At 44.6% G+C, this 287,108-nt stretch overlaps 5 protein-coding genes, 2 long non-coding RNA genes and 2 pseudogenes across 24 annotated transcripts; 5 read left to right on the top strand and 4 right to left on the bottom strand.

Moving 5' to 3' along the window:
* Positions 1-31,090: 31,090 nt before the first annotated feature.
* Positions 31,091-47,252, bottom strand: ATPSCKMT (ATP synthase c subunit lysine N-methyltransferase). Of its 7 annotated transcripts, XR_014261733.1 has the most exons (7): positions 47,079-47,252; positions 41,254-41,543; positions 39,570-39,707; positions 37,992-38,042; positions 33,969-34,018; positions 32,721-32,907; positions 31,369-31,459 (listed from the first exon to the last, which is right to left on the bottom strand). XR_014261733.1 is itself a non-coding variant. In XM_082454399.1 (6 exons), the coding sequence occupies exons 1-6, from the start codon at positions 47,089-47,091 to the stop codon at positions 33,018-33,020; spliced, it is 552 nt and encodes a 183-aa protein (XP_082310525.1). In that variant the 5' UTR covers positions 47,092-47,252; the 3' UTR covers positions 33,003-33,017. The 7 variants fall into 7 exon arrangements, 4 of the variants coding, with proteins under 4 accessions (XP_082310523.1, XP_082310524.1, XP_082310526.1 ...); XR_014261732.1 differs by lacking the exons at positions 32,721-32,907; positions 33,969-34,018 and adding an exon at positions 31,780-31,943 and having other exon boundaries at positions 31,235-31,540; XR_014261734.1 differs by lacking the exons at positions 31,369-31,459; positions 33,969-34,018 and adding an exon at positions 31,853-31,943 and having other exon boundaries at positions 32,721-32,940.
* A 148-nt stretch (positions 47,253-47,400) lies between these two features.
* CCT5 (chaperonin containing TCP1 subunit 5) lies at positions 47,401-60,967 on the top strand. Its single transcript, XM_082454387.1, has 11 exons — positions 47,401-47,630; positions 50,414-50,474; positions 50,958-51,122; positions 52,266-52,464; positions 54,527-54,719; positions 54,802-54,951; positions 57,401-57,520; positions 58,068-58,253; positions 58,986-59,123; positions 59,544-59,724; positions 60,767-60,967. The coding sequence occupies exons 1-11, from the start codon at positions 47,526-47,528 to the stop codon at positions 60,892-60,894; spliced, it is 1,626 nt and encodes a 541-aa protein (XP_082310513.1). The 5' UTR covers positions 47,401-47,525; the 3' UTR covers positions 60,895-60,967.
* An 8,393-nt stretch (positions 60,968-69,360) lies between these two features.
* CMBL (carboxymethylenebutenolidase homolog) lies at positions 69,361-91,945 on the bottom strand. 2 transcript variants are annotated; one of them, XM_082458364.1, is made up of 6 exons: positions 91,790-91,941; positions 79,861-80,094; positions 77,716-77,823; positions 73,964-74,106; positions 71,123-71,214; positions 69,564-69,947 (listed from the first exon to the last, which is right to left on the bottom strand). In XM_082458364.1, exons 2-6 carry the CDS (start codon positions 80,073-80,075, stop codon positions 69,768-69,770), a joined length of 738 nt encoding a protein of 245 aa, XP_082314490.1. In that variant the 5' UTR covers positions 80,076-80,094; positions 91,790-91,941; the 3' UTR covers positions 69,564-69,767. The 2 variants fall into 2 exon arrangements, with proteins under 2 accessions (XP_082314491.1, XP_082314490.1); XM_082458365.1 differs by lacking the exon at positions 77,716-77,823 and having other exon boundaries at positions 69,361-69,947; positions 91,790-91,945.
* A 203-nt stretch (positions 91,946-92,148) lies between these two features.
* Positions 92,149-115,347, top strand: LOC309659091. 4 transcript variants are annotated; one of them, XR_014262577.1, is made up of 3 exons: positions 92,149-92,493; positions 110,785-110,859; positions 110,944-115,347. It is a non-coding gene; the product is annotated as an uncharacterized lncRNA (long non-coding RNA). The 4 variants fall into 4 exon arrangements; XR_014262578.1 differs by having other exon boundaries at positions 110,742-110,859; XR_014262580.1 differs by lacking the exons at positions 110,785-110,859; positions 110,944-115,347 and adding exons at positions 94,284-94,595; positions 98,864-106,540.
* On the bottom strand, positions 115,196-151,027 carry LOC309659087 (small ribosomal subunit protein uS8 pseudogene; annotated as a pseudogene). Its single transcript, XR_014268343.1, has 3 exons — positions 132,693-151,027; positions 118,625-118,745; positions 115,196-115,296 (listed from the first exon to the last, which is right to left on the bottom strand). The product of XR_014268343.1 is annotated as a small ribosomal subunit protein uS8 pseudogene (transcript).
* On the bottom strand, positions 115,207-131,724 carry LOC309659085 (large ribosomal subunit protein uL24 pseudogene; annotated as a pseudogene). Of its 3 annotated transcripts, none has more exons than XR_014268346.1 (2): positions 129,870-130,365; positions 115,207-115,296 (listed from the first exon to the last, which is right to left on the bottom strand). The product of XR_014268346.1 is annotated as a large ribosomal subunit protein uL24 pseudogene (transcript). The 3 variants fall into 3 exon arrangements; XR_014268344.1 differs by lacking the exon at positions 115,207-115,296 and adding an exon at positions 124,443-127,903 and having other exon boundaries at positions 129,870-131,724; XR_014268345.1 differs by lacking the exon at positions 115,207-115,296 and adding an exon at positions 124,443-127,894 and having other exon boundaries at positions 129,870-131,724.
* MARCHF6 (membrane associated ring-CH-type finger 6) lies at positions 131,874-207,803 on the top strand. 2 transcript variants are annotated; one of them, XM_082458357.1, is made up of 26 exons: positions 131,874-132,122; positions 151,037-151,133; positions 151,932-152,005; positions 155,007-155,150; positions 159,449-159,521; positions 163,511-163,679; positions 165,176-165,365; positions 166,980-167,041; positions 167,659-167,691; positions 170,341-170,392; positions 174,606-174,664; positions 175,940-176,020; positions 176,482-176,550; positions 176,630-176,704; positions 178,050-178,184; positions 180,170-180,289; positions 181,020-181,120; positions 183,562-183,699; positions 185,004-185,208; positions 187,120-187,189; positions 190,946-191,127; positions 192,772-192,906; positions 197,962-198,051; positions 199,938-200,070; positions 201,053-201,188; positions 203,978-207,803. In XM_082458357.1, exons 1-26 carry the CDS (start codon positions 132,104-132,106, stop codon positions 204,066-204,068), a joined length of 2,733 nt encoding a protein of 910 aa, XP_082314483.1. In that variant the 5' UTR covers positions 131,874-132,103; the 3' UTR covers positions 204,069-207,803. The 2 variants fall into 2 exon arrangements, 1 of the variants encoding a protein (XP_082314483.1); XR_014262569.1 differs by lacking the exon at positions 199,938-200,070.
* LOC309659095 lies at positions 187,201-188,533 on the top strand. The gene is made up of 2 exons (XR_014262584.1): positions 187,201-188,056; positions 188,444-188,533. It is a non-coding gene; the product is annotated as an uncharacterized lncRNA (long non-coding RNA).
* A 128-nt stretch (positions 207,804-207,931) lies between the features above and the next one.
* On the top strand, positions 207,932-237,111 carry ROPN1L (rhophilin associated tail protein 1 like). Of its 3 annotated transcripts, none has more exons than XM_082458366.1 (6): positions 207,932-212,579; positions 212,889-213,063; positions 216,748-216,871; positions 218,071-218,232; positions 228,876-229,051; positions 233,315-237,106. In XM_082458366.1, the coding sequence occupies exons 2-6, from the start codon at positions 212,933-212,935 to the stop codon at positions 233,418-233,420; spliced, it is 699 nt and encodes a 232-aa protein (XP_082314492.1). In that variant the 5' UTR covers positions 207,932-212,579; positions 212,889-212,932; the 3' UTR covers positions 233,421-237,106. The 3 variants fall into 3 exon arrangements, with proteins under 3 accessions (XP_082314492.1, XP_082314493.1, XP_082314494.1); XM_082458367.1 differs by lacking the exon at positions 233,315-237,106 and adding an exon at positions 232,813-232,996; XM_082458368.1 differs by lacking the exon at positions 207,932-212,579 and having other exon boundaries at positions 233,315-237,111.
* Positions 237,112-287,108: the final 49,997 nt, after the last annotated feature.

Here is a 287,108-nt window from a genome sequence, read left to right as displayed (position 1 = left end):
ACGTAAAAGAGCAACAGCTATGCTTTATTCTGCTTTATATATAACATCTCCTCTCTTCCCAGTTACATGTATCAGTAATTCCACCTCCCCTTTTTTTAACTTAAGCAGTTTTGAGCTGGATTTCTGTCTTCCAAAGGCAAGAGTCCCAGCAGCTCTAACCCTGGCTGTCCTCTCCTGAGCCAATAGTATATGCAGCCTCACACACCTCTCCTTTGAGTCATTCTATTAGTTCAGCTCCTAACCCAGTATCCCCTCCCAACACCGATGAATACTTCTATAACTCTCTTCAGTGTTCCTTCCCTCACACCCACTCTGTCTTCAGGGCCTCAAGTTCTGCCTCAGGTGCCCTCCCCGCAAACCCAAGTGAAACTGCAAGAGACAGAGATCATTTCCAGGAAGCTTAAGGAAAAGATACATACAAGGTGTTATGGTTTGAATTATGTCCTCTGCTGAAGATGTGTTCAAGTTTTAACCCCAGTACCTGTAAATGTGACCTTATTTGGAAGTAGGGTCTTGGCAGGTGTGATCAAGCTAAGATGAGGTCAATATGGTGGCCCTCATCCAGTATGACTGGTGTCCTTATAAAAAGAGAAGAAGAGGGACTTCCCTGGTGGTGCAGTGGATAAGACTCCACGCTCACAATGCAGGGGGCCTGGGTTCGATCCCAGGTCAGGGAACTAGATCCCACATGCATGCTGCAACTAAGAGTTTGCATGCCACAACTAAGGAGCCCACGTGCCGCAACTAAGACCCTGTGCAACCAAACAAATAAATAATTTTTTAAAAAAAGAGAGAAGAAGAGACATACAGACAGACACACAGAGAGAAGACAATGCAAAGAGAGATGGAGAGCATGCGTGTAACAGCAGAGGCACAGACTGGAGTGCCACATCTCCACATCAGGGAATGCCAGGAACAGCCACCCATCTCCAGGAGCAAGCAGAGGGCTCTGGACAGTTTCCCTCCCTCAGAGCCCTTGAAGGGAGCCAGCCATGCCAACACCTTGACCTTCGTCTTCTGGCCTCCAGAACTTAGAAAGAATACATTTCTGTTATTTTAAGCCCACCTAGGTTGTGGGAATTTGTTACAGCAGCCATAGGAAACTAATACATAAGGACACTGGGTTGTCTTGTGCTAGTCAAGGACAGGACCAGATGAAGCCAGGCCCTGGAACCCTGACAGGCTTGGTCTCCAGCCATCCCCTCTACAACCTGCTTTATTCTTCCCTCTCTCACCACAGGCCTTCTAGAGGGGCAAGACCACTCTGTCAGCAATTCCACTCTGTCAGCTTCATCTCTTACAACTTCTGTCACTAAAAAGACTCTAGGCTCTTGGTCAAAAAGCCCAGGGAAGGGCCCGCTTTGGGTCAAGAGGCCCCTCGGGCAAATAGTTGTGGGCAGGGGAGGAGGGACCACACTGCATGGAATGACTGCTTGAGCAAATGTGGCAGAAGATAGTTTCTGGAAGACAGGGATGATGCTTTGATTGAAGACTAAAATTCTACCTTCTCCCTCATATGCAGTCTTTCCCAAAAGTTACTCTTCAAGATTCCTCCCTTTCTCTCTCTCTCTCTCACACACACACACCCTTGAGATTCTCTGCTTTCTGAAGCACTGTTAGAGAATAAACAACCAACCACACAACAGACAACGATGCATTCTACTCCATAGAATGTTTTCAGCTTCTCTTAACTCCCTATTATAACAACGCACCAGTCTACATTCTTAGAATTTTATCGATGAGTTATTGGCATTGCACATGGTGAAACTTTCTTGCAAACTCATTATTCACGAAGGTATACAACAGTTGTTCCTCAGGTCACTATGCCTTGATCTTACAAATGTCTGCAATCCATGGGTGGCGATTCCTTGTTCCTGGTTTGTGGTTCATGTTTAAGCTAAACCATGACCTGACGATTCCCTGGTGACTCTGCCTTGTTGCTGTCAACTGTTCGTACCCATTTATTGCAGCACAAAGTGAATGGAACTGACGTGGTGGGTTTGAGGCCCCGCCTGGTTCCAATTGATGATTACATATAACCCTCGCCTTCCTAGAGGCAGCTGAGTGGAGAAGAGTGAATGGTTTTAAGAGAATCCATTACCACTACTGACAAATTAACTTAGAACATGTTCTTCCGACAGTGATTCAATAGCATCACCTTTGAAGACAAAGGACAGCACAGTGACTGGTGGGCATCTTCCGATATCAGCTCTACTTCTTTATCTAATGAAGGACAAGCTCCAATATATTGAATTAATCGTATTACACAATCAAATTTTCTATAAGAATTTTGGAAATTTTCCCAACCTGTATTATTGATTAGATTCATCGAGATAGACTAGGTTATGGCACATTTATAAACACCCCCCAAAATCTCAATGGCTGTAAACATTATTTCTCACCCTGCTCAATAGATTGGCTGGGACTGCTCTGTGTAATCTGCATTCAGGGACACAGGTTGACAGACACTCTACCATCTGGAACATCACAAATGCTGTGGCAGAGGGGAGGGGAGATGACAAATGGTGCATTGGCGCTTAAGGGATTCTGCCTAGACAAACACCTGTCACTTCTGCTCACATCTCGTTGGCCAAGGGAGCCACGTGACCATGCCGCTCTTCAAGGGGTCATGGAAATATAACGTTAATAGCTGAAGAGTCCTAATGATAACCGGAATTCACTGCAATCCACCTCTCTAGCGGCGAGTCAGCTCAGTTTTCTTCCTTTAAACAAAATTCACTTATTCCCTCCCCAGTCATTGATCCAGCACCTCTGGGTAAGGTATGTTCATCCTTTCATCCAGAGGTGTATTAGTCTCCTCAGGCTGGTGTAACAAATTCCAAAGACTGCGGGACTTAAACAACAGAAGTTTATTTCACGCAGTTCTGGAGGCTGGGAGTCCAAGATCAAGGTGTCGGCAAGGTTGGTTTCCCCTGAGCCCTATCTTTTCAGCTTAGGACCTCACGTTATGACCTCACTTAACCCTAATTTCCTCTGTAAAGTTCCTGTCTCCAAGTGTCGTCTCCTTGGAGGTTAAGCCTTCAGTATTTGATTTGAGGGGACACAATCAGTCCGTGAAAGGAGGTGATACACAGTGACTAAACTGGTCCTGGATGTGCCTCTTCTTGTTCTGGAGACTTACAAAATAAAAAGACAAGTTATCTACCCCACACACACCCAATTTATGAAGATGAAATAGGGAAGAGAAAACTCCAACAAACATTTCTATTTGGAAAGAAGGAAAATGGGAGGTATATAACCGACAGTGGCCTTCAGCAATTCTGCAATCGCCTGGACAAATACTCTGAGGTCTGTGCTGGGCGGGGGGGATATTAGCCCCTGAACATGCTCCCTGCAAGAAGCCTCATTACCCATCAGCCTCCACAGGCCCCGGCCTCCTGTTGCATGATGCTCCTTGACACATCCTGAAGTAGGCATCAGGGCGTATGCTCTGCTCAGGGGCTGCACGGCTTGCTCAGCCTACTCCTGACCTAAGTGTTTGGGGCCCAAGGGTCATTTTAGGTCTTTAATAGTTATAGTCTCTTTTAGTCCAACCCGGTGATTCTTTTGGAAGTGTACCCCTTGCAACAATTTAGTCTTTTATCTATTTGATTCCAGAAAACTCCATCTGCTAACAGGCACAACCACAGTTACCTTCAAGACATGTCTCATTTGGATCTTTACTCTGGTGCACCTTAGTCCTTGCAGAGGTTGTAATAATGGTGTGATAGCCAAGGAAATATAATCATTTGAATGGTTTATAACAGTAGGCACAGAGGTCATGCCCTGTGCTGCAAGACTCAGATTTAATGTTTTTTACTACTAAAAGTTTCTCTCAATTTTATCTTCTGTTGTTTGGGATCTAAAATCAGTCAGCCTTTCCAATATTGCAAAGCCTCAAATCTTCCATGACCTCCTGCTTGGAATCCAGCTAATTCTTTTCTGACCTTGTCTCTTACAATACTTTGTCAAGCGCAGCCAACAGAAACCACCATGTTACTAATACAGGTGACCCTTGAACAACATGAATTTGAACTGTGCAGGTCCACTTATACTCGGATTTTTTTCCATAGTAAATACTATGGTACTACGTGATTCATGGTTGTTCAAGAGTCAACTCTATTGTTTTCCTGCCTCTTTCTCTAGAACTGCAAATTCATTAGGCATATAATCTGCCTTCCAAATAACTGTGAACAACATTTTCACCAAAATTTTTGCACCTGCATAACAAGGATTCTCATCTTTCCGGGCTTTATCACAGTTTCTTCACTGCCTACGACTTGGCCTTCGAGCCAATGACAAATTATAACTTTCTTGCTATGCTAGCATCCGACTCCTGGTAGCAATTTCTGTATCAGTCAGAATAAGCTAAACTATGCTGCAGTGAGTAACAGCCCTACAACTTCCATGGCTAGAAAAAATAAATAATGATTTCTCTCTCATGTTACCTGTTCATTATGCATCAGCCATAAGGGGGCACAGAGCGGGCTCTGCTCCCTGTCATCTTCACTAAGGGACAGAGTCTGACAAAGACTCCACCATCTGGAACTGTTATGGCAGGAAGAAGTGAATGCAGTAATTGATGCACTAAATCATAAAGACTCTGTCCACATCTTATTGACCACATTAAGTCACATGGCCATGCCTAATTTCAAGGAGTTGGGGAATTCTAATCCTACCAGGTGTGTGGAAAGCAGACTACCAAAATAATAATCAACAGTCCTTATGATTTTCACACTCACTTTTTTAGATCAGGATACCTAAGAATAAGCTCCAATAAATTTTCCAAAAGACTGCACACAAAAAGAAGACACCAATCTTCATCTGTGTTTCTATATGCAGGAGAATATTTTAGGCCACCTCCCAGACTGATCTTTAAAATGTAGGTTCCACTGCCTCTTGCACTGTTGGTGGGAATGTAAATTGATACAGCCACTATGGAGAACAGTATGGAGCTTCCTCAAAAAACTAAAAATAGAGCTACCATATGATCCAGCAATCCCACTCCTGGGCATATATCCAGACAAAACTCTAATTCAAAAAGATACAAACATCCCTATGTTCATAGCAGCACTATTTACAATACATGGAAACAACCTAAATGTCCATTGACAGATGAATGGACAAAGACGATGTGATATATATATATACAATGGAATACTACTCAGGCATAAAAAAGAATGAAATAATGCCATTTGCAGCAACATGGATGCAACTAGAGATCATCATACTAAGTGAAGTAAGTCAGAAAGAGAAAGACGAATACCATATGATATCACGTACATGTGGAATCTAAAATATGACACAAATGAACTTATCTACAAAACAGAAACAGACTCACAGACATAGAGAACAGACTTGTGGATGCCAAGGGGGAGTAGGGTGAGGGAGGGAAGGATTGGGAGTTTGGGATTAGCAGACACAAACTATTATATATAGGATGGATTAAACAACAGGTCCTACTGTATAGCACAGGGAACTACATTCAATATCCTGTAATGAACCATAATGGAAAAGAATATGAGAAAAATCTCTAAAAACATAAACCACAAAATCGAGGACAGCAGAAAAAAGTTAGCAAGTCCATGTTGAAAATTAAAACAAAACAAAAAAAAATGCAGGTTCCACTGGATCTTAAGAGATGCTACATGAAAAAAGAATTGTGTGAGTTACTGAGCCTACGCGTCTGGAGCCTGTGCTCCAAAACAAGAGAGGCCATGATAGTGAGAGGCCCACGCACCGCGATGAAGAGTGGCCCCCACTTGCCAAAACTAGAGAAAGCCCTCGCACAGAAACGAAGACCAAACACAGCCATAAAAAAAAAAAAAAATACTTAAAAAAAAAAAAAAAGAATTGTGTGTTACAATAAAGTTTTTTAAAAAATGGATAAAACATTTAATGGGTTTCCTCACTGCAGAACTTCTCAGGAGCATCCCATGGAACAAGGGGACCTTAAAATACATTCGGGTGGGAGACTGGCTTTCATTTCTAAGAATATAATTCAGTAAGTGAATTATCTGGGTTGTGTTTAAGTTTTGTTTCTCAGGTGAACTAATTCTAGGCTTGGTTATTTTCAAGGATATAAGCGAAGGAATCCAAAAAATTACCTGTAACTAGGAAAGGGTGTCTGTGTGTTATGGAACCAGCTCTAGCATTCCAGAGTTTCATATTCTGTGCTTCCATGATTTCAGGAAGCTTCAGCCAGGTAGCATGGAAAGATGTTTTCATATAGATCATTCTCCTGTCACAGATTCTCTCCGCTCTCTACTTCTGACCACTAATCAGACAAGGGGATGGGGTGGGTCCTCTTCTCAAGATGCCATTTTTTAGGGGTTCCCTTCCCATAAAGACTACCTTGTCATTCATATTCATGCAATTTTACACACTTAACGGTAGAAGAAAGCTTTACCTAGATTCCATAAGCTTCATGGGTCTGACCCAGACCCACATGTGCAGCTTCATTGATTCCAACCTATTCCATACATCTTACCCAACTATTACTGGACATTACTTTTGACCACAGTGTAATTTCCATGCCCTGGTTTTCTATTTGCAGCACTAGGAGGCTGTGTACCTGTTTCTATCGTTACCATTGCATTTACTACTTTAGCAATGCAAGACTGATTTATCAGGACTTCCCTGGTGGCTCACAGGCAGGGGACACGGGTTCAAGCCCTGGTCCAGGAAGATCCCACGTGCCGCAGAGTAACTAAGCTCGTGCGCCACAACTACTGAAGCCCGCGCGCCTAGAGCCTGTGCTCCGCAACAAGAGAAGCCACCGCAGTGAGAAGCCCGCGCACCACAATGAAGAGTAGCCCCCGCTCGCCGCAGTAGAGAAAGCCCGCGTGCAGCAACGATGACCCAACACAGCCATAAATAAATAAATTTATGATAAAAAAAAAGGACTGATTTATCTCCTGACACTAAAACTGCATTATGAACAATTTTAATGTTCGATACACTCTCAAGAATGAGTTGCTCTCTTGCTGTTCTCTTGCCTTATTTTCTTCAAGAAGAACATTGGGAGCCTGCTCAAGAAGGATGAAGCTCCGCGGTTATGTCTTCTCTGGGAGTTGCAAACAAGACGCCATCCGCCTGCCAAGCATATGCAGGGGTGTTCCAATGCGAAACAGAAGCTTTGCTGATCAGTGAACAGAACAAACCACAGCTGCTAGTTTAGCTCTGGTTCCAATCAGAAGTTTCGACTTATCCCATCTCCGAGGGCTGCTTAAAGCTCTGATTCATGCATGAACTACCCAGCCCACATGGGGTGGGCCACTCAGCTCCAGCTGAAACTTTCTATTAGAATTTTATAGAGTTCAGGAAAACAGTGCTTCTGATACCAATCCATTGCTATTTTCCGATCATTACTTGAATAATGCCATTTAAAGTCACACACTTTTCATCTCTGATGATACAATCCGACTTGCTCATAGGTAAAATTTGTGGAGAGCTGCTAAAAGTGATCCTCCCAACCAACACGCCATCTCCATCTCTTTAAATGAAGGCATTCGACTCTGGAAGCCCCCCTTCCTGGCATTAATACACCCTCGGGAATAACTCCTCAAACCAATGCTTCTTAAACTTTCCCACTAAGGTACCCCTAAAGGAAGATAATGAAGGTGTCTGGAAGGGAATGCAGGAGGCATTTCTGAAGAGGTGTCTAATTCCTTTGAAGAAGTTCCTGTTTTGTCTTTTTTTTTTTTGGCTGCGCTGGGTCTTAGTTGCAGCACGCGGGATCTTCCTTGAGGCACGTGGGCTTCTCTCTAGTTGTGGCATGTAGGTTAGGTTTTTTTCTCTAGTTGTGGCACGTGGGCTCTGCAGCTTGCGGCTCACAGGCTCTCTCGTTGAGGCGTGCAAGCTCAATAGTTGTGGCACGCGGGCTTGCCCTGTAGCATGTGGGATCTTAGTTCCCCAACCAGGGATCGAACCCGTGTTCCCTGCATTGGAAGGTGGACTCTTTACCACTGGACCACCAGGGAAGTCCCTGTTTTGTCTTTTAATTGTAATTAAATTCTGTGCTCTACTCCATAGACATTTATGATTATTTTAATATAATCTTAAATACGGATTGAAGTACTTGTATCAGTCAGAGTCTGGTCAGGAAACAGAAGCCACGCCCACGATTTTAACTGAGAATTTAACATATAAAGTTGATAACCAAGCACTGGTGACCTAAAATATGGAAATAGGGGACCCCAAGGTTCACAGAGGTTGTAATGCAGAAAGCAACTTAAGGGTACTGGGAGGAGAAGAGCCTTGAAGAAAGGAGACGAGGGAGAAGGAAGCGAAACAGGAATGGAAGATGCTGAAGAGAAATCCGTGAGAGAATGTTAAGGTGGGAACAGACACTCCGAGCAGGAGAGAGTACCTGGCATCTCTGAGATCCTGATGACCTGAATTTTGCGTGATGGCTCATCTCAGGCTTGCTGGTGGTTGTGAAATATAATCGTTGTGTGCTCTACAATCCTATGTGGAAACAAGATGGAATGAGCACAAGTCCCCTTAGGGGAAAGACAGCCTTTCTTCTGCAGTAAGGAATTAGAATCCAAGGTTGGACACTTAATCCTCTCTTCCCTTCACCACTGTAAAAATGGAGGGGGGGAGACCTGTACGTATTGCCATCTGCCACAAAGCATTTCTTGACATCAAACTCCCTTCATAGAGATGAAATACTTTGTCCTTCTTGGCAGAATGCTGTTATTTCAATGCACTGTATGTGTAACTCACTGCCTTGCAGAGGAAAGAACTGCTTCTAACTGGTTCACAGAAAAGACAGGTGAGTACCAAAGAATAGACCACGTTTGTGGCTAGACTTTGTGTGTGTGTTGTTGATGCCAAGATGCTTACAATTCCCCCTAAAACTTTCCCATGAATCTGGTTACAAATCACTTGGTAATTAAATACCCTCTTCAAGATATCATGACTGATTTAATGAGGGCCAAACCCATCATAACAGATTGTTACTCTGAGCTGGTGAGGGTTTTTTTCCCCTTTGTTTCATTTTCAAAGATTTTTATTATGGTAAGGTATTTGGTAATGTTCTTTATTAGGCTGATAAGTTTTGAATTGCTTTTCATTTTATTATCACATTAGTTCCTTCTTAATGGTTTTACTAGAACTCAGAAGTCTCCCGGGTTTTAATAACCTCTCTTTTTTCAGTACTTATAGTCATGGAATTAATTATATAAAATCATGACCCTTCACTTAATGTGTCACTGAGCCAAAATAAGAAAATTCAATAGGAAGAATTAGACCTTGAAGAGTGACTGACGATTCATCTCACTACAGATTTTTCACTTTGAGACTTTCATTTGCTTTGCTGTAGCACAATTTCCTTTTTTTCCACCTCTAAGAATATCCTTCAGACTGAGGGATGCTTTGGAATTCTCTGAACTGGGGGTAACTAAAGTTAAACTTTTTAGACATCAGTTGATTTTTTTAAGTATAGGAAAGGACATGTTTTTATTCACCTAAGAATATTTTCTTTGTAGCTGGCTTTGTTTAAAGGAGAGACAACGATAAGGTGAACTACAAGAAATAATCAAATTAGCAATTAGCAAGTTTACTTAGGATCTTATTTTCATGTTCATCTTCCTTGATTAATGGTGGTAGCAAATCTCTTAAAAACAAATGTCTGTTAGTTAATGTCCTGAGGTCAAATCACCCTTGTTAAATCATAATTAATTACTTAAAGAACAAAATGCCAGCTATAACAGACTTGAAAAGAACAGAAATTTTAAATTGTTTTACCTTAGGTCTTGGCAAACAATGAGGTTATCAAGTGGAAATCAGCGACCAAGTTTTCAAAAAGGAATAAATAATTAAATGCCCAATAATGAGATTAAGAGTTGGGCAAATTAACTATGGAGAACAGTATGGAGGTTCCTTAAAAAACTAAAAATAGAACTACCATATGACCCAGCAATCGCACTACTGGGCATATACCTTGAGAAAACCATAATTCAAAAAGAGTCATGTACCACAATGTTCATTGCAGCTCTATTTACAATAGCCAGGACATGGAAGCAACCTAAGTGTCCATCGACAGATGAATGGATAAAGAAGAGGTGGCACATATATACAGTGGAATATTACTCAGCCATAAAAAGAAACGAAATTGAGTTAGTTGTAGTGAGGTGGATGGACCTGGAGACTGCCATACAGAGTGAAGTAAGTCAGAAAGAGAAAAACAAATACCATATGCTAACACATATATATGGACTCTAAAAAAAAAAAAAAAAGGTTCTGAAGAACCTAGGGCCAAGACAGGAATAAAGACGCAGATGTAGAGAATGGACTTGAGGACACGGGGAGGGGGAAGGGTAAGCTGGGACAAAGTGAGAGAGTGGCATGGACATATATACACTACCAAATGTAAAATAGATAGCTAGTGGGAAGCAGCCGCATAGCACAGGGAGATCAGCTGGGTGCTTTGTGACCACCTAGAGGGGTGGGATAGGGATGGTGGGAGGGAGAGGCAAGAGGGAGGAGATATGAGGATATATGTATATGTATAGCTGATTCACTTTGTTATAAAGCAGAAACTAACACACCATTGTAAAGCAATTATACTCCAATAAAGATGTTAAAAAATAAAATAGGGCTTCCCTGGTGGCGCAGTGGTTGAGAATCTGCCTGCCAATGCAGGGGACACGGGTTCGAGCCCTGGTCTGGGAAGATCCCACATGCCGCGGAGCAGCTGGGCCCGTGAGCCACAATTACTGAGCCTGCGCGTCTGGAGCCTGTGCTCTGCAACAGGAGAGGCCGCGGTAGTGAGAGGCCTGCGCACCGCGATGAAGAGTGGCCCCCGCTTGCCGCAACTAGAGAAAGCCCTCGCACAGAAACGAAGACCCAACACAGCCATAAATAAATAAATACATAAAATTAAAAAAAAAAAAAAAAAAAAAAAAAAAAAAAAAAAAAAAAAAAAAAAATAAAATAAAATAAAATTTTAAAAAAAGAAAAAAAAATAGTTCCATTTATAATAGCATAGAAAAGAATAAAATATTTAGAAATACTCTTAACAAAAGTAGTGCAAGATTTGAACATGGAAAACTATAAAACATTGTTGAAAGAAATTAAAGATCTAAAGAAATAGAATACCATCCCAATTTCATGGAGGATAACTTAATATTGTTAAGATGGTAATATTCCACAAATTGGTATTCATATTCAATGAGACATCTATCAAAATCCCAGCTGACTTTTTTAACAGAAATTGACAAGCTGATCCTAAAATTCATGTGGAAATGCAAGGGACCCTGAATTGCCAAGACAGTCTTGAAAAAGAAGAAAGTTGGAAGACTCACACTTCTCCATTTCAGAACTTACTACAAAGCTACAGCAATCAAGACTATGCAGTACTGGCATAAGAATAGACTTACAGGTCAATGAAATAGACTTGAGAGTCCAGAAATTAAACCACTTATGTATGGTCAATTGAGTTTTGACAAAGATGCATGACAATTCAACAGAGAAAGAATAAGTCTTTTCAACAGAGACTGGGACAGCTGGATATCCACATACAAAGGAATGAAGCTGTAACTCTACCTCACATCATATACAAAAATTAACTGCAAATGAATCAAAAACTCAAACGTAAGAGCTAAAACTATTAAACTCCTAGAAGAAAACATAAATGTAAATATTCATGACCATGAGTTAGGCAATTATTTCTTAGGTAACACCAAATGCACAAGACAATGAAAGATAAATTAGACTTCATCAAAACTAAAAATGTTGGGCTTCCCTGTGGTGCAGTGGTTGAGAATCTGCCTGCTAATGCAGGGGACACTGGTTCGAGCACTGGTCTGGAAAGATCCCACATGCCGCGGAGCAACTAGGCCCGTGAGCCACAACTACTGAGCCTGCACGTCTGGAGCCTGTGCTCCGCAACAAGAGAGGCCGCGATAGTGAGAGGCCCGCGCACCGCGATGAAGAGTGGCCCCCGCATGCCGCAACTAGAGAAAGCCCTCGCACAGAAATGAAGACCCAATACAGCCAAAAATAAATATAAAAATAAATAAATAAATAAATAAATTTTTTAAAAAACTAAAAATGTTTGTGCTTCAAAGGACACTATCAAGAAAGTGAAAAGACAACCCATAGAATGGGAGAAAATACTTACAAATCATACATCTGGTAAAAGTCTAGTGTCCAGAATAATTAAAGAACTCTTACAACTCACCAATAAAACAGATAAATAATTTAGTTTATTAAATGGGCAAACGATTTGAATGGACATTTCTCCAAAGAACATATATGTGGCCAATATGCACATGAAAAGATACTCAGCATCATTCATCATTAGAGAAATGGTAAATCAAAGCCACAATGAGATACCACTTCATACTCGTTAGGACGGCTATAATAAAAAAGATGGCCAATAACAAGTGTTGGTGAGGATGCAGAGAAACTGGAACCCTCATACGTCACTGGTGAGAATGTAAAGTGGTACAGCCACTTTGGAATATAATTTGGCAGTTCCTCAAAGAGTTAAACATAGAATTACCATATGACCCAGCAAAAGAATTGAAAACGAATGTTCTCACAAAAACTCGTATAGAAATGTTCATAACAGCATTATTCATTATAGCCAAAAAGTGGAAACAATCCAGATGTCCATCAACTGATGAATGGATAATAAAATCTGGCCTATCCATACAGTGGAATATTATTCAGCCATAAAAAGTAATGAAGTACTGTTACACACTACAACATGGATGAACACTGAAAACATAATGCTAAGTGAAAGAAGGCAGGCACAAGAGGCCACATATATAGTATGATTCCATTTAGGTGAAATTTCCAGAGTAGACAAATTCATAGAAACAGAAAACAAAATAATGGTTTCCAAGGGCTGGGGAAGTAGAGGATGGGGGTTACTGCTAGTTGGTACAGGGTTTATTTCTGGGGTGTAGAAAATGTTCTGACGTGAGATGGTGGCAATGATTGCACAATTGGTGAATATACTAAAAACCACTGAAATGTACACTTAAAAAAATCATGCCCTAACAATAAAGTACTAGTTCCTTTTTAAAAAAAAAAAAAAAAGCATCAGACAAAATACTGATATTTGAAAATCTGATTATGTCCCAAAAATTATATAAAAAGTTATTACAATTAAGGTAAAAATGAAAACACTAAAAATCATAATATTTTTCTTTAAGTGGCATCTATTTTCCTTAAAGAGAATTTTGTCATTACTTTTATATATCATAGAGTATAGATGTAAAAATATGTCATCAAAACTACATTTGTATAGGATAATGGCTAATAAAATGACAAAAAAAATCACTCCTTCTTTCTTTAATTAGGATAATTATCATAAAATATTCTGCAATGATTATTTTTCAGAAGGAGGCAAATCACGTCTATGCATTGATTATGCTCCACTTTTTCCCTTTCCTCAACATGCTTACCATTTTTACAAAAAAGTTGATCAATGAAGTTTAATAAAGTACAGCCATAGTTAAGGCAGGCATTTGCAACTATTGAAGTTTATTCTCCAGTTTTTGCACTTTGCACTGACTATTCATTGACTCATCAAAAATTTCACCACTGTTCCTTTTGAAATACGGTGTGTGTATACGTGTTTTTAATTTTGGAAAAGAAATGGCAACCAGTCCAAGGAAACTAACTATAAACTAATGTTCATTAAAACAAGGATCACTCTTAAAAGATAATTATAAAAATATGACAATTATCTCATAACCTCAGATGATATCAACTGACCTACAGCTCTAAAGCTCAATCCGTTATTCTTTAGAAAATGGCAATGTAAAAAACTAGAGAAGCTCCTGAAGGTTTAAAACACTGGAGGATAAAATTTCCACTATGTTTAACATCATTCCAGCACTGTTACTGTGGATATACAATAGATTTCAGAGGGCACTGATCATATTGGATTTGAATTATAATTATCACATGTATCAATTGCTATCTTAATAGATTTCTTAACTAAAATACATTACAATTATAATGCTTATTACACCTTTCTTAGGAGAAGCTTGATTTTCAGAATTATCTCACTAATCCATGAAAAAGGAGGGAGAAATCAGAAATTAATATCCCTATTTCATTTTTTAATAAGAGAAAGTGAGAAATGAAATGCAATCAATAAGATTCTGTACATTAAAAATCCCACTGAGGACACGGGGAGGGGGAAGGGTAAGCTGGGACAAAGTGAGAGAGTGGCATGGACTTATATATACTACCAAATGTAAAATAGATAGCTAGTGGGAAGCAGCCGCACAGCACAGGGAGATCAGCTCGGTGCTTTGTGACCATCTAGAGGGGTGGGATAGGGAGGGTGGGAGAGAGGCGCAAGAGGGAGGGGATATGGGGATATATGTATATATATAGCTGATTCACTTTGTTATAAAGCAGAAACTAACACACCACTGTAAAGCAATTATACTCCAATAAAGATGTTTAAAAAAAAAAAAAATCCCGAAGAACCTACAAAGGAGCTAAAAGGACTAATAACTGGGTCCTGATCAACATATAAAAAACAGTTGTACTTTTAGGTACCAGCAATAAAAAATTGGAAATTGACTTTTTTAAACTACTATTTACAATACAACCCCAAAACATGAACTACTGAGGTACAAATCCAATAAATATATTCAAGATCTGTATGCTAAAAACTACCAAATGCTGGCAAAAAAAATTTAAATACTTAAGTAAACATGAGATATACTGTGTTCATGGATTGGAAGACTCAATATTGTTAAGATGTCAATTCTCCCAAATTAATTTATAGATTTAATGCAAATTCCTTCAAAATCCCAGTAGACATTTTTGTAGAAATTGGCAAGCTTATTCTAAAATTTTCATGAAGAGGCAAAGGAACTGCAATAGCCAAAACACTTTTTACAAAGAACAAAGCTGAGATTTACCATGAAGCTGTAATACTTAAGATTGTAAGGAACTGACGAGAGACAGACACATAGATCAGTAGAACAAAACACACAGTCCAGAAGTAGACTCACATATATTTTGTCAGCTGATTTTCAACACAAATGCAATGACAATTCAAAAGAGAAAGAACAGTTTTTTCAACAAATGTTGCTAGAATAATTGGATGGCCACATGAAAAGAAATAAACCTTAATTCATACCTTATTCCACAACATTTTACCCAAAATGGATCATAGACCTTAATGTAAAACCTAAAACTGTAACTATAAACCTAAACTACAAAAGTAAACATAGGAGAAAAACTTTGTGACTTGGCAAAATTTCTTAGATATGATATGAAAGTACAACTCATAAAAGATTGATTAAGTTGGACTTCATCAAAATTAAAAACTTCTGCTTTGCGACACAGAGAACAGACTTGTGGTTGCCAAGGGCGGTGGAGGGAGGGATGGATTGGGAGTTTGGGGTCAGCAGATGCAAACTATTATTTATAGAATGGACAAACAACAAAGTCCTGCTGTAGAGCACAGGGAACATATTCAATATCCTGTGATAAACCATAATGGAAAAGAATATGAAAACGAATGTATATATATGTATAACTGAATCACTTTGCTGTGCAGCAGAAATTAACACAACATTGTAAGTCAACTATACTTGAATAAAATAAATTTTTTTTTAAAACTTCGGCTTTGCAAAATACACTGCTAAACGAAGGAAAAAGAGAAGCCACAGACTGGGAGAAAATGTTGGCAAAACATATGTCTGATAAAACACATGTCTGATATATGTTTGGATCCTAAATTTATAAAGAACTATCAAAACTTAATAATAAGTAAACAAACAACCCAATTTTAAAAACAGGCGAAAAGGGGCTTCCCTGGTGGCACAGTGGTTGAGAATCTGCCTGCCAATGCAGGGGACACGGGTTCGAGCCCTGGTCTGGGAGGATCCCACATGCCGCAGAGCAACAAAGCCCATGAGCCACAACTACTGAGCCTGTGCATCTGGAGCCTGTGCTCCGCAACAAGAGAGGCCGCGACAGTGAGAGGCCCGCGCACCACGATGAAAAGTGGCCCCCTCTTGCCGCAACTAGAGAAAGCCCTCGCACAGAAACGAAGACCCAATACAGCCAAAAATAAATAAATAAATAAAAATTAAAAAAAAAAAAAACAGGCGAAAGATCTGAACAGACACCTCATTAAAGAACTGATTTGCTATGGGTAGCAAATAAGATTATGAAAAGATGCTCCCCATTACATCATTGGGAAAATGCAAAATGATGCCCTAATAAGAAACCAGAACAAACCTATGAGAACGAGAGGAGAAAACTCAGAAAACCAAGTGCTGATGAAGATGCCGAGCAAGCGGACTCCCCTGCACGCTGGTGGGAACGCGGATAATACAGCCACAGCCTGGCAATTTCTTATAACATAACGGACACCCAGCAACTCTATTTCTTGGGATTTACCCAACTTCAACAAGCACTCGTGTTCACAGAAAAGTAAAAATAAAATAAAATAAACACTATTCAAATGTTTGTAGTGACTTTATTCATAATCATCAAGAATTGCAGAAAAAAAATCCAAACTTTTTCTACTGGTGAATGATAAAGTCAGGTATATCCATACAGTGGACCCCTACTCAGCAATAAAGATGAATAAACACGAAACAATCTCAAATGCATTATGCTAAGTGAAAGCAGCCAGACTCAAAGGTTTACATTCTGTATGATTCCATCCATACAGTATTCTGGAAAATAGAGGGAGAGGAGACAGATGAGTGGCTTCCAGGGAGTGAGGGTGGGGAGAGGGTCTGACCACAAAGGGCACAAGGGAACTTTGTGGGTAACTGGATTATTCTATATCTCGATTGTGTAGTAGTTATGTGACGGTATGCATTTGTCTTTCTGTACGTAAATTATACCTCAATTTTTAAAAGCATATAGCTTTCATATTTTACCATTAACACCTTAAAACATTAGGTTAAAACATTCTAAATGGTATTTTTATATGGTATCATTATTGGCCAACACTTGGAAGACATTTCCATTGATATTTCCATAGGCCAGAATATTGGTTTTTCTGAACAAAGGATTGACAACTGAAAGAAAAAAAAACATATCAAACCCACTTTGACACTTTGAAGCTTCCTCCCGCTGTGGGAGAAAAACTGTAAACAGCAAACCCCTGTCCTTCATCATTTTCCTCCACATACAAATGGAGCGGTAAGACCCTCGTTCTCGTTTTAATTCCAGCAACAGTTCATTTGATTCTGGGGCAAAATTCATCATCATCAGCCTGGATTATTTTCACGTTTGCTAGCAGTTTGCAAGATTTGACCAATAGTCATACGGATAATTTGAAATATTTGTTTGTTCCTATCATGCTAAACATAATCCATTGCATTCTGTAGCAAAGTAATTCTTTATGCCTGGAAAAAAAAAATCAGAACCTTCTGTTTTAATGGAAACTCTTCTTATATAGGATCAAAATCCGTGTCTTAAAAAGCATCAAGTAAAAACCTTAACAAATAATCACCAAACTACACAAGATACAAAACACCAACCTGTGAACCAAACAGTGAAACAGAATAAAATGTAAATCCATCATGTACTTACCTCAGAGAACTGCTGAGCACTCAAGCTTCTTTTCTTCCCTTTGCCTAACTACTACGTGGGTGGAAATGTTTTCCTTTCATTTACTAGAAACAAAGGTGATGCTGCATCAGCAGATAGGCTACGAAATAAAATAAAATAAAAACAAAAAAAAGACAAGATGATGCCTAGTTAAACGTGAACAGAAAACGACAAGAGGCTTCGTTAGGGTGTGAATTTTTGCAATCAAAAACTGTATTTGGAAAAACTAAAATGTGGAAGGAAAACACCTAACACCTCCTCAAGAACAGAAAGAGGACACAGCACATGCCAGGTCCCAAAATGCAAGAGAGACAGGATGGAAAATAGGATGAAGGTGAGTGTCTGAGAGAGGAGGAGAAAAGTCAGCTGAGCTGAACCGATGGACAGTGGAAAGTGATTTGTAAATTGTAAATACAGGCAGAAACACATGGTGAGTGTGAAATCCATTGTTCTATTTTGGAACCCACCACCCAAAATACTTAGATTTTGAATTGAGATATTACAAATGAAAAATTGTCAGTAGAGAGAAATGTTATCTCAATTAGAGATTATGCTAAGAAAAACTTCTTCATTAGAAATTGCAAGTTTAGGGACTTCCCTGGCAGTCCAGTGATTAGACTCCGTGCTTGCACTGCCGGGGGCGCAGGTTCGATCCCTGGTCAGGGAATTAAGATCCCACGTGCTGAGTGGTGTGGCCAGAAAAAAAAGAAAGAAAGAAATTTCAAATTTGGACTCATTTACTCAGGAAGAAACCAGCACTCTGAGAATTTCATAGTCATCCAAAGGGAAAGAAAGTTTTAAAAAACAGAATGGATAGCAAAATGTATTCCAACTAGGCCTTTTTTAATCTACAGAGAGACAGCTGGGTCAGTTAACTGCTCTTAATGAATCCATGTTAGAATAAAATATTGTCCAGAAATAAGATTATTACTGGGGATGTTGGAGAAATCATGTACCACAGGAGAGGTGCAGAGATCTCGTAGCAGTGTGCAAACATTAGTCCTGAAAAGGGGAGGAAGGTCAATTCTGGAAACTACAGACTGACAAGACCTGGACCTCAGGAAAGAGTCAGGCTGAGAAGGTTTATGCACACCAGGAAAAAGGAAGCAGAGACTCCTGCTGTATGTGACAACACGGACGAACCCAGAGGACACCGTGCTGAGTGAAATAAGCCTGCACAGAAGGACAAATACTGCATGAGTCCACTTCCACGAGGGATCTAAAATAGTCAAACTCACAGAAGCAGAGAGTAGAATGTGGGTTGCCCAGGGCTTGGTAGAGGGATAAAGAGGAGTTGTGTTCAGTGGGTATAAAGTCTCAGTTATAGGGGATGAGTAAATTCTAGAAGTCTAGCCCTTCCCTGGTGGCGCAGTGGGTAAGAATCTGCCTGCCAATGCAGGGGACACGGGTTCGAGCCCTGGTCCGGGAAGATCCCACATGCCGCGGAGCAACAAAGTCCGTGCGCCACAACTACTGAGCCTGCGTTCTAGAGCCTGTGAGCCACAACTACTGAGCCTGCATGCCATAACTACTGAAGTCCACGTGCCTAGAGCCCGTGTTCCACAGCAAGAGAAGCCACCGCAATGAGAAGCCTGCGCAGCACAACGAAGAGCAGCCCCCGCTTGCCACAACTAGAGAAAGCCCGTGTGCAGCAGCGAAGACCCAACGCAGCCAAAAATAAATAATTAATTTAAAAAAATATATATATTATAAAAGTCTACTGCTCAATACGGTGCCTACAGTGAAGAATTCAATATTGTACACTTCACAGTTTGTTAGGAGGGCAGACCTCACGGTAAGTGTTCTTACCACCAAGACAAGAACAACTACAAAACACAAAAGAGCAGGAGGAAACTCTTGGAGGGGATGGATATGTTTATACCTTGACTGTGGTGATGGTTTCACAGGTGTGTGCATATGTCCACTCATCAAACTGTATACATTAAATACATCCAGGATTTTGTTGGGGGGTTTTTTGTGTATCAATTAGACTTCAATAAACCTGTTTTGTTTTGTTTTTTAAGAAAAATGTGAGAAAGCAAATAAAAAAATAATGAGTCAAAAAAAATATGTAGGGACTACAGAAGACAGTATGAATGGCTAGGAATGAATCATGGCAGGGTAGCAAGTTTTCTTTTTTAACTAGGGAGCCAACACCACTGGGTGTGGGATAAAGGAAAACAGTGTAGCTGGACTTCAGTAAGACACGGGAACAACTCTCCCCTGACACCCTTCATTCGCCCATTTATTCAACAAATACTATGGACCAACCGCCTAAGACATGCAGGCACTGTCCTCCAAGCTGGGACACAGGGATGAATCCCACGTGGAGGTGACACTGGCTACACGCTCACCTACACATCCTTGTAGTCAAGACAGAGGGACACGAGCTGTAAGAGAGCGTCACTGAGTAGAGTATAAGCTCAGTGAACAACAGCCTCCCAGGAGTGCGGCCAGAAGAGCAAAGGTACAGGTTACAGGTGGGGAGGTCTCAGGGTTCTGCCTCATTCTGTGGCTGCTTCCTTCACACAACGTGGATGAGAAGACTGATGGCATATGGTTGTTACAGCTGTGGGTGGCACAGGGGCAACCAGATGACTGGATGATGAAATTAGGATCCAGCAGTCCCCTCAAAACCCCTGGCAGTCGGGCAAGCCAAACACAATAAAATTTCAAAAGGAATATATTTAAGGTTCTTTATTTGCTTCAAAAAACTAAAACCCACTTGGGTTAAAAAAAAAAAAAAAAACTCCACGAATGTGGTTTATATAAGATTATTATATGGGACAGATGATGACTTAGAAGCATAACTAAAAATGCCATGTGATTTAGAGTGTCATGTGTCGTCTAATGTGAAGATGAGGAAGGGGGTCATCTATTCTCCTCTGGGCTGGTCAGGCCACATCTGGGGCCACGTCTGGGTCCAGGAGCCACACTTTAGAAAGATCATACAAACTCTAGCTTCTGTTAAGAGGAGAGTTACCAGCCTACGGAGGTTAGTGTATATGAAGAACTTGGAGAATAGAAGATTCACTGGGGACAGGAGACAGTCCCTCAAACCTTTGAAATTCTAGCCCATGGAAGAAGAATTAGATTCCCTCAGGGTGATCCCCAGGGGGTAAAATTAGACCAGTGGGTGGGAAGTGCCAGGGACCCTGGTTTCAGTCACGGTTACAGAAGGCATTTCCAAGAGGGGTGCCCTGAAGGGCTGGGAGCGAACGGCCAGTCCCGGGAAGCATTCACTCAGGGCTCCCTAGCCTCAAAGGAAACATTTCAGACAGGAGTTATGGTTATTTAGAATCAATAACCTAAAGGTTCCATTCAGCACTGTTCGTGCATGTCACTTGCTAATCCACGCAGGATGTCCTTTTTTAGGCAGTACAAGAAGCAAAAGAGAACGCATTTTGGCTTTTAACTTGCTGTCAAAATTTGGTGTTGGGCATGACCCATTCTAAACGTTAGTGGCAATCTCCCAGAGGAGGAAGAGGGAAAGGACACCGAGGGCGAAGGCGAGGGGGAGGGGCTGGACGTGACCTACAGTGGCTGGGAAGGAGGGGGGCGGAGGGGAAGGTCTGGCCCAGGGAAAGGATGCTCTGCTCAGGGCTGCCCACTCACCTCCTCACCCACTGAATCCACCACCTCGCCCCACCCGCCTCCTGTCTTCCAGTCTCTAACTTTGGGGACTGCTGACCTAAGTCACACAAATCACGTGTTTCTCTCTTTCATTTGATGATAAACACATATATCAGGGGAGAAAGAGGGAAAGACCTGAAGATGAAAAGAAGGGACTTCCCTGGTGGTCCAGTGGTTAAGACTCTACACTCCCAAAGCAGGGGGCACAGGTTCGATCCCTGGTCAGGGAACTAAGATCCCACATGCTGCACAGCAAGGCCAAAAAAAAAAAAAAAAAAGATGAAAAAGAAATCACAAACAATATGTAACCAACACGACGATGAAAGAGAAATCACAAACAACATGTAACCAACACAACCACTGAAATTCAGCTCTCCATCTTCACAAAAGCGTGGCTCTGACTGCCGGTAGATGTGCCCTGAAATACCCAGCTCTCCAATTTTCCACTCATTTACCAACGTACATGGTCACAACAGCCCAGCTTTCAGCCCCACAGCATTGCTGAGCAGGTCTCTCTCTGATGTGCTTTATTTTATTATTTTTTTTTAACATCTTTATTGGAGTATAATTGCTTTACAATAGTGTGTTAGTTTCTGCTTTATAACAAAGTGAATCAGTTGTACATATACATGTCCCCATATCTCTTCCCTCTTGCATCTCCCTCCCTCCCACCCTCCCTATCCCACCCCTCTAGGTGGTCACAAAGCACTGAGCTGATCTCCCTGTGCTATGCAGCTGCTTCCCACTAGCTATCTATTTTACATTTGGTAACATATATAAGTCCATGCCACTCTCTCACTTCGTTCCAGCTTACCCTTCCCCCTCCCCGTGTCCTCAAGTCCGTTCTCTAGTAGGTATGTATCTTTATTCCTGTCTTGCCCTTAGGTTCTTCATGACCATTTTTTTTTTTTAGATTCCATATATGTGTTAGCATACGGCATTTGTTTTTATCTTTCTGACTTACTTCACTCTGTATGACAGTCTCTAGGTCCATCCACCTCACTACAAATAACTCAGTTTCATTTCTTTTTATGGCTGAGTAATATTCCATTGTATATATGTGTCACATCTTCTTTATCCATTCATCTGTTGATGGACACTTAGGTTGCTTCCATTTCCCGGCTATTGTAAATAGAGCTTCAGTGAACATTTTGGTACATGACTCTGTTTGAATTACGGTTTTCTCAGGGTATATGGCCAGTAGTGGGATTGCTGGGTCATATGGTAGTTCTATTTTTAGTTTTTTAAGAAGCATCCATACTGTTCTCCATAGTGGCTGTATCAATTTACCTTCCCACCAACAGTGAAAGAGGGTTCCCTTTTCTCCACACCCTCTCCAGCAGTTACTGTTTGTAGATTTTTTGATGATGGCCATTCTAACCGGTGGGAGATGATATCTCATTGTAGTTTTGATTTGCATTTCTCTAATGATTAATGATGTTGAGCATTCTTTCATGTGTCTGTTGGCAATCTGTATATCTTCTTTGGAGAAATGCCTATTTAGGTCTTCTGCCCATTTTTGGATTGGGTTGTTTGTTTTTTTAACATTGAGCTGCATGAGCTGCTTGTAAATTTTGGAGATTAATCCTTTGTCATATTATTATTTTTTTTTTTGGCTGCGTTGTCTTCGTTGCTGCGCACAGGCTTCAGTGGTTGCAGCATGCGAGCTCAGTAGTTGTGGCACAGTGGCTCAGTAGTTGTGGCTCACAGGCTCTAGAGCGCAGGCTCAGTAGTTGTGGCACACGGGGCTTAGTTGCTCCGCGGCATGTGGGATATTCCTGGACCAGGGCTCGAATCCATGTCCCCTGCATTGGCAGGCGGATTCTTAACCACTGCGCCACCAGGGAAGCCCCTCTGATGTGCTTTAAAAAGTGGCATCTCATATGTGAATTGGAGCTAACCTTCTATCTGAACTTGTAAAACTTAACTTTTCACTGAAAAGTCATATGTATGGTAAAAATGCAAAAAACAATTTTTAAAATATGTAATGAAAGATGTCTTCCTCTTACCTCAAGTCCCAAACGCCACCCACCCTCCTGAGACGCAAAAGCTATTACCAGTTTCTCCTGTGTTCACAGATGGCTTCGGGCAGGATGTGTGTGTGTGTGTTAGAAACAGAACACATGTGTGAGCATGTGAATGCCCCGTGATGACATAAATAGATGCAAACATCACTGTTGTGCCCCTTGTTCGTTACACCTGACAACATCCCATGCTGCAGCAACACCTATTGTTACAACACCAATTAGGTCGCAGACCACTGGTGCAGAGAGGAGAGAACAACCTGGAAGTCATATTGGTTCATGTGTGATTTTCCTGCAAGGGGAGCTTAGCTTTGAATGATGAGAGCAGAATTGGAAGCTTCGGCTGGAAGGGAAGTGGCTCTCAACCTGGGGCCCTTTCCGTTGTACTTTAAGAAATTGTAAAAGGAGGGTCTGCATCGCCCAAGGGCTTGCACAGTCCCGGGCTTGCAGCAAGTGGAAGCCCTAGGAGACTCATCGTTGCTATGCTGTCCCCCAAACCAGCATTCCCACGCTATTTGTATAAATTATCATCCCCTGGGGCAGTCTCCAGTGCCACTGAGCTGTCCATCTGGACAGTCCAGGTAATTTCCCCAGGTACCAGTGATTCTTTCTGTTAATGCTCTGATTTCAAGGTTGCACCCATTTTGAATAGTCTCCCATTAACCCAACTTTTCCATAAGGCAGGTAACATTTAATGTGCATTGTTGAAGAACACATGTCACAGAACAGGAACCTCTCTCTGGAAATCACACGTGCATTGGTACGTGTCACTCTGCTGTAGTTTTTTTCACAGCTGTTCCAGACACACAGACCAAAAAGTACTAACTAGTCTCCAAACAATGCACATTTAGGCTAGGTCCAATTATTTACTTACGAAAACGATGCCGTAATTAACTTGGTCAGATGTTCTTATGGACTGATGTGTCCTCCCAAAATTCATGTTGAAGCCCTAACTTCCAGGACCTCAGAGACAGGGCCTTTAAAGAGGTGATTAAGTTAACATGAGGCTATTAGGGTGGGGCCCTAATCTGGCAGGACTGGCGCCCTTAAAGGAAGAGGAAGAGACACCAGGGATGCACGTGCGCAGGGGAAAGGCCACGTGAGGACGCAGTGAGAAGGCGGCCATCTGCAAGCCAAGGAGAGAAACCAACCCTACTGGCACCTTGATCTTAGACGTCCAGCCTCCAGACTGTGACACATAAACTTCTGTTGTTGAAACCACCCATTTTGTGACATTTTGTTATGGCAACCTGAGCAAACTAATAACAGATGTGTACTTTTCACCAGTCGTTTATTTTCCAGCATAGGTGGTATGTCTGCACTAACCCAACTGTAGGTGGGGTGGACCTATCAGGCAGGTAGGTGGGAATTCAGTTCTGCTTAGAAGGTATTATTACTCTAGGACCACACTGTGCCCGCTACCGTGTGATAGAAAGTCAGGGAACCCAGGCTTCAGAGTTTCTCAAGTGTTGCTGATACCTAAGCTAACTGGGTAGATGGGACTGATTCCCAAGCAACAGAACGTCCCCTGCGTCCTGCCCAGGCAGTGAAATGGGGGAAATCGCACAGTTTTAATATCAGAGGGCCTGGGTTTGAATACCAGCTCCACTACTTGCCTATTAGTGCCTGGGCCTTAGCAAATGAATCTCTCTAAATGCCTCCGTTTACCCCACTAAGAAATACCATGTCTACACTGCAGAGCTAACATGAGAATTAAAAATAAAGCATGTAAAAGGCTGATCACATGGTAGACAGTCATTACACGAGCACTATCCTTACTGTCATAGTTTCTGGACTACGAATTTCCATTCATAATTAACATTTTCAGGTCAAGAGAAACTTCTGGCAACCACAGTTTGCATTTCCAAGCTGTCACAGATGTACCAGTTGAGTAGTTTAGATTGGGGTAAGGGCAGGTGGAAGCAAGGAATCTGACACTTCTCCATTACAAATTCATCTCTTTCGGTCTTACTAAAACTCAAATTCATATTAACACACTCCTTAACGAAATGCAAGTGCCTTTGAAAATGTAACGCTTAAAAGCAGAGATGTGAAAAAGGGGCTACGAGATGGGTGGAGGGATAAATTAGGAGTTTGGGAATAACAGATACACACTACTGTATATAAAATAAACAAGAAGGACCTACTGTATAGCACAGGGAACTATACTCAATATTTTGTAATAACCTATAAAGGAAAAGAATCTGAAAAATATATATATGTAGAACTGAATCACTTTGCTGTACACCTGAAACTAAAACAACATTGTAAATCAACTATACTTCAATAAAAATTTTTTTTTAACGTTAAAGTGTGAAAAAATGTGCAAAAAACAAAAAGGTAAAGGGGTAAAGGGTAAGAGCCTGGGACAAGGTCAGTGCAGGGGCAGGTAAAGGGAAAATCACTGCAACAGCAGCAGCTTCATGAACTTGCCTTAGGATTTTGCTGACTACTAGCTATGCGGTACGGGCATTCGCCTAATGTCTTGTGACACGCCGCCCCTCCTTCAGCTGTCACGTTCCCCACGGACAATACCGCAAAGCTATATTTATAGCCAACCGTACAAGACCTCACCACACGAATGTATCCACCGAGTTTGGGATACAGATGGAGTTCTGTGAAATTCTTCTGACACAGCTGCCCAGTTGTTCATCCTACAATATTATGGAGAAGAAAACTCACCTGATTCCTCCCTCGAATCCCTGAATTAAACCTAGTGATCGATGAGCTACTGTTTCATCCATCCTTGCGGATAACGTTCACACCATAATACTAAATGAGAAACAGTAAGACATCTAATCTCGCTCACCTGGAAAAGGCATATGGTTTTTGTTGCTCGTGTTCCATTTGCATCAGTCCACTGGGTCACGAGTGCACCAATTCCAATACAACCGTAACACGTCCTTATTACAGGAACACTTCACTCTGAAGGGAGAAGGAGTCCTGCCCGAGAGGATCCTGGACGACTAAAGTTTTCTGAGCGAAAAACTTTATTGTGTTATTTCGATGGAGATTTTCTTCCATTTATACAAATATCCATTTTTTTCCATGTAAGTGTATGGCCTGCACCATCTTTGGGGAAAATGAGCTCCTCCTGTTTAATACCTGCTATGACGAGTAGTATTTTCATTCGTCCAAAATAACCCTAGTTCCTAATGGAGCTCTTCAAGGAAGAGGACACTCCTCTGATGAGGAGGCAGCTGAGGCGTTCCAGGGACAGTGCCAGCTCCTCCTGCCGCCCGGTGGGTGGGGGCAGGCACCTGGCAGGGGGGCCCACCCTCCCTGCCCCCAGCACCATGGCCTGGCCCCTGCACGGAGCCCCTGACCCAGAGAGAAACCTGGCTCCCGTCTCTCACACCCTCCAAGTTCCTCTGGCCTCAACTTCATAACCTTAAGTTCCACTAAGCTTTTCCCAATCCTTCTGTTCTCCAGTTAAAATTCTCAACACGGAATCCCGTAGCTCAGCCCCCGTCTATCCGCCAGCCACACCAGATGTCCAAACCTGGGCCGACAAACTGGAGAAGGGTCGGGGGCTTCTGGTCCTCAGAAGGCTGCTCCAGGGACAAGGTTATGGGTGAGGCAGTGCCAGAAGGGGATGAGGCACCGTTAGTGACCTATTGAGTCTTCAAAAACAGCCCCCTGCTTTAATCAGGACCCAGGGAACACAACTGTGTTCTCTCCAGCGGAGCCCTTGGGGGGGTTATAGAGTCCAACTTCCTTCTCTGGCCCTACACATTTCTCAGCTGGAGCCCTGATATGTTTCTCTTCACTCATCTGCACCCCAGTACTTCAACTACCTGTTAGCAAATCACAGCCTCCTCGTGTTTGGGGATGCTGAGTTCTGCAGTTGTGTGACTCGCCTTCACCGCTGAAGGCTGCTGTGATGCGTCCCAGATGCCCGGAGGTTGGCGGCCCCGCTAAAATGGGGAAACTCATCATCATTTCAAGTCTTAGGACTCAGCCTGCTTGTGGAAGGATCCCTTCGGCAACATCCCCACCATGTGGCTGTCCAGCCTCTGCTCCAGCATCTCCAGTGACAAGGGACTCACCAGGTCCAGAGGCAACACATTTTGACTTTAAATGACTTTATCAGGACTGTACTTCATCCTGAGGGTGAAAGTCACATCCCTCTGGCACCCACCCAAGGACCCCAGTTCATACCCCAGAGCCACAGAACAGGTCGAATTGCAGGGAAGCAGCCAAGTGTAGTAAGACCCTGCGCCTCCGGGTCAGGATGTCACTGAGCAAGGTAATGATGACACACACACACCCCTTGGTTATAAAAGGAAAAATAAGTAAAAATGGTGCCACCACCCTGAGGATGAGAACGGGACAGTTCCAGTGCATGGAAACCCAAGCACACAGCCGTGTTATCACTTTCCTATCTGCTGCTGCGTGGCAGCCCTTCAAAACCTGAAAGATCTTTCCTCCGAACCGTCTCTCACCCAGGGTAAACATCACACCACTCCGTGCCTCTTAGGATGTCTTTTCAAGACCCTTTACCATCTAGAAGTCACTCTGCTTATCAATGCGGTTTCTTCTGTTCCCTTTTCTAATTCTAGTTTTTTATATCACCCATGTTAGTTTAGGGACAAACTGCCAAAAGCTTCCCCCATGTGAGCCTGGAGGGGAGACCTGGAGAGGAGACCCCTCCCGGGGAGGCCTCCTTTGCGAGCATGGTCCAACCACACCCTCCAACGGCCCAGCAGAACTTCTGGAGCCTATTCAGTCCTGACCATCAGGTCAGCGGGATGGTTTCCTGCCCTTCGCAGCCAGCACATGGGAGAGTCCTCTTGAAGCTTGGCTCCCTTTAACTTCCTTTCCTCGTCAGAGCTAAGGGAATGCTGGCTAGGGCCCGGACAAGTCTGGGCAGTGCCGAGCGTGGCTCTTCTAAGTACCAGCTTGTCTTAGCCCGGGCTGCTCTAACTGGGGGGCTTAAACACCAAGCATTTACCTCTTACAGTTCTAAGCTAGGAAATACACATACTAGCACAAGCTTAGAAGACACCTGGACTTGAGGACACTGAATTCTTCACAGCAGGTCTTTAATAATTTTGGCCATCAGGGAAAGTACTTTGGCAGTGGGGTAGTATCCAGCTGCGTGGCTTAAATATCAGGAATCTTGCATTTTTTCTATTCTGGCTATCACCTGTCCTGGTGTATGCCATCTCCCAGCAACAGTGAACAATGTATGTGGAAGAGTCTCATTTCCTACATCTTCTAAACTTGGTTTCATGTGCAGTTGGTGGAGCTAAGCATTTCGAGGAGTCTGAATGCCAGAGTTGGCTGAGGGTCTGAGGAGGTGCCCACCTGGCACAGCTGGGGAACACAAGCATTGCGATCCTGGGGCCATGCTTCCAGAGAAAGATGTGTTCAGATGGGAATGTGCTCAAGCCTTTGAGCACCTGAGTGCTCATGGACCCTCCAGGCCTGTTCACAAAGGCTCCTGTTGTGCTACATGGCCCCTAAGCTGTATATCTACTGTGTTTTTTAACTTTAAATTTTATCAAGTTAGCACTTGCCTCTGATTTCAATCTGTATAGACATTTTTTGAATCCTATTTTTGACATCAAATATAGCAGCTCTCATTCCCTGCCTCGTGTTGTTTGCAAATTTGATCAGTGTCCTTAACCTAGGAACTAAAAATCAATTAAAGACCCTGCAGATGCCATGAATCACAGCACTTCTATGAAACGGTCCGTTTTTCTCTAAGGTTGCAGGACCAAGCATCATCTAATTCTCAGGAAGCTAAAGGAGGAACCCCCAAGACAGCCAAGTCGTACATGACTCCACAGCTAGCCTGATGCCTCTACAAGTCCGGCAGGGATATGTCTAGGAAATTATGGGATACCTCCAAGGTTCCACGAAGCCCGGCCTCTGCCCACCTCACCCTCCTGGCAGGGAGCTATGAGAGGTCCCTCTCCAGATGCACCCAGCCAAGTTACAGGTCTGGCTGGAACGGAAGGTGGCAGCAAGGGGCAGACACCAAAACTACACACAGTGGGAAAGAATTTGTTCTTCATAAGGAAATCAGGGACTATTGGGAAACGGATGGATGGTGACAGCTAAAAACCTGACAAATGTCCCCAACATCCCAGCCCCTCACCCCAGACACACAGTTTCTCTCTACACCACCCACTGTTTACCTCTTCCAGAGAATTCACACACAGTAACATTCACTCACCTGTTTGTTTGTCTCTCTTCTAGAACACAAATCCCATAAGATTCAGGAACTTGCATGTCATTCCCCATTGAATTGGAAAAGCTTATTACACAGAAGACACTCGATAACCATTTGCTGAAGAATGAATGAGTCCACAGTTGCCTCTCACTAAAATGAAGATTATCGAATTGATCATATTTTTATCAGTTTAGTTAAAGATGTAAACCATCTCACTTTATATCAAATCTCTCTTAAAAAGGTTTGGTATTTAGGTTTCAGGTATATAACTGGGAGTTTAATTATTTTCTGTGATACACAAGGATTATTCAACCACCATTCAATATTAATTTTTCAGATATGTGAAGCTTGTCTACTCACATTCAGAGGTTTTCCTTAACTTGTCTTTATCTAAATCAGTCAAGTCTCTTCTCGTAAGTGAGAAATATTAAATAAATGGCTGCTTTCATAAAATAAAGAAGTGACTAGCAGAAATAATCTGCAACTTCTGTGAACAAGCTTTTCTTTAGTGTCTAAGATAATAAACACCACTTAGAAGCCACGGACTTTGTGCCACGAGTTTTACAGATCGGTCCCCAGCCCCCTATTCAGTGTATCATTATCCCAGCGACAGGGATGCTCAGGAAACCAAGGGAAAGCCTCTCGTCCAAGGTCCCTGCTGATGAGGAAGCAGGATCTGAACCCAGGTCTGGCTTACACCAAAGCTCAGGATTGTTTATTTTACTATTAAATCCACACCAACTACTCCACTACACCTTGTGTCTTCTCTGAATACCACAGTTCATCATATCTGAGGTTCTATCTACGGTGGCTGACATACAACTACATCATGAAGTACAGCACTGCCAATTACAGTGAAAAGACACCATCAACTGGAAGGTACATCACAATTTCAGACGTGTTAAAATGTGTATTTATAGACACACATTTACACACACATACACAGCTTAGATTCAACAAAATACAGTAATCCACTAACTTTGGAACAAATTATTCCTAATAAGTGTCATAAAATATAAATACCGGGCTTCTCTGGTGGCGCAGTGGTTAAGAATCCGCCTGCCAATGCAGGGGACACAGGTTCGATCCCTGGTCCGGGAAGATCCCACATGCCGCGGGGCAACTAAGCCCGTGCGCCACAACTACTGAGCCTGTGCTCTAGAGCCCGCGAGTCACAACTACTGAGCCTGCCTGCTGCAACTACTGAAGCCCGCGCGCCTAGAGCCCATGCTCCACAACAAGAAAAGTCACCGCAATGAGAAGCCCACGCATCACAACGAAGAGTAGCCCCCGCCCGCTGCAAATAGAGAAAAGCCTGTGTGCAGCAACAAAGACCCAACACAGCCAAAAATAAATAAATAACTTAAATTTAGAAAATATATATATAAATACCTCTCTAAATCCTTTAGAAAATTAATTTTGCCCTAAGTACAGAAAAAAAAGAGATAAATCTCAAGTGTGAATAAAGTTACAGGAAACTGCGAACATTTACAAACGCATTCCCTCTTTTTAAATTGCTTCTTCTCATCTGTGGCATTAAAGCATGCTCTTTATAAATGTGAAGAGTTGCTGACATCTCTCCCACCCATCAACATGACCACAGCTCATCCATATCTTCACACACTTGAGTGCATGAAAAGCAGTAAGCACATTTGTTTTGAACCCACCATGAAAGGGGCTTGAAATCTACTTGCTGTTCTCAACTTTGGTTTATTTTCTCCAAAAGTTAAGGAAAGCAATCATAATTTCTCATTCCATAACAAGGAAAAATATACTCTTTGCTGAAGACACAGTCTTAAGTCTCTATAAAATCAAAGACCCCCAACACTTCAGAAAACTCTCTGGATAAAGTTTATATTTGAATGACCAACTGGAAATGCACGAATCTTCAGGGCCTTTTCTTACTCCTCCTGAAAGAACTGGCATCGTAGGCCCACACGGTGTCTATCCCCTCCCCCGTGACCTGGGCCGGGGTCCAGTGTGGGAAGGGGAACCGGCAAGCAATGACTCTAGCCTCGTCCTCAAGTTCAAGCTCAAGCTTCTTCTCCAACTGCGGCATCTGTGGAGAACGACAGCCACCATTTCAGTGAGCGGGTAGTCGGAGGAAATGATTTCTCAATGTCCTTTTGTATCTGCATCCCTGAAAAAAACCTGTGCAAAATTACTGATTGTAAAAAGATCACTCCTGGGCATAAATACATCATCAAATAATCCATTAAAATACAGAAGTCACATGAACAACAGTTATAAGAATATTCTAGTATCAATTATAAAATTTGCCATTTATAGCAGATGTGTACCACAGAGTTCCACTTTCCTGACTAAAATCATGATGTGGCAGTAATTAATGTGAGAAGCAGCCTTAAATTATTTACCTGCCTAAACATTTCAATCTACCCTGTCTCAATTACTTATCTTTTTCCACATTTTTAACATGTCTGAAATCAGGATACATCTTACAATTGACATTGTCTTAGAATTATAATTGGCAACATTTTTTTTTCTTTCCCAACAGCAATGGTACATCTTAAAATCAACAGCACCTAAAATCAACAAAAAATGGTATAATTAGACCATGAAAAAATATACACATTCTACCAACTTGAAATATGATGAAATATTTCATAGTTTTAAAAAATGTATCCATAACACACTGATAATTAATTTCTTGATAGTCAACATAACTTATAAAAAATAAAATCCTCTTATTTATCACTTTTGCATAATTTTCTTACTAATCTATCTGTGAAGGAGGAGTTTTACTGCTTGCTAAGAGTACTGACATTGTAATTACATCAGCAAATTAACAGCTGCTTAAAATTTTATCTTCAGGTCCTAAAATTATATTACCACCTTCACCTCCTAAAAACATCTTTTCTACTTTATTCCTTTAATTTGTTATTTTGGAATAATTTCAAATTTATAGAAAAGTTGCAAGAATAGAGCAAAGAACTCCTGTATTCCTTTACCCAGGTTCACCAATTTTTAACAGTTTGTCTTATTGCTCTCTTCCCCTCTCTCTGAACATTTTCTCTAAACCACTTGAGAACAGGTCGCATACAACATGGCCCTTTACTCCTTGGTACTTCGGTATTTTCTAAGAAAGAGCCCCAGCACAGTTATCAAATTCAGGAAATTTAACATTGTATTCCAGTAATAATAATTCCAATAGCATCCCAATTTTGTCAAATGTCCCAGTAATGTCCTTCACATTGTCCCACAGCCGGGCTCCCACGCTGCATGGAGCTGTAACGGCTCCTCAGCCTCCTTTAGTCTCTCACGACAATAACCTCCTTTAAGAACACAGGCCCGTTATTTACCGGGCGTCCCTCTGACACGCGCTCATGATGACTTGGTGCATGCGTCCTTGGCAACGCCCCACGAGCCGGGCTGTGAACTTCGCAGGGCTCCACGGTCCTGAGCCCACGGGGTCCTCCTGCTTTGAGGGTGACTTACCGCTTGGTCAAGGAGCTTTCTGGTGTCTGCACAGTGTGGTTACTACTGCTCCTTTACAATGGGTAAGCAAGTGCGGGGAGACGCCTTGAGAAGATGCAAATGTCCTGTTACTCATCCGGCTGCCCCCACTCGACGCAGCATTCCTGATGATTCTGCCTGAGTCAAGCTTTACTGTAAGGATTGAAAGTGGCAATTTGCTAATTCCATCCTTCCTCCCAGATCGACAGTCAGAACGTCGAGGAATAGCTTTCCCCTCTGTCTCTCCATCACTGTAAGTGTGAACTCCTGGACTCTCACTTCATTCAATGGATTACAACCCACCATCGTCCTTGTTTATTCTAGCACACAAATCGTCCCAGCTTGGCCACTGGGAGCTCCCTCAAGCTGGCTTCCCTCTCCTGTGGATGTGCCCCATCAAACATTCTGAGCACCTCCTGCTATTCGGGCTCAACAAAATGTTCCAGGCTTTTCTATCTGCCCTTCCTCAGCCCTGGGATCAGCCATTTCTCAAACATTCCTGGTTCCTCTGAGTGAGAAATGATATTTAGAAACCAAGATCTGAGCAAAACCTACTCCCTTTAAAAGTAATCAATTAAATCAAGATGAACAAATCAATAGGGCTTCTAGGAAGATTTTATTCCTCACCTATGTATCTTTAAAGAAAGGTCTGGAAAAACTCCTCTACATGACCTATGGCTGCAGTGAGCCAGAATTCTGATTCTTCATTAGAATCAATACCAAGATAACAAAGAATAAATTCCATTAAGGATGGAATATTTCCATTCTTTTAACAGCTAGTAAAAGACTGCTTATGCTTTTTTAAAAAATAAAAAAAAAAAGGAAAAGTTTTGTTCCTTGAAGGAAAAAATTAAACGAGCAAAGAATAGGACAATATGTGTTTTTCCAAAATATCAGACATTTCTTGTGGTAATTTTGTTCACGGAAAGGACAATTATAAATTTATTCACATTACCATTCTTCTTTTCTCTTTTACAGATCTTTTATTTCAAAATGACTGTCATATGCTAAGTCAAGATAAACCTACAAATGAAAGGCACTATTTCAATCATAAGAAATTAACTGACTAAATTACACAAAAATATGCAACAAACCTGGGTCTTGATATCATACACAAAGAGAAGCCGTGATGTGCCCTGTCCGCCTAATGAAATTAAAATTATTCATACAATTACACGTTTCAAAGTGACAGGAACTCATCATATTCTTATTACATCTTCAAAACTTTAAACGTAAGTTGAAACCAGCTCAAAGGCGTAAGACACATTAGCCAAGTGCACCTGCAGCTCCGAGCTGCTTGGTCACTCCTCCCTGGAACGGGCTCGGCTTCTAGGGTAACCCACGCGCACACCCGCTTTCCTCCTCCCCCTCCCCCTCCCCCTCCTCCTCCTCTGGAGTCCTTTGCTGGGGGCCAGGGCTCAGGCCTTACACGGCTCCGGCCCCTCCCCAGGTGACCTCAGCCACTCGTCGGCTTCAACTCCTGGCACTAATGCCCCACGAGGCCTCCCTCCCGCGCCCCAGACTCCTGGCGTCCACTGCCGCCCACCTGATGTACCCACACGGTCCCAGACTGCACGTGCCACGTGGAATTCCTGACCTCCCCTTCCACCCTTGCGCACTCTGCCTGCACCTTTCCGGCTCAGCAAACTCCAGCAGCTCAGGCCAAACACCTCGGGGCGCCCTGGGCTCCTCCTTCTCTCACGCCCCCGACTGGATCTGCCTGCTCACCCTGTTGGTTCTCTCCTCACGAAGCATCCAGAATTGGACCACCTCTCCCCAGCTGCTCCACTGACGGCCCGGAGGCCTGCCAGAGCTCAGACCCCGTGCCCTGGCTCCTCCCCGTCTGCTCTCCATGGCAGCCTGTGTCCTTCCCACCCAACCCCCATCTCCTCTCGGACCTCACCTCCCCCCTCCCCCCCGTCGCTCCCCTCCTCCCTTCCTCGCACCCACCTCCCTGCTGCTCCTGGGACCTGCAGGCACACACCCCTCAGCGCCTTTGCCTTCGCAGTGGCTGTTCCTCTGCCTGGACCGCTCTTCCTGACCAGCCGGCCACACGGCTCCCCCCTCGCCACCACGGGTCCCCTTTTCAGGACAGTCTCTGCCCCGTCCCTCTCTCGCTTCAGTTAGCCCCACGGCACTGACCCCCTTTTATCATACGACATATTCCGTCAGTGCACAGACATCTCACTGAATATCTGCTCTCCCCACTAGCCTATAAACACCTTGGGGCGGGGATGTTTTTCTTTTTCATCCACTAAAGTGTTCCAAGTGAGCAGAACAGGGTCTGGTGCTTAGTGGGCCCTGAATAAACACTTGTTGAATGAATGAATGAATGATAAATGATTCGGTTGTGAATCATGTTTCTTGATCAGAACATGATGATAGTATTTTCATTCATCAAGTCATAACAGGATCCGTAACTAAAATTAAAGGAGTCATTCTTTGAAGTTACGAAACTTAACAGCCCACTGGAAAAGTGTACTTAATGGGTATGTTTACACGATATTCATCCATTCGTTTGACACACGTTTCCGGGGCCATCACAGGGCCGGGTGCTGCTGAGCTGGAGGTCTGGCAGCGAGGACGACAGGCCCGCCCTGCTCCTGAGCTCAGTGCGCGGCGCCCGTGGCCGACAGCACCAAAGCCATCGCACACGGAAACGTGCGGCCATGTGTCCTCAGAGAGAGCAAAGGGCTCTGGAAGTCGGGGGCGTTGGGGCTTGTCTCACAGGGCGATCAGCGACGGCTCCTCGAAGGAAAAGACATCCGACCTGCGACTGCTGAGCAGACGCTCCCTAGCCAGGCCCAGAGCTGGGGGCACTGAAGTCAGAGGGAAGGACACAGCCCCACACAGTGCGGTTTAAGGGCCAAGAGAAGGATGGAGCTGGTGTGCGGAGGGCTGGCGGAAGCAGGGCCACTCGGGCCACGTGGCGGGCCGGGCCGAACCCTCACTGCTTTCAAGCAGCAAGAAGTCACAGAAGGGTTTTCAACAAGGACACAGCCGACCTGCCCCACGTTCCGAAAAGACACTCTCGGGGCATGAGCTTGTGTTAAGTGCGGCTGTTTACCATCCTAGCAGTGCCCTGCCACGTCCACCGGCACCCTCACTCCTGCTACGCCGGACACACACCCCGGCTGAAAGGTCAGGGCCGCTCTCATCTGAGCTACGCCTGCACAGCGCTGCTAGGAAGCACCAGCGCGGCACCGGGAGCACAGTGAGGAGGAGTAACGCCAGTAACACCAGGGCTCCTGCCTCTGAAGCTCCCGAAGCGTCCCCCGGCTTCTCACGGCCTACGTGTGCTTCAGTCGCCAGTGGAAACCTTTCCTGCCGTGCTGGCTTTGTCCAGCCACCGAGCCACTGCCAGGAAACTGGCCAGGGAAATGCATTCTATTGACAGAAGATGGCACGATGGGGCCCAGACGGGGTGAAGAACTTTCCAGCGCTCACACGACCCGCCGAGGGCCAAGCGGCCCCCCGAGTCCCCCGGGAGCACTCCCCTCCCCTCACTGCCTCCACGTAGGCAAAGCTGGGCAAGGGGGGAAGCAGGGCCCTCCGCCCGGAAACCGGGGCCCCCAGACCCACAGAAGCCACCTGGGCCCTGCAGCCCGATCGATCCCCCTGCATGCAAGACTCCAAGTCGGCTGAACCCCTCTTATCCCAGGGAACGTGGGTGCTTCGTGTATTTCACCTGCTCCCTTTTTCTGGGAACAGTGAAGGGCTGCAAGTTCCTTATCTAAGATTTCTCCGTGTACAGAAGAATGGACGATAATCGTAACAGTATTCATCAAAATAACAGACTCTTATTTCCCTTGAGTGAACAGTTCCCAAAACTGACTGCAAACGTGGTGAGAAGCGCAAGGAGCTGGAGGCCAGCAAAGGCCACTGCTGCCCCCTAGTGGGACACAGCTGCTGCAGCCGCCACGGGGCCTCTCGAGACAGCGAGGAATAAATACCGACTTTCTGTTTTTAGAAAGTACAGATTTCAAATTAAAGTTATTTGCCCCGAAATGCTAATTATTCCAAAAGAATGCCCAAACTTCACAATGAGTAGGAAATAACCATCAAATTCCATAGCAGTTCTATGATCCTAAATAGTTCTTTTTCTTTTTTTTAATAACCAGGGATCATGCCTTTCTACCTCTTTTCATTTCTATAACAGAAGTGTAGATGCGAAGGTTTCATCTTAATTTTAGGCTTGCTAAGAATTACGAACATACATACTCCTGCCACTTTCAAGAATATCTAACAAAAGCACTTCTAAATAGACTTTTTAAAGAAAATGGCATTGCACTGAAAGTCCTAATAGTAAGACAAAACTTCTCCAGCATTGAGACATCTTAAACAAAAATTAGGGTACGAATAAGAAGGCATAACAACAAAAAAAGTAAATTTCTTTTTTTTTTAAATTAAAAACCATATCAGTCATACAGTGGCATTTCAGCAAACATCCAATTTTACCAAGATTATTATGGCTACAATTACATATTTTGAAAAGTGAAGGGGGATTTCTTTCTATGGTCTGTAAACCAACAATTGCAATGAAAGCATCCCATTCTGGTCATCTTTCCAAAGGCTAAATTTAGGATCATTTTCAGTCTGATGCTGCAGCATTTTCACTTGTTAAAGTACAGAGTCAAAGTTCAATACAAATCAGTCAACTGAGGTCAACTGAAACTAGTCAACGCTCATCCACCCTGAAAATCATCTCACTGCAAAATCCAAGGAATGATCAACTCAAAGGGAACATTCCCTTAACTTTCCCAAGTGATTTCAGCAGAATATAAGTGAGCGAACGTGAAAATCTCCACCCATATTAGACACCAGGAGCTCATAAAGCAGTTTTCAGACTGGAATTTTTAGGGCTTAGGTAGATCATTGAGACCTTTATCTGAAGCAAAAGTTTTAAACTACAAGACTGGATCTTTTATGATTAATCTTCTAGGGCCCTGAAGTACTTTGTTAAACCAATGATCTAAAATCCGATGTTCCCTCAGAATCTCGGGAGGCTGTCATTTTGCACATGGGGGAGCAGGCCAGAGAGAGGTGGTCTGTTCGGGCTGGAAGCCCCCTCATAACCTAGAACCAAACACGCAGGGGGCAGGAGAGTGCGTACTCACCATCTGGGGCACACCAAAGATAACAACATTTGAGTACTGCGAAAAAGTGACCTAAAGGGGAGGGAGAAAACAATTCACAGATTAATTTTTGAAAGCCAAACGTTAGCTTAAGTTTTATTTCAAAATGAGTAGCAATTTCCCATTTCACCCAACAGTGGGTTTTTCGCAAAGAGCGGCCCTTTTTAAGATTTCCCACGTTCACACTTTCACCCGTGTTAGTTCATCTGTTACAGTTTTCCAAAAGTTTCCCGTAAGTTATCTTATCTCACCTGCAGAGCCACTCCATGCAGGGTCGCCCGGGGTCAACTGTCAGGAAGGCAGTGACTCATCCAGTGACCACAGGTGCTCATCCAGGTAGCCCGGGCCGTCCGCACCCCGGGCCCACTTTCTACTCCACTCTCTACCAAACGAGCTTAGCAAGAGCTCAAGGGGTTTCAGAACCACCTGTGTTTCCTGTTGCGCCATCCTTAGAATTCTAGTCCCCCTCCTCTTCTCTAAATACTAAGTTAAAAATGCAATAAAATGGTCTTTAGCTGGAAAACCGGGGGGAAAAGTGCTTCGCCAGTCAAAGTTCTTAGTGCCCAATAAAATTTTATTTACTCTATGGAGGGATCATTTACGTATATACAGAATAAAAACAATGCAAGCAAAACTTGAGTGAATTTTTATAAGCTACTGATGACAATATTACAACAGGAAATTCTTATTTAAGAAAAAGCATTTTATGGAGCATTCCTAAAGCAAAATTACAGGGCACTTTTTAGAGAATAAGTAAACTTGTAAATATCTTGTGCTTTATGAAGACATGAAGGAACCATGACAGCATGGCTGGTGGATCCCTTCTTTTCTCCTGCACCATCTCTGTCTCTCTCTAGGTATGTATACACATACACACACACTCACACACATACACACACTCACACACATACACACACACACTCACACATACACACACTCACACACACATATACACACACTTACACACTCACACATACACACACGCACAGTCTCACACACATACACACATATACACACAAACACACACATATACAAACACACGTATACACACTAACACATAAACACACACACATACACATTCACACACACAAACGCTCACATAAACACATACACACACAAATACACATACACACATTCACACACACATACATACGCATATACACACACATAAACACACTCACACACATACACACACACACACACACCCCTATTTACCAAGAATGACATTAACAAGTTAATGTCTATATTACGATGTATAAGACTTCCAAAAGAGATCAAAATCTTATCACTGCATAATAAATAGAAATGAGAACTTTCTTAATTGAGTAAATAAAATGTTAGTATTCACATGACCTATAAGTTATAAACCTGAAGTTTCTACTCCAAAGTAGGGTTGATTTGTAAAATGTATCAATTTAAAAGCTGTTCACATTTCATTATGCTGAAATATACACTTATATTTCTTCTTCTTTTAATACATCTTCAGTTTTCAGTCATACTAATCATGAACTATAAAGTTTGGGGGTGGAGTTTCCTAGCACCATCCTCTGCCTTACTTACCTTCCACAAGTCTGAGATGTAAAACTTGGCCGATGCCTGCACCCCTTCCCGCCGAGCGCAGTATCTGGAGTACCAGACGAGCCAGGGGTTTAATTCATAACCCACAGCCATGAATCCTTCCTTTGCAGCTGCTATTACCTGTGGAGAGAGGCCATATTCAAAATAAGAAAAACATCAACTCACATGGTCAAATCATATGAAAACTTCCTATTTATGGTCTATAATCATAAAACATCCAATCAAAAGGTGTTTGTTCAAGACACCATTTAAAGGTGGAGCTCTGAAGTTACAATAGCTTTGTGGACAACGTAATGCCCGTCCATTTAAACTCAGTTTTCTTATTTTTCTGTCAAAGATTTCACCTTGAGCATCAGAACAGACAGGCTTGCTTTGGACAGCTGCCTAATTCATTCTGGACTGGCCCACCCCGGGAAGGGCTGACAAAAAGTTTCTGAAAACCTGCCTTCTCTTCCATCACTGACGGACAGCAGCAGGCGAACTGAGCGAGCCTGGGGCCCGCCTTGTGAACTGGCTGTAACACGCAACGAGAACAACCGGTCAGTGAGGACCCTGCCATTAATTACACAATTCCTTGGTATTTGAAGATGGTTCGCTCAAAATCGACAACACGTAAAAGCAAAATGGAACGAGTCCGAACAAAGTCAAGTGCCGGATGCCCCCGGCCTCCAAAGGTGAGAGGGACGGTGGGCTGGGCTGGGGTCTCTGCTCACCCTGTTTTGCCACCACTGTTCAAGGGAGCAGCCCTGAAGGAACTGTCCCATCTACGGCAATTTCCCAAGTAACTACAGTGTCGCCCCTCTGCCATTTTCTTAGAAACCAGAAAGAGACCATCCAGAGATGTAAAGTGTTCATATCTGGATTTTAAAATGTCCTCCTAGTTAATATATACATCTCCAGATTTCTTCAAAACAAGTCACTCTTGCTGATTATTCCAGGTCACTACCATGGAACTGCAGGGTCCACGTCTGCAGGGACAGTGAAAGGTGCTGTACCCTGCTGGTTTCCACACTAAATGTTTCCAGAACACGAGCCTATACTTCTGCTATCCTCACTTCCTGCTCATCATCTGGGTGGGGGCCTGAAGATGGCGCCACCTTGCCCAGCGAGGGACACCGTTGGCCAGTCAGTGGCTTTGAGTCTTTATTTATAGGTTCCCAGCTGGGGTCACAGTGAGCTGAAGTCACTGAAAGTCTGATTTTTGGAGAAGTGGGGCTCAACACATTGGCTCTTCCCTATTTAACTCAATATTACCACACAGGAATTATGATACTTGTATAAATACAGGTAAATGTAGAAGCATTTGTGATGCAAAAAATGTAAAACAAACTACATGACTTCACATGTTTCTTCTGGTTATGCTACCTCTACTGCCTAAGTTTTTTAATGGACAATTTCATAATTACAAATTAATTGTTCCTTTTTACCTGGCAGATCTACAGTGCACTTTCGCCTTTAAGAAAAATTAAATCTGAGAAAAATAAATTCCAAAATCCCGCTGGAGGGCTTAGAAGTTCAGCCAAACAAACACAAAATTAAATGACTACTTTATTAAGCTGTCAATTTAGCAAGTCTTTGCATAAGCCTCACAAGAACTGTGAAACAGAAATTTTAAGCCTTAAAACCTAAAAAAACATAAACCTTAAAACATCTTCGCATAACTCACGATACGCCCGTCGCCGCTACCGATGTCTACCAGGGGTCCTCTCCTGCATCGCAACATTTTCACAACATTTTCAATCTGCTTTGCAGTTGCAGGTACAAAAGGCAAACAGATTCTTCGGAGGGCTGGTGTTATAAACGGTGTGGCCACGGCGTACACGGCCATCAGCGTCCCCCCAACAATGCCAGTAACTAAGAACCCCCAATTGCTTTTCTTCAAACTGTTGCCCTCAAGACTTGTAGGTGGAACACATCCTGACTGCCTTTCTTCTTTAAGTGTTTCTGGGGGTGTCCCTGGATTGAGAGCAAGCAGAAAAGATATATGTAGCACCAAATCAGAAATCCAAGGTAGTGGTTTTTTTTTTTACAATTATTATTGACAAATAAACTCATGCTTTTTAAAGGATAATTTTGCTCAATGGAATTTAAATTACAAATGTAGAAGTCCACAATGAGTTCTAGAGTCCAGAAACTCAAGTGTTTTACAGAAAATTATTCAATACTCATGGAAGACTAAAACCTTTTCTTTCCAACATATTGGTTTTTTTTCTAGGCATCAACCTTAGAAAACAATGTGTTCCAATCTACTTGGTATTTTATGAATCAGTATCCATTAATTCAAATATTAACTATGTACTCCATATTTTTATGGTTCAGAACAAAGCCCCATAAAGAAATAAGCATGAAAATGTCTGATTATTACCCTATTTCAAATAGGATGAAAGTATTTTACATCAAAATTGGTCAGGCATCAATAATCCAGTTGTACAAATTCTGAAGTAACAGAGCAGACAAAATTCAGGTTTTACTAAATATGGTAATAAGGAGATTTTTAAAGCAGATCCACAAAGAACAAAAAATAAAATAAGCATTTCAATGCTATCACAAGTACAGAATAAAGCAAACTCTAGTCACCGATTACAGAGGAAACAAATGGTAACTTACATAACCTCCTGTTGAGTTTTATCCTTTAGAAGGTATTCCTAATAGGATCTCAAGTTTTTTAAGTTGAAACTGACTTGAAATTAATTTCTAAATGGATTAATGATGAGCACAGCACAGAGCAAAGGGCACGGCTGCAGAGGCTGCCAAGGTCAGGACCCTGGCTCCGCCCCTCACTGAGAGCTGTCACCCTTCACCTCTCCGAACCCCAGTCTCCTCCTCTGTAAGGTGAGGATCATGGGATCCTTGTGAGGATGAAACAAGGGGATACAGGAAGACCACTCAGAACAGCGCCCAGCACTTGAACCCCACAGGGAACAAGACATTGCTGCCCTGAACCAGCTGTCGATCTCACTGGAGCGCTAAAACCAAAACCACAGGAATCTGTAGGAAAAAGGAGAGTGAGAGGAGGGGCGACAACAGAGTCTTATCATTCGAAGACATTAGTGTTCATAGTTTTGGCGTCAGTAAGCCGTACAAAAGGCCCACTGGGTTAGTCTCCTGCTGCTGCTGTAAGAAATTACCACAAAGTTGGTGGGTTAAAACAACACGCATTTATTAACGTACAGTTCTGGAGGTCAGATGTCTGAGATAGGCTGGCTGTGCTGTGTTCCTTCTGGAAGCTCTAGGGTAGGATGGGCCACCCGCATTCCTCGGCCACTGGTCCCACATCGCTCAACCTCTGCTTCCATCGCGACACCTCCTCTGACAGCCCTGCCCCCCTTTCCTTTATAGGAAAGGAATCCTCTCCTTGTGAACACACTGGCCCACTCAGACAAGCCAGGATAATTCCCCCACGTCAAGGTCCTTAACTTAACCACATCTGCCAACTCGCTCCCCAGGTAGCGTCCTCACAGGGTCCGGGGATTCAAACACGGACCTATTTCCGCCTACCATACCCATGAGATGTGGTCATTTGTCACAAGTGTGGTGAGGTCCAAATGTGAACACAGGACACGCCAGAAGCTGGCCCACGGCTGTGAGTCACTGCTTGGGGGGGGGGGGGGTAGGGGGAGGCGCTGACCCACCTCAGCATCTCCCGCTCGGTGCAGCTTTGTTGTTGATGCCCGAGGTCCCCTAAAGTGAGTTTTACAACTAGTGTCGGGGAGGAAAACCAGTTCAGACACAACAACAAAAGTCTACTGCTGATGCAGGCGATGGAGGTGAAGTAAAAGTAAAGTTTAGGAAAGTGATTGTGCTTGATAGAAAGCAAGAGTTTTAAATACATTCTCATTTATACTTTTCAGCATTGTATGAACTTACATGCTAATAGAAGTGCATCTGATTTTTTTTTTTTAAAGTCAAGGCACATCTGTCATGCCTTGTGTAAAATCCTCCTGCAGGCATTGCACTTGTAGAGGACAGTGGTTAGGAAGATTCCAGCCACACAACTCTGGAGCCTCAGAACTGAACAGGTTGTGTGGCACTAGTTAAGCTGTTGCTAAGGCTGTTTCCTTGCCTGTAAGATTCTAAGATAATACTATCCTTACAGAGTTATTGGGTCAGTTAAATCAACAATGCATATAAAGCCCTTAGCGCAGCCCGAGAGAGAAAGTGATGACTACTGGCCACTATTATTATTACTCTCAATACTATCACGAGGGTCGGGGGGGGGGGGCTCAATAATTTTTAACAGCTTTATTGAGATGTAATTCATACATCATACAATTTGCCCATTTGATGTGTACAATTCGAAGGTTCTTAGTAGATTCAGATATGTGCAACCATCACCATAGTTAAATTCAGAACTTTTTCGTTACTTCCGGAAGGAACCCCTTATGCTTTAGCCATCACCCCCCATCCTCCCCCTCACCCTCTGGCCCTAAGCAGCCACAAATCTGCCTTCTGTCTCTAAAGAAAGCAGACTTTCATGAATGAAATCATACAGTATGTGGTTTTTGTGGCTTTTCACTTAGCATAAAGTTCTCAAGATTCATCCATGCTGTACCATGTATCTGCACTTTATTCCTTCTATGGCCAAATACGTAATAGTCCACTGTATGGCTAGCCCACATTTTGTTTATCCATTTGTCTGTTGATGGACTGTTTCTCTAGTCAGCGTAAGCCAACAGGGAGTTGATTAGACCAACGCGTGTCAGATGACCCAAAGTCTGTTTCACCTGTGTACACACAGGCCCTTCAACTTAATCAGCAAAAGAGGCGATGAAGACCTCCTGGTCTTCCGGGCCCCCATTAGCCTGAGTGAGCGGTGGGGGCCCAGTGGAGACAGTTACAAGGCAGGTTGTGAGAGATGCTCTAACGTGTACCAAACGCCATGGGAATACGAGAGGAGGTGGAGGAAAGACTGATCCCAATTGTGGAACCGGGGAGGTGTCGGCAGAAACAGAATATGAGCGGGGCGTGAGGGTACAGGTTTCCCCCGCTGTCCAAAAGCAGAGCGTTCCCATGAAATCTTTCGTAAGCCAAACGGCTTAAAGCAAAATAAATCTAGGTGAAGCACGGATGCCCCCAGACACAGTTCAGGGCTGCGGCGGCTGGATGCTGAGCGTGGTTCCTGGGGAAGGAGCCTGGCGGGGCCGCTCCCGCTGCCAGGGTGCACACCGCCTCCAGGACAGCTCCGTTCCCTTTTCCCCTTCTGTCATGAAAGCAAAAACCTTCTCTGCACTCCTTTCAGTTTGGGAAAACTGGGGCTAATGTAGGTTTTTCACAAAAGCAAAGTGGTGTAAAGTTCATTTTCAAAAAGCAGAGGATGCCTGCATTAGAAAAGGGACATTCTCAAAAGGACGGACGCCTTGGAACCAAGGCATGGAAGGCGGGAGAGCAGTCTGGTGAGCACAGGGTGGGAGATAAAACAGGAAGGAGAGGGGAGCCCTTGAACGCCAGGTTAAACATGTACTTTATTCTTATGCACTGGGATGAAACTTTTTGAGCAAAAGCACTACAGTATTTGTGTTTTTAAGAAAGTCAACACTGGCAGCAGTGTATCCCTTGATGAAATCACTCAATCTTCTGTGTCAAGTTTTTAGACCTGCAAGTCTTTCAACGTCACAAAAATTTGCATGAGCTTTTGAAGAAGTTACTATGTAAATCCAATATATATAACCAAAATATTGCTATGTCCGTTCAGTAAAAAATGTATTGATTTTTATCAGTGAAAAGCAATCCTTAAAGATTCAAAACTAAAATCAAGACTGCTTCTACAAATGTCTAATCCTCTGGATGGAACATGTTAGACTCAGTCTACTTACTGTCATATAAATGACACAAGATTTCTGTCACATGTGCTCTTTTGAACATGGCAGCATTCCTTTATATGACAGCTGTGGGGACCACTGGCTATTTTTGAGCACTTGGAGGGAGCCAGTTGTTGAAAGTAAATGACCCAAAAAAGTGAACTTCTGTTGTCTCCAGGCTTGCCTAGTTACTGACTTCTGATAATGGTTGAAAATCTTAATTTTCAGTGACAGATTTGGGTCAGCCAATGCTAGAGGCAGTGACAGAGGCACAAAAAGGTACAGGGTTCTTATCCAAGTTCAAGCCAAAGGAAAAAGGCCAGGAAGAAAGGACAGGCCTTTTGGGGATTGGGACCTGCCGTTTGTTTAAAGTGAGGTTTATATTTGAACGTCACAATATTTTAGGGCTGTTCACTGTGTACTTGCATATACATACAAGCTGAAAAACTACAGCATATATTTTATGTCCCTTTAACGTATATTATTTTGTCCCTTAAGAAGCCTTTCTTGTACTGGTCTAACGTCATTGTGTCTTTTTGAAATACAGAATGTACTGACATTAGAAAAAAACTTTTTTTCCATGTTTTGACAGGAAATAAACTGCATAGGGGACATCATTAGACATTTCTTATACTTCAGGACAATCTAATGAACCAAATGGATTGCAGGATTCATCACTGTGAATGAGGAAACACTGAATTGGCCAAGCCAAAGTGAATTGAGACCAAAAGCCAAAATGTCCTCGGAGCATCACTGAAGTGGGCCAAGCATCAGGAGAGGTTAAATGATCACCACCAACCATCCGGTGACGAAGCCAGTTCTTAACTTTCAGGCCACGGTTAAATGTTATAACCCACGCATTCATTTCAACATCTGAGCAGCCGATAAAGGCTAGGAATAATACAGCAGGATTAGTCCCAATTCTACAGCAGCTGGAGTGCAGGGAGACCGGAAACCCGTAACAAATAAGTCTAAGCCTAGAAAGTATTACGTCGTGATCAGCACTCCGAAGAAAAAGCAGCAGAGGGGATTCAGAGGACTTGGCATTACTTAGATAGGGTTGCCAGGAAAAGATCTTTCAGAGGCAGCACAACGCAGGGCTTCAGAGTGGGACTCTTAGCGCAAGGCCAGGCCATTTTGCTTCTTACTAGCTGGGAAACACTGGGCAAGTTACTGGGGTATTCGTGCAAAACGGTGATCTCCTTAACAAACACAAAGACAAACAAATCTCTTTAACAAACACATAATACAAACAAACAGAGCTTGCTAGGGACCAGGCACTGTTCTCCCTGAATCCGTAAAGCAGCCGTAAACAGAGATGCTAGTGTTATTATTGCCATTTTTGCAGACAAGTCACTTCCCCAAAGACACAGCTAGTAAGTGGCAGAGCTGTGATCCCCACCCGGACAGTGTGACTCCAGTGCCCACATCCCAGAAGATCGTTCCCGATTAAGTGAGTTATTCGCCCTGAAGCGCTGAGAATAGTTCCTGGTGGCCAGATACCAGGACCAGCACAGGCACGCGCCGCAGGCACAAGCACTGAGCACGGAACCCCAGACCTCGAGTCCGAGCAGCGGCCCCGCGGCTCCCCGTCCCGCCGCGCCGACACGGACCTGCGGCATCGCTGACATCCCGGCTGACTGACCACCAGGCCCAGGAGGCCCACGCCGCGCCCGCCCCCGGCCGCACTCACCTCCTCCCTCCATCGCGAGATCTCCGGTAGTTTTGAAAAAAGGAAGTGGGCTCTACCATCTTCTCGGAGCCGGGGTGGGAGGGAAGGAGGGAGAAAATAATGCTCTAAGTAAATGAGCTCCTCGTTGGAAACCACTGTCAAGAAATAGTCAATTTTATAGCTTTAATAAATGTTGAACTTCTATCTACTCCTGGCTTGTGGGTTCTCAAGTTCCCGTCCGTGTCTTCCAACTTACCCCCACAGCCTCCTGGATAATAGAAGTTTCCGAAGGCCGCTGATTCCAGAAGGTACTGTCCTGCGTTAAGCTAGTCTCTAGTGAGAAATAAGTCTCAGGCGTCATGTACTGCGCATGCGCGAGCTTTTGCGCCCGCCCGCGAGAGTAGAGTGTGTTCTTGCTTCCGCGGTAGCTTCCGCCGGTTGCGGGAGAGTAACTGCTGTGGCTGCATCATGGCGTCCGTGGGGACCCTCGCCTTCGATGAATATGGCCGCCCTTTCCTCATCATCAAGGATCAGGACCGCAAGTCTCGTCTTATGGGACTTGAGGCCCTCAAGGTAACGGGACGGGGACGCACTGGCGGTGGGATGAGGGGACGCGACCGAAGCCGGTGTCTCTGCGCCTGCGCCACTTCACGGTGGTTCTGCCACGTGCTCCCGGGGAAGGTTCGAGGGAGCCCCTCTGGTCTCCAGTCCTGCACCCCAAGCCTCGGGCCCGGGAAAAGCCAGCGTATAAGCCCTTAGTCCCGTTTGGGGGTTAAAGTGGCCCGCAGGCGCCCTTCAGAGTTGGGTGGGGCGGCCTGAATTCACAGGCGTTGAAGGCGCGTCCCCGCTGGTTTCTCCAGTATGCAGTCCTTCCGAACAGCGTTTTCAGCAGTAAGATGCAGCGGAGGTGTTCTCAGGTCACCTGGCCGGTTAGGACTGTGATTCTTAGCCTTCAGGCGGTGTCCCTACAACAGCTCCAAAGGAAATGAGGTTCATTTTCTTTGTTGCTTCCTAAAGGCTTAGTCATTTACAGCGTTATTTCATTTTTGAGTCCCTTTATGCATGGCGTATTCCTGGACGTGGGGTCGTAAAAATTTAAAAACGTACACGTTTAAGGAAGAAAATACTACTGCAGGAGTGAAAAGTTGTCACCAGTAACCATAATACAAGATTGTGTGCGACCAGAATTACCAGTTATGGCAGGGGGTGCAGGTAAAAGTTGGAGGGTGTCCTTCAGGCGCTGGAGAGAGGATTGATTGGCTTTTGATCAGGGATGGAGTTATGTTTTGAACGGGAGAGAGCTAGCTCCTAGGAAGAGGACACAGCGAACGCAAGGACCGGGGCAGGAGAACGCATGGCATGTTGTAGAAGACAGCACTTTGGTTTTAACAGCACAGTCTACTTTAAGTTACAGTGGCTCCCAAAACGTGGAAGTTCTTGCATGCCCCGCAATCGAGATGTTATCCTGAGGGATGGGAGGGGAGCCATGGAAGGGGATTTGAACAGAATCACAATTTAAGTAGAACTAAACTTGGGGAGGTAGCATCTGGGATGGAATCCATGACGTTGCTGTGTATGGACCGTGTCACCAGGTCTGAGGCGCCCCTGTTTGCTTCGTTTCTTGGGGTTTTACTTAAATTAAGAAGCAGTACATATGTATAACTGATTCACTTTGTTATAAAGCAGAAGCTAACACACCATTGTAAGGCAATTATACTTCAATAAAGATGTTAAAAAAAAAAAAAAAAAAAGAAGCAGTACAGTTCTATTCCCTGCTTGGCTGTTTGTTTGACTTAGGACAAGTTACACAACCCAGTGGGGGCAATACACCCCCGTCGAGCTGAGGACCAGAGTTAAACGGGGTAACGTAAGGAGTGGCCACCCAGTCTTTGATCCGTGGTAGATGCTCGCACCACTTGTGTTACGTATTCAATTCCATTTTTCACTTCAGAGAAAGTAGTAGCCAGTACCTGCACCGAAAATACCAGTACAACAGAAGGTCCAGGTTATTTTGCACCTGCCACATCTGATGTAGTCCTCGCACTCTGAGACGGGTCCTATTTTATGGAATAGGGAACTTGACCCCAGAGCAGTGAAGGGATTGCTGGAGGTCCCAGAGCTAGTACAGAACAGGACCACGGTTCAAGCCCACCTCTCAGCCTCGGTGCTGTTAATGTTCGGGGCTGAATCCTTCTCCATTGTGGGGTCTGTCCCGTCCAGGATGTTTAACAGCATCCCTGGCCTCTACCCACTGGGGTCCCCTCCCTGACTGTGGCAACCAGAGGTGTCTCCAGGCATTGCCAGATATCTCCTGGGGGACAGTAGCACCCCTGGTTAAGAATATATCTGCCACCTCCCTGTGGTTATTATTGTATAAAAATCCCATTGTGCAGACCTATCAGTCCAGGTGTATTTTGAGGATTACCAGTATTTCCACAAACCTGGTGAACTTTGTGTGTCTTGTTACCTGTTAGATGGGGTGACAAGGGTAGGCTTCACAGCACACGTGCGTTTGAACTGCTTGGAGACTTGGTCAGGATTTTGGTGGGCGGAGGTGCCTCAGGGATCAGAGGGCCTGCTGGGGCGCGGGCGCAGGCTGTCCTCGCTGGAAGAGCGCAGGTCTCAGACTGTGGGGGGCTTTGAAGAACAGCTGGAGCTTTCGGACGTGAGGGTGGAGGTACTGGGGGGTCATTGAAGGGCTGGGGACTGGAAAGTAACATGTTTGAGAGAAGTGGATGGCTTAGCTGGATGGAGGATGAACGCGAAGCATCGGTGAGGTAAGAGACCAGGAAGTCTGTAAGGTGCGACGGGTCAGGGTTAGGTTGGTGACGGCAGGAATAGGAAGACGGAACCAGACAAATGAGTATAGTCATGCGTGGAAGGAGGAGAGGATGCATGCAGGCTTCTGTTGTTTTCAGCATTGGCCGCCTTGTGGGCTGTGTACTGGCTGGACCACCTGAGAGAGGAGCATGCAGCAACCATAGTGGGACAGTTAAAGGTGCTGTGTGTTGACGGCCAGGCTCTTCACATGACGTTAGCATTGCACAGTGGTCTTGCAAGGCCTGTCAGGTCAGACTGTCTATGCTCTGGGCTGTAAAATGGGCCCGTAGAACCTGCCTCATAGATGTGTTGAGGTTTAAAGAGAGAACACAGAGGACTTAGTTCTGTTCTTTTACATAAGGATCGTCTTCTAACACTAGCAGTTGGGAAGTGGTCACAGTTAGATATGGACCTGTCTGCTGCTACTTCTAGAGAACGGAAAGTATGTCATAAGTGATTCTTATAACCATCAGCTGTATGTTCTTAACTCTTAAAATTATATGTAACTTGAATATGGCTTTTTTTGTTTCATTTAGTCTCATATAATGGCAGCAAAGGCTGTAGCAAATACAATGAGAACATCACTTGGACCAAATGGTAAGAGACTAACATTCTCTGTTTTTTAACAAAAGTCATAAATCATAAATAGTCAATACGTTATCTTTGCCAAAAGTTAGGAAATGAAGGGAGGCATCCTCCCCCCTAATATGGCCAAACGTGTTTGGTGTATTCCAGACGTTAAACACAGTTACAGTCATAATGCGCATACAATTTTAGATTAGATGTTTTATCCACTTAACATAATTACCATTAGCATTTTCTAAATCATAGCTGTTGTCTTTTGTGACATTATGTTTTGTGATGACTGTTACATTTGGTGATGCTCCCTAATTTTTTTGCCATTTCTTTAGTTTTAGCCATTTTAAATTGCTTCCAATGTTTTTGCTTTAGATTAGCCAATCTAAAAAGGTCTTCATGGAGATATTCCTTTATGTATGTTGAATTATTTATTTATAATAAATTCCTAGATAGGAACTGGGTCAAGAGGTCAAAGCCATTTTAAACATTGGTGTCTTTTAGGGCTCGATAAGATGATGGTGGATAAGGATGGCGACGTGACCGTAACTAATGACGGTGCCACCATCTTAAGCATGATGGATGTCGATCATCAGATCGCCAAGCTGATGGTCGAACTGTCCAAATCACAGGATGATGAAATTGGAGATGGAACCACAGGAGTGGTTGGTAAGAAAAGGCAAAATATCCTTTCTCACTTAAGAGGTGTTATTTAATATTACAGGCCTAACACGCCTGCTGAGAATGTTTATTCTGAATTAAATCATGAGACAGTCGGACAAATCCAAATGGACACGATACAAGACAAGTGGCCCAGACTCTTCAAAACTGTCACTGTCATAAAAGAACAAGAAGGGGGTGGGGAGTAGAGTTAAGCAATTATTCTAGATTAAAGGAGCTAAAGAGAAATGACAACCAGCTGTAATGTGTAAAACTTGGTTGGATGCCTGATTTTTTTTTTTTCCCTAGCTGTGAAGAATGTTTGGGACATACGGGGTCATTTGTGAGTCATGTATTAGAGTAGTATCTTATCGATATTAAGGTTCCTGAGTGTGACAGTTGTGTTACAGTGCTGCAGGAGAATGACCTTTTCCTTAGGAGCTGTGTTGAAGTATTTAGGGGTGACATGTCTGATTTCTGCAACTAATTTTCACATAGTTGAAAAGAAAAGGCACACATCTGTAGAGAAAACAAATGCGACCGAATGTTATTAATGAGTAAACTAGTGTTCATTTAACTTTCTTGAAATTTTTTCTGAAGGTTTGAATTTTTTAAAAGTTTGGGAGGATTGATAAGATGAATATCTTTAATGTTACTTTTTCTGTATTTGAAATTTGAATTAATTTATTCTGCAAATATTTCAAATATTCATTGGGTACCGAGCACTGTTCTGGATGTGCTTGGAATGCAGCAGCGTTAAAACAAACTCCTCATCTTTGTGATGCTGAAATGAGAGGGGAAGGGAAGGTTGGGGGAGGATAATAAACAAATTCTGTAATCCTTTTATCACCAACATAAATGTCCCTGAACAGAAATCCCTGGTCCAGGACACATAAGAAGTTTTTTCCCCTTTATAAAAATGTTTGCGATTTATGTTCTTTACATTCTGTATATCACCAAGAATTGAACATTCATCTGTAAGAGATACCTGTTAGGACTTTGTTAGAACCGAAGCAGAATTAGATTAGATGGCCTCAGCCTCTAAGACGCTTCCAGCTTAATTCTGGAACCTTCATATTTCCAGCAGCAGCATCTAATTTGTTTTGAGTTTTAGCGATTTCCTGAGCCAGGTGTGTGCTGTCTCGTCCGCAGTCCTGGCTGGTGCCCTGTTGGAAGAGGCCGAGCAGCTGCTGGACCGCGGCATTCACCCCATCAGGATCGCCGATGGCTACGAGCAGGCCGCCCGCATCGCTATCGAGTACCTGGACAGGATCAGCGACAGTGTCCTTGTCGACATGAAGGACACCGAGCCCCTGATCCAGACCGCGAAGACCACGCTGGGCTCCAAAGTGTGCGTGTACAGTACAGCGTTGCCGGGCGCGTTCACAGAGTGGGCAGAGTTTGTGTGCTTGTTCAGAAAGGCAACTGAGAACTATCCTTGCTGGTTTCCTGTTGATTTAATGAGCTGCTTTCGGTTTGTGTTGTTATTTTGGTTTACTCTGTCTTTACTGCAAATGTAGACGGGCATTTTGTGTTTTAGTTGGAAGCTGAATTTCCAGGTTTGGTTATTAAGGCCTCTTGACAGTATTTGGAAGCTATAGAGTTCTTTAATTTGGCAGGATAAGATGGGTTAGCAAAAGGTCCTGCTAGTGGGATGTATTAATTTTTCATAACACTTCTTTCTACCATTTCTTTGCTAGGAAGCCTTTTAGTGGGGAGGTTCTGCTTTTATTCATTCAACAAGCAAGTTAATGATCCAGAATTTTGATTTAGTATAAAGGGGCAGTCTTGAAGTTTGACTTAAGCTGAAAGTGACTTACGTTTGTAACATTTACATAGTACTGACTGTTTGCCAGGCCTGCTGCCAAGTCTTGGGGACTCAAGACACAGTCGTTGCCCCAGAGACTCAAAGCAGCGTCAGCCCCAGGACACACTTACTTTGAACAACGGTAGAGACTCGTGAGCTCTTGTAAAAATGTCGCATAAAAATCCAGTGTAAGGTGCCTTATTACGCTGTTTTTCTTATCCATATCAATTTGAGAAATTTTTTAATTTGTGCCAAGAAGGAAGACATGGTCTCAACTTAGAAGTCAGGGGAAGTACTACAAACATGTCTGCTGCCTTCTGCCTTGGGGGAAAGGCATCCACTGCAGCACTGTGTTAAAGCAGAGAAATCTTCGGTGATGCCAGCTGTCCCCTCGTTGCAGGTCTGAGCTGAGACAGCTCCGGGGCAAGGGTGACTACCCAGGGCGGCCTCTGTCACAAGTACAGCATTGTTTTTCTCCTGGAAAGGAGGCATTACCCTTTCTTGAAGTGCACAAATCGTGTGTTATTACTGCTTTCTAAGTTGACCCTGCATTATTTGCAAGTCTTTATAAAACCCCAGTATGTGTAGGTCTATAGAAAATGTTCAAATGGATTAACGAGGGCCAGATATCCTCAACATAAAGCAAAACGTTGTATATCAGTTACTTAGGTTACACGGTATTTTTAGTTTCATGGTTATCTGTTCTAGGTGACCTAAGATTTCAGGCACTGTATTTCAAGTACTAGAGTTCCCTTGTGGTTTCTCCAGAATCAAATTAAAATTACTGAGCAGTCTTTTCAGATGTTTCAAAACTCTCAGAAAAGATAACGTCCCCCCTCTGTAACTGTTATGGTCAGGCCTTTCTCATTAAGTGCTGCACCTCCTGTGGATGAGATTGGCTTCTCCTTGGTGGTTTCATAGCTTTCCCATTCTGTTTTGGACTTCAGAATGTTAATAGTATTAAAAAGTGGCAGTCTTGGTAAATTTTTTTTTTTTTTTTTTAATTTATTTATGGCTGTGTTGGGTCTTCGTTTCTGTGCGAGGGCTCTCTCTAGTTGTGGCAAGCGGGGGCCACTCTTCATCGCGGTGCGCGGGCCTCTCACTATCGCGGCCTCTCTTGTTGCGGAACACAGGCTCCAGACGCGCAGGCTCAGCAATTGTGGCTCACGGGCCCAGTTGCTCCGCGGCATGTGGGATCCTCCCAGACCAGGGCTCGAACCCGTGTCCCCTGCATTGGCAGGCAGACTCTCAACCACTGCGCCACCAGGGAAGCCCCAGTCTTGGTAAATTTTTGGTTCTTACCATACTTCAGTGGTCTCTTATGTATATTCATAATGGAAGGAAATAGTAAATTTCAGTTATTGTTAGTGAAAATAAAGATGGAATTTTTTTCCCATCCCAGTTTATGATTCCCTTTGGGGTCCCTGCATCCCAGGTTAAGAATCCCTGCTCCAGATGGTTGAAAGTGAAGGTCGTGGTGGCATTCTTTTCGTACAGTATCTGTGGGTCGCAGTATGTTGTGTCGTATGAGTTACCACATCACGTGTTGTGCTCTGGCTGCAGTCAGTGTTCAGTGAACGTGAAAGATTTGTTCCACGTGTTTCAGGGTTAACAGCTGTCACCGACAAATGGCCGAGATTGCCGTGAACGCCGTCCTCACCGTGGCCGACATGCAGCGCAGAGACGTTGACTTCGAGCTCATCAAAGTAGAAGGCAAGGTGGGCGGGAGGCTGGAGGACACCAAGCTGATCAAGGGCGTGATCGTGGACAAGGATTTCAGTCACCCGCAGATGCCCAAAGTGAGTCAGCGCCTCCTGCAGCTTCAGCCTTTTCCCTCCTTAGCCCCCTGGTTGGTTCACACGTTTCTGTCTCTCACTGCAGCAAGTGGAAGATGCTAAGATTGCCATCCTCACGTGTCCATTTGAACCGCCGAAACCAAAGACGAAGCATAAGCTGGATGTGACGTCTGTGGAAGATTTTAAAGCCCTTCAGAAATATGAAAAGGAGAAGTTTGAGGAGATGATTCGGCAGGTAAGTCTTACCGTGGCTCTTGGTGAAATTTAAAACTTTGAAAGGATGCAGTTAGTTAGCTCCAGGTAGTAAATACATGTGATGCTAATCTGTATTAATCTTGATACTTTATGTGGCTACAAATATGGTATTAAAGTATAGGCTTCTTTCCTTTATTTTTTTTTTTAAATCTTATTTTTTGTATATATAAACTTATTTATCTTTGGCTGCGTTGGGTCTTCGTTGCTGTGCGCGTGGGCTTTCTCTAGTTGCGGCGAGTGGGGGCTACTCTTCGTCGCAGTGCGCGGGCTTCTCATTGCGGTGGCTTCTCTTGTTGCAGAGCACGGGCTCTAGGCACGTGGGCTTCAGTAGTTGTAGCACGCAGGCTGTAGAGCACAGGCTCAGTAGTTGTGGTGCACGGGCTTAGTTGCTCCGCGGCATGTGGGATCTTCCTGGACCAGGGCTCGAACCCGTGTCCCCTGCATTGGCAGGCGGATTCTTAACCACTGCGCCACCAGGGAAGCCCCTCCTTTACTTTTAAATTATCAAATGGATAAACATTCACAGTGAGAAAAAAATCAAATGGCACAGAACGGCGTAAGGGGGCAAATCTTAAAATGGTAACGTGTCTGGGGTGCATGGACGACTCGGCCTGGGTACGTGGAGCTGCACTTGTGATTTTACATGCTTGTTCTCCTGGGCACACCTGAGCTAGTGTGTGCCAGGTTTGAACAATTGTAGTGTGGCTTACCACACGTTTGAGACTTCCGAGTAAAACTTTTAGACAAAAGAGTTACTAAGTAACCGAAATCAAACCAGAATGCAGTCATAATCATCCCAGTTCATTGCTTAAACAAGTCAAGAGTATTATTTTATAAATACTTTCTCTCTGGCTATTAACGTTTTACACGTGCCTGCCCTCCGACGAAACGGTTCCTCTCTTGGGGACTCTGTCCTTGGGAGTTTAAAACACCAGCACTCAGGGATGCATGAACATGGGCCTCTATCGAAACGTTATCATAGCAGACAAACTAGAAGCTGTTCCAGTGTTTTTGAGGGGAAGGGGGAATAGTTAAGTTCATTTACGCTTTCATGGTATATTTCTCTGCTTAGTCTATGCCAGACACTGTTATGGCACTGGATATACGGCAGTAAACAAAGCAGAGCGCTTGCTCTTGGGGTGCAGAATAAGGGGAAAGCGGGTCGGGGGACTGTTACAGACACTGGTCAGAGGGCCTCTAAAGGCGTGGCATGTGGGCAGAGACCTCAGAGACGTGAGAGCAGCATGTCTGGGTGAGGAGCATTCCAGGCTGCGGCGAGGTGGGAGTGGGAAGCATGTACAAAGGCCCTGAGGCTGGGAACAGCAGGCCGAGGGGTTGGGTATGCTGGCAGAGGGTTGTAAATGAAAGCTTGTTATCTGGGCTCTATCTAGGGTAGCCATGGGAGTGCTGGCCGAGGTGCCCTGCAGGAGAAGAGGACAGGAACCGAGATGCCAAGGGGTTGATAGGTGTGCAGGTTGCCAGGAATGCTAACAGGAGTGGTGATGGGGCTGGGTGCCAACACTGTCAGGGGTGAGAGTGTGACCCAAAGAGGGACGCTGTGGGTGGCCGGGAGAGGCAAGGGCCCCTCCTGTTTGGAGCATGTGGGAGGGAAAATAGCCATTTGAGGAGGAGGCATGGGCACGTTGGTTTTTCAGGGGACAGCCAGTGTTTGTTCACAGCAAAAATGGAAAGGAAATATTGCCAAGAAGGAGTTTGGTGATGGGCTGAATTCCAGAGGGCCACTGGAAGGTTCCAGAGGGTCGGGGAAGGGGGGGAGGAGGTGGAGAGCCAGGTGGGTGGAGACAGGAGTGAAATGGCAGCTGTGGGACACGGCATAGTCCTCACAGCCCGGGGAGGGATTGACAGTACCGATCACTGCCGCCGTCCCGGGACGAGCCACTCAGCTGTTTGTGGGATTGGGGGCGGGGAAGGTCGTACTAGAATCGGGTCACCTCTGCCGGCCTGTAAATTAGCCTGTATCTTGTTCCACAGAGGATAGCCCACTCAAGTGCGAAAAGCAAGCTACAGAAAATTATATCGCAAGATGCAATTTTTGTTAAACATACACACGAATAAACTGCTTCATAGGTGTTTGTGGCAACACAGAGCTGTGGACCTTGGTTTCCCGGGGGCAGGGTTTTGGCCTTGTTGACGTGCCTCGTGTTGCTTCCCTGGTAACAGTGTCGTTCACGTGAATTGCTAACGTTTAAAGCTTTGTTTTAAAATGAGGTGATTCCCGTTGATACGTGTTCAGTATTTAGAGTTTAGAGCTGACAGAAGGTAGACATTTGGATATTTCTTCTCTTTTCTGTGCGTTATTTTAACGCACCCACCTACACACCTAGCGATGTTTCTCACCGTTTTTCAAACAGAAGAGCTCAAGGAGTACTTACTTTTTATTAACATGATCGCGGCATTTCTTTCCCCAGATTAAAGAAACTGGCGCTAACCTAGCCATTTGCCAGTGGGGCTTTGACGACGAAGCAAATCATTTACTCCTTCAGAATAACCTGCCTGCGGTTCGTTGGGTCGGAGGCCCTGAAATCGAGGTAGGAGGCTCGCTGTGAAGAGATTGTGAACACGGTTGAGCTTACGGTGCGTTTCTGTACGTGCGGCTGCAGTGACCTCGCTCGCCTGCGGTCAGCACACCGTGCCGGGGCTCCACAGATAAGAGGAGGCTGAGCTGGGAGAGAGGAGACCGCTAGAGTCTTTGTCATCATTTTTATACATGTTTCTGATGTTTCATGGCATTTGGAAACGCTTTCCCCTCTCTCCCTGGCTGTCTCGTAGGCGCTCTGAGGCAGGAGGACGGGCTGCCCACTTCGGTGTCAGCGACATCGGTACTGAGAGCCATTGCAGGCGTGGTCCGTAGCCCGGCACACGTGGCCTCGTGGCTGCTCGTGGCGGGGACGGGTGGAGAGCTGAGGGCTGTGCACGGGGTCATGGCGCCGGGGCGGACTTAGAAACCTGGGCCAGGCTGGGGCAGAGGTTCTACTGAACACGGTGCTCATGGGTCAAGCCTGGCTCCTCCGTGGTCCGATTTTGAGAGTCCCCGCTCACCAACCTGGTCTTCCTTCCTCCTGGCCCGCCGGTCAGCTGATCGCCATCGCCACGGGCGGCCGCATCGTCCCGAGGTTCTCAGAGCTTACGGCCGAGAAGCTGGGCTTTGCGGGTCTTGTGAAGGAGATTTCATTCGGGACCACCAAAGACAAGATGCTGGTCATCGAGCAGTGCAAGAACTCCAGAGCCGTCACCATTTTCATCAGAGGAGGGAATAAGATGGTGAGAACGCAGTTGTTGGTCCTCCATTTTTTCAGAATTTGGAACGTGATTTGGCTTTTCCCATAGTGTATTTAACTGAGACACAGTTACCTTAAGAAAGATGACAGCATCTTTCTTAGAGAAGCAAGGACACGTCAGGAATTCCTGGTGGTCCAGTGGTTAGGACTCAGCATGTTCACTGCCAGGGCCTGGCTTCAGTCCCTGGTCAGGGAACTAAGATCCTGCAAGCCATGCGGTGCGGCCGGGGAAAAAAAGGACATGTCACAACGTAAGATACTGAAGACCGTGTTCCACCGTTGGGTCTACGAGGCACACTTGCCTTTCCTCCGTCTCATAGGTACAAATGGGGAACCTGAGTGGTAACCATTGGCATGCTCTCCATTCACCAGGAATGGGTTTTTAGTGCATCGAGATGAGTAAGACTCATCGTAAGGGTATTTGTCGTTTTTGTCTGACCCCCTTCACTTGGGCATAGGTCCTGGAACAAGTCCCTGGCTGCCGTGTATTTTGGTTTTTTTAAACTACATTATAGGGAAGGAAAGTAGAATAGACAGAAACCATCTGCAAAGAACCTCTGGCACCAGTCTTTTTAACCAAGGATTTTACTGGGGACGAGGTAGGAATATTTCCAGTACCCGGCAAGCACTTAGATTAAACCCCAGGTGCACGGTATTCGGCTCTAAAGTGATTAGATTGTGATCACGTTAACTTAGGCAAAATTGTTTTCCCCAGATCATCGAGGAAGCCAAACGATCCCTTCACGATGCTCTGTGTGTCATCCGGAACCTCATCCGTGACAACCGCGTGGTGTACGGCGGAGGCGCTGCCGAAGTAGCCTGTGCTCTGGCCGTCAGCCAGGAGGCCGACAAGGTGAGTGAGACCCGTCACAGACTGTGCAGCGTGTGTGGCGGGGGTGCTAGACCCCAGGCGTCCGATCTGCGTCGATTCTCGTGCCTGTGTACTCGAGTGCGGGTTACCACGAACAGCGTGTCTCAGCCTTTTTCAGACCTTGCAGCCTCAACAGCAAATCTCTGCACTCTTAATGTTACTTGAAATTCAGAATTAATCAGACGTCGTATCTGCAGGCACAGCAGGAAGGGCTGACTTGTTTCGACTTCTCACACATGTACCTTCTCCATCCTCATCCTATAGTGATGTTTTCATAGGACGGCCTATCCTTAGAATTCTTTATGAGTTAGCTTTTCAAAGTATGCGATTTAATTATGTTTCCAAATAGCTGCTTGGGGGGCATTGGCCAAGTACGCTGACCATAACCCTGTGCCCTTCCAGTGCCCGACCTTGGAGCAGTACGCCATGCGAGCCTTCGCCGACGCCCTGGAGGTCATCCCCATGGCCCTCGCCGAAAACAGCGGCATGAATCCCATCCAGACTATGACTGAAGTCCGAGCCAAACAAGTGAAGGAGATGAACCCTGCCCTCGGGATTGACTGCATGCACAGGGGGACAAATGGTGAGGCGCTGTCACCGCTCCGGGGCTGCGGTGCCACTTGACTCGAAGCATTGCGTGCTGCGTGTTGTCCTGTCTTTTTAAATACTTGAACACACTTCAGGTATCAGGTCCTGAATTTTAGAACATTTGACTTAATTATCTTGGGAATTGTTGGACTGCTGGTCTTGGCAACCTACAGCTAATTTTAATAACAAAAAGCTGCAGTGCGGTATTTATTCCAAAGGTGGCTTCCGTTTTAGAAAGTAACTTCCATCTTACCTTTTTTACACAAATGTCTGTCGGCGTGGGTTCTGTATGACCTATAGGACAGCTCTGAAATTGACTTGCGGTTTACAGCTGATTCTGTGGTCGTGTCCCATAAATTCCCCAGTGTTTTGTAAATGGGATGTACTGTAACTTCTGTAGCACTCGCGTAGTTGATCTGCTGAGAAGGTAGCGTGGCTTTAGCGTGCTGGGATGGTGGCCCTGGCGGTTCCCAGTGACTGCTGTGCTGACGGGGCCGTCTCGGGGGTGCTGCGTCAGTCCCGACCACAGAGTCTCCAGCAGCTGGCGTTGTGTTCTGTGCTGTTTTTACTTAGCACTGGAGGTGTCTTCCGGGTTTTAGGTCAACAGCCCAGGGACTTGAGTAACAGCCGCAGCCCCTTGTCAGACACACGTTTCAGTTCCTTTCACTTGAACGCCCAGGTCTTCACTGGAGTCACTTTACGTTTCAGGCACAGTCGCGTTGGGCTTACTATCAGTAAGTGGCGGCACTGGGTGCGTAGTGGGCTGAGGTGTCGCTGGGCGATTCCCCCCTTCGGCAGGTCACTGAGAAACTCAGCCTGCGGTTGAGGCGACTCTGTCCCCACGGCTGTCCAGTAACCAGGCTCGCATTCCAGAATGTCCTGGGAAGCAGTGGAATTACGTTCTTCTGAAAGTATAACCGGGACTAGTGGCTTCCAAATTTGTGTTTCTTAAGTTTTACTCTGATTCCATAAATCGGAGCAAAGTATTAGTAATAAATATGTATGCTGTTTTATAGTAATTTATCTGTGTTTTTCAGATATGAAGCAACAACACGTCATAGAAACCTTGATTGGCAAAAAGCAACAGATCTCTCTTGCAACACAAATGGTTAGAATGATTTTGAAGATTGATGACATCCGTAAGCCTGGAGAATCTGAAGAATAAAAAAAGAATTTAGAATAAAATGTAGAAGTAAGATCCACTACCGTGATTAAATAAATGGGTGTCTTGTGATGCATCTACAGTTATTTATTACTATGTCCTTTATTAGACACTGTAGGTGCTATAACAACAGTAGCTGTTTGGTAGCAATAGTTTCACTTGTTCAGAGACATGAAACTGTAGAGATGTGATCTCACAGGGTTTTGTATTTGTTATTAAAGGGAACTCTTTAAACAGCCTTTATGTTCTGCTCTTCACGTTAAGAAACGTTCACTGTAACATTCATCAAATGCCTTAATTGAAGGGGTTTGAGTTGATTTTTTTTTTCCTTTTTTTTTCTTTTTTTTTTAATAAGCTGTAGGACCTGTATTTAACAGCTTTAAATGTTCAGTTTGTTCTCAAGATTTATTTTAACATTGAGGAATTATGGGCTTGGTCCTATTATTTAAATGCTGCATCTGTGTAAATGGGTGGATCTTTGACTATAGAGACCCATCAGAGGAGAGTATCCACCAAACGATTGTGGGATGTCTTAACGTGCTTTTAGGTTACACCGACGTGTGCTAGGGCGTTATTACCGTGCTACTGAGACCGCGTCAACAGCATAACCTTCACGTAGTCCCCTTGGCGTTATCCTGCCCTGGCTCCACCCTAAGCACAGGCCAGCATGTGTACAGAGAAAGCCAGAGTGCGCACAGTCTCCTGTACCACCTGCAGGTGCTTAGAAGGGCGATTCAGAACCCTGTTGGGGTTTTCTTATCAGAGGAACAGAACGAGTGGAGGTTAGAGTGAAATGTGGAAAAATGGGTTAAGTGGGAGGAAATACCTTGCAATGACCATGTATGAGTAGATTGGTATTTGAATTAATTCTGCTTACTGAAATAATACTGGCTAACAGTGACATAGCCCTTACCATAGGTCAAGCTGTGTTCTGAGAACTTTATCTGTCCTCACCACCTTGGAAAGGAGACAGGTTTCTTGTTGTTCACATCCTACAGGTGAGTTTTGATCATCTGCCAGCCTCTTCTGGCCAGTACGTGGTAGAGCCTAGTCAAACCCTGGCAGTCTAACTCGAGAGTTCCCCTCTCCCCTGTGCTGTTTTGCCCCCATTGGCTTGTGTTTGGTTCTCTAAAAGGATGTTTCGTAGAGAATCATGATGATAAAGTTCACTCTTGTGCCACCAGGGGGAGAGGATTTGGACCAGTCAGGTTCCATAGAATCAGGAAACGATTCAGGGTTCCTTCTGCTGGGGACCTGGGTGCTGACCAGTCCTAACTATTGGGTGGTTGTGTTTTCTCTACGTTAATGCATTGGTGGTTTCGCTAGGAAATGTAGTAGTGAGAGCCAATATCATTCATCCTAACGAACATACAACCTGGTACATAATTTCATCGTGAAATGGATTGTGAAGTGGCACTGTTATCACTTACACTACTACTTGCTGGGTGCAGCGTCAGAATGCGTCAAGTTTGGGATCAAGTCAGACTTAGACCCACTTAGGTAAATATCTTGACCTAGTAGTTCAGATGAGTTGATTTACAAGGGTGGATTCTAGCCTATAAAGAACATACAGCAACTTGCTTTGGACCAGTCTTACGTGAAGGGGTTTGTGGTTGAATGAAAAGAGCTACTAAACCACTCCTCCGAAAAGTGGACCTCACAGATGTTTCTGCTGGTTTCGGTCGAGAGAAACTATGTGGCTTATGAACAAACTCGTAGACGTGTTGTTTCACAAGCTTTTGATTTTTTCCAGTAAAAGCGCCTCTTCAGGGTACCATGTTACCTTTTATCTTCCAGTTCCAAATGGCTTGTCGAGTTTATATCCCTTGTATTGTAGCCGACCCCGTGTGTATCAGGAGCAGTGAAGGCACTTGACCCTGAAGCCGGATTCCCACGCAGGGCCCAACATTGTCCTGTTGGTTCCCAATGGTTCCCAATTCCTGCACTTGCGGCTTTATTCAGTGTTTCTGTTTGTTTTTTCGTTTGCTTTGTTATTTGGCTGCACCGCGCAGCTTACGGGATCTTAGTTCCCGGCCGGGGATCGAGCCCGGGTGCCAGCAGTGAAGGCACCAAGTTCTAGCACTGGGCCACCAGGGAGTTCCCTATTCCATGTTTGTTAGGTGGCCTGGCCTTTAATTATCAACAACCACTCAAAAATACAAATGCTTCTGCAGGGGCTGAGAGGCTAGTGGGTTGTATGTGACCAAATGTCTTTAATCCTTTCTTTCTCTGTTCCTGGTGAAACAGCTCCACTAAAGGAGGGGGGAATGGGAGTAACGAAGTAACAAATAATTGAACTACTACTAGGCGTGGAGAAGTGTTTCTGCATTTCAGGTGCTTCTTGGGGGTAGCCGGGCAGACGGGGGTCATCTGAAGCGCCAGGAAAGAGGGCACCAAAGACAGGTGGCTCCTTGGGGAGCGTTGAAGGCCAGGGAGGGGGGAACGCAGTGGCAGCAGCGAGGGCACCTTCAACGTGCTGGGTCCTGAGTGCTGTTGTAACGTCTTATGTAGGTGATAACAGCGGTTTTCAAGGGGCCGTGAGGTCAACAGTAGTTTCTCACTAAGAGCTGATTTGCCTTTTTCACCGTGTTGACAGCTGCACTGATGGTGCAAAAGCAGTGACGGGTAAAACTCATGTGAGCGGGGATCAGGTGGTGGTGCTGGAAGCTGTATTCCTCACCACCACCCACTTAGGAAGCCGCTCGCACTGACAGGTGACCTCGAAGCAGTGCCGGCCACGGAGTCATTAGATTTCGGCCCCTGAGTACACGGCGTCTCGGTGCTCTCGACACAGCAAGTGTGTGAAGCACCTCACGTACCAGGCATGGCGGCCGCCTCAGCTGGACTGGCCCCTCCCCGTGGGCACCGTCTTTACTTAAACGTGACTGACAGCCGGTTACTCGCACGTGTGCGTGACGGACGGCTGCTCAGAAATGAACTGTGACCCTGTCACTTCAGTGGAACTCCTACAACAAAAGTACCATAGTCCGGGTAGCTTAGACAACACAGCTCTGGAGGCTGGCAGTCCAAGATCAAGGTGCCGACGGGGCAGTGTCTGGTGAGAGCGCGTGTAGGCGGCAGCCCCCTGCTCTCTGTGTCTTCAGCGGCTCCGGGAGGGTCTCTGGAGTCTCCCTCTTTCTCTCCCCACCCCCCCACCCCGCCAGCAATGACTGATGGTATTTGTGCATGGCTCAGTAAGCTAGTATTTTCCAATCTTCAGTATATTACGGTCTCGTTCTTGGGTAGGTGGACCAACGTAACAGAATGAAAAGTTGATTGAAACTACCACTTGTTCTGTTTCGGAAGAGACTAAAACAGAATATGCACTGTTTTCCAACTACTGAACATATTGATGTGCCCAGACTCTGCATTGCACTGAATTGAATGTGGTGTTAGAAGCAGATGTGAGAACCCACTGTCCTCTGTTAAGAGAGACATTGAGGAGATTTGCAGTAGTGGAAAACAATGCCACTCTTCTTTTTTTGTTTTGGAAAATACAAAAAGTGTACATTAACGTTGTGTGTTCATTATTATTTTAAAATAAATATTTGCCTTAATTTTTTTTTTTTAATTTTTTTTTAAAAGCTAGTCTTTTTTTATTTATTTATGGCTGTGTTGGGTCTTCGTTTCTGTGCGAGGGCTTTCTCCAGTTGCGGCAAGCGGGGGCCACTCCTCATCGCGGTGTGTGGGCCTCTCACTGTTCGACCTCTCCCGTTGCGGAGCACAGGCTCCAGACGCGCAGGCTCAGCAATTGTGGCTCACGGGCCCAGCTGCTCCGCGGCATGTGGGATCTTCCCAGACCAGGGCCCGAACCCGTATCCCCTGCATTGGCAGGCAGACTCTCAACCACTGCGCCACCAGGGAAGCCCCTTAATTTTTTAGTTTTATTTTCTAACACACTAAATGCCAACAGGTGTAACTGACAAAAACATAAGCTCTTGGGAGGAGGGGGGAGGGTCCTCAGTAAGTTTTTTTTTGTTTTAATTATTAGCACCTTTAATTATTTATTTATTTATGGCTGTGTTGGGTCTTCGTTTCTGTGCGAGGGCTTCCTCTAGTTGCGACAAGCGGGGGCCACTCTTCATCGCGGTGCGCGGGCCTCTCACTATCGCGGCCTCTCTTGTTGCGGAGCACAGGCTCCAGACGCGCAGGCTCAGTAGTTGTGGCTCACGGGCCTAGTTGCTCCGCGGCATGTGGGATCTTCCCAGACCAGGGCTTGAACGCGTGTCCCCTGCATTGGCAGGCAGATTCTCAACCACTGCGCCACCAGGGAAGCCCTCAATAAGTTTTTCAGCGCATCCAGTGATCTTGAGATGAAAACGTTTGAGAACTACTACATTAGCACCTTAAATCCTCATGATAATGCCGGTCATTGCCAAGAGACGCTGCATAGTTTGCACCATTCACTCATTAAGATAAACTCAAGTTTATACAGTGCTGAAAATCTGCAGTTACCAAGATATCGTATGATCTTGACCCGTTTCAGGGACGGTTGAAGCTCATAGTGTGAACTTCCAGCTTCTGTGCTCCCACCTGTGGTCACCTTGGCAGCCCATCCATCCCCCTCCCTGTGGCAGGCAGGATTCCAAACCAGGGTTCAGTCTGGTTATGCACTCATCCAATCAGACGCTGATCTAGGTGCTGCTGTGAAGGGACTTTGCAGATGGCATGAAGTACTAGTCAGCTGACCTTAAGAGAGGGAGGTGATGCAGGTGAGCCCCGTGTCATCACAGGAGCCCTTCATGGTCACAGAAGGGATGTGCAGGTGAGAAGGACTGGATACCCCCCTGCTGGCCCTGAGATGCAGGGACCGTGTGCAGTCCCTGAAGACAGGCCTGAAAGGGCCGAGGAAGGAAACGGGGCCTCGGTCCCGAACTGCAAGGGGCAGCTGTGGCAAAAACTGGGGTGCACACTTGGTCCTTGAACAACACGGGTTAGGGGTGCCGCCCACCTGCGCAGGTGAAGACCCCTGAGTGACTTACAGCCGGCGCTTTGGCCCTCCATACACTCGGTTCCACATCCGAGGATTCAACCAGCCGTGAATCGTGTAGCGCTGCAGTGTTTACTGTTGGAAGATATCCACCTGCAAGTGGACGCACGCAGTCCAGGCCTGTTGTTCAAGGGTCAGCTGTATCTGGAAGTGGATCCTTCCCAGGCCTCCTGAAGGGAGCCTAACGAGCCAACAGCTGGACTTTGGCCTTGTGAGACCCAGAGCAGAAAAAACAGCTGAGCCGACCTGGCTTCCCATCTACAGAACTGTGGAATAATACATTTGTCTTTAAGCCACAAAGTTTGTGATCATCTGTCACAGCAGCGGTAGGAAACTCATACACTCCTGTCGTGTGTGTGTGTGTGTGTGTGTGTGTGTGTGTGTGTGTGTGTGTGTGGCGTTACCCTAGATTCCATCTCCTCTCAAGCTTGCTTCCTCAGTTCCCCATCTCGGGTAGCCATGAGTGAGCCTCGCCAACACGTGGCCCTTTCTGGGCACCCGACAGGATCGCGCTTCCAGGTCCGTGTGAGCAGCTCAGGCCCGTGAGGGGAGAGAAGCATCACTTCCAGGCCAGAGCGCTGACTAGCCGTGCAGGGCCCTCCGGGGTGCTGTCCTCTCAGCACAGCCAGGTGCATTATTCCAGGGCGCCGCTGCAGCCTGGCCCCCTGCAGTGACAGTGATGGGAGCCCCCTCCAGCAGCCGTGGGCTTGGAGCAGGAGTGAGTCAGGGCCCTTGGACAGGTTCACCCTGAGAGCTGAGGTCCCCCTGCCTGACAGAACCTCTCCACTGCACCTTCAACCCCCTCGCACCTGCCACCAAGTAGCTCCCCTTAAAAAGCAAAACAAATCAAGCCCCTCTGGGCCCTGAGGCCTGGGCTCTTCCCTCGTGCCTCTCATTTTCTCTGCAGCCAGCCTGGTTCCCCGCACCCTCTCACCTCCTCTCTACTCCTCACCCACCGCTGCCCGGCCTCTGGCCCAGCCCTTCCTTCACAGGGAGCTCTGGCCCCTGCTGACTCCCAGGGACGACTTGTCTTGTTCCACACACACCGTGGACTTCTCCCTTCTTTTATTTTTTTTTTTTTCCTTCTTTTATTTTTAATTTTTTTTAATTTTTCCCTCCTTTTTGGAACTCTTCCCGACTTTCCTGAACACTCTTTTTTCTCGTTGTCCTCTCGCCCCCCCAGCTCCTCACCCCTGCCCTCCCTAGCTCCCTGCTAAGGTTGACACGGACATCCAGAAACAACTGCAGTTCACGCCCCACCCTTACCTGATGACACGCCCGCATGAGACCGGGCTTATTTCGCCCAACTGCAAACTGATGTCATTTCTCCATCTGGTAGATTTCACACTGAGGAAGACCGAGGGTCAGAGCACTGGGGTGAGCTGCCCAAAGCCGCACGGCTGGCTCGACTTGCTGGGGCCTGGGCGCTGGGCCCCTTCCCCGCTTCCCGCCTCCCAGGCTCTCTCCTTGTCCCGCTCTTGCTCCACAGCCCCTCCGCCCACGCCGGCAAGGCCACCTGGCAGTGGGCTCCCGAATCTCTAGGTCCACGTGGGGCTCCTCTAGTGCCCACCCACCAGGCCTCCACGCCCCTCCTTCACTGGGCCGGCACCGGGCTGAGTCGGGGGCCGATCAGTCCTGGCCACGGAGCCCCTCGGCTGAGGCTCACTCGGCCTCCTTCGCGGCACACGCAGGGAAGCCGGTTGGGGGGTTCTGGGAGAGTTCCCACCCCAACAGAGATCGAGAGGAACGGGAAGAGCGCCCTTCCCTCCCTTCCTGCGTGGCTGGTGCGTTGTGAGGCCAAGACCTAGAGGAGAGGGCCCGGGATGGCAGGCACCTACCACGTCCTCACACAGTGAGGCCCTGAGCCCTTCCTGATCCACTGAAGGGTGTTCGGGAGAGACTTCGACGTTATTCCCTTAGCTGCTGTTCGTCGGGGTTTCAGCTACTTGCGGCCCAAGAAAACCTAACTGATCTTCCAGGCTGGGCCCAAACCAAACTCTGTTCCCCGCAGCCGCACTTGTCTCGCAGTATTCCCGCTCTGGGCCATTCACCATGTCCTCCCGGCTCGCCTCCAGGTGCTCTGGGGCCCTCCTCTCCTCCCTGTCCCCGCCCGGCTCAGGCCCGCATCCCTGCACCCTGGCCCCCTGCGCCCTCCCTCTCCAGGGCGGCATCTTGTCCCTCGTGGGCTCTCACAGGAAAAACGACCATCAGCCCGCACCCCTTCCCGGGGCCTCTGCAGGCCCGGCGACCACGGAAGATGAGGGGCGGCTCCCTGAGGCTGCCGGGATCTCCTTGCTCCCCGGCTTCCAGACGAGAAATGTCCCCGATGTCCCTCCCGGAACCCCAGCCCTGACAAGAAACGGCCCCCAGTCAGCCATGCACGTTGGGCTGAAAGCCCACCCTCCAGCCAGGACCCAAGCCGGCCCCCTCCCCGCAGCCCCAGCGGGTGAGGAGCCTCCTGCAGGGCCGGCCCGGTGGGGAGAAAGGCAGCCCTTCAGCGTCTGCAGGGCCTGCGGGCCAGCGGGAGGGACGGCTACCCGCTCTAGTCGTGAGCACTTGGCCAGGTAGAGAGATCCCCTGGGCCGGGACTGAGAAGGACGACCGCTGGGCTGTCACGTGGGGGATGACGGGGTTAGCTGAGCGTCAGCAGGATGCAGCTGCAGCACGTGAAGTGGCTTGACCAGTGCAGACAAGCACGCCCCATGCGGTTCCCACCCGCCACCCATGGTTACTGAGGGCTTGACTTGTGAGGGCTACCGAGGAGCTGGGGCTTTGATTTGATTTGATTTTAATTAATTTAAATGTAAAAACTGAAACTTTACCCTTGACACCACCCTTCTGGTTGAACACAGGAGAGATTTGTGATGCCACCCCAGCCCCAGGGAGCGGAAAATGTCAGTGTCTGAAACACCACTGCCTAGGAGACAGCTGGATGGCAACTCTCATCCACCGTTTTTTATTAGCTTTTAGAAAAAGCCACAAATGCAAAAACTCAAAAATTATGTCTTTAGCTTGATATGATTAGGTCAGTCATTAAAACCCTATTTTAATCTCAAATTTTCTCATAGTGCAGTATATGAACATGACAAATTCATCTGTATTAAGACAGAGATAAAAGTCCAATTGGGCTTCCCTGGTGGAGCAGTGGTTAAGAATCCGCCTGCCAATGCAGGGGACACGGGTTCAAGCCCTGGTCTGGGAAGATCCCACATGCTGCGGAGCAACTAAGCCCGTGCGCCACAACTACTGAGCCTGCACTCTAGAGCCCGCGAGCCACAACTGCTAAGCCCGCGTGCTACAACTACTGAAGCCCGTGCGCCTAGAGCCCGTGCTCCACAACGAGAAGCCACCGCAACGAGAAGCCTGCGCACCGCAACAAAGAGTAGCTCCCGCTCGATGCAACTAGAGAAAGCCCACGCGCAGCAACAGAGACTCAATGCAGCCAATAAATAAATAAATAAATAATTGATTTAAAAAAAAAAAAAGTCCAATTAAGGTGGGCTTTACCTGAGTTTACATTTCATGCTCTTCACGGTTTTGCCAAATTATTCGTTTTAGACGATGTACTCAATTCAAGGCTGGGAAGGCCATACCCGAGCTGTGAGCTGGTCCCTGGATAGCTCTAGGTTTTTACTCATAGTTAGGACATTACTCTACCATCCAAATTCTTCAGGTCCTGACCTGTTGTTAAAATTTTTATTTATGCACATGTTAAAGGTTAAAGTATTTCATACATTAACTTTTCCTACTGAATTTGTGTTTCAGATGAATTTCAGGATTCCTTGATTCATCTTCTGTAAAGTGAACATGAAATCAAATGATCTAAGCATTTCAAAGCAAATTTCTGGATGCGAGCTATTTTGAGAAAGTTTGCCCTTGGCCTTGGCTACACGTACTTGTGCAGCCACTCGAGCAAGCTCCTTCTCGCCTCATCAATATAGGGCTTGTCTTCAGGCGAACAATCTTCTCTCTTGCGATGCACGAACCCATGCGTTTGCCCAGAAAACGTTTTAATTTGATATTCCACTTTGCAGTTTTCTTTCAACTTCTGAGTCAGCAAAGAGACCTGGTTGGCAAAAGATTTCATGATGATAGGACTTTAACCCTCTAGCAATATTTTCCATTCTCCAAATCTTCCCTGAATGCTCATCAAAGAGCTTTAACATCTGTGCTTTAAATTAAGTTGCATAGCTATCATGAATTTTTCACTTGTAATTTTACAACCGGCACAGTCCTCACCTCTGGCAAAGGAGAGAATTCAGAGCGATATAAAAATGATACATCAGGGGACTTCCCTGGTGGTGCAGTGGTTAAGACTCCGCGCTCCCAATGCAGGGGGCCCGGGTTCAATCCCTGGTCAGGGAACTAGATCCCACATGCGTGCTGCAACTAAGGAGCCCACGTGCCACAACTAAGACCCGGTGCAACCAAATAAGTAAAAATAAAATAAATATTTTTTAAAAAGATACATCATCAATTATTTGAAATTGTATTAATATATTTATATATTATTCAATATATACGTCAATCTATTTGCATATACCATATTCAATGTATTCAATATGTAATTCAATAGATTCAAATATAAGTTGTTTAAAACTTATATCAATAAAATGTATCAGTTATGAATAACAACAGTAATTTCTAAACAACTGCTTTTGAACCACAGTTTCCGTCTGCTTTTTCCTTATCAACATACTGGATTTAACATAGCTGTGTCTTCACTACTATATATAAAATAGATAACCAACAAGGACCTACTGTATAGCACAGGGAACTATACTCCATATTTTGTAATAACCTATAAGGGAAAAGAATCTGAAAAAGAAGAGATATGTACATATACGTATATATGTATATATATATATTTTATGTATAACCGAATCACTGTGCCGTACACCTGAAACTAACACCACATGGTAAATCAACTATACTTCGATAAAAAATTTTTTTAATTAAAAAAACAAACAAACAGAGCTGTGTCTTTAAGGACAGAGATCTTACGATAACTCATGGGTTCCACGCGGAGGGGGCACGGGCAGGGAAGTAACCAGCCACCCAGCCATGGCAGGAGCACTTAGGGGGTAACAGTACCCCTCAAAGTCCCCGATAAAACACACCTTTAAAACTGTAATGTTGAAACATATTTGGAGCAACAAATGAATCCTTCGGATGTTTTCCCCAAAATGTCAAGTCGTGCTATTAAACACAGAGACGAGAAGAGTCAAGATGCCAACTTACCTGCTCAAGAGGAATCACAGCATCGTTTTCAGCAAAAATGAACAACGTGGGGTTCTTTAAATTGTACACGTCTTCAGAGTCTTTGATGATGCCTGGAGAATGGGGGGGTGGGGACAGGGACACAGGGTATGACTCCGGTATATGTGCCACAGAAAACGACGTGAGTTAGATTTTTCAAAGAAAAACATGTGCTTTGGGGGTTTTGTGTCGCTTCTTTTTAGCAATTCCACAAAAGTGGCCTGGTCTATAAAACTGGCTCAAAGAGAAAGTTACTGAGCCTGAGCTCCCTTCTCTCCGCCTCACTCACCAGGAATCAGGCCATTAAATGATGGCTGTAGACCTGGCCGGCTGCTTGGCAGGTAAAGATACGGAGCAGCCTGAAAAATGCTCCCTCTGGGGACGTGCCTTCATTTACCAAGAGGTGATAACTTTCTAATCTGGACCATCTGACCACCGCTGTTCTGGAAGTTTCTCACGGTTTACTCAAGCCCCAAGGTTCTGACGTCAGTGTTTGATGGGGTATTTGTGCTCAGAGGAGACCACGTGTGTGAAGTCCCTGGGCACGGCAGCGGGTCCCAGCAGGTCATTCATAATAATTAGCTTTCATCCTTCTAAAGTGCCTTCAGAATTTTAGAGATCATTTAGTCAAAAGCATGTTGGACTTTGGGGAGTCAGACAACTTTGAGTGTGCCCGCTCCTATAGGAAAATAAGTAAAAGTTTCAAACTCCATTGTCATTCTGAGATGAGAGGAGTTCTAAAGAAAAGATTATTCTGGGCTTCCCTGGTGGGGCAGTGGTTAAGAATCCGCCTGCCAATGCAGGGGATACGGGTTCGAGCCCTGGTCCGGGAAGATCCCACATGCCGCGGAGCAGCTAAGCCCGTGCACCACAACTACTGAGCCTGCACTCTAGAGCGTGCAAGCCACAACTACTGAGCCCGCGTGCCACAACTACTGAGCCCATGCGCCACAACTACTGAAGCCTGCGCACCTAGAGCCCGTGCTCCGCAGCAAGAGAAGCCACCGCAATGAGAAGCCCGCGCACCGCAACAAAGAGTAGCCCCCGCTCGCCGCAACTAGAGAAAGCCTGCGCTCAGCAACAAAGACCCAATGCAGCCAAAAATAAATAAGTAAAATAAATAAATTTATAAAAAAAAAAGAAAAGATTATTCTGACACTTGTCAAAGATGGTAAGGAAGGGAGGGAGATGCAAGAGGGAAGAGATATGGGAACATATGTATATGTATAGCTGATTCACTTTGTTATAAAGCAGAAACTAACAACACACCATTGTAAAGCAATTATACTCCAATAAAGATGTTAAAAAAAAAAAAAAAAAAGACGGTAAGCAAGATTTTATTCGAGGAGCCCACGGCAATGAGGGTTTGCAGTGAGGGAGGGACACCAGACTCAACCCCAAATGCGAGGACAAGTGGGATTTACCGCCAAGGAGCAGGATGGGGGCCGGTGGATGGAAAATTACTAAGGAATCATCAGGGTACGGGGATTCTGGCCAGACAATATTTGACAAAGCCTTTGCTGAAGGCAGGCCAGGGTGACAAGGCATCGGGGGTGGGGGGGGGACATGAGGACTTTGCTCACATATCAAGGGTGGGGAGTTCTCGCTAAACTGACCCAGTGGGCCAAGGAGAGAGCCCAAGGTCGGGACCTACTCAGAAGGAGGGCTCACAGCGGAGCCTGACTCCAGGGTGGTCACAGAGAATCCCAGTCAGTACGGAGGGGAAAAAATTGTTTTCCACTTCCTGTTGGCAGTATAGCAAAGCCAAGTAGCCCGGATAGCCTCCCCTTAGTTGTAACTCCTCTCTAGCATGCAGGGAGCCACGGGAGAGAGGGCCACGCTTTCCGCCCTATTCTGTGAAGGCCACGTTAGGTGGCCGCACAGCGCTTTGAGGCCCCTGGGCTCCAAGTCCCGCCCGGCTCTGCAGTCGCGCACTGCGCAGAGGCAGCCACGAGGGGGCGCCAGCGAGCAGTCCACTCCGGAGCGCCTTGTGCTAATTCACACAAAGGCGCCGCGAGGGCTGCCAGCCCCGTTGTGCACAGCGGCAACTGGCAGCTTGCTACTGCCTTTGAGTGAGTAAACAGGTAAAGGTTTTTTTAATGCTAAAAGTAAGCGAAAATACCACAGTGAGGAACCATTAAGCCAAATAAGAATCATTAGTATAACTGTTGGATATACTATCACGAAAGAAAGCCGAGGTCGGATGCTGCCATATCCTCACTTAGTAACCATTTCTATACACAGATATAATGTTCTTATGTCATTGGTGTGATACATTTGGTTTGTTTGGATGAAATGTTTATGTTGCTATTTACATTTTAGAGTGGGTTTTCCCTTTCCCTCTTTTCATATATATACACATATATGCATGTGTATATACATAGTGTGTGTGTGTGTGTGTGTGTGTGTGTGTGTGTGTGTGTGTGTGTGTGTGCAGGACTGCACGCATGCATGAGTAGTTGAGAATTAGTCATATCTTGGAAAAATCTTTTCATAGCCGTTGCTCATAAAAATATTGCTTGATATTAACCATTATCACAGAAAGAAAGTTATCCCCTTCATCCTAGGTAAAGAAATTGAGACCTCGGATTAGGGGATTCTCCCAAAGGCACACCGTCAGGACCCGGGTTCCCTCTGGTTAGATCTTACATACTTCCGCCTCTACCTTCAGATTTTTAAAACCAATTCCTTAAGATAGGCCGTCTCTGCTCCACTGGGGTTTGTGTTACACCAGGACCCTCAGTTTGGGAAGAGGCTCGTGGCCTTTGTCACTCAACCCCTCCTCCAGTTTTCATTGTGTAAAAATGCACAAGGCAGATTTACCGTAGATGGACACCCCTGCCCTGAATTCTGGGTATTTCATCATCACGTGATGGACAGCAACTCCACCCCAGCAGAATCCCACGACGCCAATTTTCTTGGCATGACAACGTTGTTTCAGATACTTCAAGACCGCGTCAACTTCTCTAGAATGAAAGAAAAGTTATTCAAGGGGAATTCCCTGGCGGTCCAGTGGTTAGGACTCCACACTTTCACTGCCGGAGCCCGGGTTCAATCCCTGGTGGGGGAACTAAGATCCAGCAAGCTTCGTGGCACAGCCAAAAAAAAAAAAAAAGGAGGTATTTTGTGGCCCCTTGAAAGTGCACTGGGCAGCAAGCACCAGTGGTAACAGGGCTTTCTCAGCAGCTGTTCCTTGAGGTTCTGAGATTCCTACTTTCAGAGCTCCGTCCTCACCACCTCCTGCCCGGGTGACGAGTAACAAGTGACATCTCTCCCCGGCAAGTCTCCCTGCCAAGCCCAGCCTCTTCCAACCACCTGACAGGGCGGCACAAGTCAGACCATCTTGAGCAACAGCCTTCCACAGCCTCAGGATAGATCAAGGCCCAAGGCCACAGCACGGCTCTAGGGCTTCATCCCAAGATCCGGCCCCAGGGAGCTCCTCCATCTCCTCTCTCTCAACAGGGACCAGCCTCAACCAGGAGGCAGCGCCTCAGCTCTGTCTGACTCAGCACATTCCATCCCCCTGCCCGACACCCTAACTCTGCATCGCCTGTTTCCTCCCATGCCCAAAGAGCACAACAGTATTTGGAAAGCCACCAGGAAGAGGCAAGCCCGAGGAGACGGGGAACAGCAGCTCTGGCCTTGCAAATGGTTCATTTGCAAATTGGTTGTCTGGAACTCATACAGCTTCTGCAACTAGAAGCACGATGCCAAAATGGAGGTAGTGCTGCAAGGCCGGCCCAGAAAGTTCTGCTGGATCTGATAAGGAAGAAATGTTGTCTGTTTGCAATTAAGAAAAAAAAAAAAAGGAGAAAGCAATTCTATTGCACGTTCTTTTTCTTTTAATCGTAAGATATCTTTGAACACATTTAAACATATGTATCATACCATTCTGTGTGCAAGTAGTTATTTTCATAGTGTTAGAAGAGCTGTAATTAAGTAATTCTGCAAAATAAAATGGAGTAAGGAATAGTTTTTGTCATTCTGGTTTTTCAGTTTTTCTCGAATGCTTTGATCTTAAGAATAACTGCCTTAATTGGAGGGGACAAGAAGGAAGAGGGCATTTCTATAAACATTCTTTAACTGACTCGAGTGAACCTATCTTGGCTTTTGTTGCTGAGTATATTCCCCACTTTCCTGGGAACACCAGAACTTAGCTTTGGATGAACCTCCCTTCCCCATGCTTGGTCCATATACTTTGGGGGGCTCAGTTCCAGGAGGGGAGTATGTGGCTCTGGCCTGGCCAATCACAGCATAGCAATCTCTAGCCACAACGATTGGTTCAAGGATGGACTTGTGACCCAGTCATAACCATCAGGACAAAACGAGAATTTTGCTGGGTTGCTGGGAAAGGAGCCAATGGGAGGCTGGAGCTGCTGCAGCCATCTTGCCACCCAGAGGCAAACGCTGCCTGACAATGGAGCCAGCATCAGACAAGGGTGCTGCGGGATGTTGGGAGGTCGAATCCTGGGGATACCTTCTCAGCTATAGACCAACCTCTGTTTGAAGCCAGAAATTACCTCTTTTCAGTACTATAAGCCAATAAGTTCCATGACTGCTTAAGCAGTAAGCATTCAAGATGGGTTTTCTTTCAAACAAAAGACACTTGACTAGACACAAGGACTTCAGTCTAATTTCCAAGTTAGTGTCTCCATTTTATGTCTCATTTTGATTTAAAATGTGTGGCTCTCCTTATGCCCTGTGGAGAGGTACCTCTGGGCTGCTCTAATGCCCGCCAGAAAGGATCACCCTGATTTGTGCACAAGTAGAAAGCAGCCCCACAAGGCTTTTCCTCAAAATGTCCTAACTATTCCCCTCCACGCAAAGCTGAATTTCATATTCACATCACAGGCTCTCTGGTTCTCTTTGTGTTTCTACTCGTATTTTACTCATAACTTCTTGCTTCATTTTGTTTTTCCAGGGCTTGCAGTCTGAGTCCCTGGGAGGGAGGCCTGGAAATGGATCAAGGTGTGGGAAGTTGGGTCCCCAGTAATCTCAGAGCCCACCCTGGGGAAGGGAAGGGAGGAAGCAGGGCAGAGAGAGAAGCTGGGCTGTGGTGCGGTCTCCACAAAAGCCTCAACCGGGGAACTTGGAGCTGGGGCGGCCCCCGACTGGGGGTGAAGGAGCCGGGCCTCCACACCCCTGCCGTGAGACTCCCCAGGGTGGGACTTAAGACAAGGCGCTTCGCACCCTAGAGGCCACTCCAAAGAGGGCCGCTGCCCTGGTCTCCCGCCGCCGGCAAGACCCCGAGGTTCCTACTTGCTGACTGCCCGGCCAGCTGGGAGCCCCCAGGGCAGCCTGCGGCGTCTCCCGGGTCTGAGGGACTGTGCAGAGCCCCGAGGGAGACCCCGGCCTGCGCCGCGGCGCACTGGTGCTCCGCACAGGCCCGCAGAGAGAGGATGGCCAGAGCGCAGGGGAGTCTGGCCCCGGGGCGCACGCGGACGCAGGTGAGGCCGAGGAGCCGGGAGCCGCGCTCGGCGGCAGAGGCCCTTGCGGGCCGTGGACAGAGGTCCGCCCGGGGTCCACCAGCTCAGGAGCAGGAGGGGCCAGCAGCCCTGGCGTCAGCTCTGGAGGAGCAGAGAGCTCCGGGGACCAAGGGGCCACAGGCAGAGGGCCGTGTTAGCAGCGACGGCCCCAACCTGGGCTCGGGGGACAGCTTATCAAACACGAGGCTCACGTGCGTGACGGGAGGACGTCCGACGATGGGAGAGGACAGCGTCCGGGAGGGTGCCTGGTCAAGGTGAGTCGGGGGCTAGGGCTGGGGGACCCCTTTGCCCTGGGCTCAGGTTTTCTTGTTCAGGAGGAGCTTGGCACTGGAGAACATCCCTGCCTCTTTCCCCGCTCCATCCTTGTTCCTCCAGACAAAGAAGAGGGGATCTGAGCGGCACTGAGCCCTCCGGTGCTTGCTTCTGGCCTGGGTGGAGCCACTTTAATAAAAGGCTGCAATCCTGGGGGATCCGCCCCTTTTCTTCCCACAGTTCCCTGGACCCTGGCAAGACCGCAGTCCTGGTCTGGTGGGTCTGGTCTAAAGACCCGGTTTCCCCGAGGCGGGGGGGTGGGAGGGTGGGTTTTGGGGGGAGGGGCTGGCACTTGGGGCCTCAGTTTCCAATCAGCGGAGTGGAAGTGGGGCTGATGTGTTCTCTAGTCTCTCTTCTCTGCCTGTTGTTTCAACTGGTTCTGCAACCAGAGGGGAAGGAGGGAGTGTTGATCTATGGACCCCTATAGCCCAACTGTCAAGGGAAATGGGACCCCCAGGTACTTCAAGGAAGCTCTCTCAGCATCGGTGCCACGAAGCATTTCCCAGAGAGGAAAGCAAGTGAACTTACTGGCCAGCAGGGTACTTGCTGGTTTCTAACCAACCCTCCGCTGAAAAGACTGTGCTAAACGAAATCGGTTTCCTTTACACCTCAGGAAGGACTCTGCGAGCCGTGGCCTCTGAGGTCGTACACGGTGGGAGGGCGGGCAGGTGGGTGACCGAGGAAGCCGGACCCTCCTCTCCCTCCTGCCTCTTGCTCCCGGGGCCCTGGGGCACCACCAAGACAGCCATGCTGGCTGGTAACGTCCTCGGAACTTACTTATCGATCCTTCTGGCATCTCTTGTCTTCAACCACTCCGGGAAGGTGGACCAGTCCCCTGAGGGGTGCCACGGCTCCTGCCCTACAAAGAAGTCTGGAACAATGGTTCTGTAAAATAGGGACATTCATCCTTCTTAGTTTCGGAGCTGTTGGGACTCCATATTTGCTTATGTTCATTAAGAACTTGTCACGTTGGCGGTTCTGGACCACAGGAGAAGAAAGGTAGTGGTCACAGGGCCAGCTGTGATCACAGCAAAGAGGCCAACTGGCTCCAGGCCAGAGCATCTCGGATTTCACAACCGAAGGTGCAGGGCCTCTGGCAGCGGGCCGAGAGCCCAGCCCATCTGAAATGCCGAGGCCTGGGTCGTGCACACTCCCCGCTAGCTGTGACGCCCAGGACAAGGGTTCCCGGGCAGCGAGGGCCTGGGCGGGCGGACACAGGCTCCCCTCCTGCCCCTGAGGAGTCGCACCTCTCAGCTGGCCTTTCGCATTAGCCTCAGGCCAGAGGGCACACCTCGTGAGCGGCCCAGTCACCATGACCAAGCGATTTCCCAGCCTCCGCCCAGGATGCCAACAGGGCACAGTGTCCTGCCCGGAGGGTTTGGTCTCACGCAGGCTCTAAAAGGGGCCGCGGAGCAGACAAGGCAGCTTGCGGGGTCCGTGTCAACCTTCCTTCCGCATCAACCCCGGGGTGGGGCAACGCGGCCCCGGCCAGAGAGCCGGTTCCTGAAGTAAAGGTCACGGCCGTGGATGGAGGAACACAGCCTCTCCTGCAGGGGTGGGGGGAAGAACACTGAAATCTGGGTCAGAAGAATCTAAGTTCAGGGCCCAGTACTGCCCCGTCCTGCCCTGAAACCTTAACAAGTCACTTAATCACTTTTAGCCTCTTTTTCTTGATGATCTAACAGAGCCGTGCACCCTCAGAGGATTATTCTGAAGGCAAAATACTTAGATAAGGGTGAGAGGCTTTGTTAAGTCACAGGCATCTTTACTCATTTTTATGTTCTGTCTCCAGCTAATGGACCCACTCAAGACAACAGAAGCCACCGTCCCATCCAGTCTCCTCGCTGCAGCGGGTGACCTGGGGCAACTGAGACCTCTGCCTTCATGCCCCGGTTTCCTGACCATCAAAATGGGAACAGTGACAGCCGCGCCTTGTCGGGGTTGTTGGAAGGATGAAGGGCAATAACCCCGGGAACGCCCTAGTGCCGGGTCTGGCGGAGCCAGAAAGCAATCAGGGCTGGCTATTGTTTTATTACTGGTATTGCCCCTGGAAAGTTAAGTTGCCTCATCTACAAGAAGAAACGTGAGGGCATGAAAAAGGGAAAACTCAAGTGGACTTCCTCTTTCCAGTCAACAGGAAATTGCATCACACGGCAGTGGGTGTGCTTCCTTTAAATGGGTTTCTCTTTGTAGGAAAATGAGATAGGTGCACGCCTTTGGTTTTCAGCTCCTCTTTTTAAGAAAACAAAGGGAATTGGGGTGCACCACACTCGGGGCTCGCTGAGTGTTACACTTAGTGAAGCCGGAGTGGAAGGAATGGTCCCTCCTCTCTCTCTTCCCTGCTTTACTGAAGCTGCTACCAACACCACAGCGGTGAGAAGCAAACAGGTGACAGCATTCACCAGAGGTGGCCATGGTCACACAATGTGACAAAGAGATAGCCTTTGGGAACTGAGTGAGGTCTCACTCTGCCAGTTCTGGAAGCCAGTCTAATTCAGATCAGGCCACGTAACCATGTGTGCCCTGTGTGTGAAAGCTGACCCCAGGCAGAGATGCTTCAAGGGCCAAGTAATGGATCCATTTCAGAGCTGGCGAGTTCTGCCCCAGGTGTCCTGTACCAGTGTCTGCGCAGGGCCTCACATCGGGAAATAACACTCTCAACGTCCAACACGTCTACAGGGCTAGCATCCTAGGAGGACCTGAAGCCCAGACATTGGGTTGGGAGCAGTTGGCTTCCACTGGCCACTGACTATCGTATATGACACTCTCCACTTACCTGCACCCCAGTGAGATAAGAAAATAGATAATGTACATCAGCATATACTCAGGGTTTTTTGGTTTCATTTCCTTTGAAGGGAACAAAATACAGAAATTTACATGAATTTAAGCAAAAAACAATAAAAAGAAGAATTTTATACGTACGTGTATCCATTTCCTGCAATCATGTCCGCCATATACCTGGTATTGGGCAATTGCCAGCCGAATATATCTTGAATGACGATCACAGCTTTGCCAGCGTCAACGGGGGATTTGGTGAGATAAGCCTTGATGTGCTCAACTTGAACTTCATGCCCCAACCCTCCGTACTCTATTCTATGGCCAATGTCACATGGACAAGGACGAGCTTCGTTAGCCATTGGAGATGTTTATGTCGGGCTACAGAGAGAGACACGTGCATTATACTCTGAGTGGTGCACATCCAAAGATTATAAACAATGAGCAAACTAAAATCAGGAGTACAGGAAAAAATTAATTTTAACTATAATTATAGTGTATTCATGCAAGAAATCAATGATAACTTCTGGTTCTGGGTAATAAGATTAAGCTAATAAGAATCCATTCCCTTTACAAACAGTAGAAATACCAGAATGAATGCAACCAACAAATAAAAATTAAAATGGTGGAGCTCAGAGGGAAAAGGAAGCAACCCCCATCCCCGGGTGAGAGAGGAAACTGGAGGTCAGGGTCAGGGTGGCAGGAGCAGATGTGAGGGAGCCAGGATGCTGGGGACAGGGCCAGACCCAGAGACAGGCTCTCACCTAACCAGTGCTTAGGACTCTGTGTCCAGTGAGGCCTTGGGACCCCTTGAGACAGGGATTTGTAACTGAGACTTTCCCTCACAAGGTCTGAGCCCTCCAAGGTTCATATTTAGTGGAGAAAATTAAAAACAAACAACACAAGAAAAAAGGAAAAAGAAAAACTCTGCCAACCAGGTCTAGGAATATGGTAAGGAAGCCCAGGAAAGGAAAAAAGAAACCATAAAAAATAAAATAATAAAATAAAACTGGAAAATAAATGAATGTAAAGTCTTCAGCGACAACAACAAAAAAACCAATCCCCCAAATTTGCACCATCCTTTTGAAGTAGGAATACCTAGGCTGAGAAATTGATGGAACAGTGGACCCTGGGCAGTGAAATCCCTGGGCACCTGGCAGAAACAAATGCAAGACTTTTACAATCCAGGCCGAAAAATGCTTCCCACTGAAGAGATGCTTACTACAAATAGCTTCATAGGAGGAAGTGCTCCAAATAAACACTCATCAGGAAGACTGATGGTGGGAATGGGGTAGAAATGAGGAAGAGACCCAAACACACTTGACCAAACAAACAGCAGGAAAGGAGAAGAAAAAGAACAGTAAACCTATCAACCATAAAGCAAAAAATAATGTGGGCTGAAATAAATCCAAACAAACATAAATATATTAAATTCACTGTTTGAGACAGATTCTCTAATTAAATTTTTGTTTTTAATTCAAAGAGGTTTCCTTGGAAAGGAAAAACTAGGAAGGCGGAACCCAAAGATAGAGATCTCTTCATTAGCAATTAGAGAATATACAGTCTTTTCAAGCAGATGTGAACAGCTACCAAACTGCCCACATATTAACCCACAACACAAGTCAGCAAAAATTTTATATAAAACGTGCTATATTAGCACAATGAAGAAATTATAATAAACATTCAAAAGGTTTAGAACCGAATTACAATGAAAACACTCTGTAGCAAAAAGTTGAAACAATACACTGGTACTTAGAGAAATATTGACACCCTAGATTGCAGTCAGAGAGAAAAACACTTTCCCCTACCCTCTTAGGTTCAGCAACTGAGGGCCTGTGAATTTAACCAACAAAAGTCAGATTAACAGGAGAAAAAGCATACACGTTATTAATATTTTTAATTTTTAGCACACGGGTTTTGCAGAAAAGAAGTGAAAACCCAAGAAGCAGTTAGACACATGGTTTATACAGCATTTTAACAAAGGGTAATAAATTGTGGAGACATGACTGGGAAATATATGGGGAATCTGGTGATAAGAGTTGCTCCCCTCATGGGGGAGAGGGAATTTATGCCCTAATTTTAAGCAGAAAGGGGGAGGGAGAAAAACTCTTTTTGCATCTGCTTTTTCCTAATTGCCTTCAGCTCAAAATAATCAATATGCCAAAGTGCCATATTTGAGATGGCATCCTTTGATCCTCTTCAACTGCATGTGTTAGACAAAAGGGAAGAATGGAAATAAGTTAAGCATTCAATTCAAGAAGTGAGGGGAAAAATTAGAATAAACCCAAAAGGAGAAAATAATGAGATGAAAATAAACAATGGAGAAACAGAAAGTGATTAAAATCTGATTTTTGAAGTTATAAAATAGGTATATCTCCAGCAAACCCGATCAATAAAAAGGAAAGAATGATAAAGACATAACAACAACAACAGCATAACAACATGTGGAATGAAAAAGGTGATGTAAGTACAGATTTTTCCCTTTAAAAAAAATCACAAAAAAATTAGTATAAACAACTTTATGCTAATAAATTTAGAAACAGAAAAAACTGACAAATATGCAGAATGAAAGAGAGGAAAAACTTCCTGGGCTTCCCTGGTGGCGCAGTGGTTAAGAATCTGCCTGCCAATGCAGAGGACACGGGTTCGAGCCCTGGTCTGGGAAGATCCCACATGCTGCGGAGCAACTAAGCCCATGAGCCACAACTACTGAGCCTGCGCATGTAGAGCCTGTGCTCCGCAACAAGAGAAGCCACGACAATGAGAAGCCCGCGCACCACGATGAAGAGTGGCCCCCGCTTGCCGCAACTAGAGAAAGCCCTCGCACAGAAACGAAGACCCAACACAGCCATAAATAAATTAATTAATTTTTTAAAAAATTCCTTATTTCAAAAATCAATATAAAAGAAAAAAAAAGGTGATGAGACAGCTCGAGATTAAAAGAGATTAAAGAGAAATGAAAGCAAATGCACCGTGTGAATCTTGACTACATCCTGGTTCCAAGTTAAGAACCGCTATAAGAGACACTTGGGGAACAAGTGAGGAAGTGACTATGGATGATAGTTGATATTACGAATTAATATTAATTTTCTACGGTGTGGTAATAGAAGTTATGTAGGAGAATGTTCTTATTTTTAAAATATGTGTGCTCAAGTAAGGGATGAAGTATCAACATCTGCAATTTACCCTCAAATCATTATAAAACACACATGCACAGACATACATAAACATAAAGCAATTATGGCAAATTGCAAACAACTGTTGAATCTAGGTGATCACAAGTGTTCACTTTCTTCCGGTTTTTGAGGAACAACAAGGAACAGTGTAGTTGGAACAGAAGTATCAAGGAGAGAGAGTGGTGGGGAACACTGCTTTTCCCAGAATCCTCCAGCGGCTTCCATCTCACACCGAAAAAGCCAAATTCTTGCCACAAGAATGGTAATGGTGAAAAGAGCGAGAAAGGTCAGGGTCTAGATAGAATTTTCAGGTGCAGCCAATTGGTTCTGCTGACAGATGGCATGCATAGGATATTTAACAAAAAGGAGTCAGTGGTGACTAGGTCTTTTGCTTGAGCAACAACTGGAAAAGGATGGAATGTCTAAATGAAAAGGGGAGAGTGCCGAAAGAGCAGGTTTGAGGAGACCAGGACTTCAGGCTGTGGCATAAGCAGTTTGAAATGTCTATGAGACATTCATATTCATGTCCAGCGGCCAGCTGGGTAACAACACACAAGTTCAGGGCAGGGGTCCAAGCTGAGCATATGCATTTGGGAGTGATCAGCGTACACAGTCGAACCTCACTATTTGCAGATTCTGTATTCATGAATTTGCCTACTTGCTAAATTTATTCGTAACTCCAAAATCAATTCTTGCCGGGCTTTTGCATCATCCACAGATCTGTGTAGAGCCACAAAAAATCTGAATCACTGAGATGCACGTTCCCAGTCAAGGTCGAACAAGGCTGTGCTCTGTCTTCCTGTTTCAGCTCTCATGCTGTAAACAAGTGTCCTTCTCATGGTCTATTTAGTGCCACACCTTTGGTAATTTTGTGCTTTTTGTTGGTGATTTCATGGGCAGCGCTAAAGTGCCATCTAGTGATCTAAGTGCAAGAAGGCTGTGATGTGCCTTATGGAGAAAATACGTGTTAGACAAGCTTTGTTCAGGTGTGAGTCACACTGCTGTTGGCCATGAGTCAATGTTAATGAATCAACAATATATAGTAAATATACATTGTGTTTCTTCATACAGAAACACAAACAAAACAAGGTTAAGTATTGATGAGTTGATGGAAACGTGACCAGAAGCTCGCAGGAACTGACCGCATTTCCCTGTGGTCCACTAGCAGTTAGTTCAGCGTTCACAGCAACTTTACCGAACATAACTTGTGTGAATAATGAGAATCAGCTGAACACAGTATTTACAACCTTGAGAGTGAATCACATCATTCAGGGAATAACAATAAAGAAGAATGCAGAAGATGGAGCCCTGGGGTCCTTCAATACTTAAGACTTCCTTTGGGGAGGTAAAAAGGGACTAGTGACTGTGTCTGAGAAGGATGGGCCAGTGAGAGAGGAGGAAACCCCAGGTGTGGTGTCCAGGAGCCAAGCCAAGGAAGGGCTTCAAGAACGGGAGAGTGTAAGCATAACGGAATCACTTTGCTGTACACATGAAACTAACACAACATTGTAAATCCACTATACTTGAAAAAAAAGAAAAGAAAAAACGTGTATGCACCAAAAATAATTAATTTTTATGAAAAAGAAAGAAAGGGAGAGTGTAGACCGTGCAACATTCTGCAGGAAGACCCGAGGGTGCAGACAGGGTTGCCCACCACGCTCTGCACGGTGGAAGTCAGGCTGAGGGCGTCCAGAACAGGTTTGCAGGAGCGGGGAGGGCGGGACTGCCGGGGGCTGAGACAGAAGAGAGACGGGGAGACAGGAAATACAGAAAGCTCTCTCTAGACTGTTGCCAGCCCTAAAAAAGAGAGTGAGCAAAAGATGGAGGGAAGATGTGGAAACAAGTCTTTTTTTTTTCTTTTTCTTCATGGAAGAAATGTCAGCATATTGGCTTGTGGATGAGAATGTACCACGGAGAGGGAACCAATGGTCTCTGGAGAGAGGGGTGAGGCCAGCACAGCAGAGGAGGCACTGGGCAGGTCCTCCCACAGCCCTGGGAGGGAAGGCAGAGGGTAAGGACACAGACACAGGTGGGTGGGTGATGCCAGGAGGGAGGTTGTGGATGCTCCCACTTGCATCTGCTTGCTCAGAGAACTAAGAAGCAGAGTCAACAGATCAGGGTAGAAGAAGGAGGAGGCTGGAGGGGAGAAGAGAAGTGGAAAATGAGGGTCCGGGACATAGGCAGGGTCAGCGAGGCCGTGTCCCCCAGCCAGGTCCAGCTGCAGGGCGCAGGCAGGGAGAGGCCGGCAAACAGACGGGGCTCTGCCGGGTCATGACAGGGGCAGGAGGGCTCTGTGGCTCCTCGGGAGGTGGGATGGACACCAAGCAACCCAGGTGAGAAAACAAATCCCTGTGAGTCACTGCCTATCACACACAGCGATCCTGTCAGCCTCCTTTAAAGGTATGAATCCCATTATGGGGGCCCCACCCTCAGGATCTCATCTAAACCTAATTGCCTCCCAAAGGCCCCACCTCCCAATACCATCTTCAACATGTAAATTTAGGGGACACAATTCAGTCCATAGCAGTAGCCAACTGTAAAAAACACTTATAAGAAAATTGGGGAAAATTGAACTGACTGGATATTTGATGATATTGAGAATCATTTTAATGGGGGGGGGGACAGGGAAGGAGGAATAATGTTATAACAGTGATGGTTTTTTTTAACAAGTCCTTATCTTTTATAGCTACATGCTGATGTATGTACTGGGACTTTCCCAGTAGGCTGTGGAGATTGTGGGAGAGTGTCTAAGTACTGACAGTGCTGGAATTGGGTGGTTCAGGAGTGTCCATTGTACTAGTCTCTCGACTTTCTTTTTCTTTTTTTTTTAAATTTATTTATTTATTTTTGGCTGTGTTGGGTCTTCATTGCTGCACGTGGGCTTTCTCCAGTTCTGGCGAGCAGGGGCTACTCTTCGTTACGGTGCATGGTTTCTTACTGTGGTGGCTTCTCTTGCTGTGGAGTATGGGCTCTAGGCGCACGGGCTTCAGTAATTGCAGCATGCAGGCTCAGTAGTTGTGGCTCGCGGGCTCTAGAGCGCAGGCTCAGTAGTTGTGGCGCACGGAAGAAGATGTGGGATCTTCCCGGACCAGGGATTGAACCCGTGTCCCCTGCGTTGGCAGGTGGATTCTCAACCACTGTGCCACCAGGGAAGCCCCTCTCGACTTTCATACATGCTTGAGATTTCCCACAACAAAAAGCTTTCAAACTTTTATTAAATTTTAAACACTGTAAGATAAAAGTCTCCGTAAAGAAATTGAGAAAACAAGATACAGACTAAAAGAAGAAATTATCTTCAAAGCAGAGGCCGTAGTATCCAGATAAAATATATGAAGAATTCTTAGAAAGTAACAAAAAAAAGACAGCCCCAGTAGAAAATGCTCCAAAGATATGAGGCAATTCACAAAAGGATACACCTGAATGGCCCGTAAACATATGAAAAGATACTCAACCTCACTGGTATTTAAGGAAATTATAACAAGAACAACAAGATACCATTTTACCTCTTGCAGATTGGCAATAAGTCTATTAACAACAAGAGATGGTGCCCAAGTACGGAAACGGAAGGGAGTGTAAACTGATACACACTCTGGGAAGCAGTTCAGCAAAGGCAATGATGAACACACCCTGCAACCCAGAAATCCCCCCACTGGTGTGTTCCCTAGAGAATTTCACACTCGTGTGTGTGTGTGTGTGTGTACACACAGACACATGCAGTGGGTATGCAAGGCTGTTCTTGCCACCAAAATGTGGCAACAATTGCAAGCAATATTACGACCATCAGGAGAATGAGATACGTTGCCATTTATTCATTGTCGTGGGTTGAACTGTGTCCCCCAAAAAAGATACTGTTCAAGTCCTAACCCACAGAACCTGTGAATGTGGCCTTATTTGGAAATAGGGACTTTGCAGAGGAATCAGGTTAAGACAAGGCCATCCTGATGAAGGTAGGTGCTAATCTAATTAATGGCTGGTGTCCTTAGAAGAAGAGAGAGAAATTTGGATACAGACACAGACACACATGGAGATATAGCCATGGAAGACACAGGCAGAGTTTGGAGGGGACGCATCTACAAGCCAAGGAATGCCAAGGATTGCCAGCAACCACCAGAAGCCAGGAGAGAGAGAAAAACTCTCCTCTACAGGTTTCAGGAAGAGCATGGCCCTGCCAACACCTTCATTTCGGATTTCTGGCCTCCAGACAGTGAGAGAATAAAGTTCTATTGTCTTAAGTCACCCAGTTTGCGGTAATTTGTTACAGCTAATACATTCCTAAAAAGAACATTACATAGCAGTTCAATGAGCAAATTCCATATATATTTATCAATATGGTAAATCTCAAAAACATAATGCTATATAAAGAGACAATGAAAGAAATGAGATTGAGTTATTTGTAGTGAGGTGAATGGACCTAGAGTCTGTCATACAGAGTGAAGTAAGTCAGAAAGAGAAAAACAAATACCGTATGCTAACACATATATATATATGGAATCTTAAATAGTGGTTCTGATGAACCTAGGGGCAGGACAGGAATAAAGACGCAGATGTAAAGAACGGACTTGAGGACACGGGGCGGGGGAAGGGTAAGCTGGGACAAGGTGAGAGAGTGGCATGGACATAAATACACTACCAAATGTAAAATAGATAGCTAGTGGGAAGCAGCCACATAGCACAGAGAGATCAGCTCGGTGCTTTGTGTCCACCTAGAGGGGTGGGATAGGGAGGGTGGAAGGGAGACGCAAGAGGGAGGGGATATGGGGATATATGTATATGTATAGCTGATTCACTTTGTTATACAGCAGAAACTAACACAACAATGTAAAGCAATTATACTCCAATAAAGATGTTAAAAAAAAGAGAGACAATGGTTTTTTGATGCTAAGTAAATACTAAAACCCCCAAATAATACATATTTTTTAATTAATTTATTTATTTATTTTATTTATTTTTGGCTGTGTTGGGTCTTTGTTGCTGCGCGCCAGCTTTCTCTAGTTGCGGCGAGCAGGGGCTGCTCTTCGTTGTGGTGCATGGGCTTCTCATTGTGGTGGCTTCTCTTGTTGCGGAGCAGGGGCTCTAGGCGCATGGGCTTCATTAGTTGTGGCACGTGGTCGCAGTAGTTGTGGCACGCAGGCTCAGCAGTTGTGGCTCACGAACTCTAGAACACAGGCTCAGTAGTTGTGGCGCACAGGCTTAGTTGCCCTGCGGCATGTGGGATCTTCCCGGATCAGGGCTCGAACCCCTGTCCCCTGCATTGGCAGGCGGATTCTTAACCACTGCACCACCAGGAAAGCCCAGGACAAAATGTTAATATCTTTTTTTAAAATAAGTCTGCATCATGTGACTATAGGTGGCTATTACATTATATCCTGTACTTTCCAGAATGTTCTCAATGTTCATAACTAGAAATAACTAAATTTTAAGGAAAGAGAAATTAAGAGCTAGTCATTTGATCAAAGAAAAATTTGACAGTATTTTTCATAGTTTTGTTTCCATAAACTACATTATAGAACTATTATAAGAGAAGTCAGAACAATCCAGTATCAATAGCAGTAAACTTTAGGTCCCACTGCATATTACTTGTTGAGAACCTATTCCTCAGGCTGATTTCTTACCTGGGCTGTCCTATGAGGATGCAAGACCACAGAAAATAAGCAGCCTTGAATCCGAATCTTTTTACTTACCTTCGATTGCTATCCACTTTCCAAAAAGAATGTTTACAGCCAAGACAGCCACTCTCTGAACTGATCCTGAAAGGCTTTTCTCCCTCAGAAAGGGGTGCTGGCTGGGGAGGCCTGGATGTGCCACACAGGAAGGCTGGACTCCTGCCAGACACTTCACGGGGCACAGCAGCCAAGCCCAGCCAGTGTGTCCCGGGCCAAGGCCGCAGTGGGCAGGGCAGACAGTCTCTCTGTGGGCAAGAGCCTTGGGAAACATACCCTTGACACTCTACTGATTGTACTATACGTAAACTTTCTGTGTATATATTTCAAGATTTGGGCTCTTTTCCCTCCCAAATGACACATTTGTTAAAACACAATTTTCAGAAAAAGAAGTAAAACTATGACTCCTATACAGTTACCAAAATGAATTCACATTAAGGATTGTATTTTACTCATATGACAGGAGGAAACAAGGCAGATGTTACAACTGGTTCTAAGGAATAAAGAAAAGAGCACTAATTTATATGGAGTAGAGGGATGTTGAGATGAATTGTAAATGGAGACAAAACCAATTTTTCCACAGTAGGGGAGGAAGCCAATTAATTCTCCACCAGACAGGACAGAATTTACAAACCTATCAGTTACCCCCAACTTTCACAGAGCTGAAAAACAGCTCAAATACAATGAACAGGGCTAGAATCAGACAGCCCGGAAGGGTGGGCTATAGTGTATGGGTACTTTTGCATTGAAACACAGAGTTTCTTCTATGACATTATAAGGTCACGGTGAGGGATAAGATTTCCTCCTGTAAGGGGATGGGACTGTGGGTCTGACATGTATGGTGGGGTCCTCATAAAATGTACCAAGAAGGGCTTTTCTGTATCACGTCAGGTGGACTTGGCAACACGCTCCAGCCACCCTGAGATCAGATCTGTGGTTTCCACCAGTAACGCCTCCAGAAATCAGGGTTCTCTTTATGACACGAGGGATGGCCAGGACATGCTCCAGCAGAGGAGACCCTGATGGGCACATTCTTTGTCAATGCCACCCAGGATGCGGCACTAAAGTACATGATTCCCCCATAACACCCATGCAGGATCCCACATAACTGTGAATGACTGCGAGACCCATGCCCTACAGACTGAGTTTTCTGGTCCCTTGACAAAGATCCTCTCCTTGACCGAACTCTAGTCAGGATCCTCTGAACTCTCTTCTCAACTAGGCCCTGACTTTTGGGCTTTGTCCAGTTTTAGTAAGAATCCTGCTAAGTCGGTTTAGCAGAACCCCCCAGCCTCCTACCTGATTCGCTTCCTCATCCTCCATCATCCCCCAGGTGATGTCCGATCACCCTGGCTTGTCTTCTGCAAGAATCCTGTTAGGTCAGCTTAGCTGGAATCCCTTTATTTCCATCCATGGACCCTCTACTCTGCCCCTTGGCTGGAAACTCCCACTTTTCCTTATATTCAGAGTTGAGCCCAGTGTCTCTCTCCTACTGCAAGATCCCCCTGGAGTGGTCCCTATCCCTATCACGATGGTCCTGAATAAGGTCTGCCTTACGGTTTTTTTAACAAGTGTCACGAATGAATAATTTTTTCTTTGACACCCTCCAGTTCTCCTTCACACAGCAAATGCCTCCACAAAGTTGTCAAGACCTATGGGGATCACTGGTGCATGTCTGATCTGCAAATTCCAAGGGGCTGCTGTGCCCTCCCCCCTTTCCTAAGATGTACCATCCAGAGGCATTCTTCTACTCCAAACAAATTTGTGTTTCTTGACTTCTTTTTCTGAACCAGTCATAAGATCTGCCTGGTCCCCTCTTTAATGAATAAAATAGAATCTTTAATACATGCTCGTTTTTCTATCTGTATTAGTCATGATTTTGCCTTTCGCTGAAAATTATCTTTTAACTGTGTAATTGAACATTCCCCTTTTCTCACTGGAGGGCAGAAGGCGAGAAATGGGTGGTAAAGTATGGTTCAGCTAGTGTGGTTTCCTGCTTTCATACCCCCAAGGATTTAAATAACTCAGAAGTCACACCTCCCAAAGCAATGAAGATCTCCAAAAGAAATAGGGAAGCAGATTTTGATAAGTGAAGGGGATTGGTGTTGATGGGAATGCAACAAGCAAAGAAGTCTAGGAATAAAATGCTGGCAGCCTCAGATATTTAGAAATGGGAACACCTGAAAGGGCATCGAAAACAACACTAAGAAATAATAATACAGGACCTCGAAGGTGGCTGCAGGGGAAGGCTGGGGGTTTCCTTTACTGGGTAAACACGGTAACTTGCATGGCAATTGATCTTCAATCTTGCAGCAGGGAAGGCAGGGCCCCTTCTTATCCTTAGATGGTTCTGTGAACATCAACTCCTTCAATTATTTTTATTTTTCAGTAATCATGGTTGTGTTTTCCAAAGGGTACACGGTCTTGACAGCATTAATTAGAAAACTAGGTGGGATGAAGCTAGTTTGGCCTGTGAACTGCCAATCATGCGGCTGCCTCTGCCCTTTTCTTGGACTGTTGTGAGGCCTGGATGGCATTCCCCCAGATACCCACAGGGCTCACTTCTGACCACCTTACTTTAAATGGGCTTTGAAAACAACAGGTGGCATTTCCATCAGCAAGTAGCCCTAAATTACAGTGCCCAGTGTCAGCAAGGCCTGGGAGAGGCCACCGCTTCACCTCCTGACCCACATGGCCGAGTGGGAACGGTACAGTCTCTCCTGGCAACAAGGACCCAGCATCCAGGACACTACACGCCTAGACCGGACCCTCCTCTCTTAACACCCGTCCTTAATAAATGCTGCAAAATGTGGAGAATGAGCTGGATGCAGATACGCTCATTTTTCCCCCATACTTTTATATCAGTAGTAAGAACTATACGACCAAAATGTTCAACTGTAGGAAAACGGTTACAAAGAGTATTTAATGGCACGGAGGAAAGGATCATGACATAGTGTTAAATGGAAAAAAAGGAATACAAGTTTATATACAGTATGATTTCAACTACCTATTCAAAATGTATGGCTAAACAATACAGGAAAATATGCCAAAGTAGGAAGGCGGGGTTGCTTTTCTGCAGTGACAATGTACTGCTTTGATAAAAGCAGGTGCTGAAATGGACTTTAATAGGTTCATTACCTGTGCACACGGCAAAGACCTACTTTGCCTCAAGCAAACGCACGCGCAAGTTAGAGCAGAGCGGACCTGCAGCGCGTTCCCGGGCTCGCGAAGCGCACGTACCTCGTCCAACTGCCTGAAGGACGCTGTCCTTACGCGCGGAGGAGGCCGGACCGGAGCGGGCAACGCCGCAGCCCCGCGGGACACAGGGGAGACGGTCAGGGGCAAGCCGAGGGGGAGGCGCCTCCTTCGGGGACGGAAGTGGACGCGGTGACGGAGGGCGGTGGGATCCCGACGGACCAGTGGCTGGCCTGGATTCCCAGCCTCCGGGGAAGGCTGGAGCCGGAGGGAGGGGCAGGGAGGGGAGGTCGGGAGGAAGAGGGAAGGAGGGTAGGAGGGAGAGAGGGAGAGGGGAGGAGAGGGGAGGAGAGGGGAGGGAGACGAGGACGGGGGGGAGGGAGACCGGGAGGAGGAAGACAGGCCGCCTATGAAATTTACATGTGCGCCTGGCTCCTGAGACCTGTGACTTCTTTACTGTAAATCAAAATTAGGCTATTTTAAACGGTAGATGACTACATACTCATACTTGACCTCCCTCCCTCCTCCGCCACTCCATATTTTGTCTGGTCACCTAAGATTGTGATAACCAATTCAATTGGCTACAGAGGAGGAGGGTTAAGAAAGAAAACCGGAAGAAATGTTGATTAGGAAAATAAGTGACAGAGGGAAAAGTAGCAGCAGCTTCTTGACGCCACAAGAATTTCACCAAAGATCTCCTGACCCGTGAGATAGAGCCTTACTAATTAAGACGCTTCCAGTTGGAAAAGGTATGAATTCTGATTGAGGGTGACTTTTTCTTAAGAGATCTTTTCTGCAGAGGGATGGCAAATCAATAATATAAAAAGCCTCGAGGGGTAAGGTTTGTGAGACTTAATCTGATTGTTAAAGGGCAATTTTCAGAAAAAGGTAAAATCATGATGCTCACGCAGATATAAAAATGACCTGTGTTGAAAACTTTACAGTACTCATTAATTAATGAGAAAACCAGGCAGATGTTAAAACTAGTTCAAAAGAAAGTTTCTAAAAAGTGCACACATATGGAGTAAAGGAATGGTGAAAGGAAAATGCAGACAGAGGCAAACTGGCTTTTTTTCCACAGGATGGGGAAGGAGGTCAATTTGCTTGTCTATCATCTACCTACAACTTACAGAATTGTAAAGCAGCTACCAGACATTGGAAGACAAGAATCAGATAGCCTGGAGGGTGACCTCTAGGCAAGCATAGGTTTCCATCGAAACACAAAATTGTTTCTATTAGACTGTTTCTAAGCATCTTCCAGCATCTTGGAAGTACCAGTTACATGGAAAGACTAGATGTGACTGATTACACATCATTTTTCTCTATTTGCTAAATTTAGCTCTCCAAGCATCATTCCTGACATTAATTAACACTTATTAACATGAGGGATTTCATATTCGCAACTCTATGCCTTGCCAAAATTTGCCAACTCAGTGTTAAACTTATGCACGTACTTAAAAGTAATTTTTTAAAAAGTTGCCTCCAAATCAGTCTCAATTGGCAAAGTTGTGCAGTGGATTCCAATATTACGAGACAGCGCTATATTATAAAGTACACCTCTGCTACAACATTCAAAAACAATTTCTAACTACTGTTTTCCCACCAATTTTCCTAAAACTATCTCCCAGATCCCTCCCACAGTCTTCTCTTTGTCTTAACTTGCACCTTCCGCCTGAACCTGGCTGGAATCTTCGTTGTCCTTCCTCTTCCTCCCTGTGGTTTTCCCACTTTGGGGAGAGGGCCGCCCTCTCTCTTTCCATTTATGCAAATCCTTTCCAGCTTTCAGAATTCTTCTTCATGAAGCTTGCTTAAGTGCTACAACTCTTGATTTTCCCTAATCTGCACTCCTAAAAAAAAAAAAAAATGATTCCTCTGGCATTTTGTACTACAAACTGGGTCACTGGAGCATGTAACATCTTCTAGTTGATGAAAACCTTGCTTTCACAAGTGTAGTAACCTGAGGTTTCTCAAGACAGGCTGTGAGTGTTCTCTGCTCAAAACACCTGAGTGCAAGGAGAGAATGCCTCCTGTGTCCATCTCGTTGCATTAAACCAAAGACGTGTCCCTTCTCCTTAGACTCGTTTTCCTTAACTATGAAATGAGGGATTAGACTAGATTTGGTTCTCAAACTTTAGCACGCATCAGAATCCCCTGGAGGGTTTATTAAATCACAGAGTGCTGGGCCGCAAACAGAGCCTCTGATTCAGGAGGTCCAGGTGGGACCTCAGGAATCTGTGGGTCCAACAAGATTCTGGGTGATGATGCTGGCGCTCCTGGTCCAAGGACCACACTTTGAGAATCACAGTGACTAGCAAACCCACTTGGCTGACCATCAAAACCATCTAGGGAACTTGTAAAATTCAGATGTCCTGGGCTCAGACCTACTGAACCAGAATCTTACAGGGTGGCACTGGGGAAAGCATATTTCAAAAAAAATTCCCCAGATGACTCTTACAATGGACCAACTTTAGGACCCAATTGAACTACATAATCTGTATAGGCCATGTCAGTGTCAACCTTCCATGATTTTATGTTATAGGTTCAGCAAGGAAAGCCTGGCTGGAGGAAGGCAGGTGCAACTCTCAGGATAAAATAAATCTTATAGCTCCATCAAACTAGAAACGTACAAGAAAAGGGAATGCTGGGAAACACAGATCAGCTTAGCCCAGTGGGCACATCGACAAACCATCGCACCATGGCTGGGCACCCTTCCAGTCCTCCGCAAGGCAAAGGTGATATCCTGCTAGAGATACACTGGTTTACCATTAAACAGAACCTTTCACGTGCCAGTCTGAAACATCTGCAACTGAATTGCTTCACTGCCTTGGGATTTCTCCAAAATAATGTGTAGGTAATTTTTAAATATCTGAATAAGTCAAAGAAGTCACCAAAGTGTTATCACCCAGAACCAACTGAGGGTGGGCCCTAAACATAAATTCTTGCTTCTATCTTAAAACGAACAAACTGCTTGCAACACCCCAAATGGCATTTTTTTCACCTTCACCAGTTTTAGTTCCAAACTCCTCTGGAAAATTCATCACAAGTTAATATTTAACTCTAAAAAAAATTTTTTTAAAGCTCTATTCTTATAGAAACTCTTAGCATAAGTGAACACTGGGATTTCACAGAGTTCCTTAATAAAGAGCTGTGACTCAGCAGTCACAGCTGGTTATCCCTCTAAAGTTATTTTATTTATTATTATGAAATAAGGAACTAAATTCCAGGAACTGAGTGAACCCAAGCTGAATTAACAAACCAGGCAAAGTTAAACAAGACTGCAGACTCTGCTAAAGCCCCGTGATGAACACTGACCTTGAAGGCAAGGTCAGGAAAAGTATTCCATGGAACTGCTCCTCTAAAGAAATTTTGGAACAAAATCAGAAGAAGTGCTGGTGTGTTTGAGAACATCTCCCAGCAATACCTGGGGGAGAGTGTATTGTAGTTCATCTGTTCCCATTTCTGGGGCGGTGTTGCTGACTCAGCCCCACCCCTTGAATGCAGCTGCAGGTAGCCAGCTGGGAAAGCACTGAGTCCTGTGTGCAAGGCAGGCATTGCTGCTGAAGGCAGGTCGGAAGGCTGGGTAGAAAAGAAAGCTGGTTTCTAGACGATTCTTGAGCCATTAAGCCATCTTCTCACCCCCAGACAGAAAGCCTAAATTAGCTTTTTTTCCCACTTTTTACTATGAAACTGTACAAATATGCAGAAAAGTAGAAAGAAAAGCTCAGTAAAGTCCCACATACCCCTGATTTAGATATAATTATTGTGACTATTTTTGCGGTTTACTTCATTTCTTTTTTTTTGCTGAAGTATATAGGTTATAGACAACATGATATTTCACCCCTAAATAACTGTGTGGTTGTCAGCCTCCAAGATGACCCAAAATGCTCCCAGCCTCTGGGATTTCACACCCTCCTACAGTCTCTTTCCACATTGTACAGGGTTGGTCCAGTAGAATACAGAAGTAGTGATGGCCTGTCTCGTCTGGAATTAAGTTACAAAAGACACGTGGCTGCTCCCATCTTGCCTTCTCTCTCTCCCTCTCCCTCTTATCACTTGCTCTGGGGGAAGTCAGCTGCCATGTCGCTAGTAGCCCCATGGAGAGGCCCATGTGGCAAAGAAAGCCTCGTGGACACAGATCCTCAAGCCCCAGGCAAGTGTCAGATGACCGCAAACCCCACCACATCTAGATGGGAGCCTCCTGAGAGACCCTGCGTCAGAACCGCCGGCTAAGCCAGTCCCAGATTCCTGACCCTCAGAAACTGTGCAAGATAATAATTTCTATTGCTTTAAGCTGCTAAATTTGGGGCTAAGTTGGTAGTACAGATAGAACACATTTGGATACATTTGCAGGCGGGGTACTGTGACAGAAACCCAAAATGTGGGAGTGGCTTTGGCACCAGGTGGTGGGCTTTGTTGAGAGCATTGGTGAATGCCTGGAGCACCTTGAAGAAGCTGTGAATAAAAGAGTCAAGGTCGGGCTTCCCTGGTGGTGCAGTGGTTGAGAATCCACCTGCCGATTCAGGGGACACGGGTTCGAGCCCTGGTCCGGGAAGATCCCACATGCCACGGAGCAACTAGGCCCGTGAGCCAGAATTACTGAGCCTGCGCGTCTGGAGCCTGTGCTCCGCAACAAGAGAGGCCGCGATAGTGAGAGCCCCGCGCACCGCGATGAAGAGTGGCCCCCGCTTGCCACAACTAGAGAAAGCCCTCGTACAGCAACGAAGACCCAACACAGCCAAAAATAAATAAATAAATTTATAAAAAAAAAAAAAAAAGAGTCAAGGTCGTTAAAGATTCAGGTCAGAGCTTGCAGGAAAGTGAGGGAAATGCTGTCCGAAACTGGAGGAAGGGGTCCTGGCGATGCTGTTGCCTGCAGTCACGTGGACCGAGGAAAATGCCAGTGAACTCGTGATCTAGTTGAGGAGACATGGAGCCAAAGCGTGGCCAGTGCTGCCCACTTTCTGCTAGTTGCTTATAGTAAGATGCCAGAGGAGAGAGAGAAATGAACGGAAGGGTCGTTAAGCAGAAAGGAACTGGGACTCCTTTCTCCTGGGAAGATTTTCATCCGGGCCAGATGACAAATTATGCTAGAATCAAGGAATGGCTTCCAAGCAAAAGTCCACATTCAGGGCCCTGCCAGAAAACCTGTGGTCCAGAGATAGACCCTAGGCTGTGCCTGTAAATCATTTTTAACAGATCTCAAAAAAAAAAAAAGATTTCAGAAAGATATAAAGCCATACCCCATAGTACTTTTGTCAGACAAAAGGCCGTCTAAGGAGATTAAAGGTGTGCCTCACTGCTGTGGCCCGAATGCTTGTGAGATTAAAGGTGCACCACACATGTGAGGTCACAAGAAGTCGGCAACCTGGAGGAGGGCCCTCACCAGAACCCAACCATGCTGGCACCCTGGTCTCAGAATTCCAGCCTCCAAAACTGTGAGAAATAGATTTCTGTTGTTTATAAATTGCCCAGTCTGTGGTGCTTTGTTACAGCAGCGCCAATGGACTAAGACACTCACAGACCCTCTCAATCAAAGGATAGTGCTCCTAGGACTTCCCTGGCGGTCTAGTGGTTAGGACTCCACGCTTCCACTGCAGGGGGCCTGGGTTCGATCCCTGGTCAGGGAACTAAGATCCTGCATGCCAGCGGCACGGCCAAAAAAAAAAATAGTGCTCCTAGAAGCTTCGGATCATTGCCCCTCAGCTGTCTGCAGAAGCCCTATCTATGTGGAGAAGGTCTCATCTCAAAGAGATTTGGGGGTGTTGCCTTTGCCTAATGGAGTAGGTCCCATGGAGATTCGCAGGAAATCCATAAAGGTTTTATGAGAATTATATGTACAGAATCATTACCAACTTGGACTGAAAGGGACAGAGCCAGTGCAAAATAAAAAGAGGTCTTTGGACCCTCTAAGTTCTACTGGCAGGAAGCAGGCTGAGAATATTACTCAGCTGCTAACACATGATACCTTTCCTGTTACAGCATGATACCTTTCCTCTCATGAAAAAGGAAGGATGACTCACAGGGAAAAACCAAGAGCCCAGAGGGCGGTCCAAAGCCTTGGAGTATGGTTCCCAAGACTTGAGACATAATTAAGGAACTTGGGACATTTGCTTGGCTTGGAATCTATATGGACCAGCAACTTCTTCATGCTCTCATCTTATCCCTTTTTGAGCAAGAGTGTCTAGAGTGGTTATTCTGTCTGTCCCCTTGTATGTTCAGTAGGAGAGGGTTTACGAACTGAATATTCATGTCCCCTTAAAGTTCATGTTGAAGCCCTAACCCCCAATGTGATGGTATTTGGAGGTGGAGATTTTGGAGGTAATTAGGTTTAGATGAGGCCATGGGGGTGGGGTCCTCATGATGGGATTAGTACCCTTGTAAAGAGACCAGAGAGCTAGTTCTGTCTGTCTCTCTTCCATGTGAGGATACAGTAAGAAGTCAGCCAAAAAAAAAAAAAAAAAAAGTCAGCCAGCTCCAAGCCAGGAAGAGAGTCCTCATCAGAACTCAACCATGCGGGTACGCTGATCTTGGACTTCCAGCCTCCAGAAATGGGAGAAATCAATGTCTGTTGTTTAAGCCCCCAAGTCTGTGGTATTTTGTTATAGCAGCCTGAGCTGACTAATACAGAGGGGGTGGGGTGGAGCAGATAACTTGTCAAGAAGAACTGTACTGGAGAAACTGGATTTAAGGAACTATAATAACACCTGGACCTGATTTACATTATGAGGTCTGGACACTGAGCAGATGCTATAATAGAATGAGACTTCTGGGGACTCTGGAAGGCGTTGACTGTATTCTGCATGTGGGAAGGATATGAACTTTCAGTGGCCCGTGGTAGTCTGCAAATTGGCCCACAGTGAACCCCACCTCCTGGTATTCATACTCTGTGCAGCCCTTTCCCCCACAATGGACCATCGTTAGTCTGTCTGACCAATAGCATACGGCAGAAGTGATGGTATGTCACTTCTGATACTTATTTATTTTTATAAGTGTGGCTTAACTCTCTCACTCACTGTCAGATCACTTGCTCTGGGAGAAGCCAGCCGCCCTCTGAAGAGGCCCACTTGGTGAGGAGCTGAGGCTGCTGGCCAAAGTCAGCAAGGAACTCTCTTCCAACAGAGAGAAAACAAGATGCCTGGGCCATCTTGGACGCAGAGCCTCTGGCCCCAGTCAAGTTTCAGATGACCGCGGTCTGGCCAGCAACTGGATGGTAACATCCTGAGAGACCCTGAGCCAGAGCCACCCGGCAAAGCCACTCCCAGATTCCTGACTCTCGGAAACTGTATGAAATACTAAATTTTTTAAAGTCGCTATGTGTATTAACCATGTGTTTCTGATGTTTTGATCTCTGGGGCCTGGAAAGACTGTCCCTCCCAGGGCTAGCCAATTCCCAGGGATAGAACATGCCTTTCACAGGCACACATGAAAAGATGCTCAACATTGCTAATCATCAGGGAAATGCAAATCAAAACCACAATGAGATATCACCTGACACCTGTCAGAACAGCTATCATCAAAAAGACCACAAATAACAAATATCAGCAAGGATGGGGAGAAAATGGAACCCTTGTACACTGTTGATGGGAATGTAAATTGGTGCAGCCACTGTGAAAAACAGCATGGAGTTTCTGAAAAAACTAAAAATAGAGTTACCATATGACCCATATGACCCAGCAATTCCACTCCTGGATATACATCCAAAAAAAGCAAAAACACTAATTCAAAAAGATACATGCACTCCAGTGTTCATAGCAGCATCATTTACAATTGCCAAGATATGGAAGCAACCTAAGTATCCATCAACAGCTAAATGGATAAAGAACATGTGGTATACATACAATGGAATACTACTCAGCCATAAAATTTTGCCATTTGCAGCAACATGGATGGATTTGGAGGGCATTGTGCTAAATCAAATAAGTCAGACAGAGAAAGACAAATACTATATGATATTATTTATACGTGGAATCTAAAAAATACAACAAACTAGTGAATATAATAAAAGGAAGCAGACTCACAGATATAGAGAACAAACTAGTGGTTACCAGTAGGGAGGGGAGGAGGGGCAATATAGGAATGGAGGAGTGGGAGATGCAAACTATTGGGTGTAAAACAGGCTACAAGGATGTATTGTGCAACATAGGGAATATAGTCAGTATTTTGTAATAACTGTAAATGGAGTTTAACCTTTAAAAATTGTATAAAACATTAAAAATTTAAAAAGAGAACATACCTTTCATAAGCAAACCAGCTAATCCAGAGCCCATACCCCAACCACCTCCTCCATCGGGCTCTCACACTCTGGGCCACTATCTACCTGCACCAGTGACCGCATAGCCAGGGACCAGACAACTAGAGATAGCCCCCGTGCCCCAGAGCCCACTGAAATTATTCAGACTAGACAATCCTAAGCCTGCTTTCCCTGCCTTGCCTGTTCCTTCCCATAGAAACCACAACAAAGTCTCATGCCCACATGTTCCCCTCAGTCCCTCTGCCTCCAGACTGACCCAGGTGCTTCCCCATGTAGCTCACCTGTGGTGTGGTGTTGTGTGCTCCCTTCTCTTGGGATGTAGGAGTATAGAAAACTATATTTTCAATGGCACTCATATTCTGATCTATTGGCCTTGCCATACGTAAATAATAATAAAACCTACATTTAAAAATAGCATAATTTGGGGTAATTTGTTACACAGCACTAGATAACTCATACACTTAAATATATATATATAGATATAGATATAGATAATCTTTTCCTTCATACCACAATGCCATCTTTACACCTAACAAAATTACCACTTATTCCTTAATATCATCTAATACTTAGACCATCTTGTAAATGTCCTCTGTCTCCCTAAAAATGTCTTTACAACTGGTTTGTTAGAGAACAGGATCTAAACAAGGTCCCCCTATTGCATTTGGTGTTATGTTTTTCAAGTTTCTTTTCAACGTAGAATTTTTTAAAAGGCAAAACCTGAGTCTCCTATAAACATAAAGGAACTAGGTATTAAATATTTAATTAACTCAGTAATAAGGGAAGCAGCAAGATGATTAAGTTGGTTAAAAGAAACTTTGAGAAACTGAGGCATCAGAAAATGATTGCTAAGTTAGATTTTTTTTGTAAAACTGGTTAACAACCTCCAAGAAAATAAAAATTAAAATCAAAACCTTTTTGATGATCTTTGCTACCAAGTAGAAATCATTTGCATCTCTACCAGACAAAATTTATCCCAGTTGCTATCAGATAAGAAACATCTGCATCACTCTGTCTGTTTTATACGTGTTACCATCTTTACTCACAGAACTGTGAAATACCTTCATTAATCTTAAATAGCCTGAAATGAAGGTGCACGCCCCTAGCATGTTAGGCAATGCCCCAGCGTGACACTGAAAAAACAGGACACTGAATCATCACTTTTTTATTTCCAAGTTTTGAGATTTTCTTTTTTCTTAACATTCTTTTATCTAGAGTAGTCTCCCCATTGGGTTGTTATCCTGTAGAACAGGGGTCCCCAATCCCTGGGCCGCAGACCGGCACTGGTCCATGGCCTGTTAGGAACCAGGCCACACAGCAGGGGGTGAGCGGCTGGTGAGCAAGTGAAGCTTCATCTGCCACTCCCCATTGCTCCCCATTGCTCACATTACAGCCTGAACCATCCCCCCGATTGCTTGTATTACTGCCTGAACTATCCCCCCTTCCCCCCATCCATGGAAAAATTGTCTTCCACGAAACCGGTCCCTGGTGCCAAAAAAGTTGGGGACCGCTGCTGTAGAAGGTCCCACATTCTGACTTTATCTACTTGTTTCTAATGTACTTCAATAAAATGTGATTTTTAGATCAATATCTAGTTGCTAAAAATAATACCACGTTATTAAATGGATGAAATGTTTTGGTGTCAATAAGAGTTAGTAAATCATTATGGGATGTTGAAATAATGTTTTATTAACTTATTTTACTATTAACCTCAAATTCTATATGTAGGATTCCCTCTGAGTATTCTAAAGTAGGGGATGTAGGCTCCTTTTGAAGATGTTACCCGAAAACTCGGTTCACCTCTTGGAGAATGCCAAGCCACAAAACACAACCAAGCCAAAGAACAGGGAAACTTAGGATTTATTACTTGCATCAAGTAAGGAAAACACCAGGGATATTTCCCAATGCAGTGTCTCCCCAAGAGCAAAATTGGGGAAGTTTTAAGCTAAGGTTATATGCATATTCACAAGGGAGCTTGGGCAGAGGAGAATTCAGCCTAGAATTGGGGAAAAGGTTGACAGAGTCCAGGTTCTAGTTGATTGAAGTCTCGAGGGTCAGCAGAGGTCAGCATCATCATTCCCTAGGTTCCAGTTAGTCTGGTGGTTGAGTGCTCAAGGGGGTTTGGATCCTGCAAGATGGCTCAAGAGTGAGCTTCAGGCTAATCCCTACCTTCAAACAGAACTGGGAGTCTTTATAACTGATTTCTTGTCTCTGGTATGATTAAGTTATTTCCCTGGCCTGGTCAAAGGCAGGCATTGTAGACAGGCTTAGATCACAAAATGGCTTAGGCCTAAACTGGCCTCCTCAACCTTTTTGGCACCAGGGACTGATTTCGTGGAAGACAATTTTTCCACGGACTGGGGAGGGGGGGATGGTTTCAGGATGATTCAAGCACATTACATTTATTGTGCACTTTATTTCTATTATTATTACATTTTAATATATAATGAAATAATTATACAACTCACCATAATTCAGAATCAGTGGGAGCCCTGAGGTTGTTTTCACTTGCCACTCATTGATAGGGTTTTGATATGAGTCTGCAAGCAATTATATATTATGGTCGCTGTGCAGTGAAACCTCTCTGCTAATGAGAATCTGTATTTGCAGCCGCTCCCCCGTGCTAGCATCACCGCCTCAGCTCCACCTCAGATCATCAGGCATTAGATTCTCATAAGGAGTGCGCAGCCTAGATCCCTCACATGCACAGTTCACAGTAGCGTTCACGCTCCTTTGAGAATCTAATGCCACCGCTGATCTGACAGGAGGCGGAGCTCAGGCGGTAATGCGAGCAATGGGGAGCGGCTGTAAATACAGCTGAAGCTTTGCTCGCTAGCCCGCCGCTCATCTCCTGCTGTGCAGACTGGTACCCGTCCGTAGCCCAGGGGTTGGGGACCGCTGTGTTAGAAAGTATGTCTCGTTCTCTTCTTCCGTGGACGCCCATCCTATCTGCCTACAGAGGCATAAACCTGAGACCTTCGTTTGTTGACCTCAAACACAATTCTCCCCTCCTTTTCTTCCAGAGTCTCTCAGTGTCTAACAGAGGCTTCTTGGTGGTTTTCTTTGAAATCCTGGGCTGGAAGTTTGAGAGGGGCTCTCCTTTCCCACCTCCTTACCTCCTCCACTCTTCCTTCTCAGACTTTCACAGAAGGCCCTGGAACTTCTGCTTTTTGTAAAGTACACCAGCTTTTCTCCTTGACATCAATTTCTGCTTGGCTCTGCTTCTCCTGTGTGTCTATAATGTCTTCAAAGTGGTTTTGTTGCCTGGTTTTGCAGACGGAGCCCCACATATACACCAGGGATTTCTTCCTGTGTCTCTTACAGGAAGAGAGTTCCTTGAAGCTAATGTGGTACCTACTTGCCAGGAATATTAGACAAAAGAAGAGCATTTACTAAAAGCAGAGGGTCTCCTTTTCCTTCTGGCAAACCAAGGATGACAACCTAATTCCTCAGTCTTGAATTTGAGAAACTCACCCCTAATTTGACACCAAACTATCCTAATATATTTACTTATTTTTATTTTGAAAAATTTTGAAAGTATGAAAAAGTCAAAAATCAGGACAATGAATAATTTGTACTCTCTACTGAAATTCAAGTGTTAATACTTTGTCTCATTTGCTTTATCTCTCTTTTTTTTCTGATCTGTTTAAAAACAGGTTGCAGACTTCATGACATTTCATTGCTAAATACTTCTGTGTGCTTCTCTAAGAATAAAAATCTTCTTCCACATCACCACAATGCCACTGTCATATCTATGAAAATTATTAATAATTCCTTAATTCATCAAATATTTGTTTCATATTCAAGTTCTCCAGTTGTTCTCAAAATGACTTTTATGGCTTTTCCTTTTTCTTTTTGCAATCTATAAATGTTTGTTAGATCAAACTGGCCAATAATGCTATTCAAATCTTCTATACATTTACTAGTTTTTGTTTACTTTTTTTTAGCAGATAAACATACTGAAAGAGGGATGTTTGTCTCAATCTCACTGTGGATTTGTTTATTTCTCCTTTCAATACTGTCAATGTTTACTTCGTGTATTTGAAGCTCTTTTTATTAGAGGCACACACACTTAGGATTTTTATGTTTTTCTATTGACAATCTTTTGATCATAATAAAATAGTTCTCTTTATCTCAGATAAAACTCTTTGTCTTGAAGCCTACTTGAGTAATATTAATATAGTAACACCAGTTTTTTAAGCTTATATGAGCAAGGTGCATGTATTCCTTCCCATTACTTTCAACCATCTTTGTGTTTTTATATCTAAAGTGAGTCTTTTGTAGACAACATATCATTGTGTCTTACTTTTTTTTAATTGAGGTAAAGTTGATGTACAATATTACTTAAGTTTCAGGTGTACAACATAGTGACTGACAATTTTTAAAGATTATACTCCATTTATACTTATTATAAATACTGGTTATATTCCCTGTGCTGTACAGTGTATCCTTGTAGCTTATTTATTTTATACATAGTAGTTTTTACCTCTAAATCCCCTTCCTCTATCTTGCCCCTTCCCCTTCTCTCTCCCCACTGGTAACCACTAGTTTGTTCTCTATATCTGCGAGTCTGTTTCTTTTTTGTTATATTCACTAGTTTGTTTTATTTTTTTAGATTCCACATATAAGTGATAGCAGGCAGTATTTATCTTTTTCTGTCTGACTTGTTTCACTAAGCATGATTGTCCTCAAAATGACTTTTATGACTTTTTTAAAAATCCAGGATCCAATCAGGATTCACACATTTCTTCTGGTTTCTTTATCTTTTTTAAACTAAAATAACCCCTGTGGTGATTTTAAAATATGTTCACAAATTCTTTGATTCTCCCGATTCAAAAGATGGAACTTCCCCTTGAGTGTGGGCTGTCCTTATTGACTCACTTTTAATAAATGGAATATGGCAGAAGTGACAGCTTGTGCCTTCTGAGACTAGTTCATATGAGGCATTGGGGCTTTCTCCTTGCCTTCTCTTGGACCACTGTGTGAGATACTGTTCATTGTTGTTTAAGTAGCTTAGGTCTGGGGTAATTAGTTACTCAGCAATAGCTAACTAATACAGTGTCCATTTAACTACCCTCCCCTGTATTTCCTGTGAACTGGAAGGTAAGTTTAAAGGGTTGATGTGGTTCAGGTTAAACATTTTTGGCAAGAGTCTTCATAGGTTGTTTGAAGAACTTCATGTTCTAGGACATCAGGAGGAACATAACATTAGGTGTCCCACTGTGAGTCATGTTAAGTTTGATCACTTGGCTCCTTTACTAAAAATCTTGTTCCACGTGGTACAATGAAGTATGGGGAAGTTTGTGTTTGATTAGAGATAACAGTATGTATCAAAAGAACTAGGGCTTGAGTCCTGATCCTACCCAAACTGTTTCAGCTTCCTGCCCTTGGTTGAGTCATTTATCAATTTGCAGACTTTTGACAGCAGGGTGGGGTGGGAGTAGGGCTGGCACCCCCAACCCCCATGGTGTTCAAGGGTCAATTGTATTGAATTATCACAGAACAGTTGTAGAAAGGGCTGTGCATGACTGTCAGGCAGAGATTTCTATTCCATTCTAAATGTCTGCAGCATCAGGACTCACGTTTGTCTGAAGTCCCGGGCCTGAGTAGCCTCAGTTAACTGGAATGGTAACCATCCTTTCCTCCGGATAAATACATTTTAGTAGGGGAAGATTTAGAATTAAATATCAAAACTTTATGACAGTCAAAGCCATAGTATTAACATGAAATTTGTTAGGTAGGATTTGTGCATATTTGGTATTTTATGTTCTTGGAATATTTAATAGAATTTGACCAATTAGAAGGTCAGCCATTTATCACCAATTTAAAATGTGTAACTAAATAGTTAATTTAGATTTGTGATTCAAGGATGGAGTCTTACTAGGTTGATTCACCATATTGAAAGGATTAAGAGAACTTAAGCTTTGCTTCTTTTGTAAATTAATTTATTAGATTTCCTATAATTATTTAGTATTCAGGAATCTTTTTTGTTGTTAATTCGGGCAACAAAAGTACTTTAAAGGGAAATCAGTTACATTACATGTATAAATGTAGTTTAAAAGAGTTGAAGATGGTTCATTAACTTAGTAAATCCAAAAACCTCTTTCAACTGATGCCTCAGGTTTACTAGATGTATAATAAGAAAAATGAGATCTGTAACCTAAACTTTAATAACTAATAAGAGAATAAGGATTTAGGATTTGTAACTTTCATATATGGGAAATTAAAATGTAAAGCTGGGGGCTTCCCTGGTGGCGCAGTGGTTGAGAGTCTGCCTGCCAAAGCAGGGGACACGGGTTAGAGCCCTGGTCTGGGAGGATCCCACATGCCGCGGAGCAACTTAGGCCCGTGAGCCACAACTACTGACCCTGCGCGTCTGGAGCCTGTGCTCCGCAACAAGAGAGGCCGCGACAGTGAGAGGCCCGCGCACCGCGATGAAGAGTGGCCCCCGCTCGCCGCAACTAGAGAAAGCCCTTGCACAGAAACGAAGACCCAACACAGCCAAAACTAAATAAATAAATAAATAGTTATTTAAAAAAAAAAAATGTAAAGCTAAAATAAACATCCACACAGTTCTTTCTGTACCCAAAACTACCCTCAAGGATGCCAAAAACTTATCCACAAATCCATGCCTTCCCTTATCCATTTCTGGCTGCCAATATATTGAATACTTTCTAAGATCCAACCGAAGTGCATCAAATTTTTAAAAATTTTAACTTCTATCTCTCCATCTTCAGATCATGTGTAAAACTGCCCTGCTCCAAACCACCACTTTACTTTATTTGTATCCATTATATGGACTTGATCTTTGCCTTGAGTTGTCATGATTTGTGGGGACATAGTAAGTCATGGTAGTTATTTAATAATCTATATTTATGTAATAAAAGTGAATACAAGAGAAATGTTAATTTACCCCCCAAATTACTAGAATAAACACTTTAAATAAAACTAAAGTGTCATAAACTACAGTTTAATATTTCTGCTGATAAAGTAGTTTTGAAATAAATAGCATTACAGTTAATGAATTTAAATAAAGTCATTTATAGCAGCTCTACTCTACTCATAATTGCCCCAAACTGGTAACAACCCAAATATCTTTTTATTTTATTTTATTTATTTTTATTTTTATTTTTATTTTTTGTCTGCATTGGGTCTTAGTTGTGGCACGTGGGATCTTTTGTTGCGGTGCGTGGGCTTCTCTCTAGTTGTGGCATGCAGGCTCAGTAGATGCGGCATGCAGGCTTAGTTGCCCCCTGGCATGTGGGATCTTAGCTCCCTGACCAGGGATCGAACCCACGTCCCCTGTGTTGGAAGGCAAATTCTTAACCACTGGACCACCAGGGAAGTCCCCCAAATATCTTTCAGTGAGTGAACAGATAAACAAACAATGGTACGTTTATACAATGGAATACTACTCACGTAGAAAAAGGAACAAATTATTTATACACCTTGCAAAGGGTTCCTGGACCAATTCCAATGCGTGTGTCGTGCGCGTCTGTGTATGGATACTTCCCCATATTAACAAGCAATTCCTGGGTGCCAGTAGGGTGTCCAAGAATCCAACTAAATCTACCTGGATATGGAACCAGATTCCACAGGTAAAGGGCTCAATCTCACAAGACCACTCTCCACTTCAGACGCCAGTGGAAGCCTGTGCTTCTGACCAACTGGCTACAAATTGGATGTTCCAACGACCCCCTCCAATTCAGGATGCCAACCCCAAGTCCAGGTTGCATCCTGTATTTCTGAACAACTGGCTATAAATCAGGGGTTCCCATGACCCCCTCCTTGGGTTCCATTAATTTGCTAGAGCAGCTCACAAAACTCAGGAAAACCCATTTACTCACAAGATTACTGGCTTGTTAGGAATCAACAGTCAGATGGAGTGATACATAGGGCAAGGCACGGGGAAAGGCACGGAGCTTCCATGCTCCAGGCCCTCTCCCCAACCTCCACGTGTTCACCAACCCAAAAGCTCTCTGGATCCTGTCCTTTTGGGTGTTTATGGAGGCTTCATTACATAGGCATGATTGATTAAACCATTTGCTGTTGGCTAATGGTTGACCCTCCAGCCCCTTCTCCCCCCCCACTGGAGGTTGGGGGGTGGTGGTGATGAAAGTTCCAACCTTCTAATCCCTTAATTGATTCTCCTGGTATCAAGGCCCCAATCTTGGGTGGGGCTCAAAAGTCACCTTCCCTGAAGAATTTCAGGAACTGAGGATAAGAGACCAATTATTATTCCCTTGCTCTTTTTTTCCCCCCTTGCTCTTACGACTCAGGAAATTCTAAGGATTTTGGGAGCTGTAAGCCAGGAACTATGGAAGAAGCCCAAATATATACATGAGAAATTTATTTGGTCATCTGGGTGACCAAATATATATAAATTACAATATTGCACACTCAAAAACATGAATGGGTGAGTGAAAGAAGCCAGTTTCAAAAAGTTACATAGTACATGATTCCATTATTACAACATTCTGGAAAGGCAAAACTGTAGGAAGGGAGAACAGGCCAGTGGTTGCCAGGGGCTGGGGATTGGGAGAGGGGTTGACAACAAAAGAGCATGCAAAAGAATTTTCTGGGGTGTTGGAATTGTTCTTTATCCTGATTGTAGTGGATACGCATATCTACACGTATGTTAAAATGCACAGAGCTGTGTACCAAAATCAAATGTGTATTTTACAGCATGTACATTTAAAATAATTTAAAATATGTAAAGAGACAAATATAAAAAAGGATGAACAGTAATTCCGTACCTGGATCTTTTTCTCTAGGTATTTGTTGCCCAGTATTCTGGTGAAAAAGGGAATAAATCCTGTTATCAAATTCCTTAATTTCAAGAGAACCCCATGAAAGGAGTATTGTCATCATGTGTTTTTCAGTGAAAGAGCGAAGAGGTCCTTCCTGAAATCCTGAAACTGAGGGCAGGAGTCTTCACTTATATCCCTTATACTATAACTTGCTTAATGAGTAATATTCTGTAACCTGTCTTCACCGACTTAGATCACTTTAATTGTTCTTGCAAACCACATTCCCCCCAAGCTTCATGTAGCTTAGACAGTATATCACAAGTAGATGACATCTCTGACCTATGGGGTCGCTACGGTAATGGTTGCTTAAGTTGTTTTTCAGAAATTGGACAGTTCTCCAAATTCGATCAGGATAACACTGCCGTTTTCTGAACATGCATCCCATAGAAGCATGTAACTCAGATACACCTTCATAGAACACCTATTACTTCACCTTTTTCTTGGCCTTGATCCTCCTTCCCCACACCTCAGGCCACTCTGATCATTTATCCCATAAAAATCTCAAGCCCTTCGCCTTTGGGGAGGCAGATTTGAGACTTGTTCTCCCATCTCCTCGCGTGGCTGTCTCGTGAATAAACATTTTCTGTGCTGCAAGCCTCCGCATCTCAGCATTTGTGCATCTGGCACATGAACCTGGTATTGGAAGATGCATTTTAATTCAAATGCCTGCAAGTGAGAAAGGTCATGATGTCAGGGGGAGAGATACAGTGTATCTATTGCAGTGAGAGTTGCTATGAAGGAGGTATCAGCAAGGAAAGAGGGCAGAAAGGGAGAGCACAATTTTGCTAATTCAGCGTCAGGTGCTAGGAGGGCAGGTTCCAAGTCCTTCGAGTTGGAAGCCAACAAAGCACTGACCAGGACAAATGAGAGGCAATCATGGAACCCATTTATCAATTTCTTTTTCTTTCTCCCTAACGAGCTCTTAGTCTGAATAATAAAACTTAATTTTTAAAAAAATGGATAAACATTATTATATTTTGGCTTTCAAAGCTAAACGCACAGACTTTCCTGAACAACCCTGCTTTCTTGCTTGCTTGCTTGCTTTCCTCCTTCTTTCCTTTCTTTCTTTCTTTCTTTCAAGGTGAAAACTCTACCGTACCCTTCCGGAAAGTGAGGAAATGTCTCATTTGTTTTTAGGAATGAGGTCTATTTTTATAGGAAAGGACTCCATTCTGCCACCATTTAGGATACGAGTTATATTTGTTATCTCTTGTGCGTAACAAATGTCCCTAAACTTTAGTGGCTTAAAACAACAAGGTATTGTTTCTCAAGTTTCTGCTGGTCTCTCCAGGTCAGACTGCTGGTGGAGATACTGAGGCTGGAGTCAAAGGTAGCCTCATTCACATCCTGGGACCTTGTTTGGGCTGCTGGTGGGGCTTGTCTCTCCACATGGTCTCTGGCTGCTCCGAGACGTTGAAAATGAAATCTTCAATACCTCTGAAGACCTAGTCTCCGAGGTTGCACAGTGTCATTTCTGCTGCATTCTATCGGCCAAAGCAAGTCAGGAGGCCAGCCCAGAGTCAAGGGGTGGAGAGACAGGTCTCACCTCTTGATTTAGGGAAGAGCAGCAAAGTCACACTGCAAGGGAATGAGGACACAGGACACCATTTGTGGGGGCCATGACTGTCACAACGCACCACACTATTGTTAATAACGTTTAAAGCTCATATAAACATTAATTAAATTAGCTCTTGGCTCTGAGACTGTAACCTGGATGAAATTAGACTAGAGGTCTATTTTGGATCAGAAGCTTGTATTCATTCCAGCTTTGTTGCAGTTAATCCTTACTTAAAACTATCAGAAACCACTTATAGATGAGTCAGAGAAATCTGAGCCTGCAGTTTTTACGGGGATTTTAACCATCAACTAAGAGAAAAGTAATGCGAATCCATCAGCTATTTTTAAATGTACTATTATTATCTAATTGTATGTCAAGTCCCTTAGGTTTCCTGATGTCTAAACATTTCACAATGTTGTAGAATTATGAAAAGATCCAATTGCCAAGAGGATGCGGGCAAAGCTGAACATGCATGTGAACCGGGGCTGTAATGCTGGTAGGTCCCTGCAGCAGGAGGCACAGAGAAGGCCAGGATAACCCTCGTGCCTGCAGCTCAGACTTGGCCCTCTTGTCACTTCAGGCTGCCAAACCTGTCACACTCTGGCAATAAGGAGCAACAGTTGGATGAGGACCAGGGCTACACCGACATCTGACCACCTCTGCGGTCTGGGCTGATTCCAAAAATTCCCTGGGAAGAAAGTGGCATGCAAGAATATCAAAGTTGGGAACTGCTTCCACACCTGCCCCCGTTATTCACCCTCACCAAGTTCATCATGCTTTCTTCCACTTCAAAGCCTTTGCACTAGCAGTCCTCCCTGACCTCAGACTTGACCCCCAAGGGTAAGTAATGAAGCGTGCTGTGAATCTTACCAGGAACTTCAGCACCCTGAAAGTGCTTTGGCTTGCTCCTCTGTTGCCCCCAGCCCAGATTTTCTGCCCGCATGCATCCTTAGGGAATGCTTTTTTCCTCTGATCCCTTGAGTCAGGGGCTCTTTCTGCAACCCTCAGCCTGTACCTGAGCCTTAGTGCTGGCGGAGAAGCCACACCCCCCTGGGAACGGGCCCTGCAGAGACACTGGGCAGCTGGAGTTCTGAGTTCTTACAGAAGAACAGGGGAGTAGAGAGAAGAGGCACAGAAAAAGAGAAACAAGGAAAGAAGGAAGAAAAAGAATGGCTTCTGGAGACAAGTATTTCCTTTTCACACTTCTGATGCCCCTAAGGTGGCCCTTAAATAGCCATCTAGGAGGAGCCCGGAGGGGTTTGCAGAAGCGGGGCTGGGCAGGGGGTTGGTGCGTTGTGTGTGCCAGGGCAGGGGGCATGTAATGGGCAGCTCCACCCCACTCCATGGGGACGGATAGTGAAGGCTTTCTCCCAAACCCAAAGAAGCTGCGTTTTCATCTGAAGCTGTTTCCTTATTGGAGCTCAGTGGGAAGAAACACACAGGAAAAGCGTTTAGCAACTGTATATGCCCTGGGCGCGGTCCAGGTCGTAGCCATTCTTTCTCCCTGGAAGAAAGGACTAAACCTTTATGACTGCGGTGGCTCTCCCTCTCCCTGACCACCTCCCACCTTCCTGCAGTCCTGTGAGGGTTCCCATATGCCTCCTCCTCCCTTTCCCCACCCTCACGTCCGGTCCTGGCCCCGACATTTTCCTGATCTCTCTCCTATGGCAGCCTCCACCCAGACCCCCAGCTTCAGGCCTTCTTCCCTCCCCTCCTCCAAAAGCTTGGCTCCAGGTCATGGGCTGACCACCCTTCCCAACCCCAAGTCCTGGGTGGCTCCCAGGGCCTAAAGGTTCAAGTCCAAACTCCTTAGCGTGAAATCAAAGTCAGGCTTCAGTTTGCCCTCCTGGGCCTGTCTGCCCCACTCCCGCCCTCCTTTTATCATGGCCAAGTGCATCAAGCACGCTCACATGGCTGGGCTTTAACCCACGCTGCTCCCCGTCTCTGCTGCAAAGCCTCTTGGAGATGGACGCAGATGTTAGCTCAGCTGTAAAGCCGCCCTCTCCCCACACCCTCACCACCCCAAACAGCCACCGCTGGGCGTTCCCCTGGATTTCTGCCCTCTCCGCGTGAAAGGGTGACCGCTGGGAGTTGGGATGTCTGTCTCCGTCTCCATCACCAGGAGGAGGAAGTCCTCACTGGACCGAGCCCTCTCTGAGCTGGTCTTATTCCTCTCGGCATAGTGAGAATTCCTCTCGTAGGTCTCCACAGGGTAGGCTTTCCGTACAGAAGGCTCTCTGTCATCAGCTGGGAGGTAGTTATCCTGTGCTGCTGCAGGCCTCTTTGGTTGCTTTTTGACCTAGCCCCACCTCCCTCTTTCCCAAATAGCTAAAATTAGGTCTTTGACGGTTCCTTGAAATGTCAGAGTCACCATATAGCCCCGCCATTCCACTCCCAGGAATATAGCCAAGAGAACTGAAAACATATGTCCACACAAAAATGTATACATAAATGTTCACAGCAGCATTATTCATAATAGCCAAAAAGTGGAAACGATCCAAATGTCTATCAACTAATGAATGGAGAAATAAAATGCTCTGTATCTACACAGTGGAATATTACTTGGTGATAAAAAGGAAGGAAGTACTGTTCCATGCTACAACATCGATGGACCTTGATAACATTATGCTACGTGACAGAAGGCAGCCACAAAAGATTACATAGTATAATGATTTCCTTTACATGAAAGGTCCAGAATAGTCAAATCTATCGGCACAGAAATTGGATTAGAGGTTGCCAGGGGCTGGGGGGAGAGGAGGAATGGGGAGCCACTGCTCATGGGAATAGTTTTCTTTTTACAGCAAGGAAAATGCTGTAAAACTGATTGTGGTGGTGATGGCACAACCCTGTGAATGTATAAACCGTGGAAGCGTACACTTTGGATGAATGGCATGGTAATGTGAGTTATATCTCAATAAAGAGGTTAAAAATAATTGTCCTTTGAGCACTGAGTATGGGTATACTAGTCCTTAGAGGGATGGATATGGTATGCCATTTCTGTCCTAAGTGCAAGAAGATCGCCTGGGAAACAGCCTCCTGCTCTTGGCCCCTGCCACCTTTTCTGCAAGGCTCCCTTTCCCCTTTCCCCTCTTCCCGCTCGGATGCTGTGGGATGGGGGTAGGGGCGGCAGAGGGTGGGTGAGGAGTCTCTAGCTGCACCCCCAAGGGGCGCGCTGCCCGCGAGACCGGCCTGCAGGCGCGCACGTGCTGCCAGGCGGGGCCCCGGCGGGCCCTCCACCCCTGCCCCGCCCCAGGGGCTGAGGTCCGAGGCAAAGGGTGGCACGCGACACTAACAAAGGTGTTCGACTCCAGGCGCAATCCCAGCCGTCCCAGGAGACCCCGAAACCAACCAAAACCGCACCCCCAGCCCAGAAAGGGCTTCTCAAGGGGCGCGGGTTGCGGCGGCACCCCTGGATCCTGTCCCTCCGGGGTCGCCGCCGGGCCCGAGAGGGGCGGTGTCCTTGGGTGGGCGCGAGGTCCCGCAAGGGCCGCCGGTGACTCGAGCAGGGAGCGGAGGGCCCGCAGGGAAAGGGGCGCCGAGTCGGCGGAATCCATCCTGACTCTCCCAGCGAGACCTGGCTCAGAATCTAAGGGACTGCAGGGGGCGGGAGGTTCGTAAAAGGGCAATATTTGTGTTACGGAGAAAAGCAAACAGGAGTGTCCAGAGAAGTAGGGATTGGGGGCCGCGGAGAAAGCAGAAGAGCAGCGGCCAGGAGCTAGAGCGGAGGCGGGGCGGGGCGGGGCGCGGGGGTCCGGGATCACGTGGGACCCCTGCCGGGCCGGGTGGGCACAGTTCACAGGGCAGGCTGGGCCCGGGCTAGCAAGCCGAGGGGTTGCGAAGGAAGACGGCCGTGCGGACGCTTCGTGCAGGAAATGCACGGAGACAAGCTAAACTCCACCATCGCGTGATTGCAATCCAGCCACTCAAATGGAAACCGAGTCCCAGGCGCCCCACAGTGTCCTGAGTTTGCCTCTAAAATGCACGCCAGCCTGAGGAATCTCAGAGACCTGAAAAGAGGGGACGTCTCGCCCGGGGAGCTGGGGGTTGGAAGGAGAGCCCCTACCGAGTCCGGAGCCATTCACCTGGGCGGTGACCCTGCAGCTTTGCCTTTGGGGCCGGCTTGGGCCACCCTGTCACCAGTTCCTGTCTCTGCTGCCCTCTGGCCAAAGTGGAGGGATGCTTCAGGAGCTGGAGGCAGATGCCATCAAGAGTGGCAGGGGTGAGCAAGAGGGCAGCTGTCCCTTTGGCCCTTCTTTCTTACAACGTTTTTATTACCACAGTAATTTGTGTTCATTATTTAACAATAGATAAAATACACTGAATAGAATAATGGGCCTCCAAAGATGTCCGCCCACAACCTGTACATATGTTAAAGCCCACCCCCCCCCCAAAAAAAAAAGAAAAAAAAAACTAAGAGACTTTGCAGGTGTGATTAAGTTAAGGATCTTGAGAAGGTGATTATCCTGCATCATCCAGTGGGGAACAGTGCAACCACAGAGGTCCTCAGAATAGGGAAGCAGGAGAGTCAGGGTCACAGGAAATGTGAGGACAGAAGCACAGGTCAGAGCGATGCAATTGCTGGCTTTCAGGATGGAGGAAGGGGACGCTAGCCTGGAATGCAAATGGCTTCTAGAAGGTGGAAAAGGCAAGGAAACAAGAGTTTCCCCTAGAGCTTCCAGAAGGAACCTAGGCCTGCAGACACCTTGATTGCAGGCCAGTGGAACCCATTCAGACTTCTGACCTCCACAACTATAAGATCATAAATGTGTGTCATTTTAAGCCACTAAACTTGTGGTAGTTTGTTACAGTAGCAAGGGGACATGAATACATACATCTTTAAAATGAAGGGACTTCCCTGGCGGCCCAGTGGTTAAGACTCTGTGCTCCCAATGCAGGGGTCGCGGGTTGGATCCCTGGTCTGTGAACTAAGATCCTGCAAGCCACGTGACATGCCAAAAAAAAAAAACAAAGAAGAAGAAGATAAGTCACTTGTAATCCACCTCCCAGAACAAACACATGATTTTTCATATCTGTAGCTTAGCAGTCAACTGAGAACCAGAACTGGTGTGAGAACGCACTGGTATAAAGGCTGAAGTGCCACACAGCTAATGCTGGCGTGCCCCATTCTATCTGCTAAGATGGTCTTGACGCTCACCCAGCGCCCAGATCTGGGCGTTCCAAATGTCATTCTCCACTAAAAGGAACCAGAGCTCCACAGAGAAATGGCCCGTTTCACGGTTCAGGTAGGAAAGATACAAGATGTGCCCCAAACATATTATTCTGCCAGACAGTGAGGAAGTGCTCAAAGAATCATAGGAACATATCAAAAGGACAAAAGATACTTAGCTTGAGCAGGCTCCCACTGGACAAATCTAAGAGAATGATATTATTGAATTATAACTATTCTTACTTTATTCTATTATAATCATAGCCTAAAGTAAGAATCCACAAGTGCTTATGGATATAATTATGTAAATAAAAAAATAAATACATAGGGAGAAGGGAAAGCTCTTCCTTATGATAGAATATCGACTAATGAATGTAGAAGGGATAATGGAATTAGAAAGTACCATTTGGAGCCACCATAGTAATAATCATGTCAGGGAGAATCATCAATGGATGCTAAAACAGTGGGTGAAAGTTTAATGAGACGCAGGATTTGTATATGGTCTCAAGGTCTTTCCCCACAGGATACTATAAAAGGGAAAACAGTAACTTCACAGTGGAGAAACCTGGCCACCATCTTAACCGGGTGATCAAAGTTAATGTGACCGCTAATGGACAAATTGACAACAGGTGGCTCTGATATGATGCAACACAAGGGCACAACACGCCCAAAATGCGTAACCTGAATTTCATTGTGAGGAAATATCAAACAAGTCAAATCGAGAGACGTTTTACAAAACAACTGGCCTGCACCCTACAAAAATGTCCACATCATGAACAACGAAGGAAGACTAAGGCATTGTTCCTTACTAAAGGGGACTAAAGAGGCATGAGAACTGAATGCAATGTGGACTCTGGATCGGATCCCGCCCAGGAAGAAACATTTTTTCCTTATAAAGGACATTAGTCATGCTACGGCACGGATTAACCTTGAGGACATTATGCTTAGTGAAATAATCCAGTCAAAAAAAGACAAATATTGTGGGATTCCACTTTTATGAAGTACTTAGAATGGTCAAATTCACAGAGACAGAACAGAGAGTGGTTACCAGGGGCTGGGTGGCAGGGCGGATGGGGAGCTATTGTTCAATGAGTACAGAGTGTCAGTTTGGGATGATGAGCAAGTACTAGAAATGGATAGTGGTTGCTATAGACTGTTGTGTCCCCCCAGATTCACATATTAAAGCCTAATCCCCAAATTGATGGTATTGGGAGATCAGGCCTTTGAGAAGTGATTAGGTTATGAGAGGGATTAGTGTTCTTATAAAAGGGACCCCAGAGAGCTCCCTTGCCTCTTCTGTCCTGTGAGGACACGGTGAGAAGATGGCGGTCTGTGAAACAGGAAGCAGGTTCTCACCAGACACCCAATCTGCCAGCTCCCTGATCATGGACTTCCAGCCTCTAGATCTGTGAGAAGTAATTTCTGTTTCTAGCCACCCAACCAGCCTATGGTATTTTTATTGTAGCATCCCAAACAGGCTAAGACAGTGTGATGGTTGCATAACGTTGTGAATGTACTTAATGCCGCAAATTTAATGTTATATATATTTTACCACAATAAAAATAATTTAAAAAAACGGCAACTTAAAAAAAAGAACATTTGTAAATGATTGGCAAAATGTGCGTAAGGTCTGTACATTATATAACAATGGTGTGCCAATGTTAATTTTCTCATTTTGATGAATGTTCTGTGGTTATGTAAGAAAGTGTCCCTTTTTCCAAAAAAAAGAAATATATGGTGAAGTATTTAGGGGCAAAGAGGCAACATGTTTACAATCTACTCTCAAACAGTTTAGAAACATTAATATATACAAATTACCCATGTCTGGATAGAGAGAATGGCAAAGCAAATGTTAACATTTGGGGAATGTGGGTGTAATGTGTATGAGAATTTGTACTATTATTGCAACTTTTCTGTAAGTCTAAAATTATTTCAGAATACGCAGTTTTTAAAATTAGAAGAGGAAATTAATTGGAAAGAAGTGAAATACTGTCTGGGGGAAACAGAATTCTAATGCCTGAGGCTGAGATGCAGTGACTGTCTGAGCCTCCCCGCTCTGGGATGCCCTAACTCTCAGGCTTAGGATCAAGGGATGCAGGGTTTCGGTGGCACTGACTGGTGGAGAAGAAATAAGGCAGATGGAGAAAGACAAATACTGTATGATTTCATTCATATGTGGAATCTTAAAAAAAACACAGCCAAACAAACGAAACAAAAACAAGCCCATAGATACAGAATCAGATTAGTGGTAGCCAGAGCGGAAGTGGGTTGGGGGTGGGAGAAATGGGTGACAGGGGTCAACTGTATGGTGATGGATGGTAACTAGACTCGTAGTGGTGACCACCTCGTAGTGTATACAAGTTATAAAATGTCGAATTGAAATGCCGTGCACCTGAAACATAGAAGAAGAAGAAGAAGAGAAGGAGGAGAAGGGGAAGAAGAAGACAACAGGCGGAACAAATCGATGGTGATGGCAATCACACCCAGGTACGGGGAAGTGGGTCTTGATTATCGGGAGCGCAGGAGGGAATTCTGTGCGGTCCTGAAAATATTCTATGTCTTGATCTGAGTGCTAGTTACAAGTTTCCAAGACGTGCACTTAAGCTCTGTGCCCTTTTTGCTGTATGTGTTAATCCTCCACTTGAAAAGGGTTAGACCGTCTCCACCCCCAGGTTGACGCTGCGCACTGAGATTGCGTCCATGCAAACGAGGCGTTCACTGAGACTTGAGGGAGACTCGATTTACGTTGTTTGTTCTTTCGTTGCTAAGCAACACAGGCTAAGCGGCACAACCAAGGGACGCCAACCTTTAACAGCCAACCCAGGGGATGTGCTAAGCCAAGGCTCCAAGAAGGATCCACACGGACAGTCCCCACTCCCAGCCCTTTTGTGTTCGGGGGTGGGGGCGGGGAGGAGGTGAGAATGGGAGTTGAGCAGCTCAGACGCCGCGGAAGGCGTGGCCCCTCCCGGCGTGGGCTGGCTGCAGTGAGCCACTCTCCCGCCCGCCCGCTGCATCTATCGCTATGGCAACTGCTTCCTCAGGTCTGGGGCTAAAATGAGGCTCTGTGGGTGTCAATCCGTGCTTGAGGTCTCACCTGCCATGGAAATCGTGTGGCCCGATGAGGAAATTGATGAGTCACTGCAGGAAAAGCCTGACGCTTGTTAGACTGGTTCATTCTTGCAGAAATGGGGCAGGTTCGAGACTGGGGGACAGGCCTGAGAGAGAGAGAGGGGTGAAGGTTATCTGAAGGGCAGAGGTGGTCAGGGCATCAAGAGAAAGAGGTAAGAACCAGTTAAAACTAAGGAGAGGTGGAAATAAGCAAAGATCACCCCCATGAGAAAAACAAAGGCTGTTTACGCAGAGCTTGCTGTTCAAAGAGTCAGCAGCCCTCCTGCGTTTGGCAGAGACTCAAAGACCGGGGAGGCGTGGGAAAGCTGCTAACAGAAAAAGGGAAGGCTGCAGGTGTGCACTGATCCGAGGCTGTTGTCCTGGGGAAGCTGGAGGCGGGCGGGAGGCGGGGTCGTCCTGTGTGATTGGCGAGGGTGGCTTATTTGGCTTTCTCTGATTGGTCCTGAATTGGAAGCAGGGCCAAAAATTAGGGAAGCTGACAGTTATTGATGTGCTGACCGTTCTGGGCTGCTTGCTGCCGTGGTTGTGGTTTGGCTTCCTGGGCTGGTTGCAGCAGATTGTGGGTCAGAGTTCTATTGTCATATATGGCCTGGCTGTTGTCCGTTCGTATATTCAGTCTCTCAATGAATACCCAGAAGTTAAGACAGTCAAGAGAGTAGTCCTCATGGTCCTATTAGCAACGAAGTGAGGCACTGAGCGGTGTAGAGAGGCAGCTGTGAGGACCACCCCAGGGGAGGTGGGCCGTGGAGCATCACAGGGAGGAGAGGGAGGGAGGTGGGTGAGGTTAAACACCCATCTGATCTCAGAAAGACAGGGTGCAGGGGCACCTCTGATGGAGACTCTCAGAGCCCCTTGTGAGTTGGGGATGTGTTCCTGGCACAGGCCCTAGGCGCGGAGTGAGGCCCCTTCGGAGGTGTGGGATGTGGGCAACTCACTGCACCTGAGTGCTCCCTTCAGCTCCGGCCTCATCAAACTGCTGGGAATTACTGAGTTAATGTGCGTCAAGTTCACTGGACTGTGCCCAGCACTTGGCAAGTGCTCAATGTTAGATATTATTTTGCTTCGGAATAATTGGTCAAAAACTGAAATTAAATATATTGTTAGGATTGATGTCAAATTGTGTTAATGTAACTGTCAGCTGAAGTGTCGGAAACCTGGCCTCAGAGTAGGGTAGAGAAGGGTGGTGAGTGGATTGAAGGGGCCAGTAGTAGAAACACATCATTCGTGGCCACCAAGAGGGTATATGTTTGGTCCAGCCTAGACTGCATGCCCTTCCCAGGGATGGAGGAGCAAGAGAGGCAGAGGCCAGTGGAAAGCCTGGCAGGTCCCCTAAAGTTCTGTGTTTGGAGTGAGGGAGGATCCGTTCTCTGAAAGAGAGGCAGATCTTGTTGCCAGGAGAAGGGGGGATGGAGACATTTACAAACAGAAATAACATGTATGTGTAGTCATATGCTTAAAGTTTGTGCAAGAAGAAGACTTCAACCTAAGAAATCTAGAAATTCTAGTGAGGCTCCAGAGTTACACCTGAACAGTCAGAATGCTAACATTACATGGGTTCTCCAAGTGAGGTTGTAAAAACGATTCTTTCCCAATAAAACCAGATAGTCATCCCTAATTCAGTGGTAACCTTTGAAGGCAGGAATCAGGTCTTGGACATACCTGACCTGCTTATCTTTGGGGTCTAACAGCATATTCCACAAAATAAGTGCTCAGTAACTGTTTAAAGATAATGAAGGCATACAAGAAGGTAACAAAAGAAATTCAGCTTCAGAGCTTAATGGTTTCCATAGGTACAGGAGTGAGGGTGCCAGATAATCCCTAAAGGTTCCTCTGGGTTCCACAAGATAAAATTTCTAGGAAGAACTTCGCTTAAGGGCAACTACACTATTTCAGGTTAGAATCCGAAATATCGGATGAAAATGTTGATTTCAACAGACTCATTGGTTAAAGAGATCCTCCCTTGGGGCCCCAGGAGCTGCCTCTGGACACTGCATGTAACCATGTGTGGCAGAGGGGGTTGACACTTGCTGGCTCTACAGCCTCTGGAGCCAGCAAGTCAATATTGAGGTTCAGATTGGTGGGGAAGCATGAGTATTAGTTTGACTGCTGTAACAAATTGCCACAGACTGGGTGGCTTAAAACAACAGAAATTTCTCTCTCACAGTTCTGGAGTCGAGAAGTCTGAAATCAAGGTGTTAGCACGGCAACATTTCCTACAGAGGCTCTGAGGAGAATACATTCCTTGCTTCTTTCAACTTCTGGTGGTTGCTGGCGTTCCTTGACCTGTGACTGCATCACTCCAATCTTTGCTTTCATCTTCACATGGTCTTCTCCTCTGTGTGTCTCAAATCTCCCTCTGCCTCACTCTTATAAGGACACCTGTCATTGGATTTATGGTCCACCTGGATAATCCAAGATGACCTCATCACAAAATCCTTAATTACATCTGTAAGGACTGTTTTTCTAAATAAGGTAACATTCACAGGTTCCAGGGATTAGGGCGTGGATGTGTTTTGGAGGGCCACCATCTGGCCCATGACACTGATCTCCCAAGGCAAGAACATTAAAAAGTTCATAGTTCACTCCTGAAAATGCTTGTTGATGGCCACGGAGCTCCCAAGACGTTCTGGAGCTGAGTCAATGAGCTCACGTGGGACAGCCCGTCATCCATCCACCCTTGGAGACGGCATTTATTGCCAGCCTGCAGCAATCTGACATAGCTGGGATAGCCAACAGAGCTTAAAGAAATTCCTGGGCTAAAGGATCCTCTGCATGTGGAAGTTTTCATGGCCAACGTAGATACTTTTCTAATCGCAAGGGTGGACCTCTTGGTCCATTTATCCTTGGGGTCCTTGGGGCTTGTATAGTTTAGCATTTTTCAGAGTGCATGCCCAGGCACTCCAGCTGTGTGAGATGGCCTCTGAGAAAAGAGTTCAGTGACCAAGGACATGCGAACAACACTGGGGACCATATTCCCTCTTGTGGATGCTCAACACATTTTAATAGATTAAAGGCACCCAGAAATCCTATGGTAGAGAAGCCCAGTATTTCCCAACTTGCCTGCAACTCTTTACAACTCATAAATCATACTTGGCTTTGGAAGGGAAATCTATTGGAAAGGAAATGTATGAGTGTGTGTTTGCACTGTGTCTTCTGTGTTGGCAGAATGAGGGAATGTCAGATTATGCCTCCTTTCTGACCTTATTTGCAATCTCAGAGCTTGTGCCAACCACTGACTCTAATGGGCTCTGGTCTCTGCTCAGCACCAGCTCCCCTGCTGACACGTTGCTTCATCCCAGGATTCAGCTGTGTTTGCCCAGGATTTACTGACTTGCTTGATGCTACAGCAGAGAGCACAGAACTCTCTGTTATGCCAAGTCCTCTGAGGCCCTCCTCACATTCTGCTCCTTTACCATAGTTGAGGGACATGTGAGTGAGCTTTGTGTACATGGCACCGAATAAAGCATCTTCTTTATCTGCTTCATTGAGTAATAAGTTCAGATGTGGCAACTCAATCTAAATTTGTGTGGCTGAAGCCCAACTTCTCTTTTTCTTCCTTTGGTCTCTTCAGAAGGAACTCTCAAGGCCCAGTTATATCACATGGACCGACAGTCAGGACGCTGTCACTTGGGAAGAAACAGCAGGCTTCAACCGTGATTTGCCTTTCTCTTTCTCCTTTCTTTCCTTCCTTCCTTCCTCCCTCTCTCCCTCCCTCTTCTTTCCTTCCCTCCCTCCTTTCTTCCTTCCTTTCTCTTCTTTCCTTCTTTTTCTTTTCTTTCCTCTCTTTTCTTTCTTTCCTTCCTTCCTCCCTCTCTCCCTCCCTCTTTCCTTCCCTCCCTTTCTTCCTTCCTTCCTTCCTTCCTTTCTTCTTTTTCTTTCCTCTCTTTCTTTCTTTCCAAGAATTAGGAGATTGACACAAACAGAACAAGGTTTTATTTCATTGGAAAAATTACAGGAGACTTTTCTTTTTCTTAATGGCCATACCACAAGGCATGTGGGATCTTAGTTCCCCGACCAGGGATCAAACCTGCACCCCCTGCACTGGAAGCGTGGAGTCTTAACCACTGGACTGCCAGGAAAGTCCAAAAATTACAGGAGAAGTTTTTAATAAAGAGCTTAGAAGGTTTTGTAAAATACACTTGTCATTACGAATATCAACAAGAATGTTTTTAATGATAGCATGCACTTTCAAATTTAAGAATAATTTAAAATTTTGGCTGTCCTACTTCGTGAAAAAGATATAAATGAAAGAATATGAAGGACTGTGGCTTTCATGTTTCACTCCACAGATTTTTTTTTTTTTTTACTTAAAAAAATGTTTTTTTTTGGCCATGCCACAGGAATCTTAGTTCCCTGACCAGGGATCAAACCCAGGCCCCCTGCAATGGAAGCGTGGAGTCTTAACCGCTGGACCGCCAGGACAGTCTCTACTCCATGTGTGATTAATGAATGGTGAGACTCAGCAGCCAACACTTTGACCAAGTGATCAAACTCGGCATCAGTAATCATGGTCCAACCTGACATTTTGGCCTCCTGATTTGCTACCATATGAAAAACACATCATCTATGAAATATTCTTGCTAAAAAATGTTTAACTTGAGTCATATCAAGCCTCTAGGCTAACTTCCAGTTTATAGGAAATACAGGGGTTAAAGGAACAGTTAAATGACACCAGGACAAATCAATCAGACAAATCTAGAATGAAGGACATTGTATAAAACAACTGTCCTGTGATTTTCCAACAGGGATAGTCATTGAAAAATGAAACGTACAAGGACTGTTTTAGATTAAGGGAGACTATGTAGGCTTAAACCAGTGGCAATGCATGAAGGTCAATTGAACGCTTGTTCAAAAAAAATTCAAAACAAAACTATAAAAGACATTCTTGGGACAATTATAGAAACTTTAGATTCTAGATATTGTTATGGTGTGGCAATGGGTTTAAAGGATATTATTCTAACTGTAGGAGATACATGCTAAAATGCTTAGAGGGAAAAGTTGTTCAGACACACTTTCAAATGACACAGAAAAAAAACTATAGTTAAAATACATATGGCTAAATCTTAATATGTTGAATCTAGGTTGAGGGCATATAGGTGTTCATTGTACTATTCCTTCAACTTTTCTGTATATTTGAAAATGTTCACAATAAAATGTGCAGAAAAAAACTGGTCTTGAAGGCCTTCATCTCAGTAACATTTTGGCTTAAATTGCAAGTAATTTTTATTTGAATATTGTATCTGAATATGTTAGGGATAAGAAACACTTGGTACTTTGTTTTGATGATTTGATTTGATTCAATGTAGCTCCTTGTTGAGACTATCTGCCTGAAGCATTGAAATTGAATTCATTATAACTGAGAAGTGCAGATGTAGAAGTACAGACACACCAAACCTTATATATCACTGTTGCTCAATTGATATTTCAGCTACCTTATGAATGTGTCTCTTGCTAAGAAAGGCATTCATACACATGTTGCTATTTCAGCAACAAAAAGTATCTCCTGGAAAATTTTGCTTTGTTTATTCAGCCAATATTTATTGACTTACTACTACATGTCCAGGCCTGTGTTGGCCTAAGGGAAACATCAGTAAATGAAAGGGGGCCATGGCCGTTGAAGATCCACAGTCACTGACTTCCAAGTGCACAAGGACAGATGTAGCCTCATTCATGCTAATGCAGAATTCTCTAAAGATTTTGCTTGTGTACACCCTAAAAAATTATTACCTTCATTTCTTTTTTTTTTTTTATATTTCACTGCCTGCAGTATTGGTTTTTTAAAAAATTTTTTAAAATTTATTTATTTAAATTTTATTCATTTATTTATTTATGGCTGTGTTGGGTCTTCGTTTCTGTGCGAGGGCTTTCTCCAGTTGCGGTGAGCGGGGGCCACTCTTCATTGCGGTGCACGGGCCTCTCACTGTCGCGGCCTCTCTTGTTGCGGAGCACAGGCTCCAGACGCGCAGGCTCAGCAACTGTGGCTCACGGGCCCAGTCGCTCCGCGGCATGTGGGATCTTCCCAGACCAGGGCTCGAACCCGTGTCCCCTGCATTGGCAGGCAGATTCTCATCCACTGCGCCACCAGGGAAGCCCTACCTTCATTTCTTGATAAAAATTTTTCATTGTATGTTTAAATGGCAGCAAAGATGTAATTCTGGCATAAAACTGATATTTTAAAATTGTTTCATCACTTTTTTTAAAAAAAAGGTCCTAGTAAGTATAATTTCTTTATAATCTTTGTCTGGTAATCCCATATATGAAGTCTTTGTAGGATGGTTTCTGTTATCTGTTGTCTGTAAGTTCTTGTTTATATACATATATATATATCCCAGATATGGGATTACCATATTGTATCTGCCAGGTACTTAGGGGTCCCAGTAGTTCAGGATCATTTTGAACTAAATTTATTGCTTGAGATTATTTGGTTACTGGCGTGTCATGAGTTTGAGGTGCAATCCATGCCAGGGTTGGTTCCTGGGTATAATTTAATAAGGCTCAGCAAAACCAAATTTTCCTAAAAGTTTCAGAGAGGGGTCTACTTTTGGTTCACATTTGGTTCACTATTCCTCCTGAGATCGCAGTTCTGGAGGCCCTGGGGGAGAATCCTGGTAGAAGGTCTCTTAATAGATGTTTCACCGTGGGCAGGCTCTAGGCTTTGATAGTTGTTATTCTTGCCCCTGGAAGCCATCAAAATTCAGGTTCAAAGTTTGCCTGTAATCAGGAGAGCAAAAGCAACTGCCATGTTCCATTTATATCCCGTCCTTAGATTCTGGCCTGCTAGTTGCTTTACTATTTTTGTCAACTCTTCAGTGGTTTTACAAATATGTTTTTAATATTTTATCAAGTATTTTCAACTGTTGGTCTAAATAACCTAGCCTGCTATATTCTTGGAAAGGGAAGTAAACATCATCATTTTTCTCAATACTTTAAATGAGAAGCTCTTTTAACCTGAGGTTTCTGCCTGGACTTGAAGGCAACCATGAACTCCTGGAAATTGTATGCAACATTTTGTGTTTATGCAGTTTTTCTGGGAAAAAAGCCCACAGATTTTATCAGATAGTCAAAGGTGCTAATGACTGAGACTCCCCAGATCTGAGAACCACTGCTTTATAGTTCCATTAGCACGTAGCAATTTTAATTTTAAAAAGTGATTTCAGAATAATTTCAGACTCACAGAAGAGTTGCAAGTACAGTCCAAAAAAACTCCGATACTGCCTTCACCCAGATTCACCAACTTTTAACTTCTCTCTCTCACTCACACACACACACACACACACACACTTAGTCTTTTTCTGAACCATTTCACTACAAGCTTCAGACCTGATTCTACATCACCTCTAAATACTCTAATGTGCATTTCCCTAAACAAGGACCTCCCAAGAAGTCAGGAAATCAACACCGATACAACACTACCATTCAAAGAACCTATTCAAATTTTAATTTTGCCAACTGTCCCACAAATGTCTTAGTTTTCAGGTCTAGGATTCCTTCATACATTGCATTTAGTTGTCACGTCTCTTTGGCCTCCTCCAATCTGGAACAGTTCCTCAGTCATTCTGTCTATCATGTCCTTGAGAGTTTAAGAGAATACAGCCCTTATATTCCGTAGGCTGACACTCAACTTGATTCCACTGGATGTTCCCTCAGGCCCAGACTCAGGCATGCATTCCTGACAAACTTCAATTTTCTCGTTATGTCAATCTGTCCCATCACTGGTGATGTTGACCTTGATCATCTACTCATGTTGATGTCTTCACTGTAAAGCTACTATTTTTCTTTTTAACTGTTGGAAAATGTTCCAATAATATGCTAAAATCCTGTTCCTCATTGAAACTTCACCCATTCTTAGCCTCCATTGACAACTCCAGTCTGAACCACTGTCAGGTTGGTAAGTGATTTTCTGTTTATATCATTCCTTTTACATTTATTGGTTGGAATTATACTGCAAAGTGATTTTCTGTTTTTATCATTCCTTTTACATTTATCAGTTGGCATTATACTGCAAAGGAAGAGCTTTTTTCTCTCCCTACTGATTTATATCATGGTGAGCTCATGAATTCCTAATCTGTTACTGTAATATTTATTTTCATGCTCAAATTGTCCTCAGCATGGCCAACGGGAGCCTCTTTGAGCCAGTTTCTTTATCCTTTTAGCATGGCCCTATCAGTTTTTGAGCCTTTCCTTAATTTCTGCACAAGATGTTCTAGGCTTATCTTGTAGTTTTCCTGCTCCAGCCCTAAAATCTGACATTTCTTCAGAGAGTCTTGGTTCCTCTTTTTTTCCCATATAAATATTTTTTGAAAATTTTGAACTTTATTTTGTTTTAGAGCAGTTTAAGGTTCACAGCAAAAGTGAGAGGGAGGTACAGAGATTTCCATATACCCCTACATAGGCTCCCCCCATTATTAACATCCCCCATGGTATATTTGCTACAATTGATAGAATTGACACATCATGATCACCCAAAGTCCATAGTTTGCATTACAGTTCACTCTTGGTCTTGTACATTCTATGGGTTTGGACAAATGTCTGATGACATGTGTCTATCATTATGGCTCATACAGTCTTGGTTCCTTTTAGTGGAGCATGGTATTAGAAACCAAAATCTGTATACTCAGTGTGCTCATAGCTACTGAGATATCACTGCATGTCTATCCTCTCAGAGGACAGAACTAGGAAATGTATATAACGTACACATAATATTAAATAATATATATTTCCTAGCGTATATATTTAATAACTGATATATATTATATATGATATTTACAGACATACATATATAGTTGAGCCTTGAACAACACTGGTTTGAACTGCATGGGTCCACTTATACTCAGATATTTTTTCAATAAATACGTACTACAGTACTACACCTTCTGAGGTTGGTTGAATCCAAGGATGTGGGACCACAGATATGACGGCTGACTATAAAGTTATACTCAGCTTTTCAACTGAGCAGTGGGTCAGTGCCTCTAATCCCCACATTTTTCAAGGGTCAACTATATATATTTCTATATTTGTTTACATTTTTAAAAATGAGTTCCTAGTGATACCTATATTTCCAATCCAACACCTCAGGGTTTTTTCTAGCCTTCCCCTTTTCCATGTTAGTATTTTCTCCAACAGTGGGAAATCTGGTCATCATTATTCAACATAATCAATTGTCCAACCACACCAGTCTTCTCTCTCTGCCACCTGCATGTCTCTCCCTTCAGCATCCATGTTCTTGCCCACATTACTGTTGTGTCTCATAGCAGGAAAGGAGGAGAGATGGAATAGAAAAATGGAAGGGAAGGGAAGATGAGATGAGAGGGAAAGGAAGATAGGAAGGAAGGAAAGAGTTTAATGTTAAGATAATGCCATAAACTGCCTTCAATAATTTATAGACGTTAACGTTAAGCTTATAGTAAGGCACTTTACTTAATTATCATACGTATACTTGGTAAGCAGCAATTCTGTGCAGCTTCTGTGCAACTGCTGTAAACTCTTGGGCTTCTATCTAAACATGGGCTCATGGTAAAAAGTTGAGAGTTTAGTGGCAGTGTTAAGAGTGTGGCTGCTGAGGCTTCCCTGGTGGCGCAGTGGTTGAGAATCTGCCTGCCAATGCAGGGGACACGGGTTCGAGCCCTGGTCTGGGAAGATCCCACATGCCGCGGAGCAACTAGGCCCGTGAGCCACAACTACTGAGCCTGTGCGTCTGGAGCCTGTGCTCTGCAACAAGAGAGGCCGCGATAGTGAAAGGCCCGCACACTGTGATGAAGAGTGGTCTCTGCTTGCCGCAACTGGAGAAAGCCCTCGCACAGGAACGAAGACCCAACACAGCCAAAAATAAATAAATAAATAAATAAATAAATAAATAAATAAAAAGAGAATAAGGGTAGGAATTAAAAAAAAAAAAAAAAAAGAGGGTGGCTGCAAATGGTAAACAGGTGAGGTTTAAAAATTAGAGGTCTGGAGTCAGACAGACCTGTGCTTTAATTTTGGTTCCTCTTCTACATATGGCCAAAAGCAAGTTACTTATCAGCTGTCTCAGATTCCTCATCTGTGAAATGGCTACAATATTTGCTTTGCAAGATTGCTATTAACGTTCATTGAACATAACAGGGAGTTAGGTTAATTATTGTTATTGTTAGTTTGTTAGAGTTGGTGCTCAAAAAATTATACTGTTGTCTTCCCACACATTCCCTGTTGCTCCTTTGATTGCTATATGGAAACCCAGAATTACTAAGCTATAGTATCCTCGTGGCACAGTGCGCGCGCACACACACACACACACACACACACACACACACACACACACACACAGAGGCTGGAACCACGTGTATGCTATACCTTTAAGTGTCTCTTTTGATCAAAATAACTTTTTCTCAGGTTGAAATTCTGTATGAATTCTAACTGGTTTCCTTGGATAAGTTTGGCAAATAAAAATATTTCTATATAATCTTGGTGTCCTTGTTTGAAAACAATGAGAATTCTAATTATAATGCGTATCTATTGTTTTGTCCTCCCTTTTCTTGTGGGACATGTTCTTTCTGCACTTCAGTAATGTAGTTCAATGGCGGTGTACACGTTATGTTCTTACAGACCTTCATCATTTGGTTCAGGGATGGGCACCTAGCTGGACCAATGAACTGTCCTTCCCTAGGAATTGTTGACTTGAGACCAGAGATCGTCACCCTTGGCCTGTCTGATGGTGAGGCTGAAGATATGACCTTGAGAGCTATCAGGGGCCTTGTCCCCAGCCATGTGGAGGAAACTGGTGTGACAACAAGAAGCTGATGTGCAGAGAGAAGCAGAGCAGAGGGATGGGGGCAGAGAGGGGACTCTGGTTCCAGCAATTCCTGAGGCCCACTGGACCACTACCCTTGTCACAGTTTGTTCATGTCGACAGTCCATTCCTCCCTTTTGTCTACTAGCTTAGTTGGTAACTAAGAGAGGTCTGACTGCCTTATGTATCTCAAAGGGTTTGTTGTGAGGACCACTGCCTGGCACATAGTAGGGACTCAACAAATATTGGTTGATTACTCTTAGGTTTAACCTCCAAAGGCTGAATGAAAAAAGGTTGGGGCAATTCTCAACTCTAGAAGTAACCTTCCTTTGAGCATCACAAAGGAAGACACAGAAAGACAAAAGGAGGGAGCCCTCCACCCGCACCGCATACACCCACATCCCTCCAATCCTAACCCAGGTCTACCGCCTGGAGGTTCACATACCTGCCCGGAAAGACCACTGGCACTTCCTTCAGTAAATCTCGAAGTCTACCTCTCAGAATCCTTCCCGCTTTTGCTGTACAACCCGAGGCTGGGTCTGGTGGTCCTGAACTGTGACCCTGGTCTGAGTTGAGTGCTCTGCCACAGGCCTTACAGGGGATGTGAGTGCTTGTCTGGTTGGGCGGGAGGGGTGGGGACAGGGGTATGAGCCTCCTTCAGATTCCATTTCTTGGGAGATAATATAGTCTAAACATATTTAAGAAAAAGCTTAAATATGCTCAGTTCTCAAGGTCAGCCCTTGAAATCAGCGGGCCTCCGTTATCGTGTCAAGACTTTGAATTCTCTCCTACCTTGGGTAACATGAGTGACTCTGGTCAAATCGGTGACATTAGTCTTCAAGGGCTGCTCTCTCTACAGAGGATTCCACTTCATTATTTTTTTTTCTTTTTTTTTCATTTTAACAGTTTTTAATGAAAGTTGTATACAAGATTACTTCATTCCTGCATCTTCTCAATTGTTTCTTCCTTATATTTGCCCTTTTCCTTTCCTACTTGGCGAGATTTGGCTTTACGTTCGAGGATCTTTTTGTGGTCTTTGTCCAGTTTTAGTCTGGTGATAACCACCTTGCTGGGGTGAATGCCCACATGGACAGTCGTGCCATTAGCCTTCTCCCGCTGCACTCGTTCAATGTAGACGACATACTCCTTCCTGTAAACCTGGACTACTTTGCCAATTTGCTGCCCTTTGTAGTGCCCTCGTACCACCTGAACTTCATCGTCCTTCCGGATGGGCATGGATCGGACATTGTACTTCTGTCTCAGCTCTTTAGAAAGAGGGGAAGACATAATCTTCCTGCGAATGTAGGAAGGCGCATTGAAATGCCTTTTCAGGTTCTTGCTTCGGTCAGAAGTCACAAAGGGATTGAACTTCATTTCGGCCGCTGGCGCTTCAGCGACGGCCACAAAAGGGAAAAGGGCCCACTTCGTTATTTTTATTCTAAGTCTCATTCTGATTGATGAGGCTTGGGGGAGGGCGTCTTCCCAACTCCTTCACTCACACAGATGGAAAAGAGATTGCTAGCATTCCTGAATGTATCATATATCTAATCTATATGCAAGTCATTTGCATATTCTTTAAAATAGATTTCCTTCGGATTAGAGACACCTTTAGTTCTACTCAGGTGATTCTAAAAGTGGTGACCTTTCTAACTTGTTATTTTCTACATAGTTCTTCTTTGAGACAACAAGCCAGGGATTACGGTGAGGAAAGGTGCTGTACTGATGGAAGCAGAGCTCAGTCCGAAGCAATTTAGCTCCGGCCAGGTAAGCGTCCGACACGCAGTGTTATCAAGCCCTGTCCGTATCTGAACCGATTTCCCTTACAGGAGGGTGTTGCAGCCTCCAGCCTAAGCAGGTTATTGAAGCAGTCCTTCCAGGCAAATGAAGTTTCCCTGGGAGGGATTGTGGTAGAGTTAGAGCTTGCCTTTTTAATTTAAGTGACATTTCAGTACTTCCTCAAAACGTGCATCAGAAGTGCCCGCGTGCGGAACAAAAATGCATATCCCTGGGCCGACTCCAAACACGCGGCACCAGAATCTCGGGGCGGGAGGGAGGGGGGCGCCGAACTTGTATTTTCACAGGCGCCCAGGTAACTCTTCAGCTCTGAGACCCGCCTTAGTCTGCACCGCGCCCGGGCCGCCGCTGGGCTCGCCACCTCGCCGTCAGGCGCTCGCTCCCGCTGCTCTCCTCCCTCAGCTCCGCGCCTTCTTTGTCGCCTCCCTCGGGGTCATTAGAACTCAGCTCCTTCTAAGGTTTCAGCCCCATTGCCCCGCGCAGCCCTGGGGAACAAACCCCGTGTGATCCGCCGCCCACGAGAGTAACCACCCGCTGTCCGCGAAGGGCGCCGCAACGCCCCCGCGGCCGCCGCCGGAAGTGACGGCACTTGTCGTTGACGCGCCCCGCCCCTTCCGCCTCCTCGCCCCGCCCAGGCCTCGCCCCTCCGCTTTCCCCGCCCCTCCCCCTCCCCTCTCTCGCCCGTTTTATGTCAGCCTTTCTCCCTCTCCCTGTCCCCCTCTCTCCTTCCTCTAGCTTCCTCTTTCGCACCTGAGCAACGCACCTGCCCGGGCCCGGCTCCGCTCCCTCCTCCCCTTCCCTTCCCCCCGCCCCGGCCGGAAGGCTCCGGCCTCCGCCGCGGGAGCTTGGCGGCTGCGTCACCGCCGCCCCCCCGCCCCAGACAAGATGGACACCGCCGAGGAAGGTAAGTCGGCGGCGCCCGCGCCCTTGCTCTGGCGCCCGGGTGCGGGCCGGGCCCGCGCCCGGTCCTCGGCGCTCGAGGCGGGCGGCGAGGCCCGGGCGGAGCGGCGGGGGCCCCTCGGCTCGGGGCGGGGGCGTGCGGTGACGGCGGCGGGACCCGGCGGGCGGGATCGCGGCTGGGCCGGCGCCGGGGCCGTTTGCCCGCCGAGCGGCGGGCTCGAGGGGCGGCAGGGAGCAGGAGGTGACCCCTCGGCGCCCCCCGCCGTTTCCCGCGCGCGCGCGCGGAGGGCAGGACCCCTGCCCGGGCCGGGGGCGTCGGGCTGCGGCGGCCGCGGCCGGCGTGGCTCCCCGCCCCCTCTGTCCCACCAGTCCTGGGTTGGGGGTGACGGCGCCGTGGTCGCTGCATGAAGTTTGGGGGCGTTTTCCACGCCCTTCCCCCACTCGGTTTTGTCTTTCTTTATGTCGCTTTGCCCCTCGCTCTCCGGGCCCGACCCTTTCACGATAAAACTTCTTTGTTGACTGAAACTTCGCGAAAAATACCCCGCCAGGTGACGGCCTGGTGGAGTGAACTGACCTCGTATTTAAAAACCTTGCCCTCTGCTTGCGTGGCCCCAGTAGTTTGTTTACTAAGCGAGGCAGAGGCAGGGCCACCGAGGTTATTCGAAGCAGGAAGGCTCTTTGTTTCGGTGTAGTTTATTTTGTGCTTAGTCTCTGGCACCAATAAGCAGAGTTTTGTGTGTGTGTTTTGCTTTGTGAGTGCGTGTGTTTTGGATGTGGCTGTTCTGGAACAAGCTGACTCTTGTGAACTGAATACAGAAGTGAAGACATGACTGAACATCTGTGACTAGTGAAACGCATTTGCTAATCCGTAGAAGGTAGTTAGGTTATTTTTAAGCAGTTTTATCTTTTTAGAGTTTATCGAATAATTTCGTGAGTCTGTAGAGGAAATTCCTAATCGCTTTCCTGTTGTTGCGGTTATCGGTGAAGATACATTTATGCTTTGGGTTTATTATGTGGGGATATAAGCGTCTTGCAACCTTACGGGTTGCGATTTTGATGATTTTAAATGAAGATCGTTAGGGACTGTCGTGGTGTGCAGTAATGGGTGATGAAAAGTTTGATGTTGTCTGTATATGTGATGCGTGGAGGGGATCAATTTATCATTTTTTTTAAAGAAGTCTTTCGATAGGAAAACCTCAACTGTAATGATATTTGCATGTTATACTTGACAGTTTACAAAGCATAGTTACATGCCTTCACATTTGATCTAAGATCCCTATGGAGTAGGTAGGTATTATTATCTTTTATAGGTGTGGAAGTTAGTTATTTTAATAGTTTGTCCAAGTTTCACACCCTAGTAAGAGAAAGATTTGAACCTAGGTATCCTGATTACACAGTTTTCCTTTCATTATGCCTGAGTTGTTTTTATTATATGCCGTGAGTGAAAGGTAATCACCACAGGAGACTCCTTTGGAAAAAATAGTAAAGTGAAACTGCTGAGGAGGTTAGGAATTACTTTCTTTTGACAGGTGGTCCTAGTGTGTAAATTTCCATCTACATCCATACATCCTTTTGGATTCAAATTTTAATGACTCACTCTAGTAATGAATGTGTTTATTGATTTATCAATTGATATATACTGGCATGTTTTATTAAATTCCCATTCTTTGAGCTTAAGCACTTAGTACTTGCATACACTTACCGTATGATAGTGGTGATTCAGGAATTGCAGAATCGCAAAGGTGGAATCATGAAAGAAATATTTTCCGAGTGCTTCTAATGCACTGCCCACCCCCCTCAGTCGGGGTGAAGTACAAATGATAGTTATCTACTGACTTGAACACTGTTCTCTATTGAAATAACTGACATTTACTGAGGACTTGATGAATGGCATGTACTTCACTAAACATTTTATACACATCTCATTTAACGCTCTTAAGACTTTTAGGTAGGCACCATTCCCTTTTTACAGATGAGGAAACTGAGGGTTAGTATGATTAAGTAACTTGCCCAAGGTCCATACAGGTAACAGATGTCAGAGGCAAGATTCCAACTCAGGTCTTGACAGACTCCGTGGTTAAATTTATAAGTGGATACCCAGTGTCCAGTGTTGAGATGACTGTATTTTTGTCACTCCCTTTATAAGATGAATTATCTACATAATTTGACAAAGCTTTACTTTGCATTTGTTTTATGACACTGTTAGTCATGAAATGAAAGTGAATCTTAATACTGCTCATGCCTAATTTTGCATCATTCCAAATTGGAAGTCTTCTGAAATTTTCAAAGTTAGTGTAAATTTAACTTGAAAAAATGCTGGAAGGAAAAGGAGGATTACAGAAGATTTCAGGATAAAAATGACAAAGTGAAGACACCAAAAAGCTTGGAAACAACTTCTGTTTGCTGAATGAGTTATTACAGGTTATTTCTTAAATTAAAAAAATGCAATTGGGTTTTTATTTGATTATAAAAGAAACATTTTTTTTGTTTTTGGTAGGAGACTTGGAAAATATGGCTAAACATAAAGAAAATAAAAATTTTTTAAATCTTTAAATTTTATCACTCGTTAAAAACACTGTTGATGTTCTTCACTTATCTGTTTTTTAATATGTTAATCTGAGCAAACAGAAATCTGAAATACCAACCTGCAAAGAGATTGTTAAGCTCTTCCATCTCTTTTAAAAGTTGCATGTTGCTTTCCTTCTCATGGTACCATATATGATGTTATAATGCTCAGAATGTTTCATATTTGTAGTAAACAAGACTGAATTCTATTAGAAAATGGGTTGTTTGCCAGATGGATTTTGACCCTTCATATTATGTGTTTGCTAGGTATTAAAGATCTCTAAAGTGTTCAGTGTATTAAGTTTTATTTTTGTAAAATCAACAGTTTTATAATCCATTCTTATAATACAGCCATGCCTTGTTTTATTGTGTTCACTTTATTGAGCTTTGCAGATATTAATTTTTTTTACAAATTGAGAGTTTGTGGCAACCCTGCATTAAGTCTATACGTGCCATTTTTCCTGAAGCATTTGCCCACTTCATGTCTCTGTGTCACATCTTAGTAATTCTTTCAAATATTTCAAATTTTTTCATCATTATTATATTTGTTATGGTGATCTATGATTTACTGTTGTAATTGTTTTGGGACACCATGAACTGTGCCCACAAAGACAGTGAACTTAATAGGTAAATGTGTGTATTCTCACTGCTCCACCAACTGCTGTTCCCGTTTCTTTTTTTCTCCTTGGGGCCTCCCTATTCCCTGAGGCCCAACAATATTGAAATTAGGCCATTAATAACTCTGTAATGATCTCTAAGTATTCAAGTGAAAGGAAGAGTCACATGTCTCTCACTTTAAATCAAAAGTTAGAGATAGGTAAGATTAGTGAGGAAAGCATGTTGAAATCCGAGATAGGCTGAAAGCTAGGCCTCTTGTACCAGTTAGCCAAGTTGTGAATGTAAAGGAAAAGTTCTTGAAGAAAGTTAAAAGTGTTCCTGCAGTGAACACATGGATGATAAGAAACATCCATATTGCTTATGTAGAGAAAGTTTTAGTTGTCTGGAGAGAAGATCAAAGCAGCCACAACAGTCCCTCAAGCCAGAGCCTAATCTAGAGCAAGGCTCTAACTCTCTTCAATTCTGTGAAGGCTGAGAAAGTTGAGGAAGCTGCAGAAGAAAAGTTTAAAGCTAGCAGAGTTTGGTTCATGAGGTTTAAGGAAAGAAGTTGTCTCCATAACACCAAAGTGCAAAGTGAAGCAGCAAGTACTGACGTAGAAGCTGCAGCAAGTTTTCCAGAAGATCCAGCTGAGATAATTCTTGAAGGTGGTCACACTGAAAAACAGATTTTCAGTGTAGATGAAACAACCTTATATTTGAAGCAGATGCCACCTAGGACTTTCATAGCTAGAGGGGAGACGTCAATGCCTGGCTTCAGAGCTTCAAAGGACAGGCTGATTCTTGCTGGGGCTAATGTAGCTGGTGACTTGAAGCTGAAGCCATTGCTCATTTACCATTCCAAAAATCCTAGGGCGCTTAAGAATTATGCTTAATCTACTCTGCCTGTGTTCTGTAGATGGAACAACAAAGGCTAGATGACAGCACATCTGTTTACAACATGGTTTACTGAATATCTTAAACCCACTGTTGAGACCTACTGCTCAGAAAAAAAGAAGGTTCCTTTCAAAATATCGCTTATTGACAATGTACCTGGTCACCCAAGAGCTCTGATGGAGATGTACAACAATATGAGTGTTGTTTTCATGCCTGCAAACGCAACACCCATTCTGTAGCCCATGGATCAGGAAGTAATTTCAACTTTCAAGTCTTATTATTTAGGAAATACATTTCATAAGGCTATAGCTGCCATAGATAATGATTCCTCTGATGGATCTGGACAAAGTAAATTGAAAACATTCTGGAAAGGATTCACTATGCTAGATGCCATTAAGAACATTTGTGGGGGCTTCCCTGGTGGCGTAGTGGTTGAGAATCTGCCTGCCAATGCAGGGGACACGGGTTCGAGCCCTGGTCTGGGAAGATCCCCCATGCCGCGGATCAACTAGGCCCGTGAGCCACAATTACTGAGCCTGTGCGTCCGGAGCCTGTGCTCCGCAACAAGAGAGGCCGCGATAGTGAGAGACCCGCGCACTGCGATGAAGAGTGGCCCCCGCTCGCCACAACTAGAGAAAGTCCTCACACAGAAACGAAGACCCAACACAGCCAAAAATAAATAAATAAATAATAAAAAAGTTAAAAAAGAATATCAGTTTCTTAAAAAAAAAAAGAACATTTGTGATTCTAACACAACATTGTAAATCAACTGTACTTCAATAAAAAAAAATAAAATTTAAAAAAAGAACATTTGTGATTCATGGGAAGAGACAAAAATATCAACACTAATAGGGGTTTGGAAGAAGTTGATTCCAACCCTCATGGATGATTTTGAGGGGTTCAGGACTTCCGTGGAGGAAGTAACTGCAGGTGTGGTGCAAATAGCAAGAAAAATAGAATTAGAAGTGGAGCCTGAAGATGTGACTGAATTCTGTAATCTCATGATAAAATTTTAACAGATGAGGAGTTGCTTTTTATGGTTGAGCAAAGAAAGTGGTTTCTTGAGACAGAATCTACTCCTAGTTAAGGTGAAATGAAAAGTTGTTGAAATGACAACAAAGCATTTAGAATATTAGGTAAACTTAGTTGGTAGGGCAGGGGCAGGGTGTAAGAGGATTGACTCCTATTTTGAAAGAAGTTCTGTTAGGTAAACTGCTCTCTATCATCAAATATTTGAACTTCAGAGCTTGAGGAGATCTTAGATCTTCCTCATTTTATCGATTAGGAGTCTGATCCTGCAAAGCACTGATATTTTTCAGTTTCAAAAAAAAAATCTGTTCTTTGCTCAAGGATATACATATTTTAAAAGTAAAAGCACTGCAACATTGGAATAAATGTGGCAAGTATTGATGTATGAAACTCTCATAAAGACATTAAACGTCTTGCCATAGTAGTGTGCTCTCAGTTCAGCCCAGTGATATATAGAGCTGACGTTTTTCTTTTTCATTTTTCTAAATTACTGCTCACACTAGCAGAGTGTAATATAAAATCTCATCAGCCTATTTTTATGGACTGCCAAAACAATTGTTTTTTATGCTTTATGAATTATATTCATTGGGAAGGGATGAAGCTGAACTTTATCATAATTGATCATGTTCTGTATCTATTATGGTAAAACCTTGAGGTGACTTAGATTTGGAAGTAATGGGTTAAAAGGATAGGAAATTGTCAGAACCAGACAGCTAGTTACTGTCTTTCTAGAACCACATGGTCCTTCACCTCTGCTTCCAGTAATGCCTGCTTCATTCTTCTTGCCACAGATCAACTTTCACTGCTTTGGCATGCTTATGGGCAAGCATACATGCACTTATTTGACAAGTGTTTATTGAGCACCTGTTACGAGCCAGGCACTATTTTATGCACTTGGGCTAGGCTGGTAACAAAATAGACAAAATCCCTTCTTTCATAGAGCCTATGTTCTTGTTTTTGGCTTGGTAGAGGAGCAGGGGAGGACAGAAAATAAACATGTAATAAATTATATGGCATGACTAGATGGTTATACGTGCTGTGGAGAACAGTTAGTTGGGAGGGAACAAGATGGGTGAGAGAAGGATGAGATGAAGCTGGATTACAAAGGAGCATGAGTTAATTTTGGTGGTGATGGATATGTTCATTATCTTGATTGTGGTGACAGTTTTACCAGTGTCAAGTGTTATCAAGTCATATCCTCTAAGTAAGCGTATTTTATTGGCTGTCCGTTATTCCTCAGTAAAACTTTTTAAAAATCCATTGTTTTTCACTCATGCATGGCTTTGTAACCTCATGTATTAATCATTTGGTAGCTGTTGGATCAAGTTATGCAGATCTTCCAAAGCTTGACACATTTTCCTGTGTAACATAAAAGTCACATTCATTAACGTCACCATTTATCTCAGAAGGGCTTTAGGTATTGGAGAAGCTGTCGTTCTTATTGTGGTGGAAATAGGTTTTCTAAAATCCTAATATTTGCTTGGAAGTTTTATTTTTGTCATTGGCAGCAAATATTGTCAGTGTTTTCCTTGGTTCTTAGGCTCCCTTCATTCTTTTGTGACACAATGCCTGCCGAATACCCAAATCTGTCTGAATAATTGTCATTTTGTTGTTGTTTTGTTTTGTTTTTTTTATAGTAAAAATGGTGTTTCGTGGGAGGTGGAGGTGGGGAAGCAGTTCAGCTGGTAACTCCAAAGAATAATACAAGTGCTTTTTCTTGAGACAACCACTGCTGTTGAGCCTGAGTCCAGGAGTGAGTCCACACTCTCTGTATTTTTCACTTCTACAATTTCCACTTGGTTCTTCTTTAAATCTTCTTTTTCCTTTGCACTTTGGATCCAGTGAGGAGGCAGAAAACACAGTAACTTAACTAGAGAAAGTTGAAAGAATTATTAACCTATGATAAGAGAATAATTATAAAGATGTAAGGACCACGGTAAAAGGTACCCTGGGCCTGAGGGAAAATGTCCAAGTAGGGACAGACTGGGGAGGGGTGAGGGCCCCTCCTCACAGCTGTGGTTCAGACCTCATTGGAGGAGTATGGAGTTGTCCAAGCCAGAGCTAGTCCACAGTTTCTGGGCGAGCAGGAAACAACCCTCCAGGGTGCATGCAGGAGACTCAAGGTTGATGGGGAGGCATGCAGACAGAGTTAGGGTACCACTGTGGGCGCAAGGCCTGGAGTGTGTTGAGCTGATATCAGTAGGGCTGTGAGAAGTTGGTTACTAAAGCAAACCTGACAGTGCAGCGGGAGCAAGGAGTGCTCCAGTCCTCCTGTGTTGTTCCTCCAGCACCCTCTACCGACAAATTTATTTTTAAAAACTGTTTAAAAGAGTCCAGTTTCTTATCACTGAACAGGTGGTACTGAAGGATAAATTTGGAGCTGAGAGGAAATATTCAATACATTGATACTTGGCACACTCCTGCTAAAACTTGGGAGTTATTGCCTGTGCTGCTGAATTTGCATTTGTCCACTGCTGGCAAAATCCTTACCACGAACTCTGTAACTACTGCAGGAGTCCACAGTACCTGCAGTTAGCTGCCACTGCTGTTTTTAGAGCCAGAAGTAGGAAATGGCTTTACTCCTTCCCTCCATCTTATGATCCCACAGAAGAGCTTCTCATTGACAGCATGTAACTCAAGCCTAGTCAGCAAGGCAGATGTAGTTTTCAGGCTTCCAGGAGCAATAGTATAGGTGAATGTTAGTTTTGTAATGATCAGTAATCTGGAGAGATAAGAAATAACTAAGCTTTGGGATATATGGAGAATTGGAATTTAAATGTATGCTTTCAAGGCCTAATTACCAAATCCACATTTTAAAAAAATAGGTATACTTTCACAGTCAAAAAGGAAGTGTTTTTCCACAGAATTTTAGCAGTTAAAAATTTCTTTTTCTTGTAATTGTAGAAGTAGCAATGAAACAGTAGACACCGGGAAAATGGCAAGAAAATCACCCGTGTTCTCATCTAACCAATATAATGGCTCTCATTTTTTTGTATTTTCTCTTTTAGGCCGTTTTGGGTTTTTTCCCTAGTTGTAAGAACAGTGTGTATTCATTTTTTTATTCCTGCTTTGTTTACTTAACATTATGCATACTTCCATATTGTCATATAACTGCTATTTTTAAGGGGCTATAGACATTCGTGTAGTGAATGTACCACAATTTATGTAGTCACACTTCTGGTTTTAGCTATATAGGTTATCCACAGATATTTTGAATACTGTTTTTTAATGTATTTTTAATATTTGTTTACTGTAATCGTAGCTACTAATTATAAAATTTTTGTTGATAATTAGCTATTAAAAATCCTTTGTTACTACAACCAGGTGAATCAAGGTCAACATTAACAGTCATAAAAATCGTGTTGATAATGTACCGTTCATATTCTGTGATGAGATGGCACTTTGCCTATGTGATTTTCCTCCCCAGAACCCACAGCCCCACTCTAATCATGAGCAAAAACATCAGACCAATTCTGGGGACTTCCCTGATGGTGCAGTTGTTAAGAATCTGCCTGCCAATGCAGGGGACAGGGGTTCGAGCCCTGGTCTGGAAGGATCCCACATGCCGTGGAGCAACTAAGCCTGTGCGCCACAACTACTGAGCCTGCGCTCTAGAGCCTGTGAGCCACAACTACTGAGCCCGCGTGCCACAACTACTGAAGCCTGTGCGCCTAGAGCCCGTGCTCTGCAACAAAGATAAACCACCACACTGAGAAGCCTGCACACCGCAACAAAGAGTAACCCGTGCTCACCGCAACTAGAGAAAGCCCGCGTGCAGCAACGAAGATGCAATGCACACAAAAAATAAATTAATTAGTTTAAAAAAAATCTAAGTCATCAAAAACAAGGGAAGTGTGAGAAACTGCCAGAGCCAAGAGACGCCTAAGGAGACATGACAATTAAATGTAATGTGGATTCTGGGATAGAAAATGACGTTAGGTAAAGATCAAGGAAATCTGAATAAACTGTTGACTTTAGTTAACGATAATGTGTCAATATGGGTTCATTAAGTGTAATAGAACTACCATCCTAATGTAGGATGCTAATAAGAGGGGATACTGGGTACTGTGTACGGGGGAGCATTGTCCTGTCTCCTTATATTTTCTGTAAATGTAATCTGTTCTAAAAAAGTATTAAACCCTTTGTTTATTAAATTATCACTAGTTTATCACCAGAAGGAAAGTGGAAACATTTTGAAATCTTACGTGAAAGAACTTTCAGGGTAGAGAATGGCTTAAGAGTTAAGATGTACCCAAAACTTTAAGAGTTGTCTTGCATTTTTTCTCATAGTAGATACTTAGAATATGTTTGGATTGTTGGCTAAAAAAACTAATGGGTTGGGCTAGCCTTGAATGGGTGTTGACTTCCACAGCTGGCACCAACTTGATAACCTCGCACACTATTGGGTGTTCCCCCTCCCTTTCATCTCATGGGCTGTCTCCATATTCAGTCACTAAGGACTTGAAGGTTTTGTTCAAAAAAAACTTTACTGAGCTAGGTTCTGTGCTAGGAACTTCTAAAAGGTATGCTTTGTGAAGATATTAAGTATTCAAATAAAGCAACAAAAGTTGCCATAGGATTTAACAGAAGAAATTTGCCCTTTAAAACCAGGAAGAGCTTTGTTTTATTGTTCTAGGTAAGTTTGCATTCATAACCAGCAGAGTGCATTGATTTTACTTCGGCCTGAGCAAGATTTGTAATTTTACTGCATGTTAACTTGGTGGAGCCTTACTCCACCACAGAACATTATTTCATTTTTAGTGAAGGGCCTCAGGCTGCACCTTTTGTAGACTGCACTCTCCTTTTGTACCCTTGGCCTTTATTCTCTTGAGGTTTTGGGTGGTGGGAGTGATCCTAGTAAACAAAATAGATAATTTTTTCTTTCACTCCTCCCCCCCCCCCCTTTTCCCCATTGAGGCATTTTATTTGCACATTGTTACATACTCCTAGGAAAAAAATTCCAGGATTTCTCTCCTATGTGTTTTTGTCTTGTTTCTTCATGGTCCTCATGCCAGCTGAGGTTGTCAGTACAGTGAAACCAAGCTAGCAGAATGGAAGTAGGTTATTTTGACATTTTTCTAGATTTTTGAGTTGCACTTCAAATCTGGGCCTGATCACTCCATGCTTGTTTAACTTGCCTGTGAGGTTCACAATAATTTTCCCAGCTCTGTGATCATCTGTGATTTGAAATTTGCCAATGTAAGCATGCTTCATCATTACAGTTAGAAACCAGATGATTTTGGAGCATGGCCTGGCAAGAACCTGGCATTTGTCTCTCTTTTCAGCATTGTTAATGCTCTTGAGAGCATCAGCCAGGTCATTCATGCACACCATTGCGGTAGCACGGAAAGATGGTGAAAAGAGTTTTCTTTGACTTTCTGTGTTGGTGGTGGTTGTGCTTGTTTTAGTTTTAGTTTTGTGAAGCAGCTAAGATCCTTTATAAAACAGGATGGACTGATTTATGTCTTAGTCACAAACTTCCCCCAAACCTGAGCAACAGAGGGTTGCGTTAAGTTTCTCACTGACATCACGTCCAGTGTGGCTGGGGAGAGATCCTCCTGCTAATAATGCTGGTCACTTGGAGATCTAGATTGGAGACCATGGCTTAGCACATGATTCCACAGTCGTTGAGGCAAGAAAATGCAGTGTGATGGATTGTGTTCATTGGTGCCCAAAGACTTCTATGCAGAAGTGATGCACATCACTATAACTCATATTTCATTGACTAAAGCAAGTCACATGTTCAGGTATCATTTCAGAGGTGACAGGGGAGTGCAGTACTGCCACATACCCAGAAAGTAGAATGCCAAAAATATTTGATGACCAATGCTGATGATTTCCACGGTCCCTAGCAACATTAATTCCTACCTGGTCAGATGAAATAAATGTGCTCATTGGGATACATTTCAATCTACAACTTCATTAGAACACATTTTAGAGAGGGAACTAATTTTTTTTCATGTCGTTACCTTTTCTCATTTGTTCTTTTTTCCTACATCTGTTTAGACACCAGTACTGTAGAAAACTGATTTTATTAAAATTAAAGTGTATTTAAAGTTTTCGTTATTTAATGTCTGTGAGTTTTTGACAAATGCAGATAGTCATGTAGCCACCACAATCAAGATATAGTTCTTTCACACCCCAAAATAACTTCCTGTCTTTTTATGGTCAGCTCCACCCCCAGACCCTGGCAACCACTGATCTGTTTTTGTCTGTATAGTTTTGTCTTTTCCAGAATGTCATAAGTGGAATTAAACAGTATGTAGCTGTTTGAGTCTGGCTTCTTTCAGCTTAACATAATGCATTTAAGATGTAGTCACATTGTCGCCTGTATCAGCAGTTTGCTCCTTTTTATTGCTGAGTAGTATTCTGTTGTAGGGATGTGCCACAGTTATCCATTCCCCAGTTGTGGAATGCTTGGGTTGGTTGTTTCCAGTCTGGGAGAATTATGAATGAAATTCACATAGGTTTTTGTGCAAACATAAGTTTTCATTTTACTAGGTTAAATACCTAGGAATTGGATTGCTGGATGTATGGTAAGAGTATATATGTTTTTATTTTTATTTTAATAGGTATGTAGTGGTAATCTTACTGTGGTTTAAACTTTGTTGTTAATGTAAAAAATACGTAACAAAATTTACTATTCTAACCATCTTTAAGTGTCTAATTCAGTGGCATTAAATATAAGCACATTGTTGTACAGTCATTAGCATCTTAACTGTGTTTTTAATTTGCATTCCTTAATGAGTCAGCATTGTTTTCATTTGTAGACCTTCTTTGCTGAAGTATCTGTTCAAATCCTTTGCTGAATTTTTTTGGACTCTTCTTATTGTTAAGACCCTAATTAGTAAGCTGGACGAAGAATTTGAATAGATAGTTAGTTCACAAAGAGAACGTGGCAAAATGTGGAAATATCCAGCTTCACTAGTAATAAAACTACTTCTTAAAATTAGCTGTTGTACTAGTTATTTTTACCCTTATATTTCAGTAATGTGTTTCATTAGAGGGAGCAAATCTACTGTTCAAAAGGAAGAAAATTATAAATTTGGAGCGGTAGATATATGTAGGATATTGACATTAAATTATGAAAAAATAAAACATTCAAGAAAACTTGATCACATAACCAGGGTGTGTATGATAAAGTCAAAAAGTTGTCTTTTGGAATTGGGGGTTAGGTTTTAAATCCTCATTTCCTCATTAACTTGCTTGATAATATAGTTGGGCTAGGATTAGAAATAGAGTTTGCTAATCTTAAATCTACTCCCCACTTGTTCTTGACTGTCAGAGGTGGTGGTAGGGTCGAATTTTTTTCTTGTACTGTTTGGCTGGGGTACAGCAGCAGTTACTGTCTATAAAGTTTTCTGTCTTGCTGAGTTGCCCTTTCCTGGTCCTTTGGCTAGAGAGAGCAAGCTTTGGGGGGAATTTTTTTGTCTGTTCTTATTGGTGTTTCTAGCTTGCCAGCTTCTCCACCTCAGGCTCCAGTCCAGGATACTTGAGGCAGAACACAAATCCAGAGAACTCACTGCCTTGTGGTTCCTTGGCGTCCCAGCTTCTTTTGCTGATGATCTGCCTTCTCTTCACCTTTTTGAGTTTTCTTATGTTTGTTTTGTATATGATATCCTGGGTTTTTAGCTGTCCTTGGCAGGAGGAGTAGGCAGAAAACTACTATTTCATCTTCATCTAGAATCTTCATTCGTTTTCTTGTCTTTATTGCTGCCTTTCTCTAGAGCGAACCTTTATCCTTATTTTCTAGATGATATGTGTTTTACATGTTTTTGAATTTTTTTACATGTGGAATTGTATAGGAGTAGGTGCTCTTTGTGTCTGGGGTTCTTTATCACTCAACATCATTTTGTGAGATAAATCCAAATTGTGGTTTGTGGTTTTGGTTGGTTTATTCTTTTTGCCATGAAGTATTACATTAAATTATATGAATATACCAAAATTTATCCAAATTTATTTGCCAAATGTAGGCAATTTGGGTAGTTTCCATTTTGGAGGCATTATTACGAATAGAGCTGCTATGAACATTCTTGTACATGCTTTTGGACATAAGTATATAGGGAACTATTAATTTTAAGTAAGATACTAGCAAAATACTACACAAATATATACAGTTGATACTTGAACAACACTGGTTTGAGCTACTTGGGTCCACTTATATGTGGATTTTTTTCCAGTACTTATATGGTGTTGGCCCCCGCCCCATTCGTGGGTGTCACATCTGTAAATTCAACCAACTGCAGATCAGAATTTTCATCTGAATTTGCTTGAATCCGTGGATGTGGACAGAACCTGCAGATGTGGAGGGCCAACTATGGGACTTGAGTGCCCTGGAGTTTTGGGATACATGGGGGCTCTTGGAAGCAATCCATCCATGGATGCCGAGGCACACCTGTGCTATAGGCAACATACACTTATAAAATAAGGAAAGAACTTATTTCCCCCAACCCTGATCCCCCCAAAGTAGCAACTGTTAATAGTTTCTTACGTATTCTTCCAGAATGAATGTTTAACTATGACCTTTATATACCTGTGCCTTGTGTCAGATTTTTCTCCTGGAATATAGATTGGCAGGGAAGAACCTTTCATTGCTTCTACTCCGTGCACACGGACTAGGTAAGGAAATTGAGTTGAGGATATAGAGCAATGGCAGCTGCAGCCTATCTCTTAGGTAGCTTTTCCTGGCCTTCATTTCCCTGATAAGGGGTGGGTAAGCCACTGCGAATCAGGTGTGGCTCGGGGCCTGCTAAACAGCTAAGTGTTTGCCTTGAAGAGTTTTATAGCTGAGGCTTATCGCCATTCTGGTTGATTTATAGCAACAATCTTTGCCTTTCCATTTAGGGAAATATTTATTCATAAAGTACTCTTGAGCAAAACTCAGTCACAACTTCATCATGTGGGGAAAAACAAGAGTCAGTACTGCAAAAGAGATTTGTGATGTTGTTTCTTGGACCAAATTCTGTATTAGAGTCATTTAGATGAAATGGTTTTAAGTTAGAAATGGGTTGTTGGTTGCATAGTACTAGGCTTTTAGGAATGTTGAGACAGATTATTTAGATTTTATTTTGCCTTCTTTCCCTGATGAAGATAATAGCCAGTGAAAGTTTTAACACATTTTAAAAAACATGGTCAGTGAAATAGGAAAATTGCTAACATGAGTTTTCACATTTGTGTGTGTATGTTAAATAAACCACATGCAAAGACCTCCTGCTAAAGAACTTCACTGATAAAATTGGACTTGGTGGGCTTCCCTGGTGGCGCAGTGGTTAAGAATCCGCCTGCCAGTGCAGGGGACACAGGTTCGAGCCCTGGTCTGGGAAGATCCCATATGCCGCCGAGCAACTAAGCCCGTGCGCCACAACTACTGAGGCTGCGCTCTAGAGCCCGTGCTCCACAGCAAGAGAAGCCACCGCAGTGAGAAGCCCGCGCACCGCAATGAAGAGTAGCCCCCACTCGCCGCAGCTAGAGAAAGACGGCGTGCAGCAACGAAGACCCAACGCAGCCATAAATAAATAGATAGATAGATAGACAGATAGGACTTGGTAGTGTTAGTAAAGTTCAGCTATTATATTTACAAATTGCATGTTAACCTTTGATTGTTTTTTTTAAAGTTTCATTATACAAAATTTCAAACTCACAAATAGATTAATGTAATAAACTTCCGTATAACCAGCATCTAGATTCAACAGATACAAGCATATGGTTGATAATTCTTTTATCTCAACCCTTTCCCTCTTGCCTCCCCACACGTCTGCTGGATTGTTTTAAAGGAAATCCCAGATACGATATCTTTTCATCCATGAATACTTACGTATTCTAAGAGATAATTTTTTTAAAACAAATAACCGCAGTACCAGTATCATACTTATTGTCTTTATCCTCCAAGTTTTAAAGTAACTATCAATGTTATTACTATTAACATGATGATTATTGAATTCTCTTTAGGATTTCTTTATAGTTCCTTTTGTCTTTGGATATAGCCTACTTGGGGATATATGATCATGTTTTAAAGTCTAAAGTAATTATTTTCTGTGATTAAGCTTGATATACACAGGTTTTATTTGTTTGATTTGTTTTTGGTTTATTTTGCATTTGGATTATTATATGATTTCCACTTTTCTTATTATGTAAACGATTTCTATGGTTCTAAAACAAAGTGATTCAGAAGTCTAATGTTCCCTTCCCTTTCCTTGTTCTTATATAATCAGTGGAGCTTGTGAAGTCCCTGATACAATAATGATAATTTTATGCATATGTGTATTTTGAGAGAGCCATAGTTATTCTCTGATTTTTTTCAGATGTTCCATGAGCAAAATCTATGTCTATCTATCTATCAGCATACCTAAACATACCACTACGATAGAGCAGTGGTTCTCAAACTTTTTTGGTCTCAGGATCCCTGTAAATTCTTCTAAAAGATTCAGAAGAGCTTTTATTTGCCGTATAAGAGAATAAAAAAATTTAGAAATATTTATTCGTTTAACACACCCATTATGTGTTAATATAAAATTCTTTTAATGAAAATAACTATATATTCTAAATCCAAAATACTGGTGAGAAGAGTGGATTTGTTTTATATTTACGTACCTTTTAAATGTCTGGTTTAATGGGAGGCAGTTGCATTCAAACAGGTGTCTCATGTAGCCTCTGGAAAACTCCACTGTACAATGGCAAGACAATGAGAGTAAAACACTCTTAGTGTTACGGCAAAAATAGTTTTGACCTTGCAGGGCAAGGTGAGTCCAGTCCTGTACTTTAGACTGTCGAGCAGAGCTCCGGGCCTTGATTTAGATTTGTTGTGTTTGCTTAGTTTTCTGTTTATTGGTTCATCCTTCAGAAGGATGGAGTCTACTGAAGATCGGTGTCTGGTCGTATTCACGTGTTTCTCTGTCCTGCTAGTGGAGGTGCTGTCTCTCCAGTCCCACCCCACTCAACCCCACCCGCCCCTCGCGGTCGTGCTGTGGGAGTGTGGGGAGACATGGTGCCTCCTGCAGGTGGGCACATCCCTCAGTCTCCTGCTGTGACGTCCTTGCCGCGGCTCCCTGCGCCACACAGGTCACCTTGTGGGGCTGGTCCCTGTCTAGGAGGCGCCCGGCTGGCGATCAGCCACTCACACCCGTGTTGATACTGTTTCCGGTGTTTGTCCCTGCGTCCCGCTAGCCGGGGTGTGCCCACAAAGGCTGTCCCTGCCCCACCCCAGTCCATCCCCGTATAACTGGTGGCTGACCAGCCACCATGTTGGTGGAGGGTGACGTGGCGACCCTCGTGGTGACCCTCGTTCGTGTAAGCCCAGCGGTGTCTCTTGCTGCTTCCCCCTGCACTGTGTCTTGCTTATGGGACACCCCTTGCCGTGCTGTGGCTACTGCGCCCTACTTTCTACTCCCGCAGCTGCTTGAGAGCTGGCCGGGGAGACAGGATGAGGTGGAACCACTTTGCCCTATGACTGCACCTGTCTCCTCACACTCGCACTCAAACCCACCCTGAGTGGTTGATCCTGCAGTAGCCCTTGCCTGTCACTAAAGTTAATTCACGGGCGTCTAAGCGCTTCTGGCTTCGATACCCTGATGTTGAGAATGACTTTGAGTGCTTGTTTGGCTCCTACCTACAGAACTGTGGTAATTCTAGAACTAATCCATGCTCGTGGGCATCAGCGGCTCTGCTCTGATGATTCTAGATGACCAGGATTGCACGTTCTGTGGCCCTATTAAGGAGTCGTTTTGCGTACCATGGCAACCACCGTGACTGGGAACTCGGGTGATGGGAAATCCGGATTCGATTCCATAGAGAAGCCTGGTAATCTACTACTCCAGCGTAGGAAGGTAGCAGATTTGCCACTCACGACCCAAGGGTGGGGAGGCAGTGATGAAAAACAACACTGGACACTTTCGAGGTCCGGTAATTGGAATGAGTCCACTTAAAATCCTTTAAGGCAGATTCATTGTGTGGCAAATCTGGTACCGGCAGCTGAGGTAATCCCCAGCTTCAGTGGCAGGGTATTGAATTCGGTGCAGTTAAAATGCTGTATGATTTGCCGCGCAGGTTTGTGGATGGGGAGCCTCCGTTCCTATCCCTACCCCCTGCTTCTCGGCGCCCTCCTGGCTCCTAGTCGAGTTTCTGTGGGCTGAAGTGTGCACTTGAAGAAATTGAAGTACTCAAAGCAGGCGCGAGTTGCCTGCACACTGCTGCTGGAAATCCTGGAATGGGAGCGTGGTTCTATTTTGTTTGTGTTGGAGGTTGATTGTGGAGGCCGATCAGACGGGATGGCTGGGATGCTCGTACTGCACCGCTAGAGCTCAGTCTTAGATTGATGCAGGACCGACCAAAGTGAAAGCTTTTGCCGTGGATGTTTTCATTACTTAAGGAAGAAGGTGAAAATGGGGGGTTTGAAGAGATTCTGATTCCATGTTGTTCTGACCATAAACAATGCCGACTGCCCTCGTTATTTCCGGTAATGTGCCGGTAGCTTATTGCTGGCAGCTTATGGGAAACCAAAGTCCTTCGGATGGTGGTAGCTGGAGTGTCTGGTTCCAGAGCTGAAATGTGAAGGCACAGTGGTGTGATCTGCGCTTAATTTGACTCAACCTGGACAACGCTACGCGACTCCATCAGAGACAGGATTGGCGCTTTGATGGCTCTTAGTGGGTGGTGGTGCGCGGCCTTTCTGTGTTGCTGGAGCGATCTGTCTGGCTTACTGATAGCCGGGGAGACTAGTGTGCCCACCACTTGGGTTACCCCAGTGCCTGGTGTCCCTGACTTCGACAAATATTGCTTAGCCACCCAGGGTTGAGCGTTCACAAGTCCGTGATGCTCTTAAGGGGCCGTAGCTGCGCCACACTTCTCAACATGCGCGTATCCCAGTCTGGCGGGTGCTGCGGATTCATTATTAAATCTATTAGTGCTGGGCTCTGGGTTGCAATTATTCCTCATTAATAAGGAATTCCCTGTAAGAGAGTAGATCAGAAGCTTGCATTAAGTCCCTGCCCCTTGTTCATACTGCCCATTGCCCCTCAGATTGCCCACTTGGGGTTGGCATTTGGTCTTGGTGGATCACCGAGAAGATGGTCTAAATGAAAATCACAACCAGGTTTCGGTAGGTGGTCCTGCGGAAAGACCGCGTTAAGGACCGAGCAAGCGAGCTTGAGGGGTAGCTTTCGGCCATCTGTATGTCACCCGCCACCCCAGGCAAGACTGACAGTAGTGCCATGAGAATCACTTGGGGCGGGGGTGGAGGGAGTGAAGGAAGAGCTGCTGCCCTTTGGTGGCCAACCCGTAGCCCTGAGCTTCTGTAGTTTCTGCTTAAGGTGGCCTCTGGCTCGCCTTTCTCTGGCCTTCGTGGTCTTGGGATGCCCCCTCCACACTCTATTGTGTGTGTGTCTGTTCCTGTCTGTCTCTCCCTCTAGGGCTGCTCTGCTGTTTCGATGTGGATGTGTTTTTGTGAAGTTTAAACTTAGGACCGGACTTAGGACTTTAGACTTTAAACTGTTAGGACAGGAATGGTGAAGTGATTTTGCATATTTCTATCTATAATCTGTTGGTTATGAGGAGGTACAGTTTCAAAGAAAACCACGGTTTCCGTTATTTTCAATTTTGATTTATTTACAGAGCTCTCATACAAAGGAACAATTGACCTTTTTACATAAAAGAAAATTTTTAAGTTTCAGATATACTAGATTATCATCCTGATCACACTTTTTAGTTCTCCATGATGTTGATTAATGTTTTACCTAGTGATAGAGTCTTGCTTTAACATGCAATATTTTAGTTTTTGGTGGCCTATTATTTTTTTAAAAGTTATAACCAAAGATAATTCAATTTTTTTTTCGTTAATAGACATATGTAGAGTGTGTCGGTCAGAAGGAACGCCTGAGAAACCTCTGTATCATCCTTGTGTGTGTACCGGCAGCATTAAGTTTATCCACCAAGAATGGTGAGTCGTCCTTTTAGAAAATGTGTATGTCTGAGCTTTGCTGTCATCTATATAATAAGGGAGACTGTTTCAATGAACTTTCTCTGTAACTAGTTATTTCTTTAAAATTTTTATTGTGAAAATTTGGGAATTACCCATATTTCTTATTACCATGCCGTGTCATTTTGGTATATTGTCTTTCAGATGCACGTGAGTACCCATTTGTTTATTTCTACCACGGAGAGCTAATGTTCATGGGAAGTGTTATGGTGTTCTAGTTTTGCTTGGCATGATTATAGTTTACATTTAGGAAATGCTTTGTGTAAGGTAGTAACTCATTGCTTGTATACGTTTTAACTCATTTAATCCTTAAAACTGCAAGGTGGAGTATAATTATGATTTTATGATTATTCAGATGAGGGAACTGAAGAATTGAAAGGTTAAGTAACTTGTTCTAGGTCACACAGCCAGCCAATTAGTGATAGATCTAGCCACCAGGTAGCAGTATCATTAGACCAATATTAGAACTGATGTTGATGCTTGGAGATTCTTCTATATTCAGTTATCTTTGAGGAGGTTACAATTTACTTTGATTAGTTAATTGTTCAGTTAATTGAAACTGCTTTTTAATAGAGGAAATACATGTCGTTTTTATCTTTATCTGTTATAATTCTGTACTCAGAGGGCATCAGTGATAAAAAGTTAATTGTAAAAGTTCTGTGATTTGTAAAATTTTAGTAAAGCAATATTAGTTTTCAATGAAACCTTAAAAGTTTTTTGTTATAAACACTATACTTATGAATGTATTTGTAATTGCAGCTTAGTTCAGTGGCTGAAACACAGTCGAAAAGAATACTGTGAATTATGCAAGCACAGATTTGCTTTCACACCAAGTAAGTTCTTTCGAAGTTTTCACTGCATTTCTAGGTTATAACTGGCCACATAGAGGTGTTTAAACAGTTTTAAAGCAACTGTGTTCAGCTTAATTTGTTTTTTATGGTAACAGAAAGTATTGCTATAACATTTTGGAAAATATTTTTAAAAACTACACGTCAGCTTTTAACACACCACACGTCAGCTTTTAACACACCACACACACGTGATTTAATTTGTGGGATATTTTTTCTTCTGGACAAGTTCAGACGTGTACAAAGTTATAATGAGCCTGTATGTATCCATCACTCAGTTTCATCCATTTTCAACTCATAGCCTTTACATGTCATTCCCTTTGCTCTTGTTCGCACCTCTCCATCCTTATTAAAGCAAATCCCATCATTTATGATTTCATCTGTACATATTTTAGCATGTATCTCTAAAGAGTAATGTTTTTTAAAAAAAAAATATAGCTATAATACCATTATTTACCCAGAAAAATTATTGCTGCCTTGAATTTGTCGAATATCCCATCCCTGTTCAAATTTGGGATATCTTTTGAGTTTAAATTATGTTGGTTGGAATAATAATAAAGACAAATACTTAATTCACTTTTTTAAAATAAGACTTTTTAAGCTCAGTATTTTGTAGGCTTATGGTAAATATTTTGCAGATCTTTAAAATTCTAATTATAACTCCTTTACCTATTGATTGATATTTAATATTGTTCATCTTAAATAAGTAGAGGTTTATACTGGCAAGTTATCAAGAATTTGAAGCACATTTTCATTCTGGGATCCTAGTATATTGCTCTCCCCTTCCCCCAAAGATTTTTTTATGCTTTAGTTTTTGTTTTAAGCATCTTGAGCTGCTGAGTGTAAATTCTATAAATTAGTGTTAGTTTTACTTTGTCTTTATGTGATGAGTGTATATAATTAAAATCATTACAGTTTCACTTTTGAAGCTTTGTATTCATTGTGCTCAAAAAATGTCAATTCTGTTATTTTGTAGTCTTTATTTTCTGTAGGGCATAAAAACTGTACAGCTTAAGGTTTATTGCAAACTGCAAGACTAAATAATTGAATATCATCATGAAGTTTGATTGATAAGAAATACTCACGTGAGCTTCTTTATTCTGAGGCCAATAAAAGCTTGTGTTTGTACCTTTTAGTTTTCATTTGACAGTCATGTGCTCTGTTTATCTTTTTCAAAAACTCTGTTTACTGGTTTAATGACTTGCTCCTGTGTATCAAATATCCTCTTAAAGTACCGATCTTTGTAGGTGTGTTGTAAAAAGTTGCTGTTTGTTACTTGTCCACTCCTTTGTGTCTATAGCTGTGAACAGTTTTGTAATAGTGCTCTCATAAATTTCAGATCACTGATTTTAAAACTTTATTTATCATAGCTCTGTGTTTTGGCCTTACTGGAGAAAGAGGCCTTTGTTCCTTCTGTATGTTCTTTCTGAGAAACCTGTGGTAGAGCAGTGGTTTTCACTGGAACCATTTACAAAGGAAATCTTTCTAAAACGTGTGTACATAGGTTCTGGTCCCAATTCCAACATGTGTGTGGGGTGGTTTTCCCTACACCAGTAAGCAGTTCTGCAGGACACCAGCTGGGTGTCCTACAATTTAACTCAATTCTGATACTGTCTACTCCAAGATAACATTCGATTCCACAGGTTGAGGGCTCAGTCCTTAAAGGACTGGGGTCCCTCAACCCCCTGCATATGATAGTCGCAAACCCAGGCTGTTAGTTTTACTTTTGACTTTCTGACCAACTGACTTAAAATCAGGGGTTCCCAATGACCCCTTCCTTGATTTGATTAATTTGCTAGAGTGGCTCATAGAACTCAGAGAAACATTTTACTTATTAGATCATCAGTTTATTATAAAAGGATATAATTCAGGAACAGCCAGATTGAAGAGATGGATAAAGTAGGGTATGTGGGAACGGAAACTGCACCATTTTCCCCAGATCTACTTGTTTTCACCAGCTGGGAAGCTCTCCGAACCTGAGGCCTTTCGGGTTTTTATGAAGGCCTCATTACATAGGCGTGATTGATTAAATCATTGATTGTTGGCGATTGGTTCTACCTTCAGTCCCTCGCTCCTCCCCAGAGGTCTGAAGGGTGGAGCTGAAAGTTCCAACCCTCTAATTACTTGGTTGGCTCCCTTGGAAAAACCCGTGCCATACTCTTTCTCCCCACCCCGCCCCAGACAGGTTCAAAAGTCATCTCATTAACATAACAAAAGACACCTTTATGGCTTACGTTGCTTAGAAAATTCCTAGGGTTTCAGGAGCTGTGAGCCAGGAACTGTGGACGAAGACCAAATGTATATGAGAAATATATTTTGGTCATCTGAACGACCAGATATGTATTTTTTATAAATCACAATATTACCTGTGGCAGAACCTCTTTTTCTGAGTATTGAACCACACTTTGCAGAGAAGTGGGAAGACCTTAATTTACCATTTGGAATGTTGATTATTGTGCTAAAATGGGGTGGGGAGTGGTTAACAGACGTCAGTGGGCTGTTTGCTCTTACAGCAAGTGGGTCTGCTGCAGATTGTTGTGCATTTTGAGTGCTATTTCTGAGGCTGGCATGGGAGGAGAGGTCTTTCTTGATGACATCTGTCAGCTTCACCTTTTGCTCCTGTTTGCTTTATGTGATCTTTTATAATTTGAGAAACCAGATAATTATAGTGTTTGAATGCTGAAATATGTGTAAATTAGCCTTACATAAAGTTCCTGGCTATGAGTGAGGGATGTGTACTTCTCTTGAATCTTTTTTCCTGCTCAGGGGCCTGTTTCGTTGGCTTCTACATTTCTTATGTGATTTGCTCTCATAAATGACTTTTGGGTAAATGTAGTATTTTATTGTGATTATTTGATTCATTTTTCTTATAGGAAAAAATATTTAAGTACAATTGCAAATGTTGAAAGTTAAGATAGTGCTACCTGCCTAGAAAATAACCTATTTGAATCTTCATGAAATTATGTGAACTTTTTCCCCCTTATAGTTTATTCCCCAGATATGCCTTCGCGGCTTCCAATCCAAGACATATTTGCTGGACTGGTTACAAGTATTGGCACTGCAATACGATACTGGTTTCATTATACACTTGTGGCCTTTGCATGGTTGGGAGTTGTTCCTCTTACAGCATGTGAGTATTCATTCTTCTGTGGCTGGAGTTATTTAAACATTGCACAACTATTTAATATTATGAAGTAATATGGCATCATAGTTTTGTTCGAATGATATTTAATTATTTGATATTATAACGTCATGTATTAGGAAAACTTCATTTAGGAAACATTATTCACCTGAATTAAAAACCATTTTTTAACAGGTCAGTTTCTTGAATGAATATGGGAAAGAAAAACACAGCATACAGAGGCTAATAATGAAAGTTCATGAAAGAATTGAAAAAGCAAAATCAAACCATAATTAGAAGGAAATTATATTTTATTCCTTGAAGTTTATTAGAGCTCTCAAGGATGACAAAAGATGGGTTCTTTTGAGATTTTTTTTTTTTAAACCCCTTTTAAAAAACACGTATCTAATGATGCTGAATAATTGGGAAGCATATCTTTCAAATATAGGAGGCTTTTTGGGAGATTGGTATACTAACTCTTAGTTGATTCTTTTTAGGTTCTTTGTGTTCTTAAAGACATGGAGAGGGGTCGATAGTATATGGTGCCAGAGTATATCGATAGGATTCTTTAGAGTTAACCGCAAACAAGATTTTTAAATAAGTATAATAATATCCTCATGTCTCCTTAAAATAAAGTAAAATAAACTTGATCAGTTATAAAAATGAAAATCTTATGAAAGCAGAATAGGTACTATTCACTTGAAGAGTGAATTAGTGAGCTAGAAGATTGAGCAACGAGTTCTCCAGGATGTAACTCAGAGACAAGAAGTTGCAAGTATGAGGGAAAAAATTTGAGAGATGGAGGCTACATCCGATTGTTTCAGTATCTGTCTAGTAAGTAGTTCCAGAGGGTAAGAGATTGAAAGAGAGAGAGCTGACTGTGATAAAGGAAAAAGACAATCCTAGACACATTCTGAAGTTTTCCAGTGCTGAATAGGGTGGTGTATAGATGTTATGCTTTCAGATTATCCTACAAAATCATGAAAATCAGACTGGCATCAGACTTAAAATCAGCAACATTGAATGTTAGAAGACAGCAGAATAGTCAACATGTGGCAAAATTTTTGAACCCAAAATCTTAATATTCTCAGATAGAAGGACAAAATACAGACATTTCAATAGATGCAAGGACGTGGAAAGCTTACTACCTCAAATTATTTATGAAAAAAGTGTTTGAGAATATATTTTACTAAAACGAGCAAGGAAACAAAGACAGGGAAAGGTGTGAGCTCCAGAGAAAAAGAAACAAGTGCTTCTTATAGCTAAGTCATAATTGTTGTTAGTCTACAATAATTAATAATTTTTTAGGTATCAACTGGAAACTAAAATTCTAGATGATCTTAATGAGAGAAATTGTGAGGGGAGTATAGAATTGAGAGCTTTTTAGGCTGTCTTATTTGTGGTGAAATTTTAGATGCTTTAGATAAAACAGGAAAATACAGTGTAATTATGCATTAAAAATACAGGAGTAACCAAGTAGAGTCCAGAACTAGCAAAGGTGATTAACAGCAAAGGTGCCGCTGCTGTTCAGGGGAGGAAAGATGGTCTTTTCAATAAATGGTACAGCATCAGCTGGACGGGCATGTGGAGCTCGTGACCCATACCATTACCTCCCACCTGACGCAGGTTAATTTTAGACGGTCATAGACCTGAATGTGAACGTTAAAACCAAAACGCTTCTCAAATAAAGTATAGGAGAACAACCATAAAAGAAAATACTGAGAGATTTGACTTAATTAAAATTAAGAACTTTAATTCATGCTCAGATACCTTTGAGAGAGAAAGGCAAGCTACAGAGTGGGAGACAGTATTTGCAATACACATATCCAGCAAAGGACTTGTATCCAGGGTATATAAAGAACTATATAAATCAGTAAGAAAAAGGAAGACAAGCCAATTAAAAAGTGAACAGCAGATTTGAACAGGTGTTTCTGGAAAGAAGATTAAATAGCCAATAAACATGTGAAAAGGTGCTCAGTATCATTAGTCATCAGGGAGATGCACAAGAAGATGCTGCTCCGTACTCAGAAGAATGGCTGAAATTAAAAGACAAGACAGTGCCAAATCCTTCTTAGGATGTGGAGCATCTGCAACATGCATGCATTGATAGTAAGAGTATATAAAGTATAGCCACTTTGGAAAGCTGTTTGATGTTATCTATCTATCAGTGGTAAATATTATAAATACCTTATGATCCAGTAGTTCTGTCTCTGGGAATGTTGCTAACAGGTATAAGAGCCTTGTGTCCACTAAAAGACATGTGTGTAAGAGTGTCGTCACTGCAGCTTTGATAATAGTAGTCTAAAACTGGAACCAACCAAACAACTACCAACAGTAGAATGGTTACAGTGTGGCTTATCCCTATAATGGAATACTACATAGTGGTGAAAAAGGAGTGGCTGGCGTGACATAGAATAACATGGATAAACGTCACTTCTTTGAGAAAAGGAAGCCAGGCACAAAAGAGTATGGACTGTAGGATTGCATTTATGTGAAATTTTAAAATAGGCCAAATTGATCTATGGTGATAGAGATCAGAATAGTGGTTACCTTTTGCTGGAGATATTGACTGAAAAGGGGCTTGAAGGAGCCTTCTGGGGAGCTAGAAATGTTGAGAATCTTATCTGGGTGGCAGTTACTTGGATATATACTAATATAAAAACTCACCCAGACACACTTAATATTTATATAAATTTTATCTTAATAAAAAAGTAACAAAACTTAAATTTAAGTAACTGTTAGGAGAATAGAAATAGGATGATGAGTTTTCATCCTAGGGAGCGGGAATAGGAAACAGTAAAATTTGTAAAGTCTGACAAAAGACAGGAAAGACAAGAAGGGAGGGCTGAGGAAGGGGAGTAAAAGAGAAGAAAAGATAAGATTGCAATGTCTGTGATCATAGGGTTTAGATAGAGCCTCATAATTGTGCATGTATGAAAGTGTTCCACTACAAGAGATAAGTACGAAACAGCCCAGGTTAGTGCTAGAGGGATTTGTTAACAAAGGCTGACAAAACGCAGGAACAGTATTCACCAGCCAGATATGATTCAAGATGAAACACTTTAAATGAGGAACAGCATTTTATTTCATATTAATAAAAGGCATAGTCCACTAAGAAAACTTAAGAATTTCTATGCACCAGCAAACAGGACTTAGAAATATGTAAAACATTCATAGTTGTAGTGGAAGACTAACACTTCTCTGAAATCAGTAGATCAAGTAGTCAAAAATTAAGTAAGGACTTTGAGGATTTAAGTAACAGGTAACAAGCTTGATTTCTGTTCTGACTTGTTTACACACACACACAATTAAAATCTAAATTATGTCACACATTACACATTCTGTAACTTCTTCCTTTAAGTTAGCAATGTACCCATGGCTGTCTTTTCCTGTAGGAATGTGTTGAGCTACCTTATTTTTAAGCACGCTAGTAAGGAGGCCTTTAATTAATGAGTCTGTTTTCTTATCTACAGACAATTGGCTGTTTGTCACTTTTACTTGTTACAAGCGTACTTGCTTTGAATGTTTTATACATAATATGTAAGTAATTTCTGTTACAGAAAATCTTTTCCTGTCTTTCCATTTTGACTTGGCATTTGAAAACAGCCATTGAAGTCACTAAATTTTTGGTACAAGGCTATAGGAAATGCTTAAACTAATACACAAGTACTGGTTTGAAAGGAAACCTCAGCTTTTGGGCCTCATTTCCAAATCTGTTTCTGCCTTTTCTGACTAAGAGGATAAGGGGATGGCTGTGTATTTGCCCTTACTTCATCTTTTCCCTTCATGGCCAGATTTAAGATTTTGTCCTTTTGAGGACCCTTGGATCTGTTTGTCAAAAATTGGTTGTTAGTTTGCTATTCATAGCATTGAAGCATGTACTCTACTGAAAAGTCCTCTTAATGTCAAAAATGTGTACCCCCAAAACTTTATTTTCATGAGCAGACTCAATGAATTTTAGAATTCTAGGTTCAAGAAAATACTCTGTATTATCATTTTGGAGATCTTTTCTTGAGATTGGTTCCCTCCCCGCCTTCAAACATCTAAGCTCATTTAATAAAAACAAGTAAATCTAGAGAGAATCAAAACTTTAAACATTATTGTGTAACATATATTCTTTACTGTCACTATTTTTAATGCTTGACATTTTTTTTCTTAACTTTAGTATTATGAGGCTCAACCTTGCAAAGACTAAATGTTTATTTCAGTGGCATTCACAGTGTTCCACTTTACCTCTGTTTAGTTGAGCGACTGTATGAGTTATGATGAGAGTTGTGACTATATGCCATCATGCCCTTTCTTGGTAGGCCGCATCTACAAGTGCTTGTTTACTGGCTCTGTGAGCTCCCTACTGACACTGCCACTAGACATGCTGTCCACGTAAGTATTGAACCTCGTGGTGGTAGAAGGCTGCACATTGTGAATGGTGCTCATTTTTTCTTCTGCATACTTGTGTTTGTTGTAATTTGAAAAGTCCTCCTATTCCAAGGACAAATAATACCTTATGTTACCTATTCTAACGTTGCAGCTACAGTGGAAATAGCTGACATATATAAATGTTTTAAAACATACCCATCTTAAAGGACTGTTTGGTAACGGTGGGACAGCTAGTTAAATAAGCTGTCGTGTAGTGCAAGAAATGTACTGTTCCATATAGTGATATGCTGGGGGTTCATTTAAACACGTGTTTTTAACAACACAGACATTTGAAGTCAAATTTCTTTTTTAAATGTTTTTTGTGATTGTTAGGAGGTGGACTGTAAAAAGTTGTTCACTGTGGTGGTTTTACTGTATTTTAATTTGACATAAAGCTTTGTAATTGCAGTTTCTTGGGAAAGACATATATGTGTTTTCAAAATTATTTATGTTAGAAATGCTGTAAATCATTAACTGTATCAAGATCATTAGAATATTAAGTTTGCAAAAGATTGCACCTCTGTTTGCTAAAATCTTCTTTTGTACCCAGTTGACCTTAGGTTTCTGATCCCTATGTCAGTAAAGGCAAAGAACAATATAAGACTGTCTTTTAGAACAGAAGCATGCGGAATATATTATAAAAATAAGCCAAATGGCAATAGAAGAGAGCAGGAGAGCATGTTACATTTCTGATAGAAAAGAAATCAAGGAGGAGGTCTTTTAAGTCGCTTGTGTCTGCATCATTGTTTTGAATCGTGGCTGAAAATACTTAGAAATATTAGATGTGTTTGCAACTTGGTTTTCCTACTTGCTAGTTTTACCTTTTTTGGATAGAACGGGCAAGTTATTTAATTTATGTGTTTCTTTGGCAGTATAGGGAATAGATAAGATAAAAGGTTTTGAACTTGAACTTTCTTTACATTACAACAGCCTTCGAAGTAATGTTTATAAGTAGACAAGGATCTTGAAAATAGGGCACTAATAGCTGTGGCCCTCATAAAAAGGAGAAGCAGTAATTTGACGCACTTGAGAATTTAGAAATAGTATAATAAGGTAACCCTTTGTATGAAAATATTGACCTTCTGTGAAGTGATTCAGTGAAACAAATAGGACAGTGTTACTATTTCTGGACATCAGATTTTTATATCAGCCATCCAGAACACAGTCTTAGTATAGAGACAAGAAAACTCAATCTTGGCTGAAGTGTCATTCATATGTCTCCACGTATATGATGTAGCTCACCTCCGGCTTTCATTTAGGAATCGTATACAAAATAAAGGCGCATATTAGAAGTAGCGAGGGAGGTCAGAAAAAAGCAAGGGGTGACTGCTAAGAGTGATGGAAGTTATATTTTAATATCTATGAACTAATAAAAGAACCGTCTCAAACAGGGCAGTCTTGTTCCATTTAGCGTGAGGCTAGAGTTGTATTTATCATTGTAATTTTTGAGAGAACAGTGTCGCGGCCAGTCATATCTCAGTTGTTTAGAAGAGGTGACTTGAGGTCCCATCTGTGCTGTTTAGTAAAGTGGGGGTGTGTTACTTCTTTAATGGTTTCTGTTTTATGTGGCTAAATATGTTAATGTTTACCAAAGCTTAAATTGGTAGGCTTTGGCTTTGTGAAAAACAGGTGTTTATGGAAGCCATGTCAGTGAAAATTTAGTATTTTAGTCTCAAATAAGGCAGTATTTTACTTGCCTACCACCTTTACTTCTTGTTGGCGGAACCATTAAACATCTGGTTGTTTGGCAAGTGTGATCACTTAGGTGATGCAAAGACGTAGCTGGTTGTAACAGAAGGAACCCTGACATTGGAATTAAAACGTTGCTGCATCTGCAACTTTTTGGTGACCTTGGGCAAATCATTGGACAGTTCTGAGCCCCTGTTTCCTCATCTGTAAAATGAGGAAGATCATGCCTCAGGGATTTGGGTGGGGGCTGTTCAAAGATTAAATTCACAAACACATGTAAAAACTGTATGTGAATTTTGAGCACTGTGTTAATACATAGCAAAATTATCACCCAAACTCAGAGCTGTTGCTTGCCTTCTGTTGGCAGGCTCTCCTTTTCTCTGTGACCTGATTGGTTAGTGGGCCACACCTGAGTTGCCTTCATGAGCTTCCTCATTGACATGGGAAGAATGCTGAAAGCTTGGTGGGGATAGTGGAAAGAAATTGTAAGCGTGGTTTGCTTTTATAATCTCATGCTGCCTTTTAGAATTTGAAGAATTGAGCCAGTTTTTCTGAAAGCACTTATAAGTAGATCACTTATTTTTTCTGAGTAATGTTTCATTTTTCTCTATAGAATCCATTTTCTGAAATTTTACTTAAAATTTCTTAATACCTTAGCAGCTGCTACATATTCTGTAGCTCAGTTCCTCAGCTTCTCTAGGCACAGCCTATCAGTTAACTATTGCTGCAAAACAATGCTGTCCCTAAAACTTAGTGGCTTAAAACAACAAACATTTTATTTGCTCATAATTCTGGGGGTTAGCAGTTTGGGCTGGGCTCAGCTGATCCGTTTATCTGTTGGGCTTGCCTCCGTTACACATGTGTGTCACTGGGGTGGGGTGGTCTCAGATGGGGTACCTTGGTTCTTCCATATGGCCTCTCGTCTTCAGAAGGCTAGTGGGACTTCTTTACACGGTGGTCTCAGGGTAGCATTCTAAGGGGGTGAGAGTGGAAGCCCGAAAGCTCTCTTCTAGGCTTCAGAACTCAGGACATTGGCTTCCGGTTCAGACAGTTCACAAATCAGCCCAGGTTCAAGGTGCGAGGGAAAAGAAAAGGGTTCTGCAAAGAGTTTGTCACCATTTAAAAATCTACAATAAAATCTGCAATGAGCAGTTGCTGTTCTTATTGCTGATGACAAGGAAGGAGTAGAAAAGGGGGTATTTTAGTCCCAACCTATCAAAATTTTAATGGTCTGGAGGGGTCCTTAGCAAGGGGGTGATCAGTATTCCTCTTTTGATTAAGGTATATTCCAGATAACATCTGAGGGCCACATTAGTTCAGTTTGGAGCTACCAGGCCGAGGTCTCCCAAATTGACCCTTCCTTAAGTTCTCCATGGAGGGAAAAACGTCCATTATGGTAGTGAATTTTCCAAAGGCTACCAAGATTCTTGAGTTACCTTTGAATTACTGTGAAATCAGACATAGACCAGGGAAGGATATGCTCCTTCAGAGAGGAAAAGAACAAAGAGGTGTTCAGTATTATTATACTCTGTGTATTTTCACGTGAACCATACTTGATCTGTCTGGATTTGTTGAGAAACTAATATACTTTTGGTATATTTGCAGTTGGCGTCAAAATTTAATCTGCGTTCTAAATGAGGCATTTGTAAAGTGTACCACAGGCTTCTTTGCCTCACGCATTGTGTACTGTGTATCTCTCAGCCTTCCTTTATGTTGTCTTTAGGCCTTTCTAGAGGCCCTTCTCCGCCTTGCTGATTTGCTGATTCTGTTCATTTTCATGGGTTTTTAAGTATCAGCTAAGTTGGTTAAACTTGTGTATAAAATAAGGATAAGGATATTCTTAGTAAGGGTTGGACAGAGTCATGTATCGTTAGGAAATTACATATATTTAATATTTGACCTTTGTCAAGTATTCGGCTACTTTCGGTTTTTTGCTTGCTGCCTTCCTTTTTCTCAGCTATGTTCAAAGAGAGGCTGGATAGCCGATTTATGTAGTTCTGATGTTATTCTTTGCTTTCTAAAATATGAACACATAGTAATACAAATATATAAATAAACATATTTGGCCAGCTTGTAAGATAGATAAATTGCCACCATCCTCAGAAATAATTTTTTTGAGAGACTGATTTTTCACCAGAAAGTTATGACTGACTTTTCTTGTTCTTTTTGAGATTTTTATGTAAAGTGAATGTCGTTACCTTTGGTTTCTTAATTTTAAGTGTTGTTTGGAGTAATTCTGTGTACTTTTTTTTTTTTCCTAATAGGGACAATTTGTTGGCGGATTGTTTGCAGGGTTGTTTTGTGGTGACGTGCACCTTGTGTGCGTTCATCAGCCTGGTGTGGCTGCGAGAGCAGATAGTCCATGGGGGCGCCCCGATCTGGCTGGAGCACGCTGCTCCGCCCTTCAACGCTGCTGGGCACCACCAAAATGAGGTAACGCCCTCTGTCCCCAAATTCATTGTATTTGGGTAGGACATAAGAATTATTATCACCCTCTAAGACCCAAACCCTTGACTCCCGTGTCCCTCGTTGCAAAGCAGGACAGTGACAACGTTTGGGGGAAGATGGAAGGAGATGTGAGAAATCAGGAGAGTGCTGTTGTTCCCCGGGAACAACACTGGGGGTATACTTCATGCGCTTTCATTCCCTTGGCCTGGGTTAACAGGTTCCTGCCGGCCTGGTGGTTAATATACAGACCTCCCGCATGGGCTTCTGACGTGCTGCATAACAGTAAGGAAGCTCCCTTACCCTCTTTGTTCATTAGTTTCTTCATGTGTAAATGCCTCACCTTTGTTGCTTTTAGTAGAAACATTACCAAAAGTAGAAAAATTGGAGTACTGTTGATAACAGTCTTGTACACTTTTACTTTTTATTTATGAGATGGCATGCTTAGATACAAGAGCGTCTGCTAGAGGCATTAAGAAGAGGAAGATATGATAAATGATTTTTAGTATCTTGTTTACTGAGAAATTATAGGGCTGAAAATGTAAAAAAAAAAAAACTGGCTACTTACAATACAAAAACAATTTGCCCTTTGTAAAATTTTATTATGAAAAAATTGACTATAAAATTAACTCAAAGTAATACTTAACGATACTTAACGACTTAATTTTTCATTTAAGGCCCTTTGGCTTTTTTTAGTGTGAAGACTGATTTCATCAAATTCTGCCATACCCTTTTTCCTACAGAATTAAGAGTACAACTTCTCCTTTGAAAACCACACGTATGAAAAATGGGACTATTCAGCAAGGGCGCTGTTTTTAACCTAGTGTTAATACTTTCATCATCGTACCTCATATTTTGAAGCATTTTAATACAGTTCTTTTAGAATCTTCATTAACTCCATAGGAGTTCAGTGTTTTAATTAACTACAACTAGGTCTTTGCATTTGGTGGGTAGCAGAATTCAGGAAGAGCCAGAGAGGCGTGCTTGTGGAAACTGATAAAGTTCATATGGACAGGCTTACCCTCCTCAGCAGAAATGAGAAACCTTTCCTCAAGTGTGAACTGATAACTGAGAATTAAGTTATATATCAGTATGTGTGTAAACAGATACATAAATATATTTTCATCCCTGAAGTGGTCAGTAAAGATAAGAGATGCCTTATAAAGAAGGATTATGGAATGATGTATTCAAGATAGCCAGATTTGTTAACCTGTTTTCTGTAATGCTTTGTGAAATGTTAATCTCTAAATTATATTGAATGAATATATACACTGTTAAATGAGTTTATGTTCTTATATACCAAGTTGATCCAAATTCAGATACATTTAGAAGAAATGCCCTTGAGAGGTGGGTTTTTTTTGGAATTTTAATGGAGTTTGTGTCTGTTTTCTAGTTTTGTTTATTTTAGAAGGGAGGGTGCTATTTGAAAATAGAGCAAAACTGAGACAAGTTAGCCAAATTTCTGGTCTCCTCTGTCATTTTAGGCTCCAGCAGGAGGAAATGGTGCTGAAAATGTTGCCCCCGACCAGCCTGCTAACCCACCAGCTGAGAACGCAGTGGTGGGGGAAAACCCTGCAGCCCAGGATGACCAGGCGGAAGAGGAGGAGGAGGAGAATGAGGAGGAAGATGACGCGGGCGGGGAAGACGCAGCTGATGCCAACAATGGGGCGCAGGGTAATGGCTGCCGGCCTGTGCTCACCCTTCCTCCGTGACCATGAGTCCACTCCCAGCTCACCGTGGGGAGGACTGGGGTTTTCAAAATTTAATGGGTTTGAAGTTCTATTTCTAACCTGTTTTTACTTTATTTTGGCAGACTTGCATTTATGGATATACATATGCATACTTTTTTTTTCTATGAAGCAGGGCACATTTTGTGTTTTACGGTTGTACTTTAGGGACTTCCCTGGCTGTCCAGTGGTTAAGACTCCGAGCTTCCACTGCAGGGGGCACGGGTTCAATCCCTGTTTGGGGAACTGAGATCCCACAGTGCCACGCGGTGCGGCCATAAAATAAAATAAGATTAGATGAGATAAAAGTAAAATAAAATTCTGCTTTACACAGGACTTTTTATAGGATGGATAGGAAGAAATTATTTGTAAGTTAGAATAGATCCTGTTTTTTTAAAATGGAACTTGATACAGTTTTATCTTATTCCTTTGCCATTTTTATTGAGTCAGTGCAACTTTTATTATCAAAGAAGAATTGTTGAAGTGTACTCTGCAGGCCAGATAGCACCCAAAGAAACCAGTTTCTCATTTTCTGGCGGTATAACTCCAGAGGGGTAAAGAACTTCTGAGACCAGCCTGCCAGTCAGCTGCCAGTAGGTCACCACCTTCTTTTCTTTCCTCTGGCCCCAGAGTTTTCCTGTCAAGCGCTGCGCTGTCTCTGGGTCCACTTATCACTGCTGATACCTGAGTGTTTCTTGTGTGCCAGGCACTCAAACACCAGGTCCCTGCCTTCATGGAGTTTCTGGTCTAGTGACGAAGCGGAAATATCCAAGTGAACAAGTTTGTTATGACACATTGTGGTAAATGTGCACGTTGCTCTGAGGGTGCCACTGAGGAGAGACCTACTTTAAATAAGGTTCCCCAGGTAGGTCAGATTCAGTGATATTCGAGCTGAGACGTGAAGGATGAGGAGAAGCCAGTTGTATAATGGGAGCAAGGGGCCTTTGCAGGGAGAGGTGGGTATATGTTCAAAGGCTCTGAGAACGCGGCTCCTGTACCCTAGTGCTGGCCCTTGTTTCCGTCTGTTTGTCTAATGCAGTAGGTCCTGCCTGGTCTTCCTTCTTCCATTCTTGCTCCACTGTATTAGTGTTTGTACTGCTCTCTGCCCTTCAGATCTGTCAGTGATTTCCCCATTGTGTTAAAGAACAAAATAAAATTCGGCTTCACATTCCTCTTGTATGATCTGACCCCTGTCTGTCTGTCATACTGCATCTTCTGCCACCCTCCTCCTCACCCAGAGAATTCTGGTCCCCTGGCTTCTTCACTTTTCTCAAATCCACCATATTCATTCTTGATTCAGAGCTGTGGAATTCCTCTGTTTCACGTAACCCTGCTTATTTCCTTTCTAGCACTTACCACAATCTAGAATCATCTTATTTTGTATGTTGTATTTATTTATGTTTTTAAAAAATTGCGTAATAAGCAGATACTCAGTTTGGAAAACTTTTAAGTGTGGTTTACCTTCTCAACAACAGTTATAAAACACCAAATTAAAAGAGTATATTTATTATTTATAATTCAAGTTCTATCAGTAATCTTTAAACTACAATTATATTTCCAGATGACATGAACTGGAATGCTTTAGAGTGGGACCGAGCTGCAGAAGAGCTTACATGGGAAAGAGTGAGTAAGACTTCTTTCTATCAAGTATCCTAGTGTTTTAATCCTAACATATCTTAAAGTTGGCCATATTTAGATGTATACACTAATTTTCCAGTTACATTTAGTGAAAACAATTACCAGAACTTTAATTTCTAGGGAAAATTAAGTAATGTATTATTTGTGATGAAAATATTAAAAATATTATGATAAAGGTCTGTTGATACCTTTTTCTGTCTTCTGGCCTTTAATACAAACCTTGCTCCACTTACAAAATCTTTAACTTGAAATTGTGGACTTTTGAAAATGAAGTAACAATTTAAATTTAAGTATTATTCTGATGCTTCAGTTGACAAAGTAATACTGTTGTATCATGAAATCTTGACTGGCTCCATATCTAATGAGTTGAAACCCAAGATGGAAAATTTTAACTTTATAATCATATGATTTGGATTAAAAGAAGATCCAAAATATAAAACTCCCATGAACAGAAGTTTTTCCTTCTCTGAAAATGATAGGCTGTATTGGAAAGTAGTGGGTAAATATTATGTTTAAAAATATTGAAAGGAAAATGACCTTTTTTCATAAATAGAATAAAAAATCCTGTTGCATCTTGAATTAATGCATATTATTTATTTTAGATGCTAGGACTTGATGGATCACTCGTTTTTCTAGTAAGTAAAGCTAATTTTTTTTTAAATATATTTTTTTATTTATTTATTTTTGGCTGCGTTAGATCTTCATTGCTGTGCGTGGGCTTTCTCTAGTTGCAACGAGCAGGGGCTGCTCTTCGTTGCGGTGTGTGGGCTGCTCACTGCGGTGGCTTCTCTGGTTGCAGAGCATGGGGTCTAGGCATAAGGGCTTCAGTAGTTGTGGCACGCGGGCTCTAGAGCGCGGGCTCAGTAGTTGTGGTGCACGGGCTTAGTCGCTCTGCGGCATGTGGGATCTTCCCGGACCAGGGCTCAAACCTGTGTCCCCTGCATTGGCAGGCAGATTCTTAACCACTGCGCCACCAGGGAAGTCCAAGCTAATCTTTTGTAATAACAGAATTGCGACTTAATTATTTGTCTTAGTGATTCAGTGATTTCAGATTTACAATATGTTCTGGCTTTTTATATTAAAGGTCAAAATGCCCTGTGATTTTTGATGACTTGATATGTTGAAGAAAGTCTGTTTTGTGCATTGAAAATAACTGGCAAAGCATAAAAGTAATATTATTTACAAAGGAAATTATTAAACATATTTGATTTTTAGAAAATGAAATTCAAAGTTGATGGTAGTTAAGAATACTTGGCCTTCTTTTGAAGTCCCACCTTGTTGGGACTTCCCTGGTGGCACCGTGGTTAAGAATCCACCTGCCATTGCAGGGGACACAGGTTCAATCCCTGGTCCGGGAAGATCTCACATGCCGTGGAGCAGCTAAGCCCGTGTGCCACAACTACTGAGCCTGCACTCTAGAGTCCATGAGCCACAACTACTGAGCCCGTGTGCCACAACTACTGAAGCCTGCACGCCTAGAGCCCATGCTCTGCAACAAGAGAAGCCTACACACCGCAACGAAGAGTAGCCCCCGCTCGCCACAACTAGAGAAAGCCCTCGCACAGCAACGAAGACCCAATGCAGCCAAAAATAAATAAATTAAATAAATAATAAAATTTTTTAAAAAATGATTTAAAAAAAAAAGTCCCACCTTGCAGTGTTTAATGCCTGAACTGGTGACAGGTAGCCAAACCCCAGCCGACCAAACCAATAACACAGGAGGAAGTCCAGAGGAAGGATGGGCTTCAGGTGTGCTTGATCCAGGGGCTCAGCAATGTCATTGAAGAGTCAGATAATTTCCATCCGTCTCCTCTGCTGTCCACAGTGTTGGCTTCCTCTTCAAGGCCAGAATAGGAAGTTGAGGTTAGTAGTGTGAGGATTTTGAGGAATGTATCTGATGATAATTCACAGATTAGTAAGAAGGTGATATTAGTGAGCTCCTATTCAAGGCTTGAGTATGGTCAGTATAGAAGGTATTATGTGGCTATATACTCATTTCTGTCCTTTACTTTATCAGTCCCTCATAGATGAGTGATAGAAGTCGTTGAGGCAGTGGTGTTAACTCAAGTCCATTCTAATTTTTAGAAAAAAACCACAGGACGACTTCATGCATTTGTTGAAAATTATTTAATATGTACCATGTGCCAGCTGTGATAGTTATTGGATGATTCAGAAATGAATGAAATAGGGTACCTGTTCTCAAAGACTCTTTATAGTTTAGTAGAGAGAAATGAACATGTAAACAAGGAACTTTAGGTAAAGACTCTGACAAACGGTGTGTATAGGACATGAGAGGCATAGAAAAGGGCTTAGTCAGGCCTTCTTAGCAGAGGGGAGTTGTCAGCAGGGAGTTTTTATAGAAGATAACTAGAGGTTGAGGCACAAAGGATGTTGAGGATAAGGACAGTTTGGGAGCCCTGAAGGCAGAGAAGCTGAAACATTCAAGTGATATGAGCCCACATGCTAAGTAGGAATGTACAGTAGTAGTCCTCTCTTAAACAAACTTATCATCCTCTTGCCACTTGGATTTGTGGCAAGTTGGGAACTGATTAGAATCATCTTTCTAAAAAGAAAATCTTACCATGTTAAGATTCGTGAAAATCTCTCCATGGCCCCCTTGGAAGGATCATTTAACTTGATGGTGGGGGGAGGTAGTGGGCCTGGGCAAACGGGCTTGGGTGTCCCGATCGTCAGCGTGGTGCGTGACTGAGCACACGCGGAGGAATGGGTGGGCCTCATCTTGGACGCGGTAGTACATAAGCGTGGAGTGTGTCAGTGGCCAGGTGAGAGCGCATATTCTGAGACTTGAACAAAGAAAGCCTTGGGGACAGAAGGGACCAGAGAAGATCAAGTGACCTTAAAGAAGGCAGGAGAACACACTGGACACTGAAAGAAGTGCTGTGCAGTTTACATTGATACGTTGTTCAGAAATAATGTGGTTTTCAAATTTTTCTTTATTTAGAATTTTTTAGTGTCATATGACTTAAATGAAACCTGGCGATTATTTATGAGAATCTGTGTAGTTTGTGGTAGATTATTAATTTCTGAAGAGGAAATGTTTACGGATTGATTTCTTTGATTTTCTTTTTCATGTAGACATTATGAACTTTAAGTTTCATTAGGTTTAGTTTTATGAGCTATCTAATGAAAATGAAAAGTTACACATAATTTCTGAACAAAATCTCAAAATTATAGTAAAAATTTCAGTCTTCTAACTAAATAAATGGATTAAACATAAATCAAAAAGGATATGAATATGTTTTATTAATGCTCTTTTCCTTTAGGAACATGTCTTCTGGGTGGTGTCTTTAAACACACTGTTCATTCTTGTTTTTGGTAAGTGGCGTTTATGCTTTTATTTATGGTATTATGGTAGGAGTTTAATTTTCTAGGAGTCTTGTTACAAGTTTTGTTTTGTTTTTAAGCTTAGGAATATATGAAACAGTTTTAGACAGTCATCTGGTATAGGAAGAACCCAGGTATACAGTTACTTTCTTTCCTAAGCAACATTGACTACAGTTATTTACCAACTTTGCTTCTGTTGGGCACTTCTGTCTCTCTTTGTAGAAGCCAGTTTTAGACTGACTTGAGGATATATAATATTCCACATCTGGAATTAATTTTGTGCTGATTATCTGTGTGTTCTTCCCTATGGCAGAAGATCTTGTTTTCATCTGTTAAAATCCTGACCAAGGCCTTACCAGAGACCTTGGCTCGGGATCTGTCGCAGAGATGGATATAGGCTTGTGGAAAGTGTAATTCCCTTCAGAACCAGATTCCAGCAAAGTTTACTTCCAAACACTTTTAACAACTGTAGCTGTGCGGATTCTGTGACAACACTAAGAGTCCCTCCCATTGGGAGTCATGAGAGTAAGGAAGGCAGGGTTGAGATATAGCTGACAGGTTTTTCTGCTTTGGGGAAAGGTAAGGGAAACAGTTGAGTAAACCAAGGTTTTAGAATTCAGTTCCTCATGGTGGAGTCTGATAGAATTGGGTTATTGTTAGACTGTACTATTGGTGTCTCATAGGGAGACCTCAGGCTGCAAATCTCTGTATAGGGAATATCTTTGAGAAATTCCTTCCTTAGTGCATATGAGTTACTCCTAAGAAGGAGGAATATTTTCCAAGTTTCTTCCACTAAATTCCAAGTTATTTGCTCTGTGTTAGGGACTAGAAAGCAGTGTTTTCATCAGGAAACAGTTGTCTTCAATAGGAAGCCATATGGTCAAAAAAGACACTGAATAAGTAGATCAAGGATGAGACAAAAAAATTGTTTTCTGAGTATTATCTGTAAAAGAGCAAAAGAAATTTATCTGTATCTTGTTGAAACATAGTATCTTTTAAAAGTTCCATTCATTCTTAATTTTAAGTAGATATTTAAGATGGTGCAAATTAACAGGAAGCCCACTCTTTGTTGTTTTCCCTTGCATATGGGGGTGAAAATGTGTCTGCAGATTATTCTGCATTTATTTCTCATTATGTAAATTAATTGGTATATAGAGAGTGTGAAACTCTTTTGATCTTGACCAAATTTTCTTTGAGAGGAAAAAATCTATATAGACTTTAGTCTTTGTTCTTGCAAGAAAAGCTTAGTGCTAAATTAATGTTTAAAGGAACAAGTCACCTTTAAAGCATGAAGTATAGAAATAAGAACTCTTGTTTATATAAAGCAAATCTCAACTAAGTAAATGTTTTTCTAATCCAACTTCCTAAGCTTATACTGTGAAAAAAAATTTTTTTGTCTTAGTATACACATTATACTTAAGATCTTTTGAAATGAAACAAGAAGTTGTCCTCTATTTAGGAATATGCTTTTCCTTTTCGATGAGCATAGTCATTGGGATTAAGCAACACTCTTGTTTCTTTCTGACTTGGGTTGCTTTACTGCAGTTCCCACTGGCATTTTTGGACCTTTGTGGTCATGTATTATATACTTTGCAGAAATAAAACCTTGCAGTGCCGCTGTCTCAGTAGAAGGGAACAGTCCTAAGAAACTGATCTTAATTTCAGGGTACCTATCTAGTAGTTTCTGCGTAATGGGGTAGAAATTGATTGTTAAAATTGGTGCTTTAGGTTAATATTTATATATATAAATAGAGTTGAAATTTGAAAGTTTGCCTTTCCCAGGGGCCTGCTTGAGTCGTCCTCAGAGTTGGGTGTGAGAATAAAATAGGAAAAATTCTGCATATAGTTATTTCGCACGCTTTAAAATTTTCTTGTGCTTTATAATCCACATAATATATTAATAAAATAGTATATGTGTGTAATTTATAAAGAAATTTAAGTGTATTGGGAATACCTGTTAAAATTTCTACTTACTAATACTTGGTCAAAAAGGTTTGGCAGCCAGATCCCTATAGATTCACTCTGACTTTTGTCTTTATGATTGAGTCTCCCTCTCCCCTTTCCTAATAATCTATACTGTTCAATTATTTTTGCCATAAAAAAAAAGATAATTAAATTTTATTACTGAGAATGAATTACAGTTATATTAACATGGCAAGAAAGACTTGAGGAAAAGAGACTATCAAAATTCTTAATATGAAAATTTTAAGGCTGTTTTCTTTTTTTTTAAAACATCTTTATTGGAGTATAATTGGTTTACATTGCTGTGTTAGTTTCTGCTGTATAACAAAGTGAATCAGCTATACATATACGTATATCCCCATATCCCCTCCCTCTTGCATCTCCCTCCCACCCTCCCTATCCCACCCCTCTAGGTGGACACAAAGCACTGAGCTGATCTCCCTCTGCTATGTGGCTGCTTCCCACTAGCTATCTATTTTACATTTGGTAGTGTATTTATGTCCATGCCACTCCCTCACTTCGTTCCAGCTTACCCTTCCCCCTCCCCGTGTCCTCAAGTCTATTCTCTACATCTGCGTCTTTATTCCTGTCTTAAGGCTATTTTCTTATTTAACCAGAATATCATCACACTTTACAAAATTACCAGAATTTAATATTACCTAATAATAGATCATATTAAAAATTTTAGATTGTCTCCTTAAATATCATTTTATAGTTGCTTTATTTGAATGAGAATTCAAATAAGGTCTACCTGTTACCTTTTTTTTTCAGTTTTGGACAAAAAAAATTTCATTAAATTGTGCTAAAGTTCTTCTATTTTTAAGACATAGCTGAGAATAGTCAAGGAGATTTTGAAAGAAGTATATTGAGGGAGGTTTACCTTACCCAGATATTGAAATTTTTTTAAACCTACAGTAATTAAAAAAATTTTTTTATTGTTTTACAATTTTTAAAGGTTACTTTCCATTTACAGTTATTACAAAATATTGGCTGTATTCCCCTTGTTGTACAGTACATCCGTGAGCCTGTCTTACACCCGGTAGTTTACTGTTACTTTTGGTTGTTAAATCTTAAGTTTTTCTGATCTAGAATATTTTTTATTTGCTCCCCTCATCTACCCCCACCCTATTTTGCCATTGATTTGTTGATGGCACTAGGTCAGCTCTCTTCTACATGTCTCACTTTCTACTATCTTCCGATGACTTCCTGTTGATTCTGCTACCTTGTTCCTTTGTCTCCGTATTTCCTTTAAACTGGAAGTTAAATCTGAGGCCTGATTAGATTCAGGTTCAGTAGTTCTGGGACAAAATTTTCACTGGTCATGCTATGCCTATTACTATGACGTATCAGGAGGTACGTGATGTCTGGTTATCCACCTTTGTCTGTGGTTCAGGTGATAGTATCTTGAAGCCTCTATTGTTAGGTTTCATTTTTCCTTTAAACATCAGAAAGTAATCTGTGGGAGGTGGTATTTTAGTATTATGCAAATATCTAGTGTTCCATCAACATTTTACCAAATATGTTTATTATCCATTGATACTTGCCTGAATTAATTTATTTTTATTAGGCATTACAGAATGGTGATTTTCAAATTCTGTCATTTTTATGCATTTATTGGCTGGCTTTTCTGTAAAGAAGAGCTTGATCTTATCAGCTAGAACTATTTAGTTAACCTGAATTTGTTTGTTTGGAAGAAGCAGGACAGATGTGCAGTTCTTTTCCTTTAATTATTAGTTTTCAGGATAAGGAATTGATGTTATAACTACTTCCCTTAGTGATAAGTGTTTCCTATTATGTTGCTTTTTTCCTTTTGTGGTTTTCGTTTCTGGCTTTCCCTTTTTTGAGTATTATGAACTCATGAATTTGTATGTATTCAGTGTGTTTTCATCAGTTTTGGTTTTTTTTGTTTTTTGGATGCTCATATCATCTTCACTGTATGTATTCAGTGTGTTTTCATCAGTTTTGGTTTTGTTTTTTTTTTTTGGATGCTCATATCGTCTTCTCTTCTCACAGGCCTGTGAGTCTGTTTTCACAATAGTTCTTGTGTCCTTTCACCATGAGTGTATTAGGAGCTTGGTAACTTTTTTGTTCTCTGGTTGTAGAGAATGTCACAGACAGTACATTTTTGGTTCTGGGATCTTCCATTTCTCCAAGAAGCCTTTGTTCCTTTTAGTGGGGTTGGTAGTAGGACTGTTCGTTGTTTTGATTTTGAAGTTTTCATTGAGTTTTCCCCCCCTTTTAGCATTTTGCCCTTACCACATTGGCCACTTCTCCCTTGTTGGTTTGGGATTTGAAGAACACGTGAGTATGATACTTTTGCAAACTTAATTTTATTAATTACCCCAAATTTGATATATGTTGACTAAGTAATAATATTTTAAAGAGTTACTTCAGTCTGCCTTATACGAAGGAATAGTTTTCCAACACCATCTCGTTCACCTCTTCTAAGCCAGAAGTGGCCTAAGACGTAGTAGGACGTGTTGCCAGCTGTGGAAGATGTTCTCTGAGCCCCATGATGCACTGTCTTCCTTCCCGTTGGGCAGGCCAGAGACATACTGTGGGAAAGTTTTCTTACAGGCTGATTTTTGACCTGCTCCGTTAGCCTGTGTGCTCCTTTCTCTCCCTTTTCCCTAGTTGCCCCATAGTGAATTCAGAAAGGTAATGATATATTAATCAATTTTTTAAAATGCTGATCTGTGTTGGAATGATGGACTGTGGTACTTTCTAAAGAAATTTGCTTTAATTTTGACATTTTATTGCTGTTTTTCAGAATTAGATAAATATTTGGATGGACAACTACTACTATTCTGGGGGGTCCCCAGAAAGATTTAGTCTTTTAAGAAAAGCTGACATAGCTGGAATATTCTGGGCAATTTGTATATGTGAATCCTGAGAGATCACATTCTGAAGTTTCTGAAATGGCAAAGAGACATGTTCTGATATTGAATACAGCTCTCCAAATTCTCACTAGTTGAATGCAAGAACTTGGGCAGTTCAGATAAATGCTTTGATAAATGTTGACTTTGTTAAACTATCACCACTTGCTACCTGAAATTCAGGAACCAAAAGGTGATGGTATCTTGGGCAGTATATGTCACTATCCAAACTCTTAACTCTTTGTAAGTTGATAATGAAACAGATTTGGCGAGCAGGGGAACCTGAAACATTGTGGTTAGGAGATAGGGTGGCTAAGATGTACCTGGCCAGAGGACGGCTTGGGCACTGTGCTGCTGTTCTCAGCGCTCAGCCTTTAGCAGGTCCGCTTCAGAAGGGGCTGGAGTGCAGACGGTTACAACTTTTCTCTTATTTTTGTAAAATTTAATTCACTCTACTCTTATTATTTTGTCTGCTTGAGTAAAGTGTTATTCTTTCATTTTTCCTCATCTTTTCGTAATAAATGGCAGTCCATGGGAGAATCTGGTTTGCAGAGGTGTCATCCAGAGGGGATTTTATAGTTGTTTTTTAGTTACAAATTCCTGAGATAGTTCACATTTAGTCTACTTGGATTGTTTAATAAACTGGGGTGTAGGCCATGTGGTGAAATTACATTTTGTTTATTTATTTTCTTATTTCTAGGTCCAAGCATCCCATTTTGAAGGCCTAATCACGACCATAGTTGGGTATATACTTCTAGCAATAACACTGATAATTTGTCATGTATCCTTTAATGAACCAACTTAGTGTTCAGTAATGTTATTATGCTTACCCAAAGGTTGTTCTTATTAATGACAAAACTATTTCTCTCCACTTGTCCTTTTAGTAGAAGTTGTAGGTATTTGTAGTGAGGATGAGAGCTGAAAAAATATGGAATAAATAAATTCTGTCTGTCAAATAATACTAACTGTTACCTAAATAGTTACCTGTTTCACTGTATCTTTTTTTAATTAAAAAAAATTTTTTATTGAAGTATAGTTGATTTACAATGTTGTGTTCATTTCTGCTGTACAGCAGAGTGATTCAGTTATACATATATATACATTCTTTTTTTTAATATTCTTTTCCATTATGGTTTATCATAGGATATTGAATATGTTTCTCTGTGCTATATACAGTAGGACCTTGTTGTTTTTCTGTATCTTTCTTTAAATGTTCAGGTTTTCCTTGACTACATGCTGTAGGGCTTGGCAACTCTTGTTAAATTTCATAGGTCTCGTCGCTTGCTGGGAGTCTGCTATATTGTTGTGAAGGTAATTCCTGTTATAACTTAAGACTGGAAACGATTTCTCCCCATTTGGGTGATATTGATGACCTTTGTTTTTACTTAAGGTCTCTTTGTTAGTGGTGGTAGAAATTGGAGTGTTCCCTCTCATTTGCGGCTGGTGGCTGGATATCTGTTCCCTGGTGAGTTTATTATTCATTGTCATACAGTCTAATAATTTAAAGGCTTTTAAAAAAGTGGTCTTTAGGGTGGGTTCCTTTAATGTAAAGTCAATATTTGATAATAGTTTGTTTTTTCTGAGAATGTATCATTGTAGAGTCTTAATGTTGCAAATTTTTCCTGAGTACCTGATTTTTGTGAGGCTCTGTGCACATTTCTGATGTTAGAGTATTTTGACTGGAACCTTCCTGATAACCAGTGGAGAGTTCTCTTCCTCGTTTAACTCTTTTGAGTTTTATGAAGATGCCAAGACGTTGTGTATAAAAAGAGTAATTCGAGGGAGGTCCTGGTGGTCTACTGGTTAGGACTGGGTGCTTTCACTGTTGTGGCCTGAGTTCAGTCCTTGGTCGGGGAACTCCCGCAGGCAGCACCATGCGGTGCAAAAAAAACCGAAAAAGAGTAATCTGAAAAGAAGACTGCCTTTGTAGTAATTAATTCAACCTAACCATTTGTTTTAACTATGGTGTTCAGTCTTGATTAAAATCTTTAATGACTGTCAGTGAGCATCAGTTTTTTCTTTTCTTTTTTAATTTATTTAATTTATTTATTTATTTTTGGCTGCATTGGGTCTTCATTGCTGCGTGTGGGCTTTTCTCTCGTTGCAGAGAGTGATGCTACTCTTGGTTGTGGTGCACGGGTTTCTCATTGTGGTGGCTTCTCTTGTTGCGCAGCACGGGCTCTAGGCCCGTGGGCTTCAGTAGTTGTGGCACGCGGACTCAGTAGTTGTGGCACGCGGGCTCAGTAGTTGCAGAGCACAGGCTCCGTCCATAGTTGCGGCGCACGGGTTTAGTTACTCCGTGGCATGTGGGATCTTCCCGGACCAGGGATCGAACCTGTGTCCCCTGCATTGGCAGGCGGATTCTTAACCACTGTGCCACCAGGGAAGTCCAGTTTTTTACTTTTCAAAAAAATTTGAATGTAGAAAAGCTGCCTTTGGTTCTGAGATAACATTTTCTCCCATACCTTTGTATTAAAACTTGTCATGAATTCAGACCTGTAACCAAGAAAGGAAAGTATTATGTTAACCAAAAATGGTTCTTTCACAATAGCAATATTGGTAAAGTTCTTATTCACCAACTGGTTTATCAGTATTGCCTCTGTAAAATTTCTGAAGTGTCATATACATCTTTGAAATGGTATCCAACCTATATCATTTGTATTTCTGTGATACCATGAAATGGCTTTAAGAGAACTGTAATTCTAGAAACATCAGAACCTACATGCATAGTGATTCATTCACTTGCTAGAATATGAAGATATTAATTCAGCAGATGTAAGCAGTCTCTCACGTGTACTGTTTTGATTTAGGAAATGTTTGATGCTACTCTGAAAGATCGAGAACTGAGCTTTCAGTCGGCTCCAGGTACTACCATGTTTCTGCATTGGCTGGTGGGAATGGTATATGTGTTCTACTTTGCCTCCTTCATTCTGTTACTGAGAGAGGTAAGTTCTACAGGGAAGTTGCAACACTGTACATTTATGAAAAGGACTTTTGCCTTAAGCACAAGTCATGCCTTAAAGGCTATGATGATTTCCTAGCTAAATCATTTTCTCTGTTATTTTATTCTAAGAGGGAACAGCTAATAGCCTAGTTTGGCTCAATTGCTTTAAAATGTTTTTTAGTAATTTGTCTCAAAAATTGACAAGTTTTATTACTTCTGTCTAATTAGTTTTGAGTTTGAAAGATGAATAGACTGAGGGATAAAAATTAAATAAAAACACTTGTTTTACTTGGTATATATTTTCACCATCCTCAAATACAGATTCTTGGAACTTTATGTGATGTGAGCCTGTCTTGGACTTCATTCAGGGACATTTAATGCTGGAAATACCCAAAGGGTATGGTTTTGCAGGATCAAATATGTAAAATGGTCTTGAAGCAGACACCTAAAGTATAGAATTATAGTGAGGGTCCTTTATGATTCTGGTTCACTCACCAGATGGGTACTTTTACTAATCCTGTTTTCAGAATACAGTCCTTACTGATTTGGGGGCAGTGAAAACAGGGTCAGTATTTGACTAGTATACATCTCATGCTTAGTCATCTGGTGCAAAATGAAGTATAAAACTTGAGTAATTCTGATAAGTGTACTTTCCTCTGTGCATTCTTTCCCCAAATAGTACTGCATGCTCACTCTATGCCAAACACTGTGCTGTATGCTGGGGTGATAGTGAGAAACAGAGACACAATCTCCACTGTCCTTGATTTTTGCATCCTGGGAAGGGATACAGCCATGGAACAAGGCAGCTTACTCCATTGAGAGTGGTGATGGAGATGTGCAGGGCCTAAAGGAGCAGGCTGACGACTAATCCAGTGTGAATGGAATACAGAAGCACAAAGGCTTAATGCAGTTCTTGGTTACTTTGCTCTTTGAGAGATTTGAGGAGTTGGGGATGAGCCTGGGGGCCAAAATATTCTCCTGAATCATATAGTATAAGTTCAGTAAATTCTGTTTGCAAACAAAGCTTATATCCTTGTTTTGAAATTAGTGATTGAGACTACATTAATAATGTGTTTTTTAAATTGTAATTATACCTGACCTCTAAATTGTATTGTTCAGTGATTAAGTATTTTATACTGAATGTTTTCATTTTATCAGTGTGGTGGTTTTTTGTTGATACAGAATCCTAGTATTTTAGAGTTAGATTGAACCTTAAAGGTCACATAAGAACCCCTTTGTTTGGAAGGTGAAGAAATAGAATTTGGGCAGATGAGATGCTTTATACAGGGTGGCTCAGTGAGTGTGAGCCACCCAGAACTAATCCCCAGACCCATTCATTGCCCATTACCCATAGCCTCTAGGATTGATGATTCCTACTGAGCAAGGGGAAAAGATGTAGATGGTAAAATGAAGATACTGAGAAACTGAAGGTTTTTTAATTAATATAACTCTTTTCGGGAAGTGTGAGACTGAAATCACATCTTCTGTTTAGTACACTTATAAATTGTAACCTAATCCTTTCCAGATTATACAATATAGTGATAATTTTTATAAAAATACTTATTTTTCGAGACTTCCCTGGCGGTCCAGTGGTTAAGACTCTGTGCTGCCACTGCAGGAGGCATAGGTTCGATCCCTGATGAGGGAACTAAGATCCCTCTTGCCACGTGGCGAGGCCAAAAAACCAAACAAACAAACAAACAAAACTTATTTTTCATCTTGGAGACCTAGATTTCTTGACAAATTGTACTTAAATTTTTCCACTGAATGATTAAAAGCATCAAAGGACATCAAACACAGGATAGTTTTAATAAAGATTCTGATTTAGGAACTTCTTTTCCCAGGAAAACTATATGAATTTTCTAGGGCCCATTTTATAAGATGCCAAAATAATTTTAAGAGCTTATTTCTCTATTAATGTTTTAGCTCATATACAGAGCTTGAAGACATTGGTAAGTATTTATAGCATTTAAAATATATTTGCAGGTACTTCGACCTGGTGTCTTATGGTTTTTAAGGAATTTGAATGATCCAGATTTTAATCCAGTACAAGAAATGATTCACTTGCCTATTTATAGGCATCTCCGAAGATTTATTTTGTCAGTGGTAAGCATACTTTTTTATTGTTTTTGAAGTAAAATGGGCTACCCTTTAGATTTTTTTTTTTTTTTGGTCGGGAGGACTGGTAGAGTGGATTGAATTAAGTTTATCAAAGCCTGTGGAAGTTGGTTAGCAAATAGCTGTTTTATTGGTTACTTTGATAAAAATAAAATGTTAGTAGACAAAAATGCCTTTTGGTTCTTTAGTAGTATAATTGATTGCCAAATTATGGGTCTCTGAATTACATTTAATTTGCATTGAAGCAATGGAGACTTGTTAATAGCTTCTAAATTAAACTCTTAACAGAAGCCTGGAAGAAGAAATTACCTAGTCTAAGTTTTTCCAAGATAAAATTCTAAAAGCAATGATGTGTGTCCTTTGGAAACTTTTGTAGCCATTAGTATGGGTCATGTCTTATTGTTCCAGGTGGTTTATTAAGATGCAGGCAATTTTGATCCTTCATTATGAGTTTCTAGCTCTCTTTTCACATACCATGCAGTGATTATCCTTTGTGGCTCCTGTCTGAGCCTTCGTGTCCTAGAGAGAGAGAGGAGCAGCTGTCCCAGGAATGCAGTCTCCGCATAGAGTGAGCCAAGTATAGTGTGCTGAACGAGAGCACTCAGCGGCCTGGGCGCATGTAGCCTTGGATTGTGTGTTGGATGAGCGCGTTCAAAAGTCTGCCTGTCTCTCAGGCTGACAGTGATTGCAGTGGCGCCTGCCCTTTTTCTTGCTGCAGATTGTCTTCGGCTCCATTGTACTCCTGATGCTTTGGCTGCCTATACGGATAATTAAGAGTCTGCTGCCTAATTTTCTTCCCTACAATGTCATGCTCTATAGGTAAGTTGTTGCAATTCAGAAGCTTTACTAATTTAGCTCTGGTAGGGATTTGATATTCAGAGTACATTTATTTAAAACATTCATTTCTTATAGACATTAGAAATCATCTGATAACTAAATTTTGCCATGCTCTAAATCACATAAATGTTAGTTTAGCAGTTCCATGTTCCAAAGAAGGACTGACTTTTCTGCAACTGAAGTGTGCCTTTGTTTAGCATTGAAATGTTTAACATTCCTAATGAGAGATACCTAGTAGCATCATCTTTGTATGAAAAGCACATCATAAGTAATGTAGCCATAGATATACATCTAATTATAGATTAAAATAGGCTATATGGCTTATAAATGGAAAATCTTTTTTTGATTTAAAGACTTAAGTAACCTGGAAACCTAGTCTCCACCATTCCTCCTATAATCCCTTTTTCAGTGATTTGCCTCATCCCTTCCAGTCACCTAAATATGCCAGGCAAATTGGATTTCTTCCTCAAATGTACTTGTAATTAGTCTTTAAATCTTGTCAGTTCTAATTCTGTACAGTCTCTTATCTAATTCAACGTGATTTACCACTTAATACCTTAGTTTAGGCCTTCCTGTTTTTTTCCCATTTAGAATCCATCCTTAACACACCTGTCTCTTCCTCCATAATGTACACGATAATATCTGGGTCATTTCCAATGACATCCAAGGCTCGGCATCTCACACTGCCTTTCGAGCATCTTGTCCAGCATTATCTGACTTGAATTCTCCTCTCCAGCCACGCTCAGCCTCCACTGAGTCTCCCCATAAATGCCTAGCTGCTCCTGGTCTTTCCCTCTCTGTTTGGAATGACCTTCTTCCCCATGTTTGCCTGGCATGCTTCTGCTGTCTTCCGTCAAAATCCAAATCGAGGTTTTATTCTCTCAGTTTTTCCCTACCTAGAGAAAGTCGGTTCTCCCTCCTTATGTACTTGGGTTGTCACAGTGAGAACCAGGAAGCACAGTTTCTGGCTTTATATATTGTTGGAGTAGACCCATTTTTTGGTAGTTCTTTATACCTAGAATTTTAGCTAAGTTTTTGTAGCAGTGTTTAGTCTGTTCTTCCATTTGGCAAAATTGAGGGCCCATTATATAACAGGTTCTTTTCTGTGTACAAGGGATTAACAGTGAACAAAACAGAATCAAGAAAAATCTGTGCCCTTGTGGAGCTTATATTTCAGTTGGGGAGACGCCAATAAAATAGATAAAATACATAATATGTCAAAGAGTCATAAGTGCTATGGGAAAAAAACGAAGCAAGGAAGTGACTAGTGAGGACCTGAGGAGGTGACAGGTGAGGAAGGCCCTGAAGGAGGAGGGGATGAGGGAGTGAGCCGTGTAAATCCCTGAAGGCAGAGTGTCCTTGCAGGGGAGGCGGGCACATGCAGTGGCCTGAGGTCCATTGAGGAGCAGCAGGGAGACCAGTTTGGCTGCAGTAAATGAAGGAGGAAAGTGGTTGGCTGTGGGGTCAGAGAGGTCATGGAAAGCCAGGTCCTAGAGAGCCTTGTAAGCCATTGTAAGTAAGCACTTTGGCTTTAACTTGAGTGATTTGGGGGGTTCTTGGAAAGGTTGAGCAGAGGAGTGGTCTGACAGAGGTTTCACAGGGATCGCTCTGGAGGCTATGACAAGAGCCAGGGTTGGGATGGCCAGGGCCGGAGCAGGAGGGCAGCTAGGGGTAATGCCGTGATCCCCGTGGGAGGCGAGGGTGGCTGAGATGGAGGAAGTGGCAGTGGAGGTCATGAGAAGTGGTTAGATTCAGGGTATTAGGGTACAGTCAGTAGGCTTCTCTGACTTGTTTGAATGTGGGGTGAAGAAAGGCAGTCAAGGATCTAGTATCTGTCCTGAGCACCTGGAAGGATGGTGTTGCCATTTACTAGGATGAGGAAGATTGTGGAACAGCAGGATTTAAGGGGAAGAGTGGGAATTTGATATTGAACATGATCGATTTAAGATGTGTGTACTGTGAAACATTGAGTTGGTACTTTGGATGTATAAGTTAGGAATTAGAGAATATGTCTGAGCAGTATATACAAATTTACAGAAAGGTGCTATTCGAAGCTACAGGAGGTCGCATTCAGCGACCTTGGAAAGGTGTTGGAAAGGTGTTCATGGAGAAAGTGTTTTGAGGAGCAATGAGCGACCAGTTGTGTAATACGCTACTAATACAGCACATGAGGTGAGGACCAAGACCTGACCGTCACTTTAACAACACGAAGGTCATTGGCAACCCTTGTCGGGAACAGTTTTGGTGATGTTTGAGGGATGTTCCTTGTTCTTCAGGGAAGAATGGATATGAGGTGATAAAGACAGTGAGTTCATTTGACTCTTCAAGGAGTTTTGCTGTCATGCCATTAAATGTCTAATATGATACAGTTATAAGGGAAAATCGAATTCACATTGTAAATTATGGCTTTTCGTAACTCTCAGTGATGCTCCAGTGAGTGAACTGTCCCTTGAGCTGCTTCTGCTTCAAGTTGTCTTACCAGCGTTACTTGAACAGGGACACACGCGGCAGTGGCTGAAGGGACTGGTGCGAGCGTGGACTGTTACTGCTGGATACTTGCTGTAAGTACAGGCAGGTGAATCGTACGTGTGTCATTTGTGTCAGTTTAATAACCTTTCTGAAAAAGTATGCCCCACTCAGGAAAAGTTAGTTTTAATAAGAGACAATTTAGTGTTATCTGCAGGTGTATTGTTTAAAGCTTATTAAAGTTTTAAATTTTTCTTATTTTTCTAATCATTGTGTATCCTTTTATGGAGAAATGTGTACATGTTTTTACCCTCTCACAGAGGGTTGCTGCTGGCCCAGCTTCTTTCATTTCATTACACAGGTAAAAATGAAATACTTTTCAGTGCATTAAAAACAAACCAAGTTACCCTTATTTTAGAAGTCCTAGCCTGATAAGTGAGCTCTTCTCAGATTTGCTTTCTCAGTCATTTAGTCAGCATGATGCATTTATGTTTTTTCAAGCTTCATATACTATATACTTATTTAGAAGTTTAATCTCGGTAGTTTAAACATTTTTTCAGAAAATATGTGGCATCCTGTAGATACCTTAATGTGAAATATAGGCATACTTTCTTTTATTGTGCTTCACAGATACTGTATTTTTTACAAATTGAAGGTTTGTGGCAACCCTGCATTGTCAGATAATTGTTAGCATTTTTTAGCAATAAAGTATTTTTAAATTAAGGCATATACATTGTTTTTAAAGACATAATGCTACTGCACACTTAATAGATGACAGTATAGTATAAACATAACTCTTGTATGCACTCAGAAACCACAAAACTTGATTGCTTTACTGCAATACTCGCTTTATTGCAGTGGTCTGGAACTAGACCCACAGTATCTCCAAGGGATGCCTATATGCATTTGGTGGTATTTGAACGTTTATCCTTCTCTAACCGCTCAATGCCCTACCGTGAGCCCCCTCCTTCCCCCATCTCATTTGTGCCTTAACTGATTTGTGGCTTGATGTTTTAGTTGAGCTGCATGTCACAGCAGACACAGTAGTCATCTACAGAGAAACAACGAAGTTGATAGTTTTTTCCCTAAAATTCTTCACATAGAGTATCTTGGACATTGCACACTTTTTTTTTTTTTCAGTTACTGATTTCTTCTCAGATACTGGCTGAAGAAAACAAAATAGATTGAATGGGTATTCTGTATGTTAATTAAGTTTAGGAAGGTCTAATTTAAAGCACGCAGCAACATTTAGAGCTGATTGAGATAAGAGTAGTGCTGTGCATAGATTCTACTCGTACATTTTCTCCCCTAAGTAATAATTATCAAGAAAGTAAGTCTCGCGTCTGCTGTTTTATTCTGATCTGAGGTGAGCATTTTCACTGATGCAATTTTTACACAGGGATCTTCATTCCTATTTGTTGGGAGACCAGGAAGAAAATGAGAACAGTGCAAACCAACAAGCTAACAATAACCAGCACGCTCGAAATAACAACGCCCTCCCCGTGGTGGGGGAAGGCCTGCATGCAGCCCACCAAGCCATCCTCCAGCAGGGCGGGCCTGTTGGCTTCCAGCCTTACCGCCGGCCCCCGCATTTCCCGCTCAGGGTAGGTGCTGCCCCGACTTAGCAGGGGTCGAGCTTTCCAACTTCTGTTGAGGAGTTTTGCTGCTGTTATCGGCGCTGTTAGTATATGGTCCTCTGTGTAGATGCATCTTGCAGTCTCCTGACAAGAACCCACATTTCAGGCCTTCATTCTGCAACACATAATATATGTAAATGTCGGATAAGCTGATCGAATTTTAGATGTAAGCCGTGGAGTCGGGAGTCCATGTGCTCTTGGTCCCTGCTGTTGGAAAGGAACAAGATAGAAGACCCTAGATCAAATAGGAGTTGCCATTCCTGATTCATTTCACCTGTGTGTCAGGAAGTGGAGTGGGCATTTTAGTGTTTTCCTCTCTCTAATCCTTGTAGTATTAATCCCAGTGCTGCAAGGTATGAGTAGTAATCTCTTGTTTACATCTGATAAAACTGAAGACCAGACTGGCTAAGGAAGTACCTGGCTCAGCAAGATTTACCCCCAAACTCCACAAAACTGTTCCTGTCAGGGGTCACTAGTGACCTTCATGGGGTTAAATTCAATGGTCAGGTGTTAGTCGTCACCTCACTTGCTATATTAGTAGCATGTCATATGATTGCTCACTTCTTGCTCCGCAAAACACTTTTTTGAAAGTTGTTCAGGAAGCTTCGTGGAGGAGTTGATAGCTTTAAGTCTTTAAAGTTTGGGGTCAGGCAGATTAAAAAATGGGAAGTGGCAAGGGCATTCCAGGCCTGTGTCAGGACAAGAGGCAGGTTAGCCATGGTAGGTATGGAACTGCAGGGAGGTGAATGTGTGAAGTGGGGGGTGGGAGGTGCAGGCGAGCTGCAAGAGCTGGGGAGGGAGCTCTCAGAGATGGGGGTGGAGCTGTGAGACTTGAGGCTTTCGGACTGACAAAAGGTATTTTCTAAGCAGAAGGTACTTCTGGCCTACATTAGAGAGAGAATCACTAAGGGGTTTCTCAGGCGGCGAAAGCTGACCAAGGCTCCAGCCCCCTCTTGGAGTGCTGTCGTCAGTGCTTTCCAGTCTTCCTGCTGGAGCTCTGCCCTTTGGGCTTAGTCAGGTCGAGGCAAGCAGCACTCTGTCTTTCTGTCCAGGGTAGCCACTTCCCTCTTGTCTCAGTGTATTTCCTTTTTATCTGCACTTCTCAGTATAGGAGCCACCAGCTATAGCTACAACGGCTGTTTACTTTTAAACTTAATTAAAAATAAATAGTTTGTAAATATGTGGGGTGATGGATGTGTTAATTACCTTGATGGTGGGAATCCCTTCACAGTGTATACATATATCAAATCACATTGAACACTTTAAATATGTTACAATTTTATTTGTCATTTATACCTCAATGAAACTGAAAAAAGAAAAGTAAATTCTACTCAAAGAGCTTTACTCAAAGTAAATAGAATTTAAAATTCCTTTACTCATTCACGGTGACCCCATGTCAAGTGCTTAGTGGCCACTCGTGCCAGTGGCTCCTGTGTCGGGCAGTGCGGGAGTAGACATGTCCATTATCACAGAAAGTTCTAATTGGATAGCACTGTTAGGAAATAAGCTTTCCTTTCATGAGAAGTTGTTTTTGAGAATTTGATAAAAATAAGCAAATATTGTTAGTTTTAATTAATAGTGAGGGAAAATTTAAGCTGATCATGTTTTATTTTTGTGCTCTCTGATTCAAAATATATTGGTACTTGCTGATGTATCTGATTATATGAAAGTGGGCACAGTTTCCTTTCAGCCAAAATTATAGGTAATATTACCTAAAATGAAAATTTCCTTTTTATGTGAAATGGAAGGAATCCTGGAAATACAAATATAGGCAGATTGTTTTTACTGGGAGAATTGTGTTGATTCTTTGAGGGATGTCATAAAATGCATTGAGCACAGATGAATCCTGTTTATGCACTGCTGTGTTTTGCCTTGCAGATATTTTTTTTGATTGTCTTCATGTGTATAACCTTACTGATCGCCAGCCTCATCTGCCTTACTCTACCAGGTATGAGGTTATCCTAGCTCTCTGCTAATGACATCATGAAAAGATGCTTTGTTTTAAAAGGGTATGTCTTGCTGACATGTGATCTTTCATCACATATAAACTTGAAGAAGTTATCCCCTCATTTTTATTGAATATGGGATACTGTCCTATATAGGGCTCTACATTTCATTGGACTCATTTGTATTGGAGCAGAGGGGGACAGAGTCAATATATAATTTATGATTCATTTTTGGAAGTAAAGTACTTGTGGCCACTCATTTTATGTGGACATTTTCTTATTGCAGTATGGGTTCTCAAAAAGTCATCTGTGTGGCTTAAGTCATTTATTTCAAGCCAGTGTTTTGATGTTAATTATGTTTGCCTTCATTGTGTAATTATCTTTCCAATCCACTGCATGCTGTTGCTAGAGACCTTTATGAAGCCAGGCTGTTTCCCTTTATCACCTGGTGATCATAAATACTAATCACTAAATTTCAGCTAAACAGAGTTTCTTCATCTAACAAGTAAGAAGCTGTCGATGAATATAGTAGTTTGTCATCTTCTGCAGAGGTCAGGGGTAATTGGGGGTGGAGTCCAAAGCCAGTGACAAAGTGTCAGAAACAGCTTGCTGCCCCCCGGCCTCCTTAGTTAGTGTTTCTAGCAAGCCAGAAAATTCTGAATCATACTGATATGTTAGCCACTTAAATAATCATTAAGTGGAAGATAGTTTTCAGGTCTTATCAAGCCTGTACATGTTATTGAGTTAGTGTCTTGATTATAGCACTAACTCAGTATAACTTTATAAATCAAATTTGTATTAAATACTTGAGTTTTCCCATGAGGGCTAAGGCTGGGGAAGAGCAACTAGTTAATTTAATTTCAAGTGAGGTTTCTTTTTTTTTTTTTTTTTTTTTTTTTAGAGAAAAGACAGTCTTTCTTTTTTTTTTTTTTTTTTTTTTTTTTTTTTTTTTTTTTTTAAATTATTTATTTATTTATTTATTTTTGGCTGTGTTGGGTCTTCGTTTCTGTGCGAGGGCTTTCTCCAGTTGCGGCAAGCGGGGGCCACTCTTCATCGCGGTGCGCGGGCCTCTCACCATCGCGGCCTCTCTTGTTGCGGAGCACAGGCTCCAGACGCGCAGGCTCAGTAGTTGTGGCTCACGGGCCCAGTTGCTCCGCGGCATGTGGGATCTTCCCAGACCAGGGCTCGAACCCGTGTCCCCTGCATTGGCAGGCAGATTCTCAACCACTGCGCCACCAGGGAAGCCCTCAAGTGAGGTTTCTTAAAAAAAAAAGAATATTTTCTAATTTGTAAGAGTTGTGATTCACCTTAAACTGGTAAAAATAAAGTTGTTTTGTTTTGTTTTTCACTGTTTCTGCACAATGATTTTTGACCGTTAGAACTTTGCTCTTAAGTTCACTACTCAGACCTCAGCTGTTAAAATGACAAAGTCTAGTTAACCATTGGGTGCAGTGTAGTAAACATATTGTTGAGAAACTTAGCTTTTGAACTTTGGACAGCTTTACATTTGTGGTTTTTATGTTCCATTTTCATGTTTTTATCAGAAATATTAAAAAGTTAACAAAAGAAGGAAACTTAGTTTTAGTGCTTGAATTTGGCAATACAAGTACTTTAATTTCATTAAAGATTGTTAAGTAAGTATTTCCCTGTTAATCCAGTCCCAGCATCTAGTGGAAGGAAGGAATGCAGTTATGTTTAATCATAGAAATGCTTTTGTCATAGTACACATTTAAGGTGGTGAGGATGCTGTTTTCCCCATAGGTTACTTTCTTGTAGCTGCATTTTAGCTAACATTAAGTTACTGCAAACTAGAAACTAACCCTGAGCTCTCAAAAACACTTTAGAAGTATGTGAAGTATAGAATGAAAAGCAGCCTTTAAATTTTCTTTTTTTCTATTTTATTTTTGGCTGCGTTGCGTCTTCATTGCTGCGCACAGGCTTTTCTCTGGTTGTGGCGACGGGGAGCTTCTCTTCGTTGCGATGCGCAGGCTGCTAATTGCAGTGGCCTCTCTTGTTGCAGAGCACGGGCTCCAGTAGTTGGTGGTGCACGGGCTTAGTTGCTCCACGGCATGTGGGATCTTCCCGGACCAGGGCTCAAACCCATGTCCCCTGCATTGGCAGGCGGATTCCCAACCACTGCGCCACCAGGGAAGCCCTAAAGTTTTTTGGTTTTTTTTTTCTTTCCTAAATTTTTTAAAACCAACCAAAAAAGAACAACAAAAAACCTTGGAGTAGAAATATATGTATATATAGAATGCTAGACATTTTTACCGAATTTTCAGTGATATTTTGATATCTTTAACATGCACGTGTGTTTATTTCATGTAGATAAATACTTACATGTATTTGTCTTCAGAAAATGAGTTAGCTTCATATCCGAGCTGTTTGTGATTGCAAAGAAGTCTGTAACATTATCAGCATTGTGGTCAAGAGCATGAGCTCTGTCATGTAGACATGAGTTCACATTCAGCCTCCACCCTTCTGTGACCTTGGTTGGGCAAGGTTCTGTTGCTGAGCCTCGGTTTCTTAGTCTTCAGAGTGGAGGCCATTGCTGCTTGCAGGGTTGTTGGGAGGATTAATGAGAAAATGTATGGAACATGTTCAGCACAGCCACTAGCTCCTTTTAGACATTCCAAGATAACAGATAAGTACTGTATTAAGGAGAAAAAGACACCGGAAATGGGGTCTTCCTCTTTTCTCCAGCCGTATTAAGATAAGTAACCATGTAAAGAAAGTTACTATATAAATGATCTTGCCTGATGGTTAGATTTTTGTGGGTACATTGTGGAGTTTATTTGTAATAACTCTTTGTGTGAGGCAGTCCCTTAGACAACTTTCACATGTTTCCTAAGTTTTATTATATTTAGATCTTAATTTTTTTCCTAAGAAAATTAGTGTGGTATTCTTTGTTAATGTGCCCACTTCTGATTAAAATAAACTTAGTTTTCTATCTTAATGAATGACCCAATTGAAAGAAAGTTACTCTAAATTATTTGTAATGTTCCTAAATGTTAAAAGTATTGACAGCACAAATAATAGAAAGTAAATTTTCCATTTTTGCCCTGTTATGTGCATAATGATTTCATTTGATGATACAGACAATAAAAATAACACCCCCCTCAAGTCATTTCAGTCCCCAAAGAACAAGTAATTGGCCTGGCAAGTCAGAATGCATGTCACAGGAGAGCTCATCCCCAGTGACTTACTGTGGTCTGGTTGTATCTTAGTCAAATAATTACATTCTTTTGAATTTGGGGGGTTTTGTTTTTATTTTGTTTGTTGGCTTTTTACAAAGACACTGATATATCAAAATGTGATGTCTTTTTAATAATCACTTAAAATGGCTGAAATTTTTGAAAATACTAGTAGTATGACATTGACATCAAGATTAGAGTTCTCGGGCTTCCCTGGTGGCGCAGTGGTTGAGAATCTGCCTGCTAATGCAGTGGACACGGGTTCGAGCCCTGGTCTGGGAAGATCCCACATGCCACAGAGCAACTAGGCCCGTGAGCCACAACTGCTGAGCCTGCGCGTCTGGAGCCTGTGCTCCGCAACAAGAGAGGCCGCGATAGTGAGAGGCCCGCGCACCTCGATGAAGAGTGGCCCCCCGCTCGCTGCAGCTAGAGGAAGCCCTCGCACAGAAACGAAGACCCAACACAGCCACAAATAAATAAATAAATAAAATTAAAAAAAGAAAAAAAGATTAGAGTTCTCTTTACATGACTACATGTCTCATATATCAGCTTTTCTATTTTCAGTATTTGCTGGCCGTTGGTTAATGTCATTTTGGACGGGGACTGCCAAAATCCATGAGCTCTACACAGCTGCTTGTGGTCTCTATGTTTGCTGGCTAACCATCAGGGCGGTGACGGTGCTGGTGGCATGGATGCCACAGGGACGCAGAGTGATCTTCCAGAAGGTTAAGGAGTGGTCCCTTATGGTAGGTTTTTCTAATGAAGACTGATCTTGTCTGACAGGAGTAGTGAATATTTTTCCAGTAATTTCTTTTAATCTTTTCACTTTTGTTTCTTCACTGTGTTGATAGGGTCAAGAGAGTTGATTTTTTTGAATTAGAAAAGAGTATTCATTTAAGACAGTAGTTTTCTGGTTCATTCTGAGAAACATAGTCAGATGTATTTGAGGGTTAAAAGAAAATCATGCTATTAAATGATCCAGTAAGACCCTTGAGTAATAAGATATTCTGTAGAATTTAGAATCAATTTGTTTAAGTAGAAATTTCCTATAATGCTATTTTTTCTAAAATCTGATTGAAAAAAAATTTTTTAATACATAAACTCTTGACTTCAGGATTAAGTCAGTGTTTTTCATATAAATGGGATTCCTTTAATTATAGTCTATTGTTATTCAAGAATGTCCTGGCTAGTGTGAAAGTATAGTAAGTAATGGCAATTATTACTCTCAATAAAGAACTTAATTGTCACAAAGGTGGGGAAAAAATGTCACTGTAAGATGATTGTCCAGGTGTGGTAATTTACTGATTGATCATAATGTTGGCTATGACTGGTAAATATGTTTAGGTCACTGCTTTATGCCTTTTCATTTGTATAGTCACCTCTGGTTTTGTATCTGAATTTATATCTTGATTTCACTGAAAGTTTAATAGCTGTTTAATATTAGTGTTGAAAGAAAAACATAGGAGATGCATTGTATATTAAGAATGGAGGGATTTGATTGCTGTGTGATCCATAAGATGAGACACTTACCTATATTTAAAATACAGAAACTAACTGGTACCACTTTTCATTTGGTATTCTTCCATATCATATTGCCATGTAAAGAAGTAGGTACTGCGTCTTAATGCACACCATTTTAATCTCTTGCTGTTGAAATGGATGTACTACTCACTGAGGTTACCTTAAGAAAAAGGGACATCAAGGCCACTTTAAAAACTGATTTCTTTGTCAGGATTTCGTAGTGGCTCTTGCATGTTATCTCTTCTCTTTGTGTCTACTTTATTTTCATTTTGCCACTCTGTCCAAATTCTAGAGCTGTGTTAATAGAGTAGCCCTGTGGCTAATGGCTACCATATTGCACAACACAGATACAGGGCATTTCTGTCATCATAGTAAGTTCTGTTGGACTGAGCTGTTCTCAGGGGAGCTAATTTGATCAGCTTGGTTAATTACCTTAACTGGGGTTATGCAGAGCCCTTCAACTATACCAGTCTACCTCAGGGGTCACAGGTCAGCCCGTGGGTGGACCACCACCGAGTCAGGGGCCTGGGACAACCAGTAGCTTTTCATGGACAAACAAAAGCCTACTCCTGAGACTGAGACTGAGAAAAACAGCAAAGCCACCTGATTAATATATGTAATAAAACGAATTTCTATAATTTTGTAGCAACAATGCATAGTAATCTCATGTTTTTGTTATAGCTTGAGTTTTTATAGTTACACATTCAAATTTCATTTAAACATGTAACATAAAATATAAGTTGTTTAAGGTATATATTCGTTCTGTTAGGCATCAGGTCAAAGAAGAAGAGTAAATTTCCACATGAGATAAAGAGCTTGGCTTAAAAGTCGTAGAGTCTCTTCTGACAAGGCTTTTCATTCCCTGATAGATAATGAAGACCGTGATAGTTGCGGTGCTGCTGGCTGGAGTCGTCCCACTTCTTCTGGGGCTTCTGTTTGAGCTGGTTATTGTTGCCCCCCTGAGGGTTCCTTTGGATCAGACTCCTCTGTTTTACCCATGGCAGGTGAGCGTGTGTCTTTTGCTCATGATATTTCTTTATGTATTTGGAATCAGAAAAATTCTTAATTGTTTAAAGTGATTTTAAGCAGTTTGTTTAGGAAGACTCCTTAATTTTTTCTATTGTAGGAACTCTTATAAAATCCATTAGATAATGCATTTTAGCTTCTGAAATATGCAGGTCATGCAACACCTTTAAAATACCTTGCTTTATAGGTTTAAAATGTCACTGTAGGCTTCACCAGTATTTAAAGATACAAACTAACGTGTTGAACTTTTCACTTTTAGTTAGGGTGAGATATCGTGCTCCTTTTGGCTTTGAGACTTGAAGCAATAAGTTACCCTTTTGAAAAATTACAGCATTTTTTCCTACAAAGTCACAGGCTTATTAAAAAGAGCATTCTGAGGAACCTATGCAGGTCACACCAAAGGCCTTAAAATGCTCACGGAAAAAGAAATTCAACTTTTCTGTCATACTTAGATCCTGAAGTTAACGTCATAGACCTCAAGTTTTTAAGAGGTATTAGGGGAAAGAGCTAGGTATTGACTTCAGTCGTTCAAAGGCTTTTCAGCCTTGTTTTAAAAATCTCCTTTTAGTAGATTATGATGAATTTTTCAGAAGTGAAAATTATCCTCTACTTTCCAGATGAAGAACCGCCATAAACTTCATCTAACAGCAAATATTTACTTGAATGCTTTAATGTACATCCAAACCCTGTACTGTATAACTGAGATGGAAATGAGGCTAATGCAGGAACTTCTCGGGGACCTTAAAGGCTGGTGGGAAAGATGGTAGACTGTGCTGTGATTGGGGCAAGCACGAGGAGTGCAGCATCATGTGGGAGAGGTATTTACCCAGCTTAGGGGGCTTCAGGTACGGTCTTCTGTAGGAGATAATGTCTAGGACAGCATAATAAGAGTGCAGAGGAGTGGGTGAGAAAGGAAGAAGTGTACTCCAGGAGGGAGCGAGTGGGCAGACCTTGAAGTGAGACAGAGCATACGATATAGGGGACCTCCTCTCATCCGGTGTGCTCATAGATTAGAATCAGAGTGAACGGGAGCAAGAAAGGGAAATCGTTAAGCATATATGATGCCTTTCTGTAGGAGCTGCATTGCAGTGTAGTCTAATAGCATCAGTGATTGAAGTAAGGCTAATTTTTCACAGAATAATGCCAGCAATAAAGGTAGAAGAATTAACAGAATTAATTAGGAAAGTTACTGTCTTGCAATAATTAACAAAATAATTGATTCTAAGGATTGTCAGTGGATTCTGAACCCATCAGGTGAAAGTTGATGGGTCTTTAGCTACTGTGCTGCGATAGCAAGTTACCTTGCAGCTCCAGCTTACTGGCATAAAACCACCATTTATTTTGTCCACAGAGTCTGTGGATCAGATATTAAGACAGGGTATATTGGCTTGTGTCTGTTTCATGTTATCTGGGGTCTCATCTGGGAAGGCTCAGTGGCTGAGTGTGATTTGACAGCCTTATTAGCTGGCATCATTTGGAGACGTCATCAGTCATGTGTGAGGGTTGGTGCTGGTTATTGGTTGCACCTTATCTGGGCTATTGGCTGGAGCCCCTGGATGTACTTGAGTTTTTTTAGAGCTTGGTAGCCTCAAGGCACTTGGGCTTCTTAGAAACAAGGCAGACACTGCATCACTTTTTATGACCTCTTCTCAGAAGTCCTGCAGCGTTGCTCTTCACTACGTTCTGCTGGGTATGAGCAAGTCACAGGTTGGCCTGGATTTAAGGGAAGGGGATGTAGACCCCTACCACTCCATGGGAGAGGGATTTGCAGTCATGTTTTGATGCCACTACAATGCAGAAGTGGTTGTTTGCATGGTGACAAATTGTCACCTTACAGATTACTTGCTACCTCAAAGGGAAACACAACTTGATAGGGGAGGGGTCAGGCAGATGCTACCGTAACCCAAGTGATCACTGCAGATGTGGCAAACAGATGGTATATGCCTCCTGAGGTTGTGCAGTACACGGCACTGAAAAAGAGCAAAACAGCCCCTGAGGTCCAGGAGCTAGGCCTCCTGCTGAATGTGAACAATTGACGGAACATCAGCATCACACAAGGCCACTCTGTGACCATGATGGATCAAGACAAACTCAAGACCCCTCCATAATCATGTCTGAACGCAGGCAAAACATGAGTATTGACCAAACCACAAAAATGTCCAAACATGCCAGTACCCTGGCTGACATGATTGGCTGCTCCTTTGTTTCCAACTACAGTTTGATTAGCCTCAGCCTGTCCCTTCTTCTGGATAAGATTTATTAAGATACCCAAATATAGATTGCCTGTACTTTCTAAATAGCATCTGGAATAGAGCAAAGCCCTGCTTCCTTAAATCCTCCCCAAATCACCTCACACAAGCCAGGAAACTGTAATAAGCCTTTTCTAACACTTGTACTGAGGGCTCCAACTTCCCCATGCTGTTTGTTCTCCCTCACTGCATTGAGTGTTGATGCAGCTTGTTCACTAACACTTGTGTTCCTGGTGGTCTTGACGGTGCCCAACATTGTGACCTTGGAGAATTATTTGAAATTATTCAGTTTTAAGAGTGCTTATATGTTATGACCCATCAGCTTTCACTTTTCAGAATATCCTGCAAAGAAACATTTACATGTGTGCAGGAGACATGAACAGGGTTGTTCTGCTATTATATAATTTTTTACCATGTCAGAAAAGTTAGAAGCAACCCAGATGTCCATCAATAGAGAATGACTAAATAAAATGTGATATCTTTGCTTTTGAATCCAGTGCAGCAATTAAAAAGAAGGAAGTAGAGCTGTGTGTTTCTTTGCTTGTTTGTATTTTTGTTTTGCTATATGTTTTGATATAGATAGCTCTCAGACGTGTTTTTGAGTAGGGGAAAAACACAAGTTGCAAACAGAATGTGCAGCATGGTATCCTTAGTATTCTGGATAAAATCCCAAAGTTTGAGAGAACAACTTGCGTTTTGTCCATCCCTGACTCTAAGCTGCTTGCCTTTCCTGCGTCAAGTGACTACAGACCTCTGGGAGGCTGGGCTCTTCTTTAATTCTAGCAGAGGAGCTAGTGTGGTATGTCTTTTTTTGTGGGAAAGGACTGGAAAGCAGTGGATCTTGAACGAGCTGGAACCTCAGTGATCTGTGGACCTCCTCAGGTGAACATTAACCTCACTTGGTGCCTTCTGGACTCCCAAAGGTCAAGAGAAAGCTGAGTTGGTGGGTTGAATCTTCCCTGCTTGTGAGCCTGGAAGGATAGAGAAAAAGCAAGGAGGCTTTCTCCATGTTCTTATTTGGGAATTGTTGGCTTGCTATAAACAGAGGTCTAACAGGCTAAAAGATCCTTTTGCAGCCCTTTAGGATATTCTCAATCTGAGCCTCAAACCACATTGAGCCAACAGAGAAAAATAACACATGTTTTATGTAAGGGGGCCCAGCAGCCACAGAAAGGAAGGCCAGGCAGAACCATCAGAACACATGCCCGGTGACGGAGAACGGCTTGCAGAGCCGTGAGCATCCAAGTAGAAGAATAAAAACGCAGGGGTATGTGGGCATGCACGCACAACAGCAGCCGTAAAGCAGAGTGAAATCGTCGGGATGCTACATAGCGTGGATTTCAGACAAATTCAGTAAATGAATTAAAAGATGTGGCTAGTCAGATTGGAGGCCCGGAAGACTGATGCACAGAGCAAAACTGAAGAATAGGAAATTGAGGGGAAAGGAGGAGTCTTGGAAAACATGAGGCAACACTGAAACAAAAGTAGTCGGAGACAACATTGAAACAAAAATAGGAGACGTTTTTAACTGAATTGAAGAAAGAACTGATCTGTAGGTTGAAGGACCTCATCAGGTTTGGTGAAAAGAAAACTGATGAGAAAAACACATATTTGGGCACATCTTGGTAAAATTTCTGAATTAAATCACAAGCTTCAAAAAAAAGCATACTGGCAGTGGACTTTGTAGCACTGAAACCATAAGGTAGAAGGACATTTAGAGACCATTGAGATAAAAGGGACAAAACCCAACCTTCTTATACCTAGAAAAAATGTCATTCAGCCATTCCTCTGTCAGGATGAAGAGTGATGTTTGAGGTTATGCAAGAATTCAGTGCATGCATCAACCTCCCACCCTATTTGAAGATGTTTTGGAAGACCAACCAACCAAACCAGAAAATCGGAACAGAACAGTATGAGCAAAATCCATATAAAACTGATACTACATATTTCCTATGGGACATACATGTATAGACATAGATCAGTGCTTAAGGAAACAAACGTGGAAGGTACATACCAAATGTTAGCAGTGGTTATTGCTGGGAAGGGATCAGGATTTGGGCTGGTGGTCACAGAGGACTCCGGCCTTCTCTGGAAAGGTTTCAGTTTAATGTAAGAATAGATTTAAATGTCACTTGATACTTTTAAAACATACATGTATATATATTTTTTAAGATAAACAGAACAGGTTATGAAGGACGTTGTGTGCCGTGTTCAGGGTTGTAAGCAGGGAGGTCTCCTTAAATGATCTGACTTGCACTTTAAGAGATCACTTGGGCAGTGGGAGTGGTGATCCCTTCGGCCGCCTGGTGGGTAGCGGGGTGGGCAGGCCAGAGGCACAGTGAGGAGCTTGGTGTGACTGGGGAGGTCCTAGTAACAGCTCAGTAGAACTGCGAATGCACCCGGCTAGAAGCGCTCTGAGCCTTCAGGAGCCCAAACCAGTAACGGCCCAAGGACGGTTGGATGAAATAAAATCAGGGCACTATTTTATTTATTTGCTTGTTGAGATCTCCATTAAACACTTTTCTTAGTTCTCTTGGGAAAATAATGTAGATTTTTTTTTTTTTGGAAAGACACAAGAATGAGTTTTGATAGAAACATTGAACTTGAGCTGTTGGGGGAAAAATTCCCTGGATTTTCCAGCGTATTTACTCTTCTGTAAAATTGTTACTAATCCAACAGAACTTTTGTTTTGAAGTTAATAATGCAAGAAAATTGTATAGCCTCTGTGCTGGGTTTATTGCTAAAAACAAACAAAAATCTGTTAAATGATTTTTATTACCCTAGGACTGGGCACTTGGAGTCCTGCATGCCAAAATCATTGCAGCTATAACATTGATGGGTCCTCAGTGGTGGCTGAAAACTGTAATTGAGCAGGTAAGCAAGTTCGGCTTATGGGACTCTTATTTTCCACGTTCCCACTTTCCTAAGTTTTATACATTTTCTTTAATGAGCATATGTAACTTTTTTTTTTTTTTAAGGAGAAAGGCAGTTTACTCTTATCACCATGAATTTTCATCAGCTACTCTTAAAACTTCCCTTATCTGAAAGTTAACCAGTAGCTTAAAGTACCTAGAACCCTGACTAAAGTAAAGGCAAAATTTAGCATATGTGCTTTTTTTTAGAGGAGTTCTGATGAAGGCTTGGTAGTTGGTTTTGTAAGCCTGTAGTAAGGAAAAAGAGTTTATTGTTCAAGGCAATAAATAAAGAAAATGGCAGGAAAAAATAGATTTAAAAAAGCAGAGCTCTTTGGGAATATTTTTAGCTACGTACACCTAAGACAGTTTTGTGTTATGGAGCTATCACAAAATTTGGTCATTGAGGTGATAACCTTGAAAAAGATAGATGGTGCTTCTGTACTTTGATAATAAGGCTAGGAAGTAGGATAATTCATTTTAGGAAGATTTCTTCCAAAGTAACCAACATAGTAGATTTTGGTACTTTTAAGTTTTAGTTACCTAGAGAATGGATTTATGGACAGCCCTCTTGTCCTTAGGGCAGCATCAAATTAATAAGGTGTTACAGTTTTGTAGCACTGAAGGTATACCTCCTTTTGATGTACAGGAAATAAAGACAGTAGTTCTCAGCCCAGTATGCACAAGAAGCTCATCCAGAAATTTCTGTACCTGGAGATTTGTGAGGGTGGGGAGAGCCAGGGAATTGGTGTGTGTTTGCATGCATCTCTCAAGTGCGGGCTGCGTGGCAGCATGTGCATTCACGATAGGAGTACAGACCAATCCAGCCTAGGGTTTCCAGGTGAGACTCTGACCCTTGTGGAGAATTAGCATGTAGTTACAGCTGGGGGCTGTGAAACACTGTTGATCTCTATAATATTTTGCTCTCTGATGCATTCTTTCTCATACACTTGTCTGAGTTTAAGTAAAATGATTGAGAAACACCGGGATGCCTTGCTGCATTAATTTAAATGCATTTGGGTTAAAAGGATTTTGGGGGGTCAGAAGGGGACCTGTGGAGCAGTAAGCCTGTTTGTCATTCACATTGAAATGCTCTGGCCCACTTCCGAGGGACCCGGGGATTGGAGTTGCACCACACTGTGTGACTGGGGGCCAGGAGAGGTTGAAGTGCTGGGGGAAAAACACAAACAACGCTCTGCTGTTTTGTCTCCTTCTGTATACCATCTTTATTTTCCATTATTCCCAAGATTTCCCCACTTCCATCCATTCTTTCCTCTGCAATACTATCCCGTAGAACTTTCTAGATGAGATGAAATATTTTAGAAATTCTTGAATTAAAAAAAAAAAATTCACTGTAGAATTCTTTCATACTAAATTGTTCCATAAAATACCTTTCGATTTGTTGAAATTTGATTTATACAGGCTTTTTAGAAACAATGCTTCCTGTTTATAATGTATTCTTATATTCAGATAAAATGAATGCAATCTTGAGTAGTAACACAGGTCACTCTTACACAATTTATGTATGAAGTTACTTCAAGTTATGTAGTCTTCAACTAATATTATTGGATGCCATCTGGTATCGTATAGCACAAGGCCAGTGTAATTATTATTCTAGATTAGCATCTTATTATTTTATCTCTTAGAAGAGTTAACTGCAAAGTGTAAGGAACACCATACTTATGTTTGTGTTCCAGAATTTGCCTTGACTTCTGAAAAAATAACAAGTTTGAACCTTTTGGGCTGGTAGATCCAGCTCCCTGTGCTTGAATTCAGCAGAGATTGCTCTGTTAACCTGGAGAAATTTGTCTTGTATCCTTATTCTCATTTTTTACCCCTATGTTTCAGGTTTACGCAAATGGCATCCGGAACATTGACCTTCAGTATATCATTCGGAAACTGGCAGCGCCAGTGATCTCTGTGCTCTTGCTTTCCCTGTGTGTACCTTATGTCATCGCGTCCGGCGTCGTTCCTTTACTTGGTGGGTAATGGTGGCTGAGAGCTTGAGAGAGCACCTTTATTCACATCACTACATTCTTGTCACTTACGGTATCAGAGGTTGCCTGGCTCCAAATGCTTTATTGTAAATATAAATGCAGCTAAAACAATGATTTTAAAAGACTGTTTTTCTTAGATTTCACTAGTTAGGGCAAGATGAGGATCATAAAACGCTTTGGTACAGTATTTTTCCCTAGGCAGGTGAGAAAGTATTGACATTTAAAAAATGTCCTTTAGCGTAAAAGAAAAACCAAAGAGGAGATGCTAATTTGTGACACTTTAACATCTAGACATTATCAGCTGTGTACTGAAGAATTCTCACACGACCTTAAAGCCAGCAATATGTTCAGAATTATAAGCACAGAGTTTTCCCCTCCAAATCTTTTGCTTCTGTTGAATTCCTTCTGTCAGTTACTAGCATTATCATCCAACGAGTTGTATAAGTCACAAACCTTGAAGGTCATCCATGTCACCTGAGGCTCTCTGCTTTTCATACTCAGCTGGGTTCCAGGTCCCTCTTATCTGACCTCTGGAACCCATTCTCTCATCTTTGGAGCCCTTGCCCGCAGCTCACGTTGAGATGAACCTCAGCTCTCACCTTAACCTCAACCTCAGCAGCCTCTTGTCTGGTTTCCTTGTTTTGAACTCTCCACCGCTAATTCATTCTCCACACTGCGGCCACAGTGACCTTTCGGAAGAATAAATCTCGCTGTTCTCACCTTTGTGGTGAACATCCTTTTGTTGGTTTCTGTGTGCCTTGAGAACACAGTCCAGCTCCTGGGGTAGCTCGCAAGGCTCCTCCTCTAGCTGGGACTGGCTCCAGCTTGACGGCACTCCTCGCCTCACTCCATTCGTACAGGATGAGTTTCCGTTAAGCGCCCCTCCCCTCTTCTTAGGAAAAGGACATACTTTCACTTCACTGTCATCCTTTATACACTTAGAGTTTTTCTTTTTTGGTTTTCCAGGTGTTACTGCGGAAATGCAAAATTTGGTCCACCGGCGGATTTATCCATTTTTACTGATGGTCGTGGTGTTGATGGGAATCTTGTCCTTCCAGGTCCGCCAGTTTAAGCGCCTTTATGAACATATTAAAAATGACAAGTAAGTCTAGCTTCATTTGTCTAGCTGCTTTTTGTTAAGATGTTTCATTTCTTAATTATTGTGTCTAATGTGATAAATTACAGGAGGGAAAAGTGCTCAGATTCTGGATGTATTTTGAGGTAGAATTCACAGGATTTGCTAACAGATTGGATGTAGAATGTGAAAAAGGGGGTTATCAGGACTTGGTTGGGTCAAGCAACTGGAAATATGGAGTTGTCATTTATGGAGATGAAAAAGACTGGGAGAAACTGGTTTGGGGAGGAAGAGTTTTTAATGTCCATTTGACATAATTTTCAGTCTGTTTTCAAATGTTTAGGTCTGACAATATATTAAATAGTTTTAGATAAAAATAAGAAGCCTGCTTTAGGAATTAGCAGTGCCTGCCTAAGCCCTTCTTGCAGCCAAGGGCCATTGGGTTACTCTGACCATTGCTGAGAGGAGCTGTGAGGTTACTGCAGAAGCGTTGTGGCGCCCTCTGTTTTGAGGAAACTCTGCGACCTGACCTCTGAGAAATTGAGAACAGCCAAGGAAAACACCTTCTGGGGTAGCAGCCATTTGACCCTCCATGTCCTAGTGGAAGGCTGAGTCCTCTTCTGCTTTAATGGCGCCTCACAGAGGAAGTAAGTTTGTAACTACCCATCCTGGTTTGCCCGGGAGAGTCCCAGTTTACACAGGCTGCCTGCGTGTCATTACTAACAGTGCCCCCTTTTACTCGTGAGTGCCGGCTTTGGGCGACAGATTATACAGTCACCTCGTTTACTCTGAGGGCTCTTTAAGAGTAATATTTTTAAGAATGAAATTTACAGAGTGTTCAGTCAGGGCTTCTCCAAAGCACTTACTGATGGTAATAAACACTAGAATGCTTAGGCAGGCAGAGTATTAAGTTCTGTCAACCACGAAAGAATGGGGAGGGGCTTTCAGCGATGAAAGTCAGTTTCCCTCACTTCGCTTGTTTTGGCGGCGCAGTCAGTCCGGCAACAGCGCAAAAGAGACACACCCTTGGGAGCTGCCTGCAGCCCAGTGCACGCTATTGTCTTTCCCCACTGTTGCTTCGTGCAGAAAACCCTTGAACTCGTGCTCGACAGAGGGCATGTCTTGTTCACCGTTATACATCCACAGCATATCTGCCATGGGGCTTGATCCCAAGGAGGTGCCGAGTGTGCGTGTGTGCGTGTGCGCTGGGGGCACGAGAGGCTGCTGGGGTACTAGAACTGGCTATGGGTTCAGAGTCTCGTTTTTCTGCCCCTGAGTTACTTTTCGGTCTGGGGCAAGTTTACCTTGCTTTTCTCTCTGTGTTTGATATCTTGATGTGGTTTGTGATTATGTGTGTGTCAGGTAGTGCCATGTGTACTATCATGTCAGATATTGCTCAGTTGTCATTGTTCAAAGCGTTTACAGAATCCTCACAAGTTGAAAAAACACCGGTTGGTTGGGGGACAGTGGGATAAGGAATGATTAACTTCAGGAAGAGAATCAGGAAGACAGAAAGACAAGGGATGAAACTGAGAGCTCGTGATGAAGAAGCAGTAGGGTTAGTGGAATGTTTTAAGAAGTGAAATGTTAAGCTACTTGGCGTAAACTGCCAGAGTACCTCATGAGACCTGTATGTCGACAGAAAAGTGATAGATGGAAGTTAGGGTGGAGGAAATCACGGTGAAAAATAAAAGTTGCCACACGGAGCCCTCCACACATGCCAGGCCTTTGTTACCGAGGCTTTTGCCTGCTTTCTGTTTCTTACAGCAATCATAGGACTGTTGTTCTCATTTTATTGAAGAGCAAACTGGGCCTCAGAGACCCCAGCTCCCTGGCAGCCCTGTCACATGCTGGCCTCACTCTCCTCCTCTTACTCAGATGTGTAAAGTCCTGCTGGGCACGTCTTGGTCTGCACTGCTGCCCCAAGTGGGTCCCCGTGCCCGCTTGAAACCGTCGCCCACACCGCCCCCGCCCCCCGCAGCTTGTTGCCGGCAGCGTCGTCGCCCACTGTTCCCCCGGGTCAGCCTCCGGGCCCTTCCCTCATGGTCAGCGCGGCCCAGCACTGCTGCTCCCCCAGCTCCTGCTGGCGTCACGGGGACGCCGTGTTCTGGTGGAGGACCTCCCGCCCTGTCGTCCCATCCACAGGCACTTCTGTCTCCGTTTCTGCAGTCCTGCTCCCTTTACCATCACCTCTCATAGGTTAGGAACACTTAATACTCTTTCTTGGACCATAACCTCCTACCTTCTGTCAGTCACTTGCATACAGTCATTTCTGTGCCATCTCCCTTTGACCTCCTTGAAATCTTTGTCCTTTGATTTCTCCTTTTCTTTAAAACTAGAGCTTTTCAGGTTTTACTCTCCTCCCTACCCAGCTTTCTGATTATCATATTTCCAGTCCATTTCTTCAGATCTGTCCACTTACCTGATTTGTAAAATATGATCCATAACAGATAAATCCCCTGAATAAGTTTACTCTACCTTACTACCTCTGGCCTCCAAGAGTCAGTTTATGAGGGCCCCTCACCTGTGGACCAGAGCCTGTACTCCACTGCACAGCATCTGAGGCCTTCTGACCTGTGCTGCTCTCATGTCTTCCCATAAACCCATACCTTTGCTATGAGATGCCTGCTTTTGTGCTGTTTGCCGGTATTCATTCTAGACTCCCGTTCTACCTACCTAACTATTGAAGGGTTTTAAGTGGGAGTGAAGTGATCTGATTTACATTTTTAAAAATGTATCACTGGCTGCTCTAAGGATGAATGTTTCAGTAAGTAAGATCACATAAGAGAGTAACCACCCTGTTTTTAACAACCTAGGTACCTTGTGGGCCAACGCCTCGTGAACTATGAACGGAAATCTGGCAAACAAGGCACATCGCCACCGCCTCCACAGTCGTCCCAAGAATAAAGTGGTTGTCTCAACTACCTTGACCTTCCCCTGCCTTTACGTGTCCTTTTTTGTGGACTTCTCTCTTTGGAGATTTTTCCCAGTGATCTCTCAGCGTTGTTTTTAAGTTAAGGGTGTTTGACTTGGGTTTTCAGCATTCAGCAAGCAGCAGTGCGAGGCTCTGCTGCCCTTCCTGCATCTTCTGACACCATTGCTGTCTGAGGTCTGTGTATGTGTAAATAGAAGCTCCTGGATACCCTGAAACCTTGGATTAAACAGAATGTGCATTGTACATCTTCAAACAAAATGTATATTAATTTATTAAATCTAGTTGTCACTTTATTTTGGACCTGCTGTGATCCTGACAAGAAATGTGCCACAGAGCCATAGTGCAGAGGCAAGACTTTTTAATGACGTCTTTTGGAATGCAATGTCCTGGTGTTCCTAGCAGTTCTTATTAAGTGAACTGTACATTCTGTCTTGGCTGTTCAGACCTTACCAAGAACATAAAAGGAAACAAGTAGAAATCAACAGTGGAGTGTCTGTTGTAAGAAAACATGAACTTTTGCTTCACTGTCAATCGTTTTTGGAAGTTATTTTGTATAACACCAAAGCTGTTGTACATTTTCTACTGCTTGATTTTTTTTCATGTGTCTGTGTTTGTAATATTGTATAGTATCTTGTGCTAGGTGAGGAAATTATTTTTAATTTTGATAATTTAATATTCCTAGTGATCAGCATTGGGAGTTGGGTTTTTGTGCTTGTTAGGGGCATGTCTATACTTAGAGAAAAGAAAAAGTCCAAAAGAAGATTTTTCCTCCAGCCCCCTTTTCCCACACACAGCTGTCTTTTCGTCAGCAGTGGCCAAAAGTCATGCAAGATCATAAATCTTAGAGAATAACATCACCAGTGATACTGCATCTTCCTGGAATAAGGACATACTGAAATGTTTGTCAAATGTAGATGGGGTTTGTGGTCTTAGATTGACAGCATTAGAGAAGACGGGTTAGAACCCCTGGTCCTGCTGGTTAGTGCATCATTGGGTGAGGATTAGGGGCAGTGCATTTCTCCAGAGTTTCCAAAGCTTTTTGTTTACAGAATAAAACTATAAATAAAACCAACTTGATTTTATTTCACCAGAAGGAAGCTGGCTGAGCTGGCCTTTTAACATAGGAGTACAGAATGTATTTCATTGGAAACATGCTGTAAAATCTCAGAAAGCAGAACACTTAGAAACTTGGTTTTCTTTTATAACCAAAGCTTCAAGTTAGAAGTTTAGAGAAATAGAATGGTTGGGCAACGTGATCCAAGTGTTTAATGGTGATGGTATATTGTAAGGGTAGTGTTTGTTTTTGAATGATAACTTAGTTCTCAGAGAAAATGGACAGCATAGATCTTAAGAAACCATAAAAGAATTTCCATATAGTATTAAAACCCATAGGCTTAAATCTGAGGATTTTTAAAATATGAGAGTCAGCCAAACATAAGTTACCAAAATCAAAAGCAACACGTTCTGGTTGTTTTATATTTCAACAATTTTTCCTGAAGTGGTAAGTAAGTACTTTAAAACATCAGTATCAAAAAAAAAAAAGCTCGACATAGGATTCAGTGTTACAGTTTTTGGCACTTTGTAGTAGCCCTTTCTCATATTTGAAATAAGGTCTTTGCTAGCCCTACCTTTACTTAGAAATTTAGTCCTACTGTAAAAATTAGCATTTTAAACATAATGCCACCTGTCATGGTGTATGTCTATATCAATTGTTCTCTTTGGGAGAAAAATAATTTATGAAATTGGGCATATAACTTGATCGTGTTAATTTAAGTTTCTTTTTTAATTTTTCAGAGAATTTGTAGATCTTGATATAAAATTACTGGAACACATTTATCTGTTTTACCAGAAAGAGATCTAGGCAGATATCACAAAAGATTAAAAATTGTTACTCTACAAAATTTTAAGTGAACCTTATCAGATATTTTGTAAAAAAAAACAAAACAAAAAACAACATATAATATACGTGTGTGTGTGTGTGTATATATATATATATGTGTGTGTGTATATATATATATATATATATATATATATATATATATATATATATATATATGTATGTATAAATGGCCAAAAAGTTGCCCTCCATTTCACTGGCAGATAACTTTATCTTGTCTTACTTAAGGATTTCCCCTGGTTTTTCAGTTGTGCTTTGTCCTGTTTTTTTCAATAAGGTGAATACTTTCATAAGGAAAGCATTTGCTGGCATACTATTTACTTGGGTAGCATCAAGATTTTATTATTAACCAACAGTCTTATAAATATTTAAAACTTCTAGTTCAGAAAGTGCTAGTATTGCTGCCCTTCTTCATGTAGAATTAAAAAAAAATAATAGTGTAGTTTTGCTTCATTTTACATTGGGCTAAGACTGTCTTCAAGGAAGGTAATTAGGAAAGAAGACCTTTTTGCTTTATTTTTACTATTTATAAATTGAAGACAAATCAACATTTGGGGTTAGTTTTACATGACCAGTTATCAAATGGTCATAGTATGAAGTATGCAGTTGTTCATTATTAGCAAATTCTGTTTGATTTTTAAACTATTAAGTGCTAATAGTTGAGATGAAAACTGAAGAAAAATGCCAATGTGAAGTTTGTGTATAGCTAGCCTTAAAGAAGCTCCATGTTTTTAGGTGATTTTTTTTTTCCTGTTCTTTGGAGAAACAGTGGAGATTGGACATCTCAATTCCAGATGTAAATGAAAAGTAATTTTTATTTCAACATTTAATATAACTGTTATTACTGTGGATTCTTGTCTTGTGTTTTTTCTTTCCCTTATTCAAGTAATAGAGAAGAACTTTTTCTCAAATGATTTATCTTAGATGATATGTCCTTTCTGTATTGGCAAAATGCTACTATTAAAGTGTAATTCTTGAATTTAGGTTGAATTGATGACTTTTAAGACAAAACAGTGAAGCACTAGACATTTCTACATTGTATTGCGTTTGGACACACACACACACACACACACACACTCAACTCACCCACTCACTCACTCTGAAGAATGTTGCACCAGTATAAGAACACTGGCACTTTTTTAAACGTTGCAAGTGAGCTGCTTACTCTGATTTTCAGGATTGAGTATTTTAAGCTCTCTACTTACTAAGTTTTTTATATTGTAAAATTAAATGATTATGTTTAAAATACTCCTTTAGAATGTTACCTATCAGTTGCCATCAAAAAGAAAACAAATGTCTTACCACAAAGGTATTACTGGAAGCCTCACTTGTGGAGATGCTCTAACTTCCTTGTATCTACTTAATTAACGTGCCCCTCAATCAGATGTTTTCCTTTCAGTCCATTACTGCCCTGTGTCATTTTTTTAATCAATAAAACAGCCATCACGAGTAAGGGCTTCTTTCAGGTAATCCCCAACAATATCTTTGGCATTTAATACAACATAAAGATAAGACAGGATACATCTGTTTTCATTCCCATCTATTTTGTATGAGTGCCTCATTTTGTAGTCATGAAATTAATATAGTACCTTAAATGAAAATGTAATGACCATAAGGCCTAGAAATGACTGTTGTAGAAGCTCAATAAATAGAACATTTACTTAGTTGGGATGTTAGTTTTCTATTAAACACCTTAGATCCCCAGACCAACTTTATGTGTATATATTCTAAAGTGCTCCCTTTTTTATGTGGTTGGTTGTTGCCTTCTGAGTTGAGAGAAAAATTGAATAAAAACGTTAGTTGTAGCCTAGTTTTTTTGGTTTGTTTATTTTTGCTTTGTTGCAAGATTGCTTCAGAATTATGAAATGTGCATTATTAGTTGGCATAGGCAGATAATCCAGATTGTTAAAAGTATAATAATTATGGAAGAAAAAACTCAAGTTACATATGATTATAGCCCCTCCATTCTAAGTAGGAACTTGAAAGTATAGTTGCAGAAGACGCACCTTCCCCCTCTCTCCCTCCATCGTGGTTACAGCCCATCCTCACTGGGAAGAGCGAAGCCCTTCTTTTGCCACAGGCAGTATGCCACCCAGCTCTGCGCCTCCACTGCAAGATCTGAGCATAAAGTTTCACCAGGTTGTCTTTTAGATGGAGATTTGGATAGAGTAAAAGTCCACTTCACATACTGATCATATGTATCAGAGAAGAAGGAAAGGATTGCTTGAGGTTTTTAAAGTGCCCTTTGTGAAGAGATCCTTTTGTTTCTAATTTTTGTTTATAGGTTCAAAGCTTTTTCTGTGATTTTTTAAAAATCAAGTGCATTTTTATTTATTTCAAATGCAGTGGTGGTAGGTGAAATGCTATTTGATCCATAGGGCATGTGTAACCTGTGAAGTTGAACTTCATAGCAAAGGAAATTGTACGGTGAATCTCAGAAAGTGGCCATGAATTCCCTCCTCCCACCGTGCAGTTTGCAGCCACTCTTGTTGGGAACAGAGCCAACATCACGAGTGAAATGAGGGTCTGAGGAGGTGATTTCCCCCCAGCCCCACCCTCATTTTTCTTGGTGTCTCTTTTGTTTCCAGCACTGTACTTGGTACTGTAGTAGAATGAGGTATGGGGTTTGCCTTCAGGGAGCCCAGGTGGAATGGAAAAGAACAGAAAAATGAGCAAAAGCTTCCACTGTAGGTATAAGTAAAATGCCACAAGGAACACAGAGAAAGGACCCACTTTGGGCGAGTCTGTGATGACCTGGTGGTGCTCAAGTCCTGTGTATCCAGGCACCCCTCCCACACACCCACACCACAGTTCCTCTTTCACCCTCTTGCAGTCTACTTCTGCTTAGTCCCACACGGCACTACAACTGTCCGTATGTCAACAGCAGTAACCCACTTTACGCTGTCAAATCATCTTTTTGAAATTTCTTCCTTTACATATATAACAGTGCCATGTCTTTCTGCTCCTCCATGTTTGTTCAGTAACTTTTCTCTAGGACGAGAAGCTTCATACCCGAGAACCCCACTCATTCACTCCTTTCTTTGCTTAAATGGAGCAGTCCCTTCTGCTAGCTGCACAAATCCAAAGGTGTGACGGAGCAGAATAGAGAGTCCAGAAATAGACCTACACATATAGAGATGGCTGCTTTTTGACAAAGGTGCAAAAGTCAAATAGTGCTGGAGTAATTGGACCTCCAGATACAAGATTAAAAACTGATCCGTATCTCAGCAGTTGTAAAAATTAACTCATGGATTACAGTCCTAAATGTTAAAACCGCAAACTATATAACTTCTAGAAGAAAAAAAGGGGAAAATACTCAACCTTGGGTTATAACCCCAAAAGCACAATCCATAGAAGAAAATTTTGATGAATTGGGCTTTATCAAAATTGAGACCGTCTGCTCTTTGAAATACAATGTTTAGAGAGCAAAAAAGACAAGCCATGGAGTTGCAGAAAATATTTACAAAACATTTCTGATAAAGAAAATGCATTCGGAATTAAAAAGTCTCTAAACTCAGTAGTGAGAAAACCTATTTGCCCATTTTAAAAATGGGCAAAATATTTAACATACTTCACTGAAGAGGATATATATATATATATATATATATATATATATATATATTATATATATATATGGCAAATTGCATGAGAAGATGGTCAACAGAATTAGCCATAAGTAAAATGCAAATTAAAACCACAATGAGATACCCGTTCATACCCATTAGAATGGCTAAAACTAAAAATACCATAGCACGTGGTGGTGAGGATGTGGAGGAACTGGAACTCGCATCCCCCGCTGGAGGGAATGTAAAATGGTACAACTACTTTGGGAAACAGCTGGGCAGTTCTTAAAAGGTTAAAATCTGTTTGCTTACCACTCCTAGTTCTTTACCGAAAGAAAACGTGTAAGTCCGTATGAAGACTTAAACACGTGCTTGTTCATAGTAGCTTTATTTGTACTAACCCAAAGCTGGAAACAATCCTCGTGCCCGTCAACTGATGAATGGATAAATGATTATCCATATAATGAGATACTGCTCAGCAACAGAAAGCAATTCACTATCCGTATATACAGCTTGGACAAATCTCAAAATGATGCTGAGTGGAAGTAAACTGAAAGTGTACTGTGTGCTTTTCATTTATATAGAATTCTAGAAAATACAAAGTAACCTACAGCAATCTAGAAAGCATATCAGTGCGGGTAGGGGTTGGCAAGGAGGGACGTGGGGGGATTTCACAGGCATGTGAAGAGACGGGGCGGGGAGGACGCATGTGTGTGACGGATGTGTTCACTATCTTGATGGAGCTCTGGTTTGAAGTGTCAGGGTTTACCAAACTGTACAGTTTAAATTTGTGCAATTTACTGAATGTTAATTACACCTCAATTTTAAAAAGTAATATGTCCATACATTGTCTTTAACTGACCGTTTCACACCTTCTCTTCCTCAAAGTGCCACCTTCTCCACCTTCCTGACTTTTGGCTGATGATTTTTATTCCTATTTCACTTAGAAGATAGAAGCAATCAGAACAGAACTTTTCACAAGTTCACACCGTCTGCCCCATCACCCCCTGTGTTTATTGTGCTCCAGGCAGCCTCCCCTTTTCCACAACAGGTCAAACCTCAGGGCCTTTGCATATGCTGTTTGCCATGCCTTAATATTCTTCCTCCAAGCTCTCCCCAGCCTCCTCGTTTCTATACTAAAATGTCTTTCTTAGGGAGGCTTATCTGAAATTGTAGCTACTTGGGCATTCCTGTCTCCTGCTATATTTTTCTCTTTCATATTAACGTACTGTACAGTTTACCTTTCTTGTTTATATTTGCATGTTTTTCCTTCACTTGAATGTAAGCTCCAGAGATTGAAAAAAAAAAAAAAACGATTTGGGGATTACTACTGTATTCCAAAACAGTCCTGGGACATATTGGGCGTTCTATAAATATTGTTGGGTAAGTAAATGAATGAATCAGAATCAAAATAATGTATATATGGTTAAAATAAAACCTGAAAGCCATCCACCAGAGGTGAGCACTGTCAGCTTGGTGTTTGCGTCCAGACTGTGCTCTGCATAAGCATTCGTTCACTGATGCTCTTATCAACACGGGTGGTACGTGCCCTGGGCTGCTCTGCAGGGGGCTTCTTTGACTTTATATTTCTGAGCATCTTTTTATGTCAGTACATAAGTAGCTATCCCATTTAAAACTTTTAGCTGTATTGTATTCCATTGTGTGGATAAGATTATGATTAAAGTTTTCTGAAAGGCAATTGGTTAACCCATTTTATTACATGCTATAGTAAACATTTTTGTCCATATTACTTTACTAGTATTTCTGTAGGATAAATTCCTAGAAGTAAGACTGCTAAATCATCAAACATATTTAAAGTGCCAAATTGCCCCCAAATGTAATAATTAACACTCCTCTCATCAGTGTATGAGATTCCTCGTTTTCCCATATCGTCATCAACATTAAATAGTGCCCATTTTCAGTTTTGCTAATGCTGTTAATTTGGAAACGTGTGTGTCTTCATTTGGTAGGCAAGTTGCCCACTAGAGAAGTTGTGTTTGGGGCTTGATACCTCTAGGGAAGGAAGGAGGGCTTGTCACTGGCCCCTCCTGGAGACAGCTCATTCTAGTACTTCACCTTCGTGTCTAGAGGTGAGCAAGGGGAGGTGGGTCTCAGGGCCTGTTTCATTCAGTGTGAGTGTGAAGGGCAGCTGCAGCAGCCAGCCAGGAGACCCCTCAACTAGGTAGGATTCACACGTACGCTGCCCTGGTCAGCATCCACCAGAATGGAACAGTTTCTCCTACCCTTGGACCCAAAACTATTGTATCGGAAAAGGTAGCTTATTTTCTCCTAGACCCAATTAGATTGGCTCAACCGTCCTATCTTACTTTGGAAAACAAGTTAAACAGAATCTTCTTTTAGCTGGAAACTGCCCACTGTCTAAACTCTTAAGTGGCTTTTGAACTGCCAACTGAAGAATGAGTTCACTAAGTGGTGCCGATTGGGCCACGGGAGCAGCGCGTGCGAAGGCGTCGAGGTCAGACACGCCTAGGACAGACGGACAGGGGCGTGTGCAGGATGAAGGAAGCAGTCTGGGAAGGCAGGGCCCAGATTCCTTCAGGGAGGCCCGTGCTGCGCGCAGACCAGCCTCCAGGACTTTAACGGCTTCCTACCTTGGGGGACACGAGGCATCTCGTTCCAGAGCTTCACGGAGGCCGTGCAAAGGAAAGGGGGGGGGGTCCTTTGTGAATTCGCCGCTCACATTTGGCAGTCGATCAAAAGGCCCTTTCCTAACGGAAATGTTCCGCTCGTGCAGCTGTGAGCTATCTGTTAATGCAAAGGGGGCGCCGAAGCCACACTGCTCAGGCGCGTTCGGCCGCCTCCTCCAGCACCGTCCAGAGGCCGGCTTCGGCTCGGGGCCTGTGCGCGTGCGCGACGCCAGAGGGGCGGGGCCCGCGCTTGTCTCGGTTGCCTGGATACCGCCGCGAAGCAGTAGCGGCGGCTTGCGCGCTAGTTGCCGGGTCGCGGCCGTTGCTAGAACTGGCGGTCGGTCCTCATTTTCCGAGGAGCCCGAGGAGGAGCGGGTAAGAGCCCTCGTCGGCCATCCGCGCCTCACGAAGCCGGCCTCTCGGGCCAACCCCAAACCTAAGCTTCCGGCCGGGCCCTGGCCCCGGCCCCACCCCAAACCCGGGGAAAGGCGGGCGGCCCGGCCTGGCCCCGTTTAAACCCGGAACCCCGACCTGGTTCGGGATCCCGGACCTCGGTCCCGCCCCAGACCCCTGTCCCCGGCCAGGCTCCAAACTCGGGACCCGGGACCCCGGCCCCTGAGCCCCGTGGCCGCCGCGTCTCCCCCGCGCCCCAGGCTGCCCAACCCGCCCTTTCTCGCTCCGCAGCACACCTTGATTCTTCCCAGCTTGGTCCTGGTCTGCGGAGAGCGATGCCGCTTCCCGACACCATGTTCTGCGCGCAGCAGATCCACATTCCCCCGGAACTTCCGGACATCCTGAAGCAGTTCACCAAGGCTGCGATCCGCACCCAGCCCGCCGACGTGCTGCAGTGGTCCGCGGGGTAAGCGCCCCAGGGCCAGCGCCTGGGAGAGCCGGCCCGTCCCCGTGCCCAGTCGTGCCTAGTGAACCCTCCTTCCTGGACCAGTGGTCCAACGCTCGGGACACTCAGGGTACCGGCAAGACTTTCACTTTAGCATTGGTGGTATCTACACCGAAGTATCTATCTAGGAAACATCATGGCTTATTGACCACGAGACCAGAAATTACTGCAAAATGCTCATTTATCTACAAAGCAATGACAGCTCCATTGTTGGAGAGTGGTATTTATGCAGGTAGACTAAAATTTATAAAGCAGTTACCCTGGGTAAAAGTTTCTGCATTGTGTTATAAAGTCAAACTATCACAGTTTCTTTATTTGTGAAATGATTTTTTACAAGGAGGAATCTTATGATTATGTTCCTTGTCTTCAGAGAATCCTCCAGGATTAGGTACCTGTTGAGTTTATTGGAACCAGAAGGACCGGTTCATGTTGGGGTAACCATCCCAAGGCTGCTATAAGGTTAAACTCTGCCCAGCTTAGTTCACAACACATGAGCCTTTGCAGTTTCTTGCAGCAAACATTCTAACCATTTCCAGGAACAGACATTAATACTTTAAAAGTCACAACTCAACAGACCTTAGAACCATTAAAATAAACCCTGTTGATTTCATAGGAAAGCTCTTTGTCCTTTTTCAGTAAACAGATTCAGACTCGGAAACTCAATTTTGTGGTCCCAAGAATCAGTATAAATTTAACTTAATTTTTTTTAGTAACTAGTGTGTCAAATTTTGCTGACCTTCCCTAAACTGTATGATCAAAGTGAATTAGTTTCCTATGACTGCTGTTAACAGATAATCACCAAACATGTTGGCTTAAAACAAGAAACGTTTATTCTCTTACAGTTCTGGAAGCCAAAAGTCCAAAATCAGTTTCCCCAGGCTACAGTCAAGATACTGGTGGGACTTTGCTCTCTCTGGAGGCTCTAGGGAGAGTCTGATCCCTCCCCTTGCCTTTTCCAGCTTCTAGAGCTGCATTCCTTGCATTGTTTGGCTCATGGCATACCTCCATCGCCAGTACTGTGGCATCCTCACATCTACCTCTGCCTCCCTCTTCTAGGGACACTTGTGATTGCATTTAGGAACCATCCAGATAATCCAGGATGATTTTCCCATCTCAAAATCCTCACTCACATCTGCAAACTCCCTGTTACCGTGTAAAAGAAGATCCACAGCTTCCAGGATTAGGACCAGGATATCTTTGGGGCCCTTATTGCACCTACCACAAGAGGCTACTGGTTAATCCAGCACTTTGCCTTCTGACAAATGCTTCTGTCTATTGCTTCTGAAAGACTCTCTCAAGGTTCTTGTCCAAAATTGTGGCCTCTAGTATTAACCATTATTCAAGCCTAAATAAGAGATATAACTGATTCATAAGAGTTTATTTGTTCTCTATCAAACATTCCAAGATTTAATCTTTTTTTTTTCTTGGAACATTATATTTGGTAACACTATAGAGACAACTATTTTAAGCTTCACTTTAATTTAAAAGGCTTAATCAAGAAATTTCTGAATGTTCCATGCAGCTAATTTCTCTTAAGGGCAGTTTTGGAGTTTAGGAGAAAAAGCAAGCATTAGCCATGTGTCCCAACTCTCTCAGAACAGAATCTGTTAGGGAGAGATGTCATTCAGAAGAGGGTGAATTGGTCTTTGAAAGATTTTGTAGCGATTGGTGTTAAGACAAGGCAGAAGAGGAAACAGCATATAACACGAGGGCCACGACAGGAAGGGAAAAGCAGCGGAAAGCAAAGCAGAAAGCCAGGGTGCATCTGGAAGTGACTGCTGTGGAAGGTTCCAGCAGGCATTCAGGGGAGGGTTCTTCTCAAACGAGCCTCACCCCCAGCCTCTGCCACGATGCAGCGGCTAATTGGCTGTACATAATTATGTCATTGAGTCCTGAAGGCTTGGGCTCACGTGCGCCTTATACTCAAGGGCATGTGACACAAGTTGGCCTGGCCACTCAGGCAGGCTTCCTCCGCCTCGGCTCTATTGCTGCTTTGGAGCGACAGCTCTTTGGGGGGTTTGGGGCTGTCCTGTGGATTAGAGCCTCCTTAGCGGCCTGCTGGCCTGCACCCACCAGGTGCCGCAAGCACCATCCGCCCCAGCTTGTGGCAACAGGAGTGCCTCCAGATGCTGCCAGTGCCTTCCTGGGGAGGGGGCGCTGCTCTAGAGGCTGGGCCAAGCCTGGTGATTGGCTTGACGGGTGACGAGGAGTAAAGTCCGCGAAATTGTTGAAAACCCTGATTAGGAACAACATGGCAAAGTGAAGCACCCCCCGCAGCCTGGCCCTTTAGGTCTTCAGGTCCATGTTTGTCTAACTGCCTGCCTTGTAGCTTTCTCTCAGACTATTAAATTCACGAAATATGACTGGACTTGTCCTAAAAGCATGAAAACAAAGTCGAATTTGAGGTGTGGAGAGAGAAGAAGGGGATGAGATATAAAATTTCTGTTAGCCTAACAAATACCTATTTATCTACATTTTGTTACATCAGAGATGTTTCTATTTACTCATATCTTTTTAAAAAATTTTATTGGAGTAGAACTGATTTACAGTGTTGTGTTAGTTTCTGCTGTACAGCAAAGTGATTCAGTTCTACATATACATGTATGCATTCTTTTTCAGATTCTTTACCCATATAGGTTATTACAGAATATTGAGCAGAGTTCCCTGTGCTCTACAGTAGGTCCTTGTTGGTTATCTGTTTTACATAGAGTAGTGTGTATGTTCATCCCAAGCTCCTAGTTTATCTCCCCCCCCCATTTCCCCTTTGGTAACCATCATTACTCATATCTTTTAAATTATTACCTGTGGCCTTGGATGATTTAGTGTTTTGTTTTCCTGGATATGTCATTTCTTTGATGGAGGTAAAGTCATGGGGGCAGCAAATGATGTGGCTTCAGCCGCCGGCCCCGGCTGACACGTGCCCAAGGGGAGTGAGTTTCGCAGAAGGACCCTACCTGGCATCCTGCCCCCCTCCAGCCAGAGCCCAGGTGTACACCCCCTCCTGACTTGTTGCCCCAAACTGTCTCTGTGCCCCAGATTATTCCCAATTTAAGCAGTAATATCCGTGTCCCAGAAAGGAACAATTAAGGGAGAAAATACTAAAAAACAAAACAAACAAAAAAAACCAGACAGGAAAAGTGAAGGGTAGAGGGAGGTTGGCACCTAACTTAGCCAAACAGTGATTTCCCTCCTCCGGGCGCCTTAGAGCTGAATAGGCGCAGAGATGCTTGAAATCAAGCCCCTCAAAAAGCAGGGCCAAGCCCCCCAACTGTCAAAGTGGCATGACGGACCATGACCTTGCACTCGGGTCATGCGGGGCCCTGACTTCCACCTCCTCCGGCAGTCTCAGGACTCTGATGGTGTTCGCTGAATAAGTGTAGCACCTGTTACGGGAGCCCCAGGAGCGCCGGGGGCGGGGCCCTGAGACCGGGGCTGCCATTGTCCACGCTGTGCAGACAGAGAAACTGAGGCACGGGTGGAGGTGACGTCGGAGAGCTGAGTGTTGGGGCCGGGACAGGAGCTGGGCCAGGGGACCCAGCTCTGTCCTCCCTCATCACTGTCGCCCTCTGGGTTCATTGACAGAAGGGCATGAATTCAGGGGCTGGCTGTGTGCTGATGAGCCTTCAGAGATGTCTGTCGTCTTAGGTATTTTTCAGCTTTGTCAAGAGGAGACCCACTTCCTGTAAAAGACAGAATCGAAATGCCCATGGCCACTCAGAAAACAGACACAGGCCTGACTCAAGGACTCCTTAAAGTTTTGCACAAGCAGGTATAAGAGTTTGCTATCAGTCAGCTGAACTTGAGATAGATAAAGCGCCGCAGAAAGCTCCACGATCGTCCATGCAAGCCCTGCCTTCCCTGCAGTAAACCTTCAAGGTTTATTCCAAGAAGGAATCTTGGATTCAGGGCCTTTCTCTGGTTTAAAGAACCCAAGATAGCTATTCATGATTATATAGAAATATAATTTCTTTTTAAATACCGAATTAAGATGCAGGAGGCTGCTAGACTAAAAAAAAAGATCTGAAAATACGAAATTTTAGACATGGGAGTTGCAAAGATCCTTCTTGAAATATGTGTTTATAAAAACTATGCTAACGTGATAATCCGCCACCTTCTTCATCTGAAAGACAGATTGCCCTCGGGCGTCTGCCTTCCAGCCCTCCTGAGAGCCCTTGAGACCCACCATCTCACTTGGAAAGTTCATAGAAAGTGTATTTTATCTGAATGATTGGCTGTGTTGCTAAAAACAACATCAGTGGTATAACCCTGAGTTTTAAAGCGACTCGTCCCCATTATACATCTCGAAGTCCTGTGTTCCTGTTCGGGGTGCGGTGACTTCTGGAGACGAGATTTTCCCATTTTAGTTTTTCTAGATTTTCCCATGTCTAGTTTAAGGGAAAACAAATAACCACGGCAAGGGGTAGTTTGGGAAAAGACACGCTAAATTTGCTCAAACCTCTTTCACGCAGAATATTGCTAGCAGATCACAGGAGTTACCAATTTTCATAAAGTTGTCTAAAAGTAGAAGGAATAAATTTATTTTCAGTGTTGAGATTTACCCCATTTAACTGTTAGCATGTTTCAGGGTTGGATTTTATTTGATTTATTGAAGTTTTATTTGTATTGTGAAGTATTTCAGGCAGACAGTAGAGAATCATGCACTCCATGTCTGTGTACCCATTTTATTAAGTCATAACATTATGCCATGTTTGTTTCCCAGTCCTTTTTTCTCTTGAGAAGTAACTTGTTGCCAGTCTCTAGTTCCCAGCCCCCTTCTCTGCCTGTGCAGCCCCTGTCCCCAGACACACACATCCCCGCCCCTCCCCTCCCCAGGGCTAATGGTGCAGTGAATTCAGAGTTCATCTTTGAAAGGGAATGGGTGCTCTGTTTAAGTCTTCAACAGCGTTATATTACTTCTTGGGGCTTTTAAACTTACGTAGATTGTGTCATGCTGTGTTTTCTAAACAGTGTAGCCACAAGGAATATGTGGAATTAGCAGATCTTGAGCAGAAATGGAAAAATCTGTGCCTGCCAGTAGAAAAATTCAGAGCTCTCTTGCAGTTGGATCCTTGCGAAAACAAAATCGAGGGGATAAAATTTTTAGCGCTTGGATGCAGCATGCTTGGTGGGGTACGTACCTATAAATAGCATACTAATAATTCTGTGTGATCATAGGCCTGGCTTAAAAATAATTTAGGTGTTTCAGTAACTGAAGGAACACTTTCATTACTTTAGTAATCTTGTCTTAGAAAGGCAATTTTGTTCAGATGTTTATTGTATTTTAGGCTTATAGTTACTTTAGTTTACAGAAGTTAAGTACTTATGAATGCCTCAGTTTAAAAGATGTTAACAGTAGACAAACCATATAGATACTGTTAAAATGTGTTTAGTTTTTAGAAGAGAATGCATCAGTGACTTTTATTAAACTACATGTCACTTGGTAAATGATAATATCTGTTTCCCTCATCTGTGCAAAGAGGCATAAAATTATTTTCTATTTTAGTTAAAATCTGTTATTAGTAACTAATACTGTAGATACCTTGCTGATGTTAAAAAGTATAACTCATACAACTTAGGAGTGAAGACACAGGGAATTCCCTGGTGGTCCGGTGGTTAAGACTCTACACTTCCACTGCAGGGTGCATGGGTTTGATCCCTGGTTGGGGAACTATGATCATCCCACAAGCCAGGTGGCTCGGCAAAAAAAAAAAAAAAAAAAAAAAAAAAGACGAAGAAGAAAAAGGAATGAAGACACAGACGTTCCTCAAGTTTGTGAACTAAGGGAGGCGGGTGTGGTAGGGAGGGAGTGGAAGTCTAGAATCTCTCTTTAGCCCTAGTATTTGAGTCACCCTGTGAGACACAGGGGTCAAGTGCAGGGAAAGTTACCACTCTAAGTTTGTGAAGAAAGGGGTTGAGAAAAGAGAGCTAGCTCCCTTTACCGCAGAGACGAGCAAAGTTTGCTACCGTCTCCCTTCAGTCTTTGGACCCCAGAGCACGTAACTGGCTAACTCTTAGTCCTCACTTCATGGGGTGCCCTCATCTCGGGTCCACGCGTCAGCCTCCTCAATTCTGTTTTAAGAATTACTTTATGTAACACTACCTCGCATGACCACTAACACAACTAACCACCTGCAACTAACCTCCAACCCGTCCCCCTGCCGCCCACACCTGAAGCATCAGCTCCCCTGATCTCACGCTTCCCATTGATCCCATATGGACCCCAAGAAATACATCATTTAATTTTAGTTGGTTTTAACTTTCAATTGTTACTAATCTTCTGGAACTTTTTTTCATTCCCAAGTAGATTTCTCTTTATTCATCTGTATCATTACAGACGCTGTGGTTCATTCATCTCCTCTGCTGTGTGAATATAGTGCAATTTACTGGTTCTGTTAATGGTCCCAGCAAGAACCTCTGAAACCCCAGTAAAGTGGGTGTTAGGCTGGTCGCTCCCTTTTGCTGTGTACCTGCCCACAGGCGGTGTTTCTGGTCAGCCATAGAGAGCGGTCAGCCCTGGGCTGGACACCTCAGACCAAGTTCCCTTCTCTAGGCTCAGAGGCCACCGGGGAGAATCCCAGCTGGGTTTTAATGGAGGAACTTTTTTTAAAAAATAAATTTATTTATTTTTAATTTTTTTTGGCTGAGTTTGGTCTTCGTTGCTGTGCGCGGGCTTTCTCTAGTTGCAGCAATCGGGGGCTACTCTTCTTTGTGGTGCGCGGGCTTCTCATGGCTGTGGCTTCTCTTGTTGTGAAGCACGGGCTCTAGGTGTGCGAGCTTCAGTAGTTGTGGCAAGCAGACTCAGTAGTTATGGCTCACGGGCTCAGTAGTTGTGACGCACGGGCTTAGTTGCTCTGCAGCATGTGGGATGTTCCTGGACCAGGGCTCGAACCCGTGTCCCCTGCACTGGCAGGCAGATTCTCAACCACTGTGCCACCAGGGAAGCCCTATTGGAGGAAATTTTTTGTTGCTTTGTTCATCTGGAACTCTGGAAGCAAGATTTTAATAATATAAAATTAATAACTAATATTTGATTTTATGGTTTGCTCCTCTAAACTTAGTTGTGAAATTTAGATTTTTATAATGATGAGAAATTAGACTATTTCATATTTGGGGATCCATCTTTGTAATTTCTACCTCCCTAATCAGGAGGATCAGCCACTAGATTTCAAACCAAACCAAGCCTGTTTTGCAAGATAAGACCTCTTACCGTGTGTGGGGTGTGACACTAGATGGAGACATTTGTTAAGGATGGAGCTTCCTTTCTGAAGTGACTACTGGGGAAGGGACAGGGAAACAGCACACATCCTTCTCTATTTTTCCTATAACATGTCACTTATCCCCGTCAGCCAGCGTGGGGCCCTGCCCTGTCCCCTGAGTAAGCCACCTCTGCCGGGAGTCTTTGCTGTTGGCCTTTGACTCTCTCCTGGTGCCAGTGGCCCCCTTCTCACTGTGGAAAGCGGGGAACCTTTCATACTTTCATATCCAGGCGAAGTTCACAGCCTGAGGTGCCAGCTCTGCCCTGGCCTGCCCACCGCCCCCCCACCCCAAGTGCAGGGCTAACAGCCGTGCTCTGGGTCCACGGGGGCCAGGAGGAGCCAGGCCCAAGGCGACACTTGCTTTGTTGATGCACCGAGTGCCCGCATTGGCGGGGTAGCTTGGAGATGCCCCTGGAGCACAGTGCCGTGACTTCTGGGAGACGCTTCTTCATGTAGTTTGGCATCTTAGCATTTGTCTTTATGCTTAAAAAAGAAAACCTTCGAAAAGGAGCAGATGAAGAAGTGAAGCGAGATGAGGAGGAGGAGTTTCTCGTGGGTCACGGCTGTCCACCTCGTCGCACATAGAATTGCTGTGAAATTGGACTCTGGTCGCTGTGCCTGGATGTGTCGTCGCGACTCCTGCTGCCCCGTCCACTCCACGGCGTCTCATGGCTTGTGGCTCTTCCGTTGGTCTTCAGAGCCACTCTACTCAGATGAACCGAGTTCTCTGCAAAGACTGGAACCCCAGATGTCTGAGCCACACACGTCGTTCGCCCTTCGTTCCTTCCACGAACGTTTGTCGGTGTGGCTTTGTGGGGGCCTCGCCCTGAGTGCTGAGCATCCCGACACCCCCTGCCCGTGGAGGGACGTCTGGTACATCCTCGAAGCCCCGAGCGCTGCTCTGGGTCTCACATCGAAGCTTCAAACGGGGTGGGGGAGCGTCGGGGGCTGGCCGTGTCTGTGGGCGCCTCTCCCAGGGTGCTAGTGCTTGCCGGGCGAAGCAGAAACAAGTCTGTGTTGTGACCTTCACCTTAGGTTTCTGCAGCCCCATCAGTGATCCTAAGCGGTAAAGAGGTGGATCAACATTTTTCGTCTGTTTTTTTAAGTATGGAGATCTGTTTTGTAATGTAAAAAGGTTGTGGCCTGAGTCCCCCTTGCACCCACACACGACTGACAAAGCCCGTAACGACAGACTACCCACCTGCCTCTGGTTCGGGTTTGAAAAGCCTTTGCACTTCATCATTCACGAGAGCGTCCCTCCGTGTGTACAGCTGCAGAGATACGCGCGTGTCATGTAATTTCCCATCGGAACGTACTGCTTACGAAACGGCCAGCGTTGCCAGCGTTCTCACCACGTGCGGGAATGTTCGGAGCCCTTTGTCTGTTTTCTCTTTAGTCCTCCCAGCGGCCCTTGGAGGAGAGTCCTGTTCTCCGAATCGCAGGGTGGCGAGCTGTGGGGAGAGGCTCGGCGCCGCAGGTGGAGGTGGTCGGGCAGGATTCGGACTCAGACCACGGGCTCCGGAGATGCCGCTACCGGTAGACGCGGGGGACGGAGGGGCCCCTGAGGACGCCCCTATCGCCCGGGGAGTGCGCCGCCCTCAGGCTGGGACACCACGTCAGAGTAACAACTCCTAGGCCTTCCCACTGATACCGTTTTATATCCTCACGTGATCCGCACCCCAAAAATCTTTGTGTCAGCCTCCCAACAGCTCCGGCTCTGGAGATCTCAGACCGGCACCCGCGCCCAGCTGGAGTCCGGTCGCTCTGCCTGCACGTGCCGGAGCGACTCCTGCTGCCCCGTCCACTGCACGGCGTCCACTCCGCCCGTTGGGTCTGGTGTCTGTGACCCATCGAGATGCCCTGTGTGCTGCAGGCAGCACCTGGCTCGCTCCCGGCCGCTCTCCCCGGGGCCCCCCACTCAGGTTCCCGCTGGGCCTCTCGAGCCCATTCTGAGCTGCCCACCCCCGCGGCCAGTGCAGAGATGTGGCCCTGATGTGAGTGCAGGCGTCCAGCCGCAGGCATGTTTAGTAACTGCCTCTGCCGATGAGGCAGCTGATCGTGGGCCCCCGGGCTCACTGCCCCCCAGGCTGAGCGTCTCCTCTGTGGGGAAGGGGGTTGGGGTCGGCGGATGCTGGGCCTGGTAGCCCCTCCGTCCCTTCATCCTGATGGACTGGCTTCACTCCAGCACCATGTCCGGCCAACCGGAGAATGTGTGTCTCCCTCCCTCACCGGCCATAAGCCCCAGGACCACGTTGTGAATTAGGAAAGCTGCGAGGATAAGGAAACGAAAAGGGTCACAGGCATTTTATTCTTTGGTTTTTTTTACATCTTCATTGGAGTATAATTGCTTTACAATGGTGTGTTAGTTTCTGCTGTATAACAAAGTGAATCAGCTATACATATACATATATCCCCATGTCCCCTCCCTCTTGCGTCTCCCTCCCACCCTCCCTATCCCACCCTCCCTATCCCACCCCTCAAGGTGGTCTCAAAGCACCGAGCTGATCTCCCTGTGCTATGCAGCTGCTTCCCACTAGCTATCTATTTTACATTTGGTAGTGTATATATGTCCATGCCACTCTCTCATTTCGTCCCAGCTTACCCTTCGCACTCCCCGTGTCCTCAAGTCCATTCTCTACGTCTGCGTCTTTATTCCTGTCCTGCCCCTAGGTTCTTCAGAACCATTTTTTTTTCAGATTCCATATATATATGTGTTAGCATATGGTATTTGTTTTTCTCTTTCTGACTTACTTCACTCTGTATGACAGTCTCTAGATCCATCCACCTCACTACAAATAATCCAATTTTGTTTCTTTTTGTGGCCGAGTAATATTCCATTGTATATATGTGCCACATCTTCTTTATCCATTCATCTGTCGATGGACACTCATGTTGCTTCCATGTCCTGGCTATTGTAAATAGGGCTGTAATGAATATTGTGGTACATGACTCTTTTTGAATTATGGTTTTCTCAGGGTATATGCCCAGTAGTGGGATTGCTGGGTCATATGGCAGTTCTATTTTTAGTTTTTTAAGGAACCTCCATACTGTTCTCCATAGTGGCTGTATCAATTTACATTCCCACCAACAGTGCAAGAGGGTTCCCTTTTCTCCACACTCTCTCCAGCATTTATTGTTTGTAGATTTTTTGATGATGTGGCCATTCCGACCGGTGTGAGGTGATACCTCATTGTAGTTTTGATATGCATTTCTCTAATGATTAGTGATGTTGAGCGTCCTTTCATGTGTTTGTTGGCAATCTGTATATCTTCTTTAGAGAAATGTCTATTTAGGTCTTCTGCCCATTTTTGGATTGGGTTGTTTGTTTTTTTGATATTGAGCTCATGAGCTGCTTGTATATTTTAGAGATTAATCCTTTGTCAGTTGCTTCATTTGCAAATATTTTCTCCCATTCTGAGGGTTGTCTTTTCCTCTCGTTTATGGTTTCCTTTGCTGTGCAAAAGCTTTTAAGTTTCCTTAGGTCTCATTTGTTTATTTTTCTTTTTATTTCCATTTCTCTAGGAGGTGGGTCAAAAAGGATCTTGCTGTGATTTATGTCATAGTGTTCTGCCTATGTTTTCCTCTAAGAGCTTTATAGTGTCTGGCCTTACATTTAGGTCTTTAATCCATTTTGAGTTTATTTTTGTATATGGTGTTAGGGAGTGTTCTAATTTCATTCTTTTACATGTAGCTGTCCGGTTTTCCCAGCACCACTTATTGAAGAGGCTGTCTTTTCTCCACTGTATATTCTTGCCTCCTTTATCAAAGGTAAGGTGACCATATGTGTGTGAGTTTATCTCTGGGCTTTCTATCCTGCTCCATTGATCTATATTTCTGTTTTTGTGCCAGTACCATAGTGTCTTGATTACTGTAGCTTTGTAATATAGTCTGAAGTCAGGGAGCCTGATTCCTCCAGCTCTGTTTTTCTTTCTCAAGATTGCTTTGGCTATTTGGGGTCTTTTGTGTTTCCATACAAATTGTGAAATTTTTTGTTCTAGTTCTGTGAAAAATGCCATTGGTAGTTTGATAGGGATTGCATTGAATCTGTAGATTGCTTTGGGTAGTAGAGTCATTTTCACAATGTTGATTCTTCCAATCCAAGAATATGGTATATCTCTCCATCTGTTTGTATTGTCTTTAATTTCTTTCATCAGTGTCTTATAGTTTTCTGCATACAGTTCTTTTGTCTCCCTAGGTAGGTTTATGCCTAGGTATTTTATTCTTTTTGTTGCAGTGGTAAATGGGAGTGTTTCCTTAATTTCTCTTTCAGATTTTTCATCATTAGTGTATAGGAATGCAGGAGATTTCTGTGCATTAATTTTGTATCCTGCTACTTTACCAAATTCATTGATTAGCTCGAGTAGTTTTCTGGTGGCATCTTTAGGGTTCTCTACGTATAGTATCAAGTCATCTGCAAAGAGTGACAGCTTTACTTCTTCTTTTCTGATTTGGATTCCTTTTATTTCTTTTTCATCTCTGATTGCTGTGGCTAAAACTTCCAAAACTATGTTGAATAATAGTGGTGAGAGTGGGCAACCTTGTCTTGTTCCCGATCTTAGTGGAAATGGTTTCAGTTTTTCACCATTGAGAATGATGTTGGCTGTGGGTTTGTTATAAAAGGCCTTTATTATGTTGAGGTAAGTTCCCTCTATGCCTCCTTTCTGGAGAGTTTTTATCATAAATGGGTGTTGAATTTTGTTGAAAGCTTTTTCTGCATCTATTGAGATGATCATATGGTTTTTATCCTTCAATTTGTTAATATGGTGTATCACATTGATTGATTTGCATATACTGAAGAATCCTTGCATTCCTGGGGTAAACGCCACTTGATCATGGTGTATGATCCTTTTAATGTGCTGCTGGATTCTGTTTGCTAGTATTTTGTTGAGGATTTTTGCGTCTATGTTCATCAGTGATATTGGCCTGTGGTTTTCTTTTTTTGTAATATCTTTGTCTGGTTTTGGTATCAGGGTGATGGTGGCCTCGTAGAATGAGTTTGGGAGTGTCTCTCCCTCTGCTATATTTTGGAAGATTTTGAGAAGGATAGGTGTTAGCTCTTCTCTAAATGTTTGATAGAATTCACCTGTCAGGCCATCTGGCCCTGGGCTTTTGTTTGTTGGAAGATTTTTTTTTTTTTAAATAAATTTATTTATTTATTTATTTTTATTTTTGGCTGTGTTGGGTTTTCGTTTCTGTGCGAGGGCTTTCTCCAGTTGCGGCGAGCGGGGGCCACTCTTCATTGCGGTGCCCGGGTCTCTCACTATCGCGGCCTCTCTTGTTGCGGAGCACAGGCTCCAGACGTGCAGGCTCAGTAGTTGTGGCTCACGGGCCCAGTTGCTCCGCAGCATGTAGGATCTTCCCAGACTAGGGCTCGAACCCGTGTCCCCTGCATTGGCAGGCAGATTCTCAACCACTGCGCCACCAGGGAAGCCCTGTTGGAAGATTTTTAATCACAGTTTCAATTTCAGTGTTGTGATTTGTCTGTTTATATTTTCTATTTCTTCCTGGTTCAGTCTCAGAAGGTTGTGCTTTTCTAAGAATGTGTCCATTTCTTCCAGGTTGTCCATTTTATTGGCATAGAGTTGCTTGTGGTAATCTCTCATGATCCTCTGTATTTCTGCAGTGTCAGTCGTTACTTCTCCTTTTTCATTTTAATTCTGTGTCGCAGGCTTTTAAAAACTGAGATTTGGTGTCAGTGCGGCTGTGCGACCCTGAGCTCAGGCCACAGCGGGGGAGAGAGACCCCCACGGTCCTGACTCTATTCAAAGGTTCAGTCAGGATATTGTCCACATTGCTATTTTCCTGCAGCTAAAAGGGACGTGGTGGGAGCTGTGAGGTGGCTCATGGTGTCGTCACGAGAGCAGCTGTAATTCTGAAACTGGAAAAACCCACGGAACTGGCGCTGGAGATGCTCAGGAGGCCGCAGCGCCCGTGTTTCTCACGCGTCTCCACTTGGATTTGAGATCCGGCTCAGGCGTGCACGCTGGGCTGCGGACACTGTAGCCACCTCCTCCTGGACGAATTTCCAACCAGAGAATAATGGGCAGGCGTTTGGAGAAGGGGGCGCTGGCCAGGGAGGGGTCCGTCCTTGTGGCTGGTGAGCAAGTAGCCTGACAACCCACCACCCCTGGAAGTGAGAAATCTGTTGTAGGAAACAGAGTCTCCAAACCAGGCAAGGTGCCTCATGAATCCTTTTGGGTGTAAAAATTGCTGCAAATCTTTTTGTCAGAAACGTCAACACTGGTAATGTCATCTCGCCTTTGCAGAGGGAAGTGATGGCAGAACACTTTGATGTGTTTTTTCCTTAAATAGCTCTTCCTCAGAAGCGCTGGAACGTCAGTCACCCAGCGCTCCCGTGCAGGCTCCTCGCCAGCTGCCTCCCCCCACCGCCCCAGGCTCCGCGGTCCCACCCTCGTGACGACTGCCCCCCGCCGTGTGGGCTAAAACAGCAGCATCTAATGTAGCAACGCGTCCCTGAGGCGTTTCAAGCAAGGAGCCAGTAAAATACACAATTTTGTTTTCACCAAGTCCTCCCTCGGGACAGCCTTTCGGGGGGGGGGGGGCCCGGCGTGGGCAGTGGTCCTTGGAGAAATGAATGCCATCATTTTTCTAACTAGAGCATCGTTCTGCCCGCAGAGCTGGGCTAATGTCAGGACTGCACCATTGCCCCAACCCCACCCCGGTGCATTCTGTCTCAGCAGGGCCATGGGTCAGGGTGGGGCATGGCTGGTAGCTTTGCAGATGCCCCGAGTGCCAGCTGATGGCAATGGGGGAGATGTGCTCCTATGGTCCAGCTGAACACCTGGAATCCAGGCACGTGTAAGCCCTGTCACTCGCTCCCAGAGCCAGCCCAGTGACTGTTGGCAGTGGTGGAATGTGGTGGTCACAGCCGAGCCCAGGAGGTCGGCTGCCTGCGTCCCGTCCCAGCTGGCTTACCTGGGACAAGTTACTCAGCCTTTCTGGGCCCCCTTGGCCTCATCTCACGAGGTTACCGTGACGAGTAAATGAGATGCCAAGTCAGGCTCTCAGAGGGTCCCTGGAACATGAAGGGTGCCAGCCATTCGCAACTTCTGTGCGAGAACCTCATTTCGGTCCCCCTGCCTTTCCCCTCCCGCTGCCGGAAGCACACGTGATTTTTCTCTGATATTGACCATGAGAACCTGGTCCAGCTCCTGGCGCTCGAAGAAGCAAGCTGCTGTGTTGTAAGAGGACCTCAGGGAGACCCCCGTGTCGGGAACTGCAGGCAGCCTTTCAGAGCTCAGGGGGGTCTCCGGCCAACAGACGGCAAGAGGCCAGCCCCCTTCCCGTCCTACAGCCCCAGAGAGTGAGATCTGCCCTTCCCTAAGGGCGGCCGCAAGTGGATCCCTCACCAGTCGAACCTCTGCATGAGAACCCAACCCTGGCTGCTACCTGATTGGAGCCCCACAGAGGGCCCGGCGAAGCAGTGCCGAGGCTCCTGACCCGCAGAAACTGAGAGAGAATGAATGTGTTGTTTAAACTTTACACAGAGCCGGCTCCAGCCCTTTGCGTGTACTTCCGCCACAGTCACTGTTCTGGTCGAGCAGGTCTGCGTGCGACTTTCCCTAAACCTGCACCTTTCCCCTGGGGACTGTCCTCTGTAGCCATCCCACTGGTTTCTTCTTGCTCTTTCTCCTTGTGAGTGCAGCCCAGATTCACTCCCACGGGAGCTTCTCTGGAGGGTGCTAGTCTGTCTCCTAGGCTTGCTGTCTGAGCTCTGTCCTCCCGACAGGGGCAGCCGCTCGAAGTTAGCGCCACCAGGGACGTCCCAAGTCATTCGCATTTTTAAAAAAAATTTAAAAATTCTTTTAATTTTTTTCCCATTAGATTTTTTTCTATTAAGGTATAGTTGATTTACAGTGTTGTGTTAATTTCTGCTGTAAGAGTCATTCGCATTTAACATAAAATAAAATCTGGGGGCTTCCCTGGTGGCGCAGTGGTTGAGAATCCGCCTGCCAATGCAGGAGACATGGGTTCAATCCTTGGTCTGGGAAGATCCCACATGCCGCACAGCAACTAAGCCCGTGCACTGCAAGTACTGAGCCTGCGCTCTAGAGCCCATGAGCCACAACTACTGAGCCTAAGTGCCAAGAGCCCATGCTCTGCAATGAGAGAAGCCACCGCAATGAGAAGCCCGCGCACTGCAATGAAGAGTAGCCCCCGCTCGCCGCAACTAGAGAAAGCCTGTGCTCAGCAACGAAGACCCAATGCAGCCAAAAATAAATAAAATAAATAACTCTATTTAAAAAATAAATACATAAAATAAAATCTGGGAATCAAATTTTTTTCAGGCCAATTACAATATATCCCAATCAACCCTTTTCTTTTTCTTTCTTAAGGCAATTATAAATTCCCCTAGTTCTTAATTCAGACCAAGAACGTACTTTTGAGAGAGCTTCTGTAAAATGTACTCAGGTGTTTATTCTGCTGCTGTCTTTCCTTTCAGTTTAGTGAATCCCGGTAGTAACCGTTTCTTCACCTGGTTTGTGGTGTTTCTAGTCATTGAACACTGCGATGAAGCACCTGTGTGAGATCCTGACCGCTGACCCCGAGGGGGGGCCTGTGCGCATCCCCTTTGAGACTTTCTCCTACGTCTACCGTTACCTGTCGGGACTCGACTCGGATATACCTGCATCGGACACGGAGTCCTACCTCTCCTCTCTGAAGGACAGCGTGTAAGTGCTCGCGGGCCCAGGAACGCAGGTGTCTCGGTGGCGGGACGACTTCCTTCTTCCCATTCTTCTCTGCTCTCATATAACGTGGTACCCGCGAATCCGGCCTTTCGTAGAAGGGAAGGCAGCACACGCTGTGCCCCGAGGTGTCACTTAGTGAAGCCGAGGATACCCGGGCCTCGGGACCCTGTGCTGGTCTCTGCAGACTTCAGAGGGAGACAGCTTATCCCGTCCTTAAGAAACACGTATCCAAAACGCATCTTGATTCTTAAACACGGGGTGTCACATGGTTTAAAACCGGGGCATGTTCAAAAGTAAGAATTCATTTCTCTACAATGAAACACCGAATGGGTCCCTGCAGGTGGAGGGCGTGAGTGAGGAGCGACCCCGTGCCCTCCCCCGCCCCGTGCTGTGCTGCCTGTGTGTGTGGGGTGGGGACGCGGGGGGAGGGCCGCCGCTCTGAGGGGGGGGACGCGGGGGGAGGGCCGCCCCTCTGAGGGTGGTGACGGTGCTGCTCTGGGCAAGCCGAGCGGGAGGAGGAGGCGTGTGATGAGAGCAGCTCCCCAGGCTGCCAGGCCTCCAGTGCCGCCTCTGTGCCAGGATGTAGTCAGGGGGTCAGATCACGAGAGAGCCAGGCCTGGGAGCTGGTGACGGTGACGGTGACAGCCCCGCCACCTGGCCCCTGAGAGCCCACGCCCGGCAGGCCCATCACCACCTCCCAGGCTCGGTCCCCTCCTCCGTCCCCAACCGCCCACGTCTGGGGTGCCCCGGAGCCGACCTCTCGGCCCTCCCTGTCCCTCCCTCCAAACCCCTTCCTCCCCTCCCCCCTTCAGAAGCGCAGCCCCTTGAGGACCCCGCCACCGGACTGGGCCTCCAGACCCCGTCCTCCCATTTTTCTTCCCTCTTGTCCGTCATCCACCGACTTGGCAACCTCTCCCCTCCTCCTTGAAGCTGCGGCGCCTCTCCATGCACCCTCGGCCGGCCCCGCGCTCTGGCCTCTCGGACCTCCATCTGGCGGCCGCGTTCCTTCGTCCTCCTGGGCCTCCCCGTCTCCCCAGACACCACGACTCCCTGGCCCTCTCCTCGCCCTTCCCAGGGGACTCTGCCCGCTGCCAGCGGTCGCCCCTCCCTGAGCCTCCTCTTTCCTGAGCCCCCACCCCCACCCCGTGCCGCCTGCTCACCGATGACAAGCCCGAGGAGGGGGCCTGGCGTCCTGCTAAAGCCGTCTGACCTGGGGACCGTCCCCTGCTCCTGCTTCCTTCCCCATCAGGCCCCAGAGCGGTTCCCACTCACACACTGACCAGAGCGCTCCTGTCCCCCTCCCTCTGGCCAGCCTCCGAGCCCGGCCCTCCGTTCCCCTCTCCTGTCCCCTTCCCGCGGGGACCCCAGCCCCTCCTGGCACGCGGCCTCTGTCTGGCCTCTGACCTCCACACTCGGATGTCACAGCGCCCGCTCGCCCTCTCCTCGGCCGTGTAGGCGGGTCCGCTGCACACGTCAGGCTTATTAACACGTCCCAAGAGAACTCCACGTCCCCCCGGACCTTCCCCTCCGCAGTTCCGCTCCCCCGCTCGTGGACCGCGTCACCGTCCCCACACTAGGTCAGGACAAGACGTGGGTGACCCTCGACGGAAGCCCCTTCCCCCGACCCCTCCCCCCGGGACCCGCTGCTGCCCCTGGTTCTGGCCCCACCGGCCCTCCCGCCTGCACCTCCCCAGCTCGGCCGTTCCCCAGACGGCGGCCACCGCCCTCGGGAATGAAGACTCGAGTCACGTCCCCGCCACGCCTTCCCGGCCTCTCGCCCGCCCGCAGGGGCTGATCCCTGCCCGCCCCGCCCCGCGTTTGCCTGCTGAGCGCTGCCTGTGCGTCGCTCCCGCCCGCGGCACTTCAGCCACGCGCCGCCCTGGGTTTGGAGAAGACAAAGCTCGCCCGACTCCAGGCCTTTGCCCTGGTCTCAGACGCCCCGCCCATCTGCACGGCTGCCGAGGGTCCTCAGCTCGGCGAGGCCTCCCCTGAGGGGCTCTGCCCATAAGGCAGCACCTTCCGCCGCCGGTCCCTCCGTGAAGCCGTCTTCCGTGCTGTGCGTGGAGCACAGCCGTGCGGCGGGTTCAGCAGCCTGGGGTGGCGTCTGCACGCGGAGCGGTGCTGGGGGGGGGCATGGGTGGATGCACCCCGCGGGTGGTGGAGATGGAGGGACACGGGGGCCTCTAAGGAGTTCGGGTTATGTCTGGTGGCACTAGGGAGCCATAGAAGGTCTTAGGGAGCGTGGTGGTGAATTTTGGTTAGAAGACCCCTTGAGTAGCAGATGTAAGGAGACTAGCTAGGAGGCTTCTGCGAAGGTCCGGAAAAGAGCTGACAAAGAAGGGAGAGGCTTTTTAGTGCTGCTTGGATTTGGTGGCTGACTGGAGGTGAGGAGTGAGGGGAGAGAGCCTTCCAGGACTGCCCAAGTGGCTCCCGCCCGAGTGGATGCTTGTGTCTCTCCCAGGAAGGACCCGGGGGCGGCAGGACTTGTGAGCTGATGGGCCTGTGGCGGGGTCGGGGCGGGGGGCTGCAGGGCGTGTCAGGGAGCTCAGACCCGAGCTGGGGTCCTCCCAGGGGGACGCCGGGCGTCCCAGTGTGAGGAGAGCACCAAGGGTGGGGCAGCGGGAGTCCAGCCTTTTGGAGGCGGGGGCAGTGAGTAAGGGGGACCTGAAGCAGGAAGAGTGAAGCGGGGGAAGTGATGCCAGGAAAGGCTTGGGGGGGGGGGCGGGCAGTGAGGGGCCTTGTCCAGAGCGGCAGACCCCAAAGCTGTCCCTTACGCTGGCCACAGAGGTCACTGTGCCCCTGGCACCGGTGATTTCCGAGGAGTGATGGGGACAGAGGAGCTGAAGTGTGGGCGGGGTACAGCTCACACTCCCAGGGACGGGGAGGTAGGCTCGACCTCCACAGGGAGGGGCTGAAGGTAAAAAGAAGGGCATTTAACTGCCGGCTGGGAGGTCGGGGTTTATAACCTGGTGTTTGAAATACAAAGACAGTAACCGGATTCCCCTGCTTCGGAGCAGAGGTTCGGCTCCCGGCAGCGGGGGTGGGGGTGATGGGGGAGGGGGACCCGCCCCCGCCCCCAGGAGGGCAGGTGCTCAGGGAGATGGTCCACTCCCCATCCTCCCCGTCGCCAAGCGGCCACAGTGGGAGGCTCTCCCACAGGTGTGGTTCCCCTGGGCCCGTAAGAGGTGGTTCCTTTTTACGGTAAAATATGTTTTAGAACCACTAACTTGTGTTCCTTTTACTTTAAAATATGAGCTCTCAAGACAGTTCTCATTTTCCCACTGAGGTCGGAAATCAACATTGTTACAGTTCAGTGTTTTTACATCTACTAAGTTGCTAGTAGAAATTTACTAATGTTCAGCATCTTTTATCTATAGATTAAAAAGTCAAAAGATACACTGTTATCAGTGCCAAAGTTTCATAGACTTAAGACAGTCCTTTGAGTTTTACTGGACCAACGCTTAAAATAGAAAGATACTTTTGTAATACAAGTGACTAAAATTTGAGTTGTCAATAAAGAAAAAACTGCAAACATAGTACTGAGTTTTTCACCTAGAAAGATATGTGCGTTTTTTGTAAAAGAGAATAGAATGCTTTATTTTTAGAGGTAAGAATTACTGATTTGAGACCATGAATGATCAATTTTTTAAGGTAAAACTTATAAATTATACTGTATTCCATAAAAATTGTATTGTGTGCAGTAAGAAATTACTAATAAGTGTCTTTATCTGTTTCCAATTTAGAGTCTCTAGAAAGAACGGCATGATAGGACTTTCAGATTTTCTTCGTCCTAAAGAGGAAAATTTAGAAAACCTCGAAAAGAAAACTCAGAAGACATAGGCCATTAATACAGAGAAGAACACATTTTAATGTCAAAATAGTGCTTTTTAAAACCTTGGCATCAAATACAACTTGTCATTAACCACATGCATATGTAGTGTGAGTTTTTCTTGGAATGGAATGTGACCAGTGCATCATGGGGCCCTATTTAATGATTATTCTTCACCGTGTTCTCCTAAGAACCTTAAATGCACAACATTCATAGCAGTGAAATGATCTGAGGAAAACAATGTTTGGATGCTGCAGAGGAGGGAGGGGAATGGGCAGTTTAAAATCGGCTGTATCTCTTCTTCTTTCAAAACTCCCCAGCATCCGGAAGGCAGATGCGCTCTGCTCCCTGGCGGCCACACCTAAGGCTCCCTGGGAGGAGAGCCTTCCGCTGAAGCTGGGTCTTCTCTGTGACAGGAGGGCCGGGAGGACTCAGCGGCCGGAAGAACATCCATGGCTGGGAAGCAAACTGGACCATCAGCTTGGACCAGCACTTGGTCCACCGGACAGAGAGAAGCACTGAGATCCTTTATTTGCTTTCTTGATATAAAGTCTTCAAAATGACAGTGTCAATGAATACATCTCAGGTTGTTTTTCTGAGAACTTGGGAATGGTTTGGCTTGTTGGCTCTCTGCAGATTTGTTACCACGCTAGCAAATTTCATCGGTGTTCAAAGACTTGTGAAAACCCGAAGTTAGGAGATGCAGTTGTTATCTAAAGAAGTGTGTCATTTTTTGCACTGAAAGGTGTGAAGCATATTTTTCATCTGGACACTGAGCTACTGTATGTGAGATGATCTTTTTCCTGGACTTACAGTCACCCTTGCAGTGAACAGACGATATAGAGAGACTATTCGTAAAATTACAAGAAACTTTTCAGAGTTGGCGTTTTAAGAGCTTTTGCAATTTTTGAGTTGCTTTAAACCTTCTCAGAGTTTGATTTCCCCAAAGAATTTAAGTATTTTTCTCCTTCTAATCATAAAGCCTCCATGCACGGGGTTAAGTGGAAAGACACCTTAGGTTTTGTATGAGTGCAGTGGTAAGTCGTGTGGAGTGACCAGATGTGTGCAGGGGAAGTACTGCAGCAGGAAGGGGCATGCAAAGGAAGCGGTGTGCAAAGGAAGACACACAAACGGTGCTTGGACATCCCGTGCACCTGACACAGACCCGACAAAGGCGCAGAGGGTTTTGTGTTTTTTTAAGCCAGACAATCAGCCACCTCAGGAGGCACACGTGAGGCAAGAGAGCACAGGACATTTGCATGTGACAAAGAGAAGAGATGTTGGCCTGCTATCAGGGGACAGAAAAGGGACAACTTAATACGATGGATTCATAGCCGCTCCTCAGAGGGCACCACGAACGGATGGAGGACTTGGGAGAGGCTCCCCACCCGAACTGGGGTGGGGGCAGCTCTGGAGAGTGACCTGCCTGCAGGGTTTGCAGGGACTGAGCTGCCTGGAGCGTCACTGGACCCACTGGAGGTCGGCAGGGTACCCGGGTGAACAAACTGCTAGACTGCCGTCCAAGTTGGGCGTGGGACTGACAAGGAACGTTGAGGTATAAAGGCCGCAAAGTAGCATCCTCAGGGAATATTGTTCCAATGAACCCTTCCTGAGGAAGCTGCTAGAGAGTTTCAGACAAAGAGATTGGAGAGGTCAACGTAAGGACCAGTGTATACGGAATGTATATTTCTCCATAGAACTGAGACTAAATGATGGTGATAAAGGATGTGCTATCGTGTATAATGGCTGTGCGTGCTGACAACATAGGGACATGTCTTCTATCGAATATCGGAGGCTGGGGGGTCTATATGAAAAGAATCAGCTGATTGATTGTCATATAATTATTAACCAGAAGTAAACCAACATTCATATCAGATATCTGGGGGATGGAGAGGGAAGAAGAGTTTTCTAGCCAATTTCAATACTGATCATTGTAGAGAACCAACACACATAGCCTGAAAAGAAAAGACTAAGGATATTATCTAGAGATACGTACGGTAATCATTACAGCAGAAATACAAGCCTTCCTAAATACCAATATAAATAGACAGGTAGGTGGGTAAAAAGAGAGAACCTCTGAAAGCTGAACCAAAAAATAAAAAATGTTTACGTATAGGAGGGAGGCCAGGAGGGAACAGATGGAGGAGGCTTGAAGCTGGTCTTCTCTGAAAGTCCCTTTTTGTTGATTTTGGAATCCTGTAAGTATTTTACATAATTATAAAACAAAATTACATTTAAAAAAATCCCTGAAAATTGAAAGTAAAATGAAACCAATGAACTTGACTGTGTATCAAGTCGGTGGTGTAACCACAGGAACTATTCCAAGTGACTTTACAACAAGTCACTTGAACATTCCTAGTGGAATATACAGTAACAAACAAAAGTTACAAAACAGTTAAAAATCCCAAATTGTTTTCAGTGATCAGTGTTGGCAGTAATGGGATAAGTGAGTATTTCGGTGTCAGTAAGAACCTGGATTTTTGTCCAGGAATGTAGGACTGAAGAAAGAAAGATAAGGTTAAGTCAAAATCCTGTGGTCCTGAGTTAGAACTGGAGCATCTGCATGAAATCATCATCCCTGTGCACTGGAAAGGCCTAGAAGCAGCGATGCATCCAGTCATCGGAGAGTACACCCAGCAGCCAGCTGTGGTCCTTAAACCCCTCTATCCACGGAAAGGAGCTGGGGCTCCTTGAAGCAGAACTGATCCGGGTCTTGGGTAGGGAATGTTTGAGGTGAAGCCCAGGACAAAGTGTCGTAGTAGCGACAAGCTGTAATGGACTTTTGGGTTCGTGTCCAAAGTCAAGTTGAATGAACTTCCGCTTGCCCTGCTCTTCAGGGGTCCATGCCTATGACCATCCTCCAGCAACACAGAAGATTCCTTGCCACTTGCCAATGGTTACACCATTTTCTCCATTTCCCTCTAAAAATGTGCTCTCTGGAGTGGACCATGAGTCTCTAAACAGACCCCACGTCAGAGAGGAGAGGGCCCCTCCCGTGCGGTCACTCCCCAGGAGCCAGGCCTGCTGCTTCCCGGAGGACCCTGCCACCTGGCCCAGCGGGAAGGCAGGTGCTCAGCCATCAGAATATCACCAAGTTGGCCTCAGAGCTGCTTAAACAAGGTGCCCTTCTAGGGGCCTGAGGACCGAGAGTGGGCCCCTCCCAAGCCTACAGGGGCAGCGTCCATAACTACTTTGGGGCCTGTTTGCTAACAAGTGTCTGTCCATTGGGCAGAATTTGGGGTGAGACTTGCTTTCACTGTAACTGTCTAGTGGGGGGGGGCTATGGGGGGACATAGAGCCCGCACCTCCTCTTGTCGCTGGAGGCCACCCCCCTTCACCAAGAGAGCCTTGTCAGATTGCTGACCAGCCAAACTGGCTTAGGTCAAGAAGATACATTTGGGTGGAATTTTATAAGACTGAGAATAGATGAATATTGTGGTAAATAAACTTGCTAATGGGGACATCTGAACTCAAAAAACATAAATCAGGGGATACTGTTTCACTTTACAAAAAATCATGTGTTAACACAACACTGTAAAGCAATTATACTCCAATAAAGATGTTTAAAAAAAATCATGTGTTTCAGTAATGAAAGAGAATGAAGTGGGTAAACGGATAAATAAACTATGGTACATCCAGACGATGGAATATTATTCAGCTCTAAAAAGAAATGAGCTATTAAGCCATGAAAAGACATGAAGGAACATTAAGTGCATATCACTAAGTGAAAGAAGCCTATCTGCAAAGGCTACATGCTGTATGTGGGACATTCTGGAAAAGGCAAACTATGGAGACACTAAAAAAACATCAGTGGCTGCCGGCGGGGCGGGGAGGAGGGGGCGGCGATGAATCGGTGGCACACAGAGGATTTTTAGGGCAGTGAGAATCCTCTGCGTGATACTATAACGATGGCTACACGTCCAAACCCATAGACTGTACACCACCAAGGCTGACTCTACGGTAAGCTATAGCCTCTGGGTGATACGGATGTGTCAGCGGAACAAACGGACCTTGGTGGGGATATGGATGGCGCAGGAGGCTCTGCGTGCGTCTGTGCAGGGGGCACACGGAATGAAGTACTGACTCCTGCTGCGGCGTGGGTGCCCGTAAACCGTCCTGCTGGCGAACAGGCTCTGGGGTTTGTCCCTGGTCTTAAAAAGCAGATCTTTCTTAAGAATGACTTTGTCGTGGAACTGGAAATGGCGTTCCCTCAAAAAATTTTCAGGGGCTTCCCTGGTGGCGCAGTGGTTGAGAATCTGCCTGCCAATGCAGGGGACACGGGTTCGAGCCCTGGTCTGGGAGGATCCCACATGCCGCGGAGCAACTGGGCCCTTGAGCCACAACTACTAAGCCTGCGCCTCTGGAGCCTGTGCTCCGCAACAAGAGAGGCCGCGATAATGACGGGCCCGAGCACCGCGATGAAGAGTGGCCCCCGCTTGCCGCAACTAGAGAAAGCCCTCGCACAGAAATGAAGACCCAACACAGCCATAAATAAATAGATAAATAAATTTTAAAATGGTCCACATCAAAAAAATCTTAAAAAAAAAAAAAAAAATGTCAGTCCCCGAAATCGTTTTGGTCAGAGTTAAGGCTCTGTCAGGGCCCTAAAGTTCAAACAAAAAGAACTTGACCCAGAAATATGAACTTGCCTTTGTCTAGTTGACGCCACCAGAACACATAGGTCATCTGCTGGGGGCAGGGCGGTGGAGGTGGGGGAAAGGCGGTGCCGGGAGGGGAGTTTTGAGACCAAAATGCAAGTTCTGTTTCTGAGGGTAAAGGCACATCTCAATAGCCAGACCCAAGCTGGGTTTCCAGAATGTTCTTTAGAGTTGACTCTGGATCAGCAGAGTTGAAGGTGGATATCCCTCTAACGATGGTCCATAGGATGTCCCAGCAAAGGATACTGAAGCCGATCCCACACCCAGACGATGGTGCTGTGTCCCTGTCCCTCCACCATCAGGCTGTACGGTCTTCCTCTGGGTCACTCTCAGCTCGGCTCCAGCCCCTCAGAGGCTGGGCCCCTCGGTTGCCTCCTGCCGCTGGGGTCCCAAGTGCCCAGAAAGGCTGGGCCCCATCAAGGTGGAGGGTGAACTAACTTTGTAATTAACAAAGCATAAGGGGAAGCCACTTTTCTGTCCCATTTTTGCCGAGAGCCTCAAGTATCATGTTCCAGAACCTAATCCAGCCACGTGCTGCTGGGCTTCCACTCCGGATGGTCTGCTCCTCGGCGCCCAGCTTCCTGGCGTCCAGACAGCCCGCCTCAGCTCATTTCCTGTCCTCGGGCTGATGTGGACTCTTAACTATGACACAGCTGAATCATCGTTATTCTCCTTCATGCCCTGCAGTTATTTCTTTTTTAAAATAGCTGTAGGAAGATTAGCTTTCAATCAGATTGTCTTTGGAGGGCTCACTCAGATGGTTTAATTAATAACTACAAGCTTTGTTGCAAGTACCCTTACGTGTTGGATAAAATAAACTCTTCAAGCAACTGGAATTTTTGAACTAAGGAGCTCTAGACAGAGAAGGAGCCTGGGCTGCAGTCCAGGAGGGCCCAGACTGTGAGGGGCTGAGGGATGAGGAGGCAGATGGCCCCGTCTGGATTCAGCCCCTCGAGAGACAGAGAAGATGTTTCCAATTAAAGTCACTTAGAAAAGAGACTTTGACAATGATGGAGACGCAGCATTCAGAAAAAACAACAATTCCTGGCATTTGTGAGCTGTGGGTTTGCAAAAAACCTGCTCTCCCTTGACTTCAAGGGAGTGGCTTGGGGGAAAACAGGATTGGAAAAGCCTCAGATTCAAATCAGCCAAAGGTGACTCTGGCCTTAGGACTTCCAAACTGCCTGTCCCATTGAAACGCATGTCCCTGTAGTGCAACTGGCGAACTACTTGGTTTTCAACCTATTTGTCGGCTTCTGTATTTTTCACCTTTAAAGAAACTGGGTTTGGTTTGGTTTGATTTTCTTTCGGGTGGTATTCATGATGTATAAGAAAGAGAAAAAGTGGAAGTAGAGAAGATTCTGGAAATAGGCCGTCACCTGGCAGGATGGAGTTCCCAGGCCGTTGGGCAGGACCAGTGATTTTGTTCTTAAAATGATTTAGCTTCAGGAGTTCCCTGGTGGCCTAGTGGTTAGGACTCTGGGCTTTCACTGCCATGGCCTGGGTTCAATCCCTGGTCTCAGAACTGAGATTCTGCAAGCTGCGCAACGTGGCCAAAAAAAAAAAAGATTTAACTACAAATCACTCATTTAACTTACGATTAGCTGTTTATTTCCTGGCAGTCACTGACATACTTGTGAATTCTTGTAACGTGAGAAAATCTAGCTTTACAAATGGTTTTCAAATGTAGTGAGAATTTGATGTATACTCAATTTAACAATTAATGAAGAGTGAATATATAAATTAATCATTTGTTGAGTTTGATTTTTCTATTTCCATAATTTGCAGCCTCTAACTTTTTTCAAGACTTGAACGTTTTCAAAGGTCCTTGAAACCCTGGTTACCTGAGGCTCTGTGCCTCAGCGTCTGGAATGAAAGCGGTTCAGACACTCCCTAAGGAAAATCCCAACTCCATTATGTCACTCTGCAGAATTCATTCTCCTTGGTTATCAAAGTGGATTCTCTCCAGAAGCCCATGAGGTGTGCTGCAAAAATATAATTAACCCCTTTTCTAGGGGACTGAACCCTAGAACTAAGAGGCCAGGGTCATCCCAGGTCCTCCCCCTGCCCCACTCTCTCAGGCCCACCCACCTAACCTCACACTTCTGTCTCTCTCGACTTTTCCCACATCAACCAGCATTTCTAATATCTGCCCCATTTCCCTGGTGCTGGCTTTGCATGAGGTCAGAAGACTCAACAGGAAAAGTAAACTGAAAAGTTTTCCCCAGCATGGCTGGGTCCTTCCAGAAGCCTCGTGGACGGCTGGTATGTAAGCCCATTGAGATGGGGCAGGGGTCCCTTACTTTCCTGCGTGGAGATGGAGGCACTGACCCGGGATGGAGAATGTCTCCCCTCTGGGCACACGTTCCACTCAGTTACCATCCCAAACCCAGCCCGAGTTTGAATCAACGTGACCAGGATGGCCAGACAGGACATGAAGAACCCTGGCAAAGGCTGTCCAGTGGGGCCTCAGGGACATTTGGGTTGGGGTAAAACCTGGCTTAGATGAGAAAGCATTTAACCAGCACCTACTAAGTGCTGGACCCTGTGCTAACAGGTTTTTTTCACAGCTCAGTGAATTCTCACACCAACTGCAGGAAGTGGGTACTTACCATTGCCCGTGTTTCACAGGTGAGAACAGTACCTTGCCCAGGGTGACTCAGGTAGAAAGTGGCAGAGCTGTGACTAAACCCTGGCAGTCTGACTTCAGAGTCTGGGGAGCCCCTACTCTAAATAAAAGGTGAAGGGGAATGTGGCTCTTGGGGAGGGGACAGTAAGGGGGGAGAATTCGTTTCTTGATTTTCTATTGGAAAAGTGTGTAGAGCACGCCATCTGATAGGGATACACAAAGAGGGTTGGAGAGGAAGGCTTCACAGAAGACTGTTTACCAGTGCGGGGAGGGTTTAGGGGAACCTACAGGGGAGGGTGCAGGGCCCTGGGCCAGCCATGGTGGCGGCTTTATGTGGTAGAGGGGCAGCTGCCTCTGGGGCGCAGAGAGATGACTAGAGCTGGGGAGAGGGCTCCTGGCAGGAGCTGTGGATTTAGTAGAGGGGTAGCCATGCCTTGGGACCCCACAGGGTGGCAGCTGGGGGAATAAATATCCCCTTCTCTATATGCCTCCCACCCTCTGATCTTCTGCCAGGGCCTTAAGTTGGCCAAGCACAACCAGAAGCAGGGGCAAGGAAGGCCCCAGGCCACAGAAATCAGTGTCTCTGGCTCCGGAAAAGGGCAAAGTGAGGAGAGGAATGCTCAGGGTCAAAGAAGTGGAAAACATCCAGCACACAATCATTCGTGTGAAAAACAGTTGTGAGAGATTTGTATCTATATCTCTATGCATTCATATGCTTGCTTATAGATGCATGAATTAATTTTGGAATGTTAACACACACAAAAGGCATTGGTAGAAACTTCTGAGAAGAAGTGGCCTACTTTCCATGGTGTAACTTTATCTACTGTTTGGTTTTTATCCTGTGTATTGATTATATAGTCAATCCATCCATCCACCAATCATTAGCAAGAATTGATGTTTTGGGGCTTGGGATGCAGCCCAAGCCACAGGGACATGCCTGTGACCTATGCTAGACCAATCATAACACCCCACCAAGGCCACGGTGATTCGTGGAAGGAGTTGGCACATGACCCAAGCTCAGCCAATCAGAGCCTCCCATGAGCTTTTCATCCTGGAGCTGGGCGGGAGAGGTCCTTTTCCTTTCCTGTGGTTGCAGAGTCATCAGCAGGTGGGTCTAGAGCTGTAGGTGGTAATAGTAGCTAACAGTTACATGATACTTACATTCTGCTGAAACCTGTTACAGATGATAGACTCCATTTTTCATCCCCGAATGGCAGTTTCACCTAGTTTAACCTAGTACACGCCAGGCCCTCCAGGAGAGGGGGCTCTGCAGGGCAGGTTCACCAGCATAGTGGGAATTTTGGAGCCGATTAGAATTCTGCCTACTTTACCTACACTGACTCATTTAATCTTCATAACAACACGCCCATAAAGTGGGTGTTACCGTTATTAACCTCATCCCATGGGTGTAACGGCTGAGGAGGAGAGAGGCTGGACATTTCATGTGAGGCTGCAGAGGACGCTGGTGCTTCCCTGCCTTCCCTCTGCTGGGGCCCCAGTGTGGAGGAGCCTCTCTGCACTGGCGGCCGGGGTGCAGAGGACAGGCAGAGCGGCAGCATCCCAAGGGGTTAGGATCCTGGCCCTATGCCTCTCCAGGGGCACACCACCTCGGCTAGGCTCTCAATTCCATTAAACTCACCAATCAAGGCACCTGCCACGCTCCAGCAAGACCAAGGGGAATATCTGGTCCTTGCAATTGACATAACCGGACTTCTAAATCAGTTTCCCCATGCAATCGGTTGAATAATGGCCCTCCAAAAAGATATGTCCATGTCTTAACCCTGGAAGTTGTGAATGTGGCCTTGTTTGGCCAAAGGGCCTTTGCACATGTAGCTAAGAATCTTGAGATGAGATCATCCCTGGTTTAGGGTGGGCCCTAAATCCAATGACTGGGGTTTTTATAAGAGAAAGACAGAGGGAGATTTGAGACACAGGAAAGACCTGTGAAGGCGGAGGCAGAGATTGGAGTGATGCAGCCACAAGCCAAGAATGCCTGTGGCCACCAGGAGCTGGAAGAGGTGAGGAAGGAACTCCCCCAGAGGCTTTAGAGGGAGCACGGTCCTGCCAGCACTTTGATTTTAGACCTCCAGCTTCCAGAACTGTGAGAGAATAAATTATTGTTGTTTTGAGCCCCCCAGGGTATGGTTATTTGATACAACAGCCTTGGGAAGCTAATACGCCCCATGACCTCTTTTCTTGCCAACTGTGTCCAGAGGGGGTGTCAGAAATGGAGCAGAGCTCTGGGATGGTCCAAAGCGAGATCTGGATTTGGTTTTCTACTGACCCCTGAAGAAAGCGGTCAGCAGATCCCTTTTTTTCTGCTGAAGAAAGCCCTTTAAGGATTCCAGAGGTGGGGAGGGGTTGAGGATAGGGGAAGTTGAAGAGTAGTGAGGGAATCTTGGCTCATTTAGAAGATCAGAGAGATTTCTAGAATGCGGAGAAGCTAGATTTGCCCTAGATAATTTTGTGATTTTCTCAGACTTTCTATGAGTCTCCATGGCAGGCAGAATTCTGAGACGGCTTCCAAGATTCCCACACTCACCCCCGTATGTACTCGCCGTGTAATCTATAAACTCTGTATAGTCTCATGTCCTTGAGTGTGGGTAGACCTGTGAATACAATCGGATAGTTATTCCCTTGGTTCTGTTACATTATATAAGACTCAGAGGTAGCTGACTAGAGAGAGATTTCCCTGCTGGCTTTCAGATGTTAGCTGTCATTACAAGAGGGCCAGGTGTTCAGGACCTGAGGGTGGCCTCTGGGAGTTGAGAGCAACCTCCTGCTGACAGCCAGTAAAGAACTGGGGACCTCAGCCCTATGACCGCAAGGAACTGAATTCTGTCAATGACCCTGATGGTTTGGGAGTGAGCCCCGAAGTGAGCCCCGCGCGTCAGATGAGACAGCGGCCTCAGCCCACACCTCGACGAGGTGTCTCTGCCAGGTGAGCAGAGACTCAGCCAGCCTGTGCTGGGACTCCCAACCCTTGAAACCAGCACGATAATGAACGTGGACCGTTTGAAGCCACTAACTTTGCGACCATGGGTGATGCGCAATAGAAAATGAACGCGGTTTCTGACCAAAGTTCCTCCCAAATTGTAAATGAATGAACGCTGCTGAGCCTTGATTTTGTGGGTTTTTAAAATGATCCCATATTAAAAATGGATGTATATTTTTAAGCTGTATTTTTAGATGAATCACACATTCGTTAAAAAAAAAAAAAAATTGAGGGCTTCCCTGGTGGCCCAGTGGTTGGGAGTCCGCCTGCCAATGCAGGGGACACGAGTTCGGACCCTGGTCCGGGAAGATCCCACGTGCCGTGGAGCAACTGGGCCCGTGCACCACAACTAATGAGCTTACACTCTAGAGCCCACGAGCCGCAACTGCTGAGCCCGTGTGCCACAACTACTGAGGCCTGTGCGCCTAGAGCGTGTGCTCCACGGCGGGGGGCCACCGCAATGAGGGGCCCGCGCACCGCAATGAGGGGCCCGCGCACCGCAACGGGGAGTGCCCCTGCTCGACGCCACTAGAGGGAGCCCGCGTGCAGCAACGGGGACCCAGCGCAGCGAAAGATAGATAGGTAAATTAAAAACAAAACAAAACAAAACTAAAAGTCTCTAAAGAAAATAGAAAAAAGATGAGCAACAGATGATCATTGCTTATTCATAAATGTGCTCTAAATGTCCATGGCAGTTGCCGCTCATCAGCCTCTGTGTGGCCGGCAGCTTCCCCCAAAGCCCCTCGGGTGGTTTCAGAGCAGGGAGATGTCTCCCATGAACAGCTTTCCCCGATTCCCCAGAGGGCTCGTTTCTGGCAGGTTCTTCCAGCACAGAACCACAGCCACTTTTCTGCCATTCCATCAGCCACAGCCGACGAGACCTGGACCTCAGCCCTGGCGGTGGGAAGGGGAACGCTTTTCCTTGAGGGCCCCATCCCAGTCCTGGGGCTCATGAACGCTCCTTACACTTGCTATTCATATATTCTTTAGAGTTCTCTTTACTTCTTTCCAGCCAGTTGCTCATACCCAACTCTGTCATAGTGCCTGATTCTTATATTGCACTTTACCTGTAGTTTGTAGATTCTTACACTGACTGACCCTGTCGTTTCTCTCTCTTGATTGGACCCAGACTGACGCACCGTTCCCCAGCAGCACGTGGGCACCATGTGCCAACAACTGGGTGGATTCATTCAGAGGCCTGAGGTGACATGGTCCTGTCTCCGAAAAGCAAACATAATGCCCGTGTTAAGTGGACAGAGCACAGGGCTGCAGATTAAGAGATTGGTTCCAGACCTGGTTCTGCAGCTAAGTGTGGGGCTGGAGAAGGTGGGGGGATCATCCAATCACTCAGTTTCCTCCTCTGTCTCTGTAGCCTGAAGGTAGTGGGCTGCAGGGCCTTTGTGTTAGGGTAAAACTAAGCTGCTGTGACAAAGTGGCTTAAAGAACACTGACATTTATTCTCTCTCAAATAAGTCCTTCCATGAGGCGTCCAAGGTGGTAGGGCTGCTCTGCCCCACGTGATCACTCAGGGACCTGGCTTCTGTCCATCTTGTTGCTTCATCATCACTTAGGGAACCATCCTCATCTGCGTGTGTGCAGTTCTCGGGATGGTGGAGAGCGTGGAGGAGCAGACTCAGAAGTGTGCTGTCACCTCCATCTGCATCCCAGTGGGGCGCACTTGGTCACATGACCATGCGGACCTGCACAGGAGGTTGGGAAATGGAGCTTCCAATGGAGCGGCCGTGGGTCCAGCCACAACCCGATTACATGGAAGATGGGGGATGACCATCAATGCCCACCTCCTCTGTTCCAGCTGTTCCAGACTCCTCCACGTGTCACCCAGCGACTGACAGTGAAAGAGGGAAAACATCCTGTCCACACGGGAAATCCATGCCTCATCATTCTGTTGCTAATAAAGTCAAGATTTGTAGAGCTTGCAAGAATGTCCTTTATTACTGAAGAGTAAGGAAGTGGCAGGTGTGCCTAACAAAACACTCCTGTGCATCTGCTGGGGAATACTGATTTTTTTCCTCCAATGTAACAAATTAGAACCCAGCTGGTATTTGAGAAGTCTGAGCTAAGGTTTCCTGGATCTGTTTGCCTACGGAGCAATAATGAAGAGTGAAGGAAATGAAGAAAAGGGAAGAAAATGATGAGTTTAAAGAACCCCCGTGTGTCAAGTAAAACGAAGGCTTGGGAATTTTTATTCATTTTACTCTGGTGTAGGATGGTATAGGATTTAGGGAGAGGGAGGATTAAAATGGAGACCTGAAAGTAACTTAACCCATCTATAGCACTTCTCTGTGCCAGGCACTGTTCTAAGACCTTAGAGTGATAATTCATCTAATCCTCACAATAATATTTTGAAATAAGAACTTGTTGCCCATCTTAGAGATGTGGAAATGAGAACAGAGAGAGGAGAAATAACTTGCCCCAAATCACACAGCTAGGAAACAGTGGAACTAGGATTTAAAGTTAGATAATTTGGCTCCAGAGTCCACGCCAGGAACCAGCAAACTTCTTCTGTAAAGCATCAGCTAGTAAATATTTTAAGCCCTGCCAGTCACGCAGTCTCTGTCACAACTACTCAAGTCTGCTGCTGACGAGTGAAGGCTGCCACAGACACGTAGAGACAAATCAGCATGGCCGTGTTCCTATAAGACTTCACCTATGGACACTGTTGAATTTCATGTAATTTTCACATGTCATGAAATATTCTTCTTCTCTAATTTGCTTTCAGCTGTTTATAAATGTAACAACGATTCTTAGCTCAGGCCCTGTTTTGCCCCCCACTGGCCTGTGCAATTGACCTTGACCTACTGAATCTTAACGATGTGAAGCATTTCCTGAGTGCTGGCAGCACCAGGCACTGTGCAAAGGGCTTTCCGTGCCCTGTTCCCTGTTCCAGGAACTTGCTGCCTTCAAGGCAGCAGTGAGGAAGGACCCATTACCGTCTTTCACACTTTATAGCTGAAGACAGCGAAGAGTCCCTAGATAAGGCGGAGGAGGATGTACAGCCAATGAGGACCGGTGTGGAGACCTGATCACGGCACGGCAGGAAGGGCTCGGACTGGCAATCAAGGCACTCACAGGATCTGAAAACAATGGTGAACAGTTCTCTTGATCAGTCTTGTTGGAATGAGAGGAAAGGGAGAGCATACATGCAGAAGAATGGGCGGAAGGGACACGTGCCTAATCGTCTCGATCATCTCCTGTGGGAAGAAGGCACAGCTGAAGGAGGCGGTGGTCCGAAGTGAGCGCTGGAGAACACACGGGCCTTTCGCTGATTGGTCAGATGAAGCTCCTCCTCCCACTGGTACAAGCAGAGGTGTGTGTGCGAGAGGTGGGGCTGGCCGGTCGGGATGGGCCGGCAGAGAGGATTGGCATCAAGCTGGCTTTGTGGCTGCATTTTCTTGGTCCCCATAGCATTTGTTTCCTAGATGGATCAGCGGGGACCAGAGGGGCCCTGAGCCTCCTCCAGGTGCCTGAGTGGCAGCCCCAGAGCATTCTCGAAGCCTCCATGAGCTCCCTTCTGGGCTTTCTGGCTCCCAGGTCCTGGTCCCCCTTCCTTGTTAGTTTCCTAGGGCTGACGTAACACAGTACCACAGTCTGGAGGGCTTAAAACAAATACAAGCAAATGTACAAATACAAACAAAATGTGTTTTCTCACGGTTCTGGAGGCAGGAAGTTCTAATCAAGGTATTTGCAGGGCTCTGCTCCCAAGACTCTAGGAAGGAATCTTTCTTTGTCTCTTCCAGGGTCTGGTGGCTGCGGGCAGTCCTTAGGGTTCACTGGCTTTGCGGCTGCATCACTCCAGCCTCTGCATCCCTCTGCACATGGCCTTCTCCTCTGTGTGTATTAGCGTGTCTCCTTCTGTTCTCATTAGGACAGCAGTCATTGGTCACTCTACTCAAGGATGACCTCATCTTAACTAATCATCTCTGCACAGACCCTATTTCCAAATAAGGTCACATTCAGAGGTTCTGGCTGGACATGCATTTTGGGAGGGGACATTATTCAATTCACTACAGTTCCTTACCCCAATATTGCTGGATTCTCATGTCTAAAAAAAGTATTAGTTGGAGAAAATAAGCATAGTTTTTCCCCTTCTCGCAGGAGTGAGGAAAGATGGTAAAATGACTGTCAATTTTGGAAAGAATACGCAGTGCATTGGAAAGATGTGTGATGATACAATGACGATGTTTTCATATATTAGCTGCCTGCCGTCCTCGCAGAGGCATTAAGAAGATTAATGCCTTGGAAATCTCCTATGTTCCAGTGCTGTATTATTACTGTTATTATTATGATTATCCCACTGGTCCCATTTTTGAGGCGGCTGCTGTAATTATGGTAACCGGTTTGGGTATTTTAGAAAGATATCACGAATGATTAAGCTATGCATTAGTCACTTGGACTGTGCAGTAGCTCTTCCAAGTTCCAGGAGTATAACCGGGTGGTGAGGGAGCTATAATTGTTATTCCCACGTCATCACAGAGAAACGGAGACCCACAGAGTTCAAAGACTTGCCCAAGTCCTTGGCGTGGTCAGCGTTAGACAACTCTGGAGCCCAGCACCCCCGCTGCAATGACTATCCTCTTTCAAATATTTTTACAGGCTTAGAATGGGGGTTCAGGGACTTCCCTGGTGGTCCAGTGGTTAAGACTTCACGCTCCCAATGCAGGGGGCATTGGTCGGGGAACTAAGATCCCGCATGCTGCACGGCGTGGCCAAAAAAATAAATAAATAGAAGAAAATAAACAGGAGAAGTTTTTTTTTTAAAAAAAGGAATTAAAAAAGTATTAGAAAAAGAACGGGGGGTTCATCGCGGCTCACACGCCCCAAATTTTTCAGTGAGTGGCTTATAAACAGCCATTTGGTCCAGTGCGCTTGGCCGAGATGCAAATGCAGGGAGGAGGCTCCAGAATTAACACCTTCTCTCTGGAAGTGGAAAGAGAACAGGCGGGGCGGAGGAGGGCCCTTCATACCTGACTCCCTGGAAGCTTCAGAGAGCAGAGAGTCCACAAAGGCCGGAGAAGCTGGCACTTTTGCTGGAAGGCTGCTTTGGGGACAGCCCTGTGACACTTCCCGGCCACTTCTGTCCGCCTTTCTTGCCTTGTGAATGTTTAAAATTTTTTTTTTTATTGAATGAAAGCTTCTTTAAATTCTACAGTGGTTTACAATTTTCAGATGCCTTGTGAATATTTCCTGGGGGCTGGGTGGACCTCATCCTGAGCTGCTGCCCCACTGTTTCCCCCTGTTGAATGCAGGACATGACTCTGCAGTTTACAGGCTGAGAGCTGTCAACTTTTTAAGAGAGCTCTAGGGAAAAAGAAAAATCCACGCTTGTGCCCGGGAGGTGCTAAAAATAGGAAATTTCTAGCTTCCTGAAGAGCAGATCAATGAATAAATAGGCCATAAACAAATGTGGTTATTTCTGCAGGAAGTTTTCTTTTCTTTCAGTTGTTCCCAGGGGCTACACAAACACAGATTGATAGGTTTGTTTTCATTAATTCAAAAAACATTTCTTGGACCCCATCTATGTGCAGGGTGATGCCGCAGCCGGATTTCTGAGAGTTTGGAGGTTGCCTGAGGCGAATCCTCCTGGGGATGTTAGGAGAGGATGGAGGTCAGGGCCATGCTGAGAACCCCCTCTTCTGTTCCAGAAAATTCCTAAGATCCTCTGGGAGTCGCAGCCTCCAGCGCCCCACTGTGGTTGCTGAATTAATCCACACGTTGGAATTGAGGCTGTGTGTGCCGGGGTGGGCTGGGGGACAGCAGGACTCAACGTGGGACAGTGGTGCAGGCGGTGGGCCTGAGAAAGTCCTCCGTGCCGCATCCTCCAGGCGCACCTGTAAACGCGGTCTTCGTGTTGGGTGTGTCCGTACGGCCCTGCCTCCAAGTGTGGTCCCAGCATTGGCATCCCTGGGAGCTTGCAGAATCTCACGCCCTTGCCCAGACCTCTGGGACCAGAGCTGCATTGTCACAAGCCCCCTGGGGGATTAGAGCCTGAGAGGACTTGCTCTGGAACTCCATAGCTGGGACTGGCAAATCCCCTCTGGCCTCAAACCTCCCTCCACCTTCTGGAGGAGCTGGAGAAACCGTCTTCTTTGCCTCCAGATCTTCTAGTTCTTCCCTCCAACACCACAGCTCTTAGGAAACCCATCGCACGCAGTGCAGGCCTGGGTCTTGTCAGGACTGTGAAGGGCCTGAGATTTTGCCTACTTCCAGGCTCACAAGGCAGTCTGTCAGTTTCATGGAGGCTGCCAGATGCCAGATGCCAGATGACACAAGATTCCTGGGTTGGGGACAGAGGGCTTTATTACTCGTAGCATAGCAAGGAGCACGAGATTGTAAAATATAGTGTATTAATAGAATATCTGAGACAGAGCAAGGCCCACAGATTGGGAAACCACGGCCACTGAAAAGACAGTTTGTTACTCACAGTTCCCAAGAGGAGGGGGCACACACCACACCTTGGGGGCCACACGGGGAGGCACCAGGGTTGATCGGGGCAGAGGGAGCGAGGGGAACATGGGCAGAAGCCTTTGCTCCACAGGAAGGAACGAGTGAGGCAGGGTAGCAGCTTGGGATTCGCTGGTTTGAATAACTTCCATGGGCTCTGGGTGTAGGGGTGACCCTAGTGGTCTGGTACCTGGCCCTGGGTGATTAGGGCAGGGGACAGTGGCCTGGTGCGCGAGGGCCCCATAAAAGAGGCGGTCAGGGTGTGGATTCTGGATTGGTTGGTTTGTATTGAAAACCACACTCACAGGACAGTCACCACATGTAGGTACTGGCTCTGCCTGGGAGGGCACAGCACCTCCGGGGTCAGGAAGGCCCCAGATGTCAAAGCATCAGAATCCTGAAAATATAAGACACGGTTAATACAAGCTTAGTGTTGGCACTGGTTCTTCGTGGGTCCCACAGGGGCGACACGGAGGGCTCAGGGGGGTGCTGCCATGCGGTGGGTCTGCACCACAGCTGGGGGCCCTGTGCTCAGGGAACGTGCATGTTTTATAATCGGCAGTAAAGAAACACACCCAGCCTGCGCCCCAGGGGTGACGTTATTTTACTGGACAATAACCAAGCCACCCTTCCCTCTGCAGGGAGACGCCTCCTCCCCCTCCCCCTCCCCTCCCCCTCCCCCTCCCCCTCCTCCAAGGCCGTTGGCTGTACAAACATCCTTGATAGATGGCCTGCAACGAAAAAGCAGTCCATGCCTCTGCTCACAGGATGCAGGTACGTGAGAAATACCCCCGACCAATCAGCTTATGCTCTCACCCTCCTTCAGTTCATTTCTTGTCAAGAAATACCCACTGAGCGCCTGCGGTATGCGGTGCACTTTCTTACCGTTGCAAACACCGCTGTTAACAGGACAGATGAGGTCTCTGCTCTCAGGGGTTTACGTGAAGGAAGTGAAGGAAGGTGAGGAGGGAAACAAGTGAACCGGAGACACAGCGCATTCGGAGAGTGATGTGTGCTGTGAAGGAAACGTGACAGGTGATGTGATGGAGTGGTAGGGGGTACAGTCTAGATTGGGTGGTGGGGAAGGCCTTGCTGGGGACCGCGAGCTTTCCTGAAGTCCAGTGATCCTCAGAGAGTGGTCCCTGGACCCGCAGCGTCGGCATCACCTGGAAATACTCTCAAAAGGTAGATTCCTGGGCTGCCCCAGACCTACTGAATCAGAGGCTCTGGGGGTGAGGCCAGCGCTCTGTGTTTACAGGCCCCCAGGGATTCTGGTCCGCACTCAAGTTGAGAACCACTGGTATAAACCTTTCTCCACACGGTGGCCTGGTGATGGTTTAAAGGCCTCGTTAAGCCCGCGGCCAGGCCTGACCCGCTCTGGCTCCTGCCCACCCTTCAGGCCTCTTTCCTGCTGGGCTGGCCCTTCCTGTGCTCCAGGAAGCATGCCTCGGCCTCTGCCGTCACTCTGCCCCCAGGGATGCTCCCTGTCTGCAGCCAGACCTCTCCGACCCTTTGGGCTTCAGCTCAAATGTCTCTCCCAGAGAGGCCCACCCCGACCCCATCTACCTTGGACCCCACCGCCCCCCAGGCACTGTCCGCATCACTGTCCTGCCTGTTCCCTGTGCATCAGCTGACAGGCTTCACGCTTGCCTTGTTTACTTCCCAAGTACTGTCTTATTGGCCATCTCCGACAGGGTGTGTCAGATGTCTCCAGCACGGAAGTCAGCCCCGGAGATTTGATACAGGAACAAATGAATGATGTTTCATCCTCCCTGTGATGCCCACATCCTTCACCCGTGAGCAATTCAGACGCTCTGAGTCCCCAGGTGAACACAATGAACGTGGGTGAGTTGAGGGCCGAGTACCAACCCCTGCTCTCTGGGGCAGGAGGACCAAATCCTGCCCACCATCTGCTGTTATGAATAAAGTTTTATTGACACACAGTCACAGCCACTCATTCACATCGTCCTCTGGCGGCTTTCCTGCAGTGGCTGTGACAGAAATGGTATGGTTCCGGCAGACAAAAATATGTGCTATCTTTACAGAAAAAGTTTGCTGTCCCCTGTCCTGGGCCTTGGAGTCCTCTAGGGAAGCGAGGGTAGGGATGGAAGACCAGGGATACCCACTTCCTCCCTGAGGGGGGACTACGTCACTTCCGCCGCATTCCACAGGCCCCACCCCTCCGCAAGGGTTGCTGGGAAATGCAGCCCCTGGCCCGAAAGCTCCGTCTGGCAGCGTCCCTGCTCCGCGGACGAGGAAGTGTATTTGGAGCCACGCCTCTTCATCACGCTTCTGGTCCCTCCTTCCGAGACGAAAGGAACCGTCCCTCCGTTCTGAGCCCTCAGAGTAGACCTCACCCCGGCAGAGCCAGCTGGGTGGGTTTCAAGCGCATCCAGCGCCCCCTCGGTCTTTAGAGATGCGGAAGCAGAGAGTCAGAGCACGGAGGGGGGTCCCCGAGGCCCTCCGGGAGCGCGGGTCGGAGGGCGCTGGGGGAGGCGAACAGAAACGCCAGTGATGAAAGTTGTGTTATTCATCCTTGTGGTAAACTGACACAAAACTGACATTTTGCTCAACGTTGGCACAGTTCCGGAAAGACTTGGTTGCCAAAAATGTTTCGTCTGCTCATTCAGCAGTTCCTGGGCTCTGCCTGGGGGAGATGGGGCCTCCCTTTCCTCCAGAAATCTGGGCTTCACCGGAAGCGCAGGGGCATGGGTGGCTGGACTGTCCAGCTTGCTGTGGTTCTGGCCGGGGACCCGCCAGGGCCACGCGGCATCCGGACCCCTCCTGTGCTCGACAGCCTCCCGTGGAAACAAGCACTGCTTACAATCGTCGGCTCTTCTGCACCGAAGAAGGCTTAAGAGCTCTTCCAGTGAGCTTCCCGTTACCCCTGAAGTCAGTCGAAGCTTTGTCTTTCAACGTCTCCTTGATTGCTTTTGCCAGTAATTCTGTAAATTGCACATTTGCTATGTGTAGGGTTTTTTTTTTTTTTTTTCCTTTTGTAAGATTCGAAACTGATGCGTCACCTTTTCTTTAGTAAGATATTTAAAAAAAAGTTCTAGAATTCCCTGCCCACGGAGGTCAGCCTGGCATGGTAGTCAAGAGCACAGGTTTTAGAAGGTTAGAGCTAGATGTGAATCCAGGCTCTTGGCGAGAATTCACGGTTTAATTCTCTGAATGCTGTTCCTATGTCTACAAAACAGAGAAATAGGAATACCTGCTACAGGGTTGTTGTGAGGACTGACTAGATAATGGGGGCTCCGCAGAACCTGCCACCCAGCAGCGGCCAGTGAAGAGTGGCTGTGGTTCCCCGCCCCCATCGTCATGTCCTCCTCCCAGGCGCTGGTCTCCTGGCTCCACGACTGGGCAGCCCTGACTTCCTGGGGTTGTCTGTTACTTAAGCCCCTGCCCAGGGGGACCATCCTCTCATGTCCCTGCATATCCAAACGCTCAGTTCCCTGTGGGTTCTGTGAAATGCCGCCTTCCCTGGATCCTGGTGAGAGGTCCCTGCCAGCTCCTCAGGGCACCCAGAGACCAGTTTGTTCTCAGTGCAGGCTGCCCCATGCGGACCTGGAGCTTGGGGTGCAGGACTCACCATGCGGGCATCCCCGGAGCTCGAGGCACACAGAAGAAGTGGGTGCCCCTCACACCTGTGAAGATGGCCACTGTGAAAAAAGCAGAAAATAAGTGATGACAAGGGTGTAGAGAAATTGGAACCCTTGGGCACTATTGGTGGGAATGTAAAATGGTGCAACCACTGTGGAAAACAGTTTTGTTGTTTCTCAAAAAAACAAACATAGAATTACTATATGATCCAGCAGTCCCATATCTGGGTATATACCCAGAAGTACAGAAAGCAGGATCTCAAAGAGATCTTTATACACCCACGTTCTTTGCAGCGTTATTCACAACAGCCAGCAGGTGGAAGCAACCCAAGTGTCCATCAGTGGATGAATGGTTAAACAAAATGTGGTCTCTCCATACAATGGAATGTCAGCCTTAAAAAAAAAAAAGGACATTTTGACACAGGGTACAACATGGATGAACCTTGAGGACATTATACTAAGTGAAATAAGCCAGTCACAAAAGGGCAAATGAGATATGGTTCCACTTACATAAGGCCCCCTAGAGGAGTTCTTAGAAACAGAAGGTAGAATGTGGTTGCCAGGGGTTGGGCGGGGTTGGGGGGATGGGAAGTTATTGTTTAATGGGTATAGAATTTCGGTTTGGGATGATGAAAAAAAATTTCGGTTTTGGATAGTGGTGATGGCTGTAAAGCAGTGTGAATAGACTTAATGCTACTGCAGAAACTGGTTAAAATGGTTAAAATGGTAAATTTTATGTGTATTTTACCACAATTAAAAATCAAAACAAAACAAAACCCCTAAAAGGCAGACCTTTTCAAAAGCTTCTTTTCTTTACTATAAACAGTTACTCTTTCTGCTGTATTAAAGACCCGCTTCAAAGGGGAAAAAAAAAAAGCAGCAGGTGTCACTTCCTGGACCTTTGGATAACATCAGTATTATGTACACTTCTTTCCCATAAATTCTGGGAATTTTAAAGTAGTTTATAGGAGCCCTTGGAATAGAAGATCAGATTTTTGAGGCACAGTGACCCTGGACCTTACCGACTTGACTGCCGGGGCCCTCGGGGCATGAAGACAAAGGCTGGGGACGGTGGGACCAGGTTCCTGGGGGCACAGGAAGGAAAGGCGCATTGTAGTGGTTTGAATTGTTTCCCCTCAGAATTCAGGTTCACCTGGAAGCTGTGAATGTGACATTATTTGGAAATAGGGTCTTTGCAGATATAATTAGTGAAGGATCTGGATTTGAAATCATGTTCCTATAAGAAGAGGAGAGAACACAGAGAGACACACAGGGGAGAAGGTGATGTGAAGACAGACACAGAGATTGGAGTGATGCAGCCACAAGCCAAGGAACGCCTGGAGCCACCAGGAAGAGGCAGGAAGGATTCTCCCTGGAGCCTTCAGAGGGAGTGTGGCCCTGCCAACACTTGGATTTTGCACTTCTAGCCTCCAGAACTGTGAGAGAATAGATTCCTGCTGTTTTAAGCCACCGGTCTGTGGCAATTTGCTACAGCAGCCCTAGGAGGCTAACACAGACATGCAGGCAGGCTGGGATCCTGGGGGAATAGGAAGGAATGAAGAGGGGAAGGGATGTAGTTAGGGTCTCCTTGTTAGGAAATTCCAGCCTAACCCGTTGTGCAAAAACAAGAATTTATTGGTTCCTGTACTTGAAACAACCAGCAGGTGTCAGCTTCAGAAGCGGCTGGATCGGATCATTCAGAAAAAGTCACCTAGAACCTTCCTTTCTCCATCTCTTGACTTGGCTGGAGATTTTGGCAAGCTCAGGGGACCTGCCCATCCAGGCTGATCACAGCAGCGGGGAGGTGGGCCTTCTGAGTGCCCAGGCCTGGGTCCCACTCAACCCTTGGACCCACACAGGGACAGGGGGCCTCCCCAAGGAAATTGGGTTGCAGACAGGGATACAGACAGGCAAAAATAACAGAAACATGCGACCCAGAGGTCCTCTGCATCTCTGCCGCTACGTCCCTCCTGATGGCAGCTCTGTCATGCACGAGTGACAGCGCAGAGTGTGGTGTTGAGTGCTCAGTGTGGCGGGATTCAGCTGAATGATCCAGCTGTGAAGAAGCAACATTCTAGATGTGCTGTCTGTTGCTGAATTCGGGGGTCCACCAGGGAAGGCCCCCTCCCTGCCTGATGCCCTGATTCTGGGGTCCAGGGCTGTCCACTCAGATGACAATTTAATGATCTGCCTTGGCCTCTCAGAGAGTAAATCCAGATGGTCGGCACTGACTACTCAAATGTTAAATTTACTAAGTGACTCTGGCTTGGGGGATACAATCATCGGAGAGGAAAGTTATTGTGCAGAAGAAAATGCATCTTTTCACTTTTCAAGGGATCTTCCTCTGGGGCCGGGAGAGCATCCTGGAGCCAGTGCCGATGGCTTCGGACATCGCGGCTGCCACAGGTCTTAGGCCTGCTGAGCCCAGGAGATAAACCGAGGATTATCTCTGGAGGATAAGGACTTCGGTGCCCTGGGTCACCTGGCCGGAAGTAGGCTCTAAATTGGGGGTGGTGAGGGGGGATGGAATGAAGCAAACAGAATGGAGTCAGAGGGGTACTTTTTTCTATTTAGGGGACATCTCAGCAGATCTCAGCTGCTGGACAGCCAGCCCCAAGCATTTCCCATGTCAGGGGCGGGTGTCAGTGGTACCCAGTAACCCCTCTGCTGAGAGACAGGGAACAGGGGGTGAAGAAATGACAGGAGAAGATGAGGAGAAGGTGAGAGAAAGGAAGAGGAAGTGGATGGGGAGAAGATGTAAATAATACAATTTAATCCTCTGAGATGCTTCCTGGAGGCCAGACACCATCCTAAATGCTTCATGGGCACCAGGGTATAGGAGCTCCTGACAGGCCCATGATGTAGGAGCCATGATTTCCCCCTTTTTACAGATGCGGAGTCTGCAGCACACAGGGAGTTTGTGGCCTTTCTGACTGTACGGTTGTCCCCCCTTATCCACCGGGGTAAGTTCCAAGACCCCCAGTGGATGCCTGAAACTGTAGACAATCCCAAATCCTATAGGTACTAAGTGTTTTCCTATACATATGTATCTATGATAGAGTTTAATTTGTAAATTAGGCACAGTAAGAGATTAACAACAACTAATAATAAAATAGAACAATTAAAATAATATGCTATAGTGAAAGTTATGTGAATATTGTTTTTCTTTCTCACCCTCTCTCTCAAAATACCATATCATACAGATTTAATGCTTTTTCCATATTAACTAAGCATTTATGATGCACCGTGGCAGTAACTTTTGTAGCTTGAGATTCCACAGCAAAACTAGCAGGAATTTTTTTTTTTTTTCCTTCACAATTTCACAGATGGAAGATAGGCTCTTATCATAGATCTCAGCAACCTCAGCATACGATATTTTTTCTTTCCTAATTAAGTCAAGATCTTTCACCTTTTCACTTAAAGGAAGCAGCTTATGGCGTCTCTTTGGCATATCCAAATGGCAGCATCTCTACCCTTGTACTCTGGGGCCATTATGAAGTAAAATAAGGGCTACTTTGAACACAAGCACTGCGATACCACGACAGTTGATCTGATAACTGAGACGGCTACTAAGTGACTGACAGGCGGGACACAATGGACAAAGGGGCACTTCATGTTCCGGGCAGGACAAAGTGGGATGGCTCGAGATTTCAACATGCTACTCAGATTGGCTCACAGTTTAAAACTTATGAATTGATTATTTCTGGAATTTTCCATTTAATGTTTCTGGGCTGTGGTTGACCACAGGTAACTGAAACTATGAAAAGTGAAACCTCGGATAAGGGGGAACTAACTCAGTTTATGAACATTCACTGACACAGAGTTCAAAAGCCACATGGAGTGGAGTGGAGTTTGGATGTCTGTCCACAGTATTTGCTAAGCATGTTCTATGATTCTGGAATCCACTTATCCCAGGGCTGCAAGGCCGAGTGTACCTCTAGGATGCTCACAGCCTAACGAGGGGAAACGCAGATGCAAATTATTGCAGTGCAATGCGATGCTGCTGTTGTCCAGGTGCAGACACGGAAATATTGGGAGGAAGCAAAGGGCCTGGAATTTCCCTGCAGGCACCCACACCTTTGAAGAGGTCCAAGTGCAGGGGCTGAGTATCTATGGGAGTGAGTGACGGACCCGGATTAGACTGGGAGGGTCTCTCCATGCCAACGTGAGGTGTGCGACCCTGTCCCCTGGCATGGCAGCCATGGAAAGCTTTCAGGATGCGAAGGCGCTAGTTAGGACTTTTCAGTTGCAAAGGACGGAAACCAAATTCAAACTAGTTTAGGTGGGAAAAGGAACGTGGTAGAAGGACTTGGGGGAAGTGGCTCTAATGTCCTCAGGACTAGAAGGGGGCTTCGGCGTGGAGCCAGGAATCCCTCTTCGGTTCGACTCTGATCTAGGCTTCTCTGTGCCTGGCGCAATTCCTTCCACTGCAGATGGGCATTCTCCATGTGGCAGGGAACCTCTGTAGGGCAGGGCACCACGAGGCAGGTGTATCCGTGTGGTTGGGTGCCATGCGACAGGTACAGTCAGCCCTCTGTATACATGGGTTCTGCATCCACGGATTCAACCAACCTTGGAGCAAAAACATTTTTTTATTATTTTTTAATTAATTAATTAATTTGGTTTTGGCCATGCTGTGCAGCTAGCGGGATCTCAGTTCTCCGAACAGGGATTGAACCCGGGCCCCCAGCAGTGAAAGCACCGAGTCCTAACCACTGGATTGCCAGGGAATTCCCCAGAAATATTTTTTAAAAATTCCAGAAAGTTCCAAAAAGCAAAACTTGAATTTGCTGTGCACTGGCAACTATTTATCAATTCATAGCATGTACATTGTATTAAGTGTTATAAGTAATCTAGAGGGGATTTAAAGTATAAAGGAGGATGTGTGTGGGTTACATGCAAATAGTACATCATTTTATACGAAGGACTTGAGCAGCCCCGGTGAGTCCTGGAACCAGTCCCCTGCGGATACTGAGGGATGACTGTACCTTCACGTGGCAGGCAGCTGTAAGGGAGTATCCTGGTGCAGTCGTACTCACTGACATCATTCCAGTTTAGAAATCCCTCAAGAACAGAGAGAGACTGTTTCCCAGCTTCAGTATGAAAAGCCCCTGGGAAGAACTCTGGTCTAGTTTCAATCACATGACCAACATTGGACCAATCTTTGTGGCCAGAGGCACAGAGTACTTTACGGAGGGAGATGTGAGTCATGTGATTACCATGTAACTTGGGTCATGTGACACGTGAAGGGAGGGAAATGAGCCTGCCATGATTGGCCGCCCTCTCCCACAGGAGGAGACCTTTGCTGAAGGAAAGGGAGAAGGTGCTGGCGGACAGACGACAGATGTTCTCGGCAGGCAGGGCCTGAATCGGATTGGTTTTAGGGATTACCGGGCAGGTGGCCATGGGGCTGCTGCTCTGAGAGCCTGGATGTGGGCTGTCAGGAGAAACGTCTTTCAGCTTGGTTAAACACAAGAGCACCTGCCCCACTTCTTTATAAGAATAACAACCCAAGCCAAGCTGTAGGATGTTATTTGAAATTCAACATAGATTAAGTCTCAGGAAGATAAATAAACCAAGTGCCCACTGCTTTGCTTCCAAACCACTCCCCTTCCCTAGGGAGCCAGGTGGCCACACTGTCCTGCTAGGAAGGAAAAGGCAGCAACTTGAATGGGGCGAGCTTTTGTGTTGGTGAGAAGGGCCCATCCCAGAGGTGTTTAGACCCGTGCTTCTCTCACTGTAATGGGCCCGGGAATCCCCTGGGGATCACGTTAGAATGCAGATTCTGATCCAGGAGGTCTGGGGCAGGGCCCGAGATCCTGCTCCTCCAACGAGCTCCCAGGAGACGGTGATGCTCTGGCTCCCACACCCCGCTTAGAGCCGTGAGGACCCAGAGCGTAGACTCTTCGGGACAGGATGAGTATTGGATGAAGCTGTGAGCGGGCTGCCATGGAAACCACCAAGTCGGCCAGCTGGTGGTTCATCTCAGACAGGCAGAGTTGAGGTGCTGCAGCCATGCGGATGGACTGACCTTCTCTGCCTGCACCCGTCTGGGCTCCCTGGGCCACTCAGACCCGCTCCTGGACAGATGGAGAACTTGGGAGAGCCAGCGGGAAAGGAAGAGTAGAGCCTCGGGGGGAACCCCTGTCCAGCCACAAGTCAGGACACCCCAGAGCCTCTTCCCAACAGCATGAAGGTGAGCCTTGGCTCGGAAGAGACGGTGGTGGAGAGGAGGGAGGGCTTTACCAGCTCCAGGGAGGCTGTGTTCATTTCCCACGGCTGCTGCACCAAGTACCACAAACTGGGTGGCTCATGACGACAGATACATGTTCTCTCACTGTTCTGGAGGCCAGAAATCTGAAATAAAGAGATCGGTCCGAGGGCCGATCTCTCTCCAGAGGCTCTGGGTGAGAGCCTGTCCTTGCCTGCTCCAGCTTCAGGTGGCCCCCTGCTTCCTGTTGGCCTGGCCCTCTGCCACCTGCCATCTGCCATGGCCAGGCCCCCAGGTGGTGAACCTCTTTCATCCTTGACACTCACAACACCCTTCCTGTCCTGTGTCTGAAAATGGGTGACCACTGTTGGAAACGGGGTGAAGGCAGGCATTAGACAAAGGGAACTTGATGACTAGGAACCTGCTTTTTGACAGAACCACTATTTTTTTGTGTGAAGCTTTTGATTGTATTATTTGATTTTATTATTTTATTTTATGGAGGTATAGTTGATTTACAATATTATATGTTTCAGGTGTACAACATAGTGATTCACAATTTTTAAAAGTTATACTCCATTTACAGTTATTATAAAATATTGGCTATATTCCCAGTGCTGTGCAATATATACAGCATACAATATAACACAATATCCTTATAGCTTATTTATTTGATACATTATAGTTTGTATCTCTTAATCCCCTACCCCTATCTTGCCCTCCCCCAGTGGTAACCACTAGTTTGTTCTCTATATATGTGAGTCTGCTTCTTTTTGTTATATTCATTAGTTTGTTGTATTTTGTAGATTCCACATGTAAGTGATATCATACAGTGTTTGTCTTTCTCTGTATGTTTTATGTCACTAAGCATAATACCCCCCCAAGTCCATCCATGTTGTTGCAAATGGTGAAATTTCCTTTTTTCATGGCTGAGTAATATTCCATTGCATATCTATATACCACATCTTCTTTATCCATTCATCTATTGGTGAACACATAGGTTGCTTCCATATCTTGGACATTGTAAATAATGCTGCTATGACTATTGGGGTGAACATATCTTTTCAAATTAGTGTTTTTGTTTTCTTCAGATAAATACCTGGGAGTGAAATTGCTGGGTCATATGGTAGCTCTGTTTTTAGTCTTCTGAGCACCTTCCATACTGTTCTCCACACTGGCTGCACCAGTTACTTTCCCACCAACAGTGTAGGCGTGTTTCCTTTCTCTACATCCTCACCAGCATTTGTTATCTGTGGTCTTTTTGATGATGGCCATTCTGAGAGGTGTGAGATAATGTCCCATTGTGGTTTTGATTTGCATTCCCCTGATGATTAGCAATGCTGAACATCTTTCCATGTGCCTGTTGGCCATCTGTGTGTATTCTTTGGAAGAATATCTATTTAGTTCTTCTGCCCATCCTTTAGTCAGGTTGGGTGTTTTTCTTTTTATGTTGAATTGTAAGAGCTATTTATATATTGTGGATTTTAACCACTTATGGGTCATTTCATTCGCAAGTATTTTCTCCCATTCAGTAGGTCTGACAGAAGCACTTTTGAGCAGCTCCAAGCTTTCCCCCGTGCTGCTGTCCTTGCTTAAACCCGTGTTGGGACTGTTGTAAGGTGCTGTCTTAAAACCATGTGGCAATGCGCACCAAGAAGCCAGGAATGTCACGTTGTGGCCACAGTGTGGATTTACCTCCTAAAATGGAACTGAGTTTGGTCACCACCTCAATCACCTGACTTGGTTCTGATTGACTTTTGGCTGTTTCCAAAAATCAACTCCAGACTGGGAAGGTGAAGGCTTTCCTTTAAGAAGACATGTAGACAGCGGTCACATTCCTCTGACCACTCACCTCAGGGCTACCGCTTCTGACTTATCAGCTTTGTCCTGCAGCGGTCTGTGGCTTAGAAATAGAGGAAATTGCATTTCCTTTTGGTTAATGCCTTTCTCTTATTTTATGGTCTCACCACGAGGCTGAAAGTAGCCCATCCTGAGAGAGGCAAAGGAAGTTTTATCCCCGGGCATGGGCTAAATTCCTGGTTATTCTTCCAGCAGGAATGATCCAAAATTTCCCACCGAGCTTCCCCTCCGCTGTGTTTCTTGAGTCGCCACACCTGCAGGCGCCCAGTTATAGATCTTTTTCATCAAAGAGCCAGTGAAAAATGCACCTTGTTTCTGTCCTATTTTTGTATTTTACTAATCCCTACTTCTGCTCTCTTCTTTCTCCACTGTTGGGTTTTGTTTGGTTTTGTACCTGAATTAAATGTAAGAGGAGAAGGACATTTTATACGTTGCCTGAAATCATAATAAATGAAAAAAAATAAATGGTCTTTACTGAAGTCATCAGATGATGGAAAGAAGACATTTGGATGGCAGCCCAGCACGAGTTCCTAGGACTTTCTGTATTAAGTAGCTGTGGCGCCCTGTGTCCTGCCCCTGTCCTCTCTGGACCTCATTTCCCATCAGCAAATAAAAGCTTTAGGTTGGAGCAAACAGTCTCAAACTTGAACAGGTACTTGACTCACCTGGGCCTGGTTAAAATGCAGATTCTGATTCATAGGTCCTGGGCGGGGCCTGAGATTCTGAAGGTCTAACCGGCTCCCAGGGGATAACCACCCAAGGACCACACTTTGCTCCAAGCCCTGGAACTTGCCCAATATGCAGAATCTCAGGCACACCCCAACCTCCTAACTCAGAACTTGCATTTTCCCCAGATCCCTGGACCATCTGAATGCACATGAGAACGTGGGGCACTGTGCTTCATCACAGAGCGGGGAGCTGGCTGCACAAAGGCATCGCTGAAAATCCTGGGGTCCTGATTTAATTGGTGGGAGTGGCCTGGTCATCAGGAACTGTCCCAGCTCCCAGGTGACTCTGATGCACAGTACTGCTTGAGAACCGCTGGATTGGAAAGTCCTTAGGTTCCAACCACGATGCCATCGATTTTATTCAGGTGATTCTGCTGAGCCACATGAGGCCAGGAAAGGCACCTGAGCAGCGCAGAAGTGTCTATGGGATGCTGCCCCTGAATCGTCCCGGCTCCCTCTAAACGGGCCCTCGCTAATAGCCGATAAAGGGCCAACCCTTGGCAGCATAATGAGATACACATGCAATCAAACTCCCCCGTTTCCTCTGTCTGTGCTTCCCTTCAGCCTTCAGGGGTCCAGGAACCCCTACCCTGTGCTCTAGCCTGACCTCATGAAACCCCCCAGAAGGAGAGGCTCTCACATCATCATTTATTTACACCAGAGTGAAAGTAAGTCAATAGTTTTCTCTCTTCTGGGGCATCCGCATTTTATTGTCCCTAATTGCAGAATGAAGGAGGGCAGACGGGGCGAGTGGGCTCTGGAATCCAGGTGGGATTCTCAGCTCGGATGATGATGAGTTGAGTGGTCCTGAGTATGTCACATCGACCCAGCGAGAGTCAGTGTCCTTATGAATAATGCCAGCCACGTGGCTTTGGGGAGGAGGGACTGAGCGGATAGCAGGTGCTTAGGAATATCTGCTTCGTTCGGTCCCCGACACTGCTTTAGACTCGTTCTGGCTTCAAAGCACCGGAAACAGGTGTCCTGGCAGGAAACAAGGTTTGCTGAAACCATTTTTCTTTTTCTTTTTTTTTTTTTTTTAAAACTGAGCTGCTGTTTTTTTTTTTTTTTTTTAATTTTTTTTTTTTTAATTTAATTTATTTATTTATTTATTTTTGGCTGTGTTGGGTCTTCGTTTCTGTGCGAGGGCTTTCTCTAGTTGCGGCGAGCGGGGGCCACTCTTCATCGCGGTGCGCGGGCCTCTCACCATCGCGGCCTCTCTTGTTGCGGAGCACAGGCTCCAGACGCGCAGGCTCAGCAATTGTGGCTCACGGGCTTAATTGCTCCGCGGCATGTGGGATCTTCCCAGACCAGGGCTCGAACCCGTGTCCCCTGCATTGGCAGGCAGACTCTCAACCACTGTGCCACCAGGGAAGCCCTGAAACCATTTTTCTGAGAGAGAAACAAGGGCTTGATTGATTCCCAGCAGCAAACACATTAATCATGGGAATGAACTTTGAGGATGGGAGTGTCTTAATTCAGAAGACTGCTTCAACCTATAGCATCTTTTTTTTTTTTTTAAGAGTTTAATTTCTGGTGTTATAACCACTGTTTCCAAGCAAAACCTTTGCGGGTCCACAGTGAATGCTTTCCTTACTATGTTATAGAGCTACTGAGTGAGATGAGTCTGGAAACTTTGAGGGCAGTGGTACTCAACCCGGGTGATTTGGGTTTTTCTGGGGACATTTTTGGTTGTCTCACTGGAAGGAGAGGCTGTGCTGGCGTCTGGTGGGTGGAGGCAGGGATGCTATAAGGCACAGGACAGCCCCACCACGAAGAATTATCCAGTCCAAAAGGTCCATAGTGCTGAGAACCCTACTTTAGACCCAGGGCAAGGTGCTTATATTTGTTTGTTTACATCTGCTCTTGTAGCCATTCAATCAGGAATTATTCAATCACGACGGATCTCTGAGACTCCACAGGCCCGTGAAATCCTAACAGAGATGCACGGGGATGTCGACTGACCACGTGGGAGGGCCCCAGCCACGCCCTGGGTGACCAACAGCTCGTGCTCTCAGGCAGTGGTCTTCAGAAAGGGTGCACACACCCTAGGGGCTGGGCAACAGTCATGGTATAGAAGGAAAATATTAGAACTTTCCTTGATTAGGGTTTGAGCAAGCTCTAGGCTCTTCCACCCCCTCCTGCCCAACGCTTTCCCCCTAAGCGTTCAAGAGAAGAAGGCTGCTCCAAATGGACCAGCTCAGAGGAACTCCAGGACGTCTTGCTGGCGGGGGAAGTGAGGTGCAGGACAGGGCCTGCGGGGTTCCCGCTGAGTAAGCAGTAGTGGGGGGAGGGGACCAGCAGAGTGTGTCCTTCCCAGGATGCCCAGGAAACTGGGATGGCAGGTGACTCCGGAGATGGAGGCGGGGCTTGGAAACAAGTCACAGGTGGACAGGAAATGGAGGTGAATCTGCGCTCAGAGTATGTGTGCCACAGAGAGAGGGAGAGCGGGAGAGCGGGAGAGAGAGCGAGAACGATGCCTCCGTGATGCCGGCCTCTGCCGGTCAGTCCAGCCCCGCAGGTCAGGAGACGGTCCTGCATCCTTCTCCAGGCCGGCGTTCTCCCCTCTTTGTCTAAGCAGATCGGTGAAGGTTGATTTTTTTAACTGATGCCCCCGTCTTGAAGACACACCCACTGGAAGGTTGCTAGGTAGAGTACAGGACATCCAGTCAAATTTGAATTCTACATAAATGATATTATGCTTAGTGTAAGTATATCTCAAATACTGTATGGGGCACACACAAAAGTTATTCATTGTTGGTCTGAAATTCCCATTTAACAGGGCGTCCTGTATTTCTAGCTGCTAAATCTCCTCCACCTGCCTTACCCACAAGCCCTCCCCGCCAGGCTGCCCAAGCCCCAGACACGCAATCAAGGGAAGAGGGAAGAATGGTGCCTGGACGAGCGGCTGGTGGCTGGGCAGGCTCCGGGGGCCCTGGCATAGCAGCTGTGTCAGGTCTGCCCACTGAAGTCGCAGGCGCGGGGGTGGCCTGTGGTCTGGTGGGAACCACAGCATCTGTTTAGTTGAGTGCTGGGAGGTGCTTCCTATTTCCCTTCCAGTTTTCCAGTCCCTGTCGAGTGGGAAACATGGCTTAATCCTGAAAAGGGCAAGCCTGGAACACAAACGATCTGATTTCCAGCTGCAGAAAAAAACACATGATGGGGATGACACAGGTGTCTAATCACTTATCCACAATTCTGAAATCCAAAAAGCCCTAAAAAGATGTTTTTGGTGAGTTTGGAGACACAACCCATATTTGGAGGCAAAACTGATCTGAACCAGTGTGGGGTTACGTTTAGCTTTTCTGTATCCCCCGTGGTGTGAATAGTGCCACCTGTTTATCGTCAGGCATGATCCCATCCCGCTGAGGATGATAAATGAGATTCAGGATATGCCCCATCTACCTGAGGCCCCCCAGAGTGAATGCCAAAAACCCCAAAGTACATTGTTGGATAAGGGATTGTACAACTGTAACAGCAGATACGTTCTGAGCGCTCAGATTGTGGGAGCAGCGTGCTAAATGCTTTATACGTCCTCTCTCTCCTAATCCCTACCATCCACAAAATGGATATATTTATTTCCATTTTTGGCAAACTTTAAAAAAATTAAAGTATAATATCTGCACGAAAAGCACAGATATCAAGTGCACAGCTGGAAGAATTATTACAAAGTGAGGGCATGCCTGTAAAACCACCGCTCAGCTACATCTGTCACCTGCCCCCCAGAGCCCCCTCATGCCCCACCCCGGTTATAACCGCACAAAGGTGACAGCTATCCGTCCATCATCAAAGATTCATTTGCCAAGTTAAAAAAAATGCTGTTATTTATTGAGCAATTACTATGAGCCAGGAACTATACTTACACTGGTTCTCATATTGATTCTATCAGAGTGAGAGTAACTGATAATTTCATTTTTTTTTTAAATTTATTTTATTTTATTTATTTATTTTTGGCTGCATTGGGTCTTCGTTGCTGCACGTGGGCTTTCTCTAGTTGTGGCCAGCGGGGGCTACTCTTTGTTGCGGTGCACAGGCTTCTCATTGCGGTGGCTTCTCTTGTTGCGGAGCACAGGCTCTAGGCGCGCAGGCTTCAGTAGTTGTGGCACGTGGGCTCAGTAGTTGTGGCTCGTGGGCTCTAGAGTGCAGGCTCAGTAGTTGTGGCGCACGGGCTTAGTTGCTCTGTAGCATGTAGGATCTTCCCGGACCAGGGCTCAAACCCGTGTCCCCTGCATTGGCAGGCGGATTCTTAACCACTGCACCACCAGGGAAGTCCCTGATAATTTCATTTTACAAGTGAAAAGAAACCAGAGCTCAGAGATGTTTGTCCCTAAATAATTGTGCTAGTAGTTCATAGAGATGGGGTACATTTTTCTTAATTAAACTTTCCGTGGAGCATAATAATTTTACAAAAAATGTATGTCTTTAAAAAAGTGCATATCTTGTGAATTCAGCTCAATGAATTTCACAAGCTGACCACACCCTTGCAGACAGCACCGAGATGGAGAAACAGAACGTCGTCAGAAACAGAAATAGCTCCCCCAATCCCACGGGCCCCTGGTCCTCCCACCAAGGGTAACCACTCTCCTGACCCTGACACCTTTGCCTGGCTTTGAACTGTATGTAAATGGAATGAAACTGTATGTTCTCTTTAGTGTCTGAGTTTTCCTACTGACTTTAAGTTCATCAGGTCTCTCTGTATTGCTGTGTGAGGCTGGTGTGTATTGCTTTTTACTGCTGAGAATTCCATGGATTGAGGCCACCACCATTTAGTCACCCACCCCCCCTGGGGGGCACTGGGGACGTTGTCAAGTCTTGGCAATTAGCAATAGTGCTGCTGTCTAAACCCCGGCACCTGTGTTTGGTGAACACACGCATTTCTGTTCAGCATGATCTTGGAGTGGGTTTGGGAATCACACAGTGAGTCTGTATTTAGCCTTTTAAAAACTTTCAAAACAGTTTTCCAAAATGGTACCAAGTATACTTTTATACCCCCCATTTTACCGTTACCTATATTACACCCCCTTGATGCAAACCCAATATGTTAAGGTACAGGTTTTAACAAAAATAGTTCGTATGGGGTGTCTTGGGTTGCATTGTGTTCCCTCCACCCTGCTGCCGAATTCCTATGTTGAAATCCTAACCCCCAGCACCTCAGAGTGTCACGTAATCAATAGGGTCGCTGCAGAGTTAATTAGTGAATCTGAGTTCACACTGGATAGAGTGGGCCTTAATGCACTACGGCTGGTGTCCTTATACAAAGTGGAAACCTGGACACAGGTACACAGGCCATGAGAAGTTTGGGGGGATGCATCCACAAGCCAAGGAACGCCAAAGATCGCCAGTCAACCCCCCGAAGCCAGAAGAGAGGCCTCGAACAGATTCTCAAGAGGAATCAACATCGCCGACACCTTGATCTTGGCCTCCTAGCCTCAAGACCCGTGAGACACTAAATTTCTGTTGTTTCAGCCACTCGGTCTATAGTACTTCGTTACTGCAGCCCTAGCAAACTAGTACATGGAGTGATCGGTCCCTTTTGGGAAGATGCCTGTTTGGTAAAGAATGCTCGTCACAGCATCCTCGAGGTAGCCTGATTAGCTATTGTGCTTACAATATGTTTTGCCTTTTACTTTGATTCAGGAAGCCATGAAATGCGTAATTTGTTACATTTCTGAATGCTCGAAGTGAACGTAAGACATGACTCGGATGATAATGGAAAGCGAGCGGATCCTGGTCAGCAAGCCTCGATACACGTGGCCTGGGCTGATGAATGGGCACCCGCCCAGCGGGTCAGGCTCTAGGAATAGCAGACGAGAGTGTCTGGCCTTTCAGGGCGCTCATCTACCAGGCCGCCTTCTCCCTCTCACCCCTCGGCACACACCCCTCGGAGGATGGCCATCTTCAAGGGCGATCAGGCCTCGGCTGGTAGCCGTGTTTTCCCTTAGCAGAGAGCTTGTCTGCCCTGAAGTCCCCCAGCAGCCCGACCCCAGGGGGGTTTCCTCTGGAAGGTTGAGAGGAGGAGGGGTCTCTCCCCTGGGGTCCGAGCTCACAGCCTCCAGCTGGAAGCGCAGGCTTGGGATGCTCTCTTCCTCAGAGCGCATGGCCCAGAACTGGGCTAAAAATAGCGCGATTTCTTAAAGTCACGCAACGCGGTGATTACAGAGTCTGTGAGTGTCCTGTGGCTGCCGTAACAAAGTGCCACAATCTGGGGGTCTCAAAACAGCAGACGTTTTTTTTCTGACACAGTCCTGGAGGTGAGAAGTCCCAAACTGGCAGAGACACTCCCTCTGCCGTTTCTTGGAAAGGATCCTCCCTTCCCTCTGCGAATCCTGGCGGCAGCCAGCCATCCTCGGTGCTCCTTGATTTAAGCCACGTCACTCCAGTCTCGGCTTTTGTTTTCACAAGGCCTTCTCCTCTGTGTGTGTGTCTCTGTGTCCAAATTTTCCCTCTTTTCATAAGGACAGCACCCTCACCCAGGATGGCATCAACTAACTGGATCCCACCTGCAAAGACCCTGTTTCCAAATAAGGTCCCATTCAAGGTTCCAAGTAGGCCTGAATGTGGGGAGACACCATTCAACACTGTACACAGAATGTTCCCTGCTTTGAAGTAACTTTTTTGCTCAATTAAATGTGCTTTTTTTTTTTTTGGCCAAGCCACACGGCTTGCAGAATCTTTCAGTTCCCTGACCAGGGGTTGAACCCGGGCCACAGTGAAAGCACCAAGGGAATTCCCTATATCTGCTACATTTAAGAATCTCTTGGGCTTCCCTGGTGGCGCAGTGGTTGAGAATCTGCCTGCCAATGCAGGGGACATGGGTTTGAGCCCTGGGCTGCGAAGATCCCACATGCCGCGGAGCAACTGGGCCCGTGAGCCACAACTACTGAGCCTGCGCGTCTGGAGCCTGTGCTCCGCAACAAGAGAGGCGGCAATAGCGAGCGGCCCGTGCACCGCGATGAAGAGTGGCCCCTACTTGCCGCAACTAGAGAAAGCCCTCGCACAGAAACGAAGACCCAACACAGCCATAAATAAATAAGTAAATAAAATTAAAAAAAAAAAAAAAAAGAATCTCTTGTTCCAGTGCCTTGAACTTGGATAGTTTAGAAATTCAGAGAACATTTGCATATCAGAGTGACCGCTGTCTGCTAGTGGCTTTACGTCATGTAAGTCTATTTCTCACTCATGTGAAGTTCAGAATGAATGACCCTGATGAACAGGTGGTGTCCGCCTGAGCAGGACTTGGGGACCCCAGGTCCTTCCGTTTCCACTTCGGTTCCAAGGTTCCCCATGCTCGCCTGCTTCCAGCCGCGGAGGGAAGGGCCTGGGGACATGGGGGCTGATACGCTGGGCCAGGCCTGGGCGTGTTGCCCACCATGTCCCTGCCCATCCTGCGGGCACAGGCCACACCGAGGAGCAAAGGAAGCCGGGAAGTGTCACGTGGCCATGGGCTGTGAGGAAGAGGGGAGGGCAGGGGAGGACCACAGCCGCACTGGCAACTCAGGGTGGCTCCTGAGGGCAGGTGCTCCCAGATGGAATTTTCCTTCCGCTTCTTCCCCTCGTTCTTCTCTCCATTTTTTGAAGCACCGGCTGCTCTCTAGTCAGCGCTCGAGTCTCCCTACTGTGTAATATTAGCCCCTCGGACACCAAGATGCAAAGAGCAAAGGAGCATCTCCCCTGTAAAGGGGGCTCTGAATGGATCAAACGCTAAAGAAGCATGTGCTGGACACGGCCTGAGTGACTCTGGGCAGCCCAGACCGGCAGGCACCTGTGGGCCCGGAGATGATCTCCATGTGCTTCACAGTAACTCTGCCACCAGTGCCCACTGGGAGCTCCAGGACCCTGCGCCTCCGGTGTTCCAGGGAGAAGCTGGTGCGAGGGAGCCGGGGCCCAGGTAACCCAGAGTGCTCAGGACCACACCTGGGCAGGGCTGCCCCGAGTCAACTCACTCTCTCGCTTGCCTTGCTGGTGGACTTCAAACTGCCATGCAAGGCCAAGTTAAAACCAGCCCTTAAAAATGGAACAAAATAGAACCAAATAGAAAAATACTAGGGTGCATAGAACATAGTACAAGAGAGCATCGTTTCAGGAAACTTCTATACATATCTGTTCCAGGTCGTGATGTAAAACATTTCTTACCAGGTGTTGCAATCAAAACCATTTGAAAGCCCGGGGTCTGTGTAGACGAATTTGAAAGTAGATGATGAAAACACACACCAGGGATGTAATCATGATTTTCTAGACTTTAGAAATGCTTTGTGCGGCCCGGCAGGAGGGGTGGCATGATGTGGAGGAGGAGCCTGGCCTGGTTTGAATTGTGGCAGGACCACTCCCCCCGCAGGAGCTGCTTGTGAGGGTTACTTCATTTCCCTGAGCCTCCATCTTCTCATCTGTAAAGTGGGCTAAATAACTACCTCGATGAGGAGGAGGAGGTGAATGAAATAACTACTCACGTTTATTGAGTGCTTCCTGTCCCAGGCCTTGTTCGGAGCATCTTACGTGTGTAACCTCAGCCCTTCTTTACAACAGTCCTCTGATTAAGTACTAGTACGGTGAGGTCTATTGGTACAGACAAGGAAACTGCGGCACAGACAGGCCAAGTACCTTGCCCGAATGAGTTGCTGTACATAAAAATGCCTGATACAGTGGTTGGCACATGGTAATGAACACATTTTAATTTCCTTACTGTTAACTTTGTTCTAAATGCTTTAAGGGATCCTTAAATATAGTCAGATGGACAATCTGGTGGAAGGCAGTGTGAGATGCTGGCTAGAAACTGCCAGGAAGCCGCTCTAAGAGGGCCCTGGAGGTGTGAGGTTAGACCTCCCTCTCCGTGAGGCATTTGAAAGTACGGCTGCTGGGGCAGGAGGGCAGAGGGTCCCTGCCGCCCTGTTGGGAAACCTGACTTTTCATCATCAGAGGGACCGGATGGAGAATTGGGAAGAGGGGGCCTCCCTTCTGCCCCTTAGGGGAAGACTCAGCAGTGACTCTAGAAGGAAAGATAATGATGAGCATGGTTGCCAATAAACAGTTATTAGAGGCTTTGAAAGATTAGAGACCCAGGAACCCCCAGCCCTACTCCGTACCCATCACCTGAAATCCACACTGCCTCTAAGAAAAAGCTTGTGATACAAACGCAGCTGCAGAAGGCCCCGCCTCCCGCCCACATGGCCACCCCCTGCCCTTCCAGGGACAGGAGAGTTGAGTCCCTCCACGGGAGTCAGACAAGTCATTAGACCAAATTGCAAGAGGCAATTACATCTTTGTTTCTCAGAATCTGTAAACAGAGAGCAGCAGAGGGTTGCATCACACCGCCCTGGGGGCACCAGGACATTTGCTCTGAACACAAAAGCAGGGTGTATTAAGTTGGAGTGGAAGTGCTTCATCCACGGTTAGTGGTGGCGGTTGGGAAGAAGCTTCGCCCAGCGAGATGCTTCCACTCAGACTGGCCCCTCCTGGCCCTGGTCCAACACAGGCTTGTACCAAACAATCTTTCCACATCATCTTAATGACATAAGGTACTTCATGCCGTATTTTAGCATAGTTGTTTTTATAGACCCCATGACTTGTTTTGATTTCATCAACAAAACGCAATCATTTACCCCTTGCACAGTGCCCGACACGTACTGGGCATGAAATGAACGTGGGATAAAAAGATAACTTTAATAACATACGCAATTATATAATAATAAAAATCATAAGGTCGGAGCTAACTTGTTAGAGAACCTTCTTCTGCTCCCTGCTGTGCCCGTGGAAACACCCCAGTGGGTACTCCTATCTTGAGAGGGCTGCCTCCCCAGTTAACCTGGAAAGAGTATCACCGCAAAGATTACGGTGGTCCTCAGGGCAGGTCGGGGCAGAGGCTGGGTCAGAGGAGGAGAAACCAAGGACCCTCCTGCATGCACCCTGAGCCTGCATCCCAGCGAAGGGATGCTCCAAGGCGCTGGACCCTGGGCCCCCGTCTTCTCCCCACCCCAGCTGGAGCAGGTTTGCTCCAGCCCAAGTGCCCAGCTGGACTCAGCTGCAGCAGAAACGCAGCTCCAGAGCTCATGGGTGGGTTTGGGGTCCAGAGTCCCCAGAATGTGGGGCGTCAGTGGACACACTTGTCTCTGAGGGGAGTGGGCAGGTCAGAGGGGCCCAGGCTGGGCTGAGGTTGCAGGGGAATCAGCTCTCCCTGACTGCTCACTGGGGGTGACACCCCCGTTCTGGCTGTGACTGTCCCCCAGCCTCAGCCTCATCTACCCTCAGATGGGAGCAGAGGCTGCGTGCAAAGAGCTCTTCCCACGACCTCACTCCCTGTTGAGAAGCCTTTGCAACAGGAGGCCCCGTGTCTGGATGCAGCTGGCTTCTCACGTCCTATGGGCAGCGTTGCTGCAGAGCCAGTTCCCTAGATCCTCAGGGAGCAGGAGGAGAACAAAGAACGAGGCTACGGGGCCAAGTGAGAGTTGGGAACTGTCTTTCTATCCATTTCAGGGGCATTTTAGTTTGCTCGGGCTGCCAGAACAGAATACCATGGACTGGGGAGTTTAAACAACATGAATTTATTTCGCACAGTCTGGAGGCTGGAAGTCCAAGGTCAAGGTGTCGGCAGGGTTGGTTTCTCCAAAGGACTCTCTCCTTCACTTGCAGATGGCCACCTTCTCTCTGTGGCCTCAAGTGGCCTTTCCTCTGTGCATGTGTATCCCTGGTGTCTCTTCCTCTTCTTAAAAAGATTCCAGTCATGTTGGATTAGGGCCCCATCTTTATGACCTCATTTAACCTTAATTACTTCCTTAAAGGCCCCATCTTCAAATGCAGTCCCATTGGTTTTAGGGCTTCCACACATGAATTTTGGGGGCACACAGTTCAGTCCATAATGAGAGGAAAATAACTTCCAAGTGGCTCCCAAAGGCTTTTGGGCTGTGTTTTGGGTAAAATGTCCAAACTCCATCGCATGCTACGTGGCACATGCATTTAAATCAGGATGTATGGCAGGAGCACATCTTTCACCTGTTCAGGCCTTTAGTAACCAAGAAAACTTCACTCCTGGCACTGCTGCCTTCTTTACCAAATCAGCCCCTGCCTCACCCTGGGCTGGGGCTAGAGCTCACGGTGGTGGGTGCCGTGCCTGATGCCCAGAGGCTCACTGCCATACCAGGCATGGTCCATGCTTGTCTTCCACCCGGGAGGGCTCTAGACAGGAGTGCGATGGAAGGCTGTGACCCCTGCATGCTGCTAACAAGCCCCGCTCAGCCCTTCCCCCTCCATTCTTTCATGTGGATAATTCCTATGTAAAGTGCCGTGCAGACTCAGTTTCCAACTTCTTCCAAAGGGACCACTGTGTTGGGGGTAGTTCCCAAGTCCACCCTTAGGTCCAATATTCACTAGAAGGACTCACAGGACTAAGAAAAGCTATTATATTTACACTTGTGGTTTATTACAGTGAAAACACAGATTAAAATCAGCAAAGGGAAAAGGCACGTAGCACAGAATCCAGGAGAGAGCAGGGATGTGCCTCCAGCCATCCTCTCCCTTGGAGTTACATGCACAGTGCTTAATTCCCCCAGCAATGCAGTGTGACTACGCTCACCAAGCGTTGTCAACCAGAGAAGCTCACCTGAGCCTTGGGGTCTTGGGTTTTTATTGGGGTCAGTCAAGTAGGCATGCTGTGCTACATGACTGACCCAGCTCCTCAAACCCCAGCCCACCAGAGGTTGAACTGATACAGCATAGCCCGCAGCCTCAGGCATAAAATAACGGGTGTTCACTGTAAGTCACGCCTTTAGCATAAATCATTTGGCAGGGCCCAGGGCCTCAGGCATACAAAGCCACTGTTATTGGGAAGGATATTCTAAGGGCTCAGAGGTCATCTCCCAGGAGCCGATCAAGAGCCACGTGCGGGGTTTGGGCAAGCCGGGTCTGCTGAGTCACTCCTTTACTGCAGGGGTCCCCAACCCCGGGGCCGTGGACCGTTACCGGTCCGCAGCCTGTTAGGAACAGGGCTGCCCAGAAGGAGGTGAGCGGCGGGCGAGCAAGTGAAGCTTCATCTGCCGTTCCACATCGCTCTCATGGCTCGCGTTACCACCTGAACACCCTCTCCTCCCCACGTCCGTGGAAAAATCGTTTTCCACGAAACCGGAACCTGGTTCCAAAAATGTTGGGGACCTCTGCTTTACTGCACAGCCAGCATCCCTAAATCCCTCTGGCTGGGAGATTTAGGAGCTGCTACCGTCAGTGCCAGAGGTTATCAATCTGATTCATTTCTGCCAGTATGATTTGGGAAAAATTATATGTTTTTATCCTAATTTTAATTTGTTTGATTATCAGTGAAGCAGGTCAACTCTCTATGCATTTCATTGCCATTTGGATTTCTTCTGTACTTTGCTTAGTTATTTAATTATGTATGTGTATGTTGGGTCATTTATATTTTTTCTTTATAGGAGCCCTGATGCATTGTGCATATTAGCTTTCTGTCACATGTTGAAAAGAAATAGTTTTCTTTTAACTTTTTTTTGGCGAACTGCACGGAAATATATAATTTTTAGGTAGTCGGTTGGTCAATCATTTCTTTCATAATTTTAGACCTTAGTGGTGGGATGAGAAAGGCTTTCTTCTCCCTGCACTATTCACCCTCCATCATTTCTTCTCATGCTTTATTTTTAAACACTTAACTATTTGACCTTTTGGAATATTTTATTGTATATGATGTTAATTTCCTAGGGCTGTTGTAATAAATTACCACAAACTGGTTGGCTCAAAACAATAACAAATTTATTCTTTCACAGTTCTGGATGCTAGGAGGGTGACTCAAGGGGTCGGTCGGCAGGGCTGTGCTTTTCCTGAAGGCTCTGGGGGAGAATCTGTTCCACACCGCTCTCCCAGCTTCCAGTGTTGTGGGCAATCCTTGGCCTCCCTTGGCTTGTAGACGCATCACTCCAATCTTTGCCTCCATCTTCCTGTGTGTTTCTGTCTGTGTCTCTACTCTTCTTACAAGGACATTGGTCCTATTGGATTAGAGCTCACCCTAGTGATCTCATCTTAACTTGATTCCATCTGCAAAGACCCTATTCCAAATAAGATCGCACTGACAAGTTCCAGGGGTTAGGACTTCAACGTATGTTTTTAGGAAACACAATTCAAACCATAATATGGTGTCATATCAGGATCTTTTCCCAACACTTACCTAATTGTCCCAATGCCATTCACTGAACAATACATCCTTTCTCCATGGATCTATTTCAAGCCCCTTTATTCTGTTCTAGCAATGTATTGCTCAATTTCTACTGAGGTCTTATACTGCTTAACAAGGCATTCGTGTATAACTGCCCAGGATAAAGGATTTTAATTGTAAATTGGTTTAAAAAAAAAAGCAGTTAACCTCCCATTGTTAGTATATTGGGCTACTTAGTCATTCACTCTGTAATGGGGTATCTGTCTGAAGATACTTTCGCTTCTTCCAATTTTCACACCCTTGTTTGGTCTTGGACAGCTATAGCTCCTGCTTTATAGCTGGTTGTGTTTGACACACACACTGAAAGCAACTTTTTTTTTTTACCTCTTAGCCACTGCGCTACTAATAGGATTCAAGTATTAAAAATATATTAATAAAAAAAATCTCCACAATGCATTCCTCCAACGCAGGAGTTCATAAATTCTGACACAACACTCCAGAGCTATAAGGAATCAGACCAATACAAGGGCTTAGTGGCCGAGAGATACTCATTCAGTCAGTCAACATGTATTTACTGAGTGCCAGGCACTGTTCTAGGCACAGGTGCTACAGCAACAAACAAGACAGACAGACTCTCTGTTTCCATTAAGCTTGTATTTCAGTGGGGAGTGGGAAGGGGGAGGCAACAATTAGACAAGCAAACCTAAAGAGGTACAGAATGCCCCCTCTAAAAACAAAGGAAAGGCTCACCGACGTGAATTTCAGAGCAGAATCAAACACCGCTAAGCTTTATCTTTCTTGGTGAAATATAGATTATTGGTGACATCCTCATTTTTCAGATAAGAAAACAGAGTCACAGAAGTGAAAAACATAGGCAAAATGGCACACATCAATAGTAGCAGAGCTGACACTTGAGTCAATAGACCTACTTAACAACAATCTCCCATTGGCAGCTTAGTTCATTAGTTTAAAAAATAGCTTCAGGGACTTCCCTGGTGGTGCATTGGTTAAGAATCCACCTGCCAATGCAGGGGACATGGGTTTGAGCTCTGGTCCGGGAAGATCTCATGTGCCGTGGAGCAGCTAAGCCCGTGCACCACAACTACTGAGCCTGCGCTCTGGAGCCCACGTGCCACAACTACTGAGCCCACGTGCCACATCTACTGAAGCCCGCACGCCTACAGCCTGTGCTCTGCAACAAGAGAAGCCACTGAAATGAGAAGCCCGCACACCACAATGAAGAGTAGCCCCAGCTCGCCGCAACTAGAGAAAGCCCATGCACAGCAATGAAGACCCAATGCAGCCAAAAATAAATAAATAAAAAATAAATAAATTTATTTAAAAAAAAAGGCTTCATTCCCATTCGTAAGAAGGGGAAACTGAGGCTCAGAAAGAGTACCTGATTATTTGGTTGTCTGCAAGGATAATGCTTATTTAGCAGTTCCTCAAGAAAGCCATCAGAGTCCTTCAATATACAACAGATGCACAATAAATGCTGAATTATGCTGTAGACACCTGAGTTGGTATCAATAATTGGTTGGGTCCCTCTGCATGGGACTATGAGGTGAAGGAGCTGGATGCACACAGGTAACATATTTTCTGATTTCTTTCATTATTTGTGCCAAGAAATCTACATTCCCATGGATATTTTTAACATTTTTTATTTCAAAATAATTTTAGACAGCGAAATTTGCAAAAAATAATACCCTTCACTACTTCATGTAATGTTGTTAGTTTACATACTATGGTGCAGTGCTCAACCCCAAGGAGATCAACCTTGGTACAAGACTATTAACTAAGCTACAGACTTATTTGAATTTCACCTGGTTTTTCCCCTGCATAGTAGAGGGTTAGCTCCGCAGGCTTGGAGGTGCTCATGTCCTGAATATTCTGGAGAAGGGATGGGTGCTTGACCAGGATAAAACGGTCTTCAGTAGCCCCCATCCCGCCCCTCTCACACACACCAAATCTTCCTACAAGCTAGTACCCCCACTTCCCCAGGCTCTTCTTGGGGGACCAGCTCTTCATCCCTCTTTACTACTCAGTTGGGCAGTCAAATCTTGGATGAAACCTTCTGGGTAGCCACTTGGGAGAGAGAAGCACTCATGCTTCCCATTAACAGAGGGCTTTGTGCACGTGGCTGTCATGGCACTCCTCACGTTGCATCCAACTCTCTCCCCAGGTAGGCTGAGAGGTTCCTGGAGCAGGGCTGTGGTGGGCATTGCTCTTGGTCTGCTGAGGGTAGGATCCAACCTTCTCCTGGGATGTGTGATTTCTCTCCACTATAAACCACAAGGTGCCATGATCTTACAGACCCCACCCACATGACCACCACTGATTGGTTGGAGTTGGGCACCTGACCCCAGCTGGGCCAATCAGAGCCCTTCCCTGAGATTCCTGAACTTGGAAGGGAGCAGCAGATGCAGTCACCCTCTGGTGGTCAGCACCCAGCATCCTTGCTGGAGGAAGAGCCTGCCTTGGGGTAGGAGAAAGTGAAGTCAGAGGCTGAGATAAACCCTGGAGAGAGTCAGCTTAGTCCCAGACACCTCGGAGGCCCTATGCCTTCCCCGGAGGACATAAGCCTTCCCTCAGGTTTCTTTTACATTCAGCCAAAAGCGTTCACTAATATAAAGACCATATTTCATCCTTTCTGCATCTCCAACGGGTGGCAAAAGGCCAGGCACACACTACATCTCACGTGATTATTGCGTGAATGAAATAGAGGAGTTCCAAGGGCTATGTTGGCTACATCACAGTGTTCCTCAGGGCCATTCCTGCCTTTCTGTTCCCATATATGGAACTTGATGGACCAGACCCAATCCCAAGCTCTTCCTTGTGGGTCCTTACAAACATGTTGAACAGCATTCATTTTACAGGCACCTTCAAGAGACTGTCTAGGTGATATGCAAAAACAGAGGTGACATGATGTGAAATCAGGCTGTCTGGTTTTACAGCCTAATGAAATCAGAAGAGCCAGTGTTTTCCATCCTAAACTTGGGGATTAAGAGGAAAAGCCGGTGTAAGCAGGGCGCAGGGGTTAGCACAGCTGTGAAGGCACGGAAAGCAGATTGTCCAGCTCAGCATGGCCTGAGTCAGGGAAAGTCAGCCAGGACGCAACCCCAGGTGACAGAAAGAGAAGAAGAAAAGGAAGTCCAGATTTTATTTCCCAAACTCATCTTAATTTTTTTCCCTAGCTCATCTTAAAATCGATGAATAATTCAAGACGGAATGAACTGGTTAGACAACAATGGTATTTCTACTCGGTGGCTATGTCCACAGTAGGGGTAGAAAGAGGAAACTGGTGCATATTTTGGGTAAATAAGAATCTCTTTTCTGTTCATGTAAAATAAAACTTTTTTCTTCCTCTTATAAAGCAGACAAGTCCATTTGCAGAAGAGTATAAAGTGCCCAGGGCTGGGGCAGGGGAGGAGAGTCAGGCTTGCCTGGCACCCACCCCTGTGAGGGCCTGTCCAGGGGGCCTGGAAGGGTGGTCGGGGGGCTCCCGGGAAGGAACACGCCCCCCAGGGAAGAGAGCCTCATACAAGAGGCTGGTCCTTAATTTCTCTGCCACTGGAGCAGGAGACTGGTCGAGCCTGCAGAGCACAGGGCAGAAAGACAACCCTCCTGGGAGGCGGTTCTGCTCTGGGTGGCGGAGGGCGCCCTGCTGGGACCTCGCTCTGCTTTGGTGGGAGCCTGGGCTGCCCTCATGGTGGCAGTGGCCTCATCGGACAGAGCTGGGGCAGGGGTTGTTCTAGATGATCACCCAGCTTTGATACCTTGAGGCTCTGGCCTTGGCTTCCACAGCATCAGCCTTGGGGTCCCAGACTCTGGTGGGCCCGAAAGGCAGGGTCTGTCCCAGGGGATGGTTCTGTGGGGACACTGGAGGCGGTGGCTTTGGTGGGGCAGTTCCGTGCTGTGTGAAGCCCTCCGTTGGCTGCCAAGGCTTGATATGGTCACTGTCATTCTTGTCAAACTTACGAAAAACAGTTCCTTTTAGTTTGCGTTTTTCTTATAGCTAGTCAGGTTGAACATCTTTTTATATACATTTACGTAGACGTTTGTAACTCTCCTTTGTGAGTTGCCTCCTTATATGCTGCCCATTATTTTTACTTGTTTTTTAACTTGACTTTAGGAACTCTGTATATATTCTGGATAGTAATCTTTGTCAGTAATATAAGGTGCAAAATTTTTCCCAGCAGTATGTTGAAATTTTAACTTTATTTATGATTTATTTCATTTTAGGGAGGCTTTAGTTTGTATGAAATAAAACCTGTCAGTCTTTTCCTTTGGGACAAAAAAAAAAAAAGCCCTCTGTTGGATGCCTCACAGCTCTGACAATTCAAAAGAGTAATTAACTGTGAAGTTCATCATTTAGTATCTGTCTCAGCAATAGGGTGACCAATTGTCTGCTAAATAGGGTGACCAACCTGTCTAGTTTGTCCAGGATTTCCTCAATGTTAGCACTGAAAACGCTGCATCCCAGGAACCCCCCCCCAGTCCTTTGCAAACCAGGACAGTTGGTCACCCTGGTTAGCAGACAGATGGAAATCTCCACAAGCAGGGCCCCCGTGTCTGTAATCCACTGTATCTCCTGTATCCCTACTCGGACACGGTGCCTTGCCCAGAGTGTACCTCCTGTAAACAGTCACCGAGCAAAAAGGATTATTATTACTGGAAATGCTCTGCAAATATTTGCTGAATGAATGCCCCCCACTAGTAAACGAATTCTTTTCAATACTATATTACCAATAAATGGGACACACTGGGTTTACAAACTTGTTTAAAAAGGAATAGAGGGAGCTTCCTTGGTGGCGCAGTGGTTGAGAATCTGCCTGCCAATGCAGAGGACACAGGTTCGAGCCCTGGTCTGGGAAGATCCCACATGCCACGGAGCAACTGGGCCCGTGAGCCACAACTACTGAGCCTGTGCGTCTGGAGCCTGTGCTCTGCAACAAGAGAGGCCACGACAGTGAGAGTCCCGCGCACCGCGATGAAGAGTGGCCCCCGCTCGCCGCAACTAGAGAAAGCCCTCGCACAGAAACGAAGATCCAACACAGCCAAAAATAAATAAATAAATAGATAAATTTATTAAAAAAAAAAAAAAAGGAATAGAGATTTTTGTACAAGTAGAGAGTGCCAAGGGGGGTAAGTTTAGCAGAGCTAAATCCTCTAAAAACAGATCAGCAAATGACCTCTAGAGGCTTGATTTCTTGAATCAGTCTTAAGTGGAGATTATGGATTTCCAGATCCTCTCAGATATGAGGGCCCAAAGCAGGAAAGATAGATGTTGGACAAACGTGACAGTTAGGAAGAATAAGAACTTATTACGTGGAAGGTCACCTAACATAGCAATTTCACAAACATTGCCTTGGATGGGACGCATAAGACTGCGGGTCTGGAGAGGTGACATGATGTGAAATCAGGCTGTCTGGTTTTACAGCACATTCTCCCACTTCACCTTGACAGGGGACACAGTGATGGAGCCAATGGCCGCGTGGTTTCCTGAGGCTGTCCAAGCCCCAAGCCTCTAGACGCATCTGTAACTGTAGGCTGATGACCATGTAACAGTGTTAAAATGTTGGAAAGACCCAGCACAACCAGCGCTGGTTGCTTGTTCCTTGCGTGTCTCCAAGGAAACCTGGAGCCATGACCAATCCTTGGCCCATCCTTGACAACAAGGCTCTTGGGAGGTCTGTGAGGTCAGTGACTGATGATGTTGTGTACACCTGGAGCAGTGGACCATGTCCTGCCAGTGTGTCAGGATGGCTTTGCACAAACACCAAGACTGATGATACACACCTGGTTTCACGGTTGGAGTCCTGAGTTCTGGTTGCTGTGGCTGATTGATAGCAGGATGTGTCTATGGGACCGACCCCCCCATTAACACCTGGACCCTGAGACGTGCATGGGTTTCCCTGGGCAGAGGGCTTCCACGCGTGACCCCGTAGTTCTCCGCTGGAGAAAAAGCACGTCCCGAGTGGGCTCAGAGGAGGAGGCGTGGCCGGGGAGCCTGTGCTGGACGTCTGGGGATTCCACCAACACCCAGCTTTCCCTGCTACTTCTGCTCTGCGTCCTCTGCTGTACTAAATCTCAGCCCTGAGTGCAAGTCACACTGTGGAGTCCTGTCAGTCTTTCTAGCAAGTCATTAGCCATAAGGAGATGTAGGCCCCCCAGCACAGAACAGGAAACAGTGGAGCCCCGTTCCTCTTTATTCTGCCTGATGCCGCCCAATCCTGAGGTCCAGGCCATGCACACTCTCACCCAGCCCTACCCCTTCCAGCTTTGAATGCAGGTGGTGAGAAACAAGGGGCAGAATAGTTACAGGCAGAGCAGGAGCTCCAACCATAATCCCCCGGAGGGGTCCTCTTTGGCTCAGAGCCCCAGCGTGCACCCACCTGGGAAGTGCAGGAGGAAACGTAAGGCCCAGGCAGAAGGGGTATGGAGGGTGGAGGTCCCTGGGAGGCAGATTTCAAGGTTCATTGCCTTTCGGAATCTCCGGGATTTCTAGACTCCAGTTAATTTACATAACTGGAGTCAAAGCCACAAGGGCTGCCCTGGACCTCTGTTACTTATTACGGTTCAGCCAGGCAAGCACTTTGGGTCAAAGTATCATCCAGCCCTGCAAATCCCCTTCCATGTGTGCATATCTCTGTTTCACAGAAGCACATAGCAAATCCATTCTCTCTCTCTTTTTATCTATCTATATCTATCTATCTATCTATCTATCTATCTATCTATCTATCTATCTATCTATCTTTAGTATTTTTATATGTATAAACTGAAGAAGCACATTTCAAATCCATTCTCTCTTTTTATCTATTTATCTACCTATATCTGTCTGCTTGTTCACCTATAATATGTTTATATATATAAACTAATGAGCACAATCACAGATGCAAATAACAATTAAACATTTAAAGAGTAAGGTAACTGAACAATTACAAAATACACTTGCTAGTCAAAAAATCCCAGCATTTATTTTGCATCCAAAATGAATGCTAATCCAGAATAGCCAAAATAACCTTGTAAAAGAAGAACAGAGTAGGAGGACTTACACTTCCTGATTACAAAACATACGTCAAAGCAACGGTAATCAAGACAGTGGTACTTGTATAGGAAAAACGTAGAGACCAATAAAATAGAATTATAGAGTTCAGAAATAGACCCATATGTCAAATGATTTTCAGCAAGGGTCCCAAGAGCATTCAATGGGAGAAAGAATGTCTTTTCAGCGACTGGAACAGCCACATGCAAAATAATGAATTTTGACCTTTACCTCAGACCTATACCAAAATTAACTTAAAATGGACCAAAGATTTATATGTAAGAGCTAAAACTATAAAACTTAAAAGAAAACATATAAGAAAACCTTTATGATACTGGATTTGACAATAGTTTCTTAGATATGACACCAAAAGTACAAGCAACAAAGGAAAAACATAGATAAGCTGCACTTGATCATGATGAAAACAACATCATCAAAAAAAAAGTGAAAGGACAACCCACAGAATCGGAGAAAATATTTACAAACCATATGTCAGAGAAGAGTCCAGTATCCAGAATATATGAAGAACTCTTACAACTCAACAACAAGACAAAAAACCCAATTTAAAAATGAGCAAAGGACTTGCATACACATTTTCTCAAAGACATATATATAAATAGCCAACAAGCACATTAAAAAATGAGGCTTAAACTTAAGTCAACATAATCAGTAAAGGGACAAAATTTACATCATGTGCCTCCAGTTGGGAGGCACTGAGAAGGTCCCTTAAGTATATATTCTAACCAAAAATACATCTGAAACCTCAGATAAACCCACAGGGCATCTTGGTGAAGGGTACATGAGAGTTTTTGATACTAATCTCTTACAACTCTCCAGGAACAACTTTTATATCCTTTTATGTCCTTCAAAAATATCGTTGTCATTCAAGACAAAAAGAAGGCTAACAAAAGATGTCAGATTAAAAGAAAACAAAGGGAATTGGCAACTAAATATAATGTGTGATCCTGGTTTGGACCCTGGACTGGGAGAAAAACGCTGTAGAGACATCATTGGGGCACTGGGTAATTAGGAATAGTTTCTATCAGTGATAAATTCCCCCACTCTGATAACTGCACTGTGGGTATATGAGAGAATGTCATTGTTCCTAGGAGATACATGTGGGAATGTTTAGGGGTGAAGGGGCATGATGTCTGCAACCCACTCTTGAATAGATCAGGGAAAAATTATATATATATTTATCTACAAAAAGAGGGATGATGTGGGAAAATTGGGCAAAATGTTAATAATGGTTGTGCATCTGGGTGAAGGGTATGTGGGAATTTTTTGTACTGTTCTTGCAACTCCTCTGTAAGCTGGCAATTATTTAAAGACAAGAAGTTAAAATAAATTAATATATTAGAATAAAAATAAGTAAAAATCTTATCCGAAAAATATTTATAGGGACTTCCCTGGTGGCGCAGTGGTTAAGAATCCACCTGCCAATGCAGAGGACGCGGGTTCGAGCCCTGGTCCGGGAAGATCCCACATGCCGCGGCGCAGCTAAGCCTGTGTGCCACAACTACTGAGCCTGCGCTCTAGAGCCCGCGAACCACAACTACTGAGCCCGCGTGCCACAACTACTGAAGCCCACGTGCCTAGAGCCCGTGCTCCGCAACGAGAGAAGCCACCGCAATGAGAAGCCCACGCACAGCAATGAAGACCCAACACAGCCAAAAATAAATAAATAAATAAATAAATTTATTAAATATATATATATTTATAATACAAAGTTAGAAAAGCAAGCGTCTCTGCCGTAAAAACTCTGGGGATGAAATCACCTCCAGCCCCTAGGAGGCAGTGCAGCCCCCGTTGTCGCTCAGCCCGGGCGGGCGGGCTGCGAACAGAGCAAACTTCCAACTTGGCACGGACACCAGCGGAGAGTCCCGGAGGCCTGGAGTTTGCCCTCGAGAGAAGAGCATCATTTTCTGGCAGAAGGTGAGGAGGAGGAGAAAATCACTTCTGAGACTACAGAAGCTTCTAGAAGAATCCAAGAGTCCAGAGGCTTCACATTGTCCTTAGTGTCAGAGGCCAGGTGTGACTCTCCAAGGCTGCTCCTTCCTGCCCCAGGTGATCAGAGTCACGTTACCTCAAGCCAAGGTGCACGGGTTGAGCACCTACTGTGTGTGGAAGCCTGTGGGAGTGAGGAGGCCACCAGGGGCGGCGTGTGTGTGTGTGTGTGTGTGTGTGTGTGCATGTGTGTGTGTGTGTGTGTGTGTGTGTGTGTGTGTGTGTGTGGAAACCCCGCAGAGCTTTGCAGCAGTGCTGTGTATGGGTTATGACTAGTCTGGGGTGGTGTGCTTGCAAACTCATTCCGCTGAGGAAACCATGTCCCGGCCATGACCATTTCAACACAGTGGGATGATGATGAAAACTTCACAGCGCTTACTCTGTGCCAGGGAACGTTTGAATATTTCACCTGCGTTAACTCCTAACCCTCGCAGCAACCCCAGGGGGCAAGGGTCACTACTGTCTCTTATTTTACAGATGCGAGGTCAAGTAACTTGCCCAAGGCCACTCCTCCAGGGACAGCTGCTACCAAGACCTGAGGTTCTTAATCAAAACTGAGGTGGCCTTGGGACTTCCCAGGTGGTCCAGTGGCTAAGACTCCAAGCTCCCAATGCAGGGGGCCTGGGTTCCATCCCTGGTCGGAGAACTAGATCTCGCATGTGGCAACTAAGGATCCCTCGTGCCACAACGAAGATCCTACGTGCCACAACTAAGATCTGGCGCAGCTACACAAATAAATAAAATTTAAAAAAAAACACAAAAGACTGAGGTGGCCTCCCTAGCACGGGAACACGCATCTCACTCTTTTTTGATCCTGTCCTGGGACATAAGTTGAAGTGCCTGTAGGAAGCAGCTCTAAGGGGACACGAGGACATTCTTGCTCTGGGAGACAAGTCCACAGTTTTGCGATCTGGCATGTTTGTACACAGAAGGAGTTATTGCTCCAGCCCCACTTGGGCAATGGGCTTCTCTTGGCATGGTTTTGTTGCTCAGTTATGAATAAATTGCTTAAATTCACCTTTGTGAGTTTCACACCAAACTGGAAAAAAAAAAGATTGGTTCGGCCAGTTGGCATTTTAGGAGTATGCAAAATATTTCAATGTACTAGCTCAGGCTTTTGTGCATTCCCATTAAAAAAAAAAAAAGTTTCCTGCCAAACATATTTTGAGCATCATTTGTGAAGTTACCCTGCCTGCACTGCCCCAGACCAGGGAAAGGCAAGTTTATAGGGAGACTCCTTCTGTCTCCCGCCGGAGGGTCATTTTTTAAGGCGGGTAGTCCTTTGGGAAATGCTCTTGGCCCTTGTTCTTGAGTTATGATAAAGAATTATAGCCACAGGGTGAGCCTGCATCTCAGTTCTTTGTCACCACAAAGGAACACAGTAGCTAAACAAGTTGAATCTGCACCATTTTTTTTTTCAGCACAGATAGTAACGTGTCCTTGGTCAATGGGCAGGTGACAACCTGGGCACCCAAATTCTTTAAAAAGAGTACGTTGTGTCTAGCAGCCAGTGAAGGTATCACGTACCCACTTGGCTTCTTGAGGTGGAAGGTGGTCTAGCCCAAAGGTCACAAAGGTCTTCATCTAATGCAGGTGTTTTCAGACTGGGGGGCACAATGGCATTACCCGGGGACCCTGTAAAAAAACCACCAATGCTACCTGATCCCAGACTATTTCAACCAGATCCTGTGGGTGGGCTCCTGGGTGGGAACTGTTCTCAACAAGCTCCTCAAGCAACAGAAATTGGAGGATGGATTTGGGTCAGAAATGCCCGGAGTTGATGAACCAGCAGTACTGTTGTCTTCCATCACCCAACTCTCAGGAAACACTCCAGGACACCACGAACGAGAGGCCATTGTCAGGAGCAGTTGGGTCTCCCTGATCGGGTCTCACTTTTGTTCCCAGTATTTCCCCTAGATAACCTAGTTCACCAAGAGATGCTCGTATGCTGCCCATCACTGCTGGTTTCCCATTCACAGGGTCAACAAGAACACAGAAGTGGGAAGTTAGTAGCTTGGGACCAGAGGGTGAACTATAATTGGGACAAAAACGTTTTTGGAGGAGGGAGGCCTGGGCTAGGCAGGTGTGTGGCAGGCTGTGTTTTCCAAACATGGTCCCAACGTTCTCTCCCATCTCTCACGTTCTTCTGCGATGTGACCTTGGCACTCTCCCATCAAGAAGCGGAGTCTCCTTCTCCATCCCCTGGGACCTGGGCCGCCTGTGGCGGAATTGATGCTGTGTGACTCCAAGGCTAGGTCAGAACGGGTCCGAAGCTTCTGCCCAGGTCTCTTGGAAAGTTCCTCCTGGGGAGGCTCCTGCTCAGATCCCAGCTGCCACGCTACAAGAAGCCCAAGCCTCAGACAGAAGCCACGTGCAGAAGCTGCTTGCAGGCGCCCATCCGCTGTCTCAGCTGAACCCGCTCTCAAGTCATCCCACCTCAGGTACTAAGTGTAAAGAAGCCTCCAGGGTACCCCAGCCCCAAACCATTCATGTCTTCCCTGCTGAGACTTCAAACCATCCTGCCTCCACCTGTCCGAACTCCTGACCCACAGAATCCCTGAGCATGATAAAAATGGCTCTTGTCTGATGCCATTATATTTGGGATGCTTGTTACACAGCATGGGTCACTGGAACAGCAGGGCATATCTGGTGTCAGGGGGTGATGGCGTGATGGAGGCCTGAGGACGGGGACCCTCGGTGAGGCAAGGCCCTCCAGGCTCTGGTTAAGAGAGTGGGCTCTAGGGCTGTCTGGGTTTGAATCCAGTTTCTGCCACTCACCAGCTCTGTGACCTCGGGAAATTTACTTAACATCTCTGGGGAGTGAGATAGTAATAGTCCCCCAGCGAGCAGGTTGCTATGTGGACGAGACGTGTTA

The sequence above is a fragment of the Balaenoptera physalus genome (assembly GCF_965194825.1).
Source record: "Balaenoptera physalus genome assembly, chromosome: 3".
Taxonomy (NCBI): domain Eukaryota; kingdom Metazoa; phylum Chordata; class Mammalia; order Artiodactyla; family Balaenopteridae; genus Balaenoptera; species Balaenoptera physalus.
The sequence above is the reverse complement of the archived record's forward strand: the minus strand, read 5'-3'. Positions and strand labels throughout refer to the sequence as shown.

What these genes read in the sequence shown, in the direction of transcription:
- ATPSCKMT (XM_082454397.1), bottom strand. An exon ending in ACATCTCAGACTTGTGGAAG is followed by an intron (nt 38,043 to 39,569) that starts GTAAGTAAGGCA and finishes CCTCCCCTTTAG; the next exon opens with GTCACTTTTTCGCAGTACTC. An exon ending in TCTTTGGTGTGCCCCAGATG is followed by an intron (nt 31,460 to 37,991) that starts GTGAGTACGCAC and finishes CGTTCTCCACAG; the next exon opens with ATGCCGCAGTTGGAGAAGAA.
- CCT5 (XM_082454387.1), top strand. Translation starts at nt 47,526, where the DNA reads ATGGCGTCCGTGGGGACCCTCGCCTTCGATGAATATGGCCGCCCTTTC. An exon ending in TGGGACTTGAGGCCCTCAAG is followed by an intron (nt 47,631 to 50,413) that starts GTAACGGGACGG and finishes TGTTTCATTTAG; the next exon opens with TCTCATATAATGGCAGCAAA. An exon ending in TTGAGGAGATGATTCGGCAG is followed by an intron (nt 54,952 to 57,400) that starts GTAAGTCTTACC and finishes TTCTTTCCCCAG; the next exon opens with ATTAAAGAAACTGGCGCTAA.
- CMBL (XM_082458364.1), bottom strand. Translation starts at nt 80,075, where the DNA reads ATGGCTAACGAAGCTCGTCCTTGTCCATGTGACATTGGCCATAGAATA. An exon ending in ATTGCAGGAAATGGATACAC is followed by an intron (nt 77,824 to 79,860) that starts GTACGTATAAAA and finishes CCTATTTTACAG; the next exon opens with AACCATTGTTCCAGACTTCT. An exon ending in GGCAGGGGTGTCCATCTACG is followed by an intron (nt 71,215 to 73,963) that starts GTAAATCTGCCT and finishes CCCATTCTCCAG; the next exon opens with GCATCATCAAAGACTCTGAA.
- MARCHF6 (XM_082458357.1), top strand. An exon ending in GGCTGGATATCTGTTCCCTG is followed by an intron (nt 176,705 to 178,049) that starts GTGAGTTTATTA and finishes GTTTTGATTTAG; the next exon opens with GAAATGTTTGATGCTACTCT. An exon ending in TCATTCTGTTACTGAGAGAG is followed by an intron (nt 178,185 to 180,169) that starts GTAAGTTCTACA and finishes ATATATTTGCAG; the next exon opens with GTACTTCGACCTGGTGTCTT.
- ROPN1L (XM_082458368.1), top strand. Translation starts at nt 212,933, where the DNA reads ATGCCGCTTCCCGACACCATGTTCTGCGCGCAGCAGATCCACATTCCC. An exon ending in TTAAAGTTTTGCACAAGCAG is followed by an intron (nt 216,872 to 218,070) that starts GTATAAGAGTTT and finishes TTTTCTAAACAG; the next exon opens with TGTAGCCACAAGGAATATGT. An exon ending in TCCTCTCTGAAGGACAGCGT is followed by an intron (nt 229,052 to 233,314) that starts GTAAGTGCTCGC and finishes TCTCTGTGACAG; the next exon opens with GAGGGCCGGGAGGACTCAGC.